This window comes from Lagenorhynchus albirostris, chromosome 18 (assembly GCF_949774975.1).
Source record: "Lagenorhynchus albirostris chromosome 18, mLagAlb1.1, whole genome shotgun sequence".
NCBI classification, from domain to species: domain Eukaryota; kingdom Metazoa; phylum Chordata; class Mammalia; order Artiodactyla; family Delphinidae; genus Lagenorhynchus; species Lagenorhynchus albirostris.
Genome location: NC_083112.1, coordinates 54,876,941 through 55,165,298, shown reverse-complemented (window position 1 = coordinate 55,165,298; position 288,358 = coordinate 54,876,941). Strand labels below are relative to the sequence as shown.

General features: G+C 34.4%; 1 pseudogene; it reads left to right on the top strand.

The window, feature by feature from the left end:
• Positions 1-5,668: 5,668 nt before the first annotated feature.
• LOC132508727 (E3 ubiquitin-protein ligase TRAF7-like) lies at positions 5,669-7,560 on the top strand (annotated as a pseudogene).
• The last annotated feature ends 280,798 nt before the right edge of the window (positions 7,561-288,358 follow it).

Below are 288,358 nucleotides of genomic sequence, written 5' to 3'. Positions count from 1 at the left end.
CTTTACCCATGCCTAGGGTGAGTGCAAAATTGTGAGCTACTTCTGGTTGTTTCAGAAAACTCAATTTTGCCAAGACCATTTTTCAGGATAAGGGAACAGAGTTCAACTATTGTGAGACAACAGCCATAGTAGCTGAAACATGGGCACTCCAGCCCAATAAAGGTGATATGGGCAGGGTACCAACCGCGTTTACTACATAGTATAATGGCTTTATATAACATAATTAGGCTTCAAATAAAGTAATCTTAAGTTGCCTTAGAAATTTATTATATAAGTAGCCTTAACAAACATACATGTGTCAAATTCACCCATAAGCACACACATGTACTCATGTACACACAAACATGTATATATAGGTTCCACTGTAACAGATATGGAATATGAAACATACATATTTAATTGACATAAATTTTTATATTTTATAATTTGTAAAGCATTTCTAATTAGAAAGGTGACTGATTCATCTTTATTATTTGCCTAGAGATTCTAGATAATGCCTGATTATATTTTTTCTCACACATTCCCTGCAGTAAGTTCTAGCAATGAAAACATTTCAGATACATTAGCATTGCACCCAAGGTTGTGATAATTATTATTCAAAAGAATCTTGTAGTATATAAATATTTAAATTTCATACTAAGTATTTCAGTTTTGTGGCTTTTAGCACTCTCTTTAAATTGGTGCTTAATATAGCCTTCTTTGACTTTTCTTCCACTTTAAAAACAAAATAACCAACAATAGTAACCGTAAGAGAATTCTGCTTTTCAAGCTTTCTTTAAAAGTTTGGCACCCTAGCAGGTGTTGGTGAGTCTTTATAAAGAAACAGAAACAGAAATGAAGGAATAATAACTGACCCCTCTTTAAGGTACAATAATTCTGTTTCATTAAAAGTTATTTCCTTTTTTAAGAACTTAGGCAATCTTTTGTCCAAATTAAATATTCTTTTATACTTTCTTATACTAGGACACCCGTTGGCACATAAATTCAAAATGCCAATACGCTGCTTTAATTATGTTTGTCATAGGGAACAGTCCTTTAGTGTTTTTCAGGGTGCTGAAGATTATAAGATGCAAAACATTCTATGGGCAAAAAGTTAATGGATGTCCAGCAGACAAATTCCTTAAACAGTGGTGAAGGTCACTGAAGATGCCCTTCACTTATGCTGAAGTTGTCAGACTTCCTTTTCATTCAAAGATTTTGTCTTAATGTGTGGAGATTTTAATTTGGGATGTGAGTTTGAATTACTAAATGAGAAAACTCTATTTGTTGTGACCTAAATGAGATATGTGTGAGAAATTCATTGCTGTTTAACATTCGGGGTAACAGAATCTTACACATTTCCTCATGCTACTCTGGTTTGTTTTCACTACACCCAGTGACAAAGAGAGATGTCAAATATTGTTACTTTTTCAAGACAAGTAATACTTTACAAGTGTGATTTTGTGCAATCCTCATAATAATCCCTGGAGAAAGGTTATTTTTATCTCTGTTATTTAAAACAAGGGCATCCTTTAAGAGAAACATACATTACAAAATAGAAAAATAACTATTCTTGTCCTATGTTTTGTATGAGAGCATGGGCACTATGGGCTGATATGAAGATGAATCTTTCAAGCTAGGTAAGTAAGGATAAGTCATCTCTTTCACCTCTTTGAAAGCAATTGCAAGAGATCTAAAAACTATGCAGAAGTAGGATAAAGGTATAAAAAGAAACATAGATTCTGTTTCAAATACTGTATACTGTAAAGTATGAAAAAACTACAGAAATGAGAAGGAAAAAATGTTACAATTGTCTTGATGAAATAAATTATTGATCTACTGGCATTTCAAAGTAGAAAGCCAATAGCTGTTTATCTATAGAATTACAAAAACACACACATTAATATTTAAGTAATGATCTAGGGATACTGAAAAACGTTTAGTTTTTCATCAATCTAATATAATACAGTGGTTAAATATGTTTAATATTGGGCCTTTATGACATTTCATTTTGATGAAAACTGATGATTCATGAAGTTGCAACATGTATAACAGAAGAGTATCTGACAGAAAGTCAAAACATCTGGCTTCTATTTGTAAATATCTCATGACCTTTCTGAATATCAGTTTCTTCACCTGTTAAATAAAGAGGCTGGATCAAATTATCTGTAAATTCTTATGAATATATTATGATTCTATGTATGAAAACACTCTGGAACCAAAATATATCTTTAAACAAATGTACTGAAATACTTATAAGGCCTGTATATTGAAATGTAAATTTTCATTAGTATTTTAAATTATATTTTATATTTAGAAAATCTAAGTAATTTTATTTTATTAAAATATATACACAGGGGCTTCCCTGGTGGTGCAGTGGTTAAGAATCTGCCTGACAATGCAGGGGACACGGGTTCGAACCCTGGTCCGGGAAGATCCCACATGCGGCACAACAACTAAGCCCACAAGCCACAACTACTGGACCCGCATGCCACAACTATTGAAGCCCGTGTGCCTAGACCCTGTGCTCCACAACAAGAGAAGCCACCACAATGAGAAGCCTGCGCACCTCAACAAAGAGTAGCCCCCGCTCGCTCCAACTAGAGAAAGCCCGCGCGCAGCAATGTAGACTCAACACAGCCGAAAATAAATAAATAAAATAAATTAGAAAAATATATATATATACAGGTAGTATAATTTTCTTATAAAATACATTTCTCTAATATATAATTAAATATTGATCCCAGAATACATCTAATTTAGACAACTGTTTTATAAAACATTACTCTATATCTAAAGGACTATTGAGATTTCACACATTCAAAATGAGAATAATTATTAAATAACAAATTCTTACTTTCTTATAATTTAGCCCATGATTATTGGATTATAAGGATTTTTAATAAGCACTGAAAATTAAGATCACATTATTTTTAACTATAATTACTGAGCAATTTAATGTCTTTTTAAAGGGATATGTGGCTATTTAAATAAAAAGTAAAACTTTTGTTCACAGTTTTATATTATCATAATATTTTACCTCTTATTCACAGTGTATTGTAGCTGTTTGCAAGAGTGACTAAGTGAGTTGTATGCTTTCTTCTTCACAATATGAGTTTGTACCAAGAAACTGTAAAAAATTTGAAATTGTTATAAATATGAGGTAAGTAATTTTGGAGCCTGATCCTCAAACCAGAGTTTCACATTTCACATTCTCTGGTATATCTATCTGGCTATCAATAGATAGATAGGTAGATGATAGATAGATAGATAGAGATGTCCCTGGAATGTAATGGTAGTAACTTTGAAATCTGATCATCTTCCAGGGAGGAATACTTTATTTAAATATATGTGTATAATGGGATGTTATTTTAAAAGGAGTTATTTTCATTGAAAAGTGCAGTAGTTTAGAAATATGATCAACAGATTCACTCTTCTTGGAATCACTCTGATTGGAAGGATACACAGAAAACAATTGACTACTTCTCTTTTTTATTCCTGAGACCACCAATCTCTTGTCTCTGGGCTCAGGTCCTACTCTAACATTAGTTACTGCCACCAACTATCAACATAATCAGTGTTCAAGCTTCACAACAGAGCTGTCAAATTTCATACTGTTAATCTCTTTGATCATAAAAATCCTTACATTTATCAGTCAAATATATTCCAATGTGCTGACAATGAAAATAATACACAGGAACACCTTGGAGATATTGAAGGTTCAGTACTAAACCATTGCCATAAGGCAAATATTGCAATATAGCAAGTTGCACGAATTTGGGGGTTCCCAGTGCATATAGAAATTATGTTTACACTATACTGTAGTCTATTAAGTGTGCAATAGCATTATGTTTAAAAAACAATGTACATACTTCAATTAAAAAACACTTTATTGCTAAAAAAGTGGTAATCATCATCTGAACCTTCAGCAAGGCATAATCTCTTTGCTGGTGGAGGGTCTTGCCTTGATGTTGATGGCAGCTGACTTATCAGGGTGGTGGCTGCTGAAGGCTGGGGTGGCTGTGGCAGTTTCTTAAAATAAGACAACAATTAAGTCTGTTACACTGATTGACTCTTCTGTTCAAGAACAATTTCTCTGTAGCATGCTGTACGGCTTGGTCACATTTTACCTACAGTAGAAATTCTTTAAAAATTGAAGTCAGTCCTCTCAGAACTTGCTGCAGCAAATTCAGTAACAACTTCAGGTTTCACTTCTAATTCAAGTTCTCCTGCTATTTCCACTACATCTGTACATCTGCAGTTACTTCCTATACTGAAGTCTTGAACTCCTCCAAGTCATCCCTGAGGGTTAGAAACAGCTTCTCCCAAACTTCTGTTAATGTTGATATTTTGACCTCTGCCCATGAGTTACAAAAGTTCTTAATGGCATCTAAGATGGTGAATACTTTCCAGGAGGTTTTTGATTGACTTTGCCCAAATCCATCAGAGGAATCACTATTCCTGGCAGTTATACCCTTAGGAAATGTATTACTTCAATAATATGACTTGAAAGTCAAAATTTTCACTTGATCCATGGGCTGAAGAATGGATGTCGTGTTTGCAGGCACAAAAACCAACATTATCCTCATTGTTCATCTCCATTACAGCCCTTGGGTGACCGGTTGCCATTGTCAATGAGCAGTAATATTTTGAAAGGCATCTTTATTCTGAGCAGTAGGTCAGATGATTAAAAGATTCAAGAAACCATGTTGTAAACAGATGTACTGTCATCCATGTACCCTAATGTTGGCTTTAAAAACCCTTCCCTAAAAGCCATCAAGGAGTTCAGGTCTTTTGAGCATTAGATGCATAGTTTCCTTGCTTGGTGCCCTGCAAATGCCATAATTTCCTTCACCATAACCAGGTATCAGCAGACTGGCTTTGCTGCATGTTGGGCAAGCAAACCTGAGTTTGACTGGTATCTTACACAGCAAAGACAAAAACCTCAAAGTTACCTAGGGGTCCTTTCAGCTGAGCATGTGACGCAAAAAACATATGATGAGATACATGATAGAGAGAGTGTTTTTACATTTTGTAGATTAAAATCTATCTTGAATGTTTCAAATACTTTGTTTTTCATAGAATATTGTTTGGAATTCAGAAAATTACTAGCTTTTCTTCAGACCAGTGTACACTGGGACAGTCATCTTTAAAAGTTAACTCACTTGAGTCACTTAGAAAAATAAATGGAATTGAAGATGTACACTTTTATATAGTCCATCACATTTCAAATTACAAGCTCTTATGCATCAGAAAACAATGACTGTTCATTAAACCATTATTACCCTCAAGATTTCCTTCTCTGTACTCTCCTACCAACATCCTCACCCTCATATGCTATCTCAGCCAAGAAAGAAGGGGCTACCTGGATAAAATGAATTTACAGCTTTTCATTATATATCTGATTGTATTACTGGAGTTGCTCTATGAATCTGAGAACACAACGTGACTTTAGTTGTAAGTCTACTGGAACAGAGAAGAAAGTTCATGCTCATAAACCGAGCAATTCTAGCAACAAGAATCAAATAGCAACAGACAGTTTTTTGGACTATATCTATGACAGGTAATTATCAAAGGAAACTGGGAACCTAACAGCATATAAGAATATGGAGGAAGATACCAGTTAGAAGACTCTAAAGTTTTAGAAGTACACTTAAGCCCTTTCCAGCAGTGGGGGAAGGTGGGGGTGATGAAGTGGGAGGGTGGGGCCACCCGGGGACCCTATGCCTTTCTAGAGCATGAGCTTGGGCATGAGCACCAGCTGCAACTGCTTTTCTTTGGGGCGGGGGGTACCAGCAAGTACAAACAGTACCCTCGTCTAACTGTTCCAGGGATGAAGAGGACACAGCATGTCCCCACCCCCATCAGCACCCTCCCTGCCACTCAGATGCTGCTTGACTCCTCCATCTCCATCTGCTTCCTCCACTCTGAGCCCAGCGTGTCCCTGTTCCCCACGTTCTCCCTGTCCTATGGGGAGAAGGAGCCAAAGACACCGGGGTTTGCCTAGCAGCCCTCAGAAAGCTCTGCTTCCAGCTTTGCTGCCGTTTGTTCAAGGACCTTGAGATCACCATGTGTATACACACATTCTGTCAAAGATGCTCCTTGAAGTCAGAGAAGGGTCCTGTGGACAATGCCAAGCTGACGGTGGTAGAGAACACCAGTGCGGTGGCTAAGCAGATCTGGGAGCTCTGCATTCACTGAAAGCCTGTCTGCACCATGGCAGGGATCAGAAGCCATCTTCTTGGATGTGGACCTCCATGGTGCCTTTCACCATCACGCTTAGTGCTTAGAAGGACCAAAAGGGGAGCTGTGACTACAGCCCCAATGTGCCCCCAACAACCCCAGCTACCTGCTCTTCCTCAAGATGAACCTGGAGGCTCATCTCAAAGAGTGTGAACACATCAAGTATCCTCATTCCAAGTACTGGCACATGTTCAATGGGAACCAGGACATGTATGAGACACACCTGGGGACATGCCACTTCAAGAGCTTAAATGGATTCCTGCAGGCAAGGGACAAACGCTTCCATGAGATACACGTAGTGCTGGCCTGGAAGGCCCAGGAAAATCACTCTCTTTCTTCCATGCTGGGCAAAGTCTCAGAGAATACTGACAAGCTGATGAAGAGCCTTGAGCTCAAGTTTGATGTCATGGAGAAAAAATAGAGCAAGCTCAGCTACGACCTCATGGAGTTCCAGAGGGAGGTATCTAATGTTGAATGACAAGCTGTCCCACGTCAGTGCATGGCTGAACATGGGCATCCTAGGATCCTAAGACCCTCAGCAGGTTTTCAAGTTCAAAGGAAACTTTCTGGTCCATCAGTGCCCCATCTGCTGTCTCTGTTCTATTCCATGGATGACCTGCCCTTAGGGGCTCCTCTGACCAGACCACCAATACATGGGACACATGTACCACCTTGCATTCAGGGGTACAATCTCTACAGTGCTCAGAAGACTGCACCATCACCAGGTAGGGTGTCCAGAACCTGCAGAAGATCAACATAATCCAGGCCCACAACAGCCCAATGTACATGCTGGTCTGTTTGCATAACATGCTCTTGAGTGGTTTCCTGAAGGCCATAAAGACCTGGGACATTATGGGTACCAAACTGCAGTTGAAGAAGGATCTCACAGGCCTCAACAAGTGGGTGTGGGCAGTGGTGGCTGTTCAAGCAGCTTCTACCAGACAAGCAAGATCTGGGACATTTGGAAGTTCAACTGCATCCATGTCCTGCAGACATCTGGTGGCAGTATCTACTCTATTAACGTGATGAATCACTTCATCGTGTGTGGCACCTATGAGAATCTCATGCACGTGTGGGATATTGAGTCCAAGAAGCATGTATGGACCTTGACTGGCAGGCCACATGGCCACCGTGTATGCCCTGGTGGTTATCTTGATGTCAGACCAGATCAAAGTCCTCAGCACATGCTACCACCAGTCCCTCAAGGTTTGGAATAGGGACAACATCATCTACATGCAGATCCTGCTGTATCAACAGGGCAGGGTGACTGTACTGGTTGTGTCCCGGGACCAACTTTTAGGGGCTGTGGGTAGTACTGTGAAGGTTTGGATTTGCTAACAGAGAATCCAGGCTGGGTCTTGGCTTTCTCTCCTGGATGGCCACTCAGGTGGTCTCAGGGTCTCTGCCTGCCCTGTGAGCACAGGGAAACAACTCAGTCAGCCAGGAAATGCTTGGCCCCATCCTGGTTGCTGCCAGAACAATGCCCAGTCCACTCTCTATCTCTACCCCAAATGGACTGCTGGCCATTTTACTCATGTTTTCTACTGTTTTTAGACTGTATGTAGATTTGATTAGTTCCCGATTAAAATAAAAGCTGCACAGAATGTGAAAAAAAAAAGTAAACTAATCTGGACAAAGATATGGAGTTGGCTTTAGTTAGACCAAGAGTCTATCAAGGCTGGTCAAATTACAAGTTCCTGTTTATAAAAATTCTCTCAAGCTGTTTATCCTAAAGATGGCATTTGAGCAACTGATAAGTTTCCTGCTCTAGTTGGTGATGTCCATAACCTGACCTAATTAGCACTTTAAAGTAATATCCAGCTACATCCATCAACATAGGCATTTGTGCTAGATTAAGCAGTATTTGTGGAATTATTTCTGGGTTATATTTTCTTATGCATGGTTTAAATCTAAGAGCTATCATACAAGTAGTCTCTACACAAAAGTAATTCTGATCAACTCTCTGCACTTATAAATCCCACACAGTTGAGAAAGAAAATGGATGTTGTACAAAAGATTCAAATGACAACAGCTGCAAACAAACTGTGCCCCTAATTAGGCACATTCCGACTCTTGTTATCACCACACAGTGCAAGTGACGATTGGTTTCCTTAATCCTGTGATTGTGTTCTGTACAATTTGAATCATTTTCCCATAACTTTTGGACCTCCTACAGGCATCTATGTCCCAAATTTCATCTTTCATTGCATTACATCTTAGTATTGTAGCAGTATAGCATGGCACTGTAAATTGATATTTTACATGCTGCCTCCGTATGCATTTAATACTGATAAAAAGAAAAATATTCATAACAGTAATGGATAGGACAGGCAAATAAGAATTATTTGGAAGCACAGCTGCCACACTCAGTGTTATAAGTGGCAATATTTTTTCTGGTTAGTTTCAATTTGATAAATATTTATCACAGCCTGCATTGTGGGCAAAAGCAAAAATGTACTCCCTGTATTCAAGGAGACAAAAATTACACATGAAACATTTAAATATAATTCAGACAGTAATTCTGTGCTAAGATGTTTGGTGCAAACTTTAACTTTTATATATGTTCTAAAATGATGTAACTAAGGATATTTATAAGGTAAATTCCCCCGCCCTTATGGTGGCATTCTCTTAGCCAATCACAATAGCTACAATTATTAAGCACTTACCATCTACCATCGCTAACATTAACTAATGTAATTGTCCTAACTACTGTGTGAGCCATTTTGTATTTTAGACCATCAGGTCACAGATGAAAATATAGATTTGGGGGAGGTTAAATATGTCTCATTATTCCCTTCACAAAGTGCAGACAGGATTCAACTGCAGGATTCTATGATTCTGGAGTTCATTTTCTTAAGCCTTTCACCATCCTGCCTAATTAGGTCCTAGTATGCACAGTATTTTTCCCCAGCTTTATTGAGATATAATTGATATTCAACATTGTGTAACTTTAAGGTGTACAACGTGATGATCTGATACACATATATTGCAGTATGATTACTTAGTGTTAGCTAACACGTCCATCAAGTCACATAATTATCGTTTGTTTTCTGTATTGAGAACATTTAAGACCTACTCTCTCAGCAACTTTCAATTATACAGTACAGTATTGCTATCTAGGCTCACAATGCTGTGTATTAGGTCCCCAGAACTTACAACTGGACGTCTGTACCCTTTCACCAACATCTTCCCATTTCCCCCACATCAGTCCCTGGTAATCACCACTTTAGTCTCTGTTTCTGTGAGTTCATCTTTTTCACAGTATTTTAAAAAATATTTCTCAACATTAGTAGACAAATTTTGCAAGTGAGGAGACATCTGCGATGACTGGAGGAGATGCCATTACTGGCTTCTGGTGGGTAGAGGCCAGAGATGCTGCCGATCATCGTACACTGTCCAGGATGGCTCCCTACAACCAAAAATTATCCTGCCCAAAATATCAAGAGTGCCAAGGAGATTTTAGCTAGATAATTCTTTGTTGCAGAAGGCTGTCTTGTATGTAATTTGGTTAGCCACACCCAGGCCTTTATACAGTAGAATGCACTGACATTCCCTCCTCCAGTTATGACAATAAAAATGTCTGCAGACATGAACAAATATCCCCTGATGGATGAGCAGCTAACACCCCTGCTTGAGAGCCATGCCCTGGAGTAATTAGCTCATAGTCAAGTGAGGAAGACAGAAATAGCCTTTCCAGATGGTCATGATAGTTCATATAGCTAAAACAGAGGGAGAGAGGGCAGCAGGAAATTAATGTTGCCTAGGGCAATTCACAGGGTCTTCACTATGATGTGACTATGAAGGGGGTTTTAAGGATAAAAAAAAACACCAGTCATAGAGAAAAAGAGAAGTCATTTGATTCAATGGGAGAAGACTGTACAAAGTCATAGCAGAGGACGGAAAAATGTATGTAGCAAATGCAGGAAGTGAGGACATGTTCATGTGGCTCCTCAATGGGGTGAGAGCAGGTGTGATGGTTAATTTTATGTGTCAAGTTGACTGGACCACAAGGTACTCAGACATTTGGCCAAATATTATTCTTGGTGTGTCGCTGAGGATGTTTCTGGATAAGATTAACATTTGAATCGGCAGACTGAGTAAAGTCCCACTCCCTAATGGGGGTGGGCCTCAACCAATCAACTGAAGACCTGAATAGAACAAAAATGCTGAGTCAAAGGAAACTTCTACCTGATTGCTTGAGATAGGATATTGCTCTTTTCTGGCCTTCAAACTCCTACTGAAACATTGGCTTTTCTTGTATCTTAAGCTTGCTGGCTTTGGGGTTGGAATTTATATCATCAGCTCTCTTGGGTCTCAGACATTCAGATTCAGACTGGTACTATGTACACAGGCTCGCCTGGGTCTCCAGTCATAATCACACAATCATGCGAGCCAATTCCTTGTAATAAACTTTTAAAATCTCTCTCCCTCTCCGGAGAATCATGGCTAATAAAGCAAGTGATAGGTGATGTAGGATAAAGAAGAGGCTGGAGAGTAAGGCTGGTGTCAGACTACTCAAGGCCTTGTATAATGAACTGAGACATTTCAACTTAACCCAGAAGGAAAAATGAGCTAACAAGATTATTACATGGTTGCCATTTTTCATGTGCTGTTTGTCAAAATGGGGGATGCCGGTATCAGATTATATATGTTTGTTCATGAGTTTATTGGTTTGAAGAAAAGGGTTTTTTTTTTTTTTTTTTGATAGTATGGAGTATAACCAGACAGAGAGAGGCTGGAGACTGAATGAAAAGTCCTATTGCTGTAGACTAGGCAAGAGATGATAACAATGGGTACAGGTTGCTAATTGTAGAATTAAGAAAGGACAGTTTAGGCAGAAGAAACAACACACAAGGGGATATGATAAAGAGAAATACTGGGGGCACAGCAACTCTTCCTTATTCAACAATATATCATGTAATTTATTCCTTGTATTCCAACATGGTTTCTGGATTCAAAGAGGCCATATTTATATTCTGTTTCACTTCCTCAAAAGCAGGGATAAATTCAGAAAGTTAACAATATATATAATTGTCTTCACTGATATCCTTCCAGACAGTTTCTAAACCACGCAAGTAACATATTGTTGACCTAAAACAAATAAACTGCCAGTTACTTCTCTAGCAAAAGATGGGTTTATTTGAGATGAACAAAGAATTGCAATTTGCGGATTTTCAACCACGGCAAACCATATGCAGATCCCTACACAGCAAAAGGGGAACTCTTTTAAAGAGAAGAAAAAGACATTGGGAGGGTTATGGTAAACAGAATCCATTGGAGGAACTGAGAGTTTGAAGAATAGCAGCTTTTTCACTGGCCAAGTTGTGACAGGCTCTCATTGGCTGAGCTTTTGCCAGGCAAGGAGAGAAAGTCTTCTTCCTGTTTGGCTCGACTATTAGTGGTAAAGTGTGAAATCTTCCCCTTCTGGCTTCCCCACTCTATTTTAATTGAAGTTTCTGTTTATTAATTTTTACAATATAATGTAAATACATAAAATAAAACATTCCTTCCCTGTTTTTTCTAAGTAGTGCAAAATATGAGTTTGAATGAGCTCTCCTACACCCCAAATGAATACACAGGTTACTTGTTTCTTACACAGAGCAACCAGCTACAGTTAAGTATTTAAAAGAGCCCTTATCTAGAGGGCCAGATTTCTCTCCCCTGAAAAAAAATAATAAATTATGGAACTTGGATATTTAGACAAATTATAAGGCTATCTTTTTAACGTTTTTATTGGAGTATACTTGCTTTACAATGGTGTGTTAGTTTCTGCTTTATAACAAAGTGAATCAGTTATACATATGCATATATCCCCATATCTCTTCCCTCTTGCATCTCCCTCCCTCCCACCTTCCCTATCCCACCCTTCTAGCTGGTCACAAAGCACCGAGCTGATCTCCCTGTGCTATGCGACTTAATATATATTTCTCTCTATTAACTGCATAACACATATCTAGGCAGAAAACAAACACAAGAGCTGAAAGTCAGAACGCCAGCAAGATTTCCTTTTTCTCTGTATTTTATCTGAGTTAACTGAGTGAGTCCAATAAAACCTCTGAGGCAATCATTCCTGAATTATTATATGCTCCCAACTGCACCCTGGAGACACATACACTGACAGAATACAGGTGGCTGTGGAGTACTTCACTTAATTGGACCAATGTTACAAGCCAACATTAAGCTTTAGCATGACAGAGATGATTTTGGCAATTCAGAAAATCTAAGATTTTCACTAATGGGTAAGTAAATAACTGTCTGATTCACATTCCTTGTGGTCTTTAGGATGGCTCCAGGCAGAAATGCACATTAAAAGTCTGTTTTAGCAGTTCTCACCTAGCCACCTATCAAATTCCTCTTGGTAGAAAAGCTTTGAAATGCTCTGTTTACAAATGTGCACAATTGGAAATCACTGTGTTAGTTCTCTAAGTATAACGGTTTTTAACCTTATTTGTAGTTATAAAATAAAAGGTTCTGTTTAGTTGAAAAGACTTAGGCTTTAGAAGCAGGTAGGTTAAACACTGACTTAGGCTGTAGAAGCAGGTAGGTTAAACACTGAGCTGGCATCAGTGTCTGTCTTTCAGCCTCCCGTCACTCTTGCTTCTGCCCCTGACCTCAGGCATAGCATAGGATAAAGCAGTTTATCATGTATGGCAAAGGTGGGAAGTGATAGAATGCTAAAGAGGTGTTAAAGAAAAGAGACGGGGAAGAAAGAAAAGGAGGTTAACTAGACATTACAGAGCTGTTCCTGTTCCCGGGAAGCTAGGTAAAAACCATAGCTCTGGCCCTCCCGCATTCATTTCACGTGGGGAATGTTGCTGACGTTGAGATTTGTGCTGTGTTCCTGGATTGATGTATTAACCCTACTTCATTCCAGAGCAGGCACAGTATGTTACTGAAATATGTATTTTCTATTTTACACTTTCTTCTGAATTACAAATTCTCATAAATCACATTTAGAAAGGCAGGTTGCTTATGAAAAAAACAAAAGAATATATATTTCTTTCTTCCTGAAATCATGTGAGAGTATAAATGTTTAATGAGTTTTGTAACAACATTAATAATTCATTCTAATATATAGTAGAACCTGCCAAAAAAAAAAAGTTATTTGAGGCTGGATTTGAGAACCAAATATAAAAGCATTTAAGGCTGATCCATGGTCTATCTCTGATCAAGGAAGAAAACATATCCTCCTACAATGCACCAAAGTTTTATATTTTTCATCCTTTTTAAAAACTGAAATAGCAAATAAAGTTCAATCAGCAAATGCAAAAAGAATGAATTCTTTTCACTTTTATAGGGAATCTGAGATTCCTTCAATACTCCCCCCATCCCCAAGGCTAAACTATTTTAAATGTTTAGCTAACAAATGTTAATACTATTATCCAATAAAAGGAACCAGGCTCCTTTGAGAAAGAGGTGAATCTAGAACTGGGCAAGAAATATTAAAGACGAGCCATGAACATTATCTGGTGCTGGAAACAAGGGAAGTGTTAAACAAATGATGGGATTATGTCAAAGGGACACATAAGTTAACTGAAAGAGATTCCAATGTCCAAAGTCAGAAAAAAAATTAGCAACAAATAAGTAAAGTATTACTGGATTATAACCCAGAGTATAAAATAAATGTCTATCGGTCCATACTGATGTAAATAAATGATTGAATAAATATATTAATGGAGAGTAATAGACAAATTGACTATGCAGAAAAATTCCAAATAATTTATGTAGATACTTCACCTTCACAGACATCGAGTATAAATCCACACTCTAAACGAAGGTTGCACATCGTGATGTCCTTCCAAAGAGGATGGTACTGACACAGGGAGGAAAAGAGTAACTTTACAGTGGAGAAATTTGACAAGCACTATCTCAGCCAGGTGATCAAGTTTAACATGAAGAGTGATAAAGTTATGTTGATGTATGTACCCCTGGTATGATGTGATCGGAATGGTGCTTTACCTCAGTGGTTTTTTTCCCCATACTTCCAGCCCCAGTCGAATCATGAGTGAAACATCAGACAAATCCTAATTAGAGGTTGTCCTACAAAATACCTGACTAGTACTCTGCAAACTGTCCAGGTTACCAAAAACAAGAAAAGTCTGAGAAACTGTCACAGCCAACTGAAACCTAAGGGGACATGATGATACAGTGTGGTACCCTGTGTGGAATCCTGGACCTGGAAAAGGACATTAGGTAAAGACTAAGGAAATCTGGATAAATTGCAAACTTCACTTAATGCATCAATATTAGTTCATTAATTATAACAAATGTACCTTACTGATATAAGATGTTAATACTAAGGAAAATGGGTGAGGTATATGGAAACTCTGGACCATCTTTGCATTTTTTTCTGAAAATCTAAAATTATTCTGAAATTAAAAGTTTATTTTAAATTAAAATGCAATTAATATTTCAGTTCCTCAGTCATAATAACTGTAATTCACATGCTCAGTATCCACATGTATTCTATTGGACGGCACAGATAGAGAACACAGCCTTCATTGCACAGTTGTACAAAGTCTTTTGGGCAGTCTTCTTCTGAGCCATTTTTCAGCTTATTTCTTCCCTCTTTTCACTAACCCAGCCTCCACACTAAGGTTTGAAGTTCTAGATCTAGGGGTGAAAATACCAGAAGACATATGCCTGGTGTCTTCTGTTGCTCTCTCCACATTTCAGATATTCACATTTAATAGTCTTATTTAAAAGTTTGAAGCGTCTGGTCTTGTAATTACTGTCCCAAGAGTTTTAAAAAAGTTATTTGATGTACAGCAAATATTATGAAGGAATGATCCCCAAATCCATTTAATTATCTTTCCATTGGTCTCTCAGGAATCTGGTAAATATTGTACTTTTCCAAAGGTTACGAACCCTCTGGGATTTTGCTCATTGGCACAGAACTGCAAATCTTCATCCAGCAGATTCTGTAAAACATTTTTACCTTGACTACAATAGTGTTCACCATGTTTATTATAGAAACACATTTCCTATATCATCTTGAAGTAAAATCTTGAACCATACATAACATAAACACAAATGGCCAGAGGCGTCTTTAATACATACAGTCTGGATATCATATTTCTAGTGTAATTGAAACCCAGAGCTCCCATTTCTTCTGAATATCTATTCTTGGGAGGAAAATCTATTTTCACCATTAAGACAGGAATAAAAACAAAGAAGTGGGGAAAAAAAACACTGCAGAAGTTTATAGATTTATTTACTATACATCTAAATCTGTGTAAATCAGAAGAATCTTTAAATTTAAAATGAATTTAATGAAAAAAGTAATTTTGCTACTCTAGGAAATATAGCATTCCCCATTAAAATATCATTGGTAGTAATAACCTGCTCCTTTAAACTATGACCCATCTGCAATAAAATTTTCTATAAGAATAATTCCTGAAATTTCTTATTTTGTTTCACAGATTTTCACACTGTCACACAACAGCTTCTTAATAATTCCAAGAATACACACTGTTGTAGTATCCATTACCATAGAGCAATTGGGTCTAAAATTAATGTTACCATTATTTCCATATATTTAAGTAAATGGAGTAATTCAGTAGTTTATTAAACTGCTGTAATTCAGTAGTTTATAAAATTTACATCACCAGAACTTCACATGCAGCTATTTTATATTACTTCTGAACCTCCCATTTGCTGAGGGATATAGGATATTTACGTATCTTGGGAACTAATGATTAAGCTTAACCGAGTCATTACTATGGCACATTCCCACCTGTGCCTGTCTGGTAAAACTGCAGGGCTTACCTCACAACATGTGTATGGGATTTACTGACAAGCTTCCTGGAAAGAAATTATGCTAGAGGAAAGCCTGAACACATACAATTTGATCCAGTAACAATGCTTCAGACCTCACAGAGGACACAAGAGTCTTATGAAGTGTAATCTGTCCCACAGAAATACAACCAGCCTAGCTCCAAAACAAGGGAACAGATCCTAGAGAAAGGACCATTAATTAAATCAGGAACAGCCATTTTTCTAAAGCTCTCAAATACACTGGTTAGATGAGAACTTGTTTCAGTATTTCTATAATTAAAGAATATTAGGCAAAAAGAGTCAGAACAAAGTCATTCTTTGTGGACTTCAAGATTCCAGTTCACGGACGGTGGTAGCCATGGTTGATGATGGAAAACAGTGACACTGGCATGTGTGAGGGTGAAGGACTTGGGAAGAGAGGGAAAACACAGCAGTAGTAGCTAGTGGACATGATACAGTAGCTGGTAATATATATTTTGGGGCTTATATGAAACACACCCTGAGGACATCTCAAAATATTTGGACGAAACTTTGAAATGGGAGGAAGCCCCTATTTCAAATGAATAGCACTCTCATTGTATTATGTGTGTGCCTTTGAGTTAATGAGGAAAACAAAAAACTGGTATATACACATAGGGTAATACAGGATGAATGTCTTGAACCAAAAAATACTGAAGATATCAAACACCTTATGATGTATCAGAGACAATTTTATAGGCTTTTAACATAAAAGTGTTAATTTGTGATTAAACATACATCTTCATTTTCACCATTTATGATTTCTAATATGAGAGATGGGTACAGGGTTTCAACACAGTTTATACGTTCCACAGTGAGTTTGTTTTGCTACTTTTTTTATGCACACTGAGTTAAAGATCACTTGACTACTTTGTTGTCAGTTCAGTGACGTAAAAGATGAAATCAGCAGCAGGGTCCAATATTCTAAGTTGTCCCACTGTGCCTTTACTTCAAAATGGTCTAATGGGATAAAGTATATTCCACCTTCTCTCTCTTGTTTAGTAAAGATATATGACTTCCCTGTCAGAGCCTTACAAAGGAAATGAAATCATTGACATAACCTAGTGAGTCTCAACTGGATACAACAATGCTTTAAATTATGTTTTTGGTTTTCTCTCTTATTTTGTATGACTTGGAAATTTTCATTTTTAATTTGTCACCTACGTGGGAGGGAGGAAAAATAAAGATTGCTGAAACACTGGGCTTATTTTCATGATCACAATAGACATATTCAGCTGGATCTCCGGTGTCCCTCCTTCCTTTATATCCTTTACTGTCAGGGATCCTTGCCAAGCCCCAGCTTAACATTTTCAGAGAAGGCAATTAAAAAGCAACTAGTGAGCTTTTCTCTTTCCATGGAAAGAGGAATCTATGAGTAGTAGATCAACAGTAGAAAGATACAGACCTATTTTAGTGATGATTTATATGTAACAATTGTTGGGAGTGTATAAGAAACGGACCCCAAAATGAATGTGACTTTAGTAGCTGTTCCATTAACCCAAGATTCAAAAAAGTCTAGGAGGGAGCCAGTACTGTTTTTCAAGATATTTTCACATTTGAGTTACTTGTTAGAATGTGCAAAGAAGCTCTGTCATATAAAGTTTATTTTTTCTTTTTTTGAGGTTACAGGATTATACATAAGCCTCCAAAATTTTATTTGTTTTCTTCTTTGGAGGTAGGTAATGTAAAAATAAGAAAATATATTCATTTAATTTTTAATATGAAGACTTAAGGACGTACTCCTGTCATTCACTAGCAGTATGGTTATAAGAAAGTCATTTTACCTGCTGGAACTTACTTTAATTTCATCTAGTGAAAATTAATGCACATATCAGTTTTTATCACTAAAGTGAGCATCAAGTTAACTTTGTAAACAACAGTGCTTATAATATATAAAGATTAATAGCAGAGTTGACACACTGGCTTCAAAGAGAACACCTCCAAATATGTTTTCTTTTGCCTATGCAAGGTTATACAAATTATAAAATTGCTTCCATTTTCAGTTCCAGTATGTAAAGAGCTTGGAAGTCATTATTCCCACATAGGTCACAGGGCAAACTGTCCACTCTGAAATTTGGAGAGACAGATGAATACAGAGAGTCACAGATGAGTTATGCTCAGGTAGAACAGAAGCCACTGGAGCCATAAACTGGTAGAAACACTGAAATGGTAATGTTGATGAACTGCTGGAGGCTGAGTGTGGACTAGTATGAAAACGAGAAAGGTATGAGGACTCGGTCTTGGTGGGGAAGGAGCTCACACTTCCTTGGGCTTTGCCTCTTGCAATTCATAGTGAAGAACTGAGAACGAGCCACTCATGGTTCTGTCTGGCAGGGGAGTAAAAGAGTGATCCTTGTCATGCATGTCCACGTCCTTCTAAATAACAAAAGCCTACTCTTCAGGAGGGAAGCTCTTTACCAGAGACTTTTCCAACAGATGTATAAGGGTATTTCTCCCACTGCAATCCCAGTTAGTCTAGTCTTCATATATCACCAAGAGGTGGGAAAGGGGGAAAGCTATCCAATAAGAAAAATGTGTGAAGCCCAGAGACACATGCCCACCAAAGACTGATTTAATTGGAAGATACTAAAATAATCCTCTTCTTCCAAACACTTACCAATATACCAACAGGACTCCAGGATAATCATAGTGAATTATAGCTGGAAGAGTTCCAGGAGGCAGACTCAAAGTGAGAAGGAGTACTTAGGATAGGCCAAAGTCAAGAGTGGAGACAAAAATGAGGACACTAGAGAAATTTGAAGTCTCTGACACTTATCACTACAGCAAGTACAAAAAGAACAAAACTCAACTCCTAGCCAGATTAACATAAATCCCAACACTAGAGTTCTATTTACCACAGTTCCTATTCCCTGACACAGCATGTCTGGCTTTTAAGAAAAAAAAGTTACAATGCATACTAAAAGGCAATATGAAACACAAACACAGTCTTTAGATGCAAAGCAAGCATCAGAACCAGCCTCAGATGTGACACAGATGTTGTAATTATCAGACAGGGAATTTAAAATAATTACAATAAATATGCTAAGGTTTCTATAAACCTTATAGAAACCTCTATAAACCTTATAGAAACCTCTATAAACCTCTATAAAGTAGATAATATGCAAATAAGTATTGTAAGCTGAGAAACTGACATTCTAATAAAGATTCAAAAGAATGCGTTCAAATTCAAAAATACTGTAATTGAAATGAAAAATGTCTTTGAAGGGCTCATTAGCAGACTTAACAAGGCTGAGGAAAGTATCAGTACACTTGAAGTCAAAGTCAGTAGAAACTTCCCAAACTGAAATGCAAAGAGAAAAAGAATAGTTTTTCAAAAAGAACAGAACAGCAAATAACTTGGAGACAGCTTCAAAACATGTAACAAATGCATAACTGGAATACAAGAAAGGAAAAAAAGAGAAAGGTACAACAGCAACATTGCCATAATATCGACCAGGTGCTTTCCAACGTTAATGACAGGTATCAAGCCACAGATCCAGGATGCTCAGTAAACATAAAGAATAAATACCAAAAAACAACAATAACTGTAAGACTACACCTAGACATAGGTTTCAAGCTACAGAAAATCAAATACAAAGGAAATCTTTAAAAAAAAAAATTAGAGGGAAAAAAAATCTTAACTATAGATGAACATGGTAAGACCAATAGCCTACTTCTCATTAGAAGCCATGAAAGCAACAAGAAAATGGAATGAAATATTTAAAGTGTTGACAAAAAGAAAAACACTAATTTAGCATGCCACAACTTTATTCCTCTTTCTTCAAAGTGAAAGAGAAATGAAGACTTTATCAGACAAACAAAAACTGAGTTAATTCATTGCTAGGAGGTCTGCCTTGCCAGAAACAGTAAAATATTATATTCAGGTAGAAGGGTTATAATATAGGTTAGGAATTTGTATCTATATAAGAAAGCAAAGACATCAAAGAATAAATAAATTAAGGTAAAATAAATTCATTTTTTCTTATTCACAAATAATGTAAAATATAACTGTTTAAAGTAATACTAATAGCAATACTGCTTTGGATTCTTACAGCAAATGGTGAAATAAATGACAGAAAATTTCATAGGAGATGAGGGGAAGTAATTGTGAATACTCTGCTATAAGGTATCTGCACTACATTTGAGGCAGAAAACAATTATTAGAAAATGGACTTAGAGTTGTGAGAAATATATATGATATACTCTATGTTAACTACTAAAATGTACTAAAGGAACTAAGGTTGATATGCTAAAAGAGGCGATGAAATTAATATAAAATTCTCAATTAAAGCCAGATAAAACAGAAAAAACACTGCATATGTAGAAAACAGCTACAAATATGGTTGACATTAATCCAAATATATCAATAATCACTTTCACTGTAATCGTCTAAATACACCAATTAAAAGATAGACATTGTCAGACTGAGTAAATATCAAGACCCGACTATATGTTGTTTACAGGAAATCAAATTTAAATAAAATAGGTTGAAAATAAAGGATGGATAAAGGTATACCATGTAAACACTAACCCAAAGAAAGTAAGAGAATTAATTTCTAACAAAGGTGACTTCAGAATAAGGAAGATTGTCAGGAGTAAGGAGAGGCATTACTTCATGATAAAGTTATCTATTCTCTAAAAAGACATAGCAAACCTAGTTGACTAAATACCTATATTAGTCTCTGTCTGTCAAATTACCACAAACTTGGTAAAATAAAACAAGAGAAATTTATTTTATCATAGTTCCAGAGGCCAGAAGTCCAAAATCGAGGTGTCATCAGGGCTGTTCTTCCTCTGGATGCTTTTAGGGGAGAATCCATTCCTTGCCTCTTTCAGTTTTTGATGGCTGCCAGCATTCCTTGACTTGTGGATGCATCATTCAACCTCAGCTTCCAGGGTCACATTTTCTACACTTCTTTTCTGTGTCCTCCTCTTCCATCTGTCCCAGACCTCCCTTTGCCCTTCTCTTATAAGGAAGTATCATTTAATTTGGGGCTCACATAAATATGCTAGGACTGTCTCCTTATCTCAAGATCCTTAACTGTTTCACATCTACATAAACACCCTTTTTCCAAATAAGATAATATTCACAGGCTCTAAGATTTTAAGATGGATATCTTTTGGAAGATCATTTTAAAAAACTTTAATACTCTTCATTTTTGAAAGCAGTTTTAGGTTAATAAAGTACTGCATAGGAGGTACAGAAGTTTTCATATACCCCTCTCTACCCACACACAGATTCCTCTCCTAGTGTGATGCATCTATCACAATTAATGAACCAATACTGATGTATTATTATTAAGTATACCATTTACATTAGAGTACACTCTGTCCTGTAAAATTCTATGGATTTTGCCAAATACCTAATATCATATATAAAATACATCAATGTCATACAGAATAAATTCAGTGCTCTAAAAATGATCGGTGCTCAACCTCTTCCCTACAAATCCTGGGAACCACGTATCTTTTCACTATCTCTAAAGTTTTGCCTTTTCCAGCATGTCATATAGTTGAAATCATACATTATGTAGCATTTTTATACTGGTTTTCACTCAGCAATATGTATATAAGTTTCACTAAAATATTTTCTAATTATAGATTATTAAACATCTTAGACTATTAAAATATTGTATAATCTAAACCTTTTGCTAAGTCTTACAGACATGATATATCAAGTTTATATTAAAATAATAAGCAATAATCGTTTTATTTGAATAGAAGAATTCCTTTATTGCGTGTAACGTCAATATTTCACACAGGTAGGTATACAGCTAAAACTTTTGAGTTAGTGCTCAATGATTTTCTATTATTTTCCTAAAAATACAATTTTGTCTAGCCTAAGATGTGGATATTAATAATTCTGTGGCTAGAATAATTCTGTTTAATATAATTACATTCTACAGAAGTAGAGTAGCCTATAATGAGAAAAAGTTTAAATCTGAAATGCGATGACCTGACTGCAGACAATTTTTACAGTCTATGGCTTCAAACAAACCTACTGTCAGAAGACTCTCATTTTGTTTAAGTTTTTCCGTTTGATTCAATAACTATCCAGTAAAGCAAATTTATAATACTTTTATCTCTAGGGGCATTATTTCTGCATTGGAAACAGAGTAGCTCTTTATTCAGGAGGAAAATTTTCTTTATTCACAGTTTTTGAAAGAGAACTAAAAGTTGAGTACTTTTCTAATCAATATTCTTTCTGTAACTCACTTTGGAGAAGAGAAATGATTTAGTATTTTGGTTAGGTTCACAATCAAAGTAAATATGTTCATCTTAAAATCATCCGATTAATTACAGTAATGTAGGAACACCTAATCAAATTAATTTATACTGAAAAATGACTGAATGACCTAGCCAACTATTTACAAAACTTGTATGTAACACTGATTAAATGACAGACATCAATTTTACTCTGTATTGTTTACTTGCCTGCTGCTTTACAAATATTCCAGATGTAATAACAACACCAGAAAGATTGTTTTATCAGGTTGGTATTTATTTAAATCAAAGTTCAATAAAATATATGTTTAGAAGAGAAGGGAACTTAAAAAAATTAATTCTATTCCTAAGTATTTTTAACTTTCCTTCTTGTTTCCTGGGATTAAAATCTACTCTAAGCTAACTTTTGCTATGGGCATGTTTTATATTTAATATTTCTGCTCCATTTTCCCTTTTGCTTCAAATGGATTAGATCTCCAGTACTATTATGCTGTGATAAGTAATTCTAAATCTTTAAAGATCTGTCCTATAGTTTTGTTATTTCATAGTACTATTTATCTACCTGACTTCCCATCTTCATTACCAATTCCCCAGTGCAGTTAATGTCATGTTACTATGGGGTGGGGAGGATTAAATATGAGCTACTATTAGCTATTAAGTTCTTCTCAGAGATGTTTGTCTATTTCGAAGTGATTTACTTGTTAATCTATAGGGGTTTCGGATGTTATCAATTTTGCAAATTGAAAAACACAGTGGGAGACCTTCAAGATGGCAGAAGAGTAAGATGTGGAGATCACCTTGCTCCCCACAAATACATCAGAAATACATCTACACGTGGAACAACTCCTACAGAACACCTACTTAACGCTGGCAGAAGACCTCAGACCTCCCAAAAGGCAAGAAACCCCCCGCCCCCACATACCTGGGTAGGGCAAAAGAAAAAAGAATAAACACAGACAAAAGAATAGGGACTGGACCTGCAGCAGTGGGAGGGAGCTGTGAAGGAGGAAAGGCTTCCACACACTAGAAGCCCCTTCGCAGGTGCAGACTGCGGGTGGCGGAGGGGGAAGCTTCGGAGCCGCGGAGGAGAGCACATCAACAGGGGTGCGGGGGGCAAAGTGGAGAGATTCCCGCACAGAGGATCGGGCCAACCGGCACTCACCAGACTGAGAGACTTGTCTGCTCACCTGCCGGGGCAGGCGGGTCTGGGTGCTGAGGCTCGGGCTTCGGAGGTCGGATCCCAGGGAGAGAACTGGGGTTGGCTGCATGAACACAGCCTGAAGGGGCTAGTGCGCCACAGCTAGCCGGGAGGGAGTCTGGGGAAAGGTCTGGAGCTGCCGAAGAGGCGAGAGACCATTGTTTTGGGGTACCCGAAGAGAAGAGATTCAGAGCACTGCCTAAACGAGCTCCAGAGATGGGTGCGAGCCGCGGCTGTCAGAGAGGACACCACAGACGGGCATGAAACGCTAAGGCTGCTGCTGCAGCCACCAAGAAGCCTGTGTGCGAGCACAGGTCACTCTCCACACCTGCCCTCCTGGGAGCCTGTGCAGCCCGCCACTACCAGTGTCCCGTGATCCAGGGACAACTTCCCCAGGAGAACGCACGGCGCTCCTCAGGCTGCTGCAACGTCACGCCGGCCTCTGCCACCGTAGGGTCGCCCCACACTCCGTGCCCCTCCCTCCCCCCGGCCTGAGTGGGCCCAAAGCAGCTGCTCCTTTAACCCTGTCCTGTCTGAGCGAAGAACAGACGACCTCAGGTGACCTACACACAGAGGTGGGGCCAAATCCAAAGCTGCACCCTAGGAGCTGTGAGAACAAAGAAGAGAAAGGGAAATCTCTCCCAGCAGCCTCAGGAGCAGCAGATTAACTCTCCACCATCAACTCGATGTACCCTGCATCTGTGGAATACCCGAATAGGCAAAGAATCATTTCAAAATTGAGGTGGTGGACTTTGGGAGCAATGATATGTATATATGTTTCCTTTTTGTCTTTTTGTGAGCGTGTATCTGTATGCTTCTTTGTGTGATTTTGTCTGTATTGCTTTGATTTTACCATTTGTCCTAGGGTTCTGTCTGTCGCTTTTCGTCTTTAGTATAGTTTTTAGCGCTTGTTATCATTCGTGGATTTGTTTTTTGGTTTGGATGCTCTCTTCTTTCTTTTTTTTCCTCCTTCTTATTACTTTTTAATATTTTTATATTTAATAATTTTTTTTTTACTATTTATTTAATTCTTTCTTTCTTTCTTTTTTTCTCCCTTTACTTCTAAGCCATGTGGTTGACAGGGTCTCGGTGTTCTGGCCAGCTGTCAGGCCTGAGCCTCTGCAGTGGGAGAGCCAAATTCAGGACATTGGTCCACCAGCGACCTCCAGGCCCCACATAGTATCAATCAGCTAGAGCTCTCCCAGAGAGCTTCATCTCAATGCTAAGACCCAGCTCCACTCAATGACCAGCAAGTTACAGTGCTGGACACCCTACGCCAAAAAACTAGCAAGACAGGGACACAACCCCACCCATTAGCAGAGAGGCTGCCTAAAATCATAATAAAGTCACTGACACCCCAAAAGACATCACCAGACACGGTCCAGCCCACCAGAAGGACAAAATCCAGCCTCATCCACCAAAACACAGGCACTAGTCCCCTCCACCAGGAAGCCTACACAACCCACTGAAACAACCTTAGCCACTGGGGATAGACACCAAAAACAATGGGAACTACGAATCTGAAGCCTGCAAAAAGGAGACTCCAAACATGTTAAGTTAAGCAAAACGACAAGACAGAGAAACACACAGCAGATGAAGGAGCAAAGTAAAAACCCACCAGACCAAACAAATGAAGAGGAAATAGGCAGTCTACCTGAAAAAGAATTCAGAGTAATGAGTAAAGATGATCCAAAATCTTGGAAATAGAATGGAGAAAACAGAAGAAACGTTTCAAAAGGACCTGGAAGAACTAAAGAGCAAATAAACAATGATGAACAAAACAATAAATGAAACTCAAAATTCTTTAGAAGGAATCAATAGCAGAATAACTGAGGCAGAAGGATGGATAGTGACCTGGAAGATAAAATAGTGGAAATAATAACCAAAGAGCAGAATAAAGAAAAAAGAATGAAACAAATTAAGGACAGTCACAGAGACCTCTAGGACAACGTTAAATGCACCAACATTCGAATGACAGGGGTCCCAGAAGAAGAAGAGAAAAAGAAAGGGATTGAGAAAATATTTGAAGAGATTATAGTTGAACACTTCCCTAATATGAGAAAGGATATAGTTTATCAAGTCCAGGAAGTGCAGAGAGTCCCATACAGGTTAAATCCAAGGAGAAACAAGCCAAGACACATATTAATCAAACTATCAAAAATTAAATACTATGAAAAAATATTAAAAGCAGCAAGGGAAAAACAACAAATAACATACAAGGGAATCCCCATAGGTTAACAGCTTAACTTTCAGCAGAAACTCTGCAAGCTATAAGGGATGGCAGGACATATTTAAAGTGAGGAAAGGGAAAAATTTACAACCAAGATTACTCTACCTAGCAAGGATCTCATTCAGATTCGACAGAGAAATCAAAACCTTTACAGACAAGCAAAACCTAAGAGAATTCATCACCACCAAACAAACTACAAACAATGCTAAAGGAACTTCTCTAGGCAGGAAACACAAGAGAAGGAAAAGACCTACAATAACAAACCCAAAACAATTAAGAAAATGGTAATAGGAACATACATATTGATAATTACCTTAAATGTAAATGGATTAAATGCTCCAACCAAAGAAACAGACTGGCTGAATGGATACAAAAACAAGACCCGTATATATGCTGTCTACAAGAGACCTACTTCAGACCAAGAGACACATACAGACTGAAGTGAGGGGATGGAAAAAGATATTCCATGCAAATGGAAATCAAAAGTAAACTGGAGGAGCAATTCTCATATCAGACAACATAGAGTTTAAAATAAAGACTATCACAAGAGACAAGGACATGACAGAATGATCAAGGGAGCAATCCAAGAAGAAGATATAACTGGTAAATATTTATGCACCCAATATAGGAGCACCACAATACATAAGGCAATTGCTAACAGCTATAAAAGTGGAAATCGACAGTAACACAATCATAGTTGGGGATTTTAACACCCCACTTTCACCAATGGACAGATCATCCAAAATGAAAATAAACAAGGAAACATAAGCTTTAAATGATACATTAAACAAAATGGACTTAATTGATATTTATAGGACATTCCATCCAAAACCAACAGAATACAGTTTATTCTCAAGTGCCCATGGCACATTCTCCAGGATAGATCCTATCTTGGGTCACAAATCAAGCCTTGGTAAACTTAACAAAATTGAAATTGTACTTGTATCTCTTCAGACCACAACACTATGAGACTAGATATCAATTACAGGAAAAAAATCTATAAAAATTACAAACACATGGAGGCTAAACAATACACTACTCAATAACTAAGAGATCACTGAAGAAATCAAAGAGGAAATCAAAAAAAAACATAGAAACAAATGACAATGAAAACATGATGACCCAAAACCTATGGGATGCAGCAAAAGCAGTTCTAAGAGGAAAGTTTATAGCAATACAATCCTACTTCAAGAAACAACAAATATCTCAAATAAACAACTTAACCTTACACCTAAAGCAATTAGAGAAAGAAGAACAAAAAAATCCCAAAGTTAGTAGAAGGAAAGAAATCATAAAGATCTGATCAGAAATAAATGGAAAAGAAATGAAGGAAAGAATAGTAAAGATCAATAAAACTAAAAGCTTGTTCTTTGCGAAGATAAGCAAAATTGATAAACCATTAGCTAGACTCATCAAGAAAAAAAGGGAGAACACTGAAATCAATAGATTTACAAATGAAAAAGAAGTAACAACTGGCACTGCAGAAATACAAAAGATCATGAGAGATTACTACAAGCAACTATATGCCAATAAATGGACAACCTGGAAGAAATGGACAATTCTTAGGAAAGCACAACCTTCTGAGACTGAACCAGGAAGAAATAGAAAATATAAACAGACCAATCACAAGCACTGAAATTGAGACTGTGATTAAAAATCTTCCAACAAACAAAAGTCCAGGACCAGATGGCTTCACAGGTGAATTCTATCAAACAATTAGAGAACAGCTAACACCTATCCTTCTCAAACTCTTCCAAAACATGGCAGAGGGAGGAACACTCCCAAACTCATTCTACACGGCCACCATCACCCTGATACCAAAACCAGACAAAGATGACACAAAGAAAGAAAATTACAGAAAGAAAACCATATCACTGATGAACATAGATGCAAAAATCCTCAACAAAATACTAGAAAACAGAATCCAACAGCACATTAAAACGATCATACACCATGATCAAGTGGAGTTTATCCCAGGGATGCAAGGATTCTTCAATATATGCAAATCAATCAATGTGATACACCATATTAACAAACTGAAGTAGAAAAACCATATGATCTTCTCAATAGATCCAGAAAAAGCTTTTGACAAAATTCAGCACCAATTTATGATAAAAACCCTCCAGAAAGTAGGCACAGAGGGAGCTGACCTCAGCATAATAAAGGCCATATATGACAAACGCACAACCAACATAGTTCTCAATGATGAAAAACTGAACACCATTTCCACTAAGATCAGGAACAAGACAAGGCTGCCCCCTCTCACCACTATTATTCAACACAGTTTTGGAAGTTTTACCCACAGCAATCAGAGAAGAAAAGGAAACAAAAGGAATCCAAATCCGAAAAGAAGTAAAGCTGTCACTGTTTGCAGAAGACATGATACTATATACAGAGAATCCTAAAGATGGTACCAGAAAACTATTAGAGCTAATCAATGTATTTGGTAAAGTAGAAGGATACAAAATTAATGCACAGAAATCTCTTGCCTTCCTATACACTAATGATGAAAAAGCTGAAAGAGAAATTAAGGAAACACTCCCATTTACCATTGCAACAAAAAGAATAAAATGCCTAGGAATAAATCTACCTAAGGAGACAAAAGACCTGTATGCAGACACTATAAGACACTGATGAAAGAAATTAAAGATTATACAAACAGATGGAGAGGTATACCATGTTTTTGGATTGGAAGAATCAATATTGTGAAAATGACTATACTACCCAAAGCAATCTACACATTCAATGCAATTCTTATCAAACTACCAGTGGCATTTTTCACAGAACTAGAACAAAAAATTTTACAATTTGTAGGGAGAGACAAAAGACCTTGAATAGCCAAGGCAAACTTGAGAAAGAAAAATGGAGCTGGAGGAATCAGGCTCCCTGACTTCATACTATACTACAAAGCTACAGTAATCAAGACAGTATGGTAGTGGCACAAAAAAATATAGATCAATGGAACAGGATAGAAGGCCCAGACGTAAACCCATGCACATATGGTCACCTTATCTTTGATAAAGGAGGCAAGAATATACAATGGAGAAAAGATAGCCTCTTTAATAAGTGGTGCTGGGAAAACTGGACCGCTACATGTAAAAGAATGAAATTAGAACACTCCCTAACACCATACACAAAAATAAACTAAAAATGGATTAAAGACCTCAATGTAAGGCCAGACACTATAAAACTCTTAGAGGAAAACATAGACAGAACACTCTATGACATCAATCACAGCAAGATCCTTTTTGACTCAGCTCCTAGAGAAATAGAAATAAAAATTTAAAAATGGGACCTAATGAAATTTAAAAGCTTTTGCACAGCAAAGGAAACCATAAACAAGATGAAAAGACAACCCTCAGAATGGGAGAAAATATTTGCAAATGAAGCAAATGACAAAGCATTAATCTCCAAAATTTACAAGCAGCTCATGGAGCTCAATATCAAAAAAAAAAAACAATCCAAAAATGGGCAGAAGACCTAAATAGACATTTCGCCAAAGAAGACATACAGATTGCCCACAAACACATGAAAGAATGCTCAACATCACTAATTATTAGAGAAATGCAAATCAAAACTACAATGAGGTATCACCTCACACCAGTCAGAATGGCCATCATCTGAAATCTACAAACAATAAATGCTGGAGAGGGTGTGGAGAAAAGGCAACCCTCTTGCACTGTTGGTGGGAATGTAAATTGATAAGCCACTATGGAGAACTGTATGGAGGTTCCTTAAAAAACTAAAAATAGAACTACCATATGACCCAGCAATCCCACTACTGAGCATATACCCTGAGAAACCCATAATTCAAAAAGAGTCATGTACCACAATGTTCACTACATCTTTATTTACAATAGCCAGGACATGGAAGCAAACCTAAGTGTCCATTGACAGATGAGTGGAGAAAGAAGATGTGGCACATATATACAATGGAATATTACTCAGCCATAAAAAAGAAACAAAATTGAATTATTTATAGTGAAGTGGATGGACGTAGAGTCTGTCATACAGAGTGAATTAAATCTGAAAGAGAAAAATAAATACCATATGCTAACACATATATATGGAATCTAATTTAAAAAATGGTTCTGAAGAACCTAAGGGCAGGACAGGAAAAAAGATGCAGATGCAGAGAATGGACCTGAGGACACAGGGAGGTGTGAGGGTAAGGTGGGATGAAGTGAGAGAGTGGCATGGACTTATATATACTATCAAATGTAAAATAGATAGCTAGTGGGAAGCAGCCGCATAGCACAGGGAGATCAGCTCCGTGCTTTGTGTCCACCTAGAGGGGTGGGATATGGAGGGTGGGAGGCAGATGTAAGAGGGAGGAGATATGGGGATATATGTCTATGTATAGCTTATTCACTTTGTTATAAAGCAGAAACTAACACACCATTGTAAAGCAATTATACTCCAATAAAGATGTTTTAAAAAAAGAAAAGAAAAGGAAATCAAAGTGTAGTGAAATTTTTCAAGCAGTCATTATTTGAGATTTGGAAAATAACGGGTATTGAATGCTGAGTCAGATAATTTTGCCACAGCTTAGTATTGTAGATTCTGTAAAATTTTCCAAGATTTTTACGCAATAAGTCTCTTTTGAGTCTGATTTCCTACTATTCATTACTTGAAATGTTTGTCTGAAAGACAAATAGTTTTTGTCTCAGCTTTTCATCAGTATATCTATGCTCTGGCAGAAGAATAATCAGAATGAACTGCAGCCTTTCTTAAAATATACTTCATTTATAGGACAACATAAAAGTAAATCAAGGACAGATACATTGAAGGTCATAACTATAAATAGTTACAATTTTAAAATGGTTAAATGAGTATATTTAATTTCATTATATACTAAAATAAATTCAAATTTCATATGTATAATATTCATAGTTATAAATAATTTATTAAGGGCAAGAAAATACCTGCTATTTAATATAACAGTCAAGTGGGATTCTATTTCCACCCAGGATGTTGAAATCTGAGAAATGCTGCCCTACTACAACAATGAGCAAAAAATGTAACTTTCACAAACTGTTTTTTTTGTTTTTTTTTTTGCAAGTAATCAGAGACCTGAGGTTTCAGGGCAATTAGGAGGCCTGATATTCAAGAGGGGACAGATGTCTCCAAGGTGAGACAAAATGTGGTAGAGCACTGAAGCAAAAAAGAGCTGTCAAATAAGCACAACATAATGGAAAACAGAGACAACATGCATAAATAGATGGAGGATTTCAGCACAGAGATGGAAACTGTAAGAGAGCCAAAACAAAAGACTATAAATTTAAAAATACACGTATCAGATATGAAGAATTCTTTCAATGGACTCATCAATTGAAGAAACACGCATCTAAGGAGAAAATTAGTGAATGATAGGTTAGTAAAAAATTACCAAAATGAAAACTCATAAAGAAAAAAACAAGTGAAACAAAAACAGAACATCTTAGGATTGTGGGACAAAATTAAAAGATTTAATATACATGTAATTGAAGCCTCAGAATAAAAATAAACTGAATAAGGAAAAATATATATTTAAAAAGATGTTGGGTAATCAACAATTTTCTGAAAATATAGAAAGATATTAGCCACAGATCCCTAAAATTTAAAGAATCCCAAATGCATCTAAAAGAAATGCAAAAACAAAGCAAAACATACATGTAAACACACACCTCAACACATCATGTTCAAACCATCACACTAAACTAGTGAAAACTGAGGATAAAGAGAAAATCTTGAAGGTAATAGTGGGGGGGAAATGATACATTATATACAGAGAAAAAGACAGGAATTATAGCACAAACTATGCAAACTAGGCAATAGAGCAATATTTTGAAAGCACTGAAAGGTGAAAAACATCAACTGAGGAATCTATACCCAAGGAATTTATTTTTCAAAAAACTAAAGCAAAGCATTTTTTGACAAATAAGTGTTGAGTAAACTCATTGCCTGAAGAATTGTGCCACAAAAATGATAAAGGTAATTCTTTAGGAAGATTTATGATATCAGAAGCTTGGATTTACACAAAGAAACAAAGAGATCTGAATACAGGTAAAATGAGTTAAATATAATAGCCACTTATTATAGCCACTGTTATTAAGTGAATAAAACTCATTCTTGGCAAATGAGATTAAAACAATGGAAGATAAAATATGAAAATAAGATCTTACTGGGTATAAGTAATTGAATCATATAAGATTTATTTTAGATCTCACATTCAATTTTATTCCTGTGTTGCCTAAATTTTTTTTTATTGTTTCAGATTTTAAAAGTTCATGTGGAATTTCAAAAGGTTAGATTGGTAAGTCTATATTAATGTTACCATACTGCAATTCACTTATATAAAGTTTGAAAACAAAGTTTTACTCAAAGTAAAATTAGAAAATATCAAAATATGTATTCAGCTTATATATGTAAATATTAATAAATAAATAAATATATATATATATTTTTTATATATATATATATATGGCCTTCTGGAAAAGACAAAACTACGGACACAATAAGAGGATCAGTGTTTGCCAGAAGCTAGAGGGCAGAGAGGGAGGAACAGACAGAGCACAGAGGATTTTTAGGTGAGTATTCAGATGGAACAAAATGCTTTTTATTCTTTGCCATTCAGACAGGTCTATCCACATACCCCATCCTCAGACCTTGTCATCAATTTGCCAATTGAATTCCTTCCAAGTCCTGACCATCTAGACAAACTGGAAGTCAAAGCTCATGAGTCACTGTGGACTTGTACCTCTCCTCTGTCCCTTTCTCCTCCCAAACAACCAAGTGCACTGCCCAAACTTTTGCCTATTGATAGGATTTCCCTTCACCACTTTCTGTCAGAGATGTCACAGAAGCTGTAGTGCTGTGGCTGCGCACTTCTAGGATGGTATCTGTATATCATAGAGAACTGTCTATACATCAGTCCTGAGTTTTCTCTTCCTTAGTCAGTCATAGGCAGCCTCATGTAGCCATAAGTGTGAGCTGGGAAAGAGATAATAAAGTAGGAATCATGGAGAATCAGACCACTTCATGCAACTTAATTGTGCCTATCGTATTCTGATCACACTGACTACTTGTGCTTGATAATGCTGTACTGCTGTGCACGCTCAGCTTCATGGTGTAGTGAGCCAGAAAACACCCCACCCATGATGGGCAGCTCAGGTCACGTGGTAACTTAGGAGTTCATTGTTAAGTGTTCAGTCTCTAATAAAGACCAATAGCAAGCCAAGAGCTGTTTTGTGCTTTTTTTGTTTTTAAAAGGAGCAGAGTTTTCCTAAAGGTTTGAGCTATGATTCATCTATAAGGAACTGCCAGAAGTTCTAAATAGCATCTCCTCTATCTGCTACTGACACTTCAAGCACAACTAGATCTTTTGGATCATACGGCCCAAATGGCAGAGTATTTTGCACAACCGGCTAGACTTGTTGCAGAGACTCCCTTGTTCTGGTGCTCACTCGAAAGTAGCAGCTTTTCGGATCACTCAGTAATGGGCTGAAATAGCACACCCAAATGAATGATACTTTGCATCCAAATTCCAAGGAGGCACACTGGGCACCATGTCTCCTGTTTCGTGATAGGAGGTCCAGCTGCAACAATTTACCCTTCAGCATAGAGGGGATATCTCGACATGCTCCACACCACCAGACACTTAGAAATATCATTGAAGTGGAAGGTCTCTGATTTTTTGTTGGATTTATTTCCTACCCTCTGGCATGGAAATGTCTTACTGATATATACCGAGTAGTTGATATTTCATGCTCACCAGGTTCAGTCAGCTTAATGTTATCAATGTCACGGACCAGTGTGATGTCTTGTGGAAAGGAAAGGTGACCAAGCTTCCTACGAACTAAATTATGGCATAGGGCTAGAGAGTAGTTATACCTCTGAGGTAGGACAGTGAATGTGTATTGCTGGCCTCGCTAGCTATAGACGTATGGCTTCTGATGATCATTACCAACACGTGTCCAGAGAAAAAAGCATTTGCCAGATCAATAGCTGTGTAGCAAGCACCAGAGGATGTGTTAATTTTCCCACGCAGCATAACCACATCTGGAACAGTAATTGTGATACAAATCAATAAGTGATTAAACTTCCTGTAATCCACTGCCATTCTTCAGGATTGTTTTCTGCATAGGCCAAAATGACAAGTTGAATGGGATGTGGTGGAAATCACTTGGCCTTTCCTGCCATAACAGCCCTCACACCACCTATCAGGAAACCAATGTAAGGATTTTGCCAGTTGCGAAGATTATTTTTTCAAAGTACATATTCTGGAATTGGTGAAATAACTACAGGTTGGGGACAGGGACTCCCTGGGCCCACCATGAGATAGACCTGAGATAAAACTCCAGTGATTGCTTGACTTCCATAAGCCCCTGCTCTGACTAGTGGACCACAGTGATGCTTTGGATGTCCAGGAATTAGAGTCAGTTCAGAATCAGTGTACAGTAATCCCTGAAAAATATGACTGTTTCTCTTTCCTCAATGCAGTCACAATGGTAAATGGCCAGAGGCCCTCATCAACTGACTTCATGTCAATAGAAAAAGAAGAAATTTGGACACAGAACACAGACATACAGGGAAAATGTCATGTGATAATGGAGGTGAGGATTGCTGAGATGTGTCTACAGGTCAAAGAACACTAAGAATTTCCAGCAATCATTAGATACTAGAAAAGGCCAAGAAGTATTCTCACTTCGAGAGGGCCTGGCCTTGCAAACACTTTGATTCCAGTTTTCTAGCCTCCAGAATTGTTAAAGATATTTCTGCTGTTTCAGCCAACTTGTTCATTGCAGTTTTTTATGGCAGCCCTAGGAAACCAATACACTACCAATCTACTTTTTTCTTTCTAGGGATACCATGATCAATGCATAGGTCTCTGCAAATCAGACTATTCATATTACTACTTTGACTCTACTATCCATTACTGTAACCACATCCACCTTGTCTCTGATAATTACATGTTGCCCTTGGCCCCTGCCACCCTGAGGTCCATTATCTCCATTATCTCCCAGTTCAGTGAGAAGGGTTTGCACTGTAACTTCTGACCTATTGAAAGTGTGAACACAAGGCTCTTCAAGGATACTGGGACTCTCCTCAAAATTTATTTTTCACAGTCTTAATGAAATGTGTGTCCTCTTAACCCATGCTAGATAAGCAGGTCTTACACACCTAATCCACTCTATTATTCCAATCTCCCTAAGTCTTGGGATACCTTCCTCTATAGTATACCAAGGCAGTTATGGCATTTCAACTTCATTTGGGGCAGACCACCTTTGGATCTGTGTATAATCCAACAAACCAAACCAAGTGTTAGGGCCCTTTCGACACCTTGAGCTACAACGTGGAATCTAGAAGCTCTGCTTAGAGGGCACATAGCAATACATTTGGCCTACTCTAACTTTAGTTCGTTTCACCATGATCGCACACCCTTAAGATCCATTTCCACAAATATCCCCATATCTCTGTCGATATAAATTAGAAAAATTGTGCAGTTCTTTTGGTGTACAGTGCACTCACTACCTTTTGGGTCACAATTTGTACTTGGGATCTGAGTCTATTTATAAATCTAGAACAAAAAGGGGTGTTGCCACAGGTCTTGAGGAGAATCACCAGTGACTTGCTATGTAACTGTCTCAGTGGAGGTAATTACATATTCTCCAGAGAGTAGAGAGCTAACATCCTCAAGCAGGGAATGAAGGGCTGTTTCTACTGGCAAAAAGATTTGTCAAAATTAGTGTTTGACATTGTCACCTTGAGCTTCACTTTCTGAAAGTATTTAGTTTGTGGTATCCAATGGCAGCATTTTACATGTTTCTATTGTCAAATCATGCCAAGGACTGCTAGTGCTTTCTTTACCACTCAAAATAGAATGTTTACTTCCTACTCACATTTGAGGAACAATTCCAGAAAATCCAGAACCAATTGAGAGAACATTCTAAAGATTCTCTTTCTCTCTAGATCTTCTTCTCTAACCAAAATTTATATTAGCCTATTTGACCAGAGAAGTAGAACCTGTAGAATATTAATTGCAAGGAATTGGGTCAGACAATTTTGAGAGTGGCTAGACAAGTATCAAATCTATAGGGCCCACCATCAGGAAAGGAAGGCTGGAAGTCTCAGGCACAAGCCACAGTGGACATTTCTTCTCCTCGGAATTTATTCTGCTCTTAGAGTCTTTCAAATGATTTAATCAGGTCCACCCTGAATCAGGCCCTTTCTTAAATGATTATTGACTTTAAGCACAACTAGTTGTTTTTTTTCTTTTTAACATCTGTATTGGAGTATAATTGCTCTACAATGGTGTGTTAGTTTCTGCTTTATAACAAAGTGAATCAGCCATACATATACATACATCCCCATATCCCCTCCCTCTTGCATCTCCCTCCCACCTTCCCTATCCCAACCCTCTACGTGGTCACATAGCATGGAGCTGATCTCCCTGTGTGATGCAGCTGCTTCCCACTAGCTATCTATTTTACATTTGGTAATATATATAAGTCCTTGCCACTCTCTCACTTCGTCCCAGCTTACCCTTTCCCTGCCCGTGTCCTCAAGTCCATTCTCTACATCTGCATATTTATTCCTGTCCTGCCCCTAGGTTCTTCAGAACCTTTTTTTTTTTTTTTTTAGATTCCATATATATGTGTTAGCATACGGTATTTATTTGTTTTTCTCTTTCTGACTTACTCTGTATGACAGACTCTAGGACCAACCACCTCACTACAAATAACTCAATTTTGTTTCTTTTTATAGCTGAGCAATATTCCACTGTATATATGTGCCACATCTTCTTTATCCATTCATCAGTCGATGGACACTTAGGTTGCTTCCATGGCATTTTTCACAGAACTAGAACAAAAAATTTCACAATTTGTATGGAAACACAAAAGAGCCTGAATAGCCAAAGCAATCTTGAGAAAGAAAAACGGAGCTGGAGGAATCAGGCTCCCAGACTTCAAACTATACTACAAAGCTATAGTAATCAAGACAGTACGGTATTGGCACAAAACCAGAAATATAGATCAATGGAACAGGATAGAAAGCCCAGAGATAAATCCACACAACTAGTTTTTGATTGAATAACTGGGGACTATAGCCAAGCCAAGTTGACACATAAAATTGACCATCACAGGTAGATTCACAAATACTATGCCTCTGTGTAGGCATCCTTGAAGACATGTTTCAACAAGTGTTTTCTATGGAAACAAGACATTTTCTAATAATATACTTAACATTTCTTGAAATCCTTAGGAGTAGGAGGGATCCGAGGATGGAAGGCAGAATATAACAGAACAAATGAACTGTATTGCAAATACATGATAAAACCTCACTGAAGCTGTGGAAGAATAATATGGTAACCTAAGTAACTTTAGAAAGGAGGATGGTCTGTAAGACTAAGGGAAAAGGAACTGTACGCAAGCACTGCACTCTAGTTTTAAAATATCCTATCTGGGTATGGTATAACAATTCTGATATTGCTTTGCAAGCTTCTGAAATTAAACAAATAAATGGATGGCAGATGGTGGGGACCAAGTTCTTCACTGTCAGAGTGAGGGGATATAAATTAGCAAGAGGGTAAACTCTCTGGTAATATTCATGTGGTAATATATTAAAGGTGGATACATCAGCATAAATTCATATAACTTAAGAGAGATACAGATGGTTAACTTATGGAGATATTTGCAGATATCTATATATACATAGGTTGGTATATACAAATATATGTAATTGCATTGTCTCTGAGAGGACCTGGAAGCAATAATACCCCAGTAACAAAGAACACACCTAGCATCAGACTTTAATTTCTAACAGTATTCATTAACAAAAGGATCCAGGAGAAATGGCTGTGAAAAGACTCCTTGGACAAATGACTGGTCTAGGACTGAGGAAAAAAAATATGGAAGTTAAGCCTGGAGTATCTGTAGTGACCAGAAAAAAAATGCTCAAAAAACAAACAAAACAGTGAAGAATATCAAAGAGACACAGAGGCCAATTGAAAAAGCCAAATGACCAAGGCTGGAAGAGTTTAAGTAACAAAATACAGTAGTACTTGATAATAACCCAAATTATAAAATAAACATCTGTTAATCCATATTTACTTTAATAAATTATAAAAACAAACAAATTAATGGGAGAAGAGATAAATCTCCAGTGTAGAATCCCAATTAATTTTTGTAGATATTTTGCTCTCCAGGTTGTGTGTAAGCTCTCATTTCTTAAGCATGAGCTGCACATAGCGACCTCCTCCCAAAGAGTACAGTATGAAAAGGACAGAAGTAGGTGGGGAGAGAGGGAGTAACTTTAAATTGGAGAAACATGACAAAGTAGCCAAGTAGTCAAAGTAGTCAAGTAGTCAAAGTAGTCAGCCAAGTAGTCAAAGTCAAGTTCAACAGAGGTGAATCATACTGATATAATGTATCTTTAATATAATTTCATGAAAATGACACTTAACCTCTGTGATCTTAATCCTTACACCCCAGAACTCCAGTTTAATCATGCGAAAAAAACCTATCATAGCCAAGAGGAGCTTAAGAAAACAGAAGATTAAGTATAATGTAGTATCCTGGAAAAGATTTTGGTATAGAAAAAAAGGCCCTAGAGAAAAAAATAAGCAAATCTGAATATTATATGAACTTTAGTTAATAATAATGTGCTAATATTGATTAATTAATTATAAGAAGTGTACAATACTACTGTAAGAAATTAATACTAAAGGAAACTGGATGTGGGGCATAGGAAGCTCTTTGAAAAATCTTTATATTTTTTATGTAGATGAAAACTGTTCTCAAAGATAAAGCTTATTACATTTAAATATATACATTTATATTTTCTATTTCACTAAAATATGATTATAATCCATTCTCCAGTGAGATAGTTCTGCAGTCCTGACATAGATACTCATTGCTTTAATCCTCAGGGTTTTTATAAACACTCCCTTACTTGATGTAATGCGAACTCTAATCCCTGAGAGGAAAAAAAGCCTAAAGGCTTTAACAACTTACAAAAATGAAGGTCCCTGTCTTCAGAAATTTCTAAGATTAAATTGGAAAACAAATTGTTAGTATAAATCCATTGCTTAAGTTATAATGATATGAGAACTGATAAAATAGACATATGCCCTGGAGAATGTGGTCACTATTATATTAAGCTTTGATAAATACTGCATTCTGGTTTTCATGTTTCTGTTAGTAAAACATACAAAACATGGATGATATTAGATACTGTGAGAAATGAGCTAGGAAATATATTACATAAATAAACAGTATCTGAATTTTTTATTAATGTAAGACAAATAGCTTAATAAAAACTATTTTAATACCATATTTGATTTGATTGCCAAGAATCACAATTATTTGTAAATGGAAAATCATGTATAATTCACTACCAGTACTTGAGAAATTAAATATCGAAGATTAGTTTGAGTCTGTGTATAACTTCCATTCCCTGTCGTAGTTTTAGAAGAGCATCAAAATTTTGTATTCTAGTTTAATCTGTAAAAGGTGTTGAGATGAATAATGTTTTGTGTTTTCAAACAAAAATAAAAAATGTTACTTTAATTTTTTTACCAAAAAAATTTCATAGAAGTAAAAAAATTATTGATAAAATGATTAGACATGAAAAAGCAGTATAGTAAATAGTGGTTACTTTTTTGTGCATTACTGGAGTGATTAATGTTAAATAGCTTTTGTCTATTTTTTAGGCATTGGAATTGTTTCAATAATACACATGTGATATAGAGATAAAATTTCTGCCTATTACTGAAATTGCCAATCAGCATCTTTGTCTAAGTATACACACACACAACTACTTTTCTCTCAGAACACACCATGTTTTTTTTGTTTGTTGGTTTTTTTTTTGGCTGTGTTGGGTCTTCGTTGCTGGGTGCAGGCTTTCTCTAGTTGCGGTGAGCGGGGGCTACTCTTCGTTGTGGTGCACGGTCTTCTCATTGCGGTGGCTCTTCTTGTTGCAGAGCACGGGCTCTAGGCACATGGGCTTCGATAGTTATGGTTCACGGGCTCCAGAGCGCAGGCTCAGTAGTTGTGGCACACGGGCTTAGTTGCTCCGTGTCATGTGGGATCTTCCCGGACCAGGGCTCGAACCCGTGTTCCCTGCATTGGCAGGCAGATTCTTAACCACTGCGGCACCAGGGACATCCAAGATTCTTGTTTAATCTTAAAGAATCAGGTGAATTGAATGTGCCCCAGTCCTGCTAATGTTGGTTGTTTTGAGTGCCCTCCAAAATATGTCTGCCCTAATATAACAAAGACTTGAATGAAATATAACTTTGTGAAGAAATGCAGTTAGTAATCCAGAAAGACCTGTCAGAAAATTCCTTTATTATGTTGAGCCCCAAATTTTCCTGCATTAGGATTAAACATAGGTCTTAATTTGACATTTTGTGAACAAGGGAGACTACTTCCTCCATTTGACAAGGCTTCTTATTTGAAGAAAACTAGTGCATCTCTCTCTCTGGACCTACAGTTGACACTTCTTGCTGTAAATTGCTTTAGTTATTCCTTTGAAATAAATGAATCATTTTATTTCTCTCACAATTTTATTATTTATTTTATATATGTGTTTAAAGATTGCTGTGCCCCTAAATATCCATATTTGGTGCTTAGAAGAAAATATATTACAAGTATCTAAAAAAGTCCTATTATGAAAAAATCACCAAATAAATACAACAAACACTTATGGAAATAATAGGATTAGGATCATATGACACGAAGCTTATACAACTAAATTCAACCAATCAATCAATTACTCAACAAACAAGTAAACTGATGTGAATTTTAGCTAAAGCACTTATAAAAGCAGTAAATAATCTTAATTTTATATAGCCCAGTTAAATCTCCATTGACAATTGTGTCTGGCATCACTGTCATTCAATCTCTTGAATTTTTAGCTAGGGAGCTACAGCTTCTTTGGATTTGTAGGCCGTTCAGAGGCATTTTCTTTCAATAAAAACCAGTTCCATCAAAATTTAGAATCTGATATTTTGTGTAGTCTTTATCACCAATCAGTATTTTAACATGGAAGATAAATGGCTTCATAACTTCATCTTCTGCGCTGTCAATGACATTTACACAAACGTTTGGGGAAATTATAATCTTGAAGCCCATTACTTACACAAAGACTGCAGTTTATGCAGAAATTTCAGTTTTTTCTCTTAAGATTTTCATATATTGCTAAGACTTTTTTTTAATTGTATGAAAGTTGTTCTTGAATGTTTCATAATATTAATATATTGTAAAAATTGGTTATGAACTAATGCTACATCTACAGAACACTAGCATTATCGTGCTAGTGAATGACTAGCACTATGTGATAACTTAATGCATATGTTATCGTTGTATATCCACTAATTCAATATATAGTACATAAAGAATTGAGAATTGTGGTAGTATAGATTATACCCAATATTTTTACGTGCTTTATAAATTTAGGATAAGGCAATAAAGTAATAAAGCAGGGTTATAATTGTAGTATTTTAATAATACTATTAAATAATATTTAACAGTGTTTGAATAATTTTACCTTTATTGGCTAAATTTGTATGAGATTTTGGAAGCACTCATACCATTGATTGTGCTCAACTCTGTCAACTGAAGCCCTTGCTTTTGTGCCCAATAGCTCTACCCAAGTTGGGTCACTCAATAGCTGTATTTTTAAAGTTTCATTTTTTAAAAAATCATAGTTCAGGACCTCATGCTTTTCTCTACTACATTTTTACTACATTTAAAGTCATATTTCCAAATATTTTTATGTTTATAGAAAATAAATCGAATATCTACATAATCTGGTCTTAAATTACTCAGTCTCTTTACATTTTATGTCTTTTGTATTGAGACCTATTTTAAATTTCTTAACCCCCTCCATTACCCTTATTATATCTTCATATCATGCTCAAAGGAGAAAGTAAGTTTGAGAAGTCAGAATAACTTATCTGTAGAATTAGTTTCAATATTAAGTAATAATGGCTTAAACAGAAATTAATTTTCTCAACTAAACAGGCACAAAGTTGCAGAGAATAGATTAGTGTTTCAGCTCTACTGAGGGAGTGTTGGCCCAAGTTTTTGCTATCAGTCCCAGCCATGTGATTTTCCATATTTCAAGTCATTTCATGGTCCAAGGTGGCTGCTGGAGCACCAGCCATTACATGTGCTTGCCAGACAGCAGGAAGGAAGAAGGGAGGAAGGCTAAAGACTTCTCTCTCCTTAAACACACACACACACACACACACACACACACACACACACACACACATACACACACACACACATATATAATTTCCATGTATGTGCAACTGACTGACATCTCCTTCACTGATACATAGTCATTTGGCCAAGATATGAAGGAGGTTGGAGTAAGATACAGTGTATTTATGTTTTAAATATTTCACTGGATTCTACTTAATAATAATGTAATTTTGGCTACTATAGGCATACATGTGATTTCTATTTGTTTTTATTTTGTGAGTTTTTTTTGTTTTTGCATAAAGTTTACATTTTCTTTTAAAGTAATTGAAAAAGTTTACTGCTTCTTTTATGCTATTGAAGGTTGCAAATTTCAAAATAATCATATATCCTTAAGATTTTAAAGCATTTATGAGGTGAGCCATTTTCTAAAGTTTGGTTTTTGAACAGTTACTAAATTTCTTTTTTCACAAATTGTTTATTTAAATGCTTTACTTTAACTCAATTTGAATTATTCGATTTTTCTAGAAAATCCAACATAGTAATGAAATATTCACATTTATTAACACAGAGCTTGTCTACAATTTTAATTTTTTTTTTTTTTTTTTCCTGCGGTACGCGGGCCTCTCACCATTGTGGCCTGTCCCGTTGCGGAGCACAGGCTCTGGACGTGCAGGCTCAGCAGCCATGGCTCACGGGCCCAGCCGCTCTGTGGCACGTGGGATCCTCCCAGACCGGGGCACGAACCCGCGTCCCCCGCATCAGCAGGCGGACTCCCAACCACTGCGCCACCAGGGAAGCCCCTACAATTTTAATTTTATATCTGTGAATTTATTCCTTCTGTAAATTCTGATTGTAGTATGTGTTTCCTTTTTTATAATTTGACTAACAAGTACTATATCAAGCTTGTTATTCTTTCAAGAACCAAATCTGGATTTGTATCAAATGTACTACTTTTTTCTTTTTAAAATAATGTCTCCGGTTTTGTATTTATTATCTTTATTATTATGTACCATGTTATTTGCAGAAATTTTAGTTGAATGTTTTATTATTCATTTTAAATGTTACTTGCTTATTAACGCAAGTATTTAAAATGATGCATTTTTCTTTCTTCATAAATCTGTTGCATTAGAAATCTTCTGAGGGGCTTACTGCATATAACTTTTGAGGCATGAACATTGTATTGTAAATTATCTTGTTTTCAAGGAAACCATGCATAGTTAGTGCAAATACAGGTTTACTGTCTGTGTTGCATCTATATAAGATATATAATTATTATTAATTTACATTTTTACTCCTTTTTTACACATGCAAACATATCCCAAATAATATTCATATGAAAAAAAATGTACACTTGAGAAGCATAGATAGCAAATAAAATCCTATTCAGTTATGCTGGTGGTACATATAACTACCAAGACACTAAACTAATTATTTTGCAAATTAAGACAACCAACTATGTTCTTACCTATGCAATATAAGTTTTAATATTAAAAATAAAAAAAAGTATTAGCCTTTTTAGACTTAGCTACCTACATTCAGTTTAGAGTTAATTTACTTTCAAACCAAACAGTTTGTCTACCAATGTAGTCTTTCCTCCAATCTCTTTACGTTACTCAAACTTGCTTAGTCATTTGGTCACTTTTTATTACTTTTTAAAAGCACAGGCAACTTTCCAAGATATTTTATCAAAATCACTTTATTCTTTCCTTATGGGAAGGGTCATACTGAGTCCATTTACAATAGAAGGATTCAAAAAAATAAGAAGTTACATATCACACCTGAGCATCAGTAGTCAGAGAGAATTATTCTTATGCCCTTCAGACTTCATCCTTTTTAATTCTCCAGCATTTATAAGCTCTCTTAAGCAGACTTATTAATATTTTGTTTTAGTTAAACAAGTGGGAATTTTAAATGAGCCCTGTTGGAAAGAGCTGGCCAAGAGCCTTCCCCTTTTGTCTAGGCACATTTCCCTTCTTTGCATATCAATGGCCCCATCTCTCATTTTCCCTGTGCCAGGCAGAGCTGATCCAAGCACTAAGTTTCTTTTGAATTAATAGAAGATCAACACCTGGGTCACTTTATAAGACCTGGAAGGAGAGAAGAAATGAGCTCAACAAGCAGAGGAGCAATCTGGAGTACAAACAAGGACAACAGCAAAATCAGATTTACACCAGACGCATTGCCCCATTTGCTCTTTTGATTCTAATAGTCAAATAAATAGCTTTTCTAGTTGTAAATCTTGATTTTTTTGTTCATTTTCATTTGTTTTTAACAATTTAATCTGACTGAACATATGTGAAGGATAAAATATTTATCTATTCATAACTTCTTAAGTGATCTGCAGATAATAATAAAAGAAACCTTTCCTCATATGTGAACGTTGATCCTAAAGAAAATATTTCTTGCTACATTGTTTTAAAGCAGCACAGTTCAGTAGATACATAATGTGAGACATGTATGTAATAGCTCGCCGCCACTAGAGAAAGCTCATGTGCAGCAAGGAAGACCCAACGCAGCCTAAATAAATAAATAAATAAAACATCATTAAAAAAAACTTAAAAGAAGCGGGTGAAGTTAGTTTTATTACTATAATTTAACCCAAAATATCCAAAATATTATTTTAAAGGTAATTATTATAAAATTATTAATGGGAAATATTACATCTTTTCATGCTAAACCTTTTAAATTGGATACATGTTTTATTGATGGCACATTTCAATTTGGACTAGTCATACTTCAAGTGCTCAATAGTCATAAGCAGTAAGGGGCTATTGTACTGGATAGTGCAGCTCTAGAAAAATAGATCATTCCAATGATGACAAAAGATAATCTTTTGGATATTCTTTGGATAATCATTCATATGTTCAATCATTTAGTACAGGGGTCCCCAACCTCCGGGCTGCAAAGCAGCAGGTGAGCGGCGGGTGAGCGAGTGAAGCTTTGTATTTACAGCCGCTGCCCATCTGTTGCATTACCACCTGAGCTCCGCCTTCTGTCAGCATTATGGTGAGTTGTATAATTATTTCATCATATATTACAGTGTAATAATAATAGAAATAAAGTGCGCAGTAAATGTAATGTGCTAGAATCATGTCAAAACCATCCCCCCCACCCCTGATCCGTGGAAAAATTTTCTTCCATTAAACCAGTCCCTGGTGCCAAAAAGGTTGGGGACCACTGATTTAGTATATATTCATTGACTGCTATGCCATGAAATCCCCCTGACCAAAATAATATTGAGCATCTACCAGCTGGGTTATATGACAGCATCTTTATTTCCTACTGTTTTGTTTTTGTTAACAAAAACAAAACACAAAAGCATGGAATCAACAATTGGCAGTGTTTGTTTACACTTTAATGTTTTGTTAGCTAAGTTGTTGGAAGGATAAATTTTATTTGGGAAATAAATTTATTCAAAGGTCTTTGATTCAAGAACTAGTTAATTCCAATACAAATGACTAGAATTTATATATGTTACTTCAGTCTCTGAGCCTCAGAAAAGCTGATTTGTAATAAGCATAAAGTCATAATTATAATAACGACTTCACAGATAATCTATGCATGGTAGGCAGAATCCTAACCTCCCCCCAACCCCCAAGAAAATATGTTCTGATCTCTGGAACCTGTGAGTATGGTAAGTCACTCCTATGATTATGTTTTGTTATATAGCACAGTTGACCTTAAGATAGGGAGATTATCTGATAGACCTGACCTAATCATGTGAGAGTTTAAAAGCCAAGATTTTCTTTTTCCTGGCACTGGCAAGATAAGTCAGATAGAGTCAAAGAAAGAGAACGATTCTATGAGCTCTTGCTGCTTTGAAAAAGGAGGTGGTCATTTGAGAAGGGATGCAGGTGGCCTTGTGGTGCTGAGGAAGACACTCTACTGACAGCCACCAAGGAAATGGGGAGTAGGTCCTACTTCTGCAAGCAACTGAATTTTGTCAACAGCCTGAATGTCCCTGGAAGCAAATTCTTCCCAGAAGCTCCTCAGTACACTGACACCTTGATCTTGGTCTGATGAGACCCTGAACAGGTAATCTGGTGAGCCATGCCAGACTTCTGATTTATAGAACTATGAGATAATAAATTGGTATTGTCTTAAGTCACTAAATTTGTGGTAAAATTATTACAGTACACATAGAAGACTAATACACCATGAGAGAATATCCTGTAACCTATAAAATGTTTTATAAATCGTAGGCATTATAATTGGAACACAGAATACATTAGATTCTCTCTTTGAACTCTCTGCAGGTAAATAAGCTTTGTTCCATAACCAAATATAGTATTCCTAAATACTTTGAGAAGTTTTCCAGTTTATTTTATCTTTCTTATTAAAAGCATGAAGTACTTGAGAATATTAAGCAAATGCAAATCCATTATCACCACTGAATTACCAAAACATCCCATTCCTATCAGTGGGACATACAGAATGCCATTGACAAGATGTATACCTTTGTTTTCTGTCCCCTCTACCATAGCATGGAGCAGGGTAATTCTCTTAATGTCAGGTAATGATGTGAAAGATACTGGAAATGAGATTATGATAATATTGAAAATTAAAGGATAGAATAATATATTTCTATGAAAGGCTGTTTTATAGTGCTTTTGTCTTTCTATTTTTGGCCACACCGCATGGCTTGTGGGATCTTAGTTCCCTGACCAGGGATTGAACCCGAGCTATGGCAATGGGCAGTGAAAGCACCGAGTCCTAACGACTGGACCGCCAGGGAATCCCTTTAGAGCTTTTTAAACACAAGTTAAAATTTCATTAATTACATCTATTACAAACATAATAATTATCATTCTGATATTCCACACCTGTTGATGAACTTTAATGATCTTTAATGAAATTTAATTTTAATGATTGAGACAAAAAAGAATGCCTGATCTGCCTCAATATAGTGCAACTTAATATACAGACTTGGAACATATTATATTACAAGTAGTATGCTTCAATGATAATTTTTTATGTGAATACACACACAAAATATATTTTTTTAGCTCCCAGCATCAATTCAGGTCATCTGAGACTCGAAAGCCATGATAAGAAGTACAAGAGATTATTGAGGAAAAATCTGATAAAGATAAAGGGATAAATATAAAAAGGATAAAGGTAAAGGGTGCAGGTAAAGACAAAGAAGAAGGCTTCAAACCATAATTCATCTCTGAACTCTAAAAGAAGAGGAAAGAAAGAAATGGTAGTCAGTGCCCTCAATTACAGTACTATAAGTCTCCAAATGTTTTGTCCAGTCCAAGCACAAGGTGTCCATTAGAAAAATTCCACTGTGTACGTTTCTGGACTGTGCAAACTGTTCCCTTAGTGAGCTTTTTAATTATCATACTGTCTCAATTGCTATAGCTTCTTTATAGATCTTGGTCTCTGGTGATATAAATCCCCCCGCCCCCCGTTTTTCTTTTTCTTTAAGCTGCCCTACAGATCCTGGTTAGTTCCATTTCTATATGAAGTTTAGAATTAATTTACTTGTCAATTTCTTCAAAAATCCAGCTGGAATTTGATTTATATTTCATTAAAGGTAAAGAATAATTTGAGGAGAAATGCCATGTTTATAATGCCATGGTCAATATACAAACGTGAAATAAGTATCTACCCATTTCTTTAGATATATATGATTTCTTTGGTAGTAATATTTTGTAGTTTCTTATATAGAGAACTTGTATATCTTTGATTAATTTTATTCTAATTTTTAAAAAAATATGCCCTTCTTGATAGTACAGTGAAACCACACTGTGGTTTCTCTAATAAATATCCCCCAATAAGTGTTATAAAATATAAACAGATTAGACACTCAACCCCCAGTGAGTTAGAGAACTTGAGGTCTGTACTCACATGCTTTTTGTTCTTTCTGTTAATAAAAATTTCCACTTAATTACCTAGCTTGTGGCCCACTGTGTAAGTGCTAATCGCACACTAAGGGAGAGAAAATCAAGGGAGTATTGGAAATTCCACTGCTAAATGACCTATTCTTGCTTCCCAAGGTCAAATATATATTCCTTAGACCAGGAATTTGTGTAGATGAGACAACAGAATAATTATTTTTTCATGTGTACAAAGGTATTTCTGAAATAGGTCAAGATAATAATAAGACCAAAGGCATATTATAAGCTAGGCCAAAACTTTATCCCCAGTCTGTCTCTGTATTGAATTATGTCTAGCTAAATCTTCCAAACTCACCAATAAAGATAATGTGCTGATATGACATGGTAACACTGCTCAAATAACCCACTGCAAATGTTACGCAATGCTGTGTATTAGACTATGAGCTCAAATTTATTATTAAATTCCTATTAGAACATATAATTACGATATTTAAAGGGAAATTCCTTCTTGTTAGCCACAAAGAAATTTTCCTCAAGAGCTAATCTGAATAAATATAGTAGGCTGACTACATAAAAATCACCTAAGGTGCTTCCGAAAACACATGTTTCTACCTATGTACCCTTTCCCTGTCTGATTTGGTATGTCTGGGCAGATACAATATTATTTTTAGATGACCCAGGTGATTTTCCTATGCAGCTTGATAGGGAAACTACTATGCATTGCTCCAGTTAAATAATATCATTGCTGTTATTGCTATAGAACATAAAGCAATGCAGTACAGGAATTGAAAATTATTTTTGTCAGCGGGTATTACTATTTTGACTAATCATAGCTAGGCTTCCCTCTTTAGCACTATAACCTGCACCATTTGCCAATTAAACAGATATAGCTCTTTTACCACTTCTAAATACAGATTATCTGAATAATCCAAGACTTTTATGTATCCCACTTTTCCAAAAGCCCAAAGATTCAACAGGATTTAATAGGACCACTCTACCATCCCTTTTAACTTATCTTAAGTAAAAACATGTCTTTACATTGTTATTCATGTATGAGATTAATAAGAAAGAAAAAAAGGTTAAGAAAAACACTTCAAAATTTCATTGTCAACATTATTCACACAATCAATTCACTAAGGTTATTCTGGGACAACAACTGAAAGAGACTGCCATCATTTGGGGGAATGATTATATCCTCATGTTTAATTCTGGCATTGCTACCTTTACCAGTGGGAAGAACACAGAGGATGAGATAGACGAATACTGGGAATCCATACTTATATACTCCCTTCTTTCACTGATTGGGGTATCTGAAACAAAAGTGTATCCTCGTAAAATTTGGAAATTTGTAGTAATGATTTCTTAGGTCCTTAGGTCTTCTTTGACTGTTACTGTGCATCTAATATATTTACCTACTGTAATCTATATTTTACCTTTGACTTCTGCATTTCTGGTACAAAAGAAAAAAAAAAAACGGAAATGACTGTGGGTTCTGCATGTGACTACCATTCTTTTCTCCTGTGAGCAGTTTACCCTATAGTTAATTCAGGCAACATTAATCAAATCCCGTGAACTTGGGCTTTCTACATTGCCAATATTTATAACCTGCTTTATAACATGGATCTCTTTACTATACCAGACATCCTGCTTCTAATGCCTTCCTATTTGTTACCTAGCCTATTCATTTATTTTCCTGGTATATACCTCCAGATTTGTGTTGTCTTCTTACTGAGAGCTGGGAATTTGTTGGTTTCAGTTCTACAAAATGCATCCATTGTTCAAGAAATCTGGTTCAATTTTGTCCCCTTAAAGATTCCTTCAAAGTAGCTTTCTTTCAGAAGTTGAAATTCTGGTCCTGGTCTATGTTAAATCTTTTGTGTTTCTATTTTGTTCCCCTTTAATATTTGTTAAAATTGTATACCTCCTTGTACTAGTCATTCCACAGCTCCTTTTATTTATCTACGCTTAACAGGTGTGCTAGACTTCACTTAAAAATGTTTATTGTTGCTAATGAAATAGTCATGAGTTTAGAGGCTTAATTAAAAAGGTAACAACAGATTAAGGAACACCTACTTTAGTGCAGTGAGTTTTTCTCTCTCAATCATCATTGTATTAGAGGCAGCACATATTAGGAAGAAAGTAAGTAATTACTGAGTGAACAAATGAACAAGTGATGATCTAGTAACAGGCTAACTTACCTAGTCCCTACATCCCATCCTCCTGCCTCCATTTTTCTAGCCCTTTCACATTTGAAATCCATCTAATGCAGTAGAAAGTAGTCAGACGCTGGAGTCAAACAAATGGGTCCCAAATCTGGCCCTGCCACTCTTTTGCTGTTGTGTGACTTTTGGCAGGTTACTACCTCTTGAGCTTCAGTTTTCTCATTTATAAAATTGGCCCCCAAATTCTACTTATCACAGAAATGTCGTGAGACAATGCATGTAAAAATATTTATCATGGTAACTGGCATATGGTGAACACTAAACATGTTAGAAGACTTTGTCATATACCTAGTGGGTATTGGAATTTCCTAGATTTTTTTTTTCTTTACACATGACATACCGGCTTATTGTTCATTTTAGGGTTTAAAGTTAATTAAATATATCTGATAAAGGGTTAATATACAAAATATATAAATAACACACCACTTAATAGCAAAAAAAAACCCAATCTGATTAAAAAATGGACAGAAGCGCCAAGAGACATTTTTTCAAAGATGACACACAGATGGCCAACAGATACATGAAAAGATGTTCAACATTGTTAATCATCAGGGAAATGCAAATCAAAACTACCGTGAGATATCACCTCATACCTGTTACAATGGCTAATTATCAAAAAGACAAGAAACAACAAGTGTTGACAAGGATGTGGAGAAAAGGGAACCCTTGTGCCCTGTTGGTGGGAATGTAAATTGGTGAAGCCACTATGGAAAACAGTGTAGAGGCTCTTCAAAGATTTAAAAATAGAACTACCATATAATCCAGCAATTCCATTTCTGGATATTTATCCAAGGAAATTGAAAACATTAACTCAAAAGTATACATGCACCCCCATGTTCACTGCAGCACTATCTACAAAAGCCAAGATATGGAAACAATCTAAATGTTCATCAATGGATGAGTGGATAAAGAAACTGTGATATACGTTTATACACACAGAATATTATTTAACCAATAAAAGAAAATTGAAACCTTACCATTTACAACAACATGGATGGATATATCGTTTATTTCTCACAGTTCTGGAGGCTGGAAAGTCCAAGATCAAGGCACTGGCAGATTTGGTGTCTGGTCATGGCTCCCAGCAACATTAGGCTCTCCCCTTTTACTGGCAAGGTGTTTGCAGCAGCTTCAGTCCTTACATCTCAGATTCAGGTTCTGCAAAAAAAAGTGAGTTTGTTTAAAAAAAAAACAGTATTATCTGTACTATTAGAAATCTTTGAAAAGAAAACAAAAATATTAGCATCAGAAAATAAGAGTTTTCTGCTCTATATCCAAAATGAAAATAAAGTAGAAGTTATTGGTTTATTCATTCAGGTGCTGGAATCAAACTGAGTATAAGGAAAGTATACACATTCTAATGGCCTTGTGTGCCTTCTATGTGCATCTTGTTCATTATGATTAATCTTTTGTGATTACATTTTTCCCATTGTATTAGTTTATGTGAGAAAAGACACTTGCTCTTATTATAACATAAAAAGTGAAAAACAGACACATAGTGGGAAAATCATGTATTCGGACTTGAGTTTGATTACTGCCTCCACCTTGAGCAAGTTATTTAACCTCTTTGAATTTTAGTTTTCTCATCCACTAAATATGGAACTTAGAACTGTTGTGAAGGTTAAATATGTTAAGTAGGTAAAGGACTTTCTTGGCAAAAAGAAATAAATGCTACTTAACATGAGTGATATTCCATTGTTACTATATGCATAGTTTAATACCTGGAACATGACAGGCACTTAGGTAATGGTAAATAACAGGTTGTGAGACTTTTCTTATTGCCTAATTTCAATATATTGAAAAATAATTAGAATTATTGATCCAGAGATTCATAGACAGATGAATAATTCTTTGTTCATAGAGTAGGTGAATGAAAACTACTATTTTATTATTGTTACTTATTAAAATAAATAATACATAATATAACAATATACTTATATTAATATGTAACAATATATATTTTATTGTAAGCATATGGTAATATATAATTGATACATGATATAATTATATCAGAATTTTATATAGAATTAATATGATATAATGTAATTATATCAGCATTATACTATACATGCTATGACATATATAATAAATAATATATATATAATATTTATTATATTCCTCTTGAGGCATATACATCTGATCATGTTGCTAACCTTCTGAGAAGCCTAAAAAGTTTTCTATCGCCTATGGAATAAAATCCAAGTGCTTGAATTTAAGTGCCATCCTTTGTTCTTTGGCCCACACAATTTTATTTAGTCTTATTTCTGTCTTTTATTTACTCATTCTTTCCTTTACCTGTTCCTTCCTTTCTTTTTTTCTCTAATTTTTGTTTTCCTAATTCTTTTGAACTTAAATATATCTGAACTTATGTAAAGGATGTAAACAAAGACAATGCTGAAAAGCAGCTTTCTGACACCTTCTTTCCTTTCGTACCCTCACTGCTGCTTGCCCTAGGAGCTCAATACTGTGAATTTGTTATATCTTCTTTGAGAATATTGCCTTTGCATATGCAGTGAGACAATATCTTGAAATTAATACTGAAAATATTAATTGTAGTCATTTATTTTCCATACTTCCTTATATACTCTTCCAGCCATATCAATTATAGCAGGAAATCCAATCTTTTAACTTAAAAGAGGCAGATTTTTTTATTTTTTGGCAGTTGGCCGGTGTGGAGAGGAGGACCCTGCAGAGAATCAGGCAAGAAGTAAGGCATGGGATTAAAGCCATCTCATAATAATAATAGATTTATGGTATTTAATATGCTATTTAACAAAATATTCTATCTTGCTCTCTTTGAAGCACATGGCAAGTGTGCACTTCTTATTTCCCTTGTAGGTTCGTGGGACCTTCTGGCAAATTTTGGGCAATGAACTGAAAGTGCTAATAATATATATCACTTGGAGGCTAGCATCTTTAAATAATTAATACCAGAGTGAGAGCCACCATGGTTCTTTTTATTTCCTTTTCCTTTTTTCTCTTTAATCTGCCAGGACAATTGGGCATGACCCAGATGAAGGCTGTTCCATCTTCTTTTGTTGCAGAGTAAAGACGATACAGAGCAAAACCTCAGCTGATGCACAATGGACATATAGCCAGAGCAGGAAATAAATCTTTGTGGTAAGATTTACAAGATTGCAAAGAGAAAACGGAGCCTGTGTTGTCCTGAGGGGGAAAACCAGGTAAGAAACAAAATTATCTTTAAAGTCTAAAGGAGTTTATGACTTTGGGGAGATCATAGATGTTTGGGAAAAAGGAGCAGCCATGCAGGGAGACCTTAGAGAGTTGCTGATGCAGCTCATTTGCTCCTGTCCTTTGCTGCCTTCTAGAAACCATGTGGGAGCTAATCCAAGGCAATTCTTATCTTTAAGCTAAAAGTGTACATCACCAGTGCAGAGCAGATACTCCGTATCTGCTGAACTCTTTCCTGTGACAGCAGCCTAAATGTTGTGACTGTGTGACCTAGCAGAACTTATGCTCACTCATTCGATGCCCCAAAACCTGAATGAGCCAATCCTTACGCTTCGGATGGACATATCCATGAATATCCATTACGTACTGCACCTTTGTCACTGCCCTTCTCAAACAGAGACAGGGTTCCTAGAAACCCAAAGAAATAATAATATTCTAGAAAATAAATCCCTCACTATCTTTAATTGCATAGGAATAAACTATGGTGAGAGCCACTTTGATAGCAATAAGATTCATGCACATATCATTCTACAATTAAATACATGTTATGGCAAACATGTTACGATACATGCAATAATATAGCTTAGCTTTTTAAATCCTTAGTGTTGTGTTGCATTTATATTCCATATATATTTATGGATTTCCATAATAATACTCACTTACAATAACTGTTTTCCATTTTAACATACAAATAATGCCACAGTGAAAATTTTATGTATTTCTTTCAGATAGATTACTTAAAGCAGAATTTCCCTAGCCAAAGTCATATATATTACTAATTTTAATAGTGACTGATAAATTCTTCTACAACATATATTGATTTACTCACCTACAAACAATATCTGGTATTGCTTGCCTAAACACAGGCAACAGTGAATAATAGATATCTTTCAGTTTTTTACTCTTGTGATTTTACATTATGCAACAACTTCCTTCTCTCCTATTCTTCAGCCCATAGAACCATACTCAGTTCTCAAGTGTCTGGCTAAAGCGTGTGCTCATCTCTGTGTTCACAATGCTTCTATTGTCTGAAATGTCCTTCCCCCAATACCTGCTCTTCAAGGGACAACTCAAAATTAACTCTGTCATAAAGCCTTTCTAAACTATTGTTGCAATTGATTAATTTCTCTTTTGTGTCCTATACTAACCTACAGAATCATTTACAATAATTTTCAAATCACTTCATTATCTGACTCATTTTCTATATTTTAAATGATTTGAGAACATTTACAACTGGGACTGGGACTACTATGTTCTGTCTCCTTTACACTTAGCACAAGACCTGGCACTGAATGTTTGCTGAATGGACTGATGGGGAAATATTTACACAAACCATCCCTAGGAAAAGAACATGCCCCCTCTGGACAATACCGATCTTAAACTTAACGCTTGGCCATGGTTCAAATAAGTTCAAGCTTATTTGGGAAGAAAAATGGGCAAGGTCAGAGGATAAGTTCTCTTTCTTAACTAGTAGTGAACAGAATCAGAGTTCTGTCGGGAAGCAAAAGGAACAGGCTCTGATACTACATTGATAATTTATGAACAAACTACAATTATATAGCATTATCAATTGCTAAAATCTGAGCTCAACATTTATACATTATTTAGGAAATACTATATACAAGGATACATTTTATTTCACAACTAAAACTATAGTTCAACACAATTCTTTTTAAACAATCTACTTTTTCTCTTCTCTCAAGTATTTTCGGGGCAAAGAAATTCATTCTTTTTTGCAACCCATTCATAACCTCGTCCTGTATCTGGTATGAAGTGGACAGTAAACAAGTGATTTCTGCCTGAATGATACTGTAGTAGAAAATAATTCACGTGCAGTGGCATATGCACTGATTATGGAAAAAGCAAATTGGGTACAGAAATCTAGTTTTGCTATCAACATGTAATAGCTATATGATAATTTTAAAAGTCTGAAAATTTTCTTCTAATTTACTTGATTTCATAGCTATTAAGAAGTTGTAATATTTCTTCATGATGTTAGTGTCACGATGAAATGATTAATTATGATACTGTATACAAAAACACCAAAATATATCACATGATTCAGTAATGCCTATTGCACATGTCAAAATAAATACTTCTTGTCATCAACAATCTGTATAAATGTGGCCATCTATAAAATTCTGAAGCATGTAAAATGGAATATCCTGAATAGTTCTGCATAAAGTATATATTACCCGATTTTGTCATCATTTTCCATACAAATATAAATTAATAAAAATTGGACACAAGAAATATATATATATTTTTCAAATGATATAGCATTTATTACTCTTTGTAGAACATATGAATATGTGGTTTCTTCTTATTTCCTGAGTTCTGCAATAATATTCTTTTTTTCTAACTATCATGAAAAGTTTTATTATCTAACAAGAGTGACTGGACTTGTAGAATTTGGCTTTGATATTTCTTTAATGACCTCTCACACCTACTCAAAGCAAGTGTTTTGTAATGGATATCACATGTCTTCAATCTCCCAAACAGGTGTGTCACATTTGTTAATAGCTTGATCTCTAATGAGCTGTTTACTCCCTGAATCTGTACTTTTCACCTGGAATTGGAGAAAAGTATGCACTATACCTAAACGTGTTAGTTATTAAGTTAACTGTCATTTAGTAGGTCTTAAATGTTATCTTACCTATATAAGTTGCAAAAGTAACTTAATTTCTATACATTATTACTTACATCAGTAGTTTAATTGATGTAGCAATTAGCATAGCACAGTGGACAAACAGATACTGAAAAATGTTAATTATTTTCCTTTTCTTTGAGTCTGAGTCCATAATTTCATACACAAATATAGCAGTATCCTGACTGTATGAAAACTGCATGCAAGTCATTCCTTCAATGTGTCATCTGAAGAATTCTCTAAAAAGTGTACTGTTGATGACACAGATGGTAAATTTCTGAAAAGTATAAAATAATGCTTTTTTCAGTATGCTAGTTCTTTAGATAAGTTTGTATCCGTGAGTATGACTAATGGGCATGTTAAGAACTATGACTGCGAGTTCCGGGAAGATGGCGGAAGAGTAAGACGTGAAGATCACCTTCCTTCCCACAGATACACCAGAAATACATCTACACGTGGAACAAGTCCTATAGAACACCTACTGAACGCTGGCAGAAGACCTCAGACCTCCCAAAAGGCAAGAAACCCCCCCACATACCTGGGTAGGGCAAAAGAAAAAAGAATAAACAGAGACAAAAGGATACGGCCGGGGCCTGCACCAGTGGGAGAGAGCCGTGAAGGAGGAAAAGTTTCCACACACTAGGAAGCCCCTTTGCGGGCGGAGACTGTGGGTGGCGGAGGGGGAAAGCTTCAGAGCCACGAAGGAGAGCACAGCAACAGGGGTGCGGGGGGCAAAGAGGCGAGATTCCCGCACAGAGGATCAGGGCCGACCGGCACTCACCAGCCGAGAGGCTTGTCTGCTCACTCTCCGGGGCGGGCGGGGCTGGGAGCTGAGGCTCGGGCTTCGGTCGGAGCGCAGGAAGAGGACTGGGGTTGGCGGCGTGAACACAGCCTGCAGGGGGTTAGTGCGCCACGGCTGGCCGGGAGGGACTCCGGGGAAAAGTCTGGACCTGCTGAAGAGGCAAGAGACTTTTTCTTCCCTCTTTGTTTCCTGGTGCGCGAGGAGAGGGGATTAAGAGCCCTGCTTAAAGGAGCTCCAGAGACGGTCGCGAGCCGCGGCTAAAAGTGCGGACCCCAGACACGAGCATGAGACGCTAAGGCTGCTGCTGCCGCCACCAAGAAGCCTGTGTGCAAACACAGGTCACTATCCACACTCCCCTTCCGGAGAGCCTGTGCAGCCCGCCACTGCCAGGTTCTCGTGATCCAGGGACAACTTCCCCGGAAGAACGCACGGTGCCTCAGGCTGGTGCAACGTCACACTGGCCTCTGCCGCCGCAGGCCCACCCCGCACTCCGTGCCCCTCCCTCCCCCCCCCCCCCCCCCCCGGCCTGAGTGCGCCAGAGCCCCGGAATCAGCGGCTCCTTTAACCCCGTCCTGTCTGAGCGAATAACAGATGCCCTCCGGTGACCTACACGCAGAGGCGGGGCCAAATCCCAAGCTGAGCCCCTGGGAGCGGTGAAAACAAAGAAGAGAAAGGGAAACCTCTACCAGCAGCCTCAGAGCAGCGGATTAAAGCGCCACAATCAATTTGATGTACCCAGCATCTGTGGAATACATGAATAGACAACGAATCATCCCAAATTAAGGAGGGTACCTTGAGAGCAAGATTTATGATTTTTTCCCCTTTTCCTTTTTTTGTGAGTGTATATGTGTATGCTGCTGTGTGAGATTTTGTCTGTATAGCTTTGCTTCCACCATTTGTCCAAGGGTTCTATCTGTCCGTTTTTTTTTTTGTTTCTTTTGTTTAAAATTTTTTTCTTAATAATTACTTTTTATTTTAATAACTTTTACTTTATCTTCATTCTTTCTTTCCTTCCTTCCTTCCTTTAGATAACGAATCATCCCAAATTGAGGAGGTGGACTTTGAGAGGAAGATTTATCATTTTTTCCCCTTTTCCTCTTTTTGTGAGTGTGTATATGTATGCTTCTATGTGAGATTTTGTCTGTATAGCTTTGCTTCCACCATTTGTCCTAGGGCTCTATCCATCCGTTTTTTTTTTCTCTTAATAATTATTTTTTTATTTTAATAACTTTATATTTTATCTTATTTTATTTTATTTTACTTTATCTTCTTTCTTTTTTTTCTTCCTTCCCTCCTTCCTTCCTTCCTTCCTCCCTCCCTCCCTCCTCCTCTCCCTCCATTCTTTCTTTCTTTCTTTCTTCCTTCCTTTCTTTCTTTCTTTCTTTATACTTCTACTAATTTTTTTTTAACATCTTTATTGGGGTATAATTTCTTTACAATGGTGTGTTAGTTTCTGCTTTATAACAAAGTGATTCAGTTATACATATACATATGTTCCCATATCTCTTCCCTCTTGTGTATCCCTCCCTCCCACCCTCCCTATCCCACCCCTCCAGGCGGTTACAAAGCACCGAGCCGATATCCCTGTGCCACGCGGCAGCTTCCCACTAGCTATCTACCTTACGTTTGGTAGTGTATATATGTCCATGCCTCTCTCTCGCCCTGTCACAGCTCACCCTTCCCCCTCCCCATATCCTCAAGTCCATTCTCCAGTAGGTCTGTGTCTTTACTCCTGTCTTACCCCTAGGTTCTTCATGACATTTTTTTTTTCTTAAATTCCATATATATGTGTTAGCATACGGTATTTGTCTTTCTCTTTCTGCCTTCACTCTGTATGACAGACTCCAGGTCTATCCACCTCATTACAAATAGCTCAATTTCGTTTCTTTTTATGGCTGAGTAATATTCCATTGTATATATGTGCCACATCTTCTTTATCCATTCATCCGATGATGGGCACTTAGGCTGTTTCCATCTCCGGGCTATTGTAAATAGAGTTGCAATGAACATTTTGGTACATGACTCTTTGAACTATGGTTTTCTCGGGGTATATGGCCAGTAGTGGGATTGCTGGGTCATATGGTAGTTCTATTTGTAGTTTTTTAAGGAACCTCCACACTGTTCTCCATAGTGGCTGAACCAATTCACATTCCCACCAGCAGTGTGCAAGAGTGTTCCCTTTTCTCCACACCCTCTCCAGCATTTATTGTTTCTAGATTTTTTTGATGATGGCCATTCTGACTGGTGTGAGATGATATCTCATTGTAGTTTTCATTTGCATTTCTCTAATGATTAAAAATGTTGAGCATTCTTTCATGTGTTTGTTGCCAGTCTGTATATCTTCTTTGGAGAAATGTCTATTTAGGTCTTCTGCCCATTTTTGGATTGGGTTGTTTGTTTTTCTGTTATTGAGCTGCATGAGCTGCTTGTAAATTTTGGAAATTAATCCTTTGTCAGTTGCTTCATTTGCAAATATTTTCTCCCATTCTAAGGGTTGTCTTTTTGTCTTGTTTATGGTTTCCTTTGCTGTGCAAAAGCTTTCAAGTTTCATTAGGTCTCATTTGTTTATTTTTGTTTTTAATTTCCATTTCTCTAGGAGGTGGGTCAAAAAGGATCTTGCTGTGATTTATGTCATAGAGTGTCCTGCCTATGTTTTCCTCTAAGAGTTTGATAGTTTCTGGCCTTACATTTAGGTCTTTAATCCATTTTGAGCTTATTTTTATGTATGCTGTTATGGAGTGATCTAATCTCATACTTATACATGTACCTGTTCAGTTTTCCCAGCACAACTTATTGAAGAGGCTGTCATTTCTCCACTGTACATTCCTGCCTCCTTTATCAAAGATAAGGTGACCATATGTGCATGGGTTTATCTCTGGGCTTTCTATCCTGTTCCATTGATCTATCTTTCTGTTTTTGTGCCAGTACCATACTGTCTTGCTTACTGTAGCTTTGTAGTATAGTCTGAAGTCAGGGACCCTGATTCGTCCAGCTCCGTTTTTTGTTCTCAAGATTGCTTTGGCTATTCAGGGTCTTTTGTGTTTCCATACAAAATGTGAAATTTTTTGTTCTAGTTCTGTGAAAAATGCAAGTGGTAGTTTGATAGGGATTACATTGAATCTATAGATTGCTTTGGGTAGTAGAGTCATTTTCACAATGTTGATTCTTCCAATCCAAGAACATGGTATATCTCTCCATATATTTGTATCATCTTTAATTTCTTTCATCAGTGTCTTATAATTTTCTGCATACAGGTCTTTTGTCCTTTTCGGTAGGTTTATTCCTAGATATTTTATTGTTCTTGTTGAAATGGTAAATGGGAGTGTTTTCTTGATTTCACTTTCAGATTTTTCATCATTAGTGTATAGGAATGCCAGAGATTTCTGTGCATTAATTTTGTGTCCTGCTACTTTACCAAATTCATTGATTAGCTCTAGAAGTTTTCTGGTAGCATCTTTAGGATTCTCTATGTAAAGTATCATGTCACCTGCAAACAGTGACAGCTTTACTTTCTCTTTTCCAATTTGGATTCCTTTTATTTCTTTTTCTTCTCTGATTGTTGTGGCTAAAACTTCCAAAACTATGTTGAATAATAGTGGTGAGAATGGGCCACCTTGTCCTGTTCCTAATGTTAGTGTAAATGGTTTCAGTTTTTCACCATTGAGAATGATGTTGGCTGTGGGTTTGTCATATATGGCCTTTATTATGTTGAGGTAAGTTCCCTCTATGCCTACTTTCTGGAGGGTTTTTATCATAAATTGGTTTGGATTTTGTCAAAAGCTTTTTCAGGGAAGTTTTCACCTATAATCTCTTCAAATATTTTCTCAGTCCCTTTCTTTTTCTCTTCTTCTTCTGGAACCCCTATAGTTCGAATTTTGGTGCATTTAATGTTGTCCCAGAGGTCTCTGAGACTGTCCTCAGGTCTTTTCATTCTTTTTTCTTTATCCTGCTCTGCAGTAGTTATTTCCACTATTTTATCTTCCAGGTCACTTATCCGTTCTTCTGCCTCAGTTATTCTGCTATTGAGCCTACCTAGAGTCTTTTTCATTTCATTTATTGTGTTGTTCATCATTGTTTGTTTCATCTTTAGTTCTTCTAGGTCCTTGTTAAATGTTTCTTACATTTTGTCCATTCTTTTTCCAAGATTTTAGATCATCTTTACTATAATTATTCTGAATTCTTTTTCAGGTAGACTTCCTATTTCCTCTTCATTTGCTAGGTCTGGTGCATTTTTATCTTGCTCCTTCATCTGCTGTGTGTTTTTCTGTCTTCTCATTTTGCTTATCTTACTGTGTTTGGAGTCTACTTTTCGCAGGCTGCAGGTTCGTAGTTCCCATTGTCTTTGGTGTCTGTCCCCAGTGGCTAAGGTTGGTTCAGTGGGTTGTGTAGGCTTCCTGGTGGAGGGGACTATTGCCTGTGGTCTGGTAGATGAGGCTGGATCTTGTCTCTCTAGTGGGCAGGTTCACATCTGGTGGTGTGTTTTGGGGTGTCTGTGGACTTATTATGGTTTTAGGCAGCCTCTCTGCTAATGGGTGGGGTTGTGTTCCTGTTTTGCTAGTTGTTTGGCATAGGTTGTCCAGCACTGTAGCTTGCTGGTCGTTGAGTGAAGCTGGGTGCTGGTGTTGAGATGGAGATCTCTGGGAGATTTTCGCCGTTTGGTATTATGTGGAGCTGGGAGGTCTCTTGTGGACCAGTGTCCTGAAGTTGGCTCTTCCACCTCAGAGGCACAGCACTGACTCCTGGCTGCAGCAGCAAGAGCCTTTCATCCACACGGCTCAGAATAAAAGGGAGAAAAAGTAGAGAGAAAGTATTAGTAGAAGTAGGAAGAAAGAAAGAAAGAAAGAAAGAAAGGAGGGAAGGAAGGAAGGAAGAAAGAAAGAAGAAAAGAAGGAAAGGAAAGAAAGGAGGGACGGAGGGAGGGAGGGAAGAAGGAGGGAAGGAAGCAAAAAAGAAAGAAAGAAGATACAGTAAAATAAAATAAAGTGTAATAAAGTTATTAAATTAAAAAATAATTATTTAGGAAAAAAAAAGGGACGGATAGAACCTTAGGACAAATGGTGAAAGCAAAGCTATACAGACAAAATTTTACACAGAAGCATACACATACACCCACACAAAAAGAGGTAAAGGGGAAAAAATCTTAAATCTTGCTCTCAAAGTCCACCTCCACAATTTGGGATGATTCGTTGTCTAAAGGAGGGAAGGAAGGAAGGGAGGGAGGGAGGGAGGAAGGAAGGAAGGAGAAAGAAAGAAAGAAGGTAAAGTATAATAAAGTTATTAAAATTATTAAGAAAAAAATTAAAAAAAAAAAACGGACGGCTAGAACCCTAGGACAAATGGTGGAAGCAAAGCTATACAGACAAAATCTCACACAGAAGCATACACATACACACTCACAAAAAGAGGAAAAGGGGAAAAAATCATAAATCTTGCTCTCGAAGTCCACCTCCTCAATTTGGGATGATTCGTTGTCTATTCATGTATTCCACAGATACAGGGCACATCAAGTTGATTGTGGAGCTTTAATCCGCTGCTTCTGAGGCTGCTGGGAGAGATTTCACTTTCTCTTCTTTGTTCTCACAGCTCACAGGGGCTCAGCTTGGGATTTGGCCCCGCCTCCGCATGTAGGTCGCTGGAGGGCATCTGTTTTTTGCTCAGACAGGACGGGGTTAAAGGAGCCGCTGATTCGGGGGCTCTGGCACACTCAGGCCAGGGGGAAGGGAGGGGCACGGCGTGCGGGGCGGGCCTGCGGCGGCAGAGGCCAGCATGACGTTGCACCAGCCTGAGGCCCTCTATACGTTCTCCCGGGGAAGTTGTCCCTGGATCCCGGGAACCTGGCAGTGGCGGGCTGCACAGGCTCACCAGAAGAGGGGTGTGGATAGTGATCTGTGCTCGCACACAGGCCCCTTGGTGGTGGCAGAAGCAGCCTTAGTTAGCATCTCCTGCCCGTCTCTGGGGTCCGCGCTTTTAGCTGTGGCTCGCGCCCGTCTTGGGTTCGCGCTTTTAGCCGTGGCTCGCGCCCATCTCTGGTAATCGTGTTTTTAGCTGTGGCTCGCGCCCGTCTCTGGAGTTCCTTTAAGCAGCACTCTTAAACCCCTCTCCTCACGCACCAGGAAACAAAGAGGGAAGAAAAAGTCTCCTGCCTCTTCGGCAGTTCCAGACCTTTTCCCAGACTCCCTCCCGGCTAGCCGTGGTGCACTAACCCCTTCAGGCTGTGTTCATGCAGCCAACCCCAGTCCTCTTCCTGCGCTCCGACCAAAGCCCGAGCCTCAGCTCGCAGCCCCACCCTCCCTGGCGGATGAGCAGACAAGCCTCTTGGGCTGGTGAGTGCCGGTCGGCACCGATCCTCTGTGTGGGAATCTCCCCGCTTTGCCTTCTGCACCCCTGTTGCTGTGCTCTCCTCCTCAGCTCCGAAGCTTTCCCGTCCACCTCCCGCAGTCTCCGCCCGCGAAGGGGCTTCCTAGTGTGTGGAAACCTTTCCTCCTTCACAGTTCCCTCCCACTGGTGCAGGTGCCGTCCCTATTCTTTTGTCTCTGCTTTTTCTTTTGCCCTACCCAGGTACGTGGGGGGTTTCTTGCCTTTTGGGAGGTCTGAGGTCTTCTGCCACCATCCGGTAGGTGTTCTGTAGGAGTTGTTCCACGTGTAGATGTATTTCTGGTGTATCTGTGGGGAGGAAGGTGATCTCCGTGTCTTACGCTTCCGCCATCTTCCCCTCCCAGCTACTAATTCTTTCTACTTTTTCTCCCTTTTATTCTGAGGCGTGTGGATGAAAGGCTCTTGCTGCTGCAGCCAGGAGTCAATGCTGTGCCTCTGAGGTGGAAGAGCCAACTTCAGGACACCGGTCCACAAGAGACCTCCCAGCTCCACATAATACCAAATGGTGAAAATCTCCCAGAGATCTCCATCTCAACACCAGTACCCAGCTTCACTCAACGACCAGCAACCTACAGTGCACGACATCCTATGCCAAACAACTAGCAAGACAAGAACACACCCCCACCCATTAGCAGAGAGGCTGCCTAAAACCATAATAAGTCCACAGACACCCCAAAACACACCACCAAACGTGGACCTCCTCCCAGAAAGACAAGATCCAGCCTCATCCATCAGAACATGGGCACTAGTTCTCTCCACCAGGAAGCCTACACAACCCACTGAACCAATCTTAGCCACTGGGGACAGACACCAAAAACAACGGGAACTACGAAGCTGCAGCCTGCAAAAAGGAGACCTCAAACACAGTAAGATAAGCAAAATGAGAACACAGAAAAACACACAGTAGATGAAGGAGCAAGATAAAATGCACCAGACCTAACAAATGAAGAGGAAATAGGAAGTCTACCTGAAAAAGAATTCAGAATAATGATAGTAAAGATGATCCAAAATCTTGGAAATAGAATAGACAAGATGCAGGAAACATTTTTCAAGGACCTAGAAGAATTAAGATGAAACAAACAATGATGAACAACACAATAAATGAAATGAAAAAGACTCTAGGTAGGCTCAATAGCAGAATAACTGAGGCAGAAGAACGGATAAGTGACCTGGAAGATAAAATAGTGGAAATAACTACTGCAGAGCAGGATAAAGAAAAAAGAATGAAAAGACCTGAGGACAGTCTCAGAGACCTCTGGGACAACATTAAATGCATCAAAATTCGAATTATAGGGGTTCCAGAAGAAGAAGAGAAAAAGAAAGGGACTGAGAAAATATTTGAAGAGATTATAGTTGAAAACTTCCCTAATATGAGAAAGGAAATAATAAAGTCCAGGAAGCACAGAGAGTCCCATACAGGATACATCCAAGGAGAAATACGCCAAGACACATATTAATCAAACTGTCAAAAATTAAATACAAAGAAAACATATTAAAAGCAGCAAGGGAAAAACAACAAATAACACACAAGGGAATCCCCATAAGGTTAACAGCTGATCTTTCAGCAGAAACTCTGCAAGCCAGAAGGGAGTGGCAGGACATACTGAAAGTGATGAAGGAGAAAAACCTGCAACCAAGATTACTCTACCCAGCAAGGATCTCATTCAGATTTAATGGAGAAATTAAAACCTTTACAGACAAGCAAAAGCTGAGAGAGTGCAGCACTACCAAACCAGCTCTACAACAACTGGTAAAGGAACTTTTCTAGGCAAGAAACACAAGAGAAGGAAAAGACCTACAATAACAAACCCAAAACAATTAAGAAAATGGTAATAGGAACGTACATATCGATAATTACCTAAATGTAAATGAACTAAATGCTCCCACCAAAAGACACAGATTGGCTGAATGGATAGAAGAAGAAGACCCATATATGTGCTGTCTACAAGAGACCCTCTTCAGACCTAGAGACACATACAGATTGAAAGTAAGGGGATGGAAAAAGATATTTCATGCAAATGGAAATCAAAAGAAAGCTGGAGTAGCAATTCTCATATCAGACAAAATAGACTTTAAAATAAAGACTATTAGAAGAGACAAAGAAGGCACTACATAATGATCAAGGGATCAATCCAAGAAGAAGATATAACAATTGTAAATATTTATGCACCCAACATAGGAACACCTCAATACATAAGGCAAATACTAACAGCCATAAAAGGGGAAATCGACAGTAACACATTCATAGTAGGGGACTTTAACACCCCACTTTTACCCATGGACAGAGCATCCAAAATGAAAATAAATAAGGAAACACAAGCTTTAAATGATACATTAAACAAGATGGACTTAAATGATATTTATAGGACATTGCATCCAAAAACAACAGAATACACATTTTTCTCAAGTGCTCATGGAACATTCTCCAGGATAGATCATATCTTGGGTCACAAATCAAGCCTTGATAAATTTAAGAAAATCGAAATTGTATCAAGTATCTTTTCTGACCACAATGCTATGAGACTAGATATCAATTACAGGAAAAGATCTGTAGAAAATACAAACACATGGAGGCTAAACAATACACTACTTAATAACGAAGTGATCACTGAAGAAAGCAAAGAGGAAATTAAAAAATACCTAGAAACAAATGACAATGGAGATACGACGACCCAAAATCTATGGGATGCAGCAAAAGCAGTTCTAAGAGGGAAGTTTATAGCAATACAATCCTACCTTATGAAACAGAAAACATCTTGAATAAACAACCTAACCTTGCACCTCAAGCAATTAGAGAAAGAAGAACAAAAAACCCCCAAAGTTAGCAGAAGGAAATAAATCATAAAAATCAGATCAGAAATAAATGAAAAAGAAATGAAGGAAACAATAGCAAAGATCAATAAAACTAAAAGCTGGTTCTTTGAGAAGATAAACAAAATTGATAAACCATTAGCCAGACTTATCAAGAAAAAAAGGGAGAAGACTCAAATCAATAGAATTGAAATGATAAAGGAGAAATAACAACTGACACTGCAGAAATACAAAAGATCATGAGAGATTACTACAAGCAACTCTATGCCACTAAAATGGACAGCCTGGAAGAAATGTACAAATTCTTAGAAATGCACAACCTGCCAAGACTGAATCAGGAAGAAATAGAAAATATGAACAGACCAATCACAAACACTGAAATTGAAACTGTGATTAAAAATTTTCCAACAAAAGCCAAGGACCAGATGGCTTCACAGGTGAATTCTATCAAACATTTAGAGAACAGCTAACAACAGGCCAGTATCACTGATGAACATAGATGCAAAAATCCTCAACAAAATACTAGCAAACAGAATCCAACAGCACATTAAACGGATCATACACCATGATCAAGTGGGGTTTATTCCAGGAATGCAAGGATTCTTCAGTATATGCAAATCAATCAACGTGATACACCATATTAACAAACTGAAGGAGAGAAACCAGATGATCATCTCAATAGATGCAGAGAAAGCTTTCGACAAAATTCAACACCAATTTATGATAAAAACCCTGCAGAAAGTAGGCATAGAGGGAACTTTCCTCAACATAATAAAGGCCATATATGACAAACCCACAGCCAACATCATCCTCAATGGTGAAAAACTGAAAGCATTTCCACTAAGATCAGGAACAAGACAAGGTTGCCCACTCTCACCACTATTATTCAACATTGTTTTGGAAGTTTTAGCCACAGCAATCAGAGAAGAAAAGGAAATAAAAGGAATCCAAATCAGAAAAGAAGAAGTAAAGCTGTCACTGTTTACAGGTGACATAATACTATACATAGAGAATCCTAAAGATGCTACCAGAAAACTGCTAGAGCTAATCAATGAATTTGGTAAAGTAGCAGGATACAAAATTAATGCACAGAAATCTTTGGCATTCCTATATAGTAATGATGAAATATCTGAAAGTGAAATCAAGAAAACACTCCCAGTTACCATTGCAACAGGAAGAATAAAATATCTAGGAATAAACCTACCTAAGGAGACAAAAGACCTGTATGCAGAAAATTATAAGACACTGATGAAATAAATTAAAGATGATACAAATATATGGAGAGATATACCATGTTCTTGAATTGGAAGAATCAACATTGTGAAAATGACTCTACTACCCAAAGCAATCTATAGATTCAATGTAATCCCTATCAAACTATCACGGGCATTTTTCACAGAACTAGAACAAAAAAAATTCACAATTTGTATGGAAACACAAAAGACCCTGAATAGCCAAAGCAATCTTGAGAATGCAAAACGGAGCTGGAGGAATCAGGCTCCCTGACTTCAGACTATACTACAAAGCTACAGTAATCAAGACAGTATGGTACTGGCACAAAAACAGATAGATCAATGGAACAGGATAGAAAGCCCAGATATAAACCCATGCACATATGGTCACCTTATCTTTGATAAAGGAGGCAGGAATGTACAGTGGAGAAATGACAGCCTCTTCAATAAGTTGTGCTGGGAAAACTGAACAGGTACATATAAAAGTACGAAATTAGATCACTATACATAAAAATAAGCTCAAAATGGATTAAAGACCTAAATGTAAGGCCAGAAACTATCAAACTCTTAGAGAAAAACATAGGCAAGACACTCTATGACGTAAATCACAGCAAGATCCTTTTTGACCCACCTCCTAGAGAAATGGAAATAAAAACAAAAATAAACAAATGAGACCTAATGAAACTTCAAAGCTTTTGCACAGCAAAGGAAACTATAAACAAGACAAAAAGACAACCCTTAGAATGGGAGAAAATATTTGCAAATGAAGCAACTGACAAAGGATTAATTTCCAAAATTTACAAGCAGCTCATGCAGCTCAATAACAAAAAAACAAACAACCCAATCCAAAAATGGGCAGAAGACCTAAATAGACATTTCTCCAAAGAAGATATACTGACTGCCAACGAACACATGAAAGAATGCTCAACATTTTTAATCATTAGAGAAATGCAAATGAAAACTACAATGAGATATCATCTCACACCAGTCAGAATGGCCATCATCAAAAAAATCTAGAAACAATAAATGCTGGAGAGGGTGTGGAGAAAAGGGAACTCTCTTGCACTGTTGGGAATGTAAATTGATACAGCCACTGTGGAGAACAATATGGAGGTTCCTTAAAAAACTACAAATAGAACTACCATATGACCCAGCAATCCCACTACTGGGCATATACCCTGAGAAAACCATAATTCAAAAAGAGACATGTACCAAAATGTTCATTGCAGCTCTATTTACAATAGCCCGGAGATGGAAACAACCTAAGTGCCCGTCATCGGATGAATGGATAAAGAAGATGTGGCACATATATACAATGGAATATTACTCAGCCATAAAAAGAAACGAAATTGAGCTATTTGTAATGAGGTGGATAGACCTAGAGTCTGTCATACAGAGTGAAGTAAGTCAGAAAGAGAGAGACAAATACCGTATGCTAACACATATATATGGAATTTAAGAAAAAAAAATGTCATGAAAAACCTAGGGGTAAAGCAGGAATAAAGACGCAGACCTCTTAGAGAACGGACTTGAGGTTATGGGGAGGGGGAAGGGTGAGCTGTGACAGGGCGAGAGAGAGTCATGGGCATATACACACTAACAAACGCAGTAAGGTAGATAGCTAGTGGGAAGCAGCCGCATGGCACAGGGATATTGGCTCGGTGCTTTGTGACAGCCTGGAGGGGTGGGATGGGGAGGGTGGGAGGGAGGGAGACGCAACAGGGAAGACATATGGGAACATATGTATATATATAACTGATTCATTTTGTTGTAAAGCAGAAACTAACACAGCATTGTAAAGCAATTATACTCCAAAAAAAAAAAAAGCAAAAAAAAAAAGTAAATTGTCTAAATCATGTTAAAAAAAAAAAGTCCTTATGGAAACCACTGTGACTCAGTTTACTAATCTTTGTGTCTGTTGTCAATCAAATAAGGTTTTTCAACCTCAGCAAGTGTTGACATTTCTTTGTTCTTTGTTGCAGGGGGCTGTACTATGCGTTGCGGAATGTGTAGCAGCATCCCTGGCCTCTACCCACTAGATGCCAGTAGCACCTTCACTGTTGGGATAACCAAAAAATGTTTCCAGACATTGCCATATGTTCCCCAGGAGTTGAAATTTCCCCTAGTTGAGAACCACTGCAGTAAAGGAGTTTGAGACAATCCCCCTCTGTAGAGGTGCAGGGAGCTGTGAATAAGCTACTGGCACACACCATGCTCTTTTCCGATTCCAACTTTTGATCATGACTTTTCCCCTCCCTCTTTGCTGGGCTATCTTCCTTCCTTCTCAACTCAGTGCCACCTCCTTTAATCTACCCTCTTCAAGCTTCACAGCCTCACCTTTGCGTCCCTCGTTTTATTGAACTCTTCTGTTTTTGTATGTGTGTCCCTGTCAGACTTTGAACATTTCAAGGGTATGAAATGTGTTTTCATCTGTGTAACTCCAGCATCTGGTATGTTGTAAACAAGTGTGCTTGCTGGATGTTTAACAAAATAATAAAAGTTGATCATACATTTTCAATGTTAAAAAAAAAACAGAACTGTGACTGCATTTATGCCACAAGTATTTTGAATGCTTTGGCTTTAGTTAAGTGAGGATTGTCAAAAGAACAACTGTGGCATATGCTTGAGCTCCTAAGCTATTAAGGGCCCAGCAGGCCTTACTGGTTTTCTTTCAAGATAGAGGGAAAGTCTTATTATATATGAAGTGCTGGAGAAAGGCAAACTTGTATCAGATAACATCTTATAAACCACAAACAGTTCTGTTTATCTGTTCAGTTTCAAGGTTTAGGCCTATATTCCATTGATAACGATTGGAATTTGAAAGGAAGATTGCAGCCATGCCTGTCTCCCACCCTTCTTCATAAAAGTTTCTCTTCCCTGCTACCAGTCTACACTTGTAAAAGGGAAAAAAATAGGGAAAATAAACTTTAAAGTTACATGTTATAGTTATGAAGCATATTGAGATAATTTCAACCTAAATTAATATAACAAAATCTAGAGAGATAAAATAGAAAAGGACTAACCATGATAATTCCTGGTATCAGCTGCCATCAAAATGGGAAAATAAAATCAGAAAAGAATGTTCTGAAAGCTTTGGTCAATTCATTCCTCAAGTTCTTTCTCCTTTAGTGAATATTGAGTTTTCACAAGTTTCAACTGAGTTCTTAACGTTTTGCTCCTTGGGAGTACTGGCTAGAAATCTTGTGATTAGAGCCATGTTACCCTGACTTAGCAGTGCTTACCAATACATCTCTGACAAAAGATTCTCGGGAGCACCTGTACACCATGATTTAAAAAAAAAACATGGATGGACCTAGAGGGTATGATGCTAAGTGAAATATGTCAGACAAAGAAAGACAAATACTGTTTAATCTCACATATATGTGGAATCTAAAGGACAAAACAAACAAAAGAAAATGAAAACAGACTCATAAATACAGAGACAAAATGGGTGGTTGCCTGAGGGAAGGAGAGTGAGGGATTGGATGAAATATGTGAAGGGGATTAAGAGGTACAAACTTTCAGTTATAAAATAAATAAGCCATGGTATACAGCTAAGGAATATAGTTACTAATATTATAAATAACCTTATATGAGGACAGATGGTTATTACACTTACCGTGGTAATCACTTCATAATGTATGTAAATGTCAAATCACAATGTAGTACACCTGAAACTAACATAATATTGTATGTCAACTATATTTCAACTAAAAAAATGATAATTTGTTTGCTCTGTTACAGCCTCCATTCCCCTGTCCCTACCCCCCTGTCACTACATGGGAGAACCTTTCACTGTTATGAAAGTATGATTCACATACCTTATAGTCAAGTAGAATAATGGATATTAATCAATTAATGAACAGTAACAGAAAAAATGAGGGTAAGGAAAAAAATTGGGAAAATAAAGCCGAGCTCTTGTTCTCTTCAGTTGTGTATTTATGTAATGAGTTTGGATTATATAGTTTAAGGCCAGGTCTGCATATGAAATTAGGAACTGAGAAAATTAGGAGGATCATGTGGAATGGAAATGATTTTTCCTTATCCATCAAAATATTTCAGGACTCTGTGTGTGTGTGTGTGTGTGTGTGTATGTGTGTAAGTTCTATTAAAGACTATCTTCCTTTTTAGTTTCCTTGATTTTGCCTATGAGGTACACTTTCACAAATAATAGAATTTGGGACATTATGGATTTTAAATTCAAAATTATTTACCAGGTGATGAAAACATAATGTTACCCAATCACGTATGTGTTGAAAATACATTCAAGTTGGAAGATAGCCAGTGAGTCTTAATGCAACAGAGTACGAAAAAATGTTTGATATTGTTTCAGGTTCTACATTGCAGTTACTCTTTATTAAACTTCAACTTGTCACATTCTCAGTTAGTATTAGAGAAGAATGTACACACATACTTAAAAACACTATTAAATATTATTAAATATTCTTCTTAGTCCCAACTATGCATGTATGTGAGGCATGGCTTTCTTCACATATTAAACCCAAACAGCATATTGCAACAGATTTAATATAAAAGCAGACATAAGAACCAACTTATTTGGTACTTAGACATTGAAAAGACTTGCAAGAAAAATAGTTATTTTTATTCATAATCATTATTTTCATAAAAATACCAGTATGTTAATAAGTAATGTTTATTATTTCTAAATGAAAAATAAGTATTTTACAATTTTTCTCAGTTTTAATTTCTAATATGGTAAGTTTTAATAACTATAATAATATTCTGGGGTTATTAATAACGTTAAGGCTATACAGGGGTTTTATGATGAAACACTTGGAGACCACTGACCTATGTATTTCAACTCTGGAGTAAGTATGGGGAAGGTGTATTAAGAATCTGTAGAGTTTTAAAAAAATGCTCAAAGAGGACAATGAAAAATAAGGAAAATGATGGTTTTATACATGTTCAGAAACATCCTGCTTACATATTTTTCTCATTTTTAATATTAGCATGATTAAAGTTAGAGTGAAATTAAAATCTTGTTTTGGGACCAGACAGCGGTTCTCCAGATCTAAGTTGCCATCACTCGAGGAAAAGCAGCAGAGAGCATCCTTCGGGTTACATGCGTGAATGCGCTGGGGATTACACATAGTTCAGGAAATTTATTTCAGATGTCTGATCTCTGAATCTTGCTTTGCATGAGGAAGGTTGTATTTCCCTTAAGATTTAGGGAAATAAAAATGGAAGCTATCTCATGGGACAGGTTTCTTAATGGCCATGTGAGATAGCTAAATTAAATTAAATATTTGAGAAAGCAATATTTTCGAACAATGTCTCATTATTTAATTCATCTTCTTATCAAGACTGGAATAAAGAGATCTTTGGTTCACAAACAGTCTACTAATGGTGGATACAAATCAGTGAAGAGTGCTGGAGATACATGATGTGGCAGCCACATGCAACCCACAGACATGAGAGCGAGGCTAGCTTAGACCATCCAGCCTCGGTTAAGCCAGCAGACAAAGGCGCTCTGAGGGCCAACAAAAGAAGCACCAAGTTGGGAACAGACTGAATTGTTCATCTATTGAATTTTTTGCATGAAATATTGTGAATTTGAGACAGTAAGTTTTGGGATTTTTTTTTTTGAGGTGGCAGCATGATACTTGAACTCTCCCATTTCATGTCCCATTTGTTTGCTTGTTAAATGCAAACTAGGCCCTATGAAAATATCCATATTTTTTGTTTAATTAACTTGAAAGGATTCTTACAAAACCCATGATGTAAATTAAGAGAATGGATGCCTTACTGTTCACCAGAGATTACATAATAAGCCTATTTTCTTGCATATCTGAAGATAAGTTCCTTAAGACTATATATTATGCTTTCTTCGCATCTTGGATTATAAAGACAAATAATAATTTTGAAAGCGTATTTGCATATCTTTTCTCAGAATGTATAGTGTCTTTTGAAACATTTTCTGCCATTTGAAACTCCTCTTTTAGTGTTATCTCTGTCTCTTTCTGTCTGTGTGTCTGTCTCCCGTGTCCCCTGCATCGGCAGGCGGACTCTCAACCACTGCGCCACCAGGGAAGCCCTTGTTTTCTTTCTTTAGATAAAAGATTGTTGATATTTGTTTGCATACCATTAAGCTATGGATTAGTGTTATCCTTTTACATCTTCATTTTAAGGTATATTATGGTCTATTCAGAGTTGTTTTAATTCTAGAGCTAGCTTAGACTTACGATTTATGTATGACCTTTCTAAGGTCTTTACTGAATATCACAGATATTCAATTAAGTCTCTCCACTTGGCTGTTTGAAACTTGAATGTCTCAAGCCCCTGTGAGCTGCGGGACTGTTCACCTTACATTGCTCCAGTAGCAATTTTCCTAGCTTTGTGGGTTTTCCCCTTGCATATACACATATTTTTTATTCAATGATTACCATATCAGTGCACTTAGGTGCAAATGTCAGAGATTTCCTTCTTTTCCCTCTCCTCCCCTCCTTCTCCTTCTTTGAACTTTACTCACTTAAATTTACTTAACACCAGCCAACTCATTTTGCAGTCTATGGTTCCTTATCCCAACTCACCAACAGGCTACTTCAGGTTATGTGCCTTATCTGTAATATCTTTCATTTAATCCTCATTCCATCATTGCCTTCCTTCCCAAACAAAGCCCATATGCAAGAGCTGCACCCCATAATTTTGTTGGAAGAATCAAGAGAATTAGTTAATGAAACTAATTAAAAAATTGTGATTAACAGATTAAATGATCTATTAGGTATGGACTTGCTTTTATCTTGGAGAGGGATTATCTTTCTGATATTCTGTGACTTCTGCTGAATTTAGGACTGTTCTTCATACTTATGGCTTGTGTCTTAGACATTTCCTAAAATCTATGTTTTATTTCCTTTCCTTTGGTCTGAGATGGTAGAGTTATTTATCTAATTAGAAGAGGTAAGAAGTGATTTTATTACATTTTCAGCCAAACATTTTTTCTTAGTACTTAAACAATAGCTGTTTTCTGAGATTATTTGTATAGCTCAACAAAAGCTGTATCAATACCCGTTTTATTTGTATCCTTAAATCTTATTGATAAAATATTTTAATAAACAAAATGAAATGGTAACAATGGCATGAAGATAAGGGTCTCATATTCTGAGAACACAAAATTATTATTCTTCAAAAGTGAAACATTGGTGGGCTTCCCTGGTGGTGCAGTGGTTGAGAGTCCGCCTGCCGATGCAGGGGACGCGGGTTCGTGCCCCGGTCCGGGAGGATCCCACATGCCACGGAGCGGCTGGGCCCGTGAGCCATGGCCGCTGAGCCTGCGCGTCCGGAGCCTGTGCTCCGCAACGGGAGAGGCCACAACAGTGAGAGGCCCTCGTACAGCAAAAAAAAAAAAAAAAAAAAAAGGAAACATTGGAGAACAGTTTGAAGTTGCCATCTGGAGTAATAATAAGCTCAGTAAGATAGCAGATGTCAAGGCCAGTTTCTCCTAGTCAAAACCAAATGTAACAAGTAACTAAATTTTTCACTGGGGGACAATTTATTTTTGGGGAACTTTCTAACTTTCTAATGATCACTAACCTCTCATTTGTATTGCCCAAACAAACTGAAGCATAGTTATCATCTCCCTGGATGATCTTTCTCTCATTAAAAAAAAAAAAAGTACTGTGTTATTGAAGACAGATTGTTGTTAATCTGATCTCTCTCCTTTCATGATCTCTTTAATTGTTGAAAATGAGTCATTTGGGAAGTGGAATTAAAGTGCGGTAATTTTTGCAATATCTAACTGAATAAAAATTTCACATTATCTTTCTTCTTTTAATTCACTGAGTGGCTTCAATATCATGCATAGGTTAACTAATCTTTTCTATATATCATATACCTTTATATCATTTTAAACATGTCTTTGTATAGTCTTGCAATCCTACCAAGCTAATTTCCAAACTCCTTGTTGACAACTATGATATAATCACTTTGGTGTATCTCAAACATTACAATACTACACTTTTCCTTCACAGTTTGGACCTTTGTTAAAAATAACTGAGAATGTATTCTTAAATTCTTCTCAAATATTTTACTCAGGTCTAAGCTATGGAAATAACCTATATGTACACATATTTGTCTGAAAGTAACTATTGATCCATTAACACACCTAATTTCATGATATTAACTGAACGTCTGCTACATCACATCCAACCAAAATGACATATAGGACAAATAAAAGTAATCTTCAGTATATGGATGGAAAAAGTAAATTGTTTCATTACATTACATATTTTTCATACAGGTCATTGTCATTTAAAATATCCTATATATCTTCTCTATATGATACAGTTTCTGTGAAATAGTCCTTGAATATCTTCCCATCGAAATTAATATGTCTAACATGTACCTGAAAGTAAAGTTTATTTTTCTTACTTATTTGACCAGATTTTTGCTTATTTGTTACTCCCTGGAAGGATCCCAAAACCTGGGTCCATTTTCTATACACCAAAAGCAAAATTTCCCATGACTGAGTCATTTTATGTTTTTCGCTGATATTTTTATAAATATAATTTCACATTGAAAAATATTTTATAAATTAAAAAATGAATGTTTACTATAGACATTTCCATATAAATAATAACTATCATACTTAGCATTTATCTGAAAAAAGTAAGATGAATATAAATCGAAGCTGAATGAATATAAATCATAGTGATTTTCATAATATGAAAAAAAATATTCATTCATTCACCTACATGAACAGTCAACTCAGTCATCTGTACTGTTGATGGGAAAACTATGGGCGAGTGTATTCTAAACGATGTACATTTTTATTTTAAATCCCAATACATATTTTTGCGGCATATCTATTGTCTTGATTATATTTTGCTGTGATTTCCAATAAGTTAATCAGCTCTCACTTGTTTAATTATTAAAAGAAAAAAAGAGGCATGCTCACTAGTGAGAAAAGCAGTGTGGGATTTATTTTCAAAAGTTTATATTAAAAAATCACATGTGTATTATTGAGTCAAAATTAGAGTAATTGTTTTGTGTGTTTAATCAAAAAAGACACACTGTAAAAATATGACTACACGTTTTTCCAGATTAATCATTTTCCTTGTGTAAACTTTTTCCCAAGTGTTACTAAATTTCTTCTGTATCACTTTTTTTGAAGTATAATTCTATAACAGACATAATTTTTGAAGTAACTAATAATACATAATTTTTTTTTTGTTGTTTTTGTTTTTTTGCGGTATACGGGCCTCTCACTGTTGTGGCCTCTCCCGTTGCGCAGCACAGGCTCCGGACACGAAGGCCCAGCGGCCGTGGCTCACGGGCCCAGCCGCTCCGCGGCATGTGGGATCTTCACGGACCGGGGCACGAACCTGTGTCCCCTGCATCGGCAGGCGGACTCTCAACCACTGCGCCACCAGGGAAGCCCCTAATGGGTTTTGATATATGCATATACCTGTGAAATCATCACCATAATACACATACATCCTTTCCTAAATTGTGTATGTACAGCATGTTATTTTTGGAAAGTGACAATGGGGTTGAGTTCTCTTCTGTTTTTATCCCTCCTATATGTTGAGGACATTTGATACATAAGTTTATGTATTCTATCTAACACTTTAACATAGTTTTTAAAAGATGGTCTAGGCAATCTAGATAATAGCCCATTCTTAATATTTTTGCTGGCACAGTCTCTGCTCAGATGTTTATAGGGAGAGATATTTATTGAATATTTAGAGTATGTGAAAAATAATATGACAAATGCACAATTGTTGAATTTATAAAGTATTTTTGATAAAAAAAATTCTCTAAGGGATTTTAAAAACAATTCCGAATCAAATTCTTCATTTCCACAGGTGAGCAAACCAATATTAAATGATTAAGTAATTTTTCAAATGATAAAAACTTTTTTCCATAGGCAAATTAGACAAAATACAACCTTTCTTATACTCACTCCAAAATATTTTGCATTTTGTAATGTAATTATTTTCTGATAATACCTAAGAAAGAATGCCCAAAGAGAGCCAGGGGTCTCAAAGGAAAATGTGGGGATGGGAGGAGGAATTCATAAAAAGAACTGGATGCTGACAGAGGGAATACAGGATGACCACGGAATTTATTTTACGGCTGGAAAAGAAATTATTTACGCTTCCAAGCCAATAGAATGTAATACTTCCATTATATGTTTCACATTTTCCTTTTTTGAAAAAATGTATAGTTTTGTGGTTATTCTATGCCTATTATTCTATTGTATAACAGGTATTTTGTAGGCAATCAACTTGCCTAGATTTCTTTTCAATGGATCTAATATGCTGAGGTTTGCTTTAATTATACAATTCAGTTCATGGCATATTATCTATATTGCCCTGTAAAAGCCCTTTATGCATGTATGTGTGAATATATGAATGTGTGAACGTATGTATTTATGTATATATGTGCTTATGTATATAACTATTTATTTACTTTCTTTTTTTCTGAACCAGATGGAGAGGCTCATATGTAAGCAAGAGGTCTTGGAAGTTGAAGTGGATGTAGTGGGGTTGTCTTTCTTCAGGTAGGTTGCGTATGTTCTTTGTTGAAGAGGAATGGTGTGCATAGATCATTTAATGGTGAAAGGTTGAGATTATAGAAATGCTTATGGGGCTCCAATATTCTTCCCTTCATTCTTACATGGTAATAAAATCCCAGGTTTTTAGTTGGTGCATTCTCATTTGGGAAAAAAAAAATTTTCTTGCAACGAGGTATGGCCATGTGACTACACTTCTAATCAATTAGATGCATGTGAAAGTGCCAGCTACTAGCTTCTAGGAGCTATTAGAAAAAGATGGCTCTTATTTATTCCTTGCCTCTTTCCTTCTTCACTCAGTCCTTCCTGATGGCTATAACGAGGATTTTGTTTTCCGGGTTGGATTAGTAATGATGGCTGCCAGGATTTCTGACGACCTTAGAGGTGCCATATCAGCCCTGATTGCTTATGTTTGAAATTTTAGGGAAAGAACCCCTCTCTTACTTAATTCACTGCTATTTTTGGCTTTCAATAACTCACAGCAGATCTTATCAATTCTAATTGATAAACCTAACAATGTGTTTTATAAACAAAAGATGCACTAACTTGGTTATTTATTTTATCATTTTAAAAGGGTGGAGGAGAATGTCAAGATAAGAAGAGGACAAGGAATACATGGTTGTTAGAAATTTTAACCTTGTTTAAATTAATGATAATGAGTCTAGTGTTTGGAATATAGAAGATTGCCCTTTAAGAGATAAGGAAATAGAAAAATTTTAGAGGTTAAATAAAATGCCCCAAATCACAAGACTGGCAAACGATTTAGCTGAGATTTAAACCAAAGCCTGACACAGGGTAGGTGATAATAACTTTAGGCTACATATGCTCTCATTCCTAATAGGAGGTGGGAATTAAATTTAATCACAGGGTAATGACAATCCTTGTTAAAGGTGATGAATGCAAATATCCAGCCAGCTCAGATTAATAGTTTTGACTTCACCAGCCAGGAATAGGGTAAAAGAAACCATAGCAGGGCTTCCCTGGTGGCGCAGTGGTTGAGTGTCCGCCTGCCGATGCAGGGGACATGGGTTCGTGCCCCGGTCCGGGAAGATCCCACATGCCGCAGAGCAGCTGGGCCCGTGAGCCATGGCCGCTGAGCCTGCGCATCCGGAGACTGTGCTCCACAACGTCAGAGGCCACAACAGTGAGAGGACCGCATAACGCAAAAAAAAAAAAAAAAAAAAAAAAAAAACAAAACCAAACAGAAACCATAGCAGAGTAGATCAACAGAATTAGAGATGATAAAACCTAGATATTGTGATGAGAAGGTGGTAGCCGCTATAAATTCAATAGAAAGAGAAAAGGGAGTTAGCAGAACAAATGAGACATAATTGTCATGGAGGCATAAGGGAAAGGAAATGTCTATGCAAATGAATTTCAACTGGATCAGTCATTCTTTGGACACACTTCTAAATTAAAGAACTTCAGAAATGTAGAATTTTAGAACTGAATGATACAACAAATGTTTAAAGATAACAATTCTGCTCATTTTAAAACTTAAAATGCTAAAGATTCATAGATTTGTTTTTAGGTAAAGACTTGTCTCCATAGTGCACATTTTATTCAAACTTAGCCATTAGATAACATAGAAAGGAGTTCAACAACATCAAGTTATGTTAACGGACATATTTATACTTCACCCTTTTGTTATAACCAATTTTCATTTCTTTTCTACAACTGGATTGTATGTTATCCTAAAACTTTAAGCACATTTTCAATGTCTGATTATTAAACAAATAGCATTGGAAACATTATGAAAAAGTAAGACTATGGATCATGTTTACTTTAAATGAGAAAAATACATTATCTCAGCTTTTTAGTATTTGGGAGACATTCTGAATTTTACTTGCCTGAGAAAGGTTAGTAAAATTGTTATGTTAATACATTTTGGAATATTTGATATTAATTTTTAGGAAAGAATATTCAGAAATGTGAAAAATTGTTGGCGACATTTTTTTTAGGCAAATTACCACAGGACCTGCAATAAGTGCTATGAAGGATAAAATAATGATCGACAATCTTTGCATATTTGTTTTCAGTAAAATTACTTATTCTACAATTGTGAAAACTATCACTTACTGATATTGAGTTTGTTTTCAAGCCAATCTAAACTATTCTCATCTGCTACTCTAATTACTGTATTTAGATTCAAATTCTACTTCTGACATTTCTCAAAACATTTATGATTTCCCTAATGCGTTATATATCTTTAGTAGAAATTAGAGATTTTAAAATGTTAAAGAACTTACTACATTATTGGATTATCGAATCAAATAATTCTACTCACACAGTATGTATAAAGATGTCAATTAACTCTGTCTACCTATCTATCTATCTATTTATCTACCTATACCATGGAATGAAAAGGAAATGTAAGTACTCAACAAATATTAAATAAACGGACAATATATTGGTAATTTATAGGCTAGAATCACATCCAATTATTGAAGTGTCATTTAGCAAGAAAAAACACGTCTGGCATTTCTGAGTTATTTGAGGTAAGGGTTTAATTTTCTGACGAAATCGGTAGGCTGGGTATGCTGCTTCCCTTGTGGCTCCAAAGCACTACTGCAAATTCCATCCAGAAGTCCCTGATTATCTTTCTAATTCTTATCTATAGATCAGTTTCATTACCTAATCATCCATTTACACCATCCTAAACCCACTGGGGCAATATGCTAAATTGTCTGCATTGGCCTAGATTTTTGAAATAGAAAACCCTGTTCAGAAATTGTCTAAATTTCAGCCTTCATCAGGTGCCATCTTTTCTTTTGAAGCCCTGATATCATGAGAAAAAAGAGAGACTAGACCTTAACAAAGGCTTCCTAGGCTTATCTCCTTAGAAGGGAGAATAATATCTTTTATTCCTTCTCAATTAATCCATATCTGGAGAAGGCAGTATGATAAAACTAAATTTCCAATAGATGCTACATTACATTTTAAAACAAATAATCACTACATTAAAAAGCATATCAACTCATATGCCATTTATGTCATTATCATTATTAATATATTCTGTCCAAAATCAAACAAATAATTATCGACTGCTCTTGAACTGAGACCCTCTAATATTCATTACAGTGTTCTTTCTATTATGAAAATATTGGTCAATATTTAGGTTTAAATGTCCTCAAAATCTTTTTTTTTCTGTCTCATGACTGAAATTTAAATACACAGATTCACATACATGGTATCATTAGATTTATTTCTCTTTTCTTAAGTTTCTGAGGAAAACTTTAAGGGGAGGGGAATGGGGACACCATCTCACTAACTGAGTATACTAGTTCATTATACTCTTTTAGAACCATGGAAGGTAACTCCACTTAGTCACACTGGCGTAGGAGGAATCAGAAGTAGCAATTTGTATAAAGTGCCTCCTGATCTTAATATCCACCCTCTGAGAAAGTTTTTCTACTAGTAGTTAAATAGAGCAAATTGGGTCACTACATCAGTTTTTCAACATGATCTTATGTACTTAAGTTTTTGAAATTCAGTCAATTATAAACATATATACTCTTAGGATGTGTTTCTCTTTATATTTACATGGTATAAAAACAAGGTCCTTATATTTTCCTTGAAGAAAACATTGTAATGAAACTTTATTCTAATAAAATTATTGACCAAAGCAAAGGGCTTAGACTATTTCTAATGAACTGTTGCATAAAATATTCCTATCAATCTAGACAGGTAGTCATCAAGAATACAGATAATCATAAGCAAATGTAAAACTGACAGCTATATTCAGTGGTTGATAAACTATCTTCACAAAAAGAGTTAAACTGAGAAGCCTGGGAAAATGATGATATCCTTATATGAAAAATCAAAAGAATTTCAGCTTCTGTAACAACCTGCTCTGAGATCAGGGCAATGTTAAATCCATCAATTATTAACCTTGAAAACTTTTCTATATGTGTATTTCCTCAGCCTTTACAGTGAAAGACATAACATGTAGGATCAATGAAGGACACACCCTCAATCTATGTCACTTTTTCTTTCTTAAATTTAGTTTAGTGCTTATATTAATCAGTGATTCTAATCACGCTAACTCTTCTACTCTTCTTTCCAACTAAATGAGTAATACAATTTTGTTTTCCCATTGATAACACTTCAGGTTTTCATCAGAGATAGTATAATTATTGTGTACGAACAGGGACCTTGAATGAAATCAAAGTCAATGAATACTGATCTTGACAGTGATTAATTGTAAACTTGCAAAATTGTTTGACTAAGTTTTATTTCATGCGTAAAGTGAGTGCAGTCGTATGTAACTAATATACATTTTTAAATAAATGTTTATTGAAGTATAATATACCTATAGAAAAATGTTTAAATCATAAGTGTTTGGCTTATCACATATTCGCAATGTGAACTCATTCATACAACCATGATTCAGATGGAGAAATAGAATATTAGCACCTAGTAATATTGCTAGTAGCTACCTTAGACCTCTAACAAGCCACTAACCCCTAATTCCCAAAATGCAGTCATTATCATGGCTGTGACACACTAGATTAATTTTTCCCAACCTTGAACTTTATATATTAAGGTATCACAGAATATGTAAAATTTTGCATCAGATTTCTTGCTAAACATTATCTTCGATTAATGGCTTAGTAAGACTTAATATGCATTAGTCAAGACTTCCCAGTTTGTTTTCCTTCTATAAGTGTGTCTTGGTTATTTCTGACCATCTGCATTTTCTTATAATTTCTGGGAATACATTTTGACACCCCCCCCAACTCTCCAAACAGTTAGCATTTTTATTAGGAATGCATTGAATCTCCAGATCAACTTAATTGACATCTTTAAATGTTAATGTCTTCTGATCCATGAGCATGTATATTGTTCCATTAAATTAGATTTTCCTTCATTTTTCTCAGTGATGCTTTGTGGTTTAGTGTTAACTAATTTGTACTGCTATCATAAAATAATTCCTATGCATTCAATGTCTTTGATAATGCTATAATAAATGATATTCTTTAATTCCTATTTCTTTGGGGCTGGAATATGGTAATATAAATTATTTTTTCATGTTAACCTGATATTCCCGTGGCTTTGCTAAATCCAGATCTTTGTGTTAATGCACAGTCTTATTTTATCTATGAATAAAGTGAATTTTACTTAATCGTATTTAAATTCTTATAACTTTCCTTTGTTTTTCATATATTATTGCACTGGTCCAGTTGTCTAGTACGGTGCTGAATACAAGTTGTGATAGTAGGCACTGACTTCTTATTCTGAACCTCAAGCTTTCAATATTTCACCCTTCAGCATGAGGTTTGCTAGAGATCATTTGTTAATACCTTTATCATGTAAAGTAATTACCTTTTCCCAGCTCACTAAGGGTTCTTAGCACCTCTTGTACCTAATACACATAAGTTCTATATTGGGACTTCCCCGGTGGTGCAGTGGTTAAGAATCTGCCTGAAAATGCAGGTGACACGGGTTTGATCCCTGGTCCGGGAAGATCCCACATGCCGTGGAGCAACTAAGCCCGTGCACCACAACTACTGAAGCCTGCACTCTAGAGCGCAACTACTGAGCCCACGTGCCACAACTACTGAGCCCAAGTGCAGCCAAAAAAAAAAGAACTTGTATCATGAGTATATTGAAATCTCTGATAAACCAATAATTATAAAAAGATAAACAACATTATAAGTTCTATATTAATCAGCTTCATAGATAACACTGATATAAATTTGAACTGAAATTTTAGTCCTGAAATATATACACATGGGTATATTGATATCCCTTTTTAAAAGTGAATTACTAGATATATTGCACATATTTTCTTTAGTTTATTTGCATTAATATTCAAAATGATATTCACCTGCAATTCCTTTTTCCTGTAATGGTCCTGTCAGGTTTTGATATGTAAGTCATGTGACCTCATGAAACAAGTAATGAAGTATTTATAAATATTGATAATTTTTTTTCCATAATTAGATGGAAGAACGAACTAGTAAAGCATGTAGACATGGAGTTTCCACTTGTTATAGTAGATTTCTTCTTTAATAATTCCGGGACTGTTTATATATTTCTTATGACTGTTTCACTGGTTGTATTTTCTGATAATTTATAATAATTTGTATGTTTCATTAATTTTCAAATTTACTTTTATTAATATGTAGGGATATCAACTTTTTATTCCTGATATTGATTTTTGTACCTTCTATCTTTTGTCCTTGATTTCACCCTGGCTTATTAATCACATTTGTCTTTTCAGAAAAACAACTTTTAGGCTTTTTCTCTATATATGTGTGTTATACACATTAATTTCTTAAATAAATTACTATTTATTAATTTACTATTTTTTTCTTTGGATTTAATTTTTTTTTTTAACTTCCAGACTAGATTTTTAGATCACTGATTTTCAGGCTTTTAAAAAAAATTTTGCATTTTAATATTAAAATTCCTCTCAGGGTACGGTTTTAGGTGCTTCCTACAAGTTTTATATGGCATTTCTTAATTATTATTCAGTTAAAATATTTTTGAATTCAAGTGAGAATTATTTTTTATCTAGGACTATGTTAGGTGTATTGATTATTCTCCAGAGAATTTATTTACCCATTTTATTTTTTGGTATTGATTTCTAGCTCAGTCTCACTATGGTTAGAGAACATATATTCTATGATATAAGTATTTTGAAATTTGTTTTTGATGCAGTTTTAAATGGTTTTTTTTTTTTTTTTTTACATTTTTGGTGTATAGAAAGCAACAGATTTCTGTATATTAATATTGTATTGATTTTTAAGATAACATTTTTAATGAAAACTACATTTTTCCCAAAATTTTAAAGAGCTATTGATATGTGCTTAAGATAGTGAGGTTATACATTTATGGGGGGAAAAAAACCTAGTTATAATATGAAAAATAGTGGAATAGTAAGAAAAGTTAAGCTAAAATTCTAAGAATTCCAAGAACTTTAATAAGAGGCCTGGGACCTGGTGTTATTTTTGTTTTATCATTACTAGTATTAAAAATGTTATTTACCTTAAACAACAAAAAAGGTCATTCTATTAAAGGCGGGAAAAAATACATATTTTAAAATAATGATATAAAATCAATGTCTTTATAAATATTTTCAAAATGTTATTTAAAAACAAGACAAAACATCTATTTCTATATGAGGAACATGAATAATTAAATGTGTGCTAAATGTATATTTTTTTAGGCATAATAGAGTCTGACTCCATTTTTTAAAAAATATTTCATTTCTGACAGTGTTCAAACCCCACTTTCTTCCCCTTCTGCCCCACATCTAGGTAATCTATTAAGAAACCAGGTGTTCCGTTTTTTGGCACTGGTGGAAAGTTGAAGCCACGCAAGTCACACCCTGAGGCAGGAGATAGATGGGCCCCAGGCTGAGCAGCTGGAGTTTGTTGCCTATGGACAGATACTCCAAAATAGCAGGAGGGAGAGAGGAGCTGAGCCCTTCCCAGATAAAACACAGAGACCACGTATTTCTCATTCTCGAGGTCTAGGAGCCCTTCCCAACTATACATGCACATAGAGGCTCCTTGGAGGTCAAAAAGGGAGTGATGTCAACCTACCCATAGGCCTCTTCACTAGAATCCATCTTGGCTAAGAGATGTGCATGCACACAGGGAAGGACCCTGAAATAAACCAAATACGGACTCAGAACCAGGCAAAGCAAGATGATTGGCCAAAGGAAACCCAGAAGAAATGCCCCATATAAGAGATTCAAACTACCACAAGGGTCCGACTCTCTCTGTGAGTCAGCCCATGTCTCTATCCACATGTACTCTTTTTCCTCCTAATAAACACTATACTTGTTTCACTACTTTCTTTGTGGGAATTCATTTCTACAAAGCCGAAGGGCCAGGGGCCTTGTCACTGGCCACAGGTTCCTGGTGGTCTAGTGGCTAGGATTCAGCACTCAATCTCTGGCTGTGAACAGAAATCCTGCTTTAAGCCACTGGAGGCCAAGGTCACCTGAGATCAAACCCATGGTCTAGTTTCAACTATATAACCCATGGAACCCTCATCCCAGGTCCACCCTTATCCACCATAAAGTGCCATCCTAGTTGCTACTTCTGCTGTCTGAAGTCATATTTGGACCTATGTAGGTGCCTTTCCTGCTCTCCCTAGAGAGCCTCATTATTGAATTTAAAAATCAAAGACATTAAGAAGAAAACAATAAAGGTTTAACCAATGCGTTTGGTTAATTGGCACGGTTGCCATACATTCTGTTGTTTGAAAATGATTCAAGGTACAATTTATTCAAGGTATATTATTAGGTATAATGGGTCAAGGTATATTTATTATTCAAGGTATAATTTATTAAATTAGTGTTTGTAAAACTACTAGTAAAAATCACAAGTTATAATTCTGTAAATATTCAAGTAAAAATGAAAAAAATAAAGCCTATAAATTTGCGCAATTAAAGAAACAGGTCTCTTTTGATTTTCAATGTGTTTTTTACAAGACTAATTCATCAGTTTATCTTTTAGTCAAAATACACACTGAAAACCCAAATTGTCCTTCTTAGTTTTATTATAGTATTTCAGTAATCTAACGATAATCAGAATAGTTAATATATAAATTCCTAAGAAATATAGTTAATATATAGTTAATAGTTAATATATAAATTCCTAAGAAATCTTTAATAACCTCCAAATTTCAGAATAATGCTTAGTATACAAAAGCAAAGTATTTTATACCATAGAGATGATAGAGAGGGAGACTGAGGGAGAGAGAGGAGAGAGACAGGAATAAAAGGAGCAACAGGAGAAGGAAGCAGATACAATTTCAAGCATTTCTTTAATATCACTGACTCACGACACCAAATAAGTTTCTTTGCATATTAGAGAAGAAAATTTAAAAACCTGCTAATGTCAGAATCTTAGTGGGCTAAATAAGAACAGCTGTTAGCAACATTTTGTCCTCATTCCAAAAAAAAAAAAAAAAGTAAAACTAAATGGGTTTATCCGTATTTGGTAATTTAAATATTTCAAATACATGTTATTCTTTCTTATGTTGAAAATCCTAAATCCTAACTGATTTTTCTTTAACTGTTCCCAGCCTTCCTCCTACAACAATTCTATATTTATTGTTACTCCTACTTGATAAACTGTGCTAGCTTCCAAAGCAGGTTTCTTTCCCATTTGTGTCAGCATTTCATACTGTTTGTTAGTCATTAAAATTTATTTTTCCTTTATACATATAAAAATCACTTAGGGAGCATGCATTATCAGGCTCTCTAAAATAATTTTGGGTAAGAATATAGCCAACTATATTTCTCAATAGCAATTTTCAAAATAAAATGCTGCACCCTTAAAAAAATCAATAAATTCGATGTTTTGTGCATAGAAAGGTTAGATTAAGTTAAAGAGTTCTTGTTTCATATTGTTTTAAATGGGCCATAAAAGTATATGTCCTTCAAATTTTCATTAGCAGTATTTACTTTGCAGATGACTCCAAGGTAGAGAGAAGAAACACCAGTGACTATTCAACTCTGGCAATAATATTTTTACCTGTTTAAATATATGAGTGAAGGCGGAAATATCACGGAAGTATTTAGAAATAATATACCACAATATTCTTAACAAATAGTCAATGTAAAAAATAATTAAGTATTGTTATCATTATGTCCAGAGTTGTCCCAGTAATCATGTAATATATTCATTGTTCATTCTTAATTAAAATGTGGTTTATTCAGCTGTTTTCTTTCTGCTTTGAGTGGCAGCAGTAAAGTCAATAACACGATCAGTTCATATATAAATGGGATGATTGGAAGAAAATATAATTTAAAATCAATATCCTCTAAAGCTGACATCAAAGATGAATCACTTAATGAAGACTATTTCTAAGTACCTATTTGGCAAATTCACATTCACCAGATTTAATGATTCTTAAGTAACAGGACAGCTTTGGCTTTTTGAAGCATTTTTGCCCTTTCCATGTATTGTAATACACAAACCTTTGCTTAAATCTACTTGTAGTTAGTATGAATTAAGAATTCACTCACAGTACCTGATCTATAGTTCACTGACTTCACTATTTTGAGTATTTTGCCTTCTTTGGACAATTTTCTTAGTAGTTTGGCTGGTTGTTTTATACAATTAATCACTTTATTGAATGTAAAACAAACCTTTCCTCATGTGGAGCCAATGGCTTACACTTAATAGTTTATGTGTATGTGGGTGTGTATTTTAAAGAAACTTTATTATCTTCCCTTTCAATTGCTTTACTAATTTCTTCTCACCTAATTTCTCTTTTCTATCTACTTGCATCTCCTATTAGTTAGAAGATAGACAACCCAACCCTTTTGGAATTTCCCCTTTCTCTTACATGTTTCTCTGTTTGCTTCTTTCTCTTTTGAGGGATTCACCTCCATTTACGAAATAGCATTGTGTCTTTCAAACTTACATGGAGTTTTTTAAAACAATCATGGTTTACTTTCTGATACTGTTGAGTTTTTTTTTTCCTTTTAGCTCACTTTCCTCATTTATAGATTTGTATTATTACAAAATATTTCTGAGATGCAAATTAGAGTTTATTAAAATATTTTAGTCTATATGTTATTTTAAAATATAGAAATACCATTTATATGTCCCTGTAAACCTTTTCTTAATTATTATTTTCATGTTTCTTCAAGTATGTCTTCAATGTTGGTGATTGATTCATATTTAAGAAAGCACTAATAGGAAAGCTTACTGGGAATTATGCAAGCAGGATTTTTGCTATGCCAGAATGAATTATAGGATGACCAAAAAGATAAGTAATCATTATTTGCTAGGATATTTGACTTAAAGAATAACAGTCTTTAATATTAGGCCCACCAACATAGCCACCACCTCTGCCACCATGACTATTACATTCATAGGTCTAATCCATAAGATCTTCAGTGTCAAGGATTGTAAGTGGTAAAGTCATCTTGGCCAGGTAGTTCACTAGTTTTCATCTGCAGTAAGTGCTTTTGGGGCATTGATATGTGATTCAAAACCCTGCATTACCCTGACCCCATATAACTCTTTCCTGGGCCTCTGAAAAAACGATTTATTTCCCAATTTCTCTCATTCCTGATTATTGGCCATAAGCCAAACCACTTGGATACACCCTACTCCATGTATATCTTTACTTTGAAGATTCTTTAAACACAAAATGTATGACCATATATGGTGCTCAAAGCAAAACAAAATCTTTTAGGGCCATGTATGAACGGGACTATAGATTTTTTTCCTGACCAGTATAATAAAGGTAATGTCTTCTTCCTAAACAAAGGTTAAGATTGCTAGCAGTCCTTTGTAAGACTGATGTTTCCTAATATCAGGCTTCCTCATTGTGACAAAAGAAACTCACTATATTCACAATATCCAACTGGGTCTACCTCTATATCACAACCCAAGGGATTTTAAGGAGGGCAGGGACAATTGTTGTACACAGGTACCTCAGATTTCTTGTGCTGTGAGTGATAAAATCCTTTGTCTCTGAACCAGGAGTCTTCTGTCTTCCATCAGCATCTATGAAATTGTGACAGGATCACTTGTTAACTTCAAAGTAAGATAAAATCTCATATAGCCTATCTTTTCAAAGTATTTCTGGTATATATCCATGTCCCTGGCCAAGAAACAAACATGATTATGCCATCACAATAGAGAAAATTATTATTTAGTTTGAAGGTTTTTTTATAATCCAAAAAAAGTCTTAACAATTCTTTAAAATAAATCACCTAAGGTAATCAAAAAAGATGATTCATTTACAAGGATTTTTTAGTGTTAATTATGAGGATAATGGACGTAATGGCTGTGTAAGTATGTATATAGTAAGTGTTTGAGGGAAAATACAGAAAGTCAAAAGTGTTTGGACTGTGAGGCATCATATCATTTATTGGGAATAGGTTAGGAACTAACTGTATTAAGTCAAATACCTGAAATTACTGAATGGCTTTTAAATGAAAGCTTTCCTTCAATTGAACCCATATAGAAGAGTCTCTTTAGTGCATAGAGTTGTGGCATTTATTTTTACACTAGAATAAACAGAGCAGTAATGTCAAATATATTCATACAAAAGAGCTCCCAAGAGTTTGGCCTAGAACTGAGTTACTGAAAATAAGACTTTTTGCTAAGTGATAAATATAGTAGTGTTAATTAAAGTTATTTTAAAAAAATATTAAAACAGTAGCCTAATGAGGTTTAAAAAACATTGTTTAAATATTCAAACAAAAATACACTGCTAACTTTAAGAAATTAAATCAAGTTTCTAGTATGGAAACATTTTAAAACAATGGTAACAATTTCCTATAGTTCTAAAGTTCTAAATGATGAATATTAAATGTATAATTTCAGTTACTAGCTCTATGTAAGATGAGTAACCCACATCCCTAGGTGAGCATGATGATGGAGAAATGATTGTCAGATCCTAAGAATCTGTGCAAGGTGACAATTCAACATTTAGAGAGCACTGGAATTTTGCAACAGGCAAGATGGATTTGAGTGATCCCTACACACTCTGTTAACTGTATAAACTCAGGCAGTTAATTTTAAGATTCTGAGAAGTGGTGTCTTAACATATAAATTTAAAATAGTAAAAGTTTATGCCCACTTTTTCTACTCTGGCTCAGCTAAGATAATGGATACAGACTGTTCCATACATTTTGTTTATGTCAGCTTTATAATAAATATCTTCCTGTACTAAAATTGCCTTATACTCTTCAGTTTCTCTTGCTAGCTCATGAACTGCCAATACACAGAGACATAATCTCGTTCAGTCATGTAACTCTCAAATACCTAGCACATTCCATGTGTATAACTGACTTTTTTTTTTTTTTTTTTGGTATGCGGGCCTCTCACTGTTGTGGCCTCTCCCGTTGCGAAGCACAGGCTCCGGACGCGCAGACTCAGCGGCCATGCCTCACGGGCCCAGCCGCTCCGCGGCATGTGGGATCTTCCCGGAGAGGGGCACGAACCCGTGTCCCCTGCATCGGCACGTGGACTCTCAACCACTGCCCTACCAGGGAAGCCTTCCAGCTCTATTTAATTGAGGTTTCTATTAGTTTTTTACAATGCCAAACACAGGCTTTCCTTATTTTCATTTTTTGCCTCATAAATAATTAGCTCAACCGCTTGTTACCACTGATCAGTTGGGACAAAATCCTTGGTAACCAAACTTCAATTTGGATTCTGTCTTTCTCCTCAGCCCTGAACTTTGGTGCACTCAGCCTAAGCCAGTAGGCAGTTCTTCCTTAAGGAGTCTTCCTGAAAAGTAAGGGGGCCTCAGGGTAAAACATCTCAGATATACTATGTGTTCACACAATCCTTTCATCCCACTTCTTCACACTTGGTGCTCTCTAACCTTATAGTCTTTTCTCTATAAGAGAAAAACCTTTTGAGAGTGACTTCAGCAAAATGGCTAAATAAGACATCCCTCGCATGTATCCCTCCTTCAACAACATTAATTTGGCATCCATCCAAATGATTTCATGAGAATCACTTCCAGATATACATATGTATAACGTAGACACATTTCTAGTAGGTATAATCTTTTAAAAATGTGTGGAGTCTGAAATATAAAGCACTAGCAGTGGTAGAAAGAGAAAATGAAGGATATTTAAAACTGAATTAATTTGAACATTAGAGCAGCACAAATGAAAAACTTTATGAATGCATACATATCTAGCACAGGAGTAGGTATATTATGGCACTCAGGCAAAAATCTGTCTTACTGCATATTTTTGTCAATCAAGTTATATTGCAACACAGCTGTGATTATTCACCTATGGCTACTTTTTGTGCTATAAGCACAGAGTTGAGTAGTTACAACAGAGACATTATGGCCCAGAAAACCTAAAATATTTATTGTCTGAACCTTTATAGAAAATAATTGCTGACCTCTGGTCTAATATAATAGAGATTAGCAAATGTTTCTACTAGATATTGAGAAAAACGAGTCAACCAGGAATTAAAGAGAAAAATTACAGTTAATTGGAAAAAATTCTACACCCAAGCTATAATTAGGTCACAAGGGTTCTATGGGTGAATTCTAATAAACCAACAAGCAACAGCTAATTAATTATATAAAATATTATATTTCAAAGAATGCAATGTAAAATTTTGTAACATTCTACAATGCTAGCATAACCTAAAACTACATTTGGGCAAGAATATCACGGAAGTTAAAAATCTCACTTAAGAACATAGATCCTAAAATCTTAAATATTAGAAAATGAAATCCAGTAGAATATTAAAATCATAACCAATTACAGTTTTGGTTAATTCTTGGCAAACAAGATTAGTTCAGCAATTTAAAAATTATTTATAGATATCTTTTCTAGTAACGTTTTCTTACGCTATCACACCTGAAATATATTTGGGTATTTTTTAAAGAAGCTTGGCTTTATTCAGACTGACCAAGCTGTGCTGCCAGCTTGAATGAATAAGTCTAATATTATCTGCATATTGAAGTCAAAGAGGGGAGACACAGATGCCAATATATCTTTGTTTCCATAGATATTTTTCCAGAAGTATCTGGGTTTGAGACTTAAGAAAACAAATAGACAGTGCTTTATCAGGGGCTGCAAAGTCTTAGTCACTCATTAGGAAACTCTATTGGGTAGAGAAATTTTGTTCATTCAGTTTAACAGAGGAGTAGGAAATTTATTGGAATATAGATATGAATACCTACATAGATATATAATATAAACATGATAATATATTTTTATATAATAGAACTTAAAGACAGGAAGAGAAAAGATGAGGCTTTATCTAATTAAAATTTCTTAAAGCACAACCTCATCACACATAGACAAAAGTCAGGGCATACTCTTTCATAAAAGACCATTAAGTACTAAGTATTCTGCATGGTGATCTTTCCAGATCTTATCCCCAAATCATTTTCCCCACCCTCTTACTACATCCTAATTTTCTAAACAAAGTTTGCTAAACTGAGACTCTAGCTCTGTTGCTCATACTACTCTGTCCCATGATTAATATAAAGTTAAGTCCTCCCCATACCTTCTGAGCAGTGAAGGATTCTCACAACAAAACTGAAATTAAATACCGTACCCTGTGTGTGTGTGTACACACATGGTTACATATTTTTCTTCTACTTTTATCTCAGACTTGAGTTTTAAAACACGTGCTGTATATGACCTTCAGTTTTGATTTATCCCCTTTTAGGAATGATAATTATTGCATAAGTTAAAAATCCATATTTATTACTTTACTGATATATATAGTATGATTTATATTACTCTAATATACTATAGTGGGGTACTCAAAAGGAATGTAAATTAGAAAACTTTAGCTCTATAGATTATGAGGTTTATTTCTTGTCTTTTTTTAATGATAAGGGAATGATAGGGTATATGAAATTATTCTCTTAGAAAATATAAAGTTGCATAAAATCATACGCTACTACTATTACTGCTTGCAACTCCAAATGCAGTTATGAGAGCAGTATAAAAATGGATTCATAACATCAAACTGGTTAATTGATTTTGCTTATTTTAAAAAATATCCTAGTCTTTTAAATTAGTGTAATTTTGTTTGTTATTTTATTTATTCATTTATTTGGTAAATGTGCAGACAAGAGTTTGACATATTCTTGAAATTAACCTAAACAGATATTTGATATAATTATTTAAAATCTATATATGAGACTTTTATATTTATGCTTAGTCATTGCTTTAAGATCAACTCTAATGAATATATAAATCTACCTATATTTCAATTTTTCTTTCTAAAAATACCCACACTGAATAGACAGCTTATTACTGGTAGCATTATTATTACATGAAATCAGAAAAGTGAAAGGATGGAATGATATGGAGATCAGAGCCCACTACAAATATGTTTTAAATGCAGTAATTAAACAAATGATAGGCATCAATTTTATTATAGATGACTAAAGCACCAGATCATACACTGTAATAATTTTCAGCACTGTTGGTTTATGACACTTTTGTGTATCTATTATAGCAAACAAGAATTTTCCAAGTGGGTAATTCTTAAGCAACAGCTTAGGCACTTCTCCAGGAAGTGAGTTGAGCAGATTGTAATGAGCTGTAAAACAGAATCCCTGCTGTAACTAATTTGTACTTAAAGAGTCCTGTCAGGAAAAAAAAAAAAAAACTTTCTTCATTTATAATATAATTGCAACTAAATTTCAGGGATAATTGAATTTCATAAAATTGTCAATATTGATAAGTTACCGGAATATTTTTTGTAACCCCGTGTTCAACATGATTCACTTTTAGCAAATAACAGAAAAACAATCATATTTTGTCCAGATAGTTTCTTGTTTGTCCATATTTCACTGAAAGGTATATGATGGCAAAAATCATTGTAATTGGGCCATTAACTACTATGCATATGCTGGCATTATGAACAGTTAAAAAGTTATAGCTAACAAGAAAACTGTACTGATAGCACTGTGTTTCTAGAAATAAATAGCAGGGACCCGAAAATGATGTGACTTGACCTAAAATTGCTTTTTCTTGAAATGACCTTATTAAATATTACTATTATGAACATGTTGGCCTTGTAAAACAAAGCTGTTAATTTTTTATGTCCTGGTAAATTTTGTGTAATCATGTTGCTATTTCTTTCTTAAATGCATGTGATAGTTCACTGGTAAATTCAACAGGGACTGGGGTTTCCTGTGTGGAAATAATTTCATTTAAAATTTTAGTTTCTTTAATAAATATGGGGCTATATTTTCTATTTTTATTAGTGTTTTTTCAGTGACTTTTCCATTTTATCTAAAATTCCAATTTATTATCATATGTTGTTCATGAAATATTGCTATGGGAGCTTATTGTCATAAAGTTGTTCAGGAAATACTCATCTGGGAGTTTAAATAGGGATAATAATTATCTGTTTAGTCTTGATTTCTCACTTAAATCCAGTCTGGTGAGAGAACATATTTTCATTATTTCGGCCTGTCCTTTGGTATTTGTTAAGGCTTATTTTATGGGCCAGAGAATATGATCAATTTGTGAACTGTTCCATATGAACTTCAGTGAATATGTGTCATGCTCTTTGGATGTAATGTTTAACAGACACCCTTGAGTTCGATTGTGTTAATCGTGTTTACCAAATCTATATGTTTTTTATCGGTTTCCACGTAGTATACTTATTGAGTGTGATGTATTACAGTTTCATAGTGGTTTGTGTGCATTTGTTTTTCTTCTAGTTCTCTTAGTTTTTCTTTCTATAGTTAGGCATGTTAACAAGTGCATACATTTTTAGAATTATGTCTTTTTGTTGGATTGCATTTTTGATTAGTACAAAATGTCCATTCCATCTCTTACAGCTTGTTGCTTTAAGGTATACATTATTTTACATATTAAAACTGTGCCCCATAGGGTGAAAAAAACCCATGCTGAAAATGTAGCCATGGGGTTAATAGAAGCTTGTGACTAAGAGAAATTATTGAGCTTGCCTTACAGAACAGCAGAAAAGGAAACAGCTTGTTAAAAACCCCCTCTGTTTGTTACACAACAAAACTGGCTGAAACCTGCTAGAACCAATGTGGCTGACCAGAGCCTGCATAGAATAGACTCACTTATTAGATAGGTGATGTTTTGACATCAGAGGGCCAAAATTCCACCCTCAGATCATGCTAATGCTACTATTTTCTGAACAAGTGTCCCATGAAGAAGCCTGTAACTCAGAAACGCCCACGCAGAGCAGCAATGACCTCACTCTTTTCCTGCCTTCAGTCACCTTCGCCTGCACCTCTGACCACCCTATACTCTTTACCCATAAATATCCCAAGCCCCTCGCCTTCAGGATCTGAAGATCTGTTCCCTGGTTTCCTTTCTCAGCTACCTTATGGACAAACCTTTTCTCTGTTACAAACCTCAGTGCCTCAGCTTTCGGCTTGCCGCACGTCAGGCAAACCTGTTTGGTAACCATATTACTTTACTATAGCCAATACCAGCTTGCTTTTTGGTTAGTTTCATGGTACATACATTTTTTTCCATCTGTTTTCAGTTCTCTAAATTAGTGCTTCAATCTGATACAGTGAGTAACTTTCTATTTATAGCATCTCATTAAAAATTATCTTTTTGACCCTCATTTCTGTTCATCAGCGTTTTTAAGATGATTTATTTTTGTAACTGATTTGTAATTTATCTACTATTTTCATTTCTTTAAATCCACACATATGGGAAACTGGAATTCTCTTCCCATCTCTCTTCAGTCTTCAACTGTGGTCTACTGTTCCAGTAAAATATTCCCTCTCTCTTGTCACCAGGACCTCCAATTTTTCACTCCAAAGGCCATTTTTTAATTCTCATGAAGTTTGATAGTTCACTACTATTTGTAACAATTATTACTTATCCTTCATGAAAACCTCTCTTTTTGGCTTTCAGGACTTCTTGATCTCATAGTTTTACTTCTCTAATTGGGCCTCTACTCAATTAACTTTCTTATTCTTTTCATTTCATTTTTTCATAATTCTGCAAATCTCCTTAGATCAATCAACACAATCTATGCTTGTGATGATTATGTTTGCTAAGGTTATTATATGCTTAATATTAGACTATAATCACATGGATGATAAGGGCCTTGGCTGTTTGTACATCACTGTCTATTAGTGCCAACTGAATAATAAATATAGTATTACATTCCATGTTGACAATATTCAGTTAAAGTATACAACCTCAGATTAGCTAACTAATTGGATTAGGCTATCTAATTATTAAGGGTCAAGTCAGATTATAAACTCTGTTTTAAATTAAATTCAGAACAAACCTACTTACAAAATTCTTTCTACAACATTTCGATAATTCCATAATAGTACAGCCTTACTATAATTGAGAACACAGGGAAAAGCAAGGAAGAAACAAAAGGTGAAAAAAGTTAACCTGAAAAGAAAATATACAGAAGTTTGCATAAAGTATAGAAAGGAGAGGAATTGGGGACAGATGCATATTTTTAATCTATTTTTGCTCCGAAATTATGTCTTGATCAGGGAAACATTTAAAAAGCTGCAATAAGACGGAAGACTTTAATTTGGAATGCTCATATACAGATTATATCAGATTAGGTGACAGAATCACTAAATTCTAGATATTTCTTTTTAAGGGATTTCCCTGTGATGTGAAAAGGAAATATCCAAATACAGAATGTTGATTCATACTGAGAAAAAGCACAGATTTAATTTTAGGTCTTACTGGCATATTTGAAGGAAAACATGATCCCATTGCTATTTTTCCTCTTCAAAATCCCTCCAAACACAGGTCTCAGGAAAATTCGGAAATTAGAACAAATCTCTTGTATTTTGAAATATTCTGAAATTATTAAAATTCAAGTATCAGAAGTTCCATGTCAATTCTAAATACAAAAATGAAAATCCTTCAGAAATAACTAGTAAACAAAATATTGCAAATAAATAGGAGTCATAAATAGTAAAGTTGATGTCATAAATAGTGAAAACCATATATATATGCTATTTATTTTCACAATATTTTCAATTAAACATTCTTTTAGTCTTTCTCTATCTTGTTTTTCCTCTCTTATTCTTTTATGCTTATACATATTCACCTCATGGATTTACTGTAAAAATTTAAGAATAGGCTGACTAGTAACTTCACCTTTGTTTATACCTAATATTTTGATATTATTGCTAATTTCCAGATCATTTACATTTATGTGTGCTTACAAAATACTGAAGAGAGGGATTCTCAGTTACACTAAGTAATAGTAATGGATCATAGAAATTTATGTTGCTCTGGAAATGACACTGTTTCAGTTGTCATGAGCCTCCTGTTTATTTCATAAACTTTGAAATCTTTAGAAGTTAATAGTTATATTGAATGCACACACATACATATGTGTGTTCATTAATAAAATTAAATGCAGTTTTAAAAGATTTCACATAAAATATATCTGTAGAACAACAGGATATGGAAGGGAAATCACTGGACTTGGATTGTGAAGAAATATGTTCTAGGACTATCCTGGATATTATTTATTTTCCATGACCTTGGATAATTTGTTTAACCATGATGAGACTTAGTCTTCTAAGCTTTGACCTAAATCAGAAGGTGGGACTAATCTCAGTGTCTATTATTTTACAAATCATAAAATGCAATCCTCATAGATTTTGTTCTCAGTTACACATTTCAGAATGAGTGCCCTTATCCTCTTGAAATTTAATAACAGTTCAGACAGGATGCTGCAATGAAAGTGATAACAATCAAAAAAGGGAAAGTCTGCATGTACAAATACAGGCAGAAGTATTATAACAATCACTTTAAAAATTAAGGGTCAAAACACATTTCTAATGTTCTAGAGATCTCTCATGTTGAAAGATGTGTTAGACACCTTACTTAGTTATAACGAGTCTAAAGTAAAGTTGCTCCAAAGCTAAGCACTTTTTCCATATGTGGCAATTCTGGTCATCTTGTTTTGCTTTTCTGTCTTTTTACACTTAGTAACTTGAGAATAACCTCTGATTTCACTGCATTTGAATGCTTTTTATTTTTATGTTCCTTCTCCACCTGATACATAGGATCTACTACTTTCTCAAGATGTATCTTCTATACTCTCCATGCTAGATATAATGCAAAAATTTGAGATCTAGTGAATTTAGAGGTATGGAGTGTTAAGTAGGTTCTGAATATCCTCACACACTGAAGGCCCAGACAGGGAATATAGCAGAAGATATCTCAGACAGGTTGTAAAGATGAAAGTATCAGATTGTTTTATGTTGGAGTCCTTCACAATGTTAACTCCACTTCTATTTCAATAATATGCAAATTTATGGTACTATATGGGTAAAGGCTTATACATAGACCATTGTTAAACACTGAGTGAAAGAGACATGGCTAAGTGTTAAACTCTCATTTTTCTCTTCAAGCTAATAGAAATAATTATTCTGCAGTCTCTCTTGTACTTTAGAAGATCCATATAATGAGATTGCGTAAAAGAATGTGAACAGAGGGACTTGGTTCACTTATAGGCCTAGGCAGTTAGAGCCTGCGTGCCTACCATATGTTCTGTCTCCTACAGTCTTTGAACTGGAAGCAAAGGACTCCTGTGACAGAGACACGTAACAGGAGGAACTCACCTCCCTGAGAAAATGCCTGAGAGAGCTGACCTACCTACTTTCATTGTGATATTAGTGAGAAATAAACTTATCATGCAAAGACACATATCCTTTCTACTTTAAAATACATAATAAAGAGACAGTAAATGATTAAAACACCTAAAAAATATGGTTAACAAAAATTAAGACCATTGGGGGGAAACCCAACTTGCAATCCTATACTAATAATGAAACAATCTCTATTTAATGATGCAGCACACTTTGAGGTGGAGAAATATATTTTTGTTGCTATTTTTTATTTTTATTGTTTAAATATAATAATCCCAACCCCTCCTCTACTTTTTAATTTTTAAACTCTATATCACTTTTTATTCCCCTGGTGTCCTTCAAATACTTTCTTCTTCATTGCCACCATCAACATCTGTCCTCAAAATAGTGTCATGTAATTTTTGTTTAGATATGAGATAGATTCTGCTTTAACTTTTTTGATGAAGAAATGAATAGCTATATCCACTGCCAATTTAATATAAGATGATATTATTGAGAAGGATATTTTTGTTTCCATAGTAAAGGGTGGGAGATATATTACTTATCCCTGTTATCAGAATGCCTATGTGAGCATTATACACTTAGTAGAGTTGCAATAGAGTTATTTGCTACTTGGCACTACTCAAATTCCAGTGCACCACAATTGTCAAGATGCCACCTATCTTCCAATTCCTGTTGTAATTTTCTAAAGTCAAAAATTTAATAATATGGTATTCTTTTCTGTAATAATGTTTGTACTTTGTCAGTAGGAAAAATCCTTATGAATTTCATATTATTCAATAGAGATAGCATAAAATGTATCATTTCAACTTCAAAGCAAAACAAGTGATATGAAAGTTAAAATGTGTAAACCCATTATGAGGTTTGAACAAAGAGTCTTAGGTTCATCCTGTGTGCCATAAATATTTGCTACATAACAGAATGAATGAAGGTGCAATTCTAGCAATCCATCACAAGGCTAGCCCACCCAGCCACAATCGCCCCGGTTACTTCTTGTCAGCCATTTTCCCGCAGTACAGCAAAATATACCGGTCACCCCCAAGTTTATAACCTACAAATATCTTTCAGGTGTCCTCAAGGTAGAGATGGAAATCCTTACCCGATACTCAAGGCTGGCATAATCTCTTCCCTGTTGATTTTTCAGCATCTTGTCTTTCCTCTCTTACCCTCTCTCCCTACAGCAACCACATCAGCCTTTTCATCATCATCAACCATTATTAGGAGTCTTTTTTCATTCTGTTTTTCTCCTTTTTAAAACACTACTTTTTTTTTTACCTCTGGCCATTCAAATTCATTTTTTGAATGCCATCAAGGTAAAAATTAATTTCTCAGATAATCTGGACTCTCCCTCGGATTTTAGAATATCACATGGTCCCCACTCATCACTTTCTTCTTTCTCATACTCATCATATTTACTTTTCATTTTTTTCTTACTCATTCACCATGTTTTATCAACATTTACCTTTCATTCATATGATAAATACTTCTGTGTGTGTGTGTGTGTGTGTGTGTGTGTTTGCATGTGAGAAACAGAGAAAGAGAGAGAGGAATATAAGAATTAAAGGAATTAAGGAACAAGAGAAAGAGTCAAAAGAGAGTCAAAACTTGAGACAGCTATATCTCAGTAGACAATAACAAAAATACCTATATTTTTACCCTAAGACCTAATTTATTATTACTTTATAAAAGCTGTGGATCAGATATCAATGTATGTCTGTCTCTCTTTGTGTAAGATAATAAAAAGTACAAAATCAAAATTTTGCCTAAATTAATCAAAAATACAGGAAAGGAAATGTTTTGTCAATTTTATTAATTATTAATATTACCACTTGTAAAGATTTTTATACTATTATTTATGTATTCAATCTATAGTGTTTTTACCTCATTTATTGTCTAAATATTTTAAACATATGTTTCATTTTATTTCTGAAACAATATAGGACATCAAATATAAGAAAAGGAGAAGATAAAACTCACATTATTATTTTTAACTTTTTCTCTCTGTTCTTGGACCACAGTTATAAAGCTCCTGAAGTCACCTAAAGATAAAAAACAGATAATGACAATATATTCAGAAGTAAAAAGTTGAGTAAAAATATGTCTCAATTTTCCACCTGAAAGAACTAGCCAATAAATCTGAAAATGTATTAACAAACTGATATTGAGTCTAATTAATGTCATTCTATACACCCTTATAAATAACATAATCCAAACAAAAATGTTCAAATCATTTTATATGAAATATATGCATTATATGGATTCTATAGGTTATTTGGTATTTTTTTAGTTATCATCACTGACTGAATGACACACACTTCACACCCAGAAAATAAAAGATTAACTCTTATTGGAGAAATTAAAGATTTGAAAATGACTAAGACAATATTTAGGATCCTACATGTTTAATTAAATTACTCTATTATTTTGTGTGGTTTAGTCAATATTTAGTTTTCTTGACTGTCTAAAAGAGGTTTCACAGCACCCAGGGGATTTTTTATTAAATCTAAGACCACATATCTTGTGTTTACTGAAATGTTAACATTCATTGCAACTCTGGCTGCTCAAACTTTTGCCATTTTGTTAAAAGTAAGTGACAGAAAATTATTTGAATTTACAAGAAAGATAACATAGGCAGTAAAATGTTTTGTTTAAGTGGAGAGAATTCAATAATGTAGAAATAAGGAAGATCTGCATTCTAGCCATTAGTACTTTGTCACTCACAGACCAAATAACCTGGGATTAATTTAACATCTGGATATCTCATTGTTTTCATGTTTCTATATAAAATTTTGTCAGTGATAACAACTGTTCCTATAAGATGAAATTCACTTAGTTGATTGATCTTAAGCCTACATAATCATTAATAATTATATTTAGTTACTTATGATAAAATAAGTTACATATGCACAGACCTTTTTCTTTTTAAAACTCATTTGGAGTATTGCTTTCAGTGATTTATTTTACAAAGACTTGGTAAGTCAATCCCTTTGATTGAATTTAGCAGTGATTTATTTTCCTAAATAAAAAATTGGCTGTATACCTAATGCCAAATTTAACTTCATTTTCTGCTAATTAATCCAGTGATCTTCCCATATGGGAATTCCAGTGAATTCCCATAGCTTCAATCAGCACATTTTTTACATTTGCAAAATATTTAATTTGTAATGCAATGCCTGAATGATTTTAAACGTAACAATATTCTAACTCATGTTTTCCCACATTAAAATAGTGTGATTCTCCATGTAGATTTCATACCCTACGTCAAGGATATTCTAAATCTTGCTCCCAAGATTAAGTGAAAGTGATTCTTTTCAAGATTGAAGGGAGAATTACGTAAGAGGTTAATGTTTAAAAGCAGAGAGAACACTGAGTCCTTAAATTATTAGAATAATGATTACTTATATTTTCCCCTCCTGTTTAATAGCTAGTTGTGGTTACATTTACTGAGAGAACTAGAGCTAAGGATGAATATTGTGTAGAGGAAAAATGTTAGCAATAAACAAATGGGGCAAAGCCAGGAATGGATGTTGAAGACAGGGAGTTGTTTTAGGATTAAAGATACTAGATTAAGTTTGTATTTGATAGAAAAGTTCAGAAGAAAAAAGTTCGGGCAGAAAAAAAAGAAAGAGACAGAGGCAGAGACAGAGAATTAGGGGAGGCATAACTATATATATAATATCGTTATTGTCACAGAGAATGTTATTGGTGGGAAGAGAGTGTAACAAGGATCAGTTTAGGGCATTTGTTCTCCCTGACTCTGTCTCTCTCTTTCCCTCTCTCTCCCTCCCTTCCACTTCTTCCCCACTCCTCTCCTTTCTTTCTCTCTCTCTTTCTCTCTTTTGGCCATTGGCTGTTTTCTCTCCAGTCTAAAAAAATTAATACAACAATAAGGAAAGCAGATAGGAAGTCAGGCTGTAAAGCCAAGACCTGATAATTGGGGCAGTCAAATTAGGGATAGAATCAAGTATATTTGCACAAACACAATGCATACAGGATAATGAGCTCCTCAGGAAAAAGTAAATAAATAAAAACCTAATTAAAGTCCTTGAAGTTCAAATATAAAGCCAGGCAATTATTCCATTTTGCTGTGACAATTAAAATTGTTTTATTTTCTCCTTTTACTAGTATGTCATCTTCATGAGTTTGACTATTGGAAAAATAAATGTGGATTTCTTGTTATTGGTTGGGAACTGAACAGGCTTTTGAACTGATTCTGTTAATAACACTACAATGATTCTCTTGCTGTCAAAACACCTGTATTTTGGTCTTTCTTTTCTCAGGTAACAGAGACAGCTTTTACTGAAAATTATGTTGCTAGTTTTATATTATGTACTTTTTATTTTGCATAAATATAACCTGGAGAGTATACTGACATTCTTATATTTGTTTTGTATTCATGTTTGTGCTTCTAGTGGTAAAAGTAGAAACGTTTGAAAGAGCAGTAGGAACCCAAGACATCTCTATCTCTTTTCAAAGCGCATAAAATTTATAACTTACGTTCAATTCAGTGCACTTTTGAGAACGAAAAACACTAGTGTTGATCTCACTAGAACAACTAGTATCATTTGAGGATCACCTAAATAAAACGGCCTTCATCTTTACAGTAACTAAAAAGAATTACAATTCTCCTAAATCTCAGACACTATCTGAACAAATTTGATCTCGAGGCTTTCACATAGAGTTGCCAGATAAAATACAAGAACCCCAATTAAATTTGAGCTTCAAATAAACAATAATACATTTTTATATGAGCATGCCCCAAATATTGCATGAGTATGTTTATGCCAAAAAAAAGAAAAACTAGTCGAATATCTGAAATTCAAATTTAACTGGGTGCCCAGTATTTTTATTTGCTAAATCTGGCAGCATTATTACAATAAACCTCTAGAAAGTAGTCTGGGTAGATCTAGTTTGCATTCAGATGAAATGGGAGCAAGAAATATTCAAAGGCATTTTGACTGCCTTTCTTAAAGGGTTTATATCATTAATATTTATAAAGTACCTCATAGAAAAGAAAAATTGAAAACATATAACATTGATATTTTCCTCACTGAAAATTCAATTCTTCCATAAATACTTCACTTGCTTTATTATGTATTCCCTGAATTGCTGCATTTTTATTAATTCAAAATGTAAGTTAGGTTTTAATTATGACCAAAAATTAGGCAAAGTTAGTGAATATTTACAAAACTTCTTATATCAATATTCTAGAATATCCCCTTGCAGGGAAATGGGTTTAAAGTTCCTACAAACTGGTATTTTTTTTTATTGTCTGAATTATTATATTTCTTAATTATACAGCATAAATCAAGCAGAGTCAATAAAATGTTAACCAATTGTTTGATTGTAATGCTCTGAAGTGGCCATGCCCATGTAGCTCCATTAGGGGTACCATGCTGGTCAAGGGAATACAAATTCTATATTTTCTATAGAAAATAGAAGAATCACTTTAAAAATACCATAGGGATTAAAATGTAAATAAATAAATAAAGAATAAAGTCATAGGATTTTTGATGTGATATGTTTCATTGTGTCCCCCAAATTTTCTCATATCTTAAAAATAGTGTACATTTGACCAATTTGAAAGGATTCCTGCTTTGACTGCAGGCCATATGCATTAATCCAGGTGATTTAGCTGTTTCCATGGGTGTTATCTGAATTTCCCAGTCGTGCCCTTATCCCACCTTCCCATATTGTGGAATTCAATATTGTTCAAACTGCTAAAGTAAACTTAGGAAGAACTCGACCAAGGAATGGATAAAGAAGGTGAGGTACATATACACAATGGAATATTACTCAGCCATAAAAAATAACACAATAATGCCATTTGCAGCAATATGGATGGACCCAGAGATTGTCATGCTGAATGAAGTAAGTCAGACAGAGAAAGACAAATATTATATGATATTGCTTATATGTGGAATCTAAAAAAAGGATAGAAATGAACTTATTTACAAAACAGAGTCACAGATACAGAAAACAAACTTTTGGTTACCAGGAGAGAAAGTGGGAGTGGGAGGGAGGGATAAATTGGGAGATTGGGATTGACATATACACACTACTATATATAAAATAGATAACTAAGAAGGTTGTACTGTATAGCACAGGGAACTCTCCTCAATATTCTGTAATTACCTATGGGAAAAGAATCTAAAATCGAGTGGATATATGCATATGTATAACTGATTCACTTTGTTGTACAGCAGAAACTAACACAACATTTTAAATCAACTATACTCCAATAAAAAAATTTAAAAAAGAACTCAGTCCTATCAAATCTACTTTATTCTATTGTCAGAAAAGAGTTTTGCTCACAGAGTCTGTTTTATGAGAATTAATCTACAAATAACTCCAGATTAGTCTTTCAGGATTAAATAAATTAATTAATTATTCCCTCACCATTTGATACAATGTGTCAAATTACTGCCTTGAACTTTGTATGAAATGTGTTAATCTTACATTTTTAATATTGTTAACCATGCAAACATCACTGTATTTAAATTTAGCAAGCTTAGACAGAAATTCATTTTATTACAAAAGATCTTTTTTTGATAATGTACTTTGTGTGTGTATAGGTGACAGATTATCATGGAGCATCTGCAAAGTGCAGATGAGGAAAAATTATTCTGACTCTTCAGTGCTGTTGTTTTATTTTAGTTGAGAGCAATTGAAATTAAATTATGAAAGAGATTTTATATGAATACATATTATCATGCAAGTAATTTAATCATGATTATCAAACCAAAGTATAGATATTCTACAAGGAATCTGATTTCATTTTCTCTTTTTTAAAAAATGACCTGGTAGAAATTTTTACCCAGGAGAAAAATTATATATTTTTATTTATTTAAAATGAGCAATATTTATTTATGGTATACCAAAATTTATTTATGGTATTTCTTAGAATAAAAGGTCTATTGAAATATAATAATGTACACAATAAAATTGTGAATAAAATTGAAATATAATAATGTATACATAAAATTGTGAATGTTTCACCAAAGATATCATGTAAATAGCTCAAATAAAAGGTCTCCAAGAACAAAATATAGTTTGAATAGTTAATAAAATCACAAGGTTGAAAAGTAAAACCAAGAAAACATATATAGCAAAGAGTATTGCTCCTACTGCTGCCTACTTATACTACCTCTCTGGAAAGGTAACCACATTTATTTATGTTTTTCGTGTTTTTATGCAAATATATGAACACACACACACTTTCTCCTTACATGTATTGAAAGCAATTATTTTGTTATACATCTCAAATGTTTAACTTAATATATGTTGGAAAGTTTGGGAGAAGGAGGGAAATCACTCCACCTAAAATTATTTTGTGACCTTTATTGCCCTAAGGAGTTTGATATATACTGATCACTTTCTTTCTTGTCTCAGAGCTCTTCTGATTTTCTTTAGTTGCAGAGATTGTCTTATCTCTGCAGATAAAGTTTGCTGCATACTATATATGTATAAACATATACGTGTGTGTTTGCTGTATGTTTAGTAATGCAAAGAGTTTTTATGTTTCCAGTAAGTTCTGCAAACTGGTAGCTGCTCAAAATGTTACTTGTTAAAGTAAAAGTGCTCTTTACATTCCATTTAAAATTTGAACAGAATCAGTAGATTAGCCATATAAACTCTAACTCCTTTAAAAACAGACTGCTAAATGCTCATGATTAGTAGCTAAATATTTAGCATAAATTTATGTGTCTATAAAATGATATGTGTGCTTATCAAAAGTCATTAGTTTTATTCCAAACTTGTTTATGCTAGTATTTGATATTTTAATTACAAAATATTAATATGAATTTCAAAGTGTATTGCCAGGTAAAAAAACACATTTTAGAAAGACATGATAAAAATCATAAAACACATTGAAAAGGCAAAGATAATTTGTGTGTGTGTGTCTGTGTGTGTATTTTAAGTAAAATATTTTAAATTTATATTTTAAGTGAAAATGTTGAGAATTTTTAAGTTAAATTTTATGATTCTGCACTTTAAACAATATTTTCAATCAGTAAATGAAAGCAGTCCCAAATGTTTTGGAAAAAAAACTGTCCAGAATAGAAAGAAAAGTTACTTAATGTCATACTTTCTTTCCTATTAGAGATTTTTTTTCTATTAAAGCTAATCCTTTTTAGCCCCCAAAATTTAGATTACTAGCAGATTATTATGGCATTAAAAAATGAAATGTGAGTTAATGGAGGCCCATGACCACTTACCATGTTACAGCATTGGAAAACCATCAAGAAATACAAACTCCAAAGCACTCCATGGAAAATGTATTTTATGTCTAAGATTCCCCAGGAAGTAAATATAAAAATCTTTGACAATCCTTTTCATAGTAGAACTATTTGACAAAATTATTTGTCCTTAATTTTATACAAAATCATTGTATAATACAAAATAATTTATGGGATTGATGGTTGCATAATACATGTGACTTGTTTATATCCTTTCTTCCTTCTCTACAACAAAATTACTTCTCAGATTGCCTCTTCCACAGGGAGAGTTAGAGATTAGCATAAGGCATGCCCTTTAAAAGAAAAATGATGTTTTGCTTTATATTTCTGAATATATCTAATGCTAAGGAAACAAAAATAGCAGAAGAAACTATCATTTCCAACTGTCTGCTGGATATATAATGTCAGATGTAGTGAGATAATTCTCAGTACAGTTATCGATCTCATTCCTGAATGTGCTTATTCATTTTGAATTGACAGAAAAGTGGCAAAAAATAGATGTACAGAGAGAGATACTGGTGGACAATCTAAATAAAGAAATGGTAATTACAATTACAATTTTAGAGACTTTAAAATGGTCACTACTCACATATAACATTCTATCTTAAATGCATCTGGACACTTAATTAAGTTTCTGTTCAGATGATTTATATTATCACAAATAAAATCTCTAGATTTGTATTAATTCATCACAAATGCAAGAAACTGTCATAGGCATTTCCTCTTACTCTAATGAAATTTCATAGGCATGGCCAAAATAAAGAAAAGCAAATGAAGCAAACTAATTATAACAATTCAATACATTTCGTCATTAGTTTTTGCAATCTTTGTTACCATTATGCTTCTGTATTTAAATATTTAAGTGTAGTATTTAAAATGCAGTTGTTTCAATTAATTAATACAATGAATTGTGAAAAATTACACTTGTCCTTTCTTCCCCAGTGATAATACTAGAGCAGGACAATCAGGAGATTTCCAAGGTAAGCATTTTTCTTTCAACCTTTACAAAAGAAATGACTAAATATGTTTCATGAAACTTGTCTACTAAGTGACACTTCTTTTCTTTAATCTTCTTTTAAACTAAGTTCCTTTGCTGACGGAATAGTTCTTTAACTGAACTGCAGTCCAGTTATATGGATCTGTGTGATAAAATGTCATAGAATTATACAAGAAACTTAGGAAAATTGAGTGGAATTCTTGATTTCAGCTCTGACATTTAAGGAGCTTGTAAGTCATCATCACCCAAAAACAACAAAACAGAAAATAACTAAAATCAATGAATTTTCTTATGTCCATCAAAACCTGATGTTGCAGGGCAAACTGCTATCCCCAGATCTGAAGAGGCAGGTGCAATTGTATTTTTGTGAGAGAAAGGCTAGGAGAACGACACAGCTCATTTCCTCCATCAGTGAACTGCTGAAATTACATGAACAACTGTCTATGCCCACTTGTTTTGTTCTGGAGCAAAAGTACACTCACACACGCACACAGTTCATTACAAAGAAGAAAAGTACATACAACTAACAGATATTTTAAAAGCAACAATTAAAATGCCTCATGTTTTTATTTATAAGTTTTATACTAATAAAACAACTTATTCACAAGCATTTTACATGACATTAGTATGCCTATAACCAGGTTAGATGATGTTGAGTATTATAAATGTACATAGTTGATTATATATAGTGTACTTCCTTCATAAGAGTAGATTTTTAAAATGTCATTTGAAAATTAGAAATATTTTTGTTACCTGGAAAAGACTGAACAAAAAACTAGACATTATGTGGAACATATTTAAGATGATACATATCATAGCAAAGTAGCTTGGAAGAAGATATATATTTAAATGTTAGAAAAATATGGCAAAGTAATAGAAAGGAAATGGATTTTTGTTTGTTTTTTGGAAAGGTTATATTAAAGTATTTTTGTTTATCATATGTTGCATTTATTTATTAAATGCTTAATGTCAATGTCATCATTAGGTACCACACCATCCCATCACATCATGTATACATATAGGTGTAAAGAGACACAAAATCTCCTACAAAATGATATTCTGCTGGTTACTTGACTCAGATTTCCTTTAAAACAATGATTTTTTTTAATTTTTGTTTTGAGCATATACTAGTTTTTGCCACTGAGTTTGATTTTTGAGATAAAGAAAAATGACTTTAAAAAATCCTGACATTAATTATAGTGTAATCTTCTGAGGAAATTTTTCTCTTGAATTATAATGAATTTTTTTCCAGAAAATGAATTATGTAGAAATTGAAGATCTGATGGACTGTAATATACATATATTGACGACTCTTGGAGCTTTTCAGTTGACACTTATCTTTCCTAAGTTAAATACCTTTGCCAGAGACTGATGTGGGACTCTTGATATCTAATTTGCATATTGGAGAGCAGGAAGTTTAGTTAACAAAGCAAACTTAGAGTTAAATAATAAAAGCAGACATCTCTAAAGATTAACATATTAAGATTCTGAAGAAATGGAAAACACTTAGGCATGCAGATGTAATCAAATCTATTTTTTGGGCTTCTTGGACTTTTTTTTATTCAAAACTGAACTATCATTAAATATAAATGAGAAAAAGAATATAAAAGTAAATATGAGGAATCTAAACACACAATAACCATTAATGTTAACTGATTAAATAAAAACATTATTCAAAAAATTGAGGATAAATTTTATAATTAATGATTTTAAGAGTAAAAAACCCTCAGATAAATATAACTCTACATATTCAAAAACTGTACTTAGTAACTAATCCAACTGCATATACGAATTTTACATTTTTTAAATATACCAGGAATAGCTATCTTACAAAGATGAAGTTCCTCAGTGAAAAAGAGATTCTAATCAAGACTGCAACACAGAAACGCTGCCTGAGTTTCCAGCTCACTGTCCTATAGCATTTTGACTCCAGACTGCAACATTGACTTTTACTCAAATATCTGTCTGCCTGCCTGACCTGCAGTTTTGGACTTGCCAGCCTTGCAATATCATGTGAGCCAAATCCTTAAAACCAATCAATCAATATAGATAGATAGAATAGATAGATTATACTGGTGTATATATATACATGTGTGTATATATATATATGTGTGTGTGTGTGTGTGTATATATATATATATATATATATAGGTTGTTTCTCTGGAGATCCATGGCTAATACAGCTGCACATACTGATTCATAAATATTTCAGTAGGGATGATTTTTCTTGTTCACAGAACATATAATTACATGAATTCTCTTTTCCTAAAATCATAGAAAATCATAAATGTATCCTCCCTTATTACATTTTCAATTACATCCATTCTCCATTGGATATTTTGTAATTTATGCTACATTTCTGACAAAATTTTGTCTTTTCACTCAATTTCTTTATAGAATTTCATCTGCTCTTATTTCACAACTTTTATTTTTGTCTAGTTCATATCTTTCTGAGTTTTTTAAAATAAATTTCTCCTAATTTCTTCATAAACATAAATAAATGCTTAATAATATTTAATTCCAGTTCTTTGTGGGTGAGCTGATATATCTTGATTTTGATTTTCTATTTTTTGCATTTAATTCCTGGCAAATTTGTCTCAAGTTGTGTGTATTATCATTAAATTTAGGGTCACGGTCTATGTCAGACAGGGTCACAGCCATCTCCTTGAAGCCTCCAATTGTCTTGAAACCATCAGGAGTACAGTTACTGTTTATTAAATCACTGCAATAAGAGAGGTTAGATATACATTAGAGTATCTCCCCCAAAAAAAGGAAAAATAGAGATCTTGCAGGATTTGGAAGGAGGGTGGCAATCGGTTGTCACTGAAATGAAACAGTGTTTTGATAGGTTCAAGCAAAGCCTGACTGTGAGAAAAGGGGTTAGCATTAGATCTGGACGGCAAATTGGCCCAGGATCCTGTTTCCTTCAAGACTTTAAAGTGGAGATTGATGTGTCGAGTTGTGGCCAGGAAGCTGAGGTTTACCTAGGTTGTAAACCAAAACTACTCGGCTGTGCCAAAGGCACTTGGATCCTACAGGCACGGAAGCAGTCCATTCTTACTGATAGAATTTCAAATAGCAAAGTTTCTGACAGTCTAGGATTTGGCAGAACAGTGTCCCACAGTACATAAGAGAGCAGTAGTCTTCTCAGAAAGAGATTGTTGTGACACTCTACAGTTACAGTGTGTCCTGCAGGGAAATACTGTTCCTTGTCAACTCTGCAGCTGATTTTTCCCGTGTCTTTTATTATGATCTGATAATGGCAGGGCATAATTTTACAATTAAGGTGACTTTTTACTTTCTCAGGAAGTACCACAATGTCCTTCCAGATCCATTTGTGGAACTAAAGAGGAAAAAATTTCTGAACGAAGGTATAATAATGTCTTCTAATATGTTTGGCATGTGTGACTAAAGCCAGGGAAGTCTGAATAACTTATGCCTGCAGCTAAAATATAAAGCATTTTATTAATGAAATTTTAAAGAAAGTATATATAAATATGTTATATATAAATATTAAATGGCAGAAAGCTATGCACATAAAAAAGGAAATTTAAGACATTATAAAGAGAAATGGTTAAACTTAACATTAATATACCAAGTTAGTATAGTGATAGGCAATTATAATTAAATTTACAAGAAAGGCAGAATTTAGGAAGCATTGGAATGATACTAAACAAATATTCTTATCATGAATTTTTTTCACCTATATCATACTGGACAAGGATTATGCTAAATATCAAAATCATTTATGATGTCTAATTATTGCTTATAATTTATTGACTATATGTCTAAAAACTATCGTAAGTTGAAGTTAATGTCAAATCAAGGTGAAAATGAGAGACCAATTTACTCATTTAGACTTCTGACTTAAAATTCTGACAATTTCAAGTGTTGTGGCACATGTGGAGTATTACATTTTACATACATTTTATTACATTTTACATTTTGTATACATTTCTGATTAGAGTGTAAAATGATGAAATCACTTTGGAAATTTGTGTGTATTATCATTTAAATTTAAATATTCAGATATTCTCTGGTCTAAGACTTCTCCTAAAAATATACTCAAAATAAATGTTTACATTTAAAGCAGAAAATATGTGAAAGAGTATTTATAGCAGCCATATTCACAGTGTTGAAAAAAATAAAACAGCTTAAATGCCCAATAATGGATGAGAAGACAAAAAAGGATAATATATTCATCTGAGAAATATTATACAACACTGGATTCCTTGCTGTTCTTCACACTAGTATTTTTACCTCAAAACATTTGCATGTTCAGTTCCCTCTATACAGAATAATGTTCTTCCAGATATCGGTCTGGATTAATTCCTCACTTCTTTTAGGTTTCTCCTGTCTTGTCATGTCATTAAAGATGTATCCATAACAATCTAATATTTTAAGCATTTTCAAAATTTTTGCTTTTCATTTTTACAAATTTTCTTTATAGCAATTATCTCTACTTAACCTATGTTTCTATTTATTTGTCATATAGCTGAGAAGGGCACATATCTCTTTTGTTCATTGTTACATTTATGAACAGATAATAGTCCCAGACAAATGAGGTATTTAATACATTTTTTGTTAAATAAATGAATGATTAAGGAATGTCTGGATGAATTAAATACATTATGTTAGTCATTGGGTAAAGAAGATTATATTGTTTCCATTAAGTGCAGAAAGGCACAAAGACAGAATGTATATGATAAATGTTAAATAATATAATATGCAAAGGGAGTTGGAAGAAATTAGAAATTACTCCAAGGAAAATAAAAACACAATAGCTGAATTAAAATTAATTTTGTTAACAAGACAGAGCAAAATTCATAAGATGAAAAATGAAATAAATGATATATAAGTAATATATATAAACAAATTAAAAAATAGATAAGTGATGATAGGTAGATAGATAGATAAATAGAATTTTACCAGAAGAAAAAAATAAAAAATGAATTAGCATATTAAAGATAATGGACCTTTCCCAAAGAAATACTAGGAATATAGATAATTCACAGAAATATATAAAATCTTAAGATAGTAAAGAGAAATAATGATTTTTTTCTTCAGAGTAATAAGTAATATTGCTTGGACAATCACTATAAAATTTAAGTGTAATGAAAAATTATTTAATTATATTTACAGTACATGTAATCAAAAGATTATTTTCATTAAGTATAATACCTGTAATGTGCCAGTTATAAAATATAAGTAAATGGCAAGTACACACTAGAATGCACAGGAAGGAAAATATAAATGTCTCATTAGCATATGAAAAGAGGAACAGTGTCAAGGACAACTGCATGCAATGCAAAATTTTAAAAATATTTTTTCTCAGTTTGCATAGGAAAAATCTAAATATTTTCTATAATATTGTGTTTTTGAGTGTCTAAACTTAGGGGTTATTACCCACTGTTGAGGAGGAGGGTAAATTGACGGTAAAAACCCCAAAAAATCTGGGCTTCCCTGGTGGCGCAGTGGTTGAGAGTCCGCCTGCCGATGCAGGGGACGCGGGTTCGTGCCCCGGTCCTGGAAGATGCCACATGCCACAGAGCGCCTAGGCCCGTGAGCCATGGCCGCTTAGCCTGCGCGTCCGGAGTCTGTGCTCTGTAACGGGAGAGGCCACAGCAGTGAGAGGCCCGCGTACCGCAGAGGAAAACAAAACAAAATACAAATCTTAAGGATTATCTCATTAAATATTATTAAAGAAAAATGATGTCTAGGCAGAAAAAATTTAGAGGACATAATAAAACATTTTATCTTAATATTTCTGAACAAACATTTCAAAACAGTTCTAGAAAAATATAACTTTCAATATTCATTGAAAAACAAAGAACTACTATGAATAATCAGATAATTGTTTAAAAAAGCCAAGAAACCTCTACAAAGTATACACCACTTTCAAGTCAGTTTTATAAGCTAATTTGAGCATTTAAGAGATTAGTGTATCATTGCCACTATACAAAAATTATCTTTTTTTCAAATTAAGTATTAAGAGATATACATATTTTAACTATTTATTATAGGCATATGTAGTTTTTTCATTCTTAGGTGGAAATTGTAGTTGATCAACCCTCCCTACCTTCAACTTTCGAACTCTAGTGTGTTTGTAAATTGGCACATTACCAAGGAAGTGATTACTATAAATGGCAAATGCTTTTACATTAAAAGGATAAAGTTATAAACAAATAATATAAAAATAAAATCAAAGTTTTTATTTTATTTTATATAATCATTATTCTTTATCTTTGGGATATACCTGACTTGTTAATATAAGCTAATTTTTTTATGACAAAGAAAAGTAGACTAAGAAATTCCCATTTGTCATTGCTGATCAATATTTCACTTACAGAACAAATTTTTCTTAAACTTACTTTAAAACACTGACTAACCAATTATCCTATGATGTTAAATACATTAAAGGTTACCAAAAATACCCCCCAAATACACTTAATGCATTCCAATATGCGTAACATGTTTCATAACAATATGCATAACTTGAGATGCCAGATATCACATACACCAATTTTACTTTTGTTCTATTTGAAAAAAACTGACCCATCCCTTAGAACACTACTAATTCAAGTAGCTAAATATAGCTTTTCTATTAAAATTCCTGGGTCCACATTCTGCCCTGACTGTTGCTCTTTCTCCTTGAAGTGAATTGTAACCGCAACACAAAGACTATTGACATGCTTTCCATGTTCGACCCTTGACTCATCCATTGCTGTACAGGAATTAGGTTTCCAAACTACATCAGCAAGGGTCATACCTGGGCAGGAAAGAACAAATTGGGAACAATTCCTTTCTAATGAAACTATAACACCAAACAAGTCTGAAAACAGAGGTTACCCTGCAAGAAAGAAATGACTCAAGCAACAAGAAAAATAAAACTATTAATCAAACACCTACAATCTTACCTGGAGCTTCAGGGCTCAGAGAAATGATCATATCTTATCTTCACTTATTAAGTAAGACCCTGGTAAATTTATGAATTATTTTCTTTATTGATCAGCTTTTCTTTAATATATGATCCAAAATATATATATTTTCAAGGATAAACTAATTTTCCCTTATATTCAACAATTAAATATTTAGTATTTCCTAAATGATATTATATAAAGTATTTATATTGCTGCCCTAACTCTAACTCCAAGCAAACTCATGTTCATAAAAAACACATATACCAATGCATGCATACAAATAGACACATATACTCACACCACTTTTCAACATGACCAAATTATACCCATTTTTAAAATCCCAAAGAAAAACTGTTTCTATTTGACTCTGCTTTCAAAAATTCCTGTTTCTAGACCTTAAGTCTGGGTTGCTTTTTCTCTTTTTATATGATCTACCGCAATAACTTTTTGAATGTCTGTCTTCTCCACTTAGTTGTGTTTCCTAGGAGTTTGCCTTTTATTTCAAACTGTCATGGTATATATCAATAACCCTTAAATGTGATAAACAAATATATCTAATTCTTACAATATAAGTGCATATTATAATAGAGGAAGAAAAATATGTTATCTAATAACATTGAAGGATAACATAAATTCAAGGATATTTGGGATAGGCTAACCCATTCAAAAACAGGTAAGTTATAACGGGAAGTTTTTATGGGAACTAGATTTTTGAATTGCATTAAAAAAAGAAACTTTGGGGGCCTTCCCTGGTGGCGCAGTGGTTGAGAGTCCGCCTGCCGATGCAGGGGACACGGGTTCATGCCCCGGTCCGGAAAGATCCCACATGCCACGGAGCGGCTGGGCCCGTGAGCCATGGCCGCTGAGCCTGCACGTCCAGAGCCTGTGCTCCACAGCGGGAGAGGCCACAACAGTGAGAGGCCCACGTACCGCAAAAAAAAAAAGAAACTTTGGGGACTTCCCTGGTGGTTCAGTGGTTAAGAATCTGCCTGCCAATGCAGTGGACATGGGTTCGATCCCTGGTCAGGGAAGATCCCACATGCCACAGAACAACAAAGCCCGTGTGCTGCAACTACCGAGCCTGTGCTCTAGAGCCCGCGAGCCACAACTACTGAGCTCACATGCCACAACTACTGAAGCCCGCATACCTAGAGCCCCTGCTCCACAATAAGAGAAGCCACCACAATGAGAAGCCCACACACCACAATGAAGAGTAGACCCCGTTCGCCACAACTAGAGAAAGCCCGCATGCAGCAACGAAGACCCAACGCAGCCAAAAATAAATGAATAACATAAATAATATTTTTTTTTAAAAAAATGGTTAAGATGGCAAATTCTGTTATGTACATTTAAAAAAAAGAAAAAGAAACTTTGGCTATGCAAGAGATAAATGTTCCAAGTAGACTGTTAAAGAGATTTGGGAAACAGTAATAAATGAAATTATATATTAAATCCTGAATTTTAAGATGCCATATTCCCTTTGAAAATGTAAAGATAAATTTGAGGACTCCAAAGTATTCAAATAATAGTATTTATAAAAATGTATCTACACAGCAGGCTCACTAACGTTTGCTGGTAATAAACATCAGAAAGTAAAGAAAAGCAAGGTGACAACAGTGGGAATGACAGAGTATGAATCTTCCAAATCTTTCAATTTGTTAAGAGTGATTATGGAAAAAAATGTAAAAATCAACTTTTTATAACTCTGAAAATTAATCCAAACCTTGCAACAGTCTGGGGAAGCTTCGTTTATTAAAGAAAACATGGCCTGATCTTGGTAAGAACAGTGAGCTGTCACCGATGTTTAAACTCGCCTATTCCTATCTCTGTCTTCCCATTTCTGTTGTGGCCTTCAAAAGTAATATTCACAATGACAGTGGAAACCAGCAGCCTAGCATTCACTGAAGGGAGCAGAATGTTGCTGGAGTTCTTCCAAAGCCCCATTTCAAAAGAACTGTCATTACTGGGCATATCTAGAATTTCATAAAATACTAACTCATAGGGCATTTTTTATTTGACCTGACTCAAATATCACCCAGAAAAAAACAGCTTTTCTCTTGGGATAATTTGTGAAAAATAATCAGTGGCAATTGTTGGACATTACAGCTACCAGACTCTGTGGTACCAGTCAAGGCAAACAATCAGCTAACCAAAAATCTTGAAAGGAAAAGCTGGGAAGTGAAATATCTATAGAGACCTTTGAAAACCTCTGACATGTTCTTAGGAATCTAGAAGGCCATGCACAAGTACAGGGATATGAACATGCTCAGATATGTCCAGAGAAGGTCCTAAGGCCTCACCTCTGGCTGACCTTGAGGCTCTGCACAAGCAGACAGTGAAGACTGGTTAAGGGTTGTCATGTACCTGGCTGAGTGTTGAAGGCACATCACCACGTGCACACAGAGCCCCTTGGCAAAGACTGGGAGACAAATCAATTCCAGACACTTAAAGTGATCTCTGTCCAGTTATTAGGTGGCCACTAAGGTAATACCGCACAGAATTCAGAGTCCACAGATGATGATGACTATAAATATTATATAATTAATTCATGAAAGTCAATATACAAAGAGTGAAAACAACAAAATCAACAATAACAACAAACACAGATCAGAGGGCAACAGACCCTGGGTAAGGGGAATGAATCTCAATTCTAAGGTTGCTACATTATATTATTTAAAATCTCCATTTCAATAAAATCTATGAATATAAAATGAAAGTAAGGTTGAGAGAAAATAAACAGTTGAAAAAATTACAGACATGTGAGGCTAAAAGAAAGTGGGGCAGGTCAAGGGTGTGGAGTCCATGGAGATAACCCCTTAGGAAGCCCAGGTGTAGAACAAATAACTTCAAAGAATGACAGGATACTATGCCTAAAGAACTAAAGAAAAGTATTAAAATAGTGTATCACCAAAAAAGAATATCAATAAAATATATAAATCATCAAAAAGAACAAAAAAGAAATTTTAGTGTTAAAATATAAAATAACCAAAAAGAAAAATTAAATAGATGATCAACAACAGATTTGAGCAGGCACAAAAGAGAATCAGCAAACTTTGAGAACAGGTCACATTAGATTTTTCAACCAGAAAAAAATAAATAAAAAAGAATCAAGAAAAATAGAGCCTCATAGACCTGTCAGACATCATCATCATCATCAAGTATGTGAACATAGGCATAAATGGGAAAGAACAGAGAGAAAGTGGTGGGAAAATGTTTGAAGATATATTTGTCAAAAGTGTCCAGATTTGATTTTTAAAAATTGCATTGGTCTACACATTGAAGAATTTCAACAAACTCCAAGTAGGATACATTCCATCCAAATGTAGGATGGTTCTGGTCTTCATTTCTTTTTGTGGCTGAATGATATTCTACTATGTGGATATAACACATGGTTTGCAATGTAATATATAATTTATTGCCATGTAGCAATATGTATAAGTGCCTCATACTTCTAGTAAAGACCCTTAGTACTTATCAATTAATGAGAGGAATTTAAATAGGAAGAATATACATGAGAGCCAGACGAGTTATAGAAAAGTACATAGAGAATATTGGGTGTGAACTGAATTTTTGAAATATTTGGATTAAAGCAGGGGTCCCCAACCCCCGAGCCACTGTGAACTGGGCATGCGAGGGATCTAGGCTGCGCACTCCTTATGAAAATCTAATGCCTGATGACCTGAGGTGGAGCTGAGGCAGCGCTTTTATTTACCACTTCCATCCGTGCCTCTTTCCTGCACTGCACACTTGTCTCAGTCACAGTTTTGGTAAGCCCACAAGCTAACCCTAGCCAAAACAAGTAAAAAACAAACGTCGCTGGAGAGCTTCTTTGAAAAGGGGGAAAGACCCAATGATGAGACAGCAGAAGACTCTAAGACTGCCAACAAAAAGAAAGCTGCATTTAAAAGAAAATACCAAGAGTCCTACTTAAATTACAGGTTCATTGCAACAACGATTCACATTCTCCAAGCCCGCTTCGTATAATATGTGGTGACCGGCTGTAAAAATGAAGCTGTGAAACCTTCAAAACTGCTTCGCCACATGGAGACAAAGCACCCTGCGTTTAAAGACAAGTCTTTGGAGTTTTTCAAAAGAAAAAACATGAACACGAAGAACAGAAGCAATTATTGAAGGCCACCACTTCATCAAATGTGTCTGCACTGAGAGCATCATTCTTAGTGGCTAACCGCATTGCTAAAGCTAAGAAGCCCTTTCCTATTGGTGAAGAGTTGATCCTGCCTGCTGCTAAGGACATTTGTTGTGAACTTTCAGGAGAGGCTGCAGTTCAAAAGGTGGCACATGTTCCTCTTTCGGTTAGCACCATAACTAGACGAATTGATGAAATAGCAGAGAATATTGAGGCACAATTGTCAGAGGATTAATGAGTCACTCTGGTACACAATCCAGGTTGACGAGTCTACCGATGTTGACAACAAGGCAACAATGCTTGTTTTTGTGTGATATATTTTTCAGGAGGATGTGCATGAGGATATGTTATGTGCACTTTTGTTGCCAACCAACACCACAGCTGCAGAACTATTCAAGTCTTTGAATGATTACATATCAGGAAAACTAAATTGGTCATTTTGTGTCGGCATAAGCACGGACAGAGTGGCTGCCATGACCGGACGTCTTTCTGGTTTCACTACTCAAGTCAAAGAGGTCGCTTCTGAATGTGAGTCTACGTACTGTGTCATCCATAGAGAAATGCTGGCTAGCCAAGAAGTGTCACCTGAACTTAACAACGTTTTGCAGGATGTGATCAAAATTATCAACAACATTAAAGTACATGCTCTTAACTCACGTCTGTTCACACAGCTCTGTGAGGAGATGGACACGGAGCACACACGTCTTCTCTTATACACAGAAGTGAGATGTCTTTCTAAAGGTAGGTCACTGGCCAGAGTTTTTGAGTAACAAGAGCTGCTCCAGAGATTTCTTTTAGAAACGCAGTCACCACTGGCAGCACATTTCAGTGACACAGAATGGGTCGAAAAACTTGCTTCCTTGTGTGACATATTCAACCTGCTCAATGAACTCAATCTGTCACTTCAGGGGAGAATGACAACTGTGCTCAAGTCCACAGATAAAGTGGCTGCATTCAAAGCCAAACTGGAATTATGGGGGTGACAAGTGAACACTGGGATTTGTGACATGTTTCAAACATTAGCAGAGATTTTGAAAGAGACTGAGCCAGGGCCTTCTTTTTCCCAGCTGGTGCATGATCACCTATCTCAGCTTTCAAAAGAGTTTGAGCATTACTTCCAAACCACAAAAGACCCTCGAACTGGGAAGGAATGGATCCGTTACCCATTTGGGAATAAGCCAGGTGAATCAACTTTGTCCATCCTAGAACAGGATCAACTGTTTGATATCACAAATGACGGTGGCCTTAAAAGTATGTTTGAGACAACTTCAAATCTCCATACGTCTGGATTAAAGTCAAAGCAGAATATCTCCTGAGATTGCCACAAAAGCACTGAAGAGGCTGCTTTCATTTCCAACCTCCTATCTTTGTGAAGCAGGGTTTTCTGCAGTGACAGCAACCAGAACGAGATTACGGAGTAGACTGGACCTAAGCAACACACTTGGGTGTCACTGTCTCCCATCACCCCCAGATGGGATCACCTAGTTGAAAGAAAACAAGCTCAGGGCTCCCACTTATTCTGCATTATGGTGAGTCGTATAATTATTTCATTATATATTACAATGTAATAATAATAGAAATAAAGTGCACAATAAATGTAATGCGCTTGAATCATCCTGAAAACACACCCCTGCACTGGTGCTTGGAAAAATTGTCTTCCACGAAACCAGTTCCTGGTGCCAAAAAGGTTGGGGACTGCTGGATTAAAGGACTGAAGCTCACATTCAAGGCATAGATGAACAGGAACACAAGACAGGAGTGACCCTAAACTTAGGTACAACAGTAAACAGACAAATCAGACTCAAGGGGAGGGATCCTTTTGGAAGTAGTAAAAGCAACTTCTGGCTAGTTTGGAGAGTGTCAAATAATGGAGAATTTTGAATTCCTGATAGAAGAGTTAATGTAAGAAATAACAAGAAGCAATTTGTCAATGCACACTATGTTCCCTTATTACAACTTCGATTTGCTGTCCTCTGACATAGGTTTAAGTCACAGGTCTGTCACGTAGTAGCTGAATAATTTTGGAAAATTTACCTAACCACACCACACTTCACAGGGATGATAAAAATAATTCCATGGATTTTTTGAGAACATTAACTAAAATAATGAAGTGTTTAAATAGTAAACAAATAGCAGTTAATAGTAATATAACTTTTTTCAAAGTTCTATGGAACTTGTGATTTTAAAAAGATATTTTAAAAAATCTGAAGGTCTTCTATTCATTCTCTCTCCCTCTCTCTGTTTGTCTGACAAGGCTCATCAGGCAAGAACTCATGGCAAAAACTATAAAAAGCCTATTGTGCTCTGCTTGACAATAATAGACAATAATAGTAATAATAATATTATTACTAATATTTGGCATCTATGAAAAGATTTCAAATTTATACTGAACACTGAGGATTTGGTGGATTGATGAAGAGATATATTTTATAGGGATTTTCTTTGCTGACTTTTTACTATCTCAAAAATTGAAACCAAACATACTTAAAGAAACAAGTATTTTGGAAGAAATAAAACAGTAATCTGCTTTGTCCTAAACCCTGATATTTAGACAATTGTATGGTATGTATATTATTTAAAATTTTCTATTTGAGTAATAGTTATAATATTTTTGTAAAGAAGTAAATAAAAGTAGATGGTGAATAGACATTAGCAGAATTTTCCATGAAGAAAACATTAGGTTAAGGATTTTACTCCTTTGCTGCAAGTGCTCTGTGTTTTTTGGTAAGGACTGTATTGCTGCTGTTATGTTATTTATATGAAAACTATAATTCGGGACAATTAAAAACATGCAGAAAAGCAAAAGAAGACTTCTTAAAATATTATAATCTAATCTCTCAGATAGAACACAATAAGCATGTTTTCCTGTTCCTCTGAGTGTTTTTTCCTGACGTTTTTATATCCCTGCACAAATATATAGAGAGATATTTATAACTTCAACTGTCAGTTGGGAAATTACTAAGAGAGTGTACCAAATACATATGTATTTATATGCATGTGTTTATCGTTGTATATGTGTGTAAAAGTGACCAAGCAATACAGCATAAATGACTTGTACAAGAGTCCAGAGGCAGAGGTGACACTAAATATATAAACCCAATTTACATTTAGAGAGCTATCTGGAACAACTTTAGTTTTCAACGGGATGTTGAATTAATTAGAATTATTAGAATTTTATTTAGACTTTGAGTTTAAGATCAAGCTACAGTTCACACTTGGGATTCTTGTTTATATGTGTGAGAATAAATATCTGGGTGTAGCACTTTTTGGGCACATGTATTAGTCTTTTCTATAAGAAATATAATAATTAAAATATTTATAAATGTGATTTTATATTACATTTTGATGCCAGATATTTATGGTAAATAATTTAAGATAACATACTTTCATTTATGGGCCTAATAACAAACATATTCATTAGTATTTCTAAGGTATACATTATTTCAAATAATCTGCACAATAATCCTGCAAGTTTGAAATGGTATTTTCTAATACTGTAGGTGAAGAAAATGATGTTAAGGGAGATTTTCAGTTGTTTTAGCTATATAGAAAGTAATTCTAGGGATAATATTGGTCTAAAGTTCTGAGTCAAAAGTTTATTTGATAATAGAATCTACATTACTATAAAGAAAGTTAACGAAAATGAAATTAAATATGCACAGCATCTGGTATAAGATTAATATTTTATGTAATAGGCATCATTAATCAAAAAGATAAATTTTATTGTATTGCTAGAATATATATTTTTTAGAACAGTAGTGGAGGGGACTTACAAAAAAAGGAACATAATTATTACTTTAAAAAAATACAACAATCATTTTGTAAATACCAAAGCAATAGATACAATAGGACTTCTGCTTATGATAATAGTAAAATAGGCAATTCAGCTGATTAGAAACAACTGAAGAGAATTATGCAGTTGGACATCAGAAGAAAACATTCTGAATTAATAAAATAAAAGACAAAAATAAGGAATATACAAAAGAGACAATAAGAGATTGGAGAACACAGTTTAAAGATCTACTATGTGAGATACTAATGAAATACTACTAAGAACCTCCCAAATTTTCATAAAGTATATTCATAAATTATTCACGTGATGCAGTAAATAATTCACAATAAAAAATACACACACACACACACACACACACACACACACACACACACACACACATAAACTTACTTAAAACAGAAAACAAAGAAAAAACTTCAATTAAAAAAGCCAGAGGGAAAAAGAATCTGAGAGAAGACTTCCTGGTAAAACAATGGATTCCAGAAAATAAGAAAATATGTCTGCAAACCAATGGAAGAAAATAACTAAGTCAGAATTATTCACCAGATAAAAACATCCTTCCAGAATGAAGATGAAGGAAAGATGTTTTGAGACAAATAAAACCAAGTAATAAATTGCTACCAATTCTGCACCAAAAGAATGCAGACTGTTATCTTCAAACAAAAAGAAAAATGGTCAGAGATTTAAGATTAGAGATGAATTAGAAAAGACAGAAAAATGTATCAAATAAAATATAATTCAGTAAAAGAAATTTGTAGGGTAATATTACTCTTAAATACAGATATAATAATCTTAAAAAAATAATTGGAAGAGAATGCATATAAAGAATAGCAAAGAGTCTATATAAAATAATAATATTTATTTACCATTATGAATTTTAGTAAAGCAGGGCTGATTTAAAATGTAAAAAGCAATCAGAATAATTTGCATATTGACAGAATAAAGGAGAAAATCATGTGATCATTTCAATAAATATAGTTGATTACATTATTCCTGTATACATTCTTGGTAAAAAGTTCTTACTTAGGAACATAATTAGCTCAATAATTATATTTTCTAAAGTATAGTAACACAATGGATAATGTTACAAATAGTATACTAGTAAGATTAGAATAGACACAAGTATTTCTACTGTAATCTGTTCTATTCTACCTAGGACCTGAAATAAGGCAAGTCAATAAAGTAAAGTCTGTAAGGATTAGAACAGAGATGAACAGAGTTTTGTTCATCGATGATATGTTTGTGTTCACAGAAAATATGAAAACCTGTATAGACTACAGGTTAGAATAAAGAACTGACTTTAGCCCAGTTTCTGAATACAATGTCATATAAAGGATCAATTCCATTTTTATATGCCATCCTCGGGTACTAGTAAATAACATTAAAGAAAATGATATTTTCAATCCCTTAGGAATAAGTGTAATGAATGCAGGCCAACATTTGTAAGGAAAAAAATATGAAATATTACTATTTATAATTTTAAAAGACCTCAATCAATAAAGTGATATACGATGTTTATGGATCAAAAGAATCAATATTTTAATTATGTCAATTCTCCACAAACTATGCATATTTTCTGTAAGCAAATATTCACCTTGGAAATAATTACCATTTAATTTTGTCAGTATCAATTTTTTTCCCATGATGATCTCTAAAATTATATAGACATGCAAAGTTCTAAGTATATCTAAAACCAATCTTAGAGAAACAGAACAAAATGAGAGGTATTGCTATATCAGATATGAAATCTTATTATAAAACAACATTTAATTATGAGATCATGGTATTTGTGCAGGACCAGATAAATAGGCCAAGCAAAGGAAATTGGGAATCCAAAAAACAAAATCCACCCATAATGGCATAAGGCATATTATATAAAGACATTCTTGTAAAGCAGTGGAGTAAAAGATGTTTGTTTCAAAATGGTTGTTAAGTCAGTTTGATATTCATACCAGGAAAGAAAATAAGTGTGGCCCGTATATCACAAGGATCTACAAAAATCATTCTCAGGAGAACTGCAGATCTAAATGTGAAAGGTGAACAGTAAACTTCCTAGAGTATAATATAAAAAGCAAAACAAAACAAAATAAAAAACACCTTCATGACCTTGGGTATGAAAAGACTCATTAGCCAGGACATAAAAAACATAAACTGTAAAAGAAAAGATTAATAAATTGTATTACATTAAGATTCCATTAAGAGGATGAAAGCCAAGTCATAACATGGGAGATTATACTTGCTATATATAAAACTGACAAAAAGCTTATTACCAGAATATAAATAATATCTACAAATCAATAAGGAAAACATGAAAACAGAAATAGAAATATGAGCAGGAAGTATGAACAAGCTCTTCACAACATATATATCAAAATGGCTGAAAAGAGGGTACTCAATTTCACTATTAATCAACAAAATGCAAATTAAAAGCACAATGTGACACTACTAAACATTCATCAGAATGGCTAAAATTAAAAAGATTGATGCATGTGTTGACAAGGCTGTGAAGCAATAGGGACTACAGTGCTTTTCAGAGGAAGTGTCAGTAGGAATGATCATTTTGAGAAATACTTTGGGATTGCTTATTAACATGAAGATATTCACACACTCTGTCAGATCAGTGCTGCTTATACATGAATACCCTATAGAAATGAACACATGGACATGTGCACCAAGAGACATATATGGTTATGTTCATAGAAGGACCATTTGTTATTTCTTCAAAGTGGAAATCACCCAAATTACCATTAATTTAAAAAGAGTAAACAAATTGTGGTATCCTCCTATTACTGAGTAACTATTATTAAAATATAGCTACAAAAAGGGAAATAATTTTATAGACATACATTTTATCAAAAGAGAAAAGTACAAACGAACAATTAAATCCAAAATTTAAAAAATGTAAAACTTTTGGTATTGGGGAGTGCATTTTAGGTGGCAAAATCTTAATGAAAAGTAAAACATTCATTATTATGAATGGGTTAAAATTTTGGTTAACTTGAAGATGAAATGTTTGAGGTGCTCATGCTGTTTCATTTCTTAACCTGGATTACAACAGTATTTGCTTTGAAATAAATCATTGAGCACTACCTAATTCTTTGCTGTTCATTGTATTTTTGCTATAATGAAACAGTAATGCTAAAATAATTGAAAGAATAACACAAAAAAGACTATTAAGACATATGAATGTCATGTGTATTATGAAAAAAGGACAATATTGTTGTTAAATTAATTCATTTTTGTTCTAATTAAATAATGGGGCTTCCATAAACATGTAACTTTGAAAAAAGGCTGTTCAATTACATATTCCTTCCTTATCAGTAATAGATTTCAGTTTTCATGCTCTCTTCTCTGTATAAATAATTCTGTTACTAAAAAAAAATAATCACTTGATATAACTTTTGTAGTTTTTTGGACAGAATGCTTCCTTCTCTCAAGAAATGGCATAAAGTTATATATTGAATTCAGAAGCATTGATTAATATTATCACAACTGATTACATTTCATATCTGCTAAGAGTTAATGTCGAAATGGGAAGATAAAGTATCCTATTAAGAATACGTTAATATAGGAAGAAAAGAGTACTTTAATCAATAGCCATTATATTACTATGACCTTTCTCCTTGTACTCATTTGCTAAAACTCAAGAACACAATCTTGTCAATTGCAATAAAATTTACATCTGATTTTTCACTCATTTTCCATGCTGGACTGGAAAACTTCTTTATTCACTCCATTAAATTGGATTCTAGGTGACAGGGCTCCTTCATATTGTGATCAATGTAAAATTATTATTATTTTTTAATTGCTAAAACTTTCCAGGAGAATAGACATATCAAGATTTAGCTGTGGTTATAGGTCTCAGATTCCATGACTGGGAAGAGATCAAAAACAAAATCCCTGCTTCTTTTGGCGGACCCAGGACCAAATATATAACTCAAAATTAATAGTATTAAATTGAAATTAACCTTCTCAGCCATAGCCATATTTCAAGTACTTCATAGCTATGTGTGAGTGGTGGGTACCCGATTGGATAGTTTATTGGACAGCACTGGTAAGAACTACTTGACCCGCACATAACTTTGAGTCAGAATTTTCCTTTCTGCACCTTGAAGCAATATGTAGACCAGAAACACAACTTCCATGCAGAAAGCGCTATAAATGTAAGTGTATCGAGACATGTAAATTCAGTTCGTATTGGGCAAAGCAATCTTGAATCATCTGCAGCAGACAATGAGGGAGGTTTAACTGAAAACTACTAGTCTCATCTTCTTTTCTGATAGATTCCAAATTATATTAGCATCAATATTCCAAGTTCAGGGGAACAAATCAGGTCTGGCCTCAGCCAATTGTGGCAATTCAATTTGTTTATTCCTAAGATTTTCCTAAACTTTATTTCTCAGTTTAAGAAAATAGCAAATGTGGTTATTTTTAATCAAGGGAGTAAAAAGTTTAATAAAAAATAATTATCAAGGACTTATGCTAACCTAACAGAAGTAACCTACAAAATAATTACACAAAACACAATCCTTAGATGCAAATAAATAGTCAAAATTGTGATAAATTGCAGATGATATATTTGTCTATAGAGAAAATGTTAGTAATTTTCAGGCAATTTTTTAAAAATAAGCATTTCAACAAGTTTTGTTAGATAAATGATTCAACAAATATCAGTACTAAAATGGGGAGATCATCTAAAACTTGGGGAAGATAAATCTTCCCCAAGATTTTTTTATGTCTGCTTGTTGGTGATTATGTTTTGAAGAAACCATGTTAGAAATCTTAACTGAGAAATTACACACAAATAAAATAAAAGTGCATAAGGTATATTGATATTGGAAGATATCTAAGAAAAGTAGAAGACTTTTGTTATAATGCTAAAACATTATGAGAAAAAATAAAAGAAGACCTAAATAAATGGTGATATACCTTTTCTATGAACTAGAAAAATGTGAATACTCTTTGAGTTAATTTATATATTGAATACAATTCCCATTAAAGACCCAAAATGATAACTCATGAAAGTAGTCAAAATTTCATATGAAAATTCATAGTATAAAAATGAAGAAAAGTAGCTACGAGGATAAACTGAAGCAGCAAATTCTACCTGGTTCTATAAGATACCAGGATATATTACAGATAAACAGTAATTAAGACAAGGAAATATTATTGTAGGAATAGATCAACAGAACATAGAAGTAGATTGAATAGATTATGAATAGAGCTATGCATATATAGGAAGTTGGTATATAACAGAGTTGGCATTTCAAACTAATGGAGAAATGCAGGGCTATACATACAAAAAATGTTGTTGGAACACATAAAAACACATATGGTTAAAAATATAAAATGATTTTCTATTTCAAACCATATGCAAAATTAAACTGAAAATAAATCAACATCAAAATCAAAGCGCTACATATGAGAAACAAAACATTATGTCAGTATATAAGACAATATTTTTACCTCGACAAAAATAAACCACTTAGAATTCATAGTCAAACAAAAATTTGCATAACTTGAAAACCAGTAATATCAATATAGCAAAATTAAGACTTTCTTAATAATAAAATTCTATGCATAAAGTGTTGCCTGCCCAAAGATATATGAAGACATATGAAATTAAGTTTTAATGTGTCGAAAATATAAATAATCTTTACACATATATATGAAAAAGACACATAATCTAATAAAAGAATAGGCGTTACCTATGCAAAGGCATTTTTCAGAAGAAATAATCCAAAGTTCCATAAGTACATTTTAAAAGATTTTTATTATAATTAGTATTCAAGTAAATAAAGTATAAATCAACAACTTACTGTTTTCACTACTCAGTTAAAAAGAATCACCCTGGCCGTGATAACTTTTTTCTTTTTTTAATCTTTTTTTTTTTATTAATTGTTATTGGCATTTAGTTGCTTTACAATGTTGTGTTAGTTTCTGCTGTACAGCAAAGTGAATCAGCTATATGTATACATATATCTCCTCTTTTTTGGATTTCCTTCCCATTAGGTCACCACAGAGCATTGAGTAGAGTTCCCTGTGCTGTAAAATAGGTCCTCATTAGTTATATCTTGTTATTTTATACATAGTAGTGTATATATGTCAATCCTAATCTCCCAATTCATTCCACCACTTCTTCCCCCCCACCCCCCGGTATCCATACGTCATATGTCCATTCTTTATGTCTGTGTCTCTATTTCTGCTTTGCAAATAAGTTCATCTGTATCCTTTTTCTAGATTCCACATATAAGTGATATTATATATTTGTTTCTCTCTTTCTGACTTACATCACTCTGTATGACAGTCTCTAGGTCCATCCACGTCTCTGCAAATGGCACAATTTTGTTGCTTTTTATGGCCGAGTGATATTCCATTGTATATGTGTACCACATCTTTATCCATTCTTCTGTTGCAACATTGTACTGGAAGTTTGTTTTTTTTATTTTTGAATTTTATTTTATTTTTTAAACAGCAGGTTCTTATTAGTTATCTATTTTATACATATCAGTGTATATATGTCAACACCAATCTCCCAATTCATCTCACCACCACTTCCCCACTGTCCCCCCTTGGTGTCCATATGTTTGTTCTCTACATCTGCATCTCTATTTCTGCCTTGCAAACCAGTTAATCTGTACTATTTTTCTAGATTCCACATGTATGTGTTAATATGCAATATATGTTTTTCTCTTTCTGATTTACTTCACTCTGTATGACATTCTCTAGGTGCATCCATGTCTCTATAAAAGACCCAATTTCATTCCTTTTTATGGCTGAGTAATATTCCATTGTATATATGTACCACATCTTCTTTATCCATTCATCTGTCGATGGGCATTTAGGTTGCTTCCATGACCTGGCTATTGTAAATAGTGCTGCAATGAACATTGGGGTGCATGTGTCTTTTTGAATTACGGTTTTCTCTAGGTATATGCCCAGTAGTGGGATTGCTGGGTTGTACTGTAGTTCTATTTTTTAGTTTTTTAAGGAACCTCCATACTGTTCTCCATAGTGGCTGTATCAATTTACATTCCCACCAACAGTGCAAGAGGGTTCCCTTTCCTCACACCCTCTCCAGCATTTGTTGTTTGCAGATTTTCTGATGATGCCCATTCTAACTGGTGTGAGGTGATACCTCATTGCAGTTTTGATTTGCATTTCTCTAATGATTAGTGATGTTGAGCATCCTTTCATGTGTTTGCTGGCAATCTGTATATCCTCTTTGGAGAAATGTCTATTTAGGTCTTCTGCCCATTTTTGGATTGGGTTGTTTGTTTTTTTTGATATTGAGCTGCATGAGCTGCTTGTAAATTTTGGAGATTAATCCTTTGTCAGTTTCTTCATTGGCAAATATTTTCTCCCTTTCTGAGGGTTGTCTTTTCAACTTGTTTATGGTTTCCTTTGCTGTGCAAAAGCTTTTTTTTTTTTTTTTTTTTTTTTTTGCTGTACGCGGGCCTCTCACTGTTGTGGCCTCTCCCGTTGTGGAGCACAGGCTCTGGACGCGCAGGCTCAGCAGCCATGGCTCACGGGCCCAGCCGCTCCACAGCATGTGGGATCTTCCCGGACCGGGGCACGAACCTGTGTCCCCTGCATCGGCAGGTGGACTCTCAATCACTGTGCCACCAGGGAAGCCCCTGTGCAAAAGCGTTTAAGTTTCATTAGGTCCCATTTGTTTATTTTTATTTCTATTACTCTAGGAGATGGGTCAAAAAAGATCTTGCTGTGATTTATGTCAAAGAGTGTTTTTCCTATGTTATTTACTCTCATACAGTTTTGATGGGAATTGTAATTGGCATGGCTATTTTAAAGAACAATATTGGGGTAAATACAACCATGATGCTTCTTGAGTGGAACAGAAGTACAGTAAAGCAAGGCTTAGGAAAGCTACTCTGATATTTATGTACGAAATTGAGTCATGATGGTTGGGACTTATATAGGTAACTAATTAGGAGGTCATATTATCGAGCTATCAGGATTTAATGGCTTCATTTACAGGGCTATAAAGGGAAAGGAAAATACATTGGATACTGATTCTTTACAATAATGGAATGAAGGGAATTTGGCGCCTGATTATGTGTTGCAAAGAAATAGAGATTGTTAAGAATGATACTGGACTTCTTGTTTGAGTAGTAAGGAAAATGGTTCTACCAGAAGGAAATATAACAATTTGAGAATGGTTACATTCTTCTTCTCCAGTGAAAGGCTATAACTAGATAACACTAATGTTAAGAACTATTTTACCTCCTATGCTTGTCTTTCTAACATGGTAACTGAATCGTCATTTTGAAAGACGTTAAGTTTTCTGATGCCCATCATGGAAGTGAGTGTCAGAGGTATAGCTAACATATGTTTCTGCATGCTGTAATCCTAATACACATAAGTTCAAATCACAAAATGTGATCACTCTCCTTGTCCTCAGGGAGAGTTTCAGAAATTATTCAGGTCTGAATATAGGTTTTTAACAATTCCCATTCATGTGAGGGAAACATATCATTCATACTACAAAGGAATGTATCAAAATGTTAGCTTTTTTCAAACACATAGAGTTTTTAAATTTTATTAGTGATCTGTGTAATTACTAAAACATATGCAATATTTCTAAAGATAAACTTCTATTCAACTCTGTTGTTGTGCTACCAATCACATTTTTTTCCCAGTGTGTTTTAATCTCTTCAGTTCCTCTTTTCTTTCTTTTTTTTTTTTGGAGCAGTTTGGTAATTTTGATATGAAATGCAGAAGCATACTATGGAAAAACACAGAATGCAGTACATAGCCAATTTTGTCTAAAGAGAAGAACACACAGACCGTGCAATTTCTTAGGGAACTTTGCCAAAATGAACCTTTTTGAAGATTTTTTGTGAGACATGACTTCGGGAAGAGGAAACTTTCATTTGTGTGCCAGTAACTGATGATGTGAGAGGGTAAGAGGTTAAGACAACACTCTTTTTTTTTTTTTTTTTTTTGCGGTACATGGGCCTCTCACTGTTGTGGCCTCTCCCGTTGCGGAGCACAGGCTCCGGACGCGCAGGCTCAGCGGCCATGGCTCATGGGCCTAGCCACTCTGCGGCATGTGGGATCTTCCCTGACCGGCCCACGAACCTGTGTCCCTTGCATCGGCAGGCAGACTCTCAACCACTGTGACACCAGGGAAGCCCAACACAACACTCTTTGGCTGATGCATTGTGATTTGCTGTGAGCAATGACTACTCTTTGCCTGGCAGCTCTGCTTTTTCTTTTAAAACCAGTCCTATCAAACTCAGTTTGTCATCTCAGGAGATTTCCTTCACTTTTAACCAGGAAAGTCAAGTGAAATCTTTGTATTCTTGTGTTGTTTTTGTAACCGGGTCTTGTGAAAGATTGACATGGGACTTTTATCAAGCAGAAACTTATTCTATCTCTTCTTCCCTTTTTTAAAATTTCCTTTTCTTATTTTCTTTCTTTCTCCTTTTCTCTTTTTCCCCTTCCTTTCTTTCTTTCTTCTTTTCTCTCTCTTTCTTTTTTCCCTAACATATTTTAGACTGGAGGGCTTGATTTGAAATAATAATCTTTGAAAAGATTGGGTCAATGCATTCAGGTCTACAGGAGATCTCTCAGATCTTAGGATGCCTTTGATCAGAAGTAGAAAAAGGAGAACTTTCCTGTTCTTGGTATTCCTGCCCTTTCTGTAAGCCTTTGATATTCTTGTACACTAATTTAGAAGTATAGCCTAGAACAGACCTCAACATGCAGTAGGGACTGTAAATACATCAACTTAGACTAATCGTGAGGGACTTCCACTGGTGGTCCAGTGGTAAAGAATCTGCCTTCCAATGCTGGGGACATGGGTTTGATCCCTGGTTGGGGAACTAAGATCCCACATGCTGCAGGGCAACTAAGCCTGCATGCTACAACTGCTGAGTTCGTGCGCCTCAACAAGAGACCCCGCATGCCTCAAACTACAGAGCCCATGCGCTCTGGACACCACGTGCCATAATACAGAGCCCACGGTCCCTGGAGCCCATGTGCCACAACTAGACAGAAGCCCACGTACCACAACAAAGAGCCCCCCGCTGCAACGAGAAAAATCCTGCACATCTCAACGAAGACCCTGCATGCTGCAACTAAGACCTGATGCTGCCAAAAAAATAAATAAAATAAATAATTGTAAATAAATAGAATAATCATGAGTCTATCTATCCACCATATAAAAAGAACAACAGTGAAAAAATATAACAATTTTAAACACTTTTAAAGCCTGGTCAGAGTTGCAAGAATGTTTCCTATTGCAACTAGAATTTAAAAATGTCAGTTAAGTATTTTATATTTGGCGCCACTTCAATAATAAAATGATTTTGTAACTTTTAAGTGTATAAAGATTATAGGAAATATTAATTTTGTAAGAAAATATAGACATGAATACAGATATTCATTTATCAGAGTCCATTGGTTACAATACACACTCTCTTAGGAAGCTTAAACAAAATGAAAATATTGGGTGGATATAGGGTAGTTCATAGAATTGATGGAAAAACAGACAAGGTTACGAAACAATGTAACTCCTATGATGTCAGGTTTCTTATTTTTGAACTGATAGCAGAAAACACACACACACATGCACACACAAACAAAAAACTTCAGTATGAACTTCTTTCTGTCCATAAAATATTTTGCTAAGGATTCAATTCCCAGGAGAAATATTAATCTGGCTTAAATTAAAATCCCTACCTGTCACTGATTGAATCCCATCAGAAACAGATTAAATGCAAGTGAGAGGGTTTTTTTTCCCCTAATGGAAATGCCAGTAGCTGTTACCCTGCAAGGGGTAGGATTTTCCCACAAGCAAGATCAACAGATATCTACTATGTCCCACTCATGAACTGACACTATCACGTAGGCACATTCTTACTTCCATACATAGAATTATACAGTATGTCCTCTAAACATCATATATTATTATTCTAATATGCAGTCTAAGCCAAGTAAGCCATAAATGGAGAATAATTGTAATGTTATAGACAAGTAAGTTTTTAAAATGTACGTAAATATAATATACGTAAATATAAACTAAATATAGTTATATAGAAAATGCTTGAGTAAAAGAATAATCATAATAGGTGAAATTAGACATGAGTGTTTTTGAGCATGTGGGAAAAATTATTTTAAAATTACACCTGCTTTCTTAAATATTTTATATTCCAATATTTAACATGCTTGAAAATGTCAGAAGAAATCATTCAGCTATAACGTAAAATATTATATTTGTACATAGAAAAAATATATTCAATTAATGCCTTTTCCACTTAATATTATATTCCTAATAGAATATTATTTTGTCTCTATATTTGTCTCCTAAGCAGTAAAAGAAAGATAATAAAGGCTACCTTACAATCTTTTCTTAAAGTAGAAATAGAAGGATCACAATGAAAGTGATTTCAGTGCTTGAGGAATTATTAAATGGTATGTTTTGGTAAATGTTTGAAGTAATAACCAAGATTGGAAGGTGAAAATTTAGTTCATTTTAAGTTGACATTAAGATAATCATAGGAGGAGGAGATGAGGGTGAGAGTTATGATTATAAACCTTTTTGACTATCAAATGAAATCAGTATACACCTCCCTTGAAAAGTGTTCAAAAACATACATTTAAAAATCCCCTTATCATTATATAAGTAAAATAGAATACATTATATTATTGCTTTACAACATGATTTAATTCTCTTTGATAGAATTATAGCTTACTGTATCTAATTAATTTAGTATTTTGAACATCTGATGAGTCAGAAATAGCTTAAATTGGCTGAGCACTGACTATATGCAAGAGATAGTTCTAGATATTTGAAAACAACAGTAAGCAAGACAGAAAGGAAACCCTTGTTGTCTTGGATTTATCATTCCATGGGAAAGAGAAGAAACGGGCATAATGAATAATAAATGTTAAAATAACAGATATAAAATTTATGTAGTTTCTAAAAATAATATAAAATTGGAAGGGGGTAAAGAAATTAGAAGTTCTGTGGGAGATGGTTGGAATTTTATTAAATAGAGTGGTCATGACAGCACTTAGGGGAATGAAAGGAGCTGATAGAATGAGCTCTACTGATATTTACATGAAAGATGTGGGTGGCACAGGTAACTGCATTGCAAAGGCTTTAATGTGAGCTTGACTATCAATGGTTTATAGAAAGGGCAGGAATGTCAAAAAGCAGGGAAAGTTCTTCCAATTCTAATGAAAAACATCCTCAGCTCATAGAGATCTTTTGGGCACCTATATGTCTTGAACTAACCTTTTCAAAGCATTGGACCCTCCAGTTTACGCGGTGTGTTGGTTGGTGGCCAGTGTAACATGATGGAGAAGGCAATGAGAGATACGCAGAAGCAATCAGAATGCTGGGGAAATGGAGGAGCATCTTTATTTTAGAGAAAAGAATCTGAACACTTACAAGTGAAAGTAATTTGCCCAAGAATACTCAGCTAGTCAGTGGACTGAACTCTTAACCCTTTTTCATCTTATTCTAGATGCTTTGTTTGTCATTGGAGGTACAAATTTGAGCAGCACACTCATTTTCTTTTTGCTATTGTTCTTAGAAATAGTAACCACAAACTTAGGTATACCTTTAGTATTTGGGGAGTGGGGGGAACAACCTTTTGAACATGTTTAAGTAGAATTCAAAAGAAGCGAGAGGGATAAAAAGAGGAAGAGATAAAACTACACGCAAGCTTTAACATTCAAGAGCCAAAAGATTAATTTTATAGGATAGGATCCTCAATCCTCAGTAGTGATAGATTTATGTTTTATGTCAAGTATAAATGCATACACAGGTAATGAATAAGAATAGATGTCACAGGAATGGAGCCATTTCTCTAATCTGAATAGTCAGACAGATAAATTTATGTTCCCAATGAAAAAAACTAAAACTACTGGATTAAATTTTTTTAAAGCATAAACACACACAGGAAAAAAATCAACAACAACAACAAAACACACTTGTATTAAAGAGCTGGCAAGCTAATGTAGATTAATCAATATTTCAGAAATCTAAATAAAGAAGATAATGAAAATATAGATTGAATCCTAAAGCTGATTTTGTACAGGGAAATATTGCCAAGCTGACTTGAGCTTTACACAGGACACAAAGGACACAGCCTTTGGCCACTGGCAGCAGAGAATTAAGTAGGAAATCCTCCCTCAGTAAAACTGGGACCACGGGGCTAAATCTTCAGTTTAAGGGTGAACAAGAGGTAAACATTTCCTACTCCAATAGGCCCAGTAAACTACAAGAGAAATTGCATTATTTAACACTAAGCACAGGAGGAGCAAAAACAAAAATAATGCCTGAGAAGTTGTAATGACTAGCCTGGCCTCAACCAGGGTTGTGGTCCAAATTCATAGTAACTAGGTAAATTCAAAATAATCTTATTCAGGAATTAAGTTTTAAAATATCATGATCTGTTAGTGGCTGAGGTACCAAACGGGAGAGAAAGCAAATCATCTCTGGAAGCATGTACCATCAATATATTCCCAAACTATATCTTTATGCCAGTGTTACATAAGTGTCTCTGATGGAAAGATTTCTGGGGCTTCCTATTCTGCCATTTTGCTGTCATCACTCTTGAGTTATTTGTTTTTTATTGGTGTGTGGTAACATCCATTAATTAATTCTGTATGTTATTTCATTCTATGATTATTCCCTAAGAATGGGTCACTATGCCTAAACTTTGTGTGAAAATAACATTGTTTATGCTGAACACCTTTTCTTATGAAAGACTAGAATTGTGGTATATGCTAGGCAGAGAATGACTATATATGATCAGTCTCCAAAAAAAACCTTGAGTATTTTATCTCTAATAAACTTCCCTGGGCATTATTTCCATTTCTCTTACAGGTTGTTTGAATTTTTCATATGAATTTACATGAGTCTTTTATATGATTCATTCTTGGTTCATAAACTCAGGGAAGACATATGCCAAGGCAAAGGGTTTTGATTTCTAAGAATTTAACTAAGCCCATAGGAGATAATAGGTGTCCCTAAGTAGTCTCAATTTGGGGGGGAAATCTTAAGAAATTGCTGTTTTTGCTCAGCATTCAGATCCTCATCCAAGAATCAAAATAATTTCCACTGGTAAGAAGGGGTTACGTAATGAGAATGGGAGCTGGGAAAAAAGACCTGTACAAGCACATAAATAACAACGAGGTTACCATGAAGAGGTACCTTTTGAATAAAACAGGTACATTAGATATGATTTTACTAAACGTAGGCAACTACTTCTGTACTGTTCGTTCTCCAAAGTACCACATTTATTTTTTGAATTTAAGACATTCTTTATTGTTAAATTATCTGTTTACTACCAAGTATATTAATCCTTGTGGAGGAAAGAGAAGTGCTGATTTATTTTCAGTGTTTTCTCAGAAGCCATGCTGATAATAAAGATTTAGGAAAACAAAAAGTGGTTTGGGAAATATAAATAAGAATATGATAGTTATCTGTCTAGATTCTATGTCAGGCTGTTTAGAATCTGCTGTACTTTTCTTCCACAACAATTTTCCATGCTTTTTTCCCCACAGATGATTAAATATAATACTGTCAAGAATACATGTTCATCAAGATCCCCTTAGAAATTTCTTCCTTTGCAAGTAAATTTTGTAAATCAATTTTACCGTAGCATTCTTTAATTCTTTAGTTCTTATAAGTACTTAACTCTGAGGTTATAAAACCAAAATGGAAAAAGAATGGGGCACACTTACTTAAAAAGAATGTTGACTGCTTCTTTGTATTAAATTGCTCCAATAAAGAATGAATTGGCACTTTAGAGTCATTTAATTAGGAGAAGAGTATTTTAGTTTTATCTCTTATACCACAACTTACAAAATAGTGACTTTAATAGTTCTGCTTACTTAATTATGTCAACAATTAAGAGACTGTTAAACACTAAGCTATAACTTGTCTAGTTGAATTTGATTCATTTTACTGGCCTATTTATATTTCAATTGATTCCTTTACATAGTTGGATATAAACAATGTTATAATAAAATGAAATGATATGGATGCTGTTATTTTGATCGGATAGGCTGTGATTTAATTTTAAAATAACAGTAAAAAGAAAATGTAATATGTAATTTAAATATAGTATTTAATTCTATTTATGTCATGTTATCTTTTGATGATTTAAAATGATTACAGTGAACTTGGTCTTTGTTTTCAGTCATCATGTGAATTCTGCATTTAAGAACACAATGCCCCGCCTGAGGTATTTTCTTAATTTCTTTAAATCACAATGCCATTATTATCAAAGAGAAGATTCATCATACAATAGGAGCTACTGCTTAAAACTGTATTACAGATTAATGAGATTAAAACACATTAATGAGATAAAACCCATAAAATGCTTATCATTGACAAATTAATTACTCAGTGATGTTAACCCTAATTATATTGTTATTTTTTCTTTCTCTCTTCCCATTATATATCAGTTCCCTTGCATCAAGGCTGTCTTTCTATCAGTCACTAAATAATGGGTTTTCTCAAAGGTTGGCCCTCTTTGGTTCTCACTGTATATCCTTTCCCTTGGAAATCTTATCCAAATATGTTTACAATTAATCTTTCTATATTTATGATGGACCCAAATATGAATTTCAAGATATATCATTCATTTAAACTCTACTTCAATATTTCTAAATAATTAGGCAATGTTATTATATGGGTATTTTGAGACAACTCAATGTTGGTTTGAAAAATAAAACTAAGTAAATAAGAATATTTATCTATAAACTTGATTTATACTAGCATTCTTTAGTCAAGGTCTTTATCAGTCATCTATAACACAGAGCATTTATAGAGATGTTATTGTTGATACTTCCTACTTTTTCATCTTTCCATACCCGATCATTCACCAAACATATTAAAACACATAAATGCTTATTAAATATACTCATTTTTCTTAATCTCTGATTCACTTTCATATTTCAAGTTTTCATCTTCCTCCATAAAGACGGCTAGTATTGCCTTCCTACTGATATCTCTATGTGCACTCAACCTCTGGACCCCACTTCATCATTTCTTATATTAGAGCCAAAGGGATCTTAGTAAAATGCAAGTATAATCATACCAACCCTCTGCTTAATAGCCTTCAATCTATTTTCATCAGGAAAGAATTGGTGGCATATGAATTTGAGTATACAGGCATGGGCCTGGTTTGTTTATTAAAAATATTTGACAGCTTGTAACAGCAACATTTGCCAACATTTTTGATTACTTACTAAAAATTAGACACTGAACTAAGCATACTATAGGCATTATCTTGTTCAATACTCATAGTCTATGAGATTATTGATAACCTTCATAATTACCATTTTAACAATAAATAAACTAAGATATTAAGCAAAATGGTCAGAAGATTATATATAGAAAAACCTAAAAAAAAAACCTGTTAGAACTAATAAACAAACTCAGTAAACTTGCTGTATACAAAATCAGCATACAAAAAGCAATTGTGTTTCTATACACTGAAAACAATCTGCCTGTAAAGGAAATTAGGGAAGTGACCTCATTTACAATGTCACCAAAAAGAATAAAATACTTAGGAGTAAACTGAACTAAGGTGGTGAAAGACTAGTATACTGCACACTACAAAACACTGATGAAAGAAATCAAACAAGAAAGACAAATCCCATCATGTATGACAACATAGATGAATCTGGAGAACATTAAATGAAGTGAAATAAGGCAGTCACTGAAAGACAAATACTGTATGATTCCACATATATGATGTATCTAAAATGATCAAATTGACAGAATCAAAGAGTGGTCATAAGGGCTGGGGGAGGGAGAAATAGAGAGTTACTAATCAATGGACCCAGAGTTTCAGTTCAACAAGATGAGTAAGTTCTACAGAGCTGCTACATGAGGGTGTACCTATAGTCAACAATAATTTTGTTCCCTTAAAATTTGTTAAGAGGGTATATCTGATGTTAAATTTTCTTATCACAGTGAAATAAATTTTAAAAATTGGTCAAATCCCTTTGTTAATAAGTGATGCAGCACAAATGCCTGACTGGTGTATTTATATTTAACCCCTCTATTTTTGAAGAATACTTACAGTAGGGAATTGTTACATGCAAGTGAGAGTAGACTGACTTTATCTATTTCATAAATAACATTTGTTCAAATAAGTGGGAGTTCTAAATAGAGAATATATAGGAAATAATTACCAAGAGAAAACAAACAAACAAAAAAACACACAAAAATCCTCTAATCATCTGTTTAGTGTTGTACCATGTTAACAAGAAAAATGTATTTTTTCATTTCACACACACAAAAATACTGAATAAAATACAACACACATATTTATCTGAGCTAAAAACAAATAAGAAACATTTCAGAAGTTAAAGTTAGAGTGCAAGACAAGTTACAGTGTCTAGGAACTGAAGATTTAGGGTCTGGAGTTATTATTAAAAAGAGGAATGGGTGACAACTGTTTATTCCCTTTAATTTCAGGGAGGTGGAACTATGCATAAAAGTGTAAATGGTTATCTCTAAATGAGCACAAGATTTAAAAAAAGGAAAAACATCATGTTATCTAACCACACTCACACACACATACACATATACCCTCTTGACAGAATACCACATCTCTGGTTAAACTTCTGTGTTTCTAACTGAGGCCAAAGGAAGACAAGTCTTAAGAATTTTTTACAACCATCAACTATACTTCAGTGAAAAATAAATTTAAAAAGAAAAAGAAAATTGTTTTCACAACCAAGTGTCTGAAAGTTTTCCTTGAAAGACGTTTAGCTAAAAATGTATTTACATTAAAAGTTGCAAACCACATAAGGAAATGAACTGTCATGGGAGAAGTATTCTACCTTCCAAAACTATAGGTCAACCTTAAATAAATGATGATTACTAGTGCAGCTGGAATTGAGTATCTGTAACCAACAAGTAATTAGAAGGTAGAGCCTGATGGAATGTTAATAAGGTGAAGGAACAGTCAGTAATAATTTCCATTTTCTGATCTGATTAACTAGGTGGATGGTGGTACCATCTACTAAGCTAAAGAATGCAAAAGGAGATGTTGGGCAAAAACCATCTGTTCAATTTGGCACATTGGATATGGAGACACCAGTGACACATTGTCTTAGTCAGCTTGGGCTGCCATAACAAAATACCATTGACTGAGTGACTTAAAGAGTAACAATTTATTTTCTAGCAGTTTTGGAGGTTAGGAAATCTAAGACTAAAGTGCCAGCCAATTTGATTCCTTATGGGGGCTCTCCTTCTGGTTTGCAGATGTCTGTCTTCTTGCTATGTCCTCACAAGATCTTTCCTTGGTGTGTGTATGGTGGGGGTGGGAGGGGTGGGGGGAGAGAGAGAGAGAGAGAGAGAGAGAGAGAGGAAGAAAGGGAGCTCTCTGATATCTCTCCTTATATGGGCACTGATCCCTTCCTGAGAATATCACTGTAATGGCTTCACCTAACCCTAATTACCTCTTAAAGGCCCCATCTCCAAATACCATCATACTGAGGGTTATAGCTTCAAAATATGAATTTGAGGGGGCTCCAAACATTCAGTCCACAGCATCAATATACGTTTTTCTACCAGAAAAAATAAGTTCGCTGGAAATGATTATTTTTGGTATTAATCAAGAATGTTGGCTCCCTTAATTAATAAAAGATAATTTGGAGTCAATATGGAAACTCCAGTAATTTATCTTGTATTAATTCATTCATTTAACAAGGATTTGAGTGCCTATTCTGTGCAGGTCACAGTCCTAAGCACTTGGAACACATCAGTGAACAAAATAGATAGAGATCCCTGGCCTGATGTGGCTTTCCTTGTAAGGAAATCAATAAAATAGATAAGTAAAGTAAATGATATATCAAGAAGTTATAGAATATGGAAATTTTCAATTTGCATGTGTGGTGATAATAGAGGAAGTTCCTATAAAGTATAATCCTGCTCTCAAGTAGATGACAAGATAGATAAATATATAGCAATGTGTGGTGATGCTGGTATAAGCATATTTATGAGGAATTGAGACTGACACAACAGAGAAAATAATAAATAGTGCCTTGGGTAGACATCACTTCATAGAGAAAATGAAAGAAATTAGAAATCAGCTTGGCTTTTATTAAACAAGCACAAGAGAAAAACATTTTTGGAAAGAGAGAGAATTGTGTGAAAAAAATCACTGAGTAACCCAGGAATCCAGCATCTTTGTGAGACCTCAAATAGCTCAACACTTAGAAGTTCCAAGACAGGTGCAGCTAAGCAGAGGAGTGATTAAGGGGGTCTTACATGCTACATTATGGAATTCGGAATTTTCATTAAAAAGTGAGAAGTTATTAAATAATTTAAAAATAAAGAATGGCATTTTCCCTTAGTTCATGATCATTCTGTTCTTTGAAGGGAATGATTGGGGAAAAATCATAGAAACAAGATAGCTATTCATAATGCTGTTTTATGCATTTCCTAGGAAATGAGAAAGACCTAAACTGTAAGGCAGGAGAAGTGGTGATAGAAAGGTGCAGAAAGATACAGGGATTTCTTTAGGCAGATTTTAATATATAGAATGATGGAATGGTCTAAGTTTAAAACACGTCCCCAATTTCAATATTTAAGTGAAAATGAGAATGAATGGACAACACATTTTATTTCCTAATAAATAATCATTTTAATCAGTTTGGGCCCTAATGAGTTTGAAATACAAGGTGGTATATTCAGGTGGAACACTGGAGAGAAACGTTTGCTAGAGTTGGATATCTCCGTAAAATGTGTGATATCTTGTGCTATATCTCGTGAGATATTGCTATAAAAATGGTATTAGACACTTTGAAAGTATATGAGAAAAACCACCGCTATGTATCATGAGAGCAGAAAGACCATACCAAAAAGAAAAAAAGAAAGGAAAAAAGTGCCCAAACTCATTCCATGGAAAGTAGAGTTGCTCATGCAGGTGTCTGAGAAATAAGTGTCATACCGGTAATGGAACCATGAGTGCGGGGTATTATAAACACCAAGAGAAGAAAAAGTTTTAAAAATAGTAAAATGATTGTTCTAGGTAAATTCTGTGGAAAAAAAAATGTAAGGACTGCAGGCATTCATATGATTATCTAATTAGAAAATATTTAGCAATAATGACAATGATAGAAATTTGGTCATTTTCAGACTTTCTTTCAATCTCTTTCCACGTTTGATTCAGTCTTAAATCTATTCAGACTGTATCATTCCCTTTCTATAAAATGTTCAGTAATTTCCGATTTCATACAGAATGAAGTACAAACTCCTTAGCCTAACATTAAATCCCTTCCATGACTTCACCTATTTTCTCAACCTCACCTGTTTTTACATGCCTTTACATTCTACTTCCACCATCCCATGCATTTTCCACTTCAATTACCCTTTACGGAGAAGAATCCCTACTGTGTAAACGTTCCCCCACAGCCCTGGAACTACCTAGTAACCTAGTTCAAATGTCATAGCCTCTGATGCTCCATTTAAAAAATTTTAAATTGAATGTTTAGTATATCAACTATATTTCTATTATTTCCACTTTTTTTCTATCATACACCAATTAGCTTCGTGGTTTTTTTCTTTCTGTAGTACAAATATACTCATAAGAAAACTTAGATAATATATTTTTATCTTGGACTATCAAAATCCATGTGTCACACACTGAAACACTGTAAAATTTGCAACTTTCCCAGTTATACTGTGAATTTCCCCCCTTTTTTCCAACATAAGCGATTAATACTGATTATAATATTTCTAACAACAATGTTAATCTAGTTCAGGTTTGGTTTTAGCAGAAGTTGTATATTTGCCTTCATCTTTTTTTTTTGGCATGTTTTTATCAAAGTATATTTTACTAATGGTCAAATGAACACAAAAGTTTAGAGAAAGTGAGATTAGTAAATTAGTTAGCTTTACTATGAGACTATTGGGAAGAAAGAAAAAAAAAAAACCTAGACGGTTTATATTCATTTAAATGTAATTGTAACAAGTTTTAGCCAATGCAGTTTCATTGTAGGGAATTCACAATCCTGCTTCAGCCCAGACACTATACTTATTTGACTCACAGGAAATTCAAATATCCTTGTCCTATCATTCAGTTTATTTGCAGATTGTTCCACTGCAAATCTGTTTATGCACTTTGTATCACTCTTCAAATACATTTTTCTTTTTCACAGGCAGTGGGATGTATCAGCTAGTCTATTTCTTCAGAAATCAAGTCCTTATTTCTTGAAATTATCCTAAACTACAAACATATATATATATATACATATCTATATCTATATCTATATATATATATATACACACACACACATATATACATATATATATATATGTTTTGGGAAGGGAAATCACAATGTTCACTGTGATCTGTTTGCAAAATAACTGCATTTTCCCCTGTTTTATCTTTAGCCTTTGCATTCTTATCTTGAAGCTCTGCCCATCAGAAGATGATACTCATTTTCCCACACCTTGAATCTGAGTTTGCCTTGAGACTTGCCTTAAGTAGTAAAATGCATGGAACTGAAGTGTGTCAGTTCCTAGCCTAGACCTCAAGCATTGCACACTTTCAGTTTCTTTTAGAATCTTTTCTTCTACCATGTGACTTTGATTAGGCTAATCTGTGAAGGATAAGAACATATGCACCAGAGTTGAGGCATCCTAACAGTCCCAGCTGACGTGTCTATGTGAGACATTCCATCCAATATCTGCAAAAGCAAACATCTTGCCCCATATCTGACCCACAGATGCCACAGAAGACCAGCTGAGACAATGTACATACACACACACAGCATATATGCGTATATGCATACCTGTATATAAGTACAGAAATACACACATACAAACACACACTCATATATACAGTGAAACCTTGTGAAATAATTGGCAAATGTAGAAATTTATCGTTCAAATAGCATGTATACATTAAAGCAGCTAGTTAACAAAAAAATTCTGTTCCAGACCATTTTCCAAACATCTACCATTTCTCTATCTGTTGCCTTTGAGGTCTACAGGTTTTTCATTCTCTTATTGAATAATGCACTTTCTTTAAAAATCAATGTGTTCCCTTTGAACTTAATTAAGCACTATCCACTGGGAATCAGGACCAAAATAGTACAACCACAGGAAATATGGATTGCATGGTTATTGGTTCTCTTCCATGTGCTTTAAATGTATTAATTTAAATCATTTAATCCTCACATGTGTATAATTATTATATCAATTTTACATATAAGGGAAAAGAAGCACACAAGAGTAACTGTTCACAGTCTACACAACTGGGGCCGAACCTAAATCCAGGTAATTTCATTCCCAAATCCTACTCTTTTATTACTATGCTATACTGTCTCTTGCCCCTCTTTATATATGTGCCTCTTTAAATGTCATGCCTATATATTTTATGTATGGCTGGCTGTAAGGAAGCTTTTTTCCTAAAATTCAGCAAAGAGGAGGTATTTTATATTTGTGTCCCCTCACAGTATATTTTTTTGAAGTTCTCTCAATTATTTTATGTAAAATTTAAAATATTGTTTCACATAGAACCAAATAATGGCCAGTGTTGAATAGCTCATTGACAAATCTTTTATAATCAACCTAGAAAACAATTCAGTAAGCAGTTGCTTTGTGAATACTGGAATTAGATAGCTACAGGAAGATAAAAAACACACCTTCTCCAAATTTAAGTGAATAAAAATCTGTAGCTTCAGCTAAAGTCTTCATTAACATATCACACGTTTTTTTTTTAATATCTCAGATACCCTGAGCAAAAGTGAAGGTGAATTGCTCAGGATAGGTGTGTTATATAACTCAAAAATTGTACTGTTTATTTTGATATAGAGCCTAAAGAGAAAGATACAAAATTTAGAGACTTTTTTTCATAAAAAATGGAAAGTAGAAAATATACAATTGATTTAGTACATTTCCTTAAAACTTGTAGTTTAGTGTTGCACTGACTAAATGATAAATGTGTAAACTAAATTAATAGATATTAAGTAAACATTTGACAATTGCATCTGTAATACTACAAGTAACCAGCCATATGCACCATTTTGGCACATGTAGTGTTAATAGCCAATTTATATTTTGATTATTTGGTGTGTGTACAATATCCTTTGGCTTTTTTCTTGTTTTTTGTGGTATGCAGGCCTCTCACTGTCGTGGCCTCTCCCGTTGCAGAGCACAGGCTCCGGACGCGCAGGCTCAGCGGCCATGGCTCACGGGCCCAGCCACTCCGCGGCATGTGGGATCCTCCTGGACCGGGGCACGAACCCGTGTCCCCTGCATCGGCAGGTGGACTCTCAACCACTGTGCCATCAGGGAAGCCCTATCCTTTGGCTTTTTGACTTTCTAACTTGTTTGCTTATTTTCTTCCTTGCTTGTTTATTTGATTTGGACCTTCTTTTTGGAGAAACAAAAAAGGAGATAACTCTGCCTTAAAAGTTGTCTTGTATGTAGATACATCTAAAAGGGCAAAATAAATAGACACACATTATTTTTATTATTATTTTTTTTTGCGGTACGTGGGCCTCCCACCGCTGTGGCCCCTTCCGCCGCGGAGCACAGGCCCTGGATGCGCAGGCCCAGAGGCCACGGCCCACGGACCCAGCCGCTCCGCGGCATCCTCCCAGACCGGGGCACGAACCCGTGTCCCCCGCATCGGCAGGCGGACCCTCAACCACTGTGCCACCAGGGAAGCCCTCGACACATTATTTTTAAAAAAATTTTGTCTTTCAAGTAGGCATTTACATATCAGTAAATATGGATATGTGCAACATCAATTGAAAGCCTATAATAGTACACTAACAAATATCTATACTACAATTTATTAAGCCAATCTACTATTATAGAAATTTTAAATTATTTTTATGTATTTATGTGTATAAACTATGCTATTATATTCATATTTTCACATATATGTTTATTTATTACTTTCTGTAAAAGAGTTAGCTGAGGACACAAAGAAAGATGGTGTGCTTTGGTGGATTTGTTTAGTTCTGGTAACAACGGAGCAACCAAATGAAGATGTCTAGTGTACACTTGGGTAATGGAGTATGGAGCCCATGAAAAGAATCTTTGAAGTTTATTTTACTGGCCTATTTTATGGATGAAAATACAAAGGACTAGGGACTTAAGACAATTGTCCAAGTTAACGGGTAGTGAATGTCAGAGACAATAGTTAAGTGTCTAACTCATTTGATTTCAAAATCTACATAATCAACCACTACCTATTGATAAAACCAAGCAAAAGTTTTCAATATTTATTTATTGTACAAAAAACTAACTTTTGATTTACCTACATATCACTCAAATTATCTTTTGTTTCCTTTTTATAGTGCAAAACAGAAATTATATGGAATCCAAGACACAAAGTATCATAAAATGCATTTATCTTATTAATCTACAATATTACATTGCATAGCACTTACAAATTTATTTTAAAATAAACTTTTTTACTTTTTGACATCATGTTCTTTGCAAATTTTACCCCATTTATCTCTTTTTTAATTTCACTATTAAATTTCATTTTGTTAAAAATCAAATGCATTGGGACACTTTGACTATGAGTAGGATTGACAAATAATATCAAAGACACAATCTCAGCAGAATAAATTTGATTTGGTTTAGTGTATAACAAGCACTCACCAAATATTCAAAATTCCTAGGAGCTGAAAATCAGCATTTTCAAATAGTTGAATCTATTCCTGACAATTGGAACTTTAAAATTGTGAAAAAGAAGTCATATACTCACAGAACAGTAATTAACATCATCATAAAATTTCATACGTAATAAAATATTTCAATTAAGTAATGTTGAGAACCTTAGATTCTCATTTCAGCTCATATGCATTTATTTCTCTTTTCTTCCATTTTGTTGAATATTGTATTCTATCTTCTTGATGTGGACTTATGTTCAAGTCACCTATGTATTTTGTTATTTTAATAGGTGAAGAAACATGACTATCTAACTTAGGAAAGGATTATCTGGCATGCCTGAAAACTAAATAGCTAATTGAATTTTCCAGATAGAAATAAATAGTGTCATAATAGTTTCATATTCAACTTCTCTAGCCATATGTTTGTTGATCAGGATCCATATCACTTGACTTTGATTCAAAAAAAGGGAAAATGAGTATGTACTTCCTGTCATGGTAAATATCTCAAGGAGAATAAATGAATAGTAAATTACTTACAAAAATAATTCAGGACTATCCTTTAACAATATCACATGTTAACCTAAGGGTTAAGCTGATGCCTGTAAAAAATTAAAGCAAAGTAAGAAAGGCATATTTAAATACTTAACATGTCAAATTTAGCATGGGACTTTATTTCATTTGAAGCATATTGCTTCTATTTCTTCTTTCCATATGCACTTTGGATATATACAGTACTATGTGAACATTGATTTAATTAAGCAGATTATTTTGAGCAGCTGAGTCATAAACTGAGATATTTGGGAAGAAAAATGAGCAATAGACAGTTTGGTATGTCAGGCAATTTAAATCAACTTGAAAAGTTTTCCCTTTGAAAGTTCTCCCAATTTCTTGTTCAAAGCAAAGCTATAAGGGAAATTGATATAATTAATGTCCAGGAAAACATATCACTCTTTATACCTACCAACTAAATAGACCACATCCCCTAGTAAGTTTGCAAGAACTTACTGCAAAACAAGGTAAACATAAGATATTGATAAAAGTACAAAATCTGAAAAACTATTGTCCTTAGACCATGCAAAATCAAAGGAAAATTATGGCTATGATAATGTTTATGTGTTATTCTGAAAAAATTACATTTAAGAGGATAATTGGAGAATCCACAACTTTTTTTAGGCTGAACCAATGCTAATTCTTATTTCAGAGGTAGAAGCACAGATAAAAGAAGATAAAAGTCAAACAATAACTAGACTCTTGTTAAGTGATTCTTATTCCACCTATACCAAGCCTCAATGAAAACAAAACAAAACAAAACAAAAATAAACAAAAACAGCAAAAGTAGGATGCTATGTGAGAATTTACTTTTTGTAAAATAATGTATTAAAATATATTGTCACTTATTTGCAGTAGTTTGCTGATGCATTTTTATTTGTATATGCTTTAGAGAGATTCACTCAAATTGTTTCCTGTCAGAGATTTACTTTTAGTTTAAATTACTTATGGAATTGTTTCATTATTTACAGAAACATAAGCCAGGTAAATATTGGGTTGGCCAAAAAGTTTGTTTGGGTTTTGGGTTCGTTTGGGGTTCGTTTTTCTGTAATATCTTACGGAAAAACCTGAACATATTTTTGGCCAAGCCAATACTTTTCTATAGGACACATTTTGTAGGAGACTCCATTTACCAAAACACTTGTCAGGTTTGCCTGTCTACTATCACTATCACACATGTTCATTTTTTAAAAATTATACGAAAATGACTAAATGTTCATAATTATGTAATATTTTATAAAATATTATTTTCCATTTTGTCTTGTTCACTATTGTAATTCATAAGTTGGCATGTAGTGTCAACTTAAAGTATGTGTTAAATAAATGGAAGTATAAGGCATATCACCTCCATTTGCTGTACAAACCTAAGTTCTGTTAAATAGGACAAAAAAAATTAGATAGTCCTTCAGTTACCATTCTTCAAGGTAGTTTATTCTGTGCCTTTTATTCACATTAAGCCTATATAACAGAAGACACACACACACACACACACACACACACACACACACACAAAATTAATCTTGGTCAAAAAGGAAACAATAATTTTTAAACTTTTACTATAATACAAAATCAACTAAATTAAATATACATTGCGTGATGTATCTAAAGATATGAAATCTTAGGGTTCGTAAAAATGAAAAGAGAAAAGAAAATAGTTCATATAAGTGATAAAAGCAAGACATTTGATGAGATCACTGCTGTTGTAGGGTCAAATAAAAAAGTACCTAAAACTAAAATAACATTATTTTTTATATTTTTAGAGAGGAAAATAAAAAAATAGATAACAAAACTATACTCTTTCCAGAAGAAGCAAAATAAAAACTAAATACAGAAGTTGTCTAAAAACAAGGAGTCTTTACAAGAAAACAATTAATATCTACATGCATTTGAGTAATTTTAGATGGACTAAAAATAAGGTAGGTTGAAACAGCACCCTTTAAGGGAGAAAAAGAAGTATGCAGGGTGTAAGTAAAATTTCCAATTCCTTTAATCATGGCATAGCCCTAAAATGACTACCTGTATGATTCTAATTATGACAGTAAAGAGGTATATTAATTTAAACTTTTGAAAAGTAATTTTTTTTTGTTTAAAAACAAAATCAAGCCTATGAAGCTATCAAATGAAGATTATAAAGAAGAATAAACACAGTTGTTTTCAAATGTCAAGTATCTATTATTGTAACTTACTGGAACTTAGAGAGTTTTAGAGAAATAATTCTCCAAAATAAATTGGTGAATAATTAAAACATTTTGACAGGAAAACTTTGAATTGTCACCTTCCTGCACACAGTTTTATAAATCAGTATCTTAAAGAGTACTGTGTTTATTTCATACAAGAATAATCATAAAATGACAAGTAAGTTACAAAATATATTCATAATTAAAAAGTAGAATAAAGTTATGATGTAAAAAAGGTAATTAACAAGTCACCTTGTCATAATCTAGATATGGAAGTAACTTAGTGATGTTATACCATTAGAATAGAAGTCATTTAAACTACTCTATGAAGAAACAAAACAAGGTTTTGTATATAGTAACAATGAAGCATTATTTCACAACAAAAAACATAATATGGTTACCATACTATGTATAAATGGTGATAGACACTGTCTCTTTCATTAAATACATCTGTTGGACAGAAGATTGAAAAAATAAGAAATGCACTCACCAGAGACCTTAAATTCAAGCTGGAAGAGGAGTAAATTTGCAGTCTATAGGTAAAAATATAGTATCTTAATTCAGGAAGATATGAGTATGAATCTTACTTTACCACTTACTTGGTTGACAAATGATAATAAGAATCTTTCATAGGTTCTTATAAATAACAAATGAGATAATGAATTGTAAAAGGACTTGGGATACTTCTTGTTCCATCTATTTATTAATAAATGTTAGCCTTCATTCAGATATTCTACTAGTTTTAGAGAGGCCTAGAGATTACACATTTTTGTGAATAATTTATAGGAAACTAGTATGAAATTTAGTACAAAATGGATATTAACTTAGAAGGAGAATGAATCACAAGAAATTACATATTTTAAAAGCAAACAATACTGTCAGCATCACAAACTCAGAGAAATAGCATAATACTTCTAATATAAACTTCCTGGTGTACCATACATATAATCTATCTTTTCCTCAATTTGTTTCTTTATACTTTTAGATTGGCTTTTCATATGTGAATGGTTACATATTATCATTATCTATGTAGAGAACAGAAATGTAGTTTAGTCATTTTCTTGCATAATTAATCAAAATTTAAATTTAATCTTCGACTTGTATCAATAATTTTTAGTTTCAATAATTATTTGCTTGTCATTTTTCATCTTGTATTTATTCACTATTTCTGCACTTTATCCTTGATTAGATTAGTGTTTGGCCTATTTTGTTTATTTTGTTCAAAGAAAAAAAGTTTGATTTATATTATTATTTATACTTTCTTCTGGCTTCCTATCTCATTAATTTTTCTTTTTCTTTAAATTATATGTCCATCTATTTACTCTTTTGTTAGTCACATTCTAGTGTGTGTGTGTGTGTGTGTGTGTGTGTGTGTGTGTGTACGTTAGGAATTAACTAAAAGAATACTGAGAATGTGTAGCAGTATGTTCCTCCTATTATTATTCATGTTCTTTAGTATGATATTGTTTTTGAATTATTCTGTTTGTAGACAGTTGATTTTTAAAAAGTCAAGTTTAAAAAGAAAATTCATGTATTCAGTCACTAACATCACGGTATTTTATAGAAATGTACATTTACAAAAAAAATCTTTGTATTAACCATGCTACGATCTTAATGAATATTTTTAGCAACAAAAATATGCCTGAAAAGATGGTTAAATGAAGATATAGATTAACTTTTGTGTATTTTTGAAATTTTACTAAAATACTAATAAAGCGACATATAAAAACCATAAAAATACAAATTCAGGGACAAAAGAGAAACGAGTAGCAACAAAATTTTGAATCCAGAAAAGAAATTGGATAGATGTTAAATGATTTAGCAGACCTAGAGTATTTAATTCTGATCTGGCAATGAATTAAAGTAAAAATAAATTTAAATTATACAGCAAAAATCCCCCAAAGGCTCAAGAATTGGTGACACCAAGGACCTTTGGATCCAGAAATGAATTTAAGGTGGGTTAAAGCTCAAATAGAGAAGACTGGTGGAAATTCTGTTGTAAAAATAGTTATCAGAGTTATAACAATAGTACTTAAACATTAATAATGAAAACCCTAATGACAAAATAGTGAAATGGCCATAAAGTAAAAACAATGAAACATTTTTAACATCTCTACACAGGCATTTTGGCTGCACCTTCTGGCATATTTCACTTTTTCTATATCTCTTTAAAATCCAAACTTATCTTTCTAATACCTCATGTGTCAAACCACTCCAGTCTTGTTTCTGATCCCATTAAAATTCTGAAACATCTCTGACTTGAACCACGGAGAGAATTTCCATGTCACTAAAATCAATGGACATTTCCATTATTATTTCACTTGACTACCCTTGGAAACTTCATCTTCATCACCAGTTTTAATAACCATTTCAAAGCAGATAAATTATATAATTTTACTGACAGGTGTTAATTTCAAATTAATACCTTCAAATAATTTTTAGAATTATCATGAACACATAATATTCAATATGTCAAAAACTAACATATAGCTTCCTACAAATCTAGTCTTTTGTTTTGAATCGACTTTTAGTAAATGGCTTTACTGCCTGTTATATTTTGTAAGGTATCCATGAATAACTCATGTTACAACCCACTACATAATTCTTCTTAGTTAACCCATCATGAAATCCATCAAGTTTATATCCAATATAGTTCTCACAGTTACTACTATATCTCACTACTGCTACTTCCCAACTTACTAACAAAATCAAACTGAAAAAACTAAATTTTCTACCTAAAACATTTCTCCATTTTAAAGCTCTAGTTACTTTTTCAGACTTGTTGTTTGGGAGAAAAATGGTAGCTGCTTTACTGTGAAAATCTCCCACATTTTTGCTCAAAAAAATAAAAAAGAAGATAAGACAAAATCACACATGGCCCAGGAATTCAGCATTAGTAGGAGACAGAAAATACTGCAATATTCCAAATACGCATGAATAGAGAAAATAGATTCCGAAAGAACTCCCATTTTCAGCTCACTCCTACAACACTATGGTAACTGAGAGAAGGAAAAAAGGAGGCTTAGGAGACTCAAAAATAGTACAGTGGAAATGAAAATGTAGATGAAGCAACCTAGAAAGAGAAAGTCCAATATAAATGTCACAATACCTTCCTAGTAATCCTCAGCACTGGTTACAGGGAAAGGGCTTGAAAATGAGTGAGACCAGAACTAGAAATCCCAAAGAAGCATTGTATCTGTAGGAAAATCAGTTATAGAGACAGATTCTATAAAATTTGAATACTGTTTTGATGGCACATGAAGAGGACAAGACACTAAAGAAATAGGGTAAGAACTACAGAATTAGATCTATCTTAATACAGAAAAACTAGTAAATGATAAGCTATCTCAAATCCCTGTGGCAAAGATGGCATTTTAAACAAAAGATTTTTAGACAACTAGATAACCATTCAGAAAAAAAAAAAAAAAAAAAGATAAAATTTGATCAATTCCTCACCACCATACACAGGAATGAAACTTCAAACTGGTCTAAGATTTAATCGTCAAAAAATTAAAATATACAAGTACTGGAAGAAACACTGAGTAATTCATCAATATCACAGCTACACAGAAATATATGATTATTACTATATATGATTTTTTTAAAAACATCTAACAAATGTGACTATATAAAACAACAAAACAACCACAGCTTTGAGGTAGAGGACATTATGACTAAAGTTAACAGATGAAGGAGAAACTGAGAAAATATTTGCAACGCATATCACAGAAAAAGGTCTAATACCTGTAGTATAAAAGGAAAAGTTAAAAACTGAGGACAAAGAGCAAAAATCCTATAGAAAAATGGGCAGAAGACATTAACATACAAAATTGTCAAAATTGTATACAATTTGGTGAAATTTATATTTCATAAAAATATAAAAAGTTTTTCAACTTTACTTAAAATAATTACACTGATGAATAATTTTTCATCCATAAAAGAATCCGAGAAGTCCAATATGAAATGCCAAATATTCTGAAAATACAGTGATTTAGCAAGGATATAAAAGACTTGGAAAAGCACTATTAATTCAACCTGACACATATGAAACACTTCACCAAATGACTGCAGAAGTCACATTTCTTTTCAAGCACACATGGAAAACTTCTAGGATAGACATACGCTAAAAAATAAAACAAATTTTAATAAATATAAAATGACTGTTATAATAAAAGTGTGTTTTCCAAAAACAATGAAATCCAACTTGATAACAACAGAAGGAAATTTGGGAAATCTTTAAATATTTTGAAATTTTAAAAAATGTTAACTTGTCAAAGAAGAAATTACAATGGACATTAGAAAATATTTTTAATGGAATTAAAAACAAAACCCCACATCAAAATGTGTGGGATACAGCTATAACAGTACTAAAAGGGAAATGTCTATCTTTAAAAATCAGTATCAGGGGCTTCCCTGGTGGCGCAGTGGTTGAGAGTCCACCTACCAATGCAGGGGACACGGGTTCGTGCCCCGGTCTGGGAAGATCCCACATGCCGCGGAGCGGCTGGGCCCGTGAGCCATGGCCACTGAGCCTGCGCGTCCGGAGCCTGTGCTCCGCTACGGGAGAGGCCACAACAGTGAGAGGCCCTCGTACCGCAAAAAAAAAAAAAAAAAAAAAAAAAAAAAATCAGTATCAGGAAAGAAGCACCTCTAATCAATAACTAGTTTCTAACTTAATACACTAGAAAAAAAACCATATATACATACATTGCATGATGTTATGTGATATGGAAAAAAACATAGAAGGATGCTTATATTTGACAATGTAAAATTTATTGACATTGTAAAGGTGGTTTCAGCAGCCATGAGATGAAGAATAAATGAAAGATAAGGAATATAACCTAGTCTTTTTGTTTTGTTGTTGCTTTTTTACTACTTTTGGTTTACTTACTGGAATTGCATACACGCCCCGTACATAAGGAAGTTCATATCACTGAAAAATTAAAAACTCTTAAGATGTCAAAGATCTGAAATTTCTTTAGTGTTATTTTTCTGTCATTAAAGTATTACTTATTAAGCAACTTATGTGTGATAGGCAACTTCAAGTCATGGGGATATACTGATGAACCAAACACATCATAGAACTCTATAGGATGCCTTATGGAAAAGCCTTTCAAGTCATGTCATTGAAAAATCTTAAATATGTGAGAAAAAAAATTGATATAGAATGTAACGGCATTCTCATGCTTATGTGCCACCTACTCACCACACAAAACTCCACACAAACTTTAAATTAAGGTAGACTTGTGGATGATTTTATACTATTTTATATATTTTTCTGCTCTTTTTTCCTAATTTTGTTATTAATGTGTCTTTATAATCAGGAAAGGACTATGTATGCATACACACATATCTGTTCACATATGAAAATATGTATATATGTTTCCAGCATATTATAAAGTGTCTCAAGAGTTCAAGGTAATATTCTCACTAGTGCATAAGTTTGTAGCAATAAAATGTAAATATATGTAATTAGAAATTGGTTTTTCTGAAACACTCAAGCTTAATCACAGTTTATAGCTGAACCATAGCCATGAATTTATGCATACAATGTCACTTTCTGATTGTGTTATGAAATATTTTATTTTCATGCATAAAACTGATAAATATGTATAACAAAATAAGCCTCTGTACTGTCAGTTTTGAAAGCTTGGTTTTAAGGGTTTTATATTTTCTAGAAGTATGCAATTATCCCCCTACAAACATATAAGTATGTCTGTATAAGTATGTCTGTATGTCTGTATGTACAAAATCAATATACCTATAGATCTATTTTAAAGCATATTTTCAAGAAAAAGGTAGCAATACATGACAATATCCATGAATTTTCTATAATTAATCTTTATATTGTGACAAAATTCTTTTGAAGTTTTGTTTTTAGAATCAAAATGAATGACTCAAAAAGAAAATCAAAAATCAGAGAGTAATATTAATAGTGAAATATTATTTTAAATGATCATGTATTCCATTTTCATGCTGAACAACACTATATTAAACCTCACATTGGTTAATTCAATCACATAAAAACTTAAATAAATTTATAAAGAACTGAGGACTTACATTGAGAAAACATATTTTGATTATTTTGTCCTTGAATTCAGTCTCCCTGTAATATCTGACAGTAGAAGCAAATAAATGGAAATTGTGCAAAGATAATGGGAAAGAGAAAGTTTTAGGCTAAGTGGCAAAATATGCAGATAACTGCTTTCTCCTTCCTTCTTCAAGTTTTAAGTGAAGCTATTTGCCAACAGTGACAGGGTAAGCAGAAAGGTCAGAAACTTCAGGAGAGAAACAGTTTAAAACTCCCTTGGGCAAAGATAGCTAACAAAGAAAATGTAGAAAAGAAGAGAAAGATCATTATAGAGCTTGACAATGTAAATACATTTCCTTCCAAGATAAACTGGAAAAGTTTTTGTAAGTGGGTAACAGCAAGAGTTATGGGTCAGGGATAGGAGTCATCACTGATAGCTTTCACAGCAGTAAAACAAAAAACAAAACAACTAAATAGAACTCACAACTTGTTTACAACTTGCACAGCAATAAGAAAGTGTTTTTGACAACACAGGGAACCAGAGGTGAGGGTGGGAGGAACAAGTTTGATGTTGAGGGAAATTTCTGTATATCCATTTACATTTTTTTTCTTACATTTATTAGTCCTTTATGTGCAGTCTAAACGCTTGCTGTGTTAAAGAAAAACCTTTTGAAAACTTGTTTAGAAGGGGCAATCAATCTCTTAAGAATGATTACTCTTTCCTCTGAGCCCTGGTTCATCCTTTATTTGCATCTCCACTTATCATATATTGCAAGAATCATTGATACACATTCACTGGCTTTACTTTCCACTTCTAAATGATATTCTCCTTATGGATAATAACCACATCCTCTACACAATAATCATAAAACAATGACAATGTTAATGAAACATCATTGTGGAATAGCAGTTGCCACTTACGGAGCACCTGCCATGTCAATTTACTTTTACTTGTCCTCCAAACTTACAGCACCATCTCTTATTTAGAGTTTAGGAAAGTGCTCCTTTAAAGTCTAGGGAGACCTCTGTAAATTAAAAAGACAAGGAAAAGAGGGACAAATCTATTTATTGTTTCTCTATTTTAAAGTCATTCTTTTTAAAAATAAAATAGTGTCAAGTTTATGTTTCATTGATTTCAACCATATTTCTCTTAGCTCCTGTATAAAATAGGGTTAACTTATAATTGGACTAGTTTAGCACTATGCTTTATCCCCAGGGAAGGCTGAAAGTCTGACGTTGATCCTTGGCCAAGAACAGGATAAAATATGCAGCTTAAAGTTCAGAGCTCATTTGCAAAGAGAGCCAAGGTTAGCTTGTCTACATTGCTTAGGAAAGTATTGTTTTATAGTTTATACCTGCTTTATCTGGTTATACAAACTGGCATGGTTATATGATGAAGGGGTAAAAGATACCACTGTAAATTTTTGCCTGGGCCCCCTTGAAAGCACAATTCCTTGCATATATCATTTTGGTTCATAAAAATGAAATGTCCTTTATGGCTGAGAAAGAAGGGGGCCTGCCTCTGGAATTCTCAGACACTCATTGATTGCCTGATCTTACTTTCTGTTGCTGTACAACAAGCCTCACGTCAGTATACATAGGAGGCTTCTGAATGTTTTTGACTATCTGACCCTTTGTAATTGCTGCTGCTCCCAAAGTCTGGTTTTTCTGGATATTGATACATGTTCAGGATAGTAACATATGTTACTAAAATTGGCTAACAGCCCTGGTTCTTGAACTTGCTCAACTCTCTGACTGAAATTTTTGATGGTATGATATACTACCTAGATCCACCTTGGTTTCTACTTCTAGAACAACAAATTCAAGCTAAAAAATCCGATGTACGTAGGTTATTCTTCACAAGATGTCTTTGAGCTCATGACAGGTGGAGACTTAGCCAATAATAAGGCTTAAATTTGTTTGCACAAAAAATTTCACTGTTACCAACAAAGTATTAGCCTGGAGGTGCCAATATTTTGATGAAGACTGGCAATCCCTCCATTTTTATAGATGAGCTCATTTTGTTTTAGAACTATTTGAAATCTTTTACCTTCTTAATAAATTTTTTGATAAAGTGAATAATTGTAGTTACATTTTTAAAAGATTATTATACAATTGTACTTACATGAATAATCTTAAAATATGATTGGTTAGCTATTTTATTTATCATTCTCTTTAATTTAAATACTACATGTCATAATAAACATTAGTTTAGTATGTAAACAATCAATATTTCACATGCTTTCCCTAGAATGTTTGTTTTCTGAAAGTTATTTTAGATAACACTACTTTTTTTTTTTTTTAAGCCAAAGGTTTAGCTTTCAAAATTGATTTGAATTAGTCATACCATGAATACTTGGCCTCTGTGATAGATTTGTTTAAGGGAACTTTGGGCCACTATTCTAGTCACAGGTTGAAGCCAATTTAAATATGAATTACTTTTTTGAACACATGAAAATGTCCTGGGTCAGAAGGTAATTTTTAGCACATCTGTCATTTCTGTCTCTACTGTTCAACATTTTTCAGTTTCATACTGTAATGATCAAACTGACTGCAAATAAGGGACACTGTCTTTAAATATCATTTTAGATCCAGCACTGTTGAAAATTTTACTATTTTCTCTCATAGAGATAATTGACAAATGTAAACATCTCAAATTATATGTGAAACAAAGAGAAATTGATTTTCACTTTTTATTTCAAAATTTCATTAGACTTCTGAAAGGGAATGGTTATAACATATTTAATTCACCTTACACATGCATTTGGATAGCATATTTACATAGAAGAAGAAAATAGTTTGAAAAATGAATTAGTACACTAAATATCTCTTGCTCTTCCCAAAGGTGTAAGTAATGGGGTCTATGGGTAGATTCTGGTATATGTTGGTTTTCTATACTTGGGATTTTTTGTGCCTTACTTTTTATTTTTAATTTAAATTATGTTTATTATTATTACTATTGTTTTTATTGTTTTTAGAAGAATGATTGTCTAAGAGTACTTGGACTGCTGCTGTTTTCCTGTGAGTGGTAAGAAGGAAAAGTTAAGTTTGCTGGGGCTAAAACCTCATGGATGATGGCAGAGGAAGAAAGGGCAGCACCAATGTGCTGGCTTTAAAGAATGCAAGTCTGGAAGAGCTGCTGCAAATAAAGAAAGAAGTGACACATGAGGAATTGCCTGATATCTACTGGCAATCACAGATATGGATTTTTTTTTTCACTTTTACCTAGATTTATATGGTGTTTCCTGTTTTGTTCTGTATTGTGTTGGCTAGCCAACTGGTCTCCATTTCTTTGCCTAGAAGTATCAATCTACATACATGGACTATTAAGCAAAACATTCCATAAAATATGCAGCATTTCGGTAAAAATTTTACTGCAGATCTCTGTGCTGATAGAAATATCTCTTCATGCTAGAGGCATAAAAGCTCAAATATGCTTCTTGTCCATAATCATTTTTCTTGAAGCAGATGTTTGTTGAGGATGGCGAGTTCATAATCTTGTTCTCACCTACCTGTGCAACCTCTGACTACAGCATCCTGGACTCAACCAACAGAGAATAATATCAAGTAAATTAGAATGGTCAAAAGTGACATAAGCTCCTTGAACCAAAATACAACACAAAGGAATGCTACACTTACATTATTCAATACGATGTCCTGGCAAACAGCTTCTACTATGTTCTCTGTTTACTAATGTACTACAAAATTAGTTCTTTGTATTCATCCTGGCTTTGCCCTTAGTTAATAGAAGATTCAGATTTGCTAATTGAAAGATTTTGTGCATAGTGCAGCAGTTTCACACAATAAATCCTTGATGAAGCAGTAAAAATTATTGGTTTTATTAAATCTTGACCCCTGAGTGAACGTTTTTTTAATACTCACTGTTAAAGTGTGATGAAATGTATTTTATGCAAAAAGCACTTCTGCTGCTCACTGTAGTATAGTAGTTATCTTAAGGTAAAGCATAAGATAACTTTTATCCTAGAATACCATTTTTTCCTTGAAAGAACCACTAATAGTCGAACAATGATTATACAGATTTGAGTACCTGCATACATTTTATTAAAAATAAAGTTAACCTGTAATTTCCATGATAGCAACTATTTATTTTGCTAATAATGAATTTTAATTTTCAAGTGAAAATTAGAAGTTCAAAAACTTGTACATGCCATTGTAAGCTTCACAGTACTTACTTTTCCTGATGAGATTAGTGATGATATTAACCAATGTTAATTTTTAATACTTGTTATAAAATGTATGAAAATTTAAAGAACTGCATTATTTAGTGAACCAATATTTCCAAAATAACCAAAGCAGAATTTTACAAAATTATGCATGGATAAAAGATTGAGTTAAAGTACAAGATGGACTACTAGATTTTAATGTAAGGATATTTGAAAAATTTGTTGATATATTTTTAGGATGCCACTTGGCAAATATTTTTAGGAAACTATCACTTGCTGAGTATTCGTATAGTTTCAAAATCCATGATTATCTGAAAAGATTGTTTAAATACTCCTTCCTTTTTTGACTATATATCTTTACAAGGCAAATTTTCTTCATATATTTGAAGCAAAACAACATATTGCAATAAACTGACTGCAGAAACCAATATGAGAATCCAACTATCTTAATACAGACATCAGACATTTGCAAAACTATAAAACAATGCCACTTTCTCACTTATGTCCTTAATATAACTATTTTCATTAAAATATTATATTTATGTTATCCTACAATATACTAATTATGGTTATTTTAAAATGTCTAAATAAATAAGTATATTTAAAATTTCTCAGTATTTATTTTATGATAAATGTTGATAATATTATCAACAGAAAGAAACGACCCTTGTATTCTCAGTAATTTTTAAAATTATAAAAGTATTACAAAGACTAAAAAGTTTGAGAACCACTGTTATAATGTCCCTTTGTAAACTGAGGCAGGATGCCTCCATCACTATAAGCATCTCATTAAGGAAAACTGGACTCTTTTTTATGCAGTATGGACAAAATTATTTGATTTTCCTTTAAACTTATATAGCAATACTCTTGCCGCTATTGTTGTTAAGATTAACTTTTATAATTGTCAGGTTAGTAATTTCTTTAGCTAGATATAAGGCAGTGGTTTATGGTTTGGGGAAGATGGATCTACTGTCTCCACAATCTGCTAACAAAAGCTGTCTGGCTTCATGAATATATAGAGACCAAAGTTAACACTGTGGATGAAGAGATCAATTAAATTCATTCTTTATTCCATTTCTTTAACATGGGGGGAGAATCTCCAGAGAACTTAATGAAACTGTTTCCATATCTTAGCAAGGGAGGACTTGTTGAAAGTATTGGTTTCTCCCCTGTGAACACCTTAGCAATTTGTACAAACATTGATCCTTTCCCTCAACTGGGAATTTGACAAGCTTCATGTCTTTGTCCCTTCCTACTTCACTTCAATTTAGTAAATCCTTTGAGGCTTTGTAATAGCAGACTTCCAAGAGGTTGTATTGTTTGGGGATTTTCTACATTGTGTTAGCTATAGATTTTCTTCCAGCTAACTAAAAATATTTAAATACTAGTATGCGCAAACCTGAAGTTAAAAGTGATATCAGTTACCTAGACTCTGAGACTAACCAAAACAACAAAGGTTTTTTTTCCTATCAGTAAAGTTTCCTTTCAATAAAAAAAGTAAAGATCTTCACCTACTGATTTTTTTAAATAAAGTTTTGTGGTTTTTTTTTTTTTTTTTGGCAGTACGCGGGCCTCTCACTGTTGTGGCCTCTCCCGTTGCGGAGCACAAGCTCCGGACGCACAGGCTCAGCAGCCATGGCTCACGGTCCCAGCCGCTCCGCGGCATGTGGGATCCTCCTGGACCGGGGCACGAACCCGTGTCCCCTGCATCGGCAGGTGGATTCTCAACCACTGCGCCACCAGGTAAGCCCCCAACTTATTTCCTGAGCTAACAATTTAGACAATATATTTTGTCTCTAAATATAAAATAGGATGGTACATTATCTTCCTATTATTTTTATGAAACATTTTATACTTAAACATTATTCATTTTCGTATTAATTTTAGATTGTTTAGATATTTTATGATAGAAAAGCAAAATATTAAATTTACATTTCTCTCAAACACTAGATTTATCGCTATTTTTATGTTGCCAATATTTTAAAACACTTTTCTGGTTTTGTTATTAGTCTACAAGTTACTTCTAAATTTTTTAAAACAGTATATAGATGTAAATATATATATATTTATATATATATATAAATATATCTAATATATATATAAATATATATTAGATATAAATATAGATTAGATATATAGATTAGATATATTATTAGATATTATATATATATTAGAAACTTCTGTAATTATAGAAATGTTCTATAACCACTGGTTAATATGGTAATATAAAAAATTTTCAGTTTGAGATATTTGAAAGAATCCCACAGAGCATAAGCGTTTTATTTAAAGACAAAGAACGTGGTCCATATGGCAAGAGAAACAATGCAAGCAAGCATCAGTGTTCTGAAAGAATTTCATTTTCCAGCTCCTCTGGGTTTTTACTTGTACATGGAGTATGCTCTGTCACTGGATTCAACTACCATGGTCTGTGTAAGAAATCTTGGCTCCCTGTGTGCTCAAATCATAAATTCCAAGCAGGGCTTTATATTCCTCTGGCACTTAATCAGCCTAGGTTGATAAATAGGTTAGGCAAGTTGAAAACTCTTAGTAAAAAAAAACTGTGTCTGGGGGTTGCCAGGGGAGTTTAAGTTTTTAAACAACAAATAATAAATCCACTGACCTTATCTTGGCCAAGAGTCAACAGACATCAAAGTATCCCCAGAGAAAAATATAGAGTTTTTTCAGTCCATCTGTAAATCAACTCTATCTACTACATGTAGATAGCCACTAGCCACATGTGGTTACTGAGTACTTGACATGTGGCTTTTGGAGTGTAGAATTAAATATGATTTACTACATATTTATTTTAATTAATATAAAATTACACAGCCACATGTGGCTAATGGCTACAGTATTGGATAGCACAGACCTGATTATTTATAATATAATGGCTATATAAATATAAATAAACAGAACGAGTAAGCTTGTAGAACCCAAAATATTTTACTATATCATTAAAACTTGAGTATGAAGGAGAATGTCCAAATACCAATTCCAAATGGTCCCAGTTTAAGTTGTGTGTGTTTATATCATCTGCTGTTACATAATTGTTTCTCCTATCTAAAGGGAATTATAGTGTATTTTTTTAATCTTGGAGATTCCATCTGCAAACCTTGAATTTTTTTTCATATTTGGAGTGGGTCATAAATTTTGTTATTCCTTACTTGTTTAAAGATAGCCTTATTTGACAATGTTAACAAATACTCCAAGCATAGATTCTAAGATGTAAATTCATTTTATTCTGCATAGCTTATTCTCTGACTCTTGGCTCAGGTTTTTTAATTATAAATCACTTGTGATCTTTTTTGTACCATTTATAGAACAGAAAAAGTAAAAGAATAACAGCCAAAATATCAATAATCTGTATTGTCACATGAGGTGTTGCTTTAAAGAATTTGAGTTTACCAAACATTCTTGCACAAATTTGTTTGTAATCCTGTTTAAGTTTGTGAAGTCCTTTACTTCCTTCCACTATTGAAATCTGAACTTTATTAAAGGTATCAGCAGACCAAGTAAACATAACAATTAATTTATTGTTAAGTAAATCTTTTAAATAACTTTGGGCAATTAGTTCTTACGGAAGACTATTTTATGGTGGTTTTAATTAAATCTCTCAAACTATTTAGTCATCAGTATCAGTATTATCAAGGTTTTGTTGAAATCAAATTAATATTATAAATTATACCAGCATTAGGCCAAATTGCAGTTACATTCTGGATATATTTGTATCATTTTTTAAAGTCAGTTGGTATTAACAATAATATTTTACCAGCCTTCCTTAACAAAAACAACTTTCATATACCAAATGCTGTTATGGATTAAGTTGTACATCAAAGGGGAAAAAACTCAGTTCCAGATTCCAATCCTATTTGGACATAGTTGTATGCCTTTTCTCATAGTTCCCTAGGACCATGCTATATGGGTAGTAGTCAACCCCAAATAAACTTTAGTTAATGCTTCCCATAGGCACTGTTGGTGGATACTGGAGCTATTTCTAGTAGAAATTGACCCCAAAACTGACACTAGTTTCTGTATACCAGTTATTCTTTATCTTGATTATTCCCCTCTCTACACATACACACACACACACACACACACACACACACACACACACACACACACACACACACACAGAACTTGCTTTTGCATGCAAACTGCCTTCTAGAATCAAATGAATCTTTGGTAGGTCATCATTTACAGACAGCTGAGTATTGATGATAGGGTTGATAATTTTGCATTCTATAATTGTGATTAAATGCAGCTCTGGATTTCAAAAATTTTAATAATGCTTTTAGCACTGTTATTTACGTGGCTAAGTACTTTTGAAATTGTTTTCATCGATCAGGTTTCAGAACACACTGCAGGAATAATGAGGGACAAATTTGAAAAGTGCATTAAACATCAGTGACTGCTGTCATCACCTTATCAATGCTAAATAATAAAACTATTTCTAACCATATAATATGTAATAAAAGTCAAAGAAAATTACTTTAAAAGCTAAAATAATGAGTTTTAAAATGATAGCGTAGTGAAATGACAGTAATCAAGCAGTAGATAAACACAAATAAAAATAAAAGTAACAAGTAGCAGAGATGGTTGGCTTATTCAGCCAATTCAGTAAAAATATGTTCCTTATTAATGTTTTATAATATTTAAATCAATCCATTCCCATCTCTTTCATTAGTATAGAATTTAGAGGAGCAAAAAAATAGATTTTACATTTGTTTTTGCCAAGACTAAATTAAGTTTCATTTAAAACACTCTTTAACCTAATTACATTAATTAATAAATCAAGTTACTAAGGTTGGGTCTTATATTAAAGTTCTAAATTTATCTCAAAAATTTCTTCTCCATAAAAATATGATTTTTGAATAGTTTATTTTTTAAATTAGAAAACATATATGATTTACATTTAATAATCTATTTTGGGGCTTCCCTGGTGGCACAGTGGTTGAGAATCTGCCTGCCAATGCAGGGGACATGGGTTCGAGCCCTGGTCTGGGAAGATCCCACATGCCATGGAGCAACTAAGCCCGTGCGCCACAACTACTGAGCCTGCACTCTAGAGCCCGTGAGCCACAACTATTGAAGCCCGCATACCTAGAGCCCGCGCTCCACAAGAGAAGCCACTGTAATGAGAAGCCTGCACACTGCAACAAAGAGTAGCCCCTGCTTGCCACAACTTGAGAAAAGCCCACACACAGCAATGAAGACCCAACACAGCCAAAAATAAACAAATAAATAAATTTATATAAAAAAAAATAATTTCTTTTCTTTCTTTTCGTAATTGGGGTATAGTTGTCTTACAATGTTGTGTTAGTTTCTGCTGAATCAGCTATATGTATACATATGTCCCCTCTTTTTTAGATTTCCTTCCCATTTAGGTCACCACAGAGCACTGAGTAGAGTTCCCTGTGCTACACAGCAGGTTCTCATTAGTTAACTATTTTATACATAGTAGTGTGTATATGTCAATCCCAATCTCCCAATTGATCCCACCCCCCCTTCCCCCCTTGGTGTTTATATGTTTGTTCATTATGTGTCTCTATTTCTGCTTTGCAAATAGGTTCATCTGTACCATTTTTCTAGATTCCACATATATATGTTAATATATGATATTTGTTTTTCTCTTTCTGACTTACTTCACTCTGTATGACAGTCTCTAGGTCCATCCATGTCTCTACAAATTTATGTTCTCTTTATGACTATGGTTTTGATGCTCATTGTCATTATCTGAATAACTGGAGTCTGATTAACAAGGTCAGTAGAGAACAAACAGTGATCGTGCTGGTTAATTTTATGTGTCAATTTGGCTAGGCTATGATACCCAGGTATTTGATCAAATCTTATTCTAGATGTTTCTATGAAAGTAATTCTTAGATGACATTAACATTTAAATCACTAGACTGAGTAAAGCAGATTGCCCTCCATAATATGGGTGGGCCTCATCCAATCAGTTGAAGGCCTTAATTTAAAAAAAGTTGACCTCCCTGGATAAAGAGGGAATTCTGCCAGAGGACCACCTTTGGACTCAAACTGCAGCTCTTACCTCGGTACTAGTGTACTGGCCAATCCTGCAGATTTTAGACTTGGCAAGCTTCCATATCATGTGAGCCAATTCTGTAAAACGGATCTCTTTTTCAATAAATATATGAAGTGAAAGTGGCTTTGGAACTGGGTTACAGAGCCTAGACGTTTTCAGATGCATGTTAGAAAAAACCCTAGATTTCCTTAAAGAGACTCTAGGTAGAAATATGGATGCTCAAGGTGGATCTGGTGAGGCTTCAGATGGAAAGAGGAACATATTTTTGGACATTGGGGGAAATGTAATTCTTATTATGAAACAGCAAAGAATTTGTGTTCTGGTGTTTTGTGGATGGTAGAACTTGTAAGTGATTATATTTAGCTGAGAAAATTTCTGTTCTGAATGCACTACCTAGTTTTTTTTTTCTTTTCCCTTTTGCTTATAATAAAAAATAAGAGAAGAAAAAATAAGAAGGAACTGTCAAGCACAAATTGTTAATCAGAACTTGAAGATTTGGAACATTCTTGGCCAATCTATATTGCAAAAAACAGAAAGTGTGTTCTGCAGAGAATATCAAGGGTGTGGCTAGACAAACATTTGTTATAAAGAGATTATGGGTGTAAGCCATGGAGCCAGTCAATTATCTCAGGAGAACTGCTACCAGCTCTGACTAAAGGGGATGGAGGACAAAATGAAGTAGGGCTTTTGGATCTCTGAGATTCTAATGGATAAGCTAATAGAGCTGTTTATAAACATGTCATCCTTCAAGAAAAGGGAACAATGACTCCACAGGCAGAGATCCCACTGCCATCGTGGGCCTGGAGGGATCAGATCTAGGGGACAAGGCTATCTCCTGCTTGGTTCCATAGGGCAGAGCTTCCGCTCAGGGTGTTAGGGGCAGGGCAACTGCCTAGGGTTTCTGTGGTGAAGCCACAGTCCAGGGACAAGGAAATAGGACTACCACCCCTGTTGGTGCAGAAGGCAATGCTGCCACCCTGGTGGGCCTGGAGGACAGAGCACTCAACCAAAGAGGATTATTCCCAAGCCTTAAAATCTAATGGAATTTGCCTTGTTAGGATTCTGACTTGCTTAGGACTTGTGACCCTTTCTTCTTTCTGATTTCTACCTTTTTGGAATGGGAATGTATATCTCATGTCTGTTTACCATTTTGTTTTTCAATTCTATGCTATTTTGATTTCACAGATTCAGAGGTGGAGAGGAATTTTGTCCCAGGATGAATCATACCTCAGCTAAACCTGATTTAGATGACAGATGAGATTTTGAACTGAGTTGATGCTGGAATGGGTTAAGACTTTGGGGGCTTTTGATATGCGGTGAATGTATGCAGTAATGCATACAAGAAGGTCATGAATTTTGTGGGACCAAACAGTGGAATGTATTGGACTGAACTGTGTCTCCCTGACCCCGAAATTCATGTTTTGAAATGCTAATCCTTAGTACCTTAGAATACTTGGAGATAGGACCTTTAAAGATATAGTTAAGGTACAACAAGTTCACTTGGGTGCATCCTAATCCAATACAACTCATGCCTTTATGCCAATGTGGACACAGAGAGGAAAGACCATGTGAGGCCATAGCAAGTAGAACGGCCATCTGCCAGCAAACAGAGAGGCCTCAGAAGAAGTCAAACCTACTGACATCTTGATCTTGCACTTCCAGGCTCCAGACTGTAAGAGAATAAAATTCTGTTGTTTACGTCACCTAGTCCATGGTGTTTTCTTATGGCGGCACTAGAAAATTAATATAGTGACTAAATTTAAACTGCTTAAGTAGTGGAAAGTGGCAGAAAGTCAAAAAGCATGTAAAAATTATTCACGTGTTTTGTTTGCCCTATTCAAGGTAGAGGTTTCTCAGCAAATTAATAAATTAACAACTATTTTCTTCTAAGTCTGAAACAAAATGCAAATTTGCTTTCCCCTATGTTCAACTGTATGTCATACCAACAAAAAGTTAAAATATGGATTGTAAATAATATGTAAATTAACTCAAAGTACAGAACAGTCAATTTATATGTACTTATAGAATAAAGATATTATTGTAAATTTGCCTATGTGAAAAATATATCTTATCTTCATTTACTTGTATACTGCATACTTGAAATGATTATTTGGTAAAACATTTCTTCATGTTTACATTTATATTTACCTATGTTGTGGAGAAGGAAAACTTTCCTCTACCATTCTAGGTTCTTCTGGCTGGTCTAAAAATTAAATTGACATGAAATAGATTACCAGGGGAAAAACAAATTTAATTCCATACATACAGGAACCCCACATACATGAAAGGGTCAGAAACAGAAAGGTAAAATGAAGAATATATATGCCATCCTTTGCTAAGGAATGGGATAGGGGCCTGGAGCTTCCAAGGACAGGAGGGTCATTCACAGAGGTATAAGAAAAAGAGTAGATGTTTGGTAATTAGATGTTTGCCCTGCCATATAGATGGGGCCACTTAGATAAAATTTATCTCCAGTAATAACTCTTTTCTTGAGAGAAATCCCCAATTTAAATCTTCTACGTAGTTAAGGGAAGGGAGGTAGTTTCTCTTGAACGTACAGGGTCTTCCTTGTCTTTAGCTCAAAATAATCTTCATGCAAAAGTGACACATTTTGGGGAGGCTAGTTCTGAAACCCTACGCCTAATTAAGAGACAAAATAAATACAGGATTTTAAAAGCTAATTATAATAGTTAAAATAGCTGTGTATTTTTAATTAACATATTTCATAGCCAAGATAAATTGCTTAAATTTTATTTAAAGGTTAAAAATAATGGAAGTTATTAGCTTTGCTTTTGAGAATTTTTATTTACAATGACTTCAGATGCAGATGGGCTTAACTTAAAGTTTCAGGGCTGTCATATATGAGCAAAATGCTCTTAATCTTTATGCCAGTAAACTGGAATTTAAGGATGAAACATCCTATATTATTGTGAGGATGAATATATACATGGAGAGAGATGGTTCGTTATATATTATAGTAACTGATATGTGATTTATGTAATTGTCAAAGCATGATTTCCAAAGCTCTACATACATAGCCAATATCACCTTTATCTTAACTAGTAGTAAATCACTTAATTTTTTTTCTTTTTTACTCATAATGCAAAACCCTTCAGTCTGGTCAATTTCTCATTATTATTTAGTTGGTCCCTTATTACTCCCTAGTCAAATAGTATCCCCACACGCAACAAAGTGCAAAAATTTTGTTTCTTTACGCTTCTCCTCTAATTGGTGCGTGATAAGCCCTTCTCATTAACTTTCAAAGGGTAACAGAATATGCCACCACAAAATGTGCCTTTTGGCATAAAAATTATTTTGAGAAACTGCAGATATAGATCCCTAAAAACAGAATAGAAGTTACTCTTATGTAAGGAAAATTTACATTAGAAATTAATCTGTACCAGGAAGAGAGCTAGTACCAGAGATCACTTTTTCACCAAAGAGACTTATGGGTAGGGCAGGGCAACCTTTGTTTACTAAACATTTCCTTTTCTCACTTTCCTGTAAGTTGCTTTCCCCTATTTTTAAGGCCCAGACCCCTATTTCTTTCCTAAGTCTCAACTGTCTGGCTGCCTTTTGAGTTTCTTATCTTTGTGGGGCTCCTGTACATACAAATGTATGTACATAATTAAAATTTTCCTCCCATTAATCTGTCTTATATTACAAGGGGATCACAGCTAAGAACTTAGAAAGATAGAAGGAAAATTATTTTTTCTATACTACATTTAATTCATAACTCTTTCACAAATAAATTTCTACTTCCTCTGTGATAGACAGTGCTTTGAAATTCTGTGGAAAATGTGCCGTTAATATATAATGCATAATACATTTTTGTATTTGTATTGTACATTTTTATCTCTTTCTCTCTTCCTTCTTATATCAGGTTTATAAATCCGTAAGGGACAGAAAGCCTACCTTTATCTCTGTAGACCTAGTGTCAAACCGTCTATTGGAATTCATCTTTTAAGACCTTTCATTTTACAATACATTACTAACTCCTCAGCATTCAATAAAGTCATAGCAAATTCTTTATCTTTCAAAGGCTCATAAACTTGCCCTGTAAACAATTTACATTCACATAAGCTTTCCTAAAGTTCTATCCTACAAACAAAAACATAAGGAGATCATGGAGCCCTTCTTAGATGAGGAATAATTTGATCTAAGGCTTGAAGGATGAATAGTTGAAGAAGAAAAGTGATTCTAGCCAAAGAGAAATCCAGGTAGGGGTGAAAATGGTTATTGCCATGTTCATACAACTTGACATACTTTAGCATGAATGGAACAGAGTGGGCAAGGGTTTCGTGGGGGTGAGTATGTCAAGCGATGAAAAAAAATGATAAACAAGGGTGATATTAACAGTCTTTCATACTTTGCTAATATGGGTTTTTTTTAAGATTTTTTTTTTTTGATGTGGACCATTTTTAAAGTCTTCATCGAATTTGTTACAATATTGCTTCTGCTTTATGTTTTGGTTTTTGGGCCCAGAGGCATGTGGGATCTTAGCTCCCTGACCAGGGAATGAACCTGCACCCCCTGCATTGGAAGGCAAAGTCTCAACCAATGGACTGCCAGGGAAGTCCCAACACTTTGGTAATATGTTTGAACTTTATGCCTAGGATAATGAAAAAATACAGAAATATTTTAAGGAAAAGAATTGCTATCATCCAATTTGCATAATGTCATGATTTCAGTAACCTCTCGACACATAAAGAAGATGAAAAATGAATTAATTAACTTTCTGGTTGACTTTGAAATAGTTTTCTCTTTTAAAATGCTCACCTATTTTCAGAAAAAGAAAATTTTAAGGAAAGATCTTGAATACTTTCTTTCGGACGTACACAGACATATTAGCCAAAGAGATTTGGTGAAGATAATTTGATATTAACATGAATAGCTTGCTTTATTCTCATCCTTGAAAGATTGTATGATAACAATGCTTCTCATTCATTGAAACATGTTTCCCTTAGTGGGTATTTTGTGTAACAAGTCCTAATTGGAATATTAGAAAAGTTATAATGTTTTTCATATAGAGTAAACATTTATAAGTAAAAATATATTTGTAGGCCTAAGATATTTATGTATATATTTAGTTATGTATGTATATATTTATTTATTTACTTATTATTAAGATTTCTATGTCAAGTTCCTAGCAGAGGCTCCAAGAGGAAGCCCAAAACTTATTGTGAAGTATGTCTAATACCTGAGAGTATCAATAATAAAAATTTCTCTTCAAAGCAATTTTACTAAGCAGATTTTATTGCTGTTGAAATACTTTCTAGGCCCTAGATGGAGCTGATCTTAACCACTGTGCCACATCAGCAAACTGAAAGTGACATAAGTTTCATGCCCCTGCAAATGCTTTGCTTGACCAGAAACAGTACATCCAGTCAGGCAATCCCCCAACACCATGTCAACTCTGGGTCTTCTCTCTCCAAAGAAGGTTAACTATGTGGCCCCAGCCAACCAGATATCAGCTATTTGCCTCTTCCTTGTTTTTGACTCTTTATACTGTAAAAGCTTCCTGCCTTCTACCCTATTGTTGCAGTTCTCCAAAAGGATACTGTCTACTTCATGAAGTGTTGGATAAAGTTTTTTGAATCACCTAAATTGTCTTCTTTAATCTTTTTACAATTTGTTACATGCTGCTTGTCATATGTGTTGAGTTTCCTTCATTTAACCAATGATTTTGAGCACCTTCCATTTCCAGGGTACTGTTCTGGGCTTAAAAGCAGTGAATAAGCAAATAAGAGGTCCTAGTTCTCACAGAGCTTGCACACAGTCTTGAAGATGTATAATACACAAATACACACATTAACAAAATATTTCAGATGGCTGTATGTGGATAGAATATAATAAAGTGATATGATACAATGTTCAGCGGTAAAGGTTAGGCAACCTTCTGAGAAAGAGCCAGACTTGTGAATTAGAAGTCAAGGATTCCAGGCAGAGAGAAGAGCAATGCAAAGGCCTGAAGCAAAATGATCTTGACATGCTCAAGGAAGAGTCAGAAAGCAATGATGCCTTCCGTATTTAAATCAAGTGCCACTCAAGTATAATTGTAGACTTTATGGTTTCTTTACTAAAGAGGCTTACAATAACAATGGGACATGATGTTGGCTATTAGAGTGTAATCACATGCATCTGCCTTTGACAGACTTAGGATGTACTTGTCGGAGTTTGAGAAGACTGGTTTTCTGCACAGCCTCTTGAATCAAAGAGGTTGCAACTGAAATGAAGAGTCAGCACAAGACCAAATTTGACCTTCTCAAGGCAGGATTCTTGCTAGGACTACATCCAAGAAATTATAAATATACTTCACCAAGTAAATATATATATATATATATATATATATATATATATATATATATATATACATTTTTTTTCTGTTACATTTACTCATTTGTCCTTGTTTGCCCTCTATATCTACATGAACACTCTTTTATATGAGTGGAATTTCTAATCTGTATTTTCTTATATTTTAAAATTATCCAATGAGAAATAGGTAATAATTCTATAACTTTCATGATTTGGCAGTTTATGGATATATCAAAATTCTTGTTGAAATCTTTTAGACATACTCTAGTGTGTCACTGTACTTCCTAAAATTGTTACATTGGGAACTAAAGAGAATACCTGTGTAGTCTGAACTAAACAGAGGACCAAGAGACTAACTTCTGTGTTCTTGAAATTATAATTCAACCTATATAGCCTAAAACGTCACTAGGTTTTATTTTTTAGCTGAACCACCTAAGTTCTTAGTAAGTTAAGATTGTATGATTTGGGGAAAATAAATCTCTCTCTCTCTCTTTCTCTGTCATATAACCATATCACTTAAAATCATAGAACAAATGATAAACTTACTGTAGCAAAAATATTCAGACATTTCCCTCATGTCGACTGAAAAAACTGCATAACATGAGAGCGATTAGTTAAGTTTTTTGGGGGACTAAATGAGACTATAGCCCAGGAAACAGCATATCAGGCAGCTCTGAGGAACAGCTCCAAAGAGTTGGGTGGGAGGGCAGTATACATATGATTTTGGTGAAGGAGGATACACACAATCCAGCACATGTTTTGGCAGAAGGTTGCTGCGAGTCACAAGGAAGAGATATCTCCATTAATGATTTTAGTGATTTTCTAGTTATGAGATGATATAAGACATTGGGTTCATAAACTTTTTTCCTGAAAATACTTATCTGATGGCCTGTTCTGCCAGTTTTTTCCCAGAGCATAGAGTGCCTCATTCCTGATCTCCACCCTAAACTCTTTTCAAGTGGTGCTGAAGGTTAGTGACTACAGTGGCTAGTGACTTCACTCTTGTGAAACCATCTGGTGAGCGACATTCTTTATTTGGCATTCATGACGTCTTCATGGCGTGACTTCTTAACCTCACTTTCCAAATATATTTTATGAACACCTAATATACAGTTTCTCACCTTCCTCAACTGACTAGAAACCTGGGATTTCTCATACCCGGCAAAGAACAGATCAGTCCATGGCACAAAAAGACTCTCAACAAAGTGGCCATCAGTAGGGGAAGCATTCAGTCCTTCTCCCCACAAGAAGCAGAAAACGGAAGCCCCTAGCAACTCCTAAGTGTAATTTATGTGATCAGAGGATATACTGAATATAATCCTTGAAATGGAGGTGCTAGATATGTTGGGTCTTGAAAAGTAGACAAAAAGAAAGATAGGTTTTCTCTGATAATCTTTCAGTTCAACAAGAGTGAGAACTCTGTTCACTGAAAATTAGTTTTAAAAAGTTTGTTTAATAAAGCATCCAGCTTATATTCTATTATGAGAAAATTATCAGTAGAAATTCTGAATTCAAATAACTTCTCTCATTTCATTAAAACCTATTCTGGGGCTTCCCTGGTGGCACAGTGGTTGGGAGTCCGCCTGCCGATGCAGGGGACACGGGTTCGTGCCCTGGTCCGGGGGGATCCCACATGCCGCAGAGCAGCTGGGCCCGTGAGCCATGGCCGCTGAGCCTGTGCATCCGGAGCCTGTGCTCCACAATGGGAGAGGCCACAACAGTGAGAGGTCCGCGTACCGTAAAAAAAAAAAAAAAAAAAAAAAAAAAAACTATTCTGTGTTTTGACAATAGAGTTTTTAATAGTACAAGGCCTGCATGATTATTAATTCAGTTTAATTTTGCTAAGCAGTTGACATTTCATAATCATACTTATAAATTATAGTAAATATGAAAACTCTTGACTTTCCACTTGTAGATTTTACTCTTGGTGATTCAACACTGGATGATTAACAAAAAACACTGTGGAGATAAATTTACAGTATAAATTGTTTTGCCACGTTTAGTATTCCACAGTTCTACCAATTCTGTAATATTAGGGGCAGTTTTGAGAAGTTTAACTACTATGCACTGCAAAGGCTTGCCAACCCAAACTCACATGCTAAGTAGGATGCCTTTTTCTAATTAATATGCTCAATGAAAATGCTGCTTTTTTCTCTTATTTCATACATTCAGAAGGTGTTACTTTTGCTAATTCATACAGAGAAATCCATATACTAAAATAATAATGTTTAACAAAATTTTTAAGGCATATATAGCATCTATCCTATTTGGTTAATCTGTGATATTCATGTATTGTCTTTCTCTTTCAGTGTTTTTTTTTTTTTTTGACTGTTGCATGGATGTTGACTGATCCTGACACGCATTAGTCAATATATCGTAATGGTGTTTTACGCACTGTGGAGGCTTGAGAAATAATAGTGACCAAAGAAGCAAGACATCACTGTGGGGAATATAATTCGTATTAATATATTTCAAGCCTGATTTGTCCAGAGTCATATCAATATGTCAAGAGTGTTAAACCAATTGCTTCTGGATCCTACAACATATATGGTTTCTAAGTTTAGATGAGGCATGGTAGCATAAAGTGATGAAATTTTATGCCCACATTCAATAAGGCTGTTAATGTATTAACAAGGTCTCATTACTACTAGATGCCTTGTAGAACCTCATTGAGCATTTATTTTTAAAAAATCATTTTATAAAACTGATAATAACCATAAGAAAATTTATGAGAAACTCCAGAAATTTTATTTTTAGGTAAAAATGCAGTATTGGTTACACAGCAAGCAAAGAAACTAGAAAACTAACGTATTTTAAGTTCTATTGTGTGTTTCTGATCCAGGTAGAAAAATTTATTCTCCTCATCCATATAAATATGCATTTTCTTAAGCTCTTTTTTTTAAAATAATTTTTTAAATTTTTGGCTGTGTTGGGTCATCTTCGTTGTTGTGTGCGGGCTTTCTCTAGTTGCGGCAAGTGGGAGTTACTCTTCGTTTCTGTTTGCGGGCTTCTCACTGTGGTGGCTTCTCTTGTTGCGGAGCACAGGTTCTAGGGGCGCAGGCTTCAGTAGTTGTGGTATGCGGGCTCAGTAGTTGTGGCTTGCGGGCTCTAGAGCGCAAGCTCAGTAGCTGTGGCACACAGCCTTAGTTGCTCCGCGGCATGTGGGATCTTCCTGGAACAGGGCTTGAACCCGTGTCCCCTGCATTGGCAGGTGGATTCTCAACCACTGGGCCACCAGGGAAGTCCTCTTAAGCTCTTTATTATCAACTCTTGGACAGCTATAAAGTCACAGAAAATACTACTTGATGGAACAAGTATTCTTTCAGGAGTAATTATACTTCGAGGTGATTCTTACTTTCTGTGGGAGGAGAGCAAGGTTTCCTTCCTATCACTTTCTAGATCCTTCTTTGATGAGAAAGAGCAGAGACCAAGATAAAGACAGCAACACAGCCAAGTTTCTAACTGATGATTTAATTAAATTGGTATATGACAAAGGTGTACTTGAGGCAATTGTTCTCTTTTCTTTGAGGTCTCATTCATTTAATCTATCTTTGGCTCTTTTCTCTTTCTAATGTTAAATTATAAAGGAAAGTTTGTGCTTGGAGCAGAAAAGAGTCCAAAGAAGTCATCCAGCCAGCTTTTCTTACAAAAAGATAGAACAGAGATGCTAAAGGAATCCTTGAGCCTCACCTATAGCCAAGCATATCTATTAGAACTAAGTACCCTAAGTAGAAGAGTTTGGGGCTAAAGGACTATTAAAACATAAAGAACTCTATGACACAATAAAATAATAAAGTTAAATTTTAAACTATGCAAGAGTTCTGAAGAGACATCCTACCTAACAGATAAACCATAGGCAAATAAGCATAGGAAAAGGTGCTCAGCTTCATTTGTGATTAGGAAATTGCCAATTAAAACAACGAGATACAACTACACACATATTAGAATGGCTAAAATTATTTTAAAGCAAAAACCAAAACACACAAATAGACCCTGAAAATATAATTACAGGAGACTGTGAAGCAACAGGAGCTCTCATTTATTGCTAGTGGGAATACAAAGAGTTCAAACACTTTGGAAGACAGTTTGGCAGTTTCTTACAAGAGCTAAACATAGTCTTATCGTATGATCTAACAATCACACTTCTAGGTATTTCCTCATGTGAATTTAAAACTTATGTCCACACAACAACCTGCACATGAATTTCTGTAGTAACTTACCACATTATATAGTCCCAAATTGGAAGGAACTAAAGGTATACCCCTACAATAGAAAATTATTTGGTGATAAAAAGAATAAGCTATCAACTAGTAAAAAGATATAAGTGAATCTTAAATTCATATCACTATGTGTAAGAAGCTAGTCTGAAGTGGATACACGTTATTATTCCAACCAATTGATGTTCTAGAAAAGGCAAAGCTATAACAATGGTAAAAATCAGTAGATGTCATTGATTTGTGGGACGGGGAGGAAGGTTGAATAGCTGAAACACAGGTTTTTTTTTTAGGGCAGTGAAAGTACTTGGCAAGTTACTATAATGGTGGATACATGATACTATGATTTGTCAAAATCCAAAGAATTTTAAAACACATAGAATTAAATTGAATGCCTGAACAGTTTTAAAGATTCATTTAGGAAAGGGGGATGCTGGGATGAAATGCAGAGTGTAACAGACTTATCTCTGTGTATGAGAAATATATGAAAGAACCTCACTGAAGAAGGTACAGTAAATGGAGACCCGAGTAACCAGAAATGAGGGGATTCATCTGGCAATAAGACTAAGAGGAGATTACCAGCTGTCTAACATTTTCACAAACTTTCAACTATCCACTAATATTCAACCTCTGCTTGCACCTCACTTGTTGCCTTAAATTTCTGATAATTGCCAATGCCCTGAACCATGAATTGACTTATTTTATGTTGGCCAAAGTCTCAGCAGGCATTTTACTGTCAGTAAGTTTGGTTTGTAAGTCAACTTTTGCTTGTCCCCAAAGTATCTATCAGCCACAATTTTTTGACCTATCCATTAGTTGTCATCTTGTTTCTTGTCCTTGTGACTTTATGCATTTTTTTCCATTTCATTCCTTTATTCTCATTTTGAACAGCTTGGACATGAACAGAGAAAAAATGTTTCTAATCGTTCAAGTGACCAGGAAATTTAGTTTGATTTTTGGCCTAATTGGAATATAATTTTCTATACATGGTAAAGTAGATATTCAATATTTATCCTTTTTTTCCTAAATATTTAGGTGCTCTATCATTATCACCTTTTGAATAATTGTAAGATGCTATATTGGGATTCCTAAATCACACATACCTTCAACCACATTCACTGAATTGTCAATGACAATGGCATGGCTTGTTGTTTACCGATTTTTGCATTCTATAAATATTTCTTTGGTTAGAGTCACTATGTTGTGTGAGAGACTGAAATCATTCAATAACTAGTAAAGAGTCATGTTTTATACATCATTTTGTCTACTGTGATGTAAACCTTAAATGTTTGGTATTTCTGAATATCTGAATTACTTTATTTACAAGTAGTAATTTATTAATATCACTAATCAATAGATTATTATACAGATAAATTTTTGAAGAATATCTTTTTCCACAAAGTCCTTTATTCACAGTATTCTTGACTTGGACAAATTATATAAAATCTTTCTTTTGTAGTTACTAAAAATTGGGCAGTTTATATTGTCCTTTTTGTGTGTGTGTGTGTGTGTGTTTTTTTTTTTTTTTGCGGTACGCAGGCCTCTCACTGCTGTGGCCTCTCCCGTTGCGGAGCACAGGCTCCGGAAGCGCAGGCTCAGCGGCCATGGCTCACGGGCCTAGCTGCTTCGCGGCATGTGGGATCTTCCCGGACCGGGGCACGAACCCGTGTCCCCTGCATCGCCAGGCGGACTCTCAACCACTGCACCACCAGGGAAGCCCTATATTGTCCTTTTGGCAAGTTTTTTTTGTGAAAGATTTTAAATTTACTTTATAACAAAACATAGAATGGGATATCTTCTTAAATAATTATTTCATTTGGCTTGGGTCTTAGATTTTATTTTTAAGGACAAAATGTGTTTTGGGTTGCTCACTTTCCACAACCATTTCTTTGTTTCTTCATGCTCTAAAACTATTATTATGTCTAAGTTAAAGTTGCTTTATCATGTATGTTATTACATATTACTTTATTTTTTATCTTCACAAAAGTCTGACATACAATTTAAAAATTTCATTTTATATCATCCTCAGAAATGTGAGGAATTCCAATATATTCTATCTTCATTAAACACACATGTCCTACATGTAGTCAGATAACTAATACCTGATGAGATTTTGGTAATTTGCTATAATAGTCTATACCATATACTAAGTATCCTTACATACAAGTGTTTTTCTAACTATGAAATAAAATCCAAGGCAGAGATGCTAAATCAGATGTTTTAATAGTCATTGCCAGATGGCTTTCCAAAAAGCTTGTTACTATTCTTATTTCCAGTAGGAGTCTATGAGAATACATTTCCCTCTTCATCTCCATATTCATTAACATTAGAAACTGCCAGAAAAATGGATGAGTAGATGATAATAGATAGATAAGTGATAGGTAGATAGACAGATGATAAATATAGTAGATAGATAAATAGATAGATGATAGATATTTAAAATAATTTTGCCAATCTAATGGGGTAGATTGATATCTTATTTTACTATAAACTGTTGCCTTGACTACTAATGAGAACAACTTTTCACATATATTGACAACTTCTTTTTGCAAGTTATTCATTTTTCTATTAGAGCTTTTTCCTTAATGACTATTATAAACTTTTTATAAGTTATAGAGAATATGTTATAGATACTTTAGTTAACACATGCACAAGAGTATTTCTCAAGCTTCTGTTTATAGTCTCACTTTCCAATCCATTTTAAGTCTTTATATATAAATAACCATAATAATACATGCAGTTCTATATACTTTGATGTTTTCTTCTGAAGGGGTGTTTGTTATAGCTATTTTTAGCCTGTTTTATGTTATCAATTATAAAATTCATAATACCAGAAATTGTCTATTTATTGAAAACTGAGGATAGATTAATTTTCAATACTATGAGGAGCTTTTAAGCAATCATGTAGGATCTATTCTTTTTTTAAAAGATATAATTTTGATCTTATTTTATTTTACTGATTATTTTCTCACTCTGTTCTGTATTTTTGGTCTTATATCAATTAACATTACTCCATTTGACTCTCCTTAGACAGAACACTTTCTTTAGGGATGTATGTGACTCAGCTATTCTTCATAATTATCAAGCAGCCCCACTAACTGGATCAAGCACAGTGGAAAATTATTAAACTTTTTCTTTTTTTTTAAAGCCCTCTTTTTCACACTGAAAATATAATAAGTTAAAATGTGTGTGACTTTGGGGCTTCCCTGGTGGCGCAGTGGTTGAGAGTCCGCCTGCTGATGCAGGGGACATGGGTTCGTGTCCTGGTCTGGGAGGATCCCACATGCCGCGGAGGGGCTGGGCCTGTGAGCCATGATCGCTGGGCCTGCGCGTCCGGAGCCTGTGCTCTGCAACGGGAGAGGCCACAAGAGTGAGAGGCCCGCGTACCGCAAAAAAATAAAAAATGTGTGTGATTTTGAAACAGAGTATCTACCCATTGAGTGGTTCCTCTTAGTTATAAAAGTCATTCCTTCCTAAGTCACATAATAAACTCAAAATGAGTGAGGAAAATGGTAACATAAGGAGAAAAAGATATTCAAAGTAGATATAACAGTGCTGTAAGCCAAGGAAAGAATAAAAATATGTGCACTGATACTGCAAAAGTATTAAGTAGGCATGTTTTAAAGAAAAGGATTATTGAGGTATGATAAATCTATATAAAAAACTAACAAAATAAGCCATCCATGAAAAGCCTTGTTTTTTGAGATAAAAATTATTCATAATTTTAAAAATTGAATATTATCTTAAATAAGGCATTTTAATAAAGGAATTCATCTAATTTTGTTTCAGTGGTGTTTCAGACTATCTATGGCTGTGTGCTGATGATGCTAGTTTCAGATAAATTTTCTGGTCAGACATTTAGCAAGGAACAGGCTCTTCCCTGTCTTATTTAGTAAGTTAGCTAACTTGGGTGAAGATGGAAGAATCAAAAACTTGGAACTCCTTTAGAAAATATGCATGTATGTATGTATGTATGTATATTAGATTTCCTGCTGGAGAGTCAGTCTACAGGTTGTCCATTACAATGATGGAAAAATAGGATATTTACAAAGCTAGGGTAGTGATTATTTCCATGGTCTCCAAGAGAAATATAAACCCATTTCCACACACTGCAAGCTATCTACCTCTCAGCCTTACCCAAAGGCATCAAACCTTGAACGGTCTCCAGAATGTCCTCATCTGTCGGCTACAGCTGTCAAACAAGAACACCAATATGCATCATACTGAAAGCATAATGCATTCGTAGATGTAAGTGACCAGGATACTGGAACAGAAAGAGTAATGAGGAAAAAAATTTATAGTCACCACTTTTACTTAGGGAACTGTAAATTTTGTATACTATGGGTGAAGATTTCATTCTCAATCTCCACTAAGGAAAAAAAAAGAAAAAAAGTAGAAGAATTAAATCCCACAAGGTGAAAATAGTTCATGTCAGCAATCCTTCCACTACATTCAGCATTAAGCATTAGTCAAGCTTTTATAAAGTATGGCTAGTGGCAGCGTATTTGTTCTTCCTATCTCAAATTCGTTCAACTTGAAAGCATTTCTCATGCAGGATGACAGGATGACAGGCTTCTTAGGTAAGGGGAAAGAAAAAAATCTAACAAATCTGTATTTTACTAAGACCTTTTGGCACCATCTCACATAGTATTCTCATCAACATGCTTGATAAATTGGAGAATGTGTGTGTGTGTGGGGGGTCACAGCCAAATAGTAGTAATCAATGACCCTGTCAAGCTCAAGCAGTATATTTAAAATGTATCAAAATAGTTGGACTGAGAGATGTTATTTATATATCTTACCAGAAGTTTCATGGACAAAAGAAATTAATATCAGCCAGTTCATTAAATTAGCAGATAAAGTCAAGACAAGTGAAATTGCTATTACTTAAGAAACCAACAACATATTTTTAATGATTATGATGAATTAGATAAATTCCATTATAATTTCATGGAAATATGTCTTACTACTTAGTAAATAGTACAATCAAATGATTGAACCCATAATGACAGAAATTATTTGGTTTAGTTACTTCAAACAAATAGAAAACAACTGGTAATTTATACATGCCCTTACTTTCTTCTCCAGCATACAATCGGCCTATCTAAAATAGAATTTGGCTAGCCATCACTGAAGTTATTCAACTTACTTCTCTACAAAATAGCAATGAGGCAATTGTGAGGCTTGACAATGTCAAAATCTCTGATGAATTTTTATATCCTATGTTTTCTATATTTTGGTATGGAGAAATAATTAGTAGCTTACTTTTAATTGGATAACAGAAAAAGAATAAATTTGTTTTATATAAATAACGGCTAGAAGAATATTGTTTCTCTTTTGCTGACTCCTGATGTAGAGAAAGAGTATTTGTACAATTAGAAATTCCTTTTTGTCATGGGCAGCTTCTAAAACAATCCCCAGTGATTTCTATCTACCGGTACTCACAACTTTATGTAATCCTGTCCCCTTGAGTATAGACTGGATTTAGTGACTTGCTTCTAATGAACATGATGTAATGTATGAAGTAATGGATGTTACTACCAAGATTAGGTTACATCAGGCCACAGTTTTGTCTTAATTGTGCCCACTCTCTCGGTGTCTCTTGGATTACTCACCCTGAAGGATACCAGCTCCTGTGCTGTAAAGTAGCACTGTGGAGAGGACCGCATGGTAAAGGACCAAGGCCTGCCAAAGACTGTGAGTGAGCTTGGATGTCTATCCTCTCGAATCTAACCTTCAGATAAACCTGCAGCTGCAGCTGACAGCTTGACTTCTGCTACTTGGTAGTGCTTGAGTCAGTGATACCCAACCAAGTCACTTCTGTATCCCTGACCCACAGAAATTGTGAGATAATAAATATTTATTTTAAAAGTCTCTGTGCATCAACAGATAACAAATACAAGTTTTATTACCATGAAACAGGTTGCTGCCTAAAATATGGGAGTGACTTTGGCAACACAGCAGTGAGTGAGGGCTGGAAAAACTTTAAGAGGGAAAACAGTAGTTAAAGCCTATATTCTCTTGTGCAGATTTGTCAGTGGAATGTGGACTTTAGGGTGATGCCGTTGAGAGCCTACATAAGAGTGAGGAAAATCTTATTGTAAATGGAATTATGAGAAATGTTTATTATGTAGTGGTATAGTTTAGCAATGCTACTATCTGCATTATACACACACATGTAAACACATAAATTTATGTGTATACATGTACATTTATATACATGTGTATCTATGTATACATATGTAAATTCACACACATAGGTTATATAAATATAAATGCACAAGTACAGATAAATACAAATATACATGTATATTATTAGTGTCTAATATACTTGATATCAGAGAATGATGAAAATAATTTGAATTTCTCACCTTCTTTTCCTTGCTTCAATTTTGCTTATTCTTTTATCTCTGAAACTACTTTTCATAAGGTAACCAATGCTCTCCATGCTGTTAAATTCAAGTGACATATTTAATTCTTACCTTTTGACATTTATAGCAAAACTTGTATTTGGTGACTGCTCCAACGTTCCTTAAAACACTCTCTGTTCTCAGCTGCTAGGCCATCAAAATATAATCTATTTTTTTATTAACTGGATACTTTTCTCTTTACAAATGGATTCCTAAATATTCAAAAGTCTTTCCTCCTCGTCTCTCTCTAAACTTTAATTAGGCAATATCTTCTATTCTCATGGCATTAAATACCTTCTACATGTTGATGATTTTCTAATTTATTTCCAACTCACAATTCCACTCTGACATTTGTACTCAGTCATCCAACGGCAAGATAAATATCCATATCTCAAACTTAAAATGTCCAAATCTGAACTACTGACTTTTTCCCATGACAAGTCAGTGTAGATTAGGTTATGCTATTACAGGGGAAAACATCATAAAATCTCAGTAGCTTAAAATGACAAAACTTTGATTTCTTTCTCATGCTACTTGTGCTTTGAGGGTCAGTAGATAGTACTGTAAATCATAGTCACTTCAGAACCTAGGTTCACAGAGTAGCCACAATCTTAAGCTTGCCTAATAGCTATTCCAGTGATAAGAGAGAGCTCCAAAGTGTTTCTAGTCAGCAGTTAAATACCTGTTCTGAAAGTAACACCCCTGCTGGCTTCAAGCAACCACAAGAGAATTAGAAAAATACAATTTTATCTTCTTTGTGGAAGTGAAAGACCCAAAAATATTTGGTAAAAGAACTAATTATATCCTGCATTCCCAAAGTTAATTCTCCAGACTTACCATCTTAACAAATACTACCAATTTAGTCCACCATTTGAGCAGAAGGATTCTTATGAAAGCCACAATGCTGAAACCCAGGTTGCAATATATGCCTTGGTGAGAAGCTGAAGAAGAAAATCAGAGAACTTTCCCTTCTACTACTCCTCTTTAATGATACTAACAAGCCTTGAGTGAAAACAGCAGGGACTACAGTAGGGAGTGCTCAAGAGACTGATTCTCATTGGGAAGGAGCACAAAGGGAAGACACAGAGCCAAGTCAGAGGTAAAAGGTTTCACTATAGGAATTTAATTTCTCTGGTATCCATTTCAACAATAAACCTCACTTCTGGTAACCATAACAACAATAAAATTTAAACACATCCAACCTCCTGAATAGATTAGCAAAAATCTCAACAATAAAAGCCAGGAAGGCAAAAACTCATGTTTTTCTCTTTGCATTGAATATATTGACCTCTTATCTCCTGTCTTATAAAACATTCCCAGCTTTCAAAAAAATCATAAAGTAAAATATGAGGCTCATTATGAAGCAAAGCGAAAAATGGAGCCTGAAGGTAGAACATAATAATCAGCACCATAATACAAAATTACTCATATTAGAATTATCAAAAAAGGAAGTTAAAATAAAAATGAATAATATATTAAAGGCTCTAATGGAAAAATAATATGACATATAAGATCAGATGAATATCAGTAGATAACTGAAACTTTAAGAAGGAATCTCAGATACAAATCAAAACCAAACTAACATAAATGAAAAATGTGTTTTATGAGCCCGTTAGCAGACTTGACATAGCTGAGGAAAAATCAGTGAACTTGATGACACATCAAAAGAAGTTATCCAATCTAAAGCATGAAGAGAAAAAAGTGAAAAAGAGCCAAAAACATAAAAACAGAGCAACACATTCAAATAATGTAGGGAAATATCAAACATTGTAGCATATGTAGTTACACATATTCAAGAAAGGCAAGATACAGAGAAGTGTGCAGAAGACATATATGAGTTGATAACTTCCAGTATTCATGGTAGAGAAAAAGCCACAAATCTAAGAAAGCCAGAAAACACAAAGTAGGATAAAGTCCAACACACACACACACACACACACACACACACACACAGGCATATACTATCTAAACTGTTGAAATCACAGGTGAAGAGAAAATCTTGAAGACAACAACAGGAAAAAAAAACACCTTACCTATGGAAAAACAAAGATTAGAATTAAGTCAACTCCTCATCATAACTCACATAAGTCAGAACATAAGTGACATCTTTAAAGTACTAAAAGAAGAAATTATACTAACTTAGAATTCAATTTCCAGTGAAAAAAATCCTTCAAAGTAAAGGAAAAATGAAGACTTTCTCAGATGAACAAACATTTAGGGAATGAAATGCCAGAATACCTGCTCTGCAAATGTTGAAAAGTTCTTTAGGCAAAAGGAATACGTTAAGAGGTCAGAAGCTAGAATCTAAAAAGAGAAATAAACAGTATTAGAAGTGGAATAAGTGAAGGGTAGGTTTTTCTTAATTTTTTTGCTCTAAAAGTAAACTATATATTTAAAGCAACAATAGTAAACATGTATTCGGTGTTTATAGTTTATGAGAAAGCAAGAATGGATTAGAGATTAGAAGAGGAATAGAGAATGTACTATTATAAGGACCTTATATGTGAAGCAGGAAAACAACTTGAATTTATACTTGATTATTTTATACTCAGCATTGTAAAATATAGTTTTTTTAAAAAAAGCTTTAAAAGGTTGTTATGATAACTAAATAGAAAAAAACTGGAATTCTAAAAGTTTCACTTAGAAAGAGAAAAATTAGAACAAGAAGAAAAATTTAACAAAATACAAATGAGAGGAATGGAAAATAGCTATCAAGATGACAGATTATAATCTAACCATGCCTATAATCACTTTTAAAGTGAACAACCTAAAATACTACTTAAAAGACAACAATTGTTCCATTGGATAGAAATTCAGAACCTGTCTAAAAGAAACCTACTTAAATAGCAAGACCTAAGATGAGTTTACAGTAAAGATATGAAAAAAGATATACCATCCAAACTCTAAGCAAAAAAAAAGCTGGGCTGGCTATAATTAATATGAGACAAGATAGACTTCAGAATAAGGAAGATTATCAGGACTAAAGAGGAATATTACATTATGATAAAGTAGTCAGTCTCCAAGAAGACATAGTAATCCCAAAGGAATATGAATTTAGCAACAGAGCTTCAAAATGCATGAGGCAAAAACTGATACCTGAAAGGGAAAATAAATCCACAATTACACTTGGAAATTTTAGTACTCCCTCTCAATAATTTTTGGAAAATGTCAGAAGAAAATCACTGAGGCTGACAAGCACTATCAACCAACCTGACCTAATTGACATTTATGAAACACTCTACCTAATGAGAGCAGAAAACATTCCTCCCAAATGTACATAGAACATTCGCCAAGATAAACCACATTCTGGGCCAAAAACCCAACCTTAACATCTAAACAAATTTAAGAGACTACAAATCATACTAAGTATGTCTCAGACCATAATGGAATTATACTAGATATCAATTACTGTATGATATCTGGAAAATACCCAAATATTTAGAGGTTAAACAGTTCACTACTAAATAATTCATATGCCAAAGAGTAAGTTATAAGAATATTTGAAAAATATGTTGTACTGAAAGAAGATGAAAATAAAACATCAATATTTGAACAATGCTATTAAAGCATGACACATAGAGACATTTAGAGAATTAAACACATATGTTAAAAGAAAGATTTACAGTTAATAGCTTAAGCTTCACATTCTTCTAACTAGAATAATTAGAAAAAATAGATATAAAGCCAGAAGAATAAAACAAAGAATAACAAAGCAGAAACAAATTAAGTCGAAAATAGGAAAAAGTTTAAATATATATTTACATACACATATATTTATATGCCTATTCAGAACTCCATTTCCATGTATATAGATCTATATATATTTTTAATATATCTTTTCATATATATTTCATATTTCACATATATATAAATACAACTGATGAAAACAAAAATCAAAAGATGGTTCTTTGAAAACTTTACCACTATAAAGAATGATAGAATAAACATCATTACTGTTCTCACAAAATTAAAAGTATAATAAATAAGTATAACAAAGGTCTATGTGCATAATTTTGATAACTTAGAAGAAATTGATGAATTCCTTGAAGGACACAAACTAACGAAACTGACTCAAGGAGAAATAGATAACCTGAATAGCTCTATATTTATCAAATAAATTGAATTTAAATTTTTCCAATTAAAAAACTTCCAACATGCAAGACTAATTCAACATTCCAAAAATCAGTCAATACGATTCACCATTTTAACATATTAATAAGAAGAAAATATATGATTGTATTAATCTATGAGGAAAAAAAGACAAATATCAAATTTTATTCATTATAAAAACCTCAACAGGGCCTTCCCTGGTGGCACAGTAGTTAAGAATCCGCCTGCCAATGCAGGGGAAAAGGGTTCAAGCCCTGGTCCGGGAAGATCCCACATGCCCGCAGAGCAACTAAGCCCGTGCACCACAACTAATGAGCCTGCGCTCTAGAGCCCATGAGCCACAACTACTGAGCCCGCATGCCACAACTACTGAAGCCCATGTGCCTAGAGCCCATGCTGCACAAGAGAGGCCACCACAATGAGAAGTCCACGCACCACAACAAAGAGTAGCCCCCCTCACCAAAACTAGAGAAAGCCCGCGCGCAGCAACAAAGAACCAACACAGCCAAAAATAAATAAATAAAGTTTTAAAAAATACAGCAAACTAGGAATAAAAGAGAACTTCTTTAATTCTAATAAAATTTATTTATAGAAAATCTGCACCTAATACACTTTAATGGTAAGAGACTCACTCAGGAACAAGACCAGGAAGTCATCTCATATCATTTCTATTCAACATCACACTGGAAGTACCAGGCAATGTCATAGGCAAGAAAAATAAACAAAGACATGCATATACAGTGGAAGGGAAGAAATAAAACTGTCTTTATTTGAAGAAACATTGTCTATGGAGAAAATTCCAGACAATCTACAAAAAACAAAAAAAAAAAGAAAAAAAACCCTAGAGGTAATATGTGAGCTTACTATGTTACAGTGTACAAGGTCAATTTTTAAAAGTCGATTGCATTTCTATATAAAAATAATAAATAATTAGAATCTGAATATTAAACAGTAAATGTATAATCCCTCCCTGGAATATTTAAACTATTATATATAACTCTAATAAAATAGGTGCAGAATCTACATGTGGAAAACTACATAAAAGTTATAAAAGAAATAGGAGATAAAGTTAATGGGCACATAAATCATGTTCATCTATATTAGAAGACTAATATTACAAGCTGTCAGTTCATATAAATTTCATTCATAGATTTACCTGTCAAAATTCCCATAGTCTTTCTTTTAGTTATCTACTACCTGATTATAAAACTTATATGGAAAAAAAAAAAAGAATTTTAAAAAAATTTTGATAAACAAAGAACAAATAACAAAGTTAGAGGACTCAAGTTACCCAATTTAAAATGACCCAATTACCAAAGTGCTAAAGAAATCTAGGCAGTGTGGTATTTGTGAAAGTATAAGTACACAGAATAAAGTAAGAAAATAAAGAATCCAGATATAGACCCACACATATATAGACAAATGATATTTGATAAAGGTGCAAAGGCAATTCAATAGAGAAAGGATAGTCGCTTCAAAAAGTGGTGCTGGAAAAAATTGGACATTCAGATGTCTAAAAATAACTGAATCTCCAAGCATACCTGACATACTATAAAAAAATAAAATTGTATAAGACAACTTTATATAAAATTATATAAAAGATAAAATTTAAGGTAGGCCATAAACTGAAATTTAAGATGCAAAACTATAAAATTTCTAGAAGAAAGTGTAGGAAAAAATAATGTGAACTTTGGTTTGGCACTAGTTTTTTAGATATAAAACCAAAAGCATGAGTTGAGAAAGAAAAAATTATAAACTGAACTTTATCCAAATTAACAACTTTTGGAGACTTCCCTGGTGACGCAGTGGTTAAGAATCCGCCTGCCAATGCAGAGGACACAGGTTCGAGCCCTGGTCCGGGAAGATCCCACATGCTGCGGAGCAACTAAGCCTGCGAGCCACAACCACTGAAGTCCGCATGCCTAGAGCCGTTGCTCTGCAACAAGAGAAGGCACCGCAATAAGAAACCCGCTTACTGCAACGTGGAGTAGCCCCTGCTCACCACAACTAGAGAAAGCCCATGCGCAGCAATGCAGACCCAACTCAGCCAAAAATTAATTTTAAAAAATTAGCAACTTTTTGTCTTTGAAAGATACTGTTAAGAGAATGAAAAGACAAGACAAAACTGGGACAAAATATTTGCAAATTATATATCTGATAAAATAATTGTTTCCAAATATACAAATAACATTAAAACTCAACAATCATTTAACCCACAGTCCAATTAAGAAATAAGTAAAGTAACTGAACAGACACTCCAACAAAAAAAAGCATATGGATTGCAAATAAACACATGAAATAATCCTCAACATTACTCTTCATCATTGTAAAATCACATACGATACATTGTACATCTACTAGACGTTTAAAACTCAAAAACTGACAGTACCAAATACTGGTGAAGATGCAGAGTGATAGGGAATTTCACTCATTGCCATAGGAATTGCAAAATGATAAAGTCCCTTTGGTAAAAACTGTGGCAATTTCTCATCAAGTTAAATATGGACCGAGTTAAATATGGACCGAGTTAAATATGGACCGAGTTAAAACCTCTAACTTTTACAATGAAATGTATGGAAAAAATATTTCTAACATTGGACCCAGCAAACATTTCTTTTTTTTTTTTTTTCGGTACGTGGGCCTCTCACTGTTGTGGCCTCTCCCGTTGCGGAGTACAGGCTCCGGACGCGCAGGTTCAGCGGCCATGGCTCACGGGCCTAGCCACTCCGCGGCATGTGGGATCTTCCCAGACCGGGCACGAACCCGCGTCCCCTGCATCGGCAGGCGGACTCTCAACCACTGCGCCACCAGGGAAGCCCAAGCAAACATTTCTTAACTAGGACTCGAATGACCCACTATAGAAAAAATTGATAAAATTTACTTCAAGTAAATTAAAAATATTTGCTCTTTGAAATGCATTGTAAAGACATCTATGAAAGTTTAAGCTGCACACACAGAAAATATGTACAAACCGCATAACTGACAAATGACTTATACTTAAAGTTTCTTTTACAAATCATTAATAATATTAAAAACAGCAATATTAAAAAAAAATAGCACAGATCCTTCTTTTCTTATATACTGCCTTTGTTTTCCCCTATGTTCCAAGCCCAGCCCGTTGGAGGAAAAAGCCAAGTATGCTGGGAAACTTCAAATGTGGAGGAACTCATTCATGATTTCTATGATGTATTCATGAAATTACCAAGAAGTCTAACTGAAACATCAGAGGAAGGTGCCAGCAATGCATCTTCCAAGCAAAACACCAGTCAACACCTCTGGATGTCTTCCCCAATCCCATTCTCAATCTTTACTTGGAGCAGAGGAATGTGACTTGACTGACAAAATTGGTTGGATTGACTGCCTTGACTGACAAAATTGGTTGGATTGACTGCCCTCAAGCAATTCCTCCAAAAAGAAGGAACTAGACTCAATTATTTGAACAGAACTGTGAACCACAGGGCCTACCAGCCTGCTGGTATTGTCAGCTGAGAGCATTGTCAACCTTTGCCCCATGATTGATGTTGGTCAACTTGGGACCCCAAAAATTGCAAACATCTTCTTTCTAAGGATATCATGTACATGTTTAGGACAGTGTTTTCTTTTGTGAATCCACGATTTAGCTTACTTCTGTTCCAAAATTAAGATGACTTTCACTTAAGGAGTGATCATAAGAAAACTAAATGTGTTTAAAGAAAACCACTTCACCCTGGAAGACATTTAAATCAGCCTCAACTCACTGGCCAGAATAGTTACAGATGATGGAAGTACTCTATGCTAACTCCTTGTGGCCCAAGGTGAAGTCTGTGTAAACAGGAATAAACACTGTCATATCTGGAATGTTTCTCTGGACCAGGTGGAAAAGTTCCATACAGAAACTTAAGCAGAAACCACCTAGCTTTTTAAGGTAGGTCTTGATCATTTATGGGTTTTTTTTCTTTCCACTTGAAACCTAAGGGACATAGTTAAGGTCAAAACTGGATTCTTGTTGCTTTTAGACCTATTGATAGTAAACAATTAATTGGTGTATAACACAAATCAAAACTTTTATTTTTAAATATCAGGTTAATTGGAGTGGTTGATAAGTGGCATACACACACACATACATACAATCATATATATATATATATATATATATATATATATATATATATATGAAACAGAAGTCGAGATAGTGCAGACCCAACCATTAAGTAATATGTATTATGAGAGAGAATTGTCCTTGGGTCCCATCCATTTCAGCATACCTTCTAAGCAAAGGCATTGATGATGTTTTTGTTTCATAATATCTTTTCAAAGATGTTTATATAGCAAACAGCCTTGGACAATAGAGACATTATATTTCTCCAGGGAAGGGACTGTTGGCCAGCATAAGTTAATATCTCCATCTGTGGCAAAGGTTAGCAAAAGTTTGCAATTAAACCATTTAAAAGTCTGAGGTTTCCTAAGCTCAGAGCCCCTTTCCTGTAATGCAACACTTTGTGTGCAAGAGTCACCTAGCCCCCAATGTTTTTCCTTTTGAGAAACTGGGATCAGGGAAGCAGCACAAATAATGTTACTTGGGCTTTTGCTATTACTGTGAGTGATAAACAATTCTGTTTCTCTGAACAATGAGTTTCTACTGGTATCCATTAAACCTGTGGTCTTGCAATCAAGATAAAATCTGAGGCCCTTGATTGTTCCTGACATACAGGTGCATTCATTAGTCAAAATACATTTAATTACATGCAAATATTACAATAGAAACAAAAACTTGAGCTTGACAGAATTACATGCAGGATGAAGTATTAAGTGAAAATGTACTAATGTATGCAATTTACTTTTAAATGCATCAAAAAGTAATTTATATTGATGGAGAGATGGAGGGAAGGATGCATGGGTAAATAAATGCTAAAACAAGCATGGTATTATCATAATTGAAGAATCTAGGTAGTTATGAAATGGTGTACACTTTAAAATTCTTTCCATTTTGGTCTCTATTTGAAAATTTTCACAATAAAGTGAAAGAATTGAGGATTGTCTATTCTAATATGTTGCTAAAATTATGTAAAGCTTTAGGACAGCAATTTGACAATGTCTATCAGAGGTATTTAAAACTTGGATATCTTTTGGATAATTTATTCTAGATGTGGAATATTTACTATGGTAAATAATTTAAAATGTATTTGTATTAATATAAATCAGAATTTATTATAATTTTGGCTTTATTTCTTAATGGCTCATAGGAACATAGCAAGAATTCTGGTTAACACAGCTGTAATGCTTCCCCTGGGTGAGGGAACAGGGAATGGGAAGTACCTTTGAGTTTGATAAAAAACATAATAGCTGAGATGGCTCTATGACTAATCATGGTGGAACACAATGGAACTTATTTTCTGTGAGATTTAAATCTCATCTCAAATTTGATTTATCCTTAAGATTTCATTATTAAACTGATTTAATTAATAGTGAATCTGAGGGTAGAAATCCACTTTGATTGTTAATTTTATTCAATTTATGGTCAAATTATTTTAAGAAAATATTGCATGGCCTTTGGGTAGATAAGAGTGAAAAAGGAAATAAATGATTACATTAGTTTGGAGGAAAGACCATCTAGATATGACTACACGGTAATATTCCGGGTGAAATAGTCACAATAGTGCTTACTAAATATCTTGGTGTTTTCTTCATGGCTCTATTTAGATCATAAAAAGGAGTGAAAAATATTCTTAAACGTTCCTGATAAGAACCTGCAGGCTTCGTTTCTTGTAAGAAGAATTCTTTTTATTGCATCTGATTGGGAATTGTTTAAGTTATTTCTGAATGTCAAACTGCTTTTGGCATTTTAGTCCTACGAATACAATTTCATGTTCCTTCTTTCATTGTACTGGTGAGCTGGGTGATTTAACTTTCCTTCTCTTGCACCAGTGTCCAGCAGTGCCAGGTTGCCCCTCTTGCACTAAAAGAACCTTACTCTCCATCTAACATACTAATAGCCAAACCAGTTTAAGATGTATAGAGGCACTGAATAACAACAAACATACTTGCTTTTAAATTTATATCTCTCTGAGGCTATTTTTTCATTGCTAATAGGATAGATCTTCTTATCTCCAGAGTATGCATTCTATATGAAAGCAGTGCTTTCAAGGTGAATTGATTTCAGCCTGTGAAAACAAATACATTGCTCCAAGACATGCTTTATTAATGCTGCCTAGTATGCTGCCAGTCTTAAGAGCTTGGTTATAAATAAAATGACACGTGATGAGTGAAAACACTTCTACACCACTAAATTGGCCCAACCAGAATACACAACACATCCAAGAAATTTTAAGGACTAAAAACCTCTAGTTTTGTTTATAAATGGTTAAGGTTGAAATCAAATTGTATAAGCCTAATGATTTCTTTTCAAGCTAACTAGCAATACATATAACAAATAAAACCAACGTTATATTCACACTGTTGAATAGTCTCAAGAAAATTAGATGATAGATTGCTTTTCTTTTCTTTTTTAAAGGAGTTGATTTCTTTTTTTTAAATTTATTTTTATTTTTGGCTGCATTGGGTCTTCGTTGCAGTGTGCGTGGACTTCAGTAATTGTGGCACATGGGCTTAGTAGGTGTGGCTTGCGGGCTCTGGAGCGCAGGCTCAGCAGTTGTGGCACACGGACTTAGTTGCTCCGCAGCATGTGGGCTCTCCCCAGACCAGGGCTTGAACCCGTGTCCCCTGCATTGGCAGGTGGATTATTAACCACTGCGCCACCAGGGAAGCCCTAGATGATAGATTTCTAAACAATTAAAATCAGTAATGAAATAGCACCAACCCAATTATTTATCAGGTAGTATACACAAGTATATACATTAAAATTAATTTAAGGCAATGTTTTAATATTTGAAATTTTGTGTCATTTTGAGGAATGAGAACTGCATTTATCCATTCAGTTTTTATTAACAAAATATTTTAAGGATAGAATTTGGGAAAACAGGTACTTTGAATTAATTCTCATCAATTCTTAGCGGGAACATAAAACTGACATTTTAAAAAACGTTATCTACACAACTATTTCTCAAATTGGATTACTGAAATATCATACAATGCATATGATTCATTCCCATTTAGACATTCTTTCTTAAGGAGAAATATCAAATATTAGGAACAAAAAAAAGGGGCATTGTCTTGGTTAAAGTGATCTATAAAAGATATTACAAATAAACTTAAGCAAATAAATTTAGATAAGTGGGCATTTTCTTAGAAAAACATAACAATGTAAGTACAAAAATACAATATTTATACCCACGTGGAACTCTCCTGTATCCCTGGCCCTCTCATTTAATAAAGGCACATTTTGTTCCTCATGAAGCCTTCTGTCTATTTTGAAAAGTTTAGTCAATAACCAAAGCTTCTTCATCTTTTGATTTTTCTGGCACCAGTTCAATGCCAGTCCTCCCTCTTCCCCAAATCCAAAGGGCCTCTATCAACCAGAGTACTTATGCAACTCAATAGGTAAAAGGCTGCTGAACTATGTCACACATAAGAGATGAGTTAAAAGTAAACTTTAGTGTGGTAAATCAGTGAGTTTTCCCACAAATTCTCTATTTCATCCTAAATAATGCAGAATATGGTATCATTAGTGGGATGCTTTTATAAGAAATATTTAAAATATATTGCATTTGCCTAACAGATGATATGTGAGGAAAAAAATGAATACCTTTAGCTGGAAATTAAGTTTTTAATCGTACACACTGGCAAACTTTTGGTAAAACTATCATTTGTGATAATTTGGGAGGCAGACCACCACATACTGAGCAATTCTAGAAGAAAAGGTTATTAGTCGTTATTAGTTTATATTGGTGTGTTTAGCAAAGTTCTATAAAAATATGAAGTTAAAAAACTGACAGGTTTTCAAGAAAATATTAAAGAGTTTGGAAATCAAGAACTTGGACAATTGTAAAAGCTGATTGCTGTTAGAATCCAAACAGCAAGTATGCAGGATAATGCATATCCAATTCTTATCTTATTTTCTTATCAGTTCTCTTACATATTTCTTTTGCATCATCCAAAACTCCATACAGGAAAAACAAGTAACATTATTAAGGTGACTAAAATCTTCCGTTATGGTGGTAAAAGCTAGTGGATCTATGCTATGGTTTCATGTTCAATGAGAGAGGGTAAAATGGCAGTGAGCATCAAGAATGGGAATTTTCTTTATTTAACTTCTATAAAACAATTTCATACTCCTAGAACCATCAGAAAATAGTATGTAAAAAAATGTTGCATACAATAGTATGTAAAAAACGTTGCATACAATGTTCAAGTATTTACAACTTCAAGTAATGCATTTTATACTTATATGGAAACTACACAACAAAACTGAATTGTGGTTTTCATCTTTTTATTGATTTTGTTCTTTAAGCTAAATTTCTAGAAACTTTTTAGAAATATCATTACCAGATGTTTTAAAGCAACTTCTAATTATTTCTGATATTTGGCATATTCAATGCTAAAAAAAATCAAATCTTAATGGAAAAACAAAACTAGTTTTCTTTATAAATAACATAAAATAACTTTATGAATTCTGAGTGGTCTTGCATAAAACAAATGCACTACGTAGGGATTTAACTGACTTTTAAATTAACACATTTAAACCAAGTCTTTAACATGAAATAACATTACATGGATGTCTATTGCTACTCTTATTATGAAAAGATGCAAAACACTGCTTATACTGCACAGTTGTTTCAGCAGAACAAAGAGTAGTTAAGCAGCAATTGTTTTTAAGTAGTATACTGAAACTGGGTGAAGAAAACAATAGCTTTCTACATTTTTATTGTTATTTTGTACATAATTATGCTTATTGCTGATTTGGTTTTCAGTTTTATTGTTCATTATATTTTAATGAATTTAATGAATTTGACCTTTTAACATAGAGAGTGTCATAAACTTGGTAGTTTATTATCAACTTAATATTGACAATAAAATGAATTGATAATCACTAAAATTGTTTACTTTAGGAAAATATTTTATTTTCATTTGTCATACTGTATATTTATATATTTTGAAATATGATTTAAAATAGATATATTACACAAATGGAAGCTTTACAATTTTCCATAAGTTATAGAATGTGATATATATCTTTAGTATGTAATTTGAAATTTCTCATTTTTAAAATTAGCACCTCTATATTCAAATGTGTTGGTAGGCAGGCAGAAGAGATAGATAGATAGATGATAGATTAGATAGATGTTTTTTCAGAAAAATATTCTTTAGAATTTCTGAAAGCACTGTTTCCATGTTGATAGTTGTAATGTGTTTTTGTATATGTAGGTATTTAAGAAAGGGTATCTTGTTATTAAAATCTAAATATTGTCAAAGTTACTAATAAATTGTAGTTGTCCCTTCCTCACGACTCCTGTCCTACTTCCCAAAGACAATAGTTTTTTAAAAGTTCCTAATGTAATCTTCTAGAAAATATTACAAGTATTCTTCTACCTCCTATTCTGTAACTTAGTTGTAGCTTAATAATTGAGACCACGCATTTTTCATACTCTACATATAAATCTACCCATGTCTTTTTCAACATCATGTTATTTATGACTCACAATGTATTTATTCCATTCCTTCTTAAAAACTACTTAGGTTATTTGTGATATTTAAGACAAAAAATTAACATTTACACATATTTGTAGGACACCATCAATCAATATAAGGGCTATATCAAATATTTGTACATTTTATTTTGAAAGTTATAAGAGTTTATACCAAATAGGTTAAAGGTTAACTACTTATTTAACCACCAACACCATATTTACGTGTACTTAACTTTATGCGTAACATTAAATATTTTGAAATCTAGCATCTCACTCAACTCATATATACATTTTATTTAATATATTTTTATTATAGTCCTTTAAGTATCAGTGATGTTGAAGCAATCTTCACTTAATTGCCAAATCTGTGTCTTTTTTATAACTACTTGTTCATGTATTGTACATAATATTTTAATTAAAAATACATGATCAGAGAATTCCCTGGTTGTCCAGTGGTTAGAACTCTGCACTTCCACTGCAGGGGACGTGGGTTTGATCTGTGGTCGAGGAACTAAGATCCTACATGCCATGCGGTGTGGTCAAAAAACAAAACAAAACCATGATCAAACATATATATTACTACACTACACTAGATTCATTTATTATATGAGTATCTGTGGGAGGATATTACTCAAATTATTTAATCTATCATAGCCTCATTTTATTTCACTTGTCATAAGGCAATAATAAAATTATCTATGTCAGAGAAATTACGATAATGACGTATTTTATATAATGTGTGTGTATATATATATATATATACACATATATATATACACATATATATGTACATAAATACCCACATATATATGCATATATATACTCAAAAATTTTAAAAGCTCATATCTAACTTCCTTGAAATGAGATGCATAAAAGAACAAAAATCCTGTAAAGACACATTCTCTACTTTCATGTGGTTTATGGGTCCACAGTGAAGGCAAGTAACTTTCAATGCTATTCTTAGTGCTTTATACATAATCTATTTAACACAGGTGCAGTATTATTTGTCTAATTTTGCATTTATTGCAGCTATTTGTATCAGGACCAACTACAGACAAAAGACTTTCTGAGAAATGATACAGGAAATTCCTAAATGAAAAAGTCATGGACAAAAAAAAGAAATGATAATAAGAAACATAACAATAGGATTACTCTCTTGGTGGGTACAAGTATGTATTTGAAGTTTTATAGAGCACAAACAAAGCAGCCCAGATACAGCTGAAAGCTGTAGCACAGCCTGGGGCTTCCAAGATCAGATGAGCTTTTTAATCCTAAAGTGACATGAGTTCAAATGAATCACCTAGTGGGCATCAAGAAAAGGTAGAAATTCAAACTTGCAAAACTACTTTAGCTATCTGTAGTGAGGAAAAGCACACATTCATTTGAAGATGCTGGCACATAGTAGATGCTCAATCAATATTTCTTGGACAAATAAAACACCAGTTTTATTTATTTAATTCTGGACTTTCTATTTAGTTCCATTGTTTTAATGTTCTTTTATTGCCAGAACCACACTGTCTTTATTATTGTAGCTGTATAGTAATCCTTGAATTCAGATAATGTTTGTCTTCCAAGTTTGTTTTTCTCCCTCTATAGTGAATGCGTTACTCTGTGTCTTTTGCCTCTACATATAAACTTAAAGATTGGTTTGTTGACATCCATAGCATAACTTACTGGGATTTTGATTTGGATTGTATTGAATCTATGGATCAAGTTAGAAAGAACTGACATCTTGATAATTTTCTTTTTTGCCATGTACATGGAATATCTCTTCATTTACTTAGTTCTTCTTTGATATCTTTCATCAGAGTTTTGTAGCTTTTCTCATAATTATCTTATGCATATCATTATATTTATACCTAAGAATTTAATTTAGGGGATCTAAATGGTAATATGCTTTTAGTTTCAAATTCCATTTGCTCATTGCTAGTATATAGGAGAATAATTGCCTTTTGTATATAAACCTTGTACCCTACAACCTTGTTATAATTGCTTATTAGTTACAGGAGGGGTTTATTGTTGAATCTTTTGGATTTTCTACATAAATGATAACGTCCTCTGCAAACAAAGACAGTCTTATTTCTTTCTTCTCAATCTGTATAACTTTTTATTCCTTTTCTTATCTTATTGCACTAGCAAGGACTTCCAGCACAATGTTAAAACATAGTGGTGAGAAAGGACATCCTTGTTTTTTCCTGATTTTAGCCAGAAAGTTTTGAGTTTTTCACCATTACATGTGATGTTAACTGTAGGTTTTTGTAGATTTTCTTTATAAAGTTGAGAAAGTTTCCCTCTATTCCTAGTTTATTGAGAAATTTTATCATTAATAGGTGTTGGATTTTGACAAATGCTTTTAGTGCATCTATTCATATGATCATTTAATTTTTCTTCTTTAATATATTGATGTGATGTATTATTATACATTAATGGAATTTCAAATGTTGAGCCAGTCTTGCATATCTGAAATTAATACTACTTGGTCGGACTTCCCTGGTGGTGCAGTGGTTAAGAATCCTCCTACCAATGCAGGGGACACAGGTTTGATCCCTGGCCTGGGAAGATCCCACATGTTGCAGAGCAACTAAGCCCGTGTGCCACAACCACTGGGCCTACACTCTAGAGCCTGCAAGCTACAATTATTGAAGCCCATGCACCTAGAGCCCATTCTCTGCAACAAGAGAAGTCACCACAATGAGAACCCTGTGCACCATGACAAAGAGTAGCCCCCACTTGCTGCAACTAGAGAAAGCCCATGCACAGCAACAAAGATCCAATGCAGCCAAAAATAAATTAATTAAAATAAATTAACTAAAAAAATACTACTTGGTCAAGGTATATATTCTTTTTATATATTGTTGAATTTGATTTGCTAATATTTTACTGGGAAATTTTCCACCTATGTTCATCATGAGAGATATTGGTCTGTAGTTTTATTTTAATATCTTTTTCTGCTTTGGGCATTAAGATAATACTGGCTTCATTAGGAATATGATTTATGAAGTATTTCCCCTACTTCCATCCTCTTGACAGAGATTGTAGAGAACTGGTATAAATTCTTCCCTAAATGTTTGGTGGCATTCACCAGTGACCCATCTGGGCCTGGAGCTTTCTGTTTTGAGAGGTTATTATTATTTCTTAATTTGATTTATTTAATAGATATAGGCCTATTCAAATGATATTTCTTCCTCTTAAGAGTATTGATAGCTTGAGTCTTTCAAGGTTTTGGTGCATTTTGTAAAAATTATTAAATTTGTGGACACAGAATTGTTTATAGTATTCCTTTATTATCCTTCAGTGTCCTTAAGATCCATAATAATGACCTCTCTGATATTGGTAACGTGTGCCTTCTCTATTTTTCTCATGATTAACCTGGTTAGAGGTTAATTATTTTTATTGATGTTTTTCAAAGTACCATTTTGGGTTTGTTTGATTTTCTCTATTTCCTGTTTTCTATTTATTTATTTCTGTGCTAATTTTTATTATTCATTTTTATTCCTTGCTTTAGTCTTAAAATTTTCTTCCATCCCTTGCTTCTTGAGATGTCAGCTTAGATTATTGATTTAGTCTTCTTTCTTTTAACAAATATTTATTTAATACTATCAATGTTCCTCTAAGCATGTTTACTGCATCCCACAAATTTTGATTAGTGTATTTTCTTTTTCATTTAATTTAAAATATTTTAATTACTCATGATACTTCTTCTTTGACCCATGTATTATTAACAAAGATATTGTTTAATCTTCAAATATTTGGGGATTTTCCCACAATCTTTCTGTTATTGATTTTTTTTTTAGGAAAAATAAACTACATTTTTGAGATAAAGAAAATCATGTTTTTGCTTAGCACATTCATATTTTCTTAGTGTTTATAGTATACTATTTTATTGTTATTCTATGATTCTCTGTGATTTGGGATTCATTATCAAAATTATTATGTAGATATATTGGTAGAAAATAATATTAAACATGTGGGTTTCTACACTACCTAGACCCAAATTGTTTCCTTGCATTTTTTCCCAAGCCTTTTTTGTTTTTTGACTCTCCTATTGATCTGATACAGTCCAGACCATATTTATGCTTTGAGCTCTTCACACTCAGGACAGAGCCCTATTTTTGTGAAGATGAACCCTAGTTAAATATTTTTAGCCTCTCCCCAATGTTGTGAATCCCTTACATCTCTGTTCATTCCTTTAACTTTCACTGAACACTGAGTTATAGCATGGAGTACACGTAAATTTTGATTTTTTAAAATATTGTGTAAATTGTGATTTAGTTTCTCTGACACGTTTATGTTTTATTTGTCCTAATATCTCTCTGTCTTTTTGGGAGTAGAGGATAGGAGATTTGGATCTAGGCTGTCATTTCTCTCTAGAATTAATTTCATACATGAAGCCTTGACTGGTTCCATTCCTGGAGAAGTTAAATGGTGTGAGAGAGCTTGTGACAATCTAAGCTGGGCAGCTGACACTGACAATAGAATACAGAGCTGTTTTTAAAATAATTTTGCTAACCTGCTACTCTCTGCTGTGAATTGAAGGGATGTTAGTGGTGAAAAGTGAGAAGCAGGCATCTGAACATAGGGGTCCATTATTGAGTTACTAATTGTTCTCTTAATATCTACATCTACATTACACTGCCCAGTCCCTGTGAAGGTGGAGCCCTGTAACTAACTCAAGCTACAAGTGAGCAGAAGTGAACACACATGAACACTGAAGAAAACAATGAGAAGCAGAAGTGACCATTTAAGAGGAAATTATAATCGTCAAAGAGAAAAAATTTTTAAAAGATATATTTTATCCATATATCCATAGCTTATTTTTTATTTACTATAATATAGGTCTTCATAACTGGTAGAGTATTTTCTCTACACCAGTGGGATTTATCCCAAGAATATAAACATAGGTTAATATTGGAAATTATATTTTCACATTAATAGAGGTAAGGAGAAAATGGCATATTCTTATTAATAAATTTGAAAAAAATTATTTTTGACCAAATTGAAATACATTTTTAAGGAAATTTCTCACTGAATTAGTATTGAATACTTCTTCGAAATTCCCCAAAGCGAAATCTAACTATGTGGGATAATAATATTGTCTCCACTGTGTTTTATTAAGAAAGGAAAATGTATAAATTATGATTCCCATTATTAAACATTATACTGGAAGCATTAGTCAATGCAATTAGATAAAACCAGCTGTTGGAGGTATATGCATTAGAAAATGAGGCAAAATTATCTCTATTTGCAGATGACAAAAGCAGTATAAAAAAATTCACTTGAAGAGTACGTAGAAACACTTGAAGAATAAATGAGAAGCCAACAAAATTGAATCCCCTTGGGGAAAGGCTTGAGAAATGGGGTCTAGGATTCAGGGCTAGTAGAAAAGTCTTCTTGGTGTGTAGGCTTCTTATGTGATTTTGAATCTAGACTATCAAATTGTTTTCATATTCAACAATAGTAAATAAAAAGAAGTGACCATTGACATTTGAAATAACCTGAAACAAATGGCACTGTCTTTACATTACTTGGTTCTATAACCATAGTGAAAAACGAATGATCTCAAATGGTTTTGTAACACCAAAATTTGATTTCATGTCAAACATGGGATACATTAGAAGTGATCCAAGTTCCTTGGATAAATGATTGAATCTTGATTTGGGACAAAAAAATGTATCAGATGAGCCTGGAACATCTTGTGTAGAGAAGAAAAACTAATGAGCACTTGTCAACCTAATAAACATAATAAAAAGAGCAAGTTTAAATGTCTCCCACAGTTTAATTAGGGGAAATTTTATATTTAAAAAGAGGTAGAAGCATTTGAAATATATTGAATATACAAAAAATCCACGAGTCTGCAATGATGTCTCAAGAAGAAAAAACAAAGTTGAAAATGTCATTGTCCAGTATTGAAATAGTTGTTACATTGACTTCTTACTCTGAAAGTTGGGAGTTAATGGGGATGTAGTCAGGTTTTGGTTTTTTTTGCGGTATGCAGGCCTCTCACTGTTGTGGCCTCTCCCGTTGCGGAGCACAGGCTCCGAACGCGCAGGCTCAGTGGCCATGGCTCACGGGCCCAGCCGCTCCGCGGCATGTGGGATCTTTGCGGACCGGGGCACGAACCCGTGTCCCCTGCGTCGGCAGGAGGACTCTCAGCCACTGCACCACCAGGGAAGCTCTGTAGTCAGTTTTTTTTTTTGTAGTCAGTTTTTATCTTGTCTTTCTATGAAGAATTCTACTAAAGGGCAACTAAATAGCCCCAGATGATGAATGAAAGGTATTTTTTTGCAGAGGAATGACAGCTATAAATGTAGAAAAAATTACAAGATTTAAGCATAGTTTAACCATAATAAGTTTTGTGAAAGAGAAAGCAGAGTTAAAAACAAGGAAATAAATAAAGAACTATGTTGATATATTATTTATGAAAACCCTTAATTTTCAAATTTCTTTTTCATCTACCTCAATTTGTAATACAGAAATGATTTGTTAAATATGTGCAGTGTTTATTTTTTAATCATTCATCTGTGGCTCTCAAATGGATTTAGTCTGGCATGAGGATGTAAGCCCAAACAAGCAAAGCACCACTTGACTCACAGAGATAAACAAACAAATCTGAGGTTATCAGAATATGCATGTGGTTTAATAAACACATAGAGAATGAAAGTTTAAAATTTAATATGGTTGTGTTTATCATAATGAAAGAGCTGAACATAGGGCTGAACCAGATTGCTACACCAAAATAGGAAGAATATATATTGACTAGTACTCATTTTTATTTAAACAAAATTATGCTGACTAGTATGAGCATGCCCCATGCTAAAATAAATGATTGTTAATCCAGTAGTTTATTTAACCCTCATCTAATTTATAAAATTTGAAACATATAAACTAAAAACCTATAAATATCAAGCAAGTCAGAAGTCATATTTTGTCATACTTGGGAAAATATTCTTTCTGCCTTAGGAAGCTGGTAAAGGTAAAAGAGTTATCAGAGTAGAATGAATGCCATAAAAGATAAATGTGGTTACATGCCTTTTCCTACGTGAGAAACTATGGCTAAAGAGAGTGGAAATCATTTTATCCTAAGAGCAAATTGGTTTAAATACCAAATATGTTTTGGGACATTCTTCTTTGTTAGAATACGTAGTCTACATGATCATACAGTAAAAATCTTACTATATTTAATAGGCCTATGCTAACTTTTACATTAGTATTACCTAATTATATTTGCAATTCACAATGAAATGCCCTTCCATTTTCATTAATCCATATGTAACACCAACTCTATTATCTTTTCAGAAATGATTAATGATTTTAAAAGTCTTACTAAATACTCATTTAACCAAAAAGTTGATGAAATTTCCTACAAACTTTCATGAGGGATTTGATGTCAGTAACTAAATAATGTCTGAAAAGCACTGTGTTGCCAAAAAAGATGGTAGTAGAAACAGAGTAAAAGATATGGTAAATAAAAGACTGTAATAAAATGATTTAATTTTAAAAAATGAAAGATTTAATTTTAAGCTCCTTTGTCTAATTAAGATAGTTATACACTGATACTAAATACATTTAGTGAAAATTCATATTTCTTAAATAAAAATTAAAAAAAATTTTTTTTAAAAAGCTTTATTTATCAATCTGGTACAGAAAAAGTGAAAAAGCCGCACATGAAAATTCATAATGAAACTAAGTTGCCAAGGCATCTGGTACAAAATTTTCCCCACAACTTCACCAGCTGCCTAACACATGAAATATAATCATTTTAAGGGATTCAATACATCTGCCATTTCATGTTACTACAACTGAAGATGGCAATACATAGCCCGAGAAGAGCAGATGCTTTTCATAAGAATTGCACAATGGCAAAGGGAAGCAACTTTATATGCAAGGTTTGCCCAGTATGTTTTTGTTAAGGTAAAAGAGTGCAATTGTGTCTTAAAGTAAAATGACTAGTTTATCTAGAATGAGGAAGAAGAAAACAGAGGACAGCATCTAAATGAATATGGTAAGTTGTAGATGGTTCATGGAATAAGATTTTATTTCTTTTGATCAAAACTGGTAGTTTCATATATATACATTTATTTATAAGATTAAAAAATGTTTGTTTTAGAAACATTTAACAGCTTTAGAAACAATAGCATACCAATACAAAACTATAACATGGTTTTACCTCCATTAAAATGACAAATATTTCTTGGATTAATTGTGTGCTCTTAATAAGAGGTTGTAAAAGGCTTTTCTTTACCTTATAAGTGATCTTCCCAGAGGCAAAGATTCTGTGTCTTAGAATAAATTTCTGTGCTTTACAATGAATTTATAATGCTCTTGATTACTTATGAGAACCAAGTCTTACTTTTAAAAGAGCTAAGGTGTTTTTTTTAATAATCATATTACTTCCTATATTTAATAAAAAAATAGTCATTTTGGTTAAATGCATAGGCAAGTATGTTTCTCAACCATCCATAATCCTATTTAGCCAAATGTTCAAACCTCCTTACAACTTCAGACATTTTGCCTTCTCCAAATACTAATTGGCCTTACTGAAAGGAAATATAAACTTCATTGTATCTTCAACACAGGAGGTAGTTTTACAAATTGAAAAGCAAGGTTCCTACCTAAATTAGACTCCTACCCTCCCACGGAGACAGGGAGATAAATTATCTATCTACCTTGATGGTTAAATTTCAGAGGACTGGCTCCCAAATCTCCCTTAGTCAATCTTTAAAAATAAATATTCTCTTTATTATATTCCTGGGTATTCCTCTCATTAAATGCCTGATCTCTAAGACCTTACAACAGCTATCAATCCAACAACAGGCTCAGTAGATGTTATAGGAGTCTTTCAGAGCTGATGAGAGTGAAGAGTAATCCAGCCCTGAAAAATACTTTACCAACTTCAATCTTGCAATTACTTCTTCCATCTCTAGTAACATTTAAAGCCAATTTTGTCTGTCTTGAAGAACCAGGGGAACTACCCAAGTGTTCTCAGTTGCCTGTTTCTTCCTCTGCTTTATCTTGACCAAAGTGTAATCAAACATCTTTACTTTCTATGACTCTAATTGCCTCCAAGCCTGAATAAGAACTAAAAAGTGGGATGCATCCCTTACCAGCTTCTCCTGAGAACTGGCAGATCAGTGAGACAATTTTCCTATCAGACCCCACTGATTATTTCCCCTCGCTTACCCAACTTCCTCTTAGTGGTTTCTGCTAAACTTTTGCTCACTTCTCCCTAACTATAAAAGGAAAGCTTTATTCCTTTGAGGAGATTCTTGCAGGTTTCTGAGATTGAATCATTCTCCTTAATGCAGTTATCTTTGTAATTAAAATCTCTCATTATCTAAGTTCTTGAGGCAGGAGATAGATGGGCTCCAGGTTAGACATTTACAACTGGCCTTCTGTTTACATTTCATGGGGCAGGAAAAAGTGGGCTTCAGGCCTGACACTTACAACTAGCCTCCTGTTTTCATTTCCTGAGACAGGAGATAGGTGGGCTTCAGGTTAGGCATTTAAAATCAGCCTCCTGTTTGCTCTCTGAAATGGAAGCAATGACAGAGACAGGGTAAATAGCCAAGCTTTGTCTCTTGCGGATGTCTTAAGGTAACAGTCATTGCAAGAACAAAGAGGGGCAAAACCTTGTTTGAATAAAGGATCAAGGGATCTCTGATCCCCATCGCCCCCCACCCCTCCCCGCCGCACCCTTGGGGCAAGGGAGACACTATGCATGTGCAGAGAGGCTCCTTGGGGGTCAAAAGTCAGAGGACAACTCCAGGACATAATGAGTCTCTCCCAGACGCCTTTACGGTGGGATCCAACTTGACTGAGAGGTGTGTATGCACCTATGAGGAGGGTCCTGAGACTAATTAGCCAGGAGGGACAAAGCAAGATGATTGGCCAGAAGGGAAACAAAGACCCGGAAAACTGCCCCCTTATAAAGGATTTAAACTTCCCAAAGGTGCAACTCTCTCTCTTGAGTTCGCCCATGCGTCTTTCCGCATGTACTTTGCTTTTCCAATAAACTTTTTACTCTTTTACCTTCTGCCTCCTCGCCTGAATTCGTTCCTGACAAGGCAGGCAAGAACTAGGGATCTAGGCCCTAGTCGCTGGCCTCTGTGGTCTAGCAGGTAGGACTCCCGGCCTGGGAACTAAGATCTTGCTTCCAGCTACTTCTCACTGCTGCTTGCTGCAAGCTGCCACTTAACTGCTGCATGTGTCCAAAATCATTCTGATTTTTTTTTAAATGTTTAATAGCTTTACTGAGGTACAACTTGATGCACAGGGAATTGCACATATTTAATGTGTACAATTTGATGAATTTGGACATATAAAAACACTCACGATGCCATCATTGCCATTAAGGTAATACATATATTCAACACCACTCAAAGTTTCTTTGTGTCTCTTTGTTTACTTTCTCTTTCTTCTTTTTTTTTCATGATAAGAACACTTAACATGAGATCTATCCTCAATAAATTTTGAAATGCACAATACCATATTGTTAGCTGTAGGCACTATGTCATACAGCAGATCTCTAGAAATTATTGTTGCCATATGCAATAGCATGTGTGAACCTGAAGGACATTATGATAAATGAAATAAGCCCATCACAGAAGAACAAACGCTACATGATTCCACTTCTATTCTGTATCTAAAAAGTCAAACTCGTAGAAGCAAAGACTACAGTAGAGGCTGCTGATCGTTTTTTGACAAAAGTTGTAGACTGCTTTTGTTTTTCAGTATAGATAATTAATAAGGGATATAACCACTCTAATAAGGATTTGAAAAAAAATTCACCCTCTTTTCATAATCATTTTGCTGAAATAAACTCGAAAAGCTGTTTAAATAAAAAACTTATCATATTGTTGGACTGTCTATGCCCAGCAATTTAAAAATACTCTGTAGATGTAAATTTCCCTCATTATGTGTCCCAATACCCCAAATTAGAACCCAGACCTCATTTTACCTCTCAGTGCTAAGGCACAGGCATGTGACTAGGCTCCCACAAGCACAGCACTCAAAAGATAATTAAATTGTGATGAAAGGACACTAAGAAGTAGTTGCTCACGGCATTCTTTCTTAGTAAGTGTTGTTTCTCTTTGAAGGTGTGAGTGGTGTGGAGTCCTAAGAGTCAGCAGAGCTCACAGACTCTTCATGCTACAGCGTTGCCTCTGGGTAGTGGTTACAGACGCACTTTGGATGGAGAAACTCCTTCCTTGGTTTGGTCATACAGTATTCTGAGCATCTAAACCTGGAGCTATTTTCTCAGAAATTTTGTGAACTAATATCTTTTAATAAATTTATTTTCTGTTAAAACCAATTAAAGGATATTCTGATAATTGCAACTAGGAACCCTGAATTGCAACTAGGGTTGAAGCTCTGTATCACACGGCTGGGAAAAATGAGATGATCTTCAAAAATGTAGCTAAACAAACTTCATAAAGAAGTAGTAGAATTTTAATTGTTGGGACAGAATAAAAGTTTAAATTGAAAAAAACAGAACACTCTAGGAAGGGGAAGACAAAAGACAGATTCCTATGCCAGTGGGTGAAGGAGGTGAACACTGATGAACAAAATGACTGACTGAGTACTTTGAAGTGAAATAAGAGACAGGAAAACAGTCCTTGTTAGAAGAGGTGCACAAAATAAAAATGGGAGTGTATGGAAGGTTTGTTGCCGGTAAGTTGTTGCTTTCTGATTTCATTTAAATCTGCTTTGCTTATTGTATTAGTGGTGTGATGTGGATAATTACAAATGTTTAAAATTGGTGTGATCATTATCACAAAGGAAGAAATTTTCCTCTACCCTTCTAGGTTCTTCTGGTTGGCCTAAGAATTAAATTGGCATGAGCCAGATTAACAGGAGAAAATCAAACAAAAATTTCATAACATGTATGCAGGGGATATACTCAGAAATACTGAGTAACTCACCAAAACAGCCAAAGCCCTCATCTTAAACACATTCCTCAGCTAAAGACAAAAGAGGATGTTGAGTGTGGTGAGAGTCAGTTGGAGGTTGTCAGGGAAAGAACAGTAAACAAGGGTGATTTTGATGCAGATTTACATCTTTGCCTTCTCAATGGATAAGAATTTCTAGAGATTTGGTCATTCTCCTCAGTTACTGAAAAACACCCTTACAAATGGAGATTTCCCTTACAAATGTAAATGTTTCTTACTAAAGGGCAACTCCTACTTGATTTGCAGAGCCCTTCCATGTCAACTGTTTCTCAGACAATAACTAGACGCATACAATTAATATGCCAAAGAGACATATTTTAGGGTGGCAAATTTTGCTCCCCTACATAATTTTTCATTGAAAAATAACCAAGAATTATTGGTTCAGAAAGTATGATGTGAGTGAATGAAACCTCATTAAAATGTGCTATGTGGGATAAGGACAAGTTGTGCCAGAAAAAAAAAAAAAGGAAGGGGATCAGTTTTATGTTTTCACAAATAGAAAAATAGAAAAAGGATTCTAAACTACTATGCATTAGCCTAAAATGTTATTTTCTTCTTTTCTCTCTTTAACCTCTTTCTTGACTTATTTTATGTATGAATGCTCCCTTAGGCTATTTATGCTAATCTTAAGAGCACTAATTATTCAGAATTCTTATCTGACAAATGCACACTCACATAGCATTTGTCTCTAGGCTTAGCAGCATTTTAATGGTGATAAACAGAAATACTTCCAAGAGTAATTGCCTACCATTTTCTAATTATGTTTTATTCTATTACTTTGCTGAAAAGATTTTTACTGATGCCTGAAAAATATTCCAAAAGCAGGAGGCATGTTTTTAATTATTGTATTGTCTTCTGTCAATGGTTTGGGTCTTGCTTTAAATCTAGACACTTGGATATTCTTGTGTCTAAGCATAACCTTTGTTGTACATTTGATTATGACAACTCAGTAGTTGTACAGTTGATTATTACATATTTTTAAATTATTCACAGAGAATGATTCTGATAGTGAAGTTTATCTAAAGTGGCTATTTAAAAACCCTACTCTATTGTGTACGCAGATGTTTTATGATGCTCATTCTTCATGGCAAGTATAAAGAATCTAAGGAAACATCTAAGTAATGCAAAGTGGATTTCAAGTGTTTGAAAACATGCCTTTTTACGATAATACCCAAAATACATGAAGGATGAAATATTATTTAATATACTCGTGTTTGGGGATATTTCAATTAAAATGAAGTTTTTATTTATTTGTTTTTTCATGAGAATACAACTAAGCTTAGTTGAAGAAACTTCCCCTACTAATGTCTACTTTAATTTGAAGCAAGTTTAGGGTAAATGAATGGATTATATAGATATTTATTTAACTGAATTTTGGCTATACATAATAATTTCTCTCTTCAAGTATATATTCCACTCTAAGTAAAAATACTATCATTAAAACTCTAATCATCAGTGACATAAATATATAGCATATACAAACAAATATATACAAACAAAGTAGGCTTGTTCCCATACCGTAACCTAGCAGGACCCTATGGAACCTTCCTGAGAAAGACCCCTTCCACCATGTCTTCTGCCTCCCTCTTATTTATAGAAAAAACTGTAGTCTCCCAGGCTCTCCTGGGTCACAAAAGCCTGGCTCAGGAATTAATGATTGAAAGGATGTGAACATGTAGTGACAAAAATAGCAGTTAGGTCAGGAGAACTAGTAACAATTCAAACAACAAATTAGCCATATGGTAGTCACAGAATCTTTAGCTCCTCCCTAAAGTATCTAGATAACAGTCTGACGCACATTTCTTGAACTGTTTTACAGATACTAAAACCCGCACCAAATGGAAAAGGTTAACAATTGATGACCATGAGCATTTAGCCCCTAGACCTACTGGAGCCTGAGGATTGATAATGTTAATCCCTTTGACTCTGCTCTGTTACTTCACCATCAACCAATCAGAGGATTGTGCGTGAGCTGATCACACATCCTGCGACTACCCCTGCCGCCAGCCCCCACCTTGCCTCTAAAAATGCTTCCTTGAACTCCATTGGGAAGTTCAGGTTTTTTGAGCACTAGCTATGCTGGACTCTTTGTCTGGTGCCTTACAATAAACCCTCCAACCCAAACAGACCTACCCCAAGGCATATCATAAGTAAAACTGGAAAAATTAAAGAGAGAATTACAAAGGCAGCAAGAGAAAAACAGAGTCATGTACAAGGGAATCCCCATAAGTCTATCAGCTGATTTCTCTGAATAAACTTTGTAAGCCAGAAGGGAGTGGCATGATATATTCAAAGTGCTAAAAGGAAAGAACCTGCCACCTAGGATACTATACCCAGCAAGATTATCATTTAGAATAGAAAGAGAGAAAAAGAACTTGTCAGACAAGCAAAAACTAAAATAGTTCATCAATACTAAACCTATCCTAAAGGAAATGTTAAAGGACCTTCTCTAAGTGGAGAAGAAGGATCTATAGGAAAGGGGAAATCCCACTAGGAAAGGCAAATATATAGTAAGGACCGAGAATCAACAACTAAAATAAGCCAGTACATAGATTAAAAGACAAAAATTGTAAAAGCAACTATAACTACAATAAACAGTGAAGGGATAAGCATGAAGATGTACAGTATGACATCAAAAACACAAAATGTCGGGGAGGGGAGTAAAAAATGTAGCTCTTTTAGAATGTGTTTGAACTTAAATTACTACCAGCTAAAAACAAGTAGATATAATTAGAGGTCAACATATATGAACCCCATGGTAACCACAAATCAAAAACCTACAACAGATACACAATAATTAAGAAGAAGGGAACACAAGCATAGTACTAAAGAAAATAATCAAACCACGAGGGAAGAAACAAAAAGAAGAAAAAATGAACAGAGAACTATAAGAACAACCAGAAAACAAGTAATAAAATGTCAGTAAGTACATACTTATCAAGAATTTAAATATGAATGGACTAAATGCCTTGATCAAATGATATGGGGTGGCAGATTGGACGAAAAAACAAGACTCTTCAAGAGACTCACTTCAGGACTAAGGACACACACACACAGAAAGCGTGGGGATGGAGAAAGATATTTCATACAAATGGAAATGACAAGAAAGCTGGGGTAGTAGTACTGATATCAGACAAAATGGACTTTAAAACAAAGGCTATAACAAAAGACAAAGAAGGGAATTATATAATGATAAAGGGATCAATACAGGAAGAGGATATTGTACTTGTTAAAACATACACATCCAACACAGGAGCATCTAAATATATAAAGCAAAATACTAACAGACATAAAGGCAGAAATTGACAATAATGCAATAATAATAGGGGACTTTAACACCCCATTTACATCAATGAACAGATCATCCAGACAGAAAATCAATAAGGCAGCAATGGTCTTAAATTACATAACAGACCAGCTGGACTTAATAGATATCTACAGGACATTACCTCCCAAAACAGCAGAATACACATTCTTTTCAACTACACATGGAACATTCTCCATGATAAATCATGTGCTAGGCCACAAAATAAGTCTCAACAAATTTAAGAGCATAGAAATATATCAAGCATTTTTTCCAACCACAGTGGTATGAAACTAGATATCAATCAAAGAAAGTAAAATGGAAAAAGAACAAACGTGGAGACTAAGCAACATGCTACTAAAAAACATCAATGGGTCAATGAAGAAATCAAAGAGGAAATCAGAAAATACCTGAAGACAAATAAAAATGGAAACACAGCACTCCCAAAGTTATGGTACACAGACCATGGAGACAGCAACAGATTGTCCTGTTATTAATGTGGGAAAAAAACAGACTTTAAAATAACTCTTAGTAATACATGCAGTAGGCATGTATTTCTCTCTTTATATTTAATTTAAATTGAGAATTTTATTCTAATTTTATATAGAGTTTTCTTCTCAGAGGTAATTTGGGAATAAAACCAGTTAAAATTTAAATGGAAATTCAAGAAATAAAAGAATACATTAAAAGTAATTGTGTATTGCTCAGAGGGGCCAAGAGAAGCCAAATGCTGAAAAAAAAAGAAAAAGGAAAGATAGAGAATGATATAGACTATAGATATCAAGGTACTTTTGAAGTATTTGTAGTTAAAACAGTGTGTATTGTTATAAGGATATTGTACACAAAAACAAATGGAAGAGAAATTTCGAGCAGAAACAAACCCACACAAATTACATCTGCTTACATATGATAAAAGAGACCTTGAAATACAACAGTGCACATTCAATTGAATATCTATAAGGGGAGGAAATGAACCTAAAACCCTATCTCACACCATATTCTGAAAGCCCATTTCAAATACATCATGGACGAAACCTCATAAAGTAAAGCAATGCATTTTCTAAAATATACAATAGGAGACTATCTTCAGGATGTTGGAATTTGAAACAATTATTTTAAACAGGATACAAAATAACTTCAACAAAGAAGAATGCTTAATCTGAAATTTCATTAAAATTAACCATTTAATTCACACACCAAACAAAACAAACGCTATTAAAAAGAGTGAAAATGTAAACCTCAGAGTTACATAATAAATACGTATGTTACACAGAAAACGTATGTGCGCTTCCCTTCTGGAGACTTTTCCTTCATGACATCGACTGGGTGCTGACAGGGAGGCCCAGGGAGAATTTCAGGTAAACTTTCGTCGTGGTCCTAACTAGGGTCAAGGAGCAGTAGCCACTGCTGAAATTCCACCCAGACTCACCTCTAACTCCTTGATAGAACAAAAGCTTTATTCTATAAACAGAAGAGGGGGAAAAAGTACTGCTTCTTTAGGATACTGGTAGAAACCCATTTCAACCAGGGGAAGAAAAGAGATGACAGAAGTTCTACTTCTGGCAGAGAAGCAGGAATATATGCTAGTCTTAGCATTATAGCAAGTTGAGAGGCAAGAATGCTTGGAAAGTCATATAATGCAAGACCCAGTTTCCCTGTGCCTGATACAGACAGAGGCTTAGTCAGAACAGTGGAGAACCACCGCCACCCACCCACCCCGGCCGCCATGCTAAACCACCACCATAGGACTGGGAGAGTGGAAAAAGACAGATTCTCTCAGGTGAAAAAAACATGGGAAAAAACCTTCTACTAAACTAGCCTGCGAGCTGAACACTAGGTATCCCTGGAGGAATTTAGATTGTGGCACACTGAGGGTAAACCTGACAGCAACCTTCAAATTCAGCCCAAATTCTGATTAGATTAACACAAATCCACACAACAGATGCTCAGCGAAAGGAACGACCTTCAAGCTTTCAAAATATCTGCTTCATTATCTATTGCCCAATTAACACATCTGGCTTTCAACAAAATATTATGAGGTGTACAGAAAGATAAAACACAGTCTAAGGAGGAAAAAATCAGAATGAGATTTCAATAAAACATCAATTTGGAAGTATCAGACAGGGACTTTAAAATAACTATGATTAGTATGTTAAAGGCCTAATGGAAAAAACAGATGGAGGATGTTCTATATATTTCTGTGAGACAACAGAGGAAGCCTGTCCCTAATGCCTCAAATAAGGAAAAAAGTGTAAGTGGATGCTGTCACTGTAATGATTTTGATTATTCAAGATGGAGGAGATTCAACTGTAATGAGAAGCAATGACCAGATAACAACGATTTATACCCTTCTCTTTTAAGATAGAAGGAATTAAATTGTGAGAGGGATTTAATAAAGTTCATGGAGGTTAAAGCTTCACCAGGAAAGGAAATAAAAACATAAGAATAATACCTTCTCAAAGCATGAATAGCACCATCTTAATATTGAATTCAAGAGATGACAGAGACAAAAAAAACCCTGTATTTTGGTGAGGTCAAATTCTTATCATTGACTCCACAAAGAGCCTTTGTCTCTGAGACCAGGGCCACATTTTTACAAGAGCACCTTGGAGAGAGCTAGTAAGGAGACTGACTAAGCTCTAGTGGCTTGATATCCTTTGTGATAATTAAGCACCTCTTCTATGGTGTGGGCATTTTAATGAGCATTCAAAGAATAGGGGGTGAATAATACACGTTATATCCCTTTCTGGAGTTGCCAGTTAAAATATAATATGCCCAAGTACAGTACTCAATATTTGTATCCCCTCAAAATTCATTTGTTGAATCCCTAGTGTGATAGTATTTGGAAGTAATTCGGTCACGAGGGTACAGCTCTCATGAATGGGAATAGTGTCCTTATAAAAGAGACCTCAGAGAACTAACTCTCGTGCCCATTCTACCATGTGAGAATGGTAGAATGCTGTCTGCAAACCAGGAAGTGGGACCTCAACTGACAGAGAATCTGCCAGCACATTGATCTTGGACTTCCCACCTTCCAGAACTGAGAGGCAAATGTATATTGTTCAAGCTGCTCGGTCTATGGTATTTTGTTATAGCAGCCTGAATAGACTAAGATACCAGGTAAATTTGAATTTCAGTTAAATAGAGAAAAGTGTATAGGGCCTATTTTACTAAAAAAGTATTTGTCATTTACCTGTGATTCAAATTTAATTGAGCGAATGCGTTTGTATTTGTTAAATCTAGCAACCCTACACAGACTTAACCACATATCAGCTAATTATGGTACCCAATTATCTAATGTCTGTTACATTTCCCCAGATATATGGAAAAATTTGACCCTATATTCATTTTGATGATTTTAATATTTTATTTTCTGGTCATTTTTTTCTGATATATTTTATTCACCAATTTATGTTCAACCTTTCAGTATTATTTTATTTCCAGTGATACTTTACAGAATCAAAACATTGCATTTCTTCACTTATCAAATAAGGTTGCATTTGACTTGTGACTTTGCCTCCTTGATCTGGCTCCGATTATTCATCTGCTGTATTAGGCTGCCCACATGAATGAGATGGTGAATTTCCTCAAATTGAATACTTGAGGAAAGCTGGGTAATTGTAATAGCACCTATTTCAAAGACATGGGTAGGATATGAGGAAACGGCAAGTAATATTGTATTTTCCTGGAACTAGTAACAGTGGAGTGTTCAATTGAAGGAAGTATGTGAGGGGAAGGGCCACCTGACAGGAGAGAAACTGCCTCATGGCAATACTGCAGGGATTTAGCCAGGGTAATAATTATACTAACCCCAGTCCTTCCCCTTCCTCTCCTTCCTACAGATGTGTCTCCTCCAGTTTTCCTCACTGGCCTACACATTTGGAAGCCAGAGTGCAAGAGAGCTGGGGATAAAGGTCAGGTTCCTTTTGCTTAGAGACAAGGTAAAGGATGGAGAAAGTTAGAGAATGGATATAGAGGAACAAACTGAAGATACCCAAACACTTCTGTGACCTTATTTTTAATTTTTATTGGCTATGTTTTTCTGTCATTTTCTTATTTTATTCCTTTCCTGGATCTTTCTGCATTAATCAGTTTTAGTTGGTGGTTCCGTGTTTTCTCCACAGTAATTTATTCTAATTTGCATTCCTATTTGAATAGTAGTTACCTTTAAATGTTTTAAAAACCTATATACATTTTATTTTTAATTATCAATTACTCATACTTCCCTTCCAGTAAACTAAGCAATGATGAAAAGCAGATAAATTAGCACTCATCCAATACACCTCCATGGGTCTCAGATTATGAATGTTTATGTGAAACATCTGGCAACAAAGTTTCTTTGAGAAACATTTTAAAAAAAATAATTAAGTAGTTTGGTCTGGTGGAAATTGAAATGATGAAGGCAAGCTTTACCAGAGAAGAAATAATGAAATAAATTACTGGCATACTTTGAGGGTGGCAGAGGCTAAAAAATAGCTGGTAAAGCTGAGAATAGAGAACAGTATATAAAGACGTAAATTATAAAATGCCATGACCAAAATTAATTTTATAAAAAGACATGTCAAATCTTTATATTGAACTTTTATTTAGACACCTTTTTGATCTCCTTAGTGCATTCACCAGTGTTCTGAATGACATTAAGATGCTCAATCCAAAAGTACATATAACTATAATTTCAAACATTTACTAATTTGATATTTGCAACATAATCCTGGAAGTCAGGCAGAGATACAGACATTATATCCACTTTGAAGAAAAATAAACTTACTCTTGGAGATTGTTTTTGTCTGCTCGGGCGATTATAACAAAATGACATAGATTGAGTGGCTTTAAAAAACAGAAATCTTATTTCACGCTTCTAGAGAACAGAAGTCTGAGATCAGAGTGCTAGCAAGGTCATGTTCTGTTGAGAGCTTTCTTCCTGGCTTGCAGACGGCTGCCTTCTCTCTGTGTCCTCAGATAGCAGAGAGAAAACTCCAGTCTCTCCTCCTCTTCTTATAAGGACACTATTCTTACTGTGGGGGCCCCATGTTCATGATCTCATCTATGGACACTAATCTTACTATGGGGGCCCCATGTTCATGATCTCATCTCTCATTTGCGAGGACTTAATTGCCTCCCAAAGGCCCCAAATAGAGTCCCTTATGCTAAACTCCATAACACCGAATTGAGACAACTTAATTACAGTATTGGCTTTCCCAGAAATGGAATATTAAACCAGTCAATCGGAATCTCCTAATTAGCACTAGTTAGACAATCTGTCTGATGACCTCTGCTATCCCTTAAAGGAAATTAACCTTGCAATAACTAATCCAAATTTTTGCCTAGGTAACTTCCTTGTTCCTGCTCCCTCCTGGCTATTAAAGTCTTCCATTTTGTCTAGCTCCTGGGAACTCCTTTCTATCTGCTAAATTGGATACTACCCAGTTCAAATTGATTTTTGCTCAAATATACTCAATATTTTTAATATGCCTCAGTGTATCTTTTAATAAGGATTAGGGCTTTATCATATGAATTTTTGAAGGACGCAAAATTTTAGTCCATGATGGCGATGTTTAATAACGTTATTTAATTATTAGTCTTGTTTGCTGGATTGAAGAAAGCATAGTTTTACATTCCTTGGACACAGTTATACTATACATTGATCTTTAATGAAGTGTTCATGTTATCAATGTAATATCCTAGAAAATTAAGTCTGTCAAATGTAATTCACTACCAGTATTTATTTCTACACATTCTCAATACAGATACCTTATAGTAATAATGATGATTCTTTAACATTTCCAATTTTCAGCAGAATTTCTTTGTTCATTTCAATATATTTGTGAGTTTTTAGAAATTAATAATTGATATAGATCAAAATGATTTATTAAATGGAATATTTTATTGAACATAACCATATACCTCACTAACAATTTATTGTGGCCTAATCTGATTTTTACTTGAAAGAAAAATAGATGGCTAAGATTATAAATAGATAATAGGTAGAGATAGATAGATGACTGATAGATAGATAGATAGATAGATAGGATAAACCCAAGAATTTGGGAAAATGTGGTGAAAATTGTGTCCAAATATTCATTCTTCTACAATGAAGCATTAGATTCTAAAAGGAATGCCATCTAGGACAATAAAGTGAAATGGCGTTGTTGAGTCAGCTCTGTAAACATTTGAATAAATGCATCAAGTTAAATTTTATAGAATTCTAAAGGCATTAAATGCAGAAATAAAGGATTCTGCTAGCTGTCATCACATTGTTTTAAATATATTTGCATGTTGCAGTGAAAATATATACACCAGAATTAAAGCCATACATATTTTTTTCCTGTAGAATGCTGATAAAATCTAACGAAATAAGTAAAAATGTAGGTAAGTTGTTATTATGGATAACAGTTTATCATTACTTTTGTTTTGTAAAATGATGGTACCACTGAAATCACGTATGGTAAAGTAAGTTATATCTTTTAAGACGCTTGAAGTATTCTTTGTGTGCCTGAATGAAGTTTGGAATAAAAATCATGGTGATTATAGTGAAAGCTGTGTTATACTGAGTGACTCTCGCATGCTATTCCATTGTGGTCTGAATGTAGTAATAAATGCAGGACTAATTATGATTATGATTACATGTAATTGATTTTGTACATAATACATCTTCCTCTGTTTCTCAGCTAACTTAACTGAATTTTATTTTCATGACATTTTAGAATCAAAGCAACCACTACAATCCAGTTATTGATGAATGGAAGCAATAGGGACTATTCTGTAAGAAAAAAATCACATATCGGCGAGTAAAAAATTCTGGACTCCGGAGAGTTGAGAAGCCAAGAGGCAAGACATTGTTTAAGTTTCCTTTTATAATTGAAGAATTGCTCTATTAAATAGAACCTACTACGTACACTGAATAATCAGTTCCTCTTAAAGTTAAATTGGGCCTGACAGCAGTACAAGTATCATTATACATGAATTGATTTCTTTCAAAAGAGGATCTTAGGGAGAAAAAAAAATCAATTTCTATGGTATTCTTGGGAATTTTAAAATTATTAACCTTAAAATAATGACCCATTCAGAGAAGTGAGAAAATAATGTTCACATAGAATTAGGCTAATTTTACATCATAGATCATTGCATTTTTTCCTTTTATATTTGATAGCTCAGAAGTATTGCCTGTTTCAGAAGAACCTGTATATTTTACTCAATCCCAAGGCTTTTATTCTTTATCACAACACTGCTTGGAAATTCAGTCTTAAGATATTACTCAATTCTAATGGAGAGAAATTAGAAAAAAAGACAGAAAAGGCAAGTGAAAATTATTTAAACCAGTTATTTTAAGTTTAGTCTTTAAGCTGAAATTGCTAATATTCATTAATATATCACTTTGTTACATCAAAGAATCGTAAATTACAAATTCATCAAAAATATCCATCAAGTTTTAGCCTAAAGAATTTTTTCCAAAGCTGCAATAAGCCCTGAAAATTGGGTCTTTAATAGAGATTCTTACATTACATTTAACTAGACAATTATAAATTGAATTGTCGTAATAAACTTTATTTATTTTTTTCCTAACCAATGGAACCGGATGATTCAGATTCAATTACTCAGGCTGTTTCACTGCAATTCATTCACTCCTCAAAAGCATGTTATTTAAAGCCTTTAAATGTTAGCTGATGGTGGTGTTAAGTTGCAATACATGTCTTGATTTTAAAATAGGATAAGGTCAGCAGAGGTAATTTCTACCTCTAAATCCAAAAGTATATCCGTATCTAAGCATGCTGCATTTAATGTAGGTCTTAAACCTGAGAGTAAATGTGGGATAATTTTGATACATATTCAAGAGGTAACATATGATAATTTAACTTATTTTAAAAGATGGGACTTCACATTTTCACAAAACAGTTGGAAGTTTGGGCTTTATTCATATTACATATTGATACTAATGACGACTGTGACCTGAGTCATTTGTGTCCCTTTGCTCAATTAGGCAGAACAATTAAGCAAAAAGGAGTAAAAAAAATATGCCAACTCAATTTGGTACATTTTTTAACAGTCTCCGGTTAACATTACCTTATAAAGTATAATTATAGCAGACTGATTTATCTTTTACTGCTCAATTTGAGGTGGGATAATTTTACAGAAATCGTCTGGTTTCTCACACAAGTTAATATTAGTTTCTTAAGGAAATATTGGATAGGAGTCAATCTAACATCTATGTAATTTCATATACTGTTGTGATTACCAGGCTTTTCTGCCTGAAACACCCTTTTCTCTCTCTATTAGTATATTTTTAAACAGATTAAAATTATAGCATTGTCTGATATTAAGAAAAAAGTTATAAGCATGCTAAGAAACTATTTTCTCCCCATGACAAATTAATTGAGTTGCTAAATGCAAAGAGGAACAGAAATACCATTCAAGATAAATTTCAGGTATAATAAATGTTACAAACTTTCAATGAGTATAATATATAGCAATACATGTTAATGAGAATATTCTTTTAGTGTTCAGGCCAATGAAAAAAAAGAAAGCAGAAAATAATGATATTATGATTGCAATTTACAAACTGTGTTTTCCCAGCATTGTAATTGCTATATTTTAGTCTGCCTAGAAAGCGTGTTTCATTAACTCTGAAATAGCACATTATCCAAAAGTAGTTCCTAAGGTTCTGATTTTACTGTTGATTTCCTTACAAAATTGTTGAGACTCATTTCAAAGAGAGTGTTTTCGTTCATAAAACCTGGAATGTTAATATAAGACGTTGATAAGTGTGGCAATGTCTTGATGAATGTGATAACATCAACCTAAATTTTTCATTAGTTACATACCTGAAAATATATTTATTAAAAAAAATAAAACTTGATATCTTAGAATAAAAATAGAAAGATTAAGATATTTAGATAATTCTAAATCATTGCCATTGGTGTTGCCTTTGCTTATAGGAAGATACTACACTGGTATTGTTTTTCTAAAAGAAAAGGTTGCAGTTTATTTTTGTTAATTTGTAGATAAGAAAATATTGGGGTAAGTTTTAAGAGAAAATGTGGTTTTTATCACAATGTAGATCACATATTAGAATGTAACAATATCAGTAGGTTTATCATAAAACAATAACTTTGAAGTACATCTTAGGACGCTATTTTTTAAAAATTACTAAAATGCTAACAGATAAAATTATTTGGATATATTGATTGTAGAGAATGTACAGAAAGTAAAAAGACTTGAAATAATTGAAATGAATAAGGGCTGTTAGGTGCTTTTTTCTTTTTTTACATGAAAGAGAATAATTTATATAGTTCTGTGTTCATAAATTTGCAAAAAAGTTTTGATCATGGAATTTTTGAAAATATAAATGATCAAGATTGATAGAAAAGAGGAAATAATACATAGGAGGAATACAATAATGCTTAAGAGTAATAATATAAAAGTTGATCTAAATTATTTCTAAAACATTGCCAAGTTAATTCAATTTTAAAAGAATATACTTTCTTCTCTTTCAGATTGTTAAAAAATATTCCAATGCTATATGTGGTCTAACATTCTTTGTGTTTATTTGCCATTAATATTTCTTCTTTAGTAACATTTGTTCATTTTTTGTTGTTTTTATGGATATTTTCAATTGGGTTTTAAAAATATTTTATTATTGATTATTTTAGACTATTTTTACATATCCTGGATAAAAATACTTTATCAGGTATGTAATTTGAAAATATTTTCTCCCAATCTGTGGATTGTCTTTATACTGTCTTAACAATGTCTTTCAAAGAGCAGCAGGTCTTAATTTGGTGAAGTCCAATTTACCAGTTTTCCTTTTATGGTTCATCCTTTTTTGGTTTTGTGTATAACAAATCCCAGTTTAACTCAATGTCACAAATATTGTCTCCTATGCTTTCCTTTAGAAGTTTTATAGTTTAAGAGTTTTACAGTAAGGCCTCTGCTCTAGTTGAATTAATATTTATGTATGTTGCAAGGGATGGATAGAGATACTTTTTTGGCATATGGATATTCAATTTTCTGGTGGCATTTGTAGAAAAGATTATTTATTTCTCCATTGAAGTACTTTTGTACTTTCTCAATACTCAATTTAACATATACGCATAGGTCTAACAGTAGGCTTTCCTTGCTATTCCACTGACCTATCTCTCTATTTATATTCCAATACCATATCATCTTGATTACTGCAGCTTTAAAATTGGTCTTGATATCACAGTCTGTCCACTAACAAGAATCTTTTTCAATTTGTTTTGGCTGCTCTATAGTCTACGAATTTTATATGAATTTAAAATCAGCTTGCTAACACCTACCAAAAAAAAGCACTGGAATTTTTACTGAATTGGCCTTAAAAGTATAGATTAATCTGGGGAGAATTGATATATTAACACATTGACTCTTTTGATCATGAACACAGTATATCTCTTTCTTTTAATGTTTCTCAGCAATGTTTTATAATTTTTAGAGTAAAATTTTTGCATATCTATTGTCAGATTTATCCTTGAATATTTCATATTTTTGATATTATTGTAAGTGGTTTTTTAAAATCCCAATTCTGATATTTCACTGACAGTTTATAGTAACAAAATTGAGTTTTGTATATTGAATTTACAAACTTGCTGTAAACTTGCTGAACTCACTTTTTGGTTACTTTAACTTTTTTGAATATTCCATAGGATTTTCTACAAAAACAACAATCTCATCTGAATATAAAGACTTTAAATTCTTCCTTTACCTTTGAATACCTTGATTTATTTTTCTTCACTTCTTGTACTACTATATAGAACCTCCAGTAAAATGACAAGTAAAAATAATGAGAAGATATCCTTCCTATTTTCTTGATATTAGAGGGAAATAATGCAGTCTTTCATCTTTAGGTATAATGGCACTGGAAGATTTTTCATAGGTGATCACTGTAAGTTTGAAGAGGATTCCTTCTATCCCTACTTTGCTGAGGATTTTTATAATAAACAGACATTAACAAGTGTTTGTGAGTATGCATAAAATGGGAACCTTCAAACATTGCTGCTGAGAAGTAGAATAGTGCAGTTATTTAAAAAGAATACCGTGACAATTTCTTAATCAGTTAAAATATATATTTCTGTAATGACCCAGAGATTCCACTCCTACTTTTCTATCCAGGTAAAATAAAACGTATGTCCACACAAATATCTGTGCAATAATGTTCATAGCGTCATTATTCCTAAGAGCTAAAAGTGAAATGGCCTGAAGGTTCATGAACAAAACATGGTGATAAACAAAATGTGGCACATCTATACAGTGGGATCTTATTTGGCAATAGGAGGGAATGAAGGACTGATGCATGTGAACATGGATGAACCTCAAACACATTTTGCTCAGTGAAAGAAGCAAGGTACACAAAAAAAGTATATATTATAAAATCCCATTTATATAAAATATTTTAAAAAGCCAATTCTATAATAACAGAAAGTTTTTTCCTATGATGAGAGGTTGGAATGGAGAGTGATAAATTGGTACAAATTTTCTTTTTAGGGTTATGGAAATCTTCTAAAATTAGATTGTGTGATGGTTGTACAATGCTGTAAATATACTAAAATTCATTGTGTTATAAACTTAAAAGAGGTAAATGATATGGTATGTGAATAATATCTCAATAAAAACATTAAAAATGTACTGAGCTACTTTACATCAGGCAATTTGCAGATGTAGAATATACACAGGCAAAAAAATATTAGCATTTATTCTATGGGTTTACAATATAGTGTATAGTGGCAGATATACATAAAGCAATATATTTAAATGCCAAAGTGACATAAGTTTATTTATGATCAAATCATTTATAAAAAAGAAAAGAGTGGTTGTTTCGGTATTTGGTGATAGATTTTATATGAATCATGTTTGAAAATGTCTCTATTTTTAATTGTATGTATTTAATTTAATCTTACTTTTTTTCTAGGTATACAGGGAAGAAAATTAGAAGGTGAAGTTTGTGTAGTTGTATCAGATATTTTTAAATAGATAATTCATAAAGAAATAAATAGTACAAGTTGCTTGTCCATATTGCTTAATTTTAGTAGTGGGTGAGAACTGAGGATAGTTCAGACTCATGACCTAATAAAGTTTTTCAAATAGTACATCAGTTCATCCAGATGCATTAAAGGAGAAAGTCATAAACAATACCTTGTGAGTGAATTTCTTATTAAGCGTGTGATAGACTTTCTTGGCTTAAAATGTGACTTAATTTGTGTTCTGCAGTAAATAATGACTGAAAACAAATTCAGCATGCTAATTGTTTTGTGTTAGTACTTAGACTCTCCTAAACTCAAAGTACAACTGTATGTAAATTAGGCAAATTATTCTTGCAAACTAATTGCCCAGCAATACTTAACTAAGCCTTCACATAAAGTATCGTGTGTTCATCTGTAACACAAAATATTTATATTACATAAGCATACTCTCCAAATTATTCATCAATCTATTTATTCATTTATTACTCATTTGTTCATTCATTCATTCATTTGCTTAATTCATTTAGTTGATGTAAGTAGTGTTTATTCTAAACACTTGCATTGCCATAACATTCAGAACATTCACCTTAAAAATATGAGCCACCAAATCTTATATATTTTTTATTTTATATATGTTTTATATATAATATTATATATATAGGTTTTATACTATATATCTGTCTCTACATACATACTATACTATTTAACTATATATATATATATATATATATATGTAGAGAGAGAGACAAATATAGAGACAGAGACAGAGAGTGAGATGGAGAGAAAGGCAGAGAGAGAGACAGAGGAGAAAATTTTCTCACAGTGCATCCAGAATAGGTTGTTTTTTTTTTAACATATCGTATCATTAATTCTGCTCATAAAGCTCCAAAGACTCCCATTGCAGCAGAGTAAAATCCAAAGTACTTGTTATGTGACAGGAGATCTACCACTCTCCACCCTCCCCTTTGTTCACTTCTCTTTAGACTTGGTGACCCACTTTTAGTGCACACTTAATACCTTTCAACACGATACCCAGACGTCCACAGTCATGGCCTTTGCACTTGTTGATTTCTGACAGAAACTCCACCACAGATATCTATGTGGCCCACTGCCGAACTTCCTGAGGATTCTTCACTAACTGTATTAAAAAAACAGACCCAATTTATCTCTCCTTGCCTCTTAACAGGTTCTGTTTTCTTTTCCTTCTTCTTTTTTTTTTTTGTACCTCAGTATGTAATAGGACCAGTTCACACTGGTAGGTGGTGTGCAGCAGAAGCTTTAATGCTGAATTATTACAGAAGCCTGATAACTGACTAATAAAGAAATCAGGCTTTCAGCCTTTGGGCTGGGAAACACTGAGTCAAAGAAGCAAATGCAGGTGTCTCAGTGTCATATGTCACATGAATAGTGAAATGTTATGATTATTCTGTTAAGACAATTTTCTGGCTAAACTCAACTATTTTCTGGAGGAACTATTTTCTTGGAAATTTTTTGTTGTTGTTAGATACCTACCTCTGATAAGCACAATGGTTTGCATGTTTTTCCACAAAGAGTGATTATCAATTAAAAGGGAATTGCCCATTTATCTTTGGATATGCACTATCTGAAAATTACCCTGCTCAGTTTATTCAGACTGGTTAAAACCTACATGTTTGAAGAGGGATTTTTCTGCTTGTCTGCATATGCATGAATGCTATATGTTATTATAAAAGAATAAAAATGAAAAGGAAGGAAAAAGAGTTAGGATACATATCATTAACTTTCCAATATCATTTAAGTAGTTTTTTGGGTTTTTTTTCCTAGAGCGCTGGTAGGCCTGTGAATTAGACTGAGAACCCAGTCTGTAGAGCTTATTCGTATAGCTTCACAGCAGTCTGAATTTTGATTATATTGGTTTGATGTACTTATCTGGATTTACAGGTACAAGGTATTTGATTGATTAAAACACATAGTCTTCCTTGAGCTGCTAAAAGATAGTTAAAAGGCTATCTGATTTTTAGTGGATATTTTCTATTAGGATTTTATTTCTTTAAAAGGACTTCATAGTGTCTGTAGTGGAATGAGGGCAATTATTATACAGTTTTTCAAGTAAATTGGAGTGCTTTCTCCAATTTACTTATCTTTAAGACTGCTATCAGAATTCTCATGGACTTCTAAACCAGAGTTTCCACTATGTCTGATAATTTATTATATTCTAGAATAAGCTTCTTCAAAAAATATAAAAAGCCACCTGGTATGATTGTATATATTATTTCAAGACTCCTGCTGTATTTATCCAGTAAGTATGTGTTTTTCCAATTCTAAAGATACTTTTAAAGCCCTATGGCTAAACACTAATACAATCCCCACTCCTATATATAAGGTTGGGGGTAAACAAAAGTAGGAAGTTGTAATAGGCTCTCCTTTCTGGCATGATTTTGCCGGCATTGCATATTTAAGAGCAGTGTAGTAACTTTATTAGTAGTATATTGTAAACAGCTACCAAAACAATTCTGGAAGGTAGAATTTGGAAGGATATTATTCCCAAACAAAATGTCCTTTCCACTTGCACTGAAATGTTCCACTGTTTTTGTATTCCAATATTCTTTCAGGGCTGCCTTTCTTGGCACACACAAAATGGAGCTTCAGGTCTAGAATTAACTGACTCACTTCTCTAAGGGCACTGTGCTTGTTCAGTGAGACTACCTTATTCCACATCAAAATGTTTGCAAAGTCTAAAAGTCATTAAGAAACCAAAATTCATAATTAATTTTATTTACACATTTGACCATATGAAAGATTTTGGTAGGTGAGGCAAACAAGGTAAGTTTTTAGGTATTCTTGGAGAATTGTAATAATAAATTGATTAAATCTGGAGTAAAGAATTTAACTTTGCTGCTTTCATCAACATGAGACTTTGGGTATTAAACTGACTTTATTCATCAGAATTTATTGATTTATTTCCATTGATACTATTGTTTTTTCATTTGTTAATAAGGGAAACTCTGACTTATGAAAAATAAGTGACAGTGGAATGTAAACTGAAATCTGCTTCAGGATGATCTAAACAATCTAAATGACCTGTACACCTAGTGTCTCCTCTTTGCTTTAGTTAGATTTTTTTTTTTCATTTGACTTTAGAGTCCAGGATCGAAACATAACATTAGGTTTAACATGTGATGGGTTAAAATGGCTACAAATTATTTGACACTTTTGCCACCAACTGGCAAGATATTTTGTTCCTGTTTTGTTTTAAATAAACTTTCACTTTATAATAGATTTATGTTAACAGAAAAGTTGCAGATGATACAGAGAGTTCCTACTGTGTTACAGCACCCAGTTTCTCCTATTGCTAAAATCTACATTGGTGGGCTTCCCTGGTGACGCAGTGGTCGAGAATCCGCCTGCCGATGCAGGGGACACGGGTTCGTGCCCTGGTCTGGGAAGATCCCACATGCCACGGAGCGGCTGGGCCCGTGAGCCATGGCCGCTGAGCCTACGCATCCGGAGCCTGTGCTCCGCAACGACAGGAGAGGCCACAACAGTGAGAGGCCCGCATACCGCAAAAACAAACAAAAATCTACATTGGTGTGTTACATTTGTCACATTTTATGAACCAAGATTGATACAGTAGTATTAACCAAAGCCCATACTTATTCAAATATATGAAGATTTTACTTTATCCCTTTTTCATTCCAGGATATCAACCATAGCACCACATTGTATTTAGTAGTCTTGCCTCCTTAGGCTCCTCTTGGTGTTCACAATTTCTCAGATTTTTTTGATGATTTTGACAGTTTGAAATGTACTGATCAAGTATTTTATAAAGTGTCCCTCAGTTAGGATTTATCTAATATTTGTAGAGGTTAAGTGTCATGGTCATTACATCATATCAAGGGAATACATTATCAACATGTCACCACTGTCGGTGCTAATTCTTAATCACCTGGCTGAGGTACTACTAATACTTATTTTGTTGCTTAAATTATTCTAGCTTTGGCCATTGGAATGGCTTTCATTTGGCTCCTGTGTCCCTTGTAGATTTCTTTGAGTATTGCCTCTTCTTTAATTTTTAATTTAATTTTTGGCACCACAAGAAGTGCCAGGTTCATCTTATGTATTTCCAGCCCTAGTCCTAGAATCAGCCATTTCTTCAAGGAGCCCTGATTTCCTTTATTGGGGATGAAGAAATATATGTGTGTATACTACCCTGTATATGCACATACATCTATAAATATTTTTCTATGTAGCCATCTGTATCTATATTAAGCAAAACATGAGTTCATACTGATTCACCAACGCTAATCCATTACCATACAGATAAGTTTAGCCTCCTCCGCTTACTTATCTTTAACTCATCCTAGTCCAGCAGTGAGAATCCTGGCTAAACTATGCACTATTCATTTACTTAGTTGTTCAATTCAAGAATTCACATATAATTGTTCCAGAATTGTTAACTCATATTCATGTGGGAGACAACTTTATCAACTATACTCTAATTGTTATGTACAATTCCTTTTGTCTTTAGTCGTATAGACTCCACTCATTTCCAAATTACCACACAAATGAGTACATGATAAAGAGACATATTATTATGATTTAAAATATTACTACTACAAAAAGATGTAACAAGCCTAAATTGTATATACTTAATAAGAGCATTCCCCCTCACCCTCCCAAAAAATGAAGATTTGACAGAACTAAATCCTGAGGCAGAAAAATCCACAATCAGAATTTAACAGACCTCTCTCAAAAATTGATAAAACAAGCAAACAATGAAATCATTAATAACACAGAAATTTAAATAACATGGTTAAGTGTTGATGTATTTGAGATATGTGGAACATCATATCCAACCTCTGTAAAATATAATCTTTTCAAGTGCATGTTCAAGTTAACATGTTCCTTTATAAACTATGTAGCAACCAATAAGAAAACATTGAAATCATTTGTATATGTTCTCTTAATAGATGGAATCAAACTAAAATGAGACATTAGAAAGCTAAGTGGAAAATCTCCAAATGTCTGGAAACTGAGCTACACAAATCCATACAGTCCATGGGTTAAAGAAGAAATCAAACATAAGTGAGAAAACATTTTCAGTGGAATAATTATGAAAATCAACATATTTAATTTTGTGGGATATATATAAAGCATGGCTAGGAGATTACTGTTTAGTAGCAAAGAATGGGAACCAATTGAAGCATTATTTATTCACAAAATAGATACATAAATTGTGACATTCATACAATGGGATACTCCAGCAGTAAAAATGAATGAAAAATGTGCATACACAATATCACGAATAAATGTCACAGACATAATATTGAGCGGAAAAGCCAGTTACACCATAACACTAATGCTATTATATTCCATTTATATTATATACAAAACGTGAAAAAATAATCTTTGATCGTTATCCTTAGGGATATACTGCCTGGATGGTAGAATCAGAGAGCTTTCTAGGATGCTGAGAATGCTTTATATCTTGACAGGGGCGGTGCTCACAAGGTGGACATATGTAAAAATTCATACATACATATGTAAAAAGTCAACAAGCTGTACACTTAAGATTTATTTATTTTACAATATGTAAATTCTACCTTAATAAAAAATAAAGCAAACTACTCTGTCATACAATATTCCATCTGTCCACCTGACAAAATCCAATGCTCATAACACACTCTTTTTGTGAGACTAAGGAAACAATAAGTCTGATATATTACTGCTGAGTGTACATTGGCACAAACTTCCTGGAGGGGAAATTGGCAGTATATATCAAAATTACATGTGTATATGTAGTTTCTCCCAGTGATTTTATGTCTGGGGATTTATCTTATGGGTATTCTTACAGATGTGAAATGATATATGAACTAGTTTATTAATTTTAGCTTTGTTTGAAACAGCAAAATATTGTCAGCAACCCAAATAACCAGCTATGGAGAACTGGTAAAATGAATCATGGTATATCCACAAATGTAATAATGTGCACTAAGGAAGAAAAAGAATGAGGAAACACTATGGAAGAATCTGAATTTTCTCCAAGGTAAACTGTTAGTCTAAAAACTATGAACGAAACAGAGTGTCAAGTGTTCTACCATTTACATTGAAAATCAGTGAAGATAAGGATTTATTTCTATATTTGCCTTCATGAACAGTAACACGGCAAGGACACAGAAGAATTTATATCAATGAAAGGGGGCATTCAATTTCATAGGTAATTTTTTGGCCATGTGCCTATATTCCTTTTCAAATGTATTTTAAATGAAAACACAGGAAACTGTCCAGGACATAGGTACTAGTTTCAAATACAGAGAAAAATATGTTGAAATTTACATACTATAGTATATCATTGCCACTGCACTATAGTATATGGTGGCAACAGTGTAGCAAAGGGAGACATCTCTGCTTACCATGGGTGCAATCAGAATCTTCTCCTTTTCAGTCTCTGAAACAGCTTCAGAATTCCTTTCATCATAAGAATAATAATTTACACCAAATAATATAAAAATACTTAACATTACTGATGTATTTAAAAGAGACGGGTTCCGGGTTCTGAAGACTGGGTGTGGTATGTATCAGTTTGCTATCTTGTCTGTTATTCTTAATGTTAGATTTTCTGAGTTACTGTATTCCTCCCAATCTTTAGATCAGGGAAGCTGCATCCATTGAGCAGTTTGTGCCCTGCCCTGGTGGGTAGCAGGGGCAGAAACCAACCCATGTTCTGCTCTCCAAGCTTTGTACCTCAGGTTTGGGGTTGGGGAAGAAAAGGAAATGCCAAGTTCTTCACACAAAGCCGCCATCTGCGAATCAAGACTTACTTACATAAGGCTGTTTCTGCATAATTCAGCAGAGTGAATATTATAACAGAAATACAAAATGCCAGATAACGATTACAAAATAGAATTACTTCTATATTTCTTTTTAAATTATTTTTAATTTACATAATTTACAAAAGTATACAAATCTTGAGTGTACTGGCAGATAGGCACATTCTATGTAATCAACATCCAAACAAGATATTGACAATTTTCATCATCCCAAAATATCTTTCATGTGCTTTACAAGTCAAGTTCTACTATGTGAGTAACCATATTCTAATTTTTATCATATCACTTAATTTATCACCCCTTTTCTTGAGAGAAGGCTATTGTTTGAGGGTTCTATCTCTAATCATTGCAGAGAGGCAGGTAGAGATAATCAAAAGCAAAGAGAAAAAGGCTTCTGGTTTCGGCAAAGACATGAGAAAGAAAAGAAAAGAAAAAAGTTCCCATCCTTACAAAAAAAATTAGACAAGTATCAGATGACTTTTTTGTGAAATCCATCAGAATGATTTCATAGGATAGTCCCCCCAAAATTTGGAGAGAGACAGATACTGGCAGGCATACATTCGACCTAAGAATTTGCTCCCCTGGACAGAAGACTGTCAGACTTCATATAAATTGGTAAGTTTATTAAATTAGAAATTATGAGAAATTGCTGAGAGTAGGCTAGAGTGATAGTGAGAAGCTCCTGGGAGATGCAGTAATAAAGGGACTGCCAGCCTCTCACAGTGGCAGGGCAAGTGATGGTTATAAAAACAGGCCCTTACTGGAAATGTACAAAGTTTGAGCAACTCAAGTCTGCTGAGTTAATTCACTTCTGCATATATGCTTACCAAACTCAGCTATCTTGCTACTATGTATTGATCAAAAAGATTTAAAAATTTATTTCCACACAAAAACCTGCATGTGAATGCTTATAGGAGCTTTATTCCTAATCATCAAAAACTGGAAGCAACCAAGGTACCCTTATATAGATGACCTTGAATGGATAATAAAACTAGGACTTGTATTTCATAAAATGAAATACTATCCGTTGATAATGGAGCAAGCTACATGGTTCATACAAAAACATGGATGAAACTTAAGTGCATTTTGTTAAGTGAAGCACACCAGACTCAAAACGCTACATAGTGAATAATTCTATTTGCATGATATTATAGAAGTCAATATTGTATGGTCAGAAAACACATCCATGGATGGAGGGGTCTGAACGTGAAGAGTTGTTGACTACAAAGAGGCCATCCAGGGTTTTTCTTAGAGTGATGAAGTATAGTAACTAGATGATGGATAACTGACTTCATTTATTTTCCAAAACCCGTACAGAGTGAACTTTTCTGAACGCAGTGGAAAAAAAAAATCAACCAGAATATTGGACACTCCAGAACAGAATGAAAACAGTGACAAAATAATCAAACATAACAAATTAATAACACAACCTACTCTTCAGTGTGGGGAAAAAAATCGCGCTGATCTAATGCTTTGAACAGAATGTTTATGTCTCCCCCAAATTCTTATGTTGAGGCCCTAATCTTCAATGTGATGATATTTGAAGCCGGGGCCCTTAGGAGATAATACGTTTAGCTGAATACTTTACCACAGAATCTATTTTGAGTACTCCTTTAAGATCTTTCACATGTTTGCAAATCTGAGTTTTTTCTCAACATAGAAATCATATAACATCTCCCCTTCTAGCTTTTAAGTAATACTAAGATGTATGATAAATTTAATAATTTAAATTTTCTAAATCAATTTTTAATTTTTATAAAGTATAAGATACAGTCCAGAAACTTCAAGAGATAGCTAAACTATATTCAAGAAACAGAAGTATATAGGAAAGTATATTGTCCAAATAATTAATAAAATTTTGGTAAAACATTCATTTGCCTATATTATTTTGAATTACTGTTACAAAACTAATAATCTTTTAAATCCATTTAAAGATTGCTGCTGGAATTTCTTATTCTTAATAAAAATCCTTCTCATCAATGATTTCCCTAGAGCTTTATGTTTTTTAAACTTTACCAGTCCATTACAAAAAGAGTAACAGGAAATTGTGGAAGAATAGCTATTTACTGACAAGTAAATAAATTGCAAAAGATTGAAAAATAATTCTAAGCTGTTAATGGAGTTCTAGTATAAGGAGTGCATAGAAAGATAGATATGAAGAGCTTTATAGCCTATAAATATTCAATATTCATTTATCCTTATGACTCCTATTAATCCATCAGTGTCACCACTCCTAACAGCATATGCAATGACACTTCCTAACCTGTACACATAAAAATTTTGGAACGCTTCATTTAATCTAATTCCAGAGAAATTTCCAAAATATTATGACTAACAACTTTTGCAATAAGGTAGTAACATAAGTTCTCATAATAAATGCAATTTTTGTTTTGTTTTGTTTTGTTTTGTTTTGCGGTACGCGGGCCTCTCACTGTTGTGGCCTCTCCTGTTGCGGAGCACAGGCTCCAGACGTGCAGGCCCAGCGGCCATGGCTCACGGGCCCAGCCGCTCTGCGGCGTGTGGGATCTTCCCGGACCGGGGTAACGAACCCATGTCCTCTGCATCGGCAGGCGGACTCTCAACCACTGTGCCACCAGGGAAGCCCAATAAATGCAATTTTAATGCAATCTTTTGTAGATTCATTTCCCCCCTGGAAGAAGGGAATGGGTATAATGATTTCTGTGAGTAACAATATCCAAGGATATATAATATCTAAGGGAAATACTATTATTTCCTGCACATTTTTAACATTAAAATAGATTTATCCCCTCATATACATGCTAGTACATGCACACACACAATACAGGCTATATCATGCATTCTTTTTAATACACATTTGTTGAGACTCTCTTACTAGCACTAGTGGAGAATTTCTTCTGGCAATAGACGGTACAAAAATGACAAAATGAATAAAATTCCTCCCCTCATGCACTTACATTTTAGTGAACAGAGAAGTAAAAACATAAAACATGTAAGTATAAGTGCTAATGAGGAAAGTAAAGCAGGAAATGAAGTTAAGTAATACATTAAAGTCAGTGGGAGTTTATTTTTTTCCTAGAGCTCTTCTAGGAAAAGAAAGGGACAAATTTCATCCCATGGTTTAGATAAAAAGTTGTAGTGATTGATTTTATTTTACCTTGCTTAGGTCACTTGCTTAAGCCTTGGACGAATGTAGATTTGCCATGTGCCCAGGAAACTAAGGAAAACTGAGTATTGTTAAGCACTATGCCTACCTCAAGTGGATGTGTTTTGTTTTTTCATTTTATAATTTTCATTAATAAAAGGTATTATAATTATTTTGTCATCTCTAATATTTTTGTTTATTTATTTAATTTCACTGAAAAATATTTTGTAATGTCTTTTAATCATTTTCTTCTTTTTTGGTTTTAAAAAAGATTTCTAGTTGTTCTCTTTCATCATCACATTTAATAATTGAAACATTCAAATTCAGAGACAAGCATATGGCTTCCTTAAAGTACAGTTTTATTTTTTCCTAAATTGATTATTTTTTAATTACAGAGTAACTTTTTGATTACTAGAAAAAATGATTGAATTAGTGATCTCCATTCATCACCTCTTTTTATCCTTTGCCACCTTAGCTTCACTCATCTTCTTTATGCTGGAATATTTATAACTTGTCCTCCACACTTGTTTCTTTAATCTTTAATTATCTTCTCCCAATATATTAGTTTCTGGGGGCCAGTGTAACAAAGTACCACAAACTGGATGGTTTAATCACAACAGAAATGTATTGTCTCACAGTTCTGGATGTTAAAAGTCCAAAATCACAGTGTCAGCAAGTCCAGGCTCTCCCTGAAACCTGTAGAGAAGCATCCTTCCTTGCCTTTTCCTAGCTTCTGGTAGTTTGTCAGCAATGCTTGGAGTTCCTTGGCTTGGAGCTGCAGCACTTCAATATCTGCCTTTGTTGTCACAAGGCATGACATTCTTATTTCCTGTGTCTCTGCTTTCTCTTCTCAAAAGGATACCAGTCATATTAGATTAAGGCCCGTCCTAATGACTTCATCTTCATTTGGTCACATCTGCAAAGACCTTATTTCTAAATAAGGTCACATTCACAGGTACCAGGGAGTTAGAGTTTCTACATATCTTTGTGGGGGACATAATTCAACCCATAACACCCAAGTATGGCACTACTTCCTCTTTTATATCCTTTAGTCTCAACCCAAATTTTACTTCATCACACTGGTCATTCCTAATAAAATTATAATCCTCTACATTCTATGCCTTCAGTCTTGTTTATTTTTTCTAGGGTATTTATTCTTAACTACAAAATATTTGTTTCTTATTCTGCTTATTATACTATTTTCTAAATCTTCTCACTGAATAATGTGTCTCGTGGTAAACATGTTGTCACTTTTATTGACTGTCCTGTCCCCAGCAACCAGAGCAGTGCCTGGAAAACAATAGGTGCTCAAGAAATATTTATGGAATTACGGAATGAATGAAACCAGATTAAGAGGAACTTGGTTGCTGATTTACTCAAATGTCTCATTGTGGTTTCAACTTTATCTTCATAATAAAGCTATATGAATCGAGGCTTTGATGAGCAATACTTGCTTAAAAGAATGAAAAACAATACAATTTTAGTAATTTAACTATGTTTAATATTAAAACTATTTTAGTTGTTCTCTCTGACAAGGAGAAAAGTTTAGCCATTGTTTTTCTCCAGAGTTCTTTTGTAGATGAACTAGCTCAGCATTCCAACTATTGGTTATTCTCATGGGTTTCTTTTACATAATACCAACTTTTTAATTTTTTATCCTTTCTTAACTTCAATTTATTCTTTTGAATTTTTATTTCATTTTTGACAGATTGGCTTCTTCTCTTTGGGCCACTGGGTACAATTCTATTTTAATCATGTTCCCTTTTTGCAGAGTGCCCAGGTGTGGTGATGAAAAACAAACTTGTTAGAAAATGTAGAACAAACACACTTAGCATGCACTGCATTTTATTTGCTATAGCTAAATGGCTTTCTTTCTAAAATGAAATTAAAATGTTGGACTAAATTAAAATATGTAGAAATCTGCTTTTGATGTTGTTAATTAAATATCAAGTAAGACATTTGCAGTGTATTTACATAACTATTGGTTAGGCATAATTGTAAATTGTGGACATTAAGGGAAATTATTTCTTAGTGAGTAGTGTAATAGGTGAGTAAATATAAGTTAGACTCACATGGTTTTTACATGTTATTTATAACTTTTGTAAATATTTAACTTCTTGAAAATGAGTGGCTTTTTACTACTCAGTTTTTTTTTCTGCTATACACTATTTTTCAATGTACAGTCTTATATCAATACTTTCCTCAAAGTAGGTGCCAACTAAAAATTAGCAATTGCCATCTGCCTCTATAAGGATTAAGTCTCTAGCCACTGTAACTGCTAACCTTCAACACACCCTGAAAGGAATTCAGGGTGGAGAATAGGAATGAGCCACTCTGCTCTGGGAAAAACTGGCCGAACATGACTTCAGGTAGTTACATATTTTCAGGAGAAGATTTTATGAGCCCAAATTCTTGCATCTTTTTATATCTAGAAAAGCACTAAAATCATTAATGGTGACATCTGCTCCTCATGACAAGCAGAAAGCCTCTGCTAGTCTTGACTGCACATACCCCCCTTCACTAAAATCATATTTTGTTCTGATCTCTCCCCCTACCTCTGTGGAGCTAGTACCTCAGTGCTATCAGAGATGCTGTCTCCCAGGCTACAAATAAAACTTTACTCACAGCTTTCATGTTGTGAATTTTGTTTTTTGTTTTTTTAGTCAACATAGGGATTAATCAAGTTCATGGCAGATTTTCAAACAAATTGTCCTTGTTCATCATAATCTCATACGAATCCTAAAATATGTTTCATTGTGAAAGTGATTTTATAATTTATTAGGAAATGTGCATTTTTTAATTCTTACATTGTGCAGAATTGACTTCACTAATTGTTAATCACTATATGCAAAATAAGATTTCATGAAAAATAGGAGATGTGAAAGTTCTCGTGTGTGTGTATATATATATATATATACACATGTATATATATACATATATATATTTTTAAAGCAACTATTTTATTCTATCTCTCAATTTGAGAGACAACATTAAATGAAAGTGTGCAAAACGATGCTGGCATATGGCAATAGTGTTTATAACTCACACTTCTGAGGTCATCTAGAAGTCAGCAAAACAGCTTTGCTGACCTTGGCTGGTTAAGTTTACACAGAGGGATTTGGCCAGCTGTCTGCTGATTTAGGATGGCCTTAGCTGGGACTATTGAAGCAAGTTATTGCTAGCCCACATATCTCATCTGCTAGCAGGCTAACCTAGGAATGTTCTTATGACACTGGCAGAGCTACAAAGAGCAAGTTCAATTGGACATGTGCTTCTATAAGCCTTTATTTGTATCACATTGCTAAAAACCCCTCGGCAAAGCAAGTCACATGCTCAAAGCAATTATTAGAGTGGGAGGAGACTTCAAAGCCATATGGCAAGGGGACTGATGAAGAATTGGGGTCACTTTTGCAATCTTCTGGAACACATATGTCCCATATAACTTAATTACTGCTGCTAGCTGATAAGCAGTATTGACAAGGTCATGGATTTTTGGTAAAACCAAGTTTCCTAGATGATATATAAGCAAGAGTTTTTCTTTTCTTTTTACTGTTTCTTTTGTTTGTCTGTTTTGTGTTTTTTTCTTTCCATGATGAAGGGGAAAGTATTTGTAGATATCTCAAAATATCATTTACACTCATTAGTATTTTAAAAGTATAATAATTATTAGGCCAGCTACAAGATCTTGTTATTTAATACATTAATAAGGATGAATTTATAATAAAATATAACAAGTTTATTTGACAAATTTATAACAATAATGCAACATAATTTGTTTCCTTTGTAATCTTATGCATTTTATATATTTTAAAATATTACTGAGAATGAATCAACAGTTTGAAAAGTGGATTTATAGACCAAGGAAAGTTAAGAAACTCTACCCTGTATAGAGTTGGAATGCAGTATAATGGTGATTCTACCTTCATTTCCTTCTTGTCAAATGTAGAAAAGCACTTAATAATTTTGTGTGCTATCAAGATACTTTATATCTAACTGATATAATTGAATCCTAATTATGTAAATGTTTCTCTTCTTACCTTAATAACTGAATATTGGCACTTCTTTGGTGGCACAGTGTTTAAGAATCCGCCTGCCAATAAAGGGGACATGGGTTCGATCCCTGGTCTGGGAAGATCCCACATACTGCAGAGCAACTAAGCCCATGTATCACAACTACTGAGTCTGTGCTCTAGAGCCCGCGAGCCACAAATTCTGAGCCCGCATGCCACACCTAAGCCTGCGCACCTAGAGCCCATGCTCCGTGACAAGAGAAGCCACTGCAATGAGAAGCCCAAGCATCACAATGAAGAGTAGCCCCTGCTCGTCGCAACTAGAGAAAGCACGGGTGCAGCAACGAAGACCCAACACAGCCAAATAAATAAATAAACTTATAGAGCCCACAAGCCACTACAACTGAGCCTGCACACCACAACTACGGAAGCCCACATGCCTAGAGCCTGTGCTCTGCAACAAGAGAAGCCACCGCAATGAGAAGCCCACGCACCACAACGAAGAGCAGCCTCTGCTCGTCGCAACTAGAGAAAGCCCTCGCGCAGCAATGAAGACCCAATGTAGCCAAAAGTAAATAAATTTATAAAAAGAAAATTGAGTAGTATTAAATTTTAATATAGTAATTATACCAATGAAGCATCTTAAATGTGTCAGTCTCCATTGTTAATTCTTCCACTTACGCCACAAGCATTTCTTGAGCACCTCTACTACAGCCAAGCACTAAATTATAAGTTAGAGATTAAATGAAAACTAAGATATAGAACCTGGTTTCTGGAATTTAACAATTTAGTAGTTGAAAATGACAGGGAAATGCATAATTAAAATATTGCTTTACACATGCTAAAACAAACATGACCTCAGATTGCTAGAAGGTGTACTCAACTAATTATGATGCAAAAGGGGAAAGGTGTAGGGGTCAATCAAAATTAATACTTCTATGACTTTGTACATGTCATTTCTTCTGTCTATGATAACATTTCTTACTACCTATTGGAGTGATACTGATGCTTTTCCTCTTTGCAATCTCATATGATTTTGTTCATTATTCTATTTATCATATCATTTATTCACTACTGTTACTTCTAACACTAGACTGTGAAGAAAGTTTGTGAGGTCAAGGACTTAGTTTTTTTGTTTGTGTTCTTGATACTAACTCAATATTTGATAAATGCTAAGAGGTAATGAGAAGTCAAGGATTTGGAGCCAAACTGCAAGAATTCAAATAATAGATTTATCACTTGCTAACTGTGTCACACTGGATAAGACTTAGTTTCTCCTTCTATAGAAATGACTTTTGTAATATTATCCATATTATACAGATATTCTAAGGACATATAAATTGATGAACATGTTACCAGTACAGAATAAATGGTAGTTAGCTATTATTATCACATAATCTAAGATCAGTAAGATTATCTTATGAATATATGTGGCACTTATTTCTAAATGGCCTAAAATAGAAAAAAAGAAGAAAACTGTGATTATAAACTTCTGTATTTCCTAGAATTAAGTAAAAATAAATATATATATAACTTAAAAGTTTAGATATTTAGAAAATAACTCAGGGTTGGAATTTCAATGACATTTCTAAAAGATATGTTACTAATATGCACTTGTTGAGTAACTGATGTTGACACTAAAATCTTTACTACAGTCTTGCAGTAGTCCATCCTAAATATGGATGTGTGAATCAATTGTGATGTGTGAATCATAATGACAGCACACAATACAGATGAATATGCTAAGATAATAAATCATTTTCCATATAATTAGTTGGTCAGTTACTTTGAGGAATCAAAATGTTAATTACATACATCTGAATTTTAGCATTTTCTTTTTCTCTATTGTTAATCAATATTACTACCAGTTACAAATTATATCACCCCAAATTGTTTTCCTTACTATATTCATTACTAATTTTTATAACACTTTTCTTTGTTTTTTTGGTTTGGTAAATAATTTGCATTATGTGTTCTGCAGATAGGCTTCATATTTAAAATTGAACATGAATTATTTAGAATTTTTGCTATTAATCACATGATCCAGAAATACATGCAGCAAATTCTGTATTATTTCAGTGGTATGACAGTTCTTAACCTGTTTTTGGTGCATCTATTTAGTAAACAATACTAAAATGAGATTATTTTATATACTTCATGTGAATATTTATCTTAGATACACAGTGTTCAGAGTTTAAATAAAAATTACAAACAGTAAAGAAGCATGTGGAATAAGTCAAAGCATTAAATATTGATATGGAAACAGTTATCTGATTAAAAATGTTAAGAGTTAACATTTTCATTGATGTTAGAAACCAACTAAATTTTTTAATCTGCTTTTTAGTACTTTCTGCAAATCCACATATTGGTAGTTTATTAAGACATAAAACTGATTTAAGGAAGGTCAATTTATAAACATAATATTTTAGAAAAATATATAAAGGAAAGAAAAAAGTACCTTTTAAAGTTGATTTTACACATTCTGAATTAAGCCCAGACTAAGTTATTTGGTACATTACAATATGATTAATATTCCTTAATCGGGCAAATTAGAAGTATCAGAAAACATGTATTAACAAAAAGTTGACAGTTTTACTAAGATTGTGGGTGTCTCTCCCATCTCTACTCTTCAAGCAACATTGCCTGGGAATGCAAAATTGACAATCAAAGGACAGCTGTCAATTTAATTAGTTGACTAGGCTAGTTTTACTTTTTGTATCATCTTATATATATTTTGACATTTTCTGTATTAGAAATTTAACTTTAAGAAGAATTTTAGCCTGTTTGGTATACAGTGGAAACATAAATTAAAAGTGAATTTAAGTTGAGGCTCTATTTAAAAAGCAATACTGAGAAATTGGTTCAAGATGGTGGAGTAGAAACACGTGTGCTCACACCCTCTTGCAAGAGCACTGGAATCACAAGTAACTGCTGAACAATCATCAACAGGAAGACACTGGGACTCACCAAAAAAGATAGCCTACATCCAAAGACAAAGGAGGGGAGCAAACATAATAAAATTAAATCCCATAACCACTGGGTGGGTGACTCACAGACTGGAGAACAATTATACCACAGAAGTCCACACACTGGAGTGAAGGTTCTGAACCCCACGTAAGGCTTCCAAACCTGGGGGTCCAGCAACAGGAGGAGGAATTCCCAGAGAATCATACTTTCAAGCCTACTGGGATTTGATTGCAGGACTTTGACAGGACTGGGGGAAACACAGACTCCACTCTTGGATGGCACACACAAGGTAGTGTGTGCATCAGGACCCAGGGAGAAGGGGCAGTGACCCCATAGGAGACTGAACCAGTCACACCTGCTAGTGTTGGAGGGTCTCCTGCAGAGGTGGGGGGTGGCTGTGGTTCACCATGGGGACAAGGACATTGGCAGCAGAAGTTCTAGGAAGTACTCCTTGGCATAAGCCCTCCCAGAGTCTGCCATTAGCCCCACCAGAGAGCCTGTAAGCTCCAGTGCTGGGTTGCCTCAGGCCAAACAACCAACAGGGAAGGAACTCAGCCCCACCCATCAGCAAACAAGTGGATTAAAGTTTTACTGAGCTCTGCCCACCAGAGCAACACCCAGCTGTATCCACCGCCAGTCCCTCCCATCAGGAAGCTTGCACAAGCCTCTTAGATAGCCTCATCCACCAGAGGGCAGAAAGCAGAAACAAGAAGAACTACAATCCTGCAGCCTGTGGAACGAAAACCACATTCACAGAAAGACAGACAAAATGAAAAGAAAGAGGACTATGTAACAGATGAAGGAACAAGATAAAACCCAGAAAAACAACTAAATGAAGTGGAGATAGGCAACCTTCCAGAAAAAGAATTCAGAATAATCATAGTGAAAATGATCCAGGACCTCGGAAAAAGAATGGAGGCAAAGATCAAGACGATGCAAGAAATATCTAACAAAGACCAAGAAGAATTAAAGAACAAACAAACAGAGGTGAACAATACAATAACTGAAATGAAAACTATACCAGAAGGAGTCAATAGCAGAATAACTGAGGCTGAAGAACGGATAAGTGACCTGGAAGACAGAATGGTGGAATTCACTGCCACAGAACAGAATAAAGAAAAAACAATGAAAAGAAATGAAGACAGCCTAAGAGACCTCTGTTACAACATTAAACATTATAGTGGTCCCAGAAGGAAAAGAGAAAGAGAAAGGACCCGAAAAAATATCTGAAGAAATTATAGTCAAATATTTCCTGAACATGGGAAAAGAAATAGACACCAAAGTCCTGGTGGCACAGAGAGTCCCAGGCAGGATAAACCTAAGGAGAAACACACTGAGACACACAGTAATCAAACTGACAAAAATTAAAGACAAAGAAAAATTATTATAAGCAACAAGGGAAAAATGACACCATACAAGGGAACTCCCAAAAGGTTAACAGCTGATTTCTCAGCAGAAACTCTACAACCCAGAAGGGAGTGGCATGATACGTTTAAAGTGATGAAAGGGAAGAACCTACAACCAAGATTACTCTACCCTGCAAGGATCTCATTCAGATTCAAAGGAGAAATCAAAAGCTTTACAGATAAGCAAAAGCTAAGAGAATGCAGCACCACCAAACCAGCCTGACAACAAACACTAAAGTAACTTCTCTAAGTAGGAAACACAAGAGAAGAAAGGGACCTACAAAAACAAACCCAAAACAATTAAGAAAATGGTAATAGGAATATACATTTCAATAATTACCTTAAACGTGAATGGATTAAATGTTCCAATCAAAAGACACAGGCTTGGGCTTCCCTGGTGGCGCAGTGGTTGAGAGTCCGCCTGCCGATGCAGGGCACATGGGTTCGTGCCCCGGTCTGGGAAGATCCCACATGCCACGGAGCAGCTGGGCCCATGAGCCATGGCTGCTGAGCCAGCGCGTCTGTCTGGAGCCTGTGCTCCACAATGGGAGAGGCCACCACAGTGAGAGGCCCACGTACCACAAAAAAAAAAAAAAATTCACAGGCTCACTGAATGGATACAAAAACAAGACCTATATACATACTGTCTACAGGAGACCCATTTCAGACCTTGGGACACATACAGACTGAAAGTGAGGGGATGGAAAAAGATATTCCATGCAAATGGAAATCAAAAGAAATCTGGAGTAGCAATATTTACATCACATAAAATAGACTTGAAAGAATGTTACAAGAGACAAGGAAGGACACTACATAATGATAAAGGGATCAACACAAGAACAAGATATAACAATTATAAATATATATGCACCCAACATAGGAGCACCCCAATACATAAGGCAAATGCTAACAGCTATAAAAAAGGAAATCAACAGTAACACAATAATAGTGGGAGAATTTAACACCTCACTTACACCAATGGACAGATCATCCAGACAGAAAATTAATAAGGAAACACAAGCTTTAAATGACACAATAGGAAAGATAGATTTAATTGATAGTTATAGGACATTCCATCCGAAAACAGCAGATTACACTTTCATCTTAAGTGCACACGGAACATTCTCCAGGATAGGTCATGTCTTGGGTCACATATCAAGCCTCAGTAAATTTAAGAAAATTGAAATCATATCAAGCAATTTTTCTGACCACAACGCTATGAGATTAGAAATAAATTACAGGGAAAAAAGCGTAAAAAACATAAACACATGGAGGCTAAAAAAATACATTACTAAATAACCAAGAGATCACTGAAGAAATCAAAGAGGAAATCAGAAAGTACCTAGAGACAAATGACAATGAAAACATGATGATCCAAAATGAATGGGATGCAGCAAAAGCAGTCCTAAGACGGAAGTTTATAGCAACACAATCCTACCTCAAGAAACAATAAAAATCTCAAATAAACAATCTAAACTCACACCCAAAGGAACTAGAGAAAGAAGAACTAACAAATCCCAAAATTAGTAGAAGGAAAGAAATCATAAAGATCAGAGAAGAAATAAATGAAATAGAAACAAAGAAAACAAAAGCAAAGATCAATAAAATTAAAAGCTGGTTCTTTGAGAAGATAAACAAAATTGATAAACCATTAGCCAGACTCATCAAGCAAAAGAGGGAGAGGACTCAAATCAGTAAAAATAGAAATGAAAAAGGAGAAATTACAACAGACACTGCAGAAATGCAAAGCATCATAAGCGACTACTACAAGCAACTCTGTGCCAATAAATGGACAACCTGGAAGAAATGGACAAATTCTTAGAAAGGTATAACCTTCCAAGACTGTACCAGGAAGAAACAGAAAATATGAACAGATCTATCACAACTAATGAAATTGAAATTGTGATTAAAAATCTTCCAACAAACAAAAGTCCAGGACCAGATGGCTTCCTAGGTGAATTCTATCACACATTTAGAGAAGAGCTAACACCCATCCTTCTCAAACTCTTCCAAAAAAAGCTTTTGAGAAAATTTAACACACATTTATGATAAAAACTCTCCAGAAAGTGGGCATAGAGGGAACCTACCTCAACAAAATAAAGACCATATATGACAAGCCCACAGCAAACATCATTCTCAATGGTGAAAAACTGAAAGCATTTCCTCTAATATCAGGAACAAGACAAGCATGTCCACTCTCACAACCGTTATTCAACATAGTTTTGGAAGTCCTAGTTACAGCAATCAGAGAAGAAAAAGAAATAAAGGGAATGCAGATTGGAAAAGAAGAAATAAAACAGTCACTGTTTGCAGATGACATGATACTATACATAGAAAATCCTAAAGATGGCACCAGAAAACTACAAGAGCTAATTAATGAATTTGGTAAAGTTGCAGGATACAAAATTAATGCACAGAAATTTCTTGCATTCCTATACACTAACAATGAAAGATCAGAAAGAGAAATTAAGGAAACAATCTCATTCACCACTGCAAGAAAAAGAACAAAATACATAGGAGTAAACCTACCTAAGAAGGTAAAATACCTGTACTCAGAAAACTATAAGACACTGATGAAAGAAATCAAAGATGACACAACCAGATGGAGAGATATACCATGTTCTTGGATTGGAAGAATCAATATTGTGAAAATGACTATACAACCCAAAGCAATCTACAGATTCAATGCAATCCCTATCAAATTACCAATGACATTTTTTACAGAACTAGAACAAGAAATCTTAAAATTTGTATGGAGACACAAAAGACCCTGAATAGCCTAAGCAATCTTGAGGGAGAAAAATGGAGCTGGAGGAATCAGACTCCCTGACTTCAGACTATACTACAAAGCTACCATACTCAAGATATTATGGTACTGGCAGAAAAACAGAAATCTAGATCAATGGAACAGGATAGAAAGCCCAGAGATAAATCCACACACATATGGTTAGCTTATCTTTGATAAAGGAGGCAAGAATATACAATGTAGAAAAGACAGTCTCTTCAGTAAGTGGTGCTGGGAAAACTGGACAGCTACATGTAAAAGAATGAAATTAGAACACTCCCTAACACCATACACAAAAACAAACTCAAAATGGATTAAAGACCTAAATGTAAGGTCAGACACTATAAAACTCTTAGAGGAAAACATAGGAAGAATACTCTTTGATATAAATCATAGCAAGAACTTTTTTGACCCATCTCCTGGAATACTGGAAATAAAAACAAAAATAAACAAATGGGACCTAATGAAACTTTTGCACAGTAAAGGAAACTATAAACAAGATGAAAAGACAACCCTCAGAAGCGAAAAAAATATTTGCAAATGAATCAAGAGACAAAGGTTTAATCTCCAATATATACACACAGCTCATGCAGCTCAATAATAAAAAAAGAAACAACCCAATCAAAAAATGGGCAGAAGACATAAATTGATATTTCTCCAAAGAAGACATACAGATGGCCAAGACATATGAAAAGCTGCTCAACATCACTAATTATTAGAGAAATGCAAATCAAAACTCCAATTAGGTATCACCTCACACTGGTTAGAATGGCCATCATCAGAAAATCTACAAACAGCAAATGCTGGAGAGGGTGTGGAGAAAACGGAACCCTCTTGCACTGTTAGTGGGAATGTAAATTGATACAGCCACTATGGAGTACAGTATGGAGGTTCCTTAAATAACTAAAAATAGAATTACCATATGACCTAGCAATCCTACTACTGGGCATATATCCAGAGAAAACCATAATTCAAAAAGACACATGCACCCCAATGTTCATTGCAGCACTATTTACAATAGGCAGGTCATAGAAGCAAACTAAATGGCCATCGACAGATGAATGGATAAAGATGTGGTACATATATACAATGGAATATTACTCAGCCATAAAAAGGAACGAAATTTGGTCATTTGTAGAGACGTGGATGGATCTAGAGACTGTCATGCAGAGTGAAGTAAGTCAGAAAGAGAAAAACAAATATCATATATTAATGCATATATGTGGAATCTAGAAAAATGGTACAGATGAACTGGTTTGCAAGGCAGAAATAGAGACACAGATGTAGAGAACAAATGTATGCACACCAAGGTGGAAAGCGGGGTGGGGAGTGGTGTTGGGATAAACTGGGAGATTGGGATTGACGTATATACACTAATATGTATAAAATACGTAACTGATAAGAACCTGCTGTATAAAAAAATAAAATTCAAACAAACAAACAAAACAAAACAAAAAAGCAATACTGTATATGCTTTTCTTTTCAATGAATTTTACTGTTAGGGGAAAACACCTCTAATCTATACATCTTAATTTTATATAGTGGAAAACTTTAAAATAAAAATCACTTTTCTTGTTTCTGAATTACCTCATTTGTTTTCAGAGTGCTGTCTTTTAGAAAACAAGTCACAATCTTGTTGACAGTTTTGTATTTTCTAAGATGGCTGTAAAAGTTTATCTACTATCTCATATGTTTTTCTGAAAACTTTCCCTTCATTTTTGAAAAAGGAGTTTAATTCTTCTCACCTTGAAACCTATGACTATGCCAGAAGTGAGCTATGAGACTTCTCAGGTTTGCTTATGAAAGTGGATGTAGCTTTGACCTTTCTTACTGGAAAGCTGCCTTACAAGACAGGGGCTGGCAGACTTGCTCCGTAAAGGGTCAGGTAGTAAACATTTCAGTGTTTGTCAGATGTGGTCTCTGCTGTAACTACCCAGTTCTGTTGTTGCAGCACCAAAGCATCCATAGACAATACCTAAATGTTTTGGCTTGGCTGTGTTCCCCTTAAAATTTGTTTACATAAACAGAAGGCCATCCTGATTTGAACCATGGTTGCCAGATTTCCTAACTAATAACACAGGACACCCAGTTAAATTTGAATTTCAGTTAAGCAACAAATACATTCTTCTTTAATGTGTAATTTTGTCCCAAATATTGTCCAGAACATATTTATACACAAAAGTTATTCATGTATATATGAATTTCAAATTTAACCGACTGTCTTATTTTATCTGGCAATTCTATTTGTGCTATAGTTTGCTGACCTTTGATGTTAAGTCATCTCACTCACAAAAAGTGGTTATGCTCTGAGGAAGTCCAAAACAGCAAAAAGGAGAGAATCCATGGAAAACAACTAAGATAACATGAAGAGAGTGAAATGCCCAGCCTGTACCCGTCTATTCCACCCAACCCCTCCCATTTCAGCCCATGCCACCATCTGAATAACAAGAGAGTTTCTGAGCCTGAAATCTAGATGAATCCTTGCTGAAATCCTGACATGCAAAACTATGAGAGATAATAAAATGATTAAAAGTCATTAATTTGTGACTATAAGTTGTGATTATGTCATTAATTTTTGTGTGCTTTGTGTATCTTCATGTAAATATAACAGAAACATAAACTACTATCCATTTATCTTATCATATTCTTCTTGTGATTATGTCACTAATTTTTGTGTGCTTTATTATATAGTGATATTAATTGGAATAACCCTGCTACACACTGTCTTTCTTTCTTTTTTTTTTTTTTTAACATTTTCAGTTTTCCTATCTGCATCTGGATTTTGATAACTCCATCTGAATCCATACCCTAGACAGGTTGATTTTAACATAAATATTTTTAATCCACATCAACCATTATATCTTAATTTTCTGGTTCATTGCTAACACAAGTAAAACAGTAGCATTATATAGAAACCTATGCACTCCACATTTAGATTTTGTTTTTCACAAAATTCAAATGTCAGTGATAGTCCTCCTTCTTCCCTCATTCATGAGAAATTTATTTGCAATAAAATCATAACATATAGTGATGCTTATTCAAACTTTAGTAATGTTGAGCTAAAAATGACTCTTACTAATGGGATAAAGGCTTTGACATCCATTTTATAATTTGCTTTCAGCTGTTGACCATTAAAAAATTCCTCTCAGAATCAGAAATAGAAGCTTTCTGTTGTCAAGAAAGAAGAGTAGTTCTCAAACTATGTTATGCAAAATTGTCACTTGGAAACTTATTAAGGATGCAGAGTTTATTATTCCTAAAGGACCTCATGGTTTGGAAATATATTTGGATTAGGAAGGTGTCTAGAATATAAATTTCTAACTTGGTCCTACTGATCAACTTTGGGAAACACTGAAGTGAAGCTAAAACACTGAGTAGTCTTAGTGTCATTTTTAAAAGTTTATCCTTATTCTTTTTGATTTATCTTTCAAATTCCTAGAATTCTTTTTTTTTTTTTTTTTAATTATTGGTTTGACTTCCATGCACAGCCCCACTCCCACACACTTAAATAGGAATGCCATGAAAGCTCTTCATTAGTTTTTGAGAATGCTGTGTGGGCAGCAGGATATGCTACTATAAAGAAGAAGAATATGATAAGATAAGTGAATAGTAATTTCTGTTTATCTCATATTTACATGACAGTACTTTATGGTCTGTAACTAGTAGAGAAAATGGAAAGAATTTACTTTGGGGATCTGATCTGCATTATTGTTATTTCTATACTTCATTATATAGTTGCAAAATAAAGTTCCTGAAAGTTGGAAGGTCTAAATTTTGTCATATCCATGCCCTTTTCTAATAATAAGTGTAACAGAATATACTGTAAATCAAATAATTGAGGGTTGGTATCAATATGGATATCTGAACAAATGTTTGTAATATTTCTACCAATAATACTAAAACAATTTAGTATGTTTTAGTAAAACAATTTAGTAAAACAATTATGACATCATACAGTTAATGAATATGTGTATATCAGGTGGTAAGGTTATTTTACCACCATCACCACACCATCAAGAATGAGTAATCTCTTTTTTTCACAGAGTGGTTTTTAACTTGATGTGGTACAAGTTACTGAGTTATTAACTTTCAGAGGTAAACTTAAGCCCAGGTCCAGGTAGCATCTCCATCAGTCTACATAATCATTACAATATATTTGTCAAATATTATTAATCATAAGTGAATTTTATATGGCTTACAAATCAAATTCATTTGCACCCATGGCCATTTCTCTGTTTATCTTGATGTTTGCCTATTGTATGAATAGCCTCATTATCTAGGTCAAAAGGCTATCTAGTTCAAATTTATTAATTTTTGAATATTAAACCAATGTTACATTCCTACTTAGTCATAATTTTTCTTTTGTGTGTTGCAGATCCAATCTGGTAATAATCTATTAGAAAATTTTGTATTGCTTGTGATATTTGGAATGCTAGCTTAGGTTAAGGTTTATATTTCCATTCTGTCATATCTAATATTGGTACTAAATTATATAATTATCTAATTTGATACACTCATATTTTTTCCCAAGACCTAGTTGCCATGCAATTCATATTATGTACTGAGAATTAATGCTTCCATGCTTCAAATACCTAAATTGAAACGTATTTTGTGTATTTCTCATGGGCATCTATTGCTTTAAGGATATGAATAAATCCTTTATTTCTGGTTATATTTCTTATATTTTACTGCTGGTACTGATAAAAATAGCCTTATCAATGTTTTTTAAAAAATATAAATTGAAAAGTCACTGAGATTCTGTCCTGGGTCTTGGCAGAAAGTTCTCAGATTTTGTTAATCTGCCCAATATGTGCCGTGGACTTATACCTTCTTTTTCTCAATTTTCTTCTACTTATGTTGTTTCTCTAAAAACATAAAGAAGCAAAGCTGCTAGAGACCAATCATTATATGCTGCATTAGATAGCTATGGACTGAACCAAGGTTGCTTAATTTTTAATGCCATATTTAATATTCCCTTGTAATTATTTATAGTAGTTGTAGTGTTCATACTGTTTTCTTTGGTCCCTTTTTTTCTGATTCTTTTTTTTTTTTTTTGAAACTTTTCCTGATTTTATGACATTTCTTCTCAAAACATTTGGCTTTTTATCTAATATTTTTAAAAGTTTTTTTATGGGGTACCAAGGGTTGATTTCTAAGAAACATTTTCCATCTCTTTATTAAAATAGCTATCTTTCACAGAGTTTACAAATTTATTCTTAGGTATTTCTAGCACATCCAGCAGCAGAAATAATATACAAAGCCATCATTTTATCGAGATAGGGATCAGTTTCTCACGATCCTCTCTTAAGTACATCTCATTGCCAACTGAATGATTCTGAGAAACAGAAAATCAAGATCACCAAAAGCCTGAGTCTGAGGTATCTGCAAGTAGGAAACAAACAGGACTTAGGTGACATGACTTAATACTTTACTTTTTTCAACAAGGGACTCATCGGTTTCTCTGCTTTGCCTTCTGCTCACTTTCTGCTGGGATGTCTAGTAATATTTGTTTGTGGATATCTTTCCAAGGGATTGGAATCACTTTATTTTTCTTTAATTTTTATTTTTTTAAACTTTTAATTTTATATTGGAGTATAGTTGATTAACAATGTTGTGTTAGTTTCAGGTGTACAGCAAAGTGATTCAGTTATATCAATACATATATATGTATCTATTCTTTTTCAAATTCTTTTCCCATTTAGCTTGTTACATAATCTTGAGCAGAGTTCCCTGTGCTATACAGTAGGTCCTTGTTGGTTATCCATTTTAAATATAGCAGTGTGTACATGTCAATGCCAAACTTCCTAAATATCTCTCCCCGTCCACCTTTCCTCCTGGTGACCGTAAGTTTGTTCTCTAAGTCTGTGAGTCTGTTTCTGTTTAAGTTCACTGGTATCAGTTTTTTGTTTTTTGTTTTTAGATTCCACATATAAGTGATATCATACAATATTTCTCTTTCTTTGTCTGACTTACTTCACTCAGTATGACAATCTCTAGGTCCATCCATGTTGCTGCAAGTGGCATTATTTCATTCTTTTTAATGGCTGAGCAATATTCGATTGTATATATGTACTACAACTTCTTTATCCATTCCTCTGTTGATGTACATTTAGGTTGCTTCCATGACTTGGCTACTGTAAACAGTGATGCAATGAACATTGGGGCACATGTATCCTCTTGGACCATGTTTTTCTCTCCATATATGCCTAGGAGTGGGATTGCAGGATCATATGGTAGCTTTATTTTTAGTTTTTAAAGGAACATCCATACTCTTCTCCATAGTGGCTGTACCAATTTACATTCCCACAAACAGTGTATGAGGGTTCCCTTCTCTCCACACTCTCCAGTATTTATTGTTTGTGGACTTTTTGATGATAGCCATTCTGACTAGTGTGAGGTGATATCTCATTGTAGTTTTGATTTCCATTTCTCTAATAATTAGCAATTTTGAACATCTTTCCATGTGCCTCTTGGCCATCTGTATGTCTTCTTTGGAGAAATGTCTATTTAGGTCTTCTGCCCATTTTTGGATTGTGTTGTTTGTTTTGATGATATTAAGCCACATGAGCTGTTTGTAAATTTTAGAGGCTAATCCCTTGTCGGTCACATCATTTGCAAATATTTTCTCCCATTCTGTGGGTTCTCTTTTCATTTTGTTTATGGTTTCCTTTGCTATGCAAAAGTTTTTGAGTTTAACTAGGTCCCATTTGTTTATTTTTGTTTTTATTTCCATTACCCTCGGAGACAGATCGAAAAAGATACTGCTGCGATTTAAGTCAGAGAGTGTTCTGCCTATGTTTTCCTCTAAGAGTTTTATAGTGTCTGGTCTCACATTTAGGTCTTTAATCCATTTTGAGTTTATTTTTGTGTATGGTGTTAAAGTATTTTCTAGTTCTATTTTTTTAACCTGTAGCTGTCCATTTTCCCCAGCACCATTTATTGAAGAGACAGTCCTCCTTCCACTGTATAGTCATGACTCTTTTGTCATAGATTAATTGGCCATAAGTGCATGGGCTTATTTCTGGGCTTTTTATTCTGTTCCATTGACCTATATTTCTATTTTTGTGCCAGTATCATACTGTTTTGATGACTATAGCTTTGTAGTATAGTCTGAAGTCAGGGAGTTGATTCCTCCAGCTCCATTTTTCTTTCTCAAGATTGCTTTGGCTATCAGGGGTCTTTTGTGTCTCCATATTAATTTTAAGATTTTTTTTGTTCTAGTTCTGTGAAAAATGCCATTAGCAATTTGGTAGGGATTGCATTGAATCTGTAGAGTGTTTTGGGTAGTACACTCATTTTGAAAATATTGATTCTTCCATCCAAGAACATGGTATATTTTTTCATCTGTTTGTGTTGTCTTTGATTTGTTTCATCAGCGTCTTATTGTTATCGGAGTACAGGTCTTTTGTTTCCTTAGGTAGGTTTATTCCTAGGTATTTTATTCTTTTTGATGCGATGGTAAATGGGATTGTTTCTTGAATTTCTCTTTCTGATCTGTCATTGTTAGTGTATAGAAATGCAAGAGATTTCTGTGCATTAATTTTGTAACCTGCAACTTTACCAAATTCACTGATGATCTCTAGTAGTTTTCTGGTAGCATCTTTAGGATTTTCTACATATAGTATCATGTCATCCGCAAACAGTGACAGTTTAACTTCTTCTTTTCCAATTTGGATTCCTTTTATTTCTTTTTCTTTTTTGATTGCCATAGCTAGGACTTCCAAAACTATGTTGAATAAAAGTTGTGACAGTGGACATCCTTGTCTTGTTCCCGATCTTAGAGGATCTGGTTTCAGCTTTTCACTGTTGAACATGATGTTAGCTATAGATTTTTTTGTATATGGCCTTTATTATGTTGAGGTATGTTCCCTCTGTGCCTACTTTCTGGAGAGATTTTTATCATAAATGTGTGTTAAATTTTGTCAAAAGATTTTTCTGCATCTATTGAGATGATCATATGGTTTTTATTTTTCAATTTGTTGATGTGGTGTATCACATTGATTGATTTGTGGATATTGAAAAATCCTTGCATCCCTGGGATAAATCCCACTTGAACATGGTGGATGATCCTTTTACTGTATTGCTGGATTTGGATTGCTAGAATTTTGTTGAGGATTTTTGCATCTATGTTCATCAGTGATACTGATCTGTAATTTTCTTAGAATCACCTTATTATCAGCTTGTTTTGGTCCATAGCGAGCTCAGCTGACACTCCAGAGAGACAAAGGGAAGTGAAGATCCTTATCAATTTGGTTGACTTGGCTTATATGCTAAATAAAATAGTCCTGGGAGCTTTGTGTAAACCTTACATTTTATTAGTCTGCAGTTGCATTAGCAGTGTTTTGATTGGTTTCTCCCAACGTTATATAATTTATTACATAAGTGATGTATAATTTGTTTTATGAAACTTGTTTATGTTATAAAGATTCTTATTACTCCATATTAGAATCTCCTAGTACCTTCCAAACATATTTAGTGCAATTTGTACACAATTCGGAGATGACCACTTTTATGCAAAAACCAGTAATATAACTTTTTCTGGTAGTAATGCTAGTTTGAAGCATAGAAAAAGTATCAATATTCACACACTAAAATTTAAAATGAGGTATCCTAAGTAATTCCTTGGCAGTCTAGTGGTTATGACTCTGTGCTCTCACTGCCAAGGGCCTGGGTTCAATCTCTGGTCAGGGAACTAGGATCCTGCATGATACAGCCAAAAAAAAAATAAATAAATAACATAACATGACATACCATACCATACCATACCATAATATAACAAAATAAATAAGGTACCCTTTACAAACTTCACTTCACACCATAGATATAGACAAATAAATACATACATAAATCCAGGTACATGCTATAAATACCATAGTATAAATACAATGTATTGTATAAATACAACGCTTTGAATATCTAGAGCATTAGGGGTTGCAAATTGTGAAGTAAATGAATGAAGACATTCTTAACTTTATCAATAGTCAGATAAATGCAAACAGGATTAAAATAAGATACAAAACCAATATTTAAAAATTTATACCCTAAAAATATCAAGTGTTAAATATCATGGTAATGGATATTATAACTTTTTTATTGTTAATGTGATTATAACTTGTTGCAGCTTCTTCAAAAAAGAAAATTGTCATATCCTTTAATGTTGAAAATTATGTTACAGTGAAAGTCTTGCATGTGTGAATGAGGAAAATTTCTAAAATATTGCTAACAATGCATACGCTTTTGAAGTATGGCATACAAAGAGAAATGTGCGCAGTTCAGAATTGTACAGTTCAGTGGATTACAACAACATGATCACATCTTTGCAACTACAGCTGTCAAGAAATAGAAAACTAATAGCAACCCAGAAGACCTTTCCTACCTTCTCCAATCACTATCCCTTCTCTCTTCCACAAAGGCAAATCTTATCCTGGTAACTAATAGTCATTTCATTTTGATTCTTTTTGATCATTAAAAGAATGGCATCACAGCACAAGTACTTTTCTGTTTGCTATATTCACTCCATATTATGTTTCTAAGAGTCACCCCATTTTTGGACATAACTCTAATTTGTTTTTATTGCTATATAGTAGATCATTATATGAATATATCTATTTTATACACTTTTCTTTTGATATACATTTAGATGGTAGTAGTAATTACAAATAATGCCCTTACGTACTTTTTGTGCATGTCTTATTTTGCACATTTCTACACATCTCTTACATATATAACCAGAATAGGAATTTCTGCTAAGACACATGTATGTTGATCCATAGTTGAAACTTCAAAAGTGGATATCTCCCTTTATACTCAATTATAATTAAAAATTGTTGTTTTTATACTCAATTATACTTGTTGTTTTTATACTCAATTATAATTGAGTATAATTTTTTATACTCAATTATAGGTAAAAATTGTTCTACATCCTTGAAAGCACCTGGTAATTAAAAGTAATAATAATTTAGTCTTTCCAGTGGGCACTGGTGGTATCTCATTACAGGTTACATTTAAATTTGAATTGATTACTTGTAATTTGGACATGTTTTTGTATTTTTTTTTGCTATTTGGATACTTCTTGTGAAATGTCCAGGTAACTTTATCATTTTTAAATTTTATGCATGTCTTTTTATACTTAATTGATATAATTAATTGGTAGCCGTGTGTTCTATATAGAAGTCCTACATAGGATATATGTATCACAAATATTTTCTCAATATTTCAGCTTTTCTAACTTTTTTAAATACTTTTTTCAATAGATCTTAATTTTAATGAAATCTAATTTATTAAGCTTTCCATTTTTGGAAAAGTGGTTTTGTATTAAATTGAAAAAATGTTTGCCTACCCCAAGATTTTCTCCTACTATCTTCTAGTGAAGTTACACTTAATTCAGTTTGACTATTAACATTGATATAAACCTAAAATTAAATAAATATTGACTATAAAACAATAGTAACAAAGTGAAGTGTACACAGAATCTCTCTGCATTATTTCTTATAATAGTATGTGAATCTACAATTATCTTAAAATAAAATGTTTAATTTAAAAATAGTGAAACAAATAGACAAATAGACTTCATCAAAAAAAAAGAGATATTGAGAGAAATTCATAACATCACTTCTCTGACAGAAAACCTTGAAAGCCATACAACATCCATTTCCAGAATATGGATAAATGAACTGTAGTATATTCAAAGAATTGAATTGTATACAGTAGTAAAAATAAAAGTCTGCTGTAATATGCAACAGCATGGTTAGACTTTAAGAAAAAATATTGGGTAAGTAAAAGCAACTCTGAGATTATATATTTTTTCATATTCTATATCTCTAATTCAAAAAATATATAACCAATATATTGTATAAGCGTGCATAGGTATGGGATAAGACTGTTGAGAACAAAAAGGTGAATGATAAACATTAAAAATGAGATAATGCTTACCATGGTGGGAAGATGCACTTGGCAGCTTAGAGGAGGATTATATAGGTACCTACGTGTTACTGGCAATATTCTAATTATTTTAAGGCATACCTCAGCAATATTGCAAATCAGTCAAGACCACCACAACAAAGCAAATATTGAAATAAAGCAAGTCACACAATTTTCTTTGTTTCTCAGTGCATATTAAAGTTATGTTTATACTATACTGTAGTCTATTAAATGTGCAATAGCATTATGTCTAAAATAAGAATGTACATACCTTAATTTAAAAAATGCTTTATTGCTAAAAAATGTTAGACATCATCTGAGCCTTCAGGGGACCATAGTTTTTTGCTGGTAGTGGGTCTTGCCTTGATGATGATGGTTCGCAACTGATGAGGGGGATGGTGGCTGAAGGTCAGGGTGGCTGAGGCAACTTATTAAAATAAGACAGAGATAAAGATCACTCCATCCATTCACTCACAAACCATTTCTCTGCAGCATGCAATGCTGTCTGATAGCATTTTACCCACAATAGAGCTTCTTTCAAAACTGGAGTCAACCCTCTCAAGACCTGCTGCTGTTTTATCAACTAAGTTTAGGTAAGATTCTCAATCCTTTGTTGTCATTTCTACAATCTTCTCAGCATCTTCACCAGGAGTAGATTCTATCTCAGGAAACTACTTTATTTGCTCATTCATAAGAAGCAACTCCTCATCCACTAAAATTTTACCATGAGATGGCAGCAATTCAGTCACATCTTCAGGGTCCACTTCTAATTCTAGGTCTCTTGATATTTCCACCACATCCGTAGTTACCTCCTCCACTGAAGTCTTGAACCCCTCAATGTCATCCATGAGGGTTGGAATCAACTTCTTACAAACCCTGTTAATGTTGATATTTTGACCTCTTCTTATGAATCATGAATGTTCTTAATGACATCTAGAATGGTGAATACTTTTCAGAAGGTTTTCAGTTTACTGTGCCCAGATTCATCAGAGGAATCACTTTCTGTGGCAGCTATAGCCTTATGAGATTGGCTTAAATAATAAAACTTGAAATTACTCCTTGATCCATGGGCTACAGAATGGATGTTGTGTTAGCAGGCATGAAAACATTAATCTCCTTGAACATCTCTATCAGAGCTCTTGGGTGACCAGATGCATTGTCAATGAGCAGTAATAATTTGAAACTCATCTTTTTTTTCTGAGCTGTAGGTCTCAATGGTAGGCTTAAAATATTCAGTTAACCATGTTGTAAACAGATGTGCTGTCATCCAGGCTTTGTTATGCGATTTATAGAGCATAGGCAGAGGAGATTTAGCATAATTCTTAAGGGCCCTAGAACTTTCAGAATGGTAAATGAGCATTGTCTTCAACTTAAAGTCATCAGCTGCCTTAGCTCCTAACAAAAGAGTCAGCCTGTGCTTTGAAGCTTTGAAGCCAGGCATTGACTTCTTCTCTCTAGCTATTAAGGTCCTATATGGCATCTTCTTCCAATATAAAGCTGTTTCATCTATGTTGAAAGTCTGCTGTTGTTTAGCACAGCCACCTTCATTAATTATCTTGGCTAGATCTTTTGGATAACTTGCTGCAGCTTCTACATCAGCACTTGTTGATTTAAAGAGAGAGACCTGCAACTTTTCCTTTTACTTGAACACTTAGAGGTCATCTTAGGAGTATTAACTGGCCTAATTTCAATACTGCTGTGTCTCAGAGAATAGGGAGTCCAAGGAGAGGGAGAAAGGTGGGGAATGGCCAGTTGGTGGAGCAGTCAAAACACATATATTTATGAATTAAGGTCATCATTTTATATGCGCGAGGTTCATGGCACCTCCCCCTCAAACAACTACAATAGTAACATCAAAGATCACTGATGACACATCACCATAACAAATATAATAATAATGAAAAAGTTTGAAATTTTGGCAAAATTACTAAAATGTGACACAGAGTTACAAACTGAGCAAATGCTGTTGGAAAAATTACATTCATTGAATTACTAAACTCAGAGTTGTTACAAACCTTCAGTTTATAAAAAACACAATATCTGTGAAGCTCAATAAAGCAGAACACAATAAAACGAGGTATACCTGTATTGAATAGTAAATTAACAGATGTTCATTATTTTGTAGTGTATGAATATTTAAATAAATTATAAATTATAAACTAATGAAAAGCTCTTATGTATACACATATAAGTATTACTAATAACAAAGATTAAGATTAATCAATATTTTTGTTTCATATCTTTAATTTCAATTAAATTTACTGTGGATACTTTAAAATAAACAATTATTTAAACTGACGCATTTAGTAGTGCAACGTCAAGTAGTACAACATTATTTCACTCAGGTTTTAAACATTGACATTTCCTTCACTAGTCTTTGCATATTGGTTATTCTCAGGACTAAATCTTTAACCAGGGGAAAAATTATTGATCCATTAAAACAAGATTACATTTCTGTTAAGTTAAAATAGCCTTTCAGTTTGCAGTCATTTCTAATGCTCTTATACTTTTATTCTAAGTAACTCAATGGAAATTCATACATCCACATACATATATCATTATTAGGCTTGAGAGCCAGTGTGTATTAGGTGTATACCTAAAAAAGTATATTAATTGATTTTATGGGAAGATGTATTTCTATGCTTACTTCCTGAACGTTTTATTGAGAATTTTTAAATTTCCTATTTTATTTTCTGTCTTAGAACTCTAGTTTATAGAAACTAATATACATATTATTTCAGAAATTATCTGCAAATAAGAGTGATATATCAAAGAGTGTAGTTTTTTTTTTTTTTTTTTTTTTTGCGGTACGTGGGCCTCTCACTGTTGTGGCTTCTCCTGTTGCGGAGCACAGGCTCCGGTCGCGTAGGCTCAGCGGCCATGGCTCACGGGACTAGCCGCTCCACGGCATGTGGGATCTTCCCGGACCAGGGCACGAACCTGTGTCCCCTGCATCGGCAGGCGGACTCTCAACCACTACGCCACCAGGGAAGCCCAAGAGTGTAGTTTTTGTATTTCACATATGATTAATATTTCACATATGATTACTTCTGCATTTTTGTTGTTTAAATAGATTAAATTGTTTTTCAGTGAATATTCAATTTATTTCAGTATTTTCCAAATAAAAAGGATAGTGAGAATTTTTAAATTGTCTTAATGTGTTCTTAGTTTAATCTAGAAAGAAAAAAATACTCAAAGTAGGATTTAATTAATTGGCAAATGTTTTAAGCCTTGAGACTAATGCTGACTTCAAACTCTATAATAGTTTATCAGAATGTGAGGTAAAACCTCTGTTTCAAAGATGAGAGTTTGCTAATAAAATGCAATGTTTAAAAAAAAAAATGCAATGTTTCAGCAAAGTTCATATGCTTTGCCGGGAGAAATAGCTTAACTGGCATATATTTCTTCTACAGTATTATACATGTAAAGGAAAAAATACATATAATCGTGTCAAATTATAAACCTCTATGGCTTTTCCCTAAAATAAAAGCCTTAACACTTTCCTTTACAGTCAAGAGTAATTTATAATGAAGAATATTTTTAATTTAGATTCCAAGACTTTTTATTACAAAAATACTGTGGACTTAGAAGCCCTGAAATCTTCTACTGAAAAACCCTAGAATTATAAAATGCAATAAACCCATATTTCTAATGTAGGGACTTCCTATAGACCTCAAGGATAGACAAATCTTCTGAAACAAGATGACACAGATATTATGCACAAAGAAATAATAAATCTTACTGTATTAAAACTTTTGTACGAAAAAGACATTATAAAACAAATAATGTAATAAGTCAACATGTAGGAAAAGACATTTGCTACATAAACTGAACAAAGATAATATACAAAGTAGAGAAAGACCTTTTACAAATCCATATAAAATCAACAAAAATCTCATTGTGACCAAAGGCAAAGATGTGAACAAGTAATTTACAGAGGAGGAAAATGGGTAGAAAATGCTAAAAAGATAGTTTAACTCACTACAAGCTAAGGAGTAAAAATTAAAACTGAAATGGGATACATTTTCATATTCACCAGAATGCTGTAATTTACTAAAGGAAGAACAAGGCAGAAATAGAAAGAAGGCAAGAAGGAAAAGAGGGATGAATAGAGGAAGGAAGTAAAGAAGGAAGGAAGCATTGTAGTTTGATATATTACATTTTGCGTCTATAATTTTGAAAGCAAGAAAATGTTATGAGAAGGTATAATGATTATTTCCTTTGCAGAAAAAAAATAAATAAATGGAACAAACACTAAATCTGAAGGAGATATTTAAAGCTAGTAAATGTTCATATGTTTTCACACCTGAATTTAATTTGAAAGATAGTACTGTATTAGTCACTTAGCACAATTACTGAGACATCATTAAGGAACTCTATTTGGGGTTTTGTATTTCTACAATTGAGTTAAATCCTGCTAAGCTACTTAATATTTGCCACTTGCTTAATCATTTACAGTGTCATATTAATCACTGCCTATGCTAATGGTCTAAAAGACACTTAGTAGTGGGAATGTTCTCTGGGTAAAGGGCACAGTTTTAACTGAAGCTCAACATAGATATGCTCTAGTGTCTTTCTTAGTATCACATGCAAGTCACAGTCCTCATAATAACTTAAGGTTTCAAATCATATTAATATGTTAGTAATCTAGAAGGCCATATGTAGGTGCTTATTATGTATAATATACAGTCTATTCAAATAATTGTAATTTGAACTGTAAAAATAAAATCATCATTTGAACAACAAAAAAATTAAGGGCTCATTATTATTTGAGGGTTTATTTCCCTACATCTTATTGAATGCCAAAAGCAATGGTTAGGAATGTCATCCCCAATAATCAAAGAAGACATAGATATACAAAAGTATGCCTATATATCATTTAGAATTGAAAACGGTATAATAAATTTTGGCTATTTTCCCAGTTGAATGAACAGAAAATCTACTAATGCAAGTTTCTGAAATACATTTGCAATGTAAAACACTTGCAATGTAAAACATTAAATTAGATACTGCCATGATGATACTGATAATTATACGAGAAAATAACAAGGAAACATTCTAAAAACTTGTTTTGTGGTTCATCAATCAACCTTAAATCACAAACACAAAGTTTACAGATAGGGACTTGGAAGCACTCCCAAGCAGCACATGCCATTAATTGTAAGACCTCTCCTATGATAATTGTCTGGACCCACCCCAAGACATAAGTTTTCACAAAGGTTATTTAGGGTCTATGCCACTCCCTATTCCTCCATATCCCTGTTCCTATAGATGCATTAGAGCCAAATAAAGGAATTACATTTGACTTGGAAGCATTCTAAGACCTTTTTCTTATTCTCTTAAAAAGAAAATATTGATTAGTACCTTTTTCTCAGAGAGATCATTCAAGTCAGTGCTAATGTCTATATCTCAGGTTGCTATGGCCAAAAGTAATAAAAGCAGGACTAGTTCATTTATAAAGCAGGTATTGTCACTATCATAATCTTAAGATGCTACCTGTAATATTATATGAATAATCAACTACCATGTCTTCTTTCCTGCCACTTATTTTTCTGAAATGACGAATTTCCCTTGTATGCCCACAACTTACTAAAAACTTCCACTAAGAACTTGGTAGATGAATTTCTATAATCCCTATAAGAATATGATTCACTCTAATTCCTAGTCAAGTAGAAAAGGTAATATATGAAAGGGTGAACACTGGAATCATCCTTCTACTCCTAAAACCAACTCAATTCCATTCAGTGATATATTCCTAAAAAACATTTATTTTCAAGTTTTTCTATTTAGAATAAATTCACACACACACACACGAACACCCCACACAAATATATATTATTTAGTTTTTGAGATAAAATATATTTTTCAGCTAATATTGACCACAGAGTGTCTGAAACAGCAATAGTCTATTTATTATTTTTTTACCTTGGTTAGATAAAAGCATCACATTGTCCATTTCTTCGGTGTATTTCTCATGGTGAATCCCAAGTATTACATAAGCATTATCCTGGTAACCTGGAAAACAGCCATAAAATAAGCTGCAATTTATGTTCAAGATAAGAAAATATGCATTCTGGATGGTCAAGGTCATGTTTAAATAAGATATTATTTTACATTAAGTGAAAAAATTAATTATCTCCAAAGCAGCAGTAATAATATATATTTAAAAATCCATAAATTAAAAACATGAATATTTACATTGCCAGCTCAACATTTCCACCAGGATATCTAATAAGCATCACAAAATTAATATTTCCAAGTACTAATTCTTGTTTCTTGCCCACCACTTTCACAGATTTTGCTTGTTCCCCTATACTCCATCTAATTACAAAACAATCATTCTTTCAGTTACTCAGGTCAAAGACTTCGGTAGTTACATTCTGACTCCTATCTGTCAGACACCAATTCCAATCCACTAACAAATCTGTCAACTCTTCTTTTGAATATATGATGAAAGCAAATTCTTTTCACTTTCTGCACCTATATTCTGACCCCATAATCTCTTCAACAGATAATTCAAATTACCTCATAAGTGTTCTCTCTGCATTTATACTTGCTCCCCTATAGTCCTTTCTTCATACAACAGAGACATATTTTTAAAACTGCAAGTCCCAGCAGGGAGACTTTGACTTTACCCCTCATCTCACACAGTAGAACCCGAAGAAATCACTATGGTGTATACTGTCACTTATGATATAGTCCCTGGGTATGTTTACATCATTTCTCACTCTCCACCCTCTTTATTCTGTTCAATTTTACTGGCCTCCCCATTATTAGACAAGCCTAGCACATGCCTACCTCAGGGACTATTCACTCCCTCTCCAATACCCTTTTCCCCAGATATTCACAAGGCACTCTCCTCACTCTTCTTGGATGGATCTCTATCCAAAGTTTCCAGTGCCTCTGGTGCTTCACCACCCCATATAAAATAGTGCTGCCCTTTTCACATTTTTTATAATTGATCATTTGTATTGTTCTTTGTAAAACTTTACACTAGCAGACATTTTGACTTTATACAATCATTTGTTTCAAGTTGGTCTTTCCCATGAACACTGGAATATTTATTGGAGGAGAGCAGGAATGTTGTATTTGCTTTGCTGCTCTATTCCCATTACCTAGCACAATTCCTGGCAGATAGCAGATAGTAAATTAATATTAGTTGAATCTTGTTGTTGAATGATAGCACTTGATATTATATTGTACACAAGTTTACAATGTGTCCATTTTTATCAACAAATTGCTGGAGTACTTCTCAAGTAGTAGGGACATTTTCTAGAATGGCAATATTTAGGTCTTCTTTAATTTCAGTATTGGATTTTGTGGCTTATCTCATATAAAACTTGTATATGTTTTGTTAGATACATACTTAAGTATTTCATTTTAGGGGTGCTAATGCAAGTGGTATTGTGTTTTTAATTTCTAATTCCACTTATTCATTGCTGCTATATAGCAAAGGTGATTGACCTTTTATATTGACTTTGTAACCCATGAACTTGCTTGCTTTAATCACCTACTAGTTCCAGAAGGTGTTCTGGCTTTTTTTTTTTTTTTTTTTTGGTCAAATCTTTCAGATTTTCTTCATAGACAATCATGTCATCCAAGTACAAAGACAGATTATTTCTTCCTTTTTAATCTGTATAACTTTTATTCCCTTCTCTTGTCTTACTGCATTAGGTAGAAATTCCAGTATGATGTTGAAATGAAGTGGTGAGACGGGACATCCTTGCCTTGTACCTGATATTAGAGGAAAAGCTTTCAGTCTCTCACTATTAAGTATGATGTTAGGTGTAGGTTTTTTGTAAATATGCTTTATCTTGAGGAAGTCCCCTTCTGTTCCTAGTTTACTGAGAGTTTTTATCATAAATGAGTATTAGATTTTGTCAAAACTTTTTCTGTATGTACTGAGATAATCATGTGATTTTCTAATTTATTTTTTAGCCTGTTGATGTAATGGATTACATTAACTGATTTCCAAATGTTGAAGCAGTCTTGCATACCTGGGCTAAATCTCACTTGGTCATGGTGTATAATTGTTTTTATACATTTTTGGATTCAATTTGCTATTTTTTTTTTTTTTTTCGGTATGAGGGCCTCTCACTGTTGTGGCCTCTCCCATTGCAGAGCACAGGCTCCGGACACGCGGGCTCAGCGGGCATGGCTCTCGGGCCCAGCTGCTACGCGGCATGTGGGATCTTCCCGGACCGGGGCACGAACCGGCGTCCCCTGCATCGTCAGGCGGACTCTCAACCGCTGCGCCATCAGGGAAGCCCCAATTTGCTAATATTTTGTAGAGGATTTTGTACATCTCTGTTCATGAGACATGCTCGTCTGTAATTTTCTTTTCTTGTAAAGTTTTTGTCTGGTTTTGGTATTAAATGCTGGTCTCAGAGAATGAGTTAGAAAGTATTTCTTCTGCTTCTATTCTTTGAAATAAATTGTAGAAAATTGGTATAATTTCTTCCTTTAATATTTGGTAGAATTTACTTATAAGCACAGCTGGGCCTGGTGCTTTCCGTTTTGGAAGGTTACTAATTGTTGATCCTATTCTTTGATAGATATAGGCCAATTCAGATGGTTCCTTCTTGTGTGAGTTCTGGCAGATAGTATCTTTCAAGGCTCTTTTTATCTAGGCTATCCAATTTGTGGGCATAAAGCTGTTCAGTATTCCTTTATTATTTTCTTAATGTCCATGGAATCTATAGTGATGTCCCCTCCTCTATTTCTGATAATTAGTAATTTGTTTCCTCTCTCTGTTTCTCTTAGTTAGCTAGTGACTCACTAATTTTATTGATCTTTTCAAAAAAACAGCTCTTAGTTTTGCTGATTTTTTTTTTTGGGGGGGCCGGGCCATGCAGTTTGCAGGATCTTAGCTCCCTAACCAGGGATTGAACCCACACCCTCGGCAGTGAAAGCACAGAGTCCTAATCACTAGACCGCCAGGGAATTCCCTGATTTCCGTGTTTTCAATTTCACAGATTTCTGTTCTACCCTTATTATTTCTTTTCTTCTATTTACTTAGGACTAAGTTTGCTCTTCATTTTCTAATTTCCTAAGGTAGAATATTAGATTCTTGATTTTAGATCTTTCTTCTTTTCTCATAAATGTATTCAATGCTATAAATTTCCAAGTACTGCATTCACTGCATCCCACAAATTTTGATAAGTTATATTTTCATTCTCATTTAGTTCAAAATATTTAAAAATATCTATTGAGGTTTCCTCTTTACCCATGTGTTACTTAGAACTGTACGGTTTAATCTCCGTATGTTTTGGAATTTTCCAGTTGTCTGACTTCTAGTTTAAATCCATTATGATATAAGGGCAGATACTGTATTAGTTCTATTGTTTTAAATTTGGTAAGGTGTGTTTTATGGCCTAGAATATGCTCTGCCTTGGTGAATGTCCATGCTAGCTTGAGAAGAATATGTGTTCTGCTGTTGTTAGATAAAGTATTCTACAGATGTCAGTTATATCTAGTTGATTGCTGGTGCTGTTGAGTTCAACTACAGTTGCACCTGATATTGTTTCCAGAACCTCCTGCAAATACCAAAATCCATGGATATTCAAGTCCCTTAAAAAAAATTCAAGTCCCTTAATATTTGCATATAATCTACATACCTCCTCCTGTATACTTTAAATAATCGCTAGATTACTTATAATACCTAATACAATGTAAATCTTATGTAAATAGTTGCAAATTCAAATTTTGCTTTTTGGAACTCTCTGGAATTTTAAATCCATGGTTGATTGAATCCTTGGCTGCAGAATCTGTGAATATGGAGAGCTGACGTTGTGTCCTTACTGACTTTCTGCCTGTTGGGTCTGTTGATTTTTGATAGAGGAGCCTCGAAGTCTTCAGCTGTGATAAAGGATCCAGCTATTTCTCTTTGCAATTCTATTAGTTTTTGCCTCACATCGGTTGATGCTCCGTTACCTGTTTAAAAATTTTAACGGCCAAATGACCATATGGCATCAAATAAATGTTTTCTATCTTATTCCATACACTGAGATACCAAGAATTATTCTTCTTTATTCCATAACACAGCATCTTTCAAATTCACTCTCTCTTGGCAATGGTCAAAGGGCTTTCTACAGGCTATGCACATTTGTCAAATGAGTCCTGTGATACAAATTATCTTGTTAAAGATTTTAATAAACTGAAATATGATTAATACATATAAGTAAAAAAATCATCAGAGGGCTTCCCTGGTGGCACAGTGGTTGAGAATCTGCCTGCCAATGCAGGGGACAGGGGTTCGAGCCCTGGTCTGGGAAGATCCCACATGCCACGGAGCAACTGCGCCCATGAGCCACAACTACTGAGCCTGCGCATCTGGAGCCTGTGCTCCACAACAAGAGGCCACGATAGTGAGAGGGCTGCGCACCACAATGAAGAGTCGCCCCCGCTCGCTGCAACTAGAGAAAGCCCTCGTGCAGAAACGAAGACCCAACACAGCCAAAAATAAATAAATAAATAAAATTTTAAAAAAAATCATCAGAGATTGTATAAATATTAAAATAGCTTTACTTTAAAGTTTCAATCACAAGGTGCTACATGGAACTATATTCAATATCTTGTAATAAACTATAACGGAAAAGGAAAAAAGTTTCATTACTAAAAATGTGGACATATCTCTTAGTAAACTTTCTTAAGACTATACTTTTAAATAATGAGTATAAAATATAAAATAACAAGTATAAAATATGTGTATATACTTATGCTTGCACTGCTATTTTTTCCTTCTTTTAATATCTTATTTACTATGCAAATAAATCCATAAAGGGTGAATACAAAAACAAAAACAAATATATTTTAATTATAATTGCAATTCAATATTATTAAAAATTTCCATTAACCACTTTTCACATAACTGTTTCCCATGTAATATGCATATTTGTAAGTGCTGCTGTTAAAGCTCTGAAATGTCTAAATTCCTGACCCCAAAATGCTTACATTCTAATGGGAAAAGGAATCTTAAACAAATAAGCAATAAATATATAATGTAACCTCAGGTGCTGATGTTTTATTTTAAAAAATACACCAAGGTAAATAAGAATGAATTTGAGAGACACGGTGCCAATTTTACCTGGAAAGAGTCAAGGAAGTATTCCAGAAGAACACTGTCATATAAAAAGACACTTCAATGAGGAAAAAAGGGGCCCATTCCATAGAATTTTCTTGAAAAGAGGATTCTAGGTACATGGAACAAAAATTCAAAGGTCCTGAGGTAAACATAATTTTGGAAATCTAAGGCATAGAAAAATGAAGTGTGTTTACACAAGGTTGATGTAGGAGGGTAGGGAGAATGTTGGAAATAAAGCCAATGAAGTAGGGAAGATATTGTAGAACCTCAATTCTCACAGTAAAATGTTTGAACTTTTTTCCTAAGTATGCTGGGAAGTAATAGGAAGGTTTTCTAAGTAGATAGTTACACTAACTTAAAGCAAATGGAAAGAAGAGACTTAAAACTTTAATAGCTTTCATTTAGAATACTTGACACACATATATAATCAGTTTATTTTGGTTAATTTTTTTCTATCCTCATAATCTCCTTAAATTATTTTGCCCTAAAATAATTACAGGAAGGCGTTCTACTTAATTTACAAGTATCATTAGAAAAAGGTGCTGCATATAATTTTAAACATTCAATCACCTTTAAGCTTTATGCAATAAACCAAAAATTTATTACATTTAAGTAATATATTCAGCTATTATTACATTTTAATAATCTTCATAAATTGACATAGCCCATATTCATTCAACAAATATTTGTTAGCCTTCTATGTGGTTTAAGTGGGGATACATGGAAATTATGTTCCTTATGGAACTTAGTCTATCAACAAAAATAAAAACACTAAAGCTATGTAAAATAATGTTCTTTATTATTTCCACAATTTATTTAAAATACTTAAGGGTGGGAAGATTGCCAAGCTATTGGGACTGGAAATATAAATTAACTTAATAGGTATTTTTTGGGATTTCATGGTAATTTTATTAAAATTTCTATATAATGATTTTTTATTAGTAGTAACTGTAGATGAGACAATGAAAACCAAGATGGTGACATAGAAGCCTCTGTCCTTTGCTCCTTCCACAGACACACCAAATACAGAACTATACATGGAACAATTCCTTCTGAGATAAATCCAGTCATAATCTGAGAGAATCCTATAATTGGGCAACTGAGAAAATGGCCACCTATACCAGGTAGAAAAGGCTAAGACACATACATTCTCCATAAACCCCACCCTTGGCACAGTGCCATACAATTGGGAGGCAACCACCAGCTCTCAGTTTCTCTCTGAGGAGCCTAGTGCCCAATTTTTACGGCTGCAAGCTAATGGATGGGTGCCCAAACTGCCTAGCTCTGAAAGCCAACATGTTTTGCATTCAGAAGACCCACAGGGCTACAGCAGACAAAGAAATATTTCTTAATAGATGCACAAGTACTCTATATAGCTGTGCCCCTGGGGCCCAGTGCAGAAGGATCAGGCAAAAACATCCATCTCTTAGTATTTCCTTAGAAGGGGTTTGATTACATACTTTACAAGCTGCTGCTTGAAGGTCTGAGTTCTAATTAGCGCACAACCAGGTGATGACTGTGATCTCCGGGGAGTCCCAAAGAGCTAATCAGCACTTCCCCCACCTTTTCCCTCCAGCTGACTCCAACAACAAAACCAAGTCATCAGCACTTGCCTGGAAAGAGCTTGTCCACAAATCTAGTGCCCCAAATGTTACAGTTACCATCTAATGGACAGACCCCTAAATCACCTAGCTCTAACAGCCAACAGGCTTGCACTCACTAGTTCCACAGGACTATAGGAAATAAAGCAGCAGCTTCTCATGGGTGTGTAAGCACTCACTATAGTTATGCATCCAGAGCTCACTGTAAAGGGCACAGCCAAAAATGTCCATCTCTTGGATTCTCCCTGTAAGGAATTTGATTAAATATTTTCCCACCTGGAGCCTGAGGGTCCAGCTTCTAAAACCCTGCATCTAGGTGCTGACTGCAATCCTCCCCTTTGAGACCCTGATCTGTCTTGAAACTCCCTCAATTACTGGAAGTAAATAAGAACAAAATCTTCAGCTTGGACCCTCACAAAGGTTTGAGAGGCAATGAGGAGCTGGAGCCAGGCTGATAGATGAAGTTCATCTCCTACATGAGATCACTCTGTTAAGACTGGGAGAAGTGGTGCTGTCTTATCTAATGCACAGAAACAAACACAGAAAGTCAAAAAAAAAAAAAAAAAAAAAAGGAAGAAATAGGGGAATATGTCCAAACAAAAGAACAAGATATATCTCCAGAAACTGATATTAATGAAATAGAGATAAGTGATTGACCTATCAATGGAGAGTTCAAAATAATGGTCAGAGAGATACTCATTCAGGTCAGGAGAGCAATGCATGAAAAGTGAGACTTTCAACAGAAATATGAAAAAGTGCCAAATAGAAATCATAGAGCTGAAGACACAATAACTGAACTGAAAACCTCAATAAAGGGGTTCAATGGAAAACTACACAAGCAGAAGAAAGGATCAGCAAACTCGAAGACAGGGCAGTGGAATTTATTCAATCAGAGGAGCAAGAATTTTTTAAATGAAAAAGAGTAAAGTTAGTTTAAGGGACTTAAGGGCCACTATTAAGCAGCCTAATGTATGAACTATAAGGGTTCCTGAAAGAGATGAGATCATCAAAAAATCTACAAACAATAAATGCTGGAGAGGGTGTGGAGAAAAGGAAACCCTCTTGCACTGTTGGTGGGAATGTAAAATGATACAGCCACTATGGAGAACAGTATGGAGGTTCCTTAAAAAACTAAAATTAGAACTACCATATGACCCAGCAATCCCACTACTGGCCATATACCCTGAGAAAACCATAATTCAAAAAGAGTTATGTACCACAATGTTCATTGCAACACTATTTACAATAGCCACACATGGAAGCAATCTAAGTGTTCATCGACAGATGAATGGATAAAGAAGATGTGGCACGTATATACAATGGAATATTACTCAGCCATAAAAAGAAACGAAATTGAGTTATTTGTAATGAGGTGGATGACCTAGAGTCTGTCATACAGAGTGAAGTAAGTCAGAAAGAGAAAAACAAATACCATATGCTAACCCATACATATGGAATCTAGAAAAAAAAAGGTTCTGAAGAACCTAGGGGCAGGACAGGAATAAAGATGCAGACATAGAGAATGGGATTGAGGACACGGGGAGGGCGAAGGGTAAGCTGAGACGAAGTGAGAGAGTGGCATGGACATATATACACTACCAAATGTAAAATAGACAGCTCGTGGGAAGCAGCTGCATATAGCACAGGGAGATCAGCTCGGTGCTTTGTGACCACCTAGAGGGGTGGGATAGGGAGTGTGGGAGGGAGATGCAAGAGGGAGGAGATATGGGGATATATGTATACGTATAGCTGATTCACTTTGTTATAAAGCAGAAACTAACACACTCTTGTAAAGCAATTATACTACATTAAGATGTTAAGAAAAAAAGAGATGAGAGACAAAAAGGAACAAAAAGCTTTCTGCATATTTGAAAGTTGCTAATCTTAAAAGTTCTTATTTCAAGAAGAATATAAAATTTTGTAACTATGTTTGATGACAGATGTTAATTAGACTTATTTGGTGGTCATTTTGTAATACATACAAATACCAAATCATTATGTTGTACATTCAATTAAAAAAAAAGAAAAAAGAAAGCTTATTAAAAAAAATAGTGGATGAAAGCTTTTTAACCAGGGGAAAGAAAAAGACAACCAGATCCAAGAAGCCCAAAGAGTATCAAATAAGAAAAATTAACTGGGTTTAATGTGTTAGGTAGGAAATTCTAAGGATAGAATCATTTAATAAATAGTTTCTGGCAAGATATTAATAAGTGATTAACAAAGTGATCTTAGTTAACAAAAACATCAAAGAAAGCATAGGCATACACTATAGGTCATGAAAGTTTTTTTCTCACTTTTAAAGTGAACGATCAAGAGAGACAACAAGATACCTGAGACAAATATAAAAGAAAGACACTTCAGAGAAAGCACTCTGTATATTTTAACTATCAAAATCAGTGGTTGCCAGGGCATGGAGTGAGAACAGCTATTGACTACAATTGGGCACATAAGTTTTTTAGAGGTGATGAAAATGTTTTATACCATGATTTTGTTGGTGGTTACCTGATTGTACACTTTTGCCAGAACTCATCGAACTAGTCATTTTAAAAGCAAAAATTGTACTGTATTTAAATTATATCTTACAAATTTGAAAAAAAAAATCACAAAGGGGTTCCCTACAATTAACTTTCATTGCTTCATACTCCAATTCTTGGCCCCAAACACTTTTGAGATTTGTCACTTCTTATGTCCCACAAGACCACATTCAATCTGCTACTATTTCTTTAGGAAGCTGATATCACCTAAATTATTTCTTTAGTTATTTTTCCAAAAGAATATCTGCAGAGTAGGAGTTTCAGCCATCCTTCACAAGAAAGCTATTATTGTGAGGATTTCATTTGTAGTCATTGCAGAAAGGTAAGTTAGACTCATCCAAAGTCTATTACAGCTATGTAAGATTATAGAAAAGAAAGTCAGTTATCAAATGAGCAAAACAATGAATTGGGTCAAAACAAACTGCTATGAGACAAATTTTATTTGGTAACTAGTAAAGAGCTTCTGAATATACTGCTGAAAGAAGAGTTCTAAAAATATTTTTAGTAAAGGAAGAAGCATTTAATTTTAATTTTATAGGCTCCAGAAATGACTATGATTATTATAATGATAATTTTTTGGATATGTCTTCATAGGAAATCAGTTTTCTTACTACACTATGATATTTTAATTAGTTTGTAATGCTCTCATAAACTACCCCTTAGACTCTAACAATAACAAAAGAGAGTAGAATAACACCAGAGAGTAGAAAACAATAACAGAGAAGAGTAGAAAATGTAGTTATCTTGGAGTAATAGAAAATTGAATTTTAATTTGTCACATGATTTGGGGACAATGTAATTAAGCTTTATGAAGCTTAGATTTCTCATGTATAACATAAAGCTAAAGAACATCTCTTTTATGAGGTTGTTGTGAAGACCATTTGAAATAACATAAGAAAATCACCAACTACTTTATCTGGCAATGAAGAGAATCTTAATAAATGGTATTTAATATAATCATTTTTATTTACATATGTGAGATAAAATTTTCTTTAATCATTTATATTTTCTCCAACAGTTGATTTATCCTTGCTTTAGCAAATTTATACAATCAATTTAGGCAGAGCCAAACAAACAAAAAATTACAATTAGTGGCTAGAGATGGAAAGTATTCATGATTAATAAACAAATCTCAGGGTCACACTGATTCTGACAAATTGCAAATAATGTGAGCACAGCTGTTGCAGAGCCAGAGTATATGTGCATGTGTGCAGGATGAAACGGTGGGAGAATTGATTATCGGCTGCAAGGTGTTGCTATAGCTCTCCTACTCCCTCATCAACAAAGAATATCATATAATCTTAATATCTGACATCTTATTAATGTAATACTTTGACTTACATTCAAAATTGTAGCTAGGTCTTTTCATAATAGCAGTCCATTTTTATAGATAAAAAGCTAAAGGTTCCAAGACATTCTCCCTCTTTGTCCTATTCCCTGACCAAAAGAGAAGATCAATGTTCAGATACAAATGATTCTTATAGATGTTGTTCATCTCTTACTGCTCAATATCTATATTAAATGTGAGACAAAATATTGTTTTCAAACTGGAGGTACAAACATTCTATACTGAAATAATTTTTTATTTGTCACTTGAATATAGTTTTGTAAAGGTATCATACATACTTGGCACTTTGGGATGTGACAATCTAGTGTCTGCCCAACAGAGAGAACCAGATGTTAATGCTGAGAATCCAGATACACTATTCAAATAGGCTATGTTAGGGGGTGGGTAATATAATGATAAATAGAAAGTTGTTAGAAAAACAATTTGATATAGAATATTTTTTAAATTAGGTCATTATATGCCCCAACAAAGGAATATAGTAAATGATAGGGAATCCACATATAGTACCCAAATAATGTCAGAGAAATCTTGCATAAAAAGAAAAGCATAGAAGCAAAAACATTACTAGTGATGGAGACTGACAAAGCAAGTTGCTTTCCCAATTAGAGAAGTAGAAACAAAACAAGACAAAACAAGGCAGACAATCAAAAAGAGGGTCAGATTCAATCATTAACTTATACAAAGAATTCTACTTATCAAATCTGGGATATAATTTAGAAACTAGATCTGAAACAGAGTTAAAGAGCATATATCACACATTGATCACAAGATCAGGGTAAGATGAGCAACAAGGGTGGGGATGCAAAATCCAAGAACATGGGCTTAGGCACTTTAGTTTCTCTTCATAAATTTTTTAACCGTAGAACAGTTGTTCTCAGTATTCACTATGCCTAAGAAGCATCTGTGGTACTTCATAAAGATATAGATTTCTGGGCATCATCTACAGAAATTCTAATTCAGTAGGTCTGAAGTAGACTCAGAAATTTGTTTTAGATTAACATTAAAAGGTTTTCCATGCAGGTTGTCCCGGAAACTTCCTTTGAAACCATCATGTAGAAGCTGGGGTATGCCTAAACCATAAATTATTTAGTCTCAAAGTTGGGCAGAAGAATTGAGCTTAAAAAGGGAAAGAGACAGTGACAGAAACAAGAGGAAATCAAAAAGGAAAGAAACACTGCCTACAAATCATTCTCAGTTCCTGGTATTGCTGAAAGACATAACCACACATGTGACAATATTTGGTCTCATAGAGTTAAGCTCTTATATTTTTGTCACTGAATATTTTAAAGAGATTATCACATTTCAGTGTACTTCTATCTGATAATACTCTTGAAAAAAATTAATATGTTAATTTTTAGAGAAAACTTGTAGCCGATATACTCATCAACCCTGCTACTGATACATTTACATATTTATAGTCACTTTTTAAATGGAATTTGTTTTATGTGTCCATTTCCAAAACTGAAAACTTCAGCTGAACTTCTTATTAACTGGAAGGACAGACAAAATAAAAAATTCTATCTATCTATCTATCTATCTATCTATCTATCTATCTATCTACCTACCTACCTACCTATCATTTATTGTGTAGAACTGAGTTTGAGAAAGTTAACTCCTGGTTAATCATTCATGTGATAATTATATGCCAGAGACTTTTAAAAACTGCTAACCTCATATTCTTTAATTCTTGTGTGAGTCCTATTAGATGTTTACTATTATTATCACCTTTATTGAACAGAGGAAAGAGAGGCAGAGAAGTTTCAGTACCTTGGTCAAGATCACATAGGTATTAAGTGTTGATACCTGAATTTCTACCTGGACAAGAAAGTATGGGCTTTTATGCTATACAAACAATAAAAAAGGGAGTGAATTACACTTAAAAAGCTTCATGAACATTTTGTATTTAAAAAGGAAACAAAATAGATGAATGAACATGACAAATGCTTGTTTAGTATGAGTAGATGTAGTATTTAATTTTTAAGATAATGTTATAATTATTTACTTAAAAAGTCAGTGAGAGGCTTCCCTGGTGGAGCAGTGGTTGAGAGTCCACCTGCCGATGCAGGGGACATGGGTTCGTGCCCCGGTCCGGGAAGATCCCACATGCCGCGGAGAGGCTGGGCCCGTGAGCCATGGCCACTGAGCCTGCGCGTCCGGAGCCTGTGCTCTGTAACGGGAGAGGCCACAACAGTGAGAGGCCCAATTACCGCAAAAAAAAAAAAAAGTCAGTGAGAAGATGCCAGAAAAACAAGGAGAGGTATTATTTTGGAACTAAGAAAGAGGGAAAAAAGAGTATAACATTTGTATATTAGCAAAAAAGGGACATAGTTCTAAACTACATATTAACCCTACACAAATTATTTTCCTCTTCTCTCAGCATCATTCCCTAAAATTATACATACACCAAATTACATAGAAGAAAAATGCCAAAGAACAAAACAATTTTGTTCAGAAAAAAGTATCATTTAAAACTATTTGTTTTATATAAAACTTACAATCAAAATAAGCTGTCTAGGGTCAATAGTATTTGCCAAGTATCCTTCATGATATGAGAAGCAAGTGCCAGTAATTTTTCATTCAGTACAATAATCAAATATAAAGGGAATTAACATTATCAATGGAAAAATATAAAATCACTATATAATCACCAATCAGGCAGCTTCCTTCTAGGCTTAGTAATCACAACCAGATGCATGATTCACTGAGATAATTAGGAAACACAATTTAAATATTTTAGAGACCCAGCATTTTTGCTCTTGAGTCCCAAGAATTTATGGGACTCAGAGGCTCAAATAAAACAATGAGGGAGATTTGTGACTGTCTGTATCTATACTAGTGGATAGAGTAGCCGCAGGTGGTAAGCCAGATGATTACACGTAAACACTGTCTAGCATTTTGAAAAAGGAAAAATGCATCAATAATTAGAAGCACTATAGGTGAGTAGCTCTGTGCCAGACTAACAGTGGGGGGTTGCTAGTACAAGGTGATTGCTGCTGGTGGTATAAAGTACTATGATAGACTGTAGAATGCATAGCAGCAAACTGAATGTTGGAAAAGATGCCAAATTTTGCATTACAGCATCACTTTATTTCCGAAACATAACATATATCAAAATGGAAGAAAAGTCATTCACTTGTATACGACTGATAGGGGGGATTATTAAAATTACATAATTTTCCTAATAAGAAGCTTGGAAACAATATAATCCTTTATGCTCATTTTCAGAGTGTGAAAAGTTCCAGTAGGATATAGTACCACATTGTAGATCAGAAGATATGGAAGCCACAGCTCTGAGATCAGAAACCATCTTTCCCAACAGCAAGGTCAATGTTTCTTTGTTTCCATGTAATGTTTCCATGTATTGTCACTGATGTCCTTATGTGAATTGTGTCCTAGATTTATTCATGTCACAAATATTTTTTGAGAAAATCATGTGTCAAACACTGCAAGGCACAACATTTCTATTTAGGGCAAAAAAGTGTTCCAGGGTATTTAGTTTCTGAGGGTCCAGAGGAGTCATTTATTTCCCTCAGTGGTGACACCAGCAGCAAGAAATTGCAAATAGATGTGTTGCATTGATATTTAGATCAAAATGTATCATAATGTCATTTACCTGAGTTACTGTTAGGAATGAAACCTGCCAGATTATCCATTACTATGCACTATGGGGTTACTCATTTTCTTGCTTCTCTGTACAAATTCTTATCAGAATCCGTCTCTCAACCCTTCATACTTTCACAGACTCTCACTTTCCGTTTGGAACTGAGGTTTATATAGGAACACCCACTCTTATCATAGACATCTTCTCTTAGTGTTTCCTTCCGATTTTTGCTTTGAGGAGAAACTAGTTCTTCCTAAGAATTTTGTTCCTTCTGATGCATTCTCAAGGTAAGCGTCTTAATTTTCTACTGTGAATCATGTGCCCTACATGGAAGAAGGTTAGTTGAATTTTCCATTCCCCACTTCTGTATAGCATTCACCTCTTATGATGATAGCAAGTTGGGGGAGGGATCACAGAAATAACTACTGAAATATGAAGTTACTGAAATATATTATTTCAAAGCAATCTTTCTTAGGACTTTGAAAAACTATATTATGGAATATTATATTCCATATAATATTATTATATTATTATTTTTGACCGATGGATGCTGAAGAAACGGATACGGAAGGTTAGAAGAATGGTTAAATAGTTAAGTGGTAGAGAAACATTGAATAAACTCTTTTGTGATTTCTTGGAAAGCAGTTCATGTACCTAATGAAATCTTAGCTCTATGAAGAAGGTTAAAGACAAAATATTGGTAAAGATATGGGTTATTATGAGCTATCTGTGTCTACAATAAAGGGGCAAGGATAGAAAGCAGTTGCTGATTTACAAACAGAAAAGGAGGCAATTTGAAAAAAAAAAAAACAGCCCAGTAACTTAGGGACTTACAGGATTGGAAGAGGCAACCATCTCCTCCCGAAAAGTAAAAGATAAATGTGAAAAGCCATTTGAGCAATGTTGTATGAGTATGACCCAGTGCTGGAATAAACCATAAATGTGACCATGATTTATACTGGGACTACATCTGAATTGAATAAGGTGTCCCTAAGTAGGTATCTGCAAAGTTAATACTTTCAACTGAGTGAAATTGCTCAAGAAAAAAGAAACTTCAGAGATGGCTGTCTCACCAAAATCTGATCATCTCCACATACCTGCAATTAAGTTGAGAGAGCAAACAACAATTAAAAAAACAATTATCTATCTACCTATCTGCATATTTGAAAAGAGTGAACCTTAATGTGTACAAATTAAGAAAAATAATGAACAAGTGAAGGGGACCCCAACATGGAATACAGACTATAGCAAAATAATTTAACTGCATTACAAAATTCTGACATAAACATTGAAATTGATGGGCAAAAATGATACTGCACTAACTGTAGACGCTAAGACTAAACACAAAATGAAATATATATAAACACTGAACCCTAGGTGGTAAGTTCTTTCCTATGTGGATATGGGTTAACAATTCTAAAACCACTAAACATGTATATTGGAATTGAAGAAATAAGTGAATGGACGACAGATGGTAGAATCCAAATTTCTCACTATTTGAAGGGGAGGTTATAGATAAGCAAGGGGCAACAGCTGGAATGAAGCATGTCCTACTGTATAAATTTCAGAAACCTCAGCATGAGCTCATATTTAGCTCAGTATACATACAAATATATGGAGAAATAGATTAGCATATACAAATAAATTTCCTAGCTCTGTCCGCTAAAGGGCCTAAAAGTACTGACACCCTGGTAACAACAGCACATCAGTTCCCAGATCTTGGCTTCTAATGACATTTTTCAATAAAAGGAATATAGACTCCTAGGTGAAATAGCAGATTCTATGGTTAAGGTAAGGAATGTAAAAAATGGGCCTGGAGCATCTTGCAATAAAGAAGTAAAGAAATGGTAACAAAACAAATAAAAGCAAAATATATTACAATAATGGGGTATAACAATCATAAGAACTAACTGAGAGCTCTAAATCTGGAACAATTTGGGCAACAAAGAAAATTATATAGTATTAAATTATAACCTAAAGTATAAGATAAATATTCTTTAGTCCATACTGATATAAATGACTAATTGAATAAATAAATAAATAAATAAATAAATAAGGAACAAATGACAAATTTCCAGCAGAAAAGAATTCTGAAAATTTTCTGAAGTTACTAACCTTCCAGGAGATGGAGCATAATTCCCCATCCCTTAAGTGTCAGATAAGCAAAGTTACTTTCTTCTAAAAGAGCTTTACAATTGAGTAACCTGACAAATACTATCCCAGCCATGTAATAAAGGTCAGCACCAGCAGTGATGTTATGTTGATAGCATAGTATATACCCTTGATGTGAATTAATGAGAATGGAACTTAACCTCTGTGGTCTTCATCCCCAAACCACAGCCACTGCATAACAATAGAAAAATATCAGATCAACCCAAAGTGAATGGCATTCTAAAAAATACCTGACAAGTACTCCTGAAAATGGTCAAGGTTATCAAATGCAAGGGAGGTCTGGGATTTCCCTGGCAGTTCAGTGGTTAAGACTCTGCGCTTCCATTGCTGCGGGCATGGATTCCATCCCTTGTCAGGGAACTAAGATCCCGCCAAAAAAAAAAAAAAAAAAAAAGTAAGGGAAGGCTGAAAAACTTTACCCTTTAAAGAATCCTAAGGAAACATGACAACTAAATATAATGTGTACCCTGGATGATATTCTGGAACAGCAAAATGACATTAGGTAGAAACTAAGGAAATACAAATAAAGGTTGAACTTTAGATAACAATTAACACATCAATACTGGTTCATTAGTTGTGGCAAATGCCCCACAGTAATAAGGAAATCTGACCACATGTATATAAGAACTCTCTACAATATTCTTCCAACTTGCCTGTAAATCTAAAACAATTTTAAAATAAAGGTTTATTACATGTTAAAAAACAAAACAAAAATAACTATGGATTTGAATGAAGACACATAGAACTTACAAGAATTCCAGGTTTACCATTCTAAAACAAATAGGTCAATGTATACAGTTTTTAAAATACTACTTTTTAACCAATCAAAACTAACATGGATAAAATTAAACACAAAGAGAAGCATGTTTGATTTGTGTGTTTTGTTATGTATCTCTTAAAAGTTTACTCATTTGCATTGGGCACATGAGAGCACCACAATAACAAGAAAGAGATCACTTAATCAATAGCACATCAATATATTTACAATTATGCTGTGGTCACTAAGTTTAGAAGGTAATGAGATATTCTCCGTTATTGCAATTATAGTTCATTTGTAAAAGCTATACCATTTAAGGAAACTTTGTTTCCCATTTAATGGTTTAATGATGAATAAATACTGACAGAAAGCAAATCTAGAACACAGAGGCTGCCAGTATAGCATTCAATGCATGAGAAGTTTTTCCCCCTTCACTGCATTTACCTTACTATTTATCTGAAATCTTCTAGGGGAAAGGTTCTCAAGTGGATTCTTAAGATACAGGCTGTCATTGTTTGCAAGATCTCAATGCTACCGCCTGTAAAATTGTATACACAAACTGGTGGGAGTAATAGCCAGACAACTGCCATGCTGTTTATGAGAGGAGGTTAAGGAGCTGGCCACTGAGGAAATACAGAGAAGAGAAGCCATGAGCCAATCACTCTGAATGATAATTTTTAGAAAAGAAGTGACCTTTAAAATTAACTATATTAGGGATTATGTAAGGTATTCAAACAGCATATCATATCTTCTGACCCTGCAAACACACTTTGGGGGGGTCATGTAAAACTCAGAATACAGATAAAGGTAAAGGCTGTACTTTCTATTTATTCTAATTTTTATTGCATTATTCCTATATGCCCTGTATAAAAAAAGCATTTCTCTACCCATGGAGTGTTCAAAATAATGAGATTCCTGGAGAGAGGAATATCTTGTATATTTTTGCTGAGCCTACAATTCAGGCCATACTCCAGTAGCTGCTGGTTCAGCACGATTCTGCCCTTTAGGATAAGAAACTTGTGAAGCAGGCTTCACTGGGTTATACGTCTTTTGCTTGGGGAAAGAAAAAAAAGAGGACAGATTGTCCTTGGGAGTTATACTCTTGCCTATACAATAGGATGGGTTCTTAGTCACTGGATACTGAATTTGTAAAAGTCATATTGACAATAATAGTGCATATTATGTTTCAAGCTCATTTAATACGACATCTTCATGTCTTGATACGGCATGTGTTACTATTTTTTCTATTTGCAAAAGATGAAACTGATGCACAGAGAGTTTAGAGTAATTATCCACAGTTACTCAACTATGAAGTGTCTGGGCACATATTAAAGTCCTATGAGCCTGATTTAACAGTCCGTGCTCATAAACTGTATAATCATCAACATTAAAAATATTCTAAATATTTTGTTTTGAATAGCTAGGTTGTATTCCTGGCAACTAAAAGATTTCTACTACCTCTCTGACTTCAACCAAATGAAACAAAATAATAAACCATGGCTACCAGGGACAAAAGCATTAGTACACTGAGATCAGTTTAGTGTAAAATTTTTACCATCTTCAGGACTAATGTAGCACCAAGAAGACAGGACATCTGGAGAACTTAGGTGAGCGTAGATCTGGTACAGAGACCTAACTGTCAAGTCTGATGATTCAGCCCAACATCATAGGATTCAGAATGGAACTATTTCAACGCTTTGTCATGCAAGGGTGAAACAATTTACATTAGGAGAGGGAAGCACAAAAAGTTTAATTTTAGTGTAATCATCATCAACATCATCAACATCATTTAGTGTTTGATTCCCTTCTCTGGTCCTCCAGCTTGTACACACTTGTACTTCCTTCCCTTATTCAGAGGCCCAGTACTTACATGGTCTATATTTTTTCCTAAACTGTATGAATATTTATATCAAGCATATGATATAAAACAAAGGCCTGAATGAAAATTTAGCTACTAACTATTGTGAGAGGAAAGATATTCAGATGTCTTTCTGTTAAAATACAAGTTGATTCCCCAGATCTGCTCAAAATAACAAATGACAAGGCTGAAATCCATGTGAAACTGAGCCTTGTGAGGCCTTCCTGGTGACAAGATCCCTCTTTGCCCCCTGTTTTTTGTTTGTAGGAAAAAGACTTTTGTCTCTTAGGTGTTCCCTGAGTTCCAAAGAGCAGACTCCAGCAGTTACTAATTAGAGACGTGATGAAATGCAGGAACAAAGGAAAAGCAATTAAGCAAGATAGCTTGAACAATAAATAGTTCTGCAATAAAATAGAGTCCTAGTTCCTCCCCAAGGGTATACATAACAATCTGACTCCTATCTTTGAGCTGTTCTGTAGAAATTAAGACCCCCCCCCCCCCGCCCCGCCCAGGTGGAGGATGGTGACTACATGCTGACCACAAGCACATAAACCCCAGATTGGTTGAAACCAGAAGGTTGATGATTAAGATTACTAAAACACCACCCTGTTAACTCACCACCAACCAATCAGAAGAAAGTCATGCACCCTGCAACCCTAACCCCTAATGCTACCTTTAAAAACCCTTCCCTAAAAGCCATCAATACCTTTGAGTCTTTTGAGCACAAGCTGCTCATTCTCTTTGCTTTGCACCCTGCAAATAAAAGCTGTAATTTCCTTCATTACAACCTGGTGTCAGTAGATTGGTTTTGCTGCACTGTAGGTGAGCAGACCTAAATTCGTTTCTGTAACCTGCACACTGTATCTCTGGTAAGAAGCATACATTGGCCGTGATTAAATGTGAAAGAATCCTTACTCTTCTCTCTTGCCCATTTCATCTGGTATGTATTAGCAGATGGCAAAACTGTGAGCTGTCTTCAACTTGGAAATTGAGTTGAGTTTGGCCTAGACAGCTCAACATTCCTCTGAGCTTGACTAAACTTTACACTAGTTTTTTTACTGACTCTAGGGCCTAACCACCTTTTCTTATATACTTTTGAAAATTTGCAATTGTAAATTCTTTCTCTGTCCCTTTGAGATGTAAATCTTCTCTCAAACTCTTGCCAGTTTTACAACCCAGGAATATCTTTCTCAAGGAACTGGGAGCCATCCCTTTACATTGTAATCATTAGGAAAAATAGCGGTCCAGTCTCTAGGTCTCTATGCCAATTAGCAAACACACATGGTATAATCGCATTGACCAACCTCACCCCTAATATCCTCTCATACATTTGCACTAGCTGACTCCAGCACTTAAAAATTTTAGTCCCTTCTGTTTCATTGGAGTTGAGTTCAATCCCTCTCCCTTATTGCAATAGTCTTGAGTAAAGTTTTTCCTCCTGTTTAACTTGTTTGGTGCAAATGTTTTTGATAGATTTTGTTACAAATGCATAATATTTAGATAAGTGATTTATGGATAGCTTAATCTAGATACATTTCCCATATTATTACTCTTTCTTTTTTGACAAATGACTCTTCTTTAAGATCTTTAGTGGACATCCTCAAATTCCAAACTATTTAAAATCTATTTTTAATCACCATTTTAAACGTGTTTTTATTTGTTGTTGCTGTTGTTTCTCTCTTTATATATTCATCATATATCACAAAAAATTAGGAGAATATAAAAAACACACAAAACTGTGTTCTTATTTCTTTCTTTGTCAGTGTTGAGGTTGCTGAGTCACAGACTACATTCTTAAGCAGGAAGTTGTACATTCAGCTGCAAGCAAAAGTACACCTCATTCTTCCTCTAACCCACAGAGGCTTTTGTTAGTCATGCTGTAAGTCCAGATATAAGCCTTTTTAGGGCTTTTGACTGCTCAAAGATTTTATTAACACCTCATCTTCCTGTTTTCCTTCTTAACTGCTCTGGCATGTGTTTCTGTTCTGATGGTTATGACACGACTTCTGTCAATTCAGTTATTTGAAAAGTAGAAGTGCAAGGTACAGCAATAAAGGTTGAAGCGTGGAAGGACTCCTTACAGTAAGTTTCTCCCTTTAGTAAACTTTCCTGGAAGTTAAAAGCAACTTCAGTTTATACCTTATTAGCCAGAACTAGGCCAAAAGACAAGCCTTAGCTACAAGGTATTCTAAGAAGTAAGTCTATTTGTTCAATATCTATGGTAGATGAAGTTAAGAGAGAAAGACTATGAAGGACTTTGGAGTAGTCAATATACAAAGTCAGCTTTAATACTTTTGTGTTTTATCAGTGTTATGCTATATAATCTACATTAAAGTATGCATGTTTAATTTAATTTATTTGTGTGTATGTTTCTCTCTCTCCTTCCCTCCCTCTCTCTCTCTCTCACTCACACACACACAATCACAATCACAAGTAAGCATCACTTTTCTATAGTGGCGATACTCTAGGAGGAGTATGTACAAAGCACTTGAAGAGGAAGAAAGGATTCATTCTTCCTAGACAAGATAGAAAGCACCTGAAACGAAAGGTCATATTTGACTAGGCCTTGGAGGAGACAAATTCAGGAGCTGCAGAGAGAAGGGCAGATTAAAGGACATTGCAAGAAGGAGAATAGTGCATGATATGTTCTGGGAGATGTAAATAATTTAAGCTTTCCAGAGGTGACATTTTTCACACTTTTTAATGTAACACTTTTTAGAAGTGAGTCTTTTTTTTTTTTTGTATTTTAATTCATCTAATGAACCCTTGGCAAGATGAGGATGCAAAGATGCAAACAGTACTGAACTTTACCCTCAAGGAATTTGTAGTTTCACTGTAAAGTTATGGCAGTAATTGTGAAACAAAACAGATATTTTGAAATTTTACTTAAGTGACCTCTGGTTTAAAAATATACAAACCTCACTGAGAAAATTATCCTAATGATAGTCTATATTTATTATTTTGTAACAAGGTAACAGAATGTTGTAATCTCCAGGTATCTTTTAAAAGAGTTGTTTGAAAAGGGATTTAGGATCATAAGATGTTAAAATTGTATGTGGTATTTTTGTACATATGGGTAAACTCAGTCTTGTTGTTGTCGTTTGTTTTATTTTCCAGATCTATTAAGATATAATTGACATACAGCACTGTGTAAGTTTAAGGTGTATAGCATAATGACTTCATTTACCTACATCATGAAATGGTTATGAATGTGCATATTTTTAATATAGATTTTGAGGCATTTTCACAAATGTATGCACTCATGTAACCATCACTCAATAAAGACATAGAACATTCCATCACAACAGAAAGCTCCCTCAGGCCCTTATGCAGCAAATCCCCCTAACTGGTTACTCCAGTCTACAGCTGATTTGACTTTTATCATTACAGATTATTTTTTCTGTTTTGGAAAGTCAAATGCATAGAATCATATAGTATGCACTCTTTTGTGTCTCACTACTTTTACTATGGAGATCTTGAGATCCCCCCCATAATGCTAGAATATTAGTAATTGGTAACTTTTTATTGCCCAACAGTATCCTTTTGAAAGAATTGTCCTAACCTGTGTACCCACGCATTCATAGGTGGATATATTGGTCATTTTCAGTATACAGTTACCATGAGTACATTTGCTATCAATACTCATACATGAGTTTGGTAAATATCTAGGACATGGAATTGCTATGTTATAGGTTAAGGACTTTTTAGTTTTATAAATAACTTCCAAGTTGTTTTCTAAACTGGTTGCACTGTTTACTCTCCCTTACATAGGGAACCAAAAGTATAGTTGTACACATCATAGTCAACTCTTGGTATTTCAGATCTTCAAACTTTAGGCATTTTAGAATATATGTGATATATCTCATTGTGCTTTTCTTTTTTTAAACATCTTTATTGAAGTATAATTGCTTTACAATGTTGTGTTAGTTTCTGCTGTATAACAAAGTGAATCAGCTATACATATACATATATCCCCATATCCCTTCCCTCTTGCATCTCCCTCCCACCTTCCCTATCCCACCCCTCTACGTGGTCACATAGCACGGAGCTGATCTCCCTGTGTGATGCAGCTGCTTCCCACTAGCTATCTATTTTACATTTGGTAGTGTATATATGTCCATGCCACTCTCTCACTTCATCCCAGCTTACCCTTTCCCTGCCCGTGTCCTCAAGTCCATTCTCTACATCTGCATATTTGTTCCTGTCCTGCCCCTAGGTTCTTCAGAACCTTTTTTTTTTTTCTAATTTCCATATATATGTGTTAGCATATGGTATTTGTTTTTCTCTTTCTGACTTACTTCACTCTGTATGACAGACTCTAGGTCCATCCACCTCACTACAAATAACTCAATTTTGTTTCTCTTTATGGCTGATTAATATTCCATTGTATATATGTGCCACATCTTCTTTATCCATTCATCTGTTGATGGACACTTAGGGTGCTTCCATGTCCCGGCTATTGTAAATAGTGCCGCAAAGAACATTGTGGTACATGACTCTTTTTGAATTATGGTTTTCTCAGGGTATATACCCAGTAGTGGGATTGCTGGGTTATATGGTAGTTCTAATTTTAGTTTTCTAAGGAACCTCCATACTGTTCTCCATAGTGGCTGTATCAATTTACATTCCCAACAACAGAGCAAGAGGGTTTCCTTTTCTCCACACCCTCGCCAGCATTTACTGTTTGCAGATTTTTTTTTTTTTTTTTTGCGGTGCGCGGGCCTCTCACTGCTGTGGCCTCTCCCGTTGCGGAGCACAGGCTCCAGACGCGCAGGCTCAGCAGCCACGGCTCACTGGCCCAGCCGCTTCGCGGCATGTGGGATCTTCCCAGACCGGGGCACGAACCCGTGTCCCCTGCATCGGCAGGCGGACCCTCAACCACTGCCCCACCAGGGAAGCCCTCTTTGTAGATTTTTTGATGATGGCCATTCTGACTGGTGTGAGGAGATACCTCATTGTGGTTTTGATATGTATTTCTTTAATGATTAGCAATGTTGAGCATCCTTTCATGTGTTTGTTGGCAGTCTGTATATCTTCTTTGGAGAAATGTCTATTTAGGTCTTCTGCCCATTTTTGGATTGGGTTGTTTGTTTTCTTGATATTGAGCTGCATGACCTGCTTGTAAATTTTGGAGATTAATCCTTTGTCAGTTGCTTTGTTTGCAAATATTTTCTCCCATTCTGAGGGTTGTCTTTTTGTCTTGTTTATGGTTTCCTTTGCTGTGCAAAAGCTTTTAAGTTTCATTAGGTCCCATTTGTTTGTTTTTATTTCCATTTCTCTAGGAGGTGGGTCAAAAAGGATCTTGCTGTGATTTATGTCATAGAGTGCTCTGCCTATGTTTCCCTCTAAGAGTTTGATAGTGTCTGGCCTTACATTTAGGTCCTTAATCCATTTTTTTTTTTTCTTTTTGCGGTACGCGCGCCTCTCACTGTTGTGGCCTCTCCCGTTGCGGAGCACAGGCTCCGAACGCGCAGGCTCAGCGGCCATGGCTCACGGGCCTAGCCGCTCCGCGGCATGTGGGATCTTCCCGGACCGGGGCAAGAATCCGTGTCCCCTGCATCAGCAGGCGGACTCTCAACCACTGCGCCACCGGGGAAGCCCTAGAGTTAGTTTTAACATCATTTAAGCTGAGGTCTCTAACTTTGTTATTTTAAGTGTTTTGATTTTTCATGTAAATTTAAAAATCAGCTTGTTGATTTCAGCCCACCCCCCAAAAAAAATTCTGCTTAAGATTTTGAATGAGATTGTGTTGAATCTATACGTTAAGAATAAACTTCTAAACCATTGACTTTTCTGATGTATAAACATTTTGTAGCTCTCCCTTTATTTATATATTCTTTAATTTCCCTCAGCAATACAATTCTATTGTAATGATATTACACTGATTTTGCTAAGTATATTCTTGAGCACTTTTATGTTAGTGTATTTTTTTAAATTTATTTTTTCAATTGTTTGTTGCTGGTGTACAAAAATATATTTTTTGTACATTGACCTTGCCTCTATTACTCGACTAAATTTTATTATTTTGCTAGTAGTTTATTATTTCCTATCTTTATGGAATTTATTTATTTATTGTTTTTATGTTTTTATCTTGTTTCATGGGCTGTGATATTGAGTATGATATTGAGTATAAGTGGTAAAAGCAGAGTTTCTTTTTTTCCAGAAATTAGGAAAAAAGCATTTAGGCTCTCACCATTATGTGTGCCATTAGCTATTGTGTTTTTGTAGATGCATTTTATCAGGTTAGAGAAAAAACTTTTTTTTTTTTTGATTCTGAAGTATTTATTGTCCTGATGGCACAGGGTGTTCACTGGGCAGCTTGGCTGCAGCCCAACTCCTCCCCTCCCCCCATGTGCTTTTACACATGTGTGTAAAGGAGAACCTTTTATTGTAAAGAGATTTTCAGTCTCTCGGGGAATAGGACCGGGGTTTTCTGGGGCCTCAGTCTTGGGCACTGGCTTTCAGAGTGGCTTTGTACTTCCCTGTCATTTCCTTGGGCAATGGCACCAGGCCCGGGCAGGGCACCTGCCCCTCCATGTCACAGATACACTCCCACAGCCAATAATTTTGGGGGCCAAAATGGGCTGAGTGAGAAAGCTGTTTTTTTCTCCTGCTCCTCTTTCTCGAGGGTTTCCTAATTCTTCCCCAGAATCATTATGATGTGCTCCACGATCTCCTTATTGCCCTTGGTCTCCTAGTTAGCAGAGAGTTTTTATCACAGAAGGATGTGGAATTGTGCCAAATACATTCTCTCTTTTGATTAAATGTTCATATGATTTTTTTCCTTTATCTTATACATGTGATTTCTATTTTGTTTCTTTAAAGTTTTCACAAATTTTCATTCCTAAGAGGAACCCTACCTTTTCATGATGCATTATTCTTTTTGATATATATTATTGTTTGTTTTGTTGAAATTTTTTGTATTTATGTCTTTTGTAGATAATGTTCTGAATTCATCTTTATTCTTATGCGCTTGTTATCCGCTGATAACAGTATGACACTGACCTTATATTATTATTTCTAACATGATCCATCCTTCGTGTTTCTGTTCTGTCCTCTTCTGAAATAATTTATTTAAGATTAGGGTCAGTGCTTTACTTTTCAAAAGACAGATTTTTTCAAATTAGATATCCATCAAATGCATATGATTGGATGAGTTTTATTATTCCTTGGTCAATACCATGCTTTAATATATCTTAAGTAATTTCTTTCTAACTGATGGGTGAAAGATTAG